This window comes from Mustela nivalis (assembly GCF_964662115.1).
Source record: "Mustela nivalis genome assembly, chromosome: 8".
NCBI lineage: Eukaryota > Metazoa > Chordata > Mammalia > Carnivora > Mustelidae > Mustela > Mustela nivalis.
In genome coordinates this window covers 47,803,936-48,092,293 of record NC_139027.1, presented here as the reverse complement: position 1 = coordinate 48,092,293, position 288,358 = coordinate 47,803,936, and the positions used below count along the sequence as shown (strand labels likewise).

At 37.5% G+C, this 288,358-nt stretch overlaps 1 pseudogene across 1 annotated transcript; it reads right to left on the bottom strand.

The window, feature by feature from the left end:
• Nucleotides 1-69,313: 69,313 nt before the first annotated feature.
• Nucleotides 69,314-240,362, bottom strand: LOC309870623 (RIB43A-like with coiled-coils protein 1; annotated as a pseudogene). Its single transcript has 7 exons — nt 240,336-240,362; nt 237,562-237,679; nt 236,056-236,175; nt 232,547-233,315; nt 73,103-73,244; nt 69,825-69,960; nt 69,314-69,484 (listed from the first exon to the last, which is right to left on the bottom strand). The product of its transcript is annotated as an RIB43A-like with coiled-coils protein 1 (transcript).
• Nucleotides 240,363-288,358: the final 47,996 nt, after the last annotated feature.

The following is a 288,358-nucleotide window of genomic DNA, read 5'->3' as shown; positions in this document are numbered from 1 at the left end:
GGATAAGGGAACTGCAGAAAACTGAGAGTTAATCAATTTTATCTTCAGGACAGTTTGGAAAAATATCACTGTAATTAATCTTTCCTTAATATTTTCTTTCTTTCCTGCTTTCTGAGCTAGTCCCTTTTTCTACTCCCTTGTCCATCTATTCCAAATACACAGATTAAGAACTGAAGAAATGACATTCCTTAGTGTCTGAGAAATACAGAAAAATACCAGATGAATAGAATGTTGCTTCTGAGGGAGACAAGAGGAGTTCTAGCTTTGATGGGGGTGGGGTTGGGGGGGTGGAATTTGGCCTTTATTTCTTTGCTACTGCTGATGTCAGAGTTGAATATGTGACCTAATATTCTTTTCAGAGACTAGAGTTATAGGGGATACTCGTGTCTATCTCGTGGAGCTAATGTGACAATTCAATGGGAAAGTAGCTAGCACGTTGTAAGATGTTATCAAATGTTACTGAATAGTATTGAATGCCATTTGGGAAACTATTATGAACTTGATTTGAAATTAGAACTTTTCCAGGGAGAATGCAGGGGGGTGTTTCTTCCTGAAACTTTCTTCCATCCACATACAGTTGTGCATAGGAGCAAGAGGCTGTGTATTTGAAAGGCTGTGGAATGGGAGTAAAACTAGGGTTATTGCTCACCTCCCCAACTGTGGTCCCCATAGGCCTTGAAGGATGGTAATATCTGATTTCTTTTTGTATCGCCAGCTTTCAGCACAGTGCTCAATAGGTGTTTTTTTGTTTGTTTGTTTGTTTTTTGTTTTTTTGTTTTGAATGGGTGAATGGATGGTTGGGAGAATGGAGGAGGTGAAGAAATTTGTTGTTGCCAGAAGTCAAATGTGCTCAGGAGGACCAGTCTCTTATCTAATAAGCTCTCCTGTGGACAGGACATGGCAAGAATGGTGAATTTAAGTGTGTTTCAATGACATGCTCCATGCCACAGTGAGGTATTCTGGTTTACGTTAGGAACCATGATGGGATCTGTTTTTGTTTGCTTTACTTCATTTTTGAACTTATTTTATTTCTCTCAAGGCATCACTTTAAAATAAAAATGAAGTAGAACATTGCTATAAAGTAGACTTATTACATAGATTGAGATACAGAGCTACCTAATTCCAATCCCCGAAATATAGCAACCACATGCAATAAAAAGCCCAATAGAACTGCCCTGAAGCCTAGTATTACTTTTATTCCTCAATCCTAGAATTATAATTTTTTTTTTTTTAAGAATTCTCTTTACAAAGAAAAGCCTCTGCAACAGAGAATTTAAACACCAGTAATAAAGATGGATGCTGGCAGGGATTTCATTTCATCACTGTTACCCTCATTATAAATAAAAAATATATATATTTTATTGCTTCCTCTAGACATAGCATTTTAGTATATGCCACCCTCTGCCTCATGGCACAACCTCTATAAATTCAATAAACTAATACAAAGTTGAAGTCATTAAAACCATTTAACAATTCCTAAGACATATATAACTACAATGTTTATAGTATGCATGAGGAGATTTAGAAACATCACAGAAGTTCAAGATAATGGTAAACATTTTTATTAGGAGGAAAAACTCTTTGTGTTGTTGAGTGATTTTTAAGTTTCTCCCAGTTTATTTTCTCTACTCTTTTTTATAAACCTTACAAAGTTTTAGGAATAGGATCACTTTTATTAGAGCTAAAGGAAGTCCCAGTACTTCTGTAAACTATGCTGCTTTAGGTATATATAGCAGACACTGGCAGTTACCTACCCAATATCCATCTCCTTTCTTTCATTTCCTTGCTAGGGTAGCCCTAATACTGTTTAAGGTAAAAATGTTCTCCATGAAACATTTACCTTCCCTGCCTTTGTAATAACATGAAACATTCACCTTCCCTGCCCTTGTACTAAGGGGCCATGTGAACCAGCTCTTATCAATGAGACTAAGTAAAATTCTGGGGAGCGTAAACTTTTGCTTTGGGGTAAACTTTTGCTTTTCCTGACTGTTTTGTGGTGAACATTTATGTTTCCCCCAAATTCATGTGTTAAGCCCTAGCCCCCAGAGTGATCATATTTGGAGGTGGGGACTTTGAGGGACAATGTGGTTTAGACTAGTTCATGAGACTGGCATCCGCATGGGAGGATTAATGCTCTCGTAAGAAGAGGGAGAAACAGAAGCCCCTGCCCTCACTGACTGTGCATACCTTGATGTTAGACTTCCCAGCCTCCAGAACTGAGAACACAAATATCTGGGTTTGAATCACAGAGTCTATCAAATTTTGTTATAGCAATCTTAGCAGTCCAAGATAGTGAAAGAAGAGGATGGGTGAGGCTCTTGCCATCCCTGCCCACTTCTTCCAGCTTCAAAGACGGGTGCGGTGTCCAAAGCTAAAGCAGACAGCTTGCAATCATAGAGTGACAAGTGCAGAATAAAATTCAACATATTAAGGATGGGAGGGCAGAAAGAGAGGAAGAACTTGGGTTCTTGATGGCATTTTGGAGCCCTTAGCATGTTGTAATCATCTGCTTTCAGGCTCCTTGCTACCTGGGAAAAGGTAACCATTATTTATTGAAGCTACTGTAGGATGGGTTTCCTGCTCATTGCAGCTTAAAGCATTCATAAAAGTGAGAAATGGCTATGGTTCATTAATACTCAGCTTTTCTGTATCCACATAGATGATTCCATTTTTGTTTCTTAGAAATTTCACCAAGCAGCTGGATGTAATATCAAAAAGAAGTCTCTTCATTAACTCTATCTTTTCAACAAGTACATTTTTAAAGGCATAACTAGGTAGACTCCCTCAAAGGAGGAATTGTTTAAGTCCCAAATATTCTTTAATATGTTTTCTAAGGAACTCACTGAATGTAGTAATCTTTGCAGACACATTCTTAAGGCTTTTGCTTCTTTGGCTACTCCTTTGCAGATGATGCCTGCATAAAAAATGTACTTTTATCAGCACCTGGGAGACTGTATTTTCTGGCAGTCTTCAACCACTAGAAAGAGTCTCTGTAATGAACCGATAGAATGGGGTTGATTTTGTTTGTTGCTTTGAAGGCTCAGACATTAAATTATCTGAAAGTGCAATTCAAATACTTGCATTTACTTATAAATTATTTGTAGCAGTCACCGCAGGACCACATTTCACCAACTTCTTACCTATACTTTGCCTGTCTGTGCATTTAATGACACTGTCTTCCTGTAGTTAGCATTTGCAAGGCTTTCTGTTCATGGGATCTTTCATTTTATAACTGAGAATGCTTATTGATATGTGTTATTCATTTTAAGTATCACCACAGCATTTTCCTTGGCTTAGTTCTAATCATCTCACGTTGCCCAGATCATCATTGAGTCCTGGATACACCAAGGCAAGGACTGAGATACTAGCCTTGGGACAATGGAGCAACTGTACTCTTTGAGAATTTAGCTCTTCTCTCTTTTTAGATCACACAGCAGTTTTGGTTTTTGTTAAATCGTAACTACTTGAACTCTTGAGTGTTTAGATCATATACTCCAAATACTTAGTAGAGGCATCTGGGCTGCACAAAACCAACCAACCAACACCAACCAACCAACCAACCAACAAAACAGACAAAACTCTTTGACTTACATAGATAATCAGTTCAATGCAAAGTTATGTAATAGGACATATTTCTTGTCAATGTCTTTTCCATTGACTTATTATGTTTCTTGTGTTTTTTAAATAAAACTGTAGAGCCTAGTTGTTTAGTTTTTCATGTTATTTGGGGCTTTATATTCTAAATCCTTGTACATATTGTATTCCTGCCCAAGAAAACATCTTTTGTCTCATTCATTCAGCATTCCTGCCTTGATTAAATGTCACATTGAAGGGGAACTGGGCATGCCATTTTAAATAATGTCATAATATATTTACCTTGCAAAATTATTTGATTCATAAAAAAGTGTGATTCTTTATTCAAAATAATTTATAGCCACTGGGGGGTAGTAATGTAAGATATTAATAATGTTTATAGCTTGTGGCAGTGTTTGAGGAATGAGGTACATTCTTGTTTTCTCACAAATATTTGATAGATGGGTCGTTTCCTGAATTATCTTAAAATGGTTGAATTTGCCTTAATGATTTCACACAGCTCCTGACCAATGGGAGAAATAAAATTATAAAAACTATTTTTAAAGATGACATATTGAGCCATAGAAAGATTTATCTACTCTCATTTTTTTTTTCAAGGTCACGCAATGACTTGTTGGTATGAATGGAACTGCATTTACCCCATTTTCAATTTAGCATGTTATCTGTAAATTACTACAGATTTTATGGTTCTATTTCCTTGCCATGACCAATATTTATTGTGAAACAGTCAAGGTGAGATTTTCAATTCTATCAGTGAGCAATTGCATGGAAACCCACTGGATTGGCTAAAAGGTGAGGAATCAGAGTCAGCCCCAAACAGCTAGATTGACCATGCAACAATTTTCTCTTAAATGTGATCATCCGTAGCCAGACTCTTGTTAAATATAAATCAATGTTATTTAAATAGCATCCCAAAAGAACACCGGACCATGTTGTAAAGGCATTTGTCTTCAGCTGGATTGATACCTAATGAGCATATACTCTCATGAATAAGACTATTAGAGGATTTGATATAGATTCTGGTGTCCAAACAGTAGTCATTTGAATTCACATAACATATAGGCTTAAAAAACAGTCTTTTAACTGAAACCCAGATAAAAGAAAATAATTAAGCTCTAGTGTCAGGAGAGCAGTAGAGGAGTGACCGGAAGGAGCGGAAGAGCCTTGTGAAACTTGAGTGTGCGGCCTGTGCCAATGCTCCTTCCCATTTAGACATTTCCACTTTTGTTGCTATAAAGAAGATAACCAAAGATGGCCATTTGTCAACTTCTGAAGAAAACTTTAAGGAGGTAATTATGCATCATATAAAAGAATTTTCTTTTCTTTTTTGTTTTAATCTTTAAAGATTTATTTATTTAGAGAGAGAGAAGGAGAATGAGCAGGGGAAGGGGCAGAGGGAAAGAATCTCAAGGACACTTCATACCGGGCCTGGAGCCCGATGTGGGGCTTGATCCCACAGCCTGTGAGATCATGACCTGAACTGAAATTTAGAGTCAGTCGCTATAAAAGGATTTTCAAAGCATTAGTCAGTCAGAGAAAAAAAAAAATCACTCAATTTAAGAAAGGGAAACACAGAATTGCTTTGAAGGTTGAAAAACCCAGTTGGTTAAACTTTTGTAATATATAAAACTCCATTTCTTCTTTTCCTATGTTTGTCCTTTTGACGTGGATTTATTAGGAAAATCTATAGGTTATCAGGCTATTGTCAGCAGTAGTAAATGCCTTTGAATGGCTGAATCATTCTTCTGAATTCTATGCTATTATTTTGAAGCTGGGACTCGTGCACAGGAAGAAGGATCTGAAGATCTCTGTATTGAACTTTTAGTCCTTATGACTGAAAACATGGAAAAAAAAAACATGGGTCTAAATTAGTGCTGGACTGATCTCTGCTTTCTTCTGTTTAGAGGATCCTGTAGAGGATCTATTTTTCCCATTTGTTGCTTTCGAACTTCAGAAATAAGGAGCAAAGGGTCTTTCTTTCCCTTTCTTATTGTGGGTAAAAAAGGGAAAGATACTTTGAAGAGCAGCTGATTTGAGCAGGACTCCTCTGTATTCCGGATGCTCTTTGTCATACACAATAGGGTTTGAGTATGTTATGTGTGTCCTGATTAGTATTTCTGATTAGGACATAGATAATCATCTGAAGTAAGTGCTGCTGGATATTTTTGGAGTTCACATAAATATACATGAGTGTGGATGGCAGGAAAATAGTTAATAACAGTGCAACGCTGAGTGATTAGAGTCTAATATGCTATGTTGTCAGGGAAGAAATGTGGGTTCAATTTCCAGTTGTAGCCTCTTATAACTCACCCAGATTTTAGTGCAGTAGGGACTGACCCTGTACAAATGTGTGTTTGGTGTTTTGCTACCAAACCAGGAAAAGAATCGGATTTCTAATTCCAGAATTATTCTTACCCTTCAATGTTTATTTGTGTTTTGAAGTCTGTGATCAATTATACTGATGCCTTCCTGGTGGATGTGCCTAAAGGTCTTCCGAAGAAGAAAGAGAGGAAGATAGAAAAACGATACACAAATAAATAAAAATATATTGCGTTCACTAGACTGAGAGATTAATCATGTCGTAACTTCGAAAATGAGAAAACATTTTAAGGTTCTCACTTCTTTTTCAATCCGTCTTTATGCCAGGTGGCAAACAACCTCCCTGTGATCTTTGTGTATTATTCTCTTGCCTGTGTCGCCTGTGCAGCCTGACTTTCCTTTGTGGACTCATAAACTGGCCTCTTCTCCCTGTCCCCCTGTCCACAGCCATTTCCCTTAAAGTGGCATTAAGGATGGGGCTGTGCATTCTTCTGTTTACTTTATCGGTGGCGAAGCTGAGATGTAGAGATGAAGGCATGGCTCTTGAGTTATGGCCTGACTCAATGCCAAAGACAAGAACTCAGGGCTTTCTAATTCCCAGCCGTGTGAAATACCAGCTTTTATTTTCTCTTCATCTCAGCTTCATAGTCTCTTCTGTAAATCAGGCCCCGTGGCCTTACCACAGCACCGGCTGCCAAACACCTGCACTTAACACCCCATATATGGGCTGTCAGGACTCGCAGAACAAGAATCTAAAATAAATGGTCTGAAGCTTGCTTCAAAGAAGACAAACGGACCCTGTGATTTTAATTCCCATTCCCTTCCCAAATTCCATCGACGTAACCAAAGGAATGTAAGCCCATGGAAAAATCTCTATGTCTTTCAAAGCAAGGGAAGAATGCCTTTGCCCCCCCGACCCCCCCTCCAACCCCCCAGTGTGAGAGGAATCACGGGAAAATACCCTGTAAGTGACAGCAGGTTCCAGAAGGGGTTTTGACCGATCTGTGAATCAGTGTGTAGGAACGAGTAAAGCTGCCTTGGGGAATAAGTGGATGCCGTCCTAAGTGGAGCGTGGGGCTGAGAGCTGTGCCGGGGAAAGGCAGGAGCAGACCCTCGAGAAGTCAGGGCGGAGAGCAGACCCCAGTTCTCTCAGAAACTGAGGATACGGGAGCGTCAACAGACAGGGGTAGGTATCCGCCTGCCTTCTCTGCGAATGTCTGATACAGAAAGAATGATGCAGGGAGCTGCAGGGAGCTGCCCAGCGCAGGTCCAAGCTCAGGCTAGACCAAGATGCCTAATACCTTTTGTAGAACTGGGAGGGACATTGCAGGGTTTCAAAGTCAGAGCCCATCGAACAGTTTTCACTAAATGCCAACGCCTAGTGGACTATCCCCCTTCTCGTTAGTTCTAGCTTCAAGGTCCTCAGCCCCAGAGCTGGTCTGCAGGGGAGTGGGGGTGATGGCTGTGAAGACGAAGGGCTGTACAGGTCTCTGGCTGAGTCTCAGTGGGCTGGGCTAGGTTTCTCTTCCAGCAAGTTGGAAACCTTGTTCTGACCTCAGATTTCTTTGCTCAGGGCACACAAGGCTGAGATTCCGGCTGATGTTGAAATCTGTGTATAGCCTTCCAGTGCTTAATACCGACAGGCCTCCCTTCAGGTAAAGATCTATTAAACCTGCCTGGTTGGATCCCATGTCATCTCAACAACTTCAGCTTCCTTCTTGACCTCTAAGGAAGTCGTCAGTATCTACAAGCTTCCTGACCAAAGATACAGTCCGGGATCTGCATCTGTAATTTATTTTCTCCCAGGACGGTCATGTAGTCCTCTTATAGGAATTTTATGGTACCTGGTCTAGGATCAATGGTTTTTACATGAAACATAAAAACAATTTATATAAAACATGAAAAAAAAAAAAAACAACCATTTCTCTGTGAAGTCGAAAAGTCATACCATGGATGGCACCAAAGGGAACTTGTGGCAATTTTTTGTGTTTTCCTGCTAATCTCCAGTAAGAGAGAGATGAACATAGCAGATGGTTCTGCCCATGTCTTGCTTCTAATAAGAGAATTCAAATCTGTTAGAAAATGGAAGGGAGTATACTCTCGCTCTGTTTGAGACTGAAGGGTAAACTGAAAAGAAACCCCTTATCACAGCTGTAGAGACCCTGACGTGAGGCTCCCTCTGGCCATCCCCACCTTTTGCCTCCTCAAAGACAATCCAACTCTGATCTGTGGAAACAGACATGGCAAAGCCACAGTCTCCTTCTTTCCCTTATATGGACCACAAAGCATTTACAAAGAGAACAGGATGTTCTTTTAAAAAAGTCTCCTTTCCTAATTCCGGACAATAGACTGTTCTTTCCTCCTGTCCAACTACCAACAGTCTCCCACAATTTAAGGATGAATGAAGTAGAGGAAAATCAACAGACATACAAAAAAGTCTCAGCCCTTCATCAGAAAGGGATTTAAAGAATCAGAGCAAAAATCTCCCTATGAAGTAAACTTACTACATGGAACTGGAGATAACTTCAGAAGCTTTATTTTGTATTTTTGAAAGAGCTTAAAAGGCCACTGCATCTAAGAAAAGGGAGCAGTTTAAGGTAAAGAATGATTAAAAAAAAATGGCCTCATGCTTTATCATATAAAAATACAGTAGTGATCTTCCCTACACTCTGAATTTTATCAGGATAAAAATTTCCCTTACCCAGCATACAATACTGAACAGATACAACAGCTGTATGCAATAAAGGAAGTTAAATGTGAACTATAGAACACCGAAGATGATGTTATTAATGATGAATTAAAAAAGAGTCATGATGAACTTACTCAGGAGATCGAATATAAGGTGGCTTCCAGAGAGAGAAAGAGAAATTGGACTGAAGAAATAGCAAGGAAAACAAAAAATCAGAGTTTTCCCAGGCTTAGGAGAGACTTGAATCTTCATTTCAGTTATGGAACTGGTAAAAAATTAGCTAAAACAATCCATGTTTGGGGGACTCTTGTTGAAATTTCTGTATCCAGGCAGAACATTCTAGTGACTGTCAATTGAACTTTCCCTTGGAAATATTCAGTTCCAAAAGATAATGAACCAATACTGAACTTTGCAGCAAAAATCATTGTGACCCAAGTATTGTATATCTGTCTGAAGATTATTCATGTGCAAGAGTAATAGAAAGGCATTCTGAGAGATGGAAGAAATCAGAAAGCAAATTACCAATGCGCTGTTCTTGAACAGATAAATCAATAAAATGTTTGTAACTTACAGAGAAATGCATTGAAATTAAGAACTCATGAATGAGAAAGCTGGAGAAATTTTAAAAAATGGCAGTGAGAAACAAAGCCCATAAAACACAGATGTAAAGCTTGATAGTTATCATGATTATAGGATTATTGAAAAAATAGATATCCAATGGAAGAAATAGTAAATAATATCTTTAAGTTATTCCAGAATTTTCTTACAAAAACTAGGAGCTCAGGGTGGTATGGTAAAGATTGTTCATTGCTCGGTAGAATCCATGCAGCCCATGTACCCTACAGGTGGGTGCTGGGCCCATACTGGCCTACAGAGTTACATGATACTTAGCTCTTAAGGGTTTCTGTGGCCATGGGACTCATCTTTTTGTAAAAGAAGGAGAGAAGAAGTGATAGATTCCACTGGCAGGTCTGGAACTTAAGACATGAGGCATGCCCTTTCTGACACGGCAGCGATCTAGCTTTAACCATGAAGATGACAACAATACCCAAGGGGATAGGGGCCATGCATCGGAAGGAACTTGGGTTCCCCATTAAATCATGAGCAAGGCTGTTCTGCTGACCTGGTCCATTCAGACGTAGTCTGTTATGCGAGTGAGAAATAAACTTTCTTAAGCCATTTGCCATTGGTGTAACATGTTAGTTTACCCTGACATAAAAAAGGTCATGTGAAAGGAAGGAAAAAGTGCATAAAACAATGCACAAAACTATTCATGTGGATAAAAGGTATAGTCTAAACACGTAATTCATTACCACAATCTGACCATCTAATACATATTGCTGTGCAACTTGATTCTTATTTGGTTATTTTTCCATGCCAGTATACAAAGAGTTACATAGGATTTGTAATTTACTTTTTTTTTTTTTTTAAGATTTATTTATTTGAGAGAGAGAGAACGGGGGCAATGGTAGAGGGAGAGACTGACTCCTGGAGCAGACTCCCCACTGAGCATGGAGTCCCACACAGGGCTCAGTCCCAGGATCCTGACATGATGACCTAAGCCGAAATCAAGAGCTGCCACTTAACTGACTGAGCCACCCAGGCACTGTAATTTGTAACCTTCAAATAGTACACTGTAGTTCGGTGGTTCCCTGATGTATTTAATTCTACTTTCCTCTACATGAGCATTTCATTTTTTTCCCCTAATATTTGGCCACTACAAATCATTCTATAATGAAATGTCTCATACACATGAGTGGGAATTTCTGTAGAATAGATATTCTAGAGTGGAATTTTTGGTTTAAGAGTATATACTTATGAGATCCCAAAATCGAACTCTGGAGACTGGCAAGAGTTAGAGGCAAGTGTTCTAGGCAGTTCTCCTTGCAGCCCACCATTTTCCCTGCTGACATTAATGGTTGGCTTGAGTCAAGAGCTGGTGTAACTAAAGATTTTTCTCTCTTGGCTTGGTTGGGGCCCAGTGATGTTTTCTTGGCAGACTCAGCCCTACTTCTGATCCTGTTGGCTGTAGACTCCTAAGTGAATGCTGCATCTTCCATCAGTTTCCTCAGTGGATTTTCCTCCAGCCTCTGCAGCAGGGCCACTTCATCTTGCTATGGTGGTCTCCATGACTAGATGGTGATTCCTACCTAGGGTCCACACCACTTTGGACCTGAGAGCGGACTGAGAAGGCCAAGCCTTCTGCTAGATAAGGCTGTACCTCTAGTCTGCTGTGGTAAAACCCCTGGTGGGAGTGGATTTCTAAACAGGAGTGGGGCAATAGCTACACTTTAGACTTCATTATTACCCCAAATTCCATAATGTCCCTCCCCTTCTTTGACCTAGAGCCCAGGAATGGCAAAACAGGCCACCCATCTGATCATTTTAACCCACACCCCTCCTTCTTTCTCTCTCCCTACCCCCCTCACATATTCCTCCTACCTGAATAGGGCAAGTTTCCTTTCATTTTCCCTGAGCAATATCTTCCAACCTCCAGATTCCTGCTAAGCCTTACCAGACATCAGGTAGACCTCCTCGAGATTAGAAAAGAATGTTTTCCAACTTTGGTTGTCATATGCTATAAAAGGGAGGTGAAGGAATTTGAGAAATATTTAGCAAGATATTATCCTGACTTGCCAAACTATTTTTTGTTATACATTTCTATTTTGACAACTTTACATTTCCTTAATCTTTCTTTTTAAACAAATGTGAATGTTGTCCTGGACAGATAGACACTTAGAGAGGAAAAAGGCAAAAAGTCTTGTGTTTGGAAAGGCAAAAAAGGAAAGCACATTAAAAATTATATGCATATGTGTGTGTATATCTCTGATTTCAGTTTGAGAGTTCCCGCTAATGTATTCCAAAAATGTTTTTCTATTTTAAAGTCCCTTTTATAGTATGTGAGTGTGTCTTTTTCCATGCTTTTGTCAAACCATCGACATTATCATTTTTCCCCTTCCTCTCTTCCTTTTTTCCTTCCTTCTTTACTTTGTGTCAATCCAATAGAGAAAAAAATATCCAACTTCTTTTAGTTTTTATTTCTTATCTCTAGAAGTACTGTTACTTTAATTATTTGGTTATTTATTTATTTTTTTTAATTTATTTTTTTTTCTTTTTTTTTTTAATTTTTATTTTTTATAACCATATATTTTTATCCCCAGGGGTACAGGTCTGTGAATCACCAGGTTTACACACTTCACAGCACTCACCAAAGCACATACCCTCCCCAATGTCCATAATCCCACCCTCTTCTCCCAAACCCCCTCCCCCCAGCAACCCTCAGTTTGTTTTGTGAGATTAAGAGTCACTTATGGTTTGTCTCCCTCCCAATCCCATCTTGTTTCATTGATTCTTCTCCTACCCACTTAAGCCTCCATGTTGCATCACCACTTCCTCATATCAGGGAGATCATATTATTTGGTTATTTTTATTTTCTTATATATATATTTCTTTCTTCTGTTAATGGCATGTGAATATCTCTTCCTAATTTCTGACTGGGTTATTTTGATTTTCTCATAGATGCAAATTTCTTATTGATTATATGAGGATGTTAAATGTCAACACTCATGGCTGTGCCTAATAGCCAGCAAGCACGTGATACAGGTTGTGTTGGGGAGATCCAATGAAAACCCAAATCTTCCAACACAGAAAACCTCTCCACAAAGGTATTAGAGAAAGGAAATGGTTTGTTATTGAAGAAGCATCAGGCTAGAATGCAAGGCACATCACAGGCAATCTGCTACGAGACTGCACAATTAGAAAGGAAACTTACCCCTTATACTGCTAAGCTGATTCAAGCCATTCTGTACATATTCTCAAGATAAACAATAAGCTAGACCTGAAGCTGGTGGGCTGAAGAGCACCATCTGTCACACACAGCTTATCCTGGATTCACCTGGTAATTGCAGTGACCATCAGTGCTAGCTAATTGGCTTTATCCAGAAGAAAAACAGGCTTTTCATAGCTTTATGACAAGACGTAGCTTTGCAACTTGGAGCAAGGTGCCTACAAAAGGTAGGCGCTGGCCTCCCAAGGAAACAAGGATATAGGGGTGCTCTCTCCCTTGATGATTACATTTCACATAGATGGCTCCCAGGTCCTTGAGAAAGACAGTCTGGGATCATAAAGCTGACAAAAGGCCTATCTAGTTTTCAAAAGGATTTATATATATATTTCAGAGAGATGAGAAAGTACCCTACAATTACAAGTGTTCTAAAGTCAGTGCTCTCAGAAAAAAGAGAGGAAGAAAATCTCTTATTTTCCACTGGGAGCATGATGCTCCTTACTTTTAATTTGTATTTGTCCTTAGGGTTGATGATAGTATATTATTGCTATTTGAATGTTCTTTTTATGTTAGAAATATTACATTTTACTTTAAACTCAGTGAGAACAAATGAAAACAAAACAGAAACAAAACTCAAAAATGCTGGCCTTTGAGGCCTTTCCCAGTCTGGGCACTGTTACCGTTCAGATCTAACCTGGATGACTCTCCCTGGTTACTCCCCGCCTGCTGCAGGGGAATATAGACCTGGACTCTGTTCTGGCTCTCGTCTCTGCCTGAAACACCCCCCACTCCCGCCACATGTGCAGTTTTATTCCTTGTCATTTTTGAAAGATTTTATTTATTTATTTGACAGAGAGAGAGAGAGAGAGATCACAAACAGGCAGAGAGGCAGGCAGAGAGAGAGGGAGGAAGCAGGCTCCCCGCTGGGCAGAGAGCCCGATGTGGGGCTCCATCCCAGGACCCTGAAACCATGACCTGAGCCGAAGGCAGAGGCTTAACCCACTGAGCCACCCAGGTGCCCCATCCTTGTCATTTTTTAAATGACACTTTCTTATTGCAGGTTACCTTGACTCTATTGAAAATAATACTCCCACTGGTACCACCTCTCCCACCCAGAATGCCCCATTCCTCTCCTTGCTTTATGGTTATCTATAACCTTTAACATCTCTTAATGGACTAGAAACTCGACTATTTATTTGGTTTGTTGTCTTGTCTCTTCCCTCTTGTTAGAAGGTACTGTTAGAGATACACAGGATTTTGTCTGTTTTGTTCACTGCTCTGTCTCTAGGGCCAAGTAAGCTCTCGATAATATTTTGGAAGGGATGAGAAAATTAATAAATACACATTGACGTTTTCATTGATTTTTCATTATGTCCACAGGGTGTTTCATATGGAAACATTTTCACTGTTATGTAGCCAAACCTATCAATCTTTTCTTTTACGGTGTCTCAGTTTCATGTCTTAGAAAAGGTTTTCCGACATAGTAAGATCTCTTATCATAAGAAAGAAAAGGGGCTGTCACAGAAAACTGGTAGAATCTGAATGATGTCTGATGATTAGTTAACAGCTCCATACTAGCATTTCAGTAATTAGTTTTGACTAATGTACCATGGCAATATCAGATGTTAACAGTAGAAGAAATCGGGTGAGGGGTTTACAGTTTGGGGGTGGGTCTCTGTATTATGTTTCTGTAAAATTACAATTACTATAAACTAAAAAGTTTATTTAAAAATGTATCCTTGGGGACGCCTGGGTGGCTCAGTGGGTTAAGCCGCTGCCTTCGGCTCAGGTCATGATCTCAGGGTCCTGGGATCGAGTCCCGCATCAGGCTCTCTGCTCAGCAGGGAGCCTGCTTCCTCCTCTCTCTCTCTGCCTACTTGTAATCTCTCTCTGTCAAATAAATAAATAAAATCTTTAAAAAAAAAAAAAATGTATCCTTGGTTCGCCTGGGTGGCTCAGTGGGTTAAAGCCTCTGCCTTCGGCTCAGGTCCTGATCTCAGAGCTTCCCTCTCTCTCTCTCTGCCTGCCTCTATGCCTACTTGTGATCTCTCTTTGTCAAATAAATAAGTAAAATCTTTAAAAAAAATAAAAAATAAAAATGTATCCTTTCTTTGATCATTTTATAGTTTCAATTTTAACTTTAGATTTTAAGACTACCCTGGAATAACTTTCTTGTTGTTCTTATATTGTGTGAAGTAGAAGACATTTTTCTCTTTCTCTTCTGGATAGTCATTTGTTATTCCTTGAAATGCTGTTACATAACATATATGCAGCAAGGGAAGTACACTCATTTTCTAAATGTTTCAACTCTTCTCATATATTTACTCTTCCAGATTAATTTTATAATTGGCTCATCAAATTGTATAGAAATTCCAATTGTTATTTCGATTGAGATTACATATGTACAGGATAGATATTTTTGCTAGAATCTTACTGCATTAAATTAATATACTTAATATTCTTTATATATAAAAAGCTATTCTAATCAATAATAAAAAAGGATATGCAAAGTACATGAACAAGCAGGTTAACTTATGAGAAACAGAAAAATCAATAGCATACAGAAATTATGTAAGAGATTTCAAGCTGAAGAATCATCAATAAAATACAAATTTAAAAAGCGTGAGCACTGTTTTGTTTTTTTCCAAGTATGAGCAATAATGCCTGGCTCTTGCAAAAATGTAGTTAAATCTGGTCTCATATATTGTTGGCAGGAAAGTAAATTTTGTAGGATCTTTCTGGAAAACAAATTGGTAATTTCTTTCAAATTCTCAACATTTTGAATACTCTTTTATCAAGTATATCTACTTTTCAAGATCCCCCAAAGGAAATAATCATGGAAAATATAAATTGTAAAAACATCTCCCATAATACTGCTTTGTAATAGTGACGATAGCACAGTTTTACATTAGGGCATGGCTGAATAAAATTTGTTATATATGTACAGCGGAATCTCTCTCTCTCTACATATATACAGGCTCATACCATGATAAGCTGACCATAACATACTTAATAGGAGTACCGTGAGGTTTATTCATATGTGAGGGAGAAACAGCATACATAGATCTTTCATAGACTGAAATAAGGACAGATTTTTAAAAAGGCAAATTTGCTTATGGTCTCTAGAACAGAATCTCATTTGTCTCCTTGGGTAAGCTGAATGACTGAAAATTATCAAAGAGGACCCTTTGTCTTTGAGCAAACTGACAGTTACCAGGAAAGACAATTTCAATTATTTGTGGCTTCTCTAAGAAACCTTGTGATTCAGACATGGGGTATCAATGATGTATGTGAATCTGTTGGCTGTGGGTGTCCTTCCATTGACACCATCACTTCAGTTAGTTCAGTCAGGTCTATATCACTCCCTGTTAAGATGTTTCAGTCTTACCATTAAGTCAACCTCTGATGCCAGGGATCTTGAACTGACTGAGAACTTTTTTTTTTTTTTTTTTTTTTTTAAATGCACCACAATCAAAGGGAGGTTGTGTTGGGATAACAATTACTTGACAACAGTCAAGCACCTGGGTGTCAGATAGTAGAGAAGCAAGGAGTATAGGGACAACAGAAATGCTGGAACCCACTTCATAGCTAATATTTTAGTTGGGTTAGGCCTACCTAGAGAGTAGTTCCATGGGTTAGTTTGGTTAATCTTAGATAACCAGTGTCTCTCCCCTCCCCCACCCCCTTTTTTTTGTTGTTGTTGCTGACTAGTTGAAATCCTTTCCTTGAAATGTTCACCCAGTTGCAACAACATTGATGGTTAATTGTACGGACTCTGTATTGACTGGCCAATATAAGTCATCAAGAACACATGGATTACACAGGACTTCTTTATGACCTTTATGCTGGTTCAGACCAGTTTATGCTGGTCTGACTCCTAGAGTTTGAGTCATTTCATTTCCTACCTGGTTGGCAATTAGAAATCTACTTTAGCTCATACAGTTTTGTTCATGAATTCCTATCCATAGCAGAATTTTTTTTTTAATCTAGGGAAATCAAAAATCTCTGAATCCTTTTTAAAATTAATATGCTGTGCTCTTAATGCATGATGAGCAACAGGAGTGATGATGGGTGGGTGGTAGTGGATAGTTTAATTATGTATGCTAAGCATAAGAGGGCCATCTGTTAATGCAAGAGTATTCCTCGGGGTACACAAAGAGGGGACATAAATGTATTGTTTACAGGAACAGGTCAGTACCAATTCCTCTCTGGACTTAATTAGCCTCATTGTGGAGGACCATTACCTTAGGTGAAATTAAATAGATCATTAGGTCATGTACTAATTTCTAAATAGCTTTTTCATAAAATAACTTAACTATAGCCATTCTTATCTCTAATGTTTCTTAAGTTCCTTTGAAGCTCGGGGAGATATTAGTACCAGCAATTAGTAACACAGGACTAAAGTCTAATTAAAATACATCAATGTTCATGATATTCCTGTGCTGAATTTTTCTTTAAGGTTGACTTATTTATTTTAGAGAGAGAGAAAGAAGAGCACAAGTTGGGGACTGGCCAGGGGAGAGGGACAGAGAGAGAGAGAGAGAGAATCTCAAGCACACTCTGCACTGAGTGCAGCGCCTGACACAGGGCTCCACCTCACCACCTGAAGATCATGACCTGGGCCAAAAAAAGAGTTGACTGCTTAACCGATGGAGCCACCCAGGCATGCCTGATTTTTTTTTTTAAAGCTCTTATTTACTTATATATTTTAGAGAGAGAGTGAGTGAGCATGCAAGAGTGCAGAGGGGAGCAGAGTAAGTACAGACAAACTCAGTGCCCAGCTTGGAACCCCAGTCAGGACTTGATCCCATGACCCTGAGATCATGACCTGAGCTGAAATCAGGAGTCAGATGCTTAACCAGCTGAACCACCGAGGCTCCCCCACCACCCCATGCTGAATATTTAAGGGAATTTAATGATTAGTTTTGGGGTGAAAAATAGGGCCATTTGGATTTCTGAGCATGGCTATAAGATTCTTACTAGAGAGATTTGGGGCTGAATGACAAAATCCAGCATCTGGAAAAGCTGGCAGCCACTGATTGGGAAAGGTGAATTAAGGAATTTAAAGTCTTTACAGGAACAAAGACACTAAAAATGACAGTAGAAAAAACTAGGGGAAGAGAATCATAACGCTCTATCTTGAACCAACATAAAGAAAAGGGGGCAGGCAGTAAGAGAAGACAAATTAAATATAAGTTCTTTGTCCTAAGCATTCACTTTGATTTAAAAGTCTTTGGATAAAACTACAATCCATTTTTTATTTTAGTGGACCGTGGAGTTTGACCCCTGGAGAGAATAGACGCCCAGGTTGTAGGATTTTGAGCAGTATTTATATCAGGAAACAAGTATCCACAGTTGTATGACTTGCAGCATAATCTCCGGATCTGTGGTTAAAAAAAAGCAAAAAACAACCTGAATAGTTCCCTTTAAGGCAGACTTTTATTTCTCTTTCAATATATCCTCCCTCCTTATTTGATATCATTCAGGGGTATAACTGGGGATACTTAGAAGTACAGCTTGCACCTCTTGGGCATATGACTCTGATATTAATTTTTGTTAGAACCTTGAAAGGTCAGAATTGAGCAAGGTAGAATGTGTCAGAGGTTGAGTCAATATGAGTCTCCTAGGTTTTTTTCTGTAATAATTACATATGGTGAGAGTTTAAGGGAATTTTGCAGTATAAATCATAGTTTCTTTAGGGTAGAGTTAGAACTTTAGGCTAAAATAGATTAAGTTCTTTAGAAATTTTGACAGTTTTGTTCTATTAAAAAATTATTACACGGTAAAATTGACTTCTCACTGTATTTAGTTCTACAAATTTTGACATAGGTATAGATTCATGAAATCATCACCACAATCAGGATGCAGGACAGTTCTGTCACTCCAGAAAATTCCCTCACGGTCTCCCTTTATAGTCACATCTCTGACCCACCTCACCTCTGGCAAACACTACACTTCTATCTTTTTGAAAATGTCATATAAGTGGAATCATACAATATGTAACATTTAAAATTGCCTTAACTCAGTGCAATACCTTTGAGATTCATAGAAGTTATGTGTCAATAGTCCATTCCTTTTTCTTGCTGATCAGCATTCCATAGTATGGTTATATTACAAAGTTTATCTATTCACCTACTGAAGGACATTTGGATAATGTCCAGTTTGGGGCAATTATGAATGAAGTTGCTACAGAAATTTATATGTAGGTATTTTTCTTATTAGAAACCTAAGGAAAGACTATCTTTGTTATAAAGTGGCAAAGAATTTGACTGAATTTTGTTGTATTTTGTGAAAAGTAGAACTTGTAAATGATTAACTTGAGCATTTAGCTAAGGAGATTTAAGTGTTGAAAGCATGGTATGGTTTCTCTTTGCTGGAGAGAGATATATTGGAGAAGAATTGTTAAGCAAAAAAGAATCAAAATATAAAGATTTGGTAAATTCTCAACTTATCCATATTACAAAATGTCAGAAAGCATGTTCTGCTGAGACCCTCAAGGGTGTGGTAGACACCCATTCTTAAAGAGATTACAGGTATGACTCATGGATTCAAATAACCACGTCTGCAGAAGCCAGAAGTAGAGATGTGGTTATCCAGGCAAGATCCATGGAGGACCTTGTTTCCTGATGGCTTGGACTCCTGTTGCATTGGGGACCAACAAGGGTTTTGCAAATGTCATATGGATACAAATGCTGCCGGTTCAGACTGAAGGTGAAAGAAGATGAAGTAAAGGGAGGTGCCGCTGGATTTCTGGGATTCTGTAAGAGAAGCCATTAGAGCTATTTGTCTGTGAATGTGTGTTATCCAGCAGGAAAAGGGAAGAATGACCCTGAAGGTGGTTTAGATGTCAACAAGGTGGCACAGTGGGAACAGGCCTAGGGTAGGGGTGATGCTGTCTCTTCCTCAGTTCCTGAAATCATGGCCACCTCCTAGGTTGCAGAGGATGGGGCATCTCCTCAGTTTCCTCAGACCAGGCTGCCGCTATCCAGGATTGAGGGGAAAAGTTGCTACTCTTGTGCTTTCAGACATCAGAGCCGTCTCAGTTGGCCTGGAGGACAGAGCATTGGAACAAAGAGAATTATTCTCAAGACTTAAAATCTAAGGGGATTTGCTCTGCTAAGTTTTATACTTGGGACCTGTGAGTCCTTTCTTTTCTCTGATTTCTCCCCTTTGGAGTGGGAGTATCTACCTCATGCTTACCCCACCACTGTATATTAGAAACAGATAATTTGTTATCTGGTTTCACAGATTTCAAGCTGGAGAGGAATTTTGCCTCAGGATGAATTATACTTCAAGCCTTATTTAGATGGTATTTTTGACTCAGAGTTGATTCTGGAATGGATTAAGACTTTGGGGGGCTAGTGGGATGGGGTGAATGCGTTTTGTATGTAAGAAGGAAAAGAATTTTGGGGGGCCAGAGGATTAAGTGCTATGGGCTGAATCATGATCCCCCAAATTTGTACATTGAAGTCTTAACCCCCCCGGACCTCAGAATGTGACTATATTTGGAGGTAAAGGGTAATTAAGTTAAAATACGAGTGTTAGGGAAGACCCAAATCCAACATGACTAGTAGAGGGAATTTGGACAGAGACAGGTGTAGGGGAGAGGCCATGTGAAGATACAGGGAGAAAATGGCCATCTACAAGCCAAGGAGAGAGGCTTCAGAAGAAATCATCCCTGCTGATGCCTCGATCTCAAACTTCAAATCACCAGCGTTGTGAGAAAATATATTTGTTGCTTAAGATCCCCCAGTCTGTTGTATTTTGTGATGTCAGTCCTAGCAAACAAATAAGTAAGTTTTCATTACTCTAAGGTAAATACCCAAGAGTGGGATTAGTAGGTCATATGTTAAGAGTATATGTCACTAAGGGGCACCTGGGTGGCTCAGTGGGTTAAGCCTCTGCCTTCAGCCCAGATCATAATCTCAGGGTCCTGGGATTGAGCCCCACATCAGGCTCTCTGCTCAGCAGGGAGCTTGCTTCCCTTCCTCTCTCTCTGCCTGCCTCTCTGCCTACTTGTGATTTCTCTCTCTCTCTGTCAAATGAATAAATAAAAATCTTTTAAAAAAAAAAGAGTATATTTCACTTTGTAAGAAACTGCTAAACTATTTTTCAGAGTGGTTGTACCATCTTGCCTTCTCACCAGCATTGTATGAGAGTTCCAGTTCACTGTCCTTTCGCTTCTGCTTGGTATTATCAGTATTTGTAAGAATTTAGTCATTCTAGTAATAAGTGTGTCATGGTATCTTATTATGGTTTCAATTTGCATTTCTAATAGCTAATGATGTTGAACATCTTTTCATGTGCTTATCCTTATATCTTCCTCAGTAAATGTTCAGTTTCTTTACCAATTCTTAAATTGAGTTGTTTTTGTATTGTTGGGTTTTGAGAATTATTTATATATTCTACATACTTTATATATTCTACACACTACATACTACATAAATACTGACATATTTTGTCAGATATATGGTTTTTAAATATTTCTCCCAGGCCATACCTTGTTTTCCTGCTTTTTAAAACGATTTTATTTATTTATTTATTTAGAGAGCAGGTGTGCAAGTGGGGAGAGGGAGAGAGAGAATCTCAAGCAGACTCTGCACTGAGTATGGAGCATTATACAGGGCTCAATCCCACAACTCTGAGATCATGGCCTGAGCCAAAATCAACAGTTGGAATCTTAACCCACTGAATCACCCAGGTGCCCTGTTTTCATGCTCTTAATAGTGACTCTGAAGCACAAAAATTTTTAATATCGAGGAAATCCTGAGTTCTTGGACAAAGCTGTTATAATTTCTTCTGGTTGAAATTAGCCAGGAGTAAAATTCATCTTTCACATTTGGTTAGAAAGTTCAGCTATCAAAGTTTTACTTGCTTATACAGTATCTGCCTTCTGTCTGTCTCACACACACACACAGTTGTTTTAATCTTCCACCCTACGCTGATGCTATAACATAGCATATTGTAAAACTAAAACTATCTCTTTGGTAATGTACATTAAACTACAATCAAATTTAATCAGTAATGTCACCAGCTTTTCCATCCATTTGGCTTCATATCAGATTGCTTTTTAAATGATTTCTTTGACAATAGATGATGTTGACTGGGTGTCCTCTTTCCTCAGCTACCACAGGCTTTACTATTTTCTAATGGGGATGATCATCTGATTTTGAAGGAGAAAAATCCCAAGGAATGCTTACATACTCTAGGGCAAGCAGACGGCTAGTAGTGTGCTTGGGGAAGGTGTGCACTCATAATTCATACCCCCTTGTAGAGATCTTTTCCTCTTTGCCTCTGAATTTCCATTTAATAGGTTTCTATGGATTTCCATTCCAATATATTTCGTATGTGGCAAGACTCCTTCTAGAAGGAGTTCATATTCTTATTCTCTCTTTTGCTTTCAGTATTCTTGATTCTACCTCCTTAAGCTCACTTAGTGTGGTGAGCAATGACCAAGATTTTTTTTAGTGAGGGAAAACTGGGTAATTAACATGAGATGAAATCACATGATCCAAAGTGCTGTTTGTTATATAGAAAGCATCTTTCTAGCATCTTGTTATATAGGAAGCATCTTTCTAATAAACATTAAAATCATTTATTTATGTCACTTATATAGCATATAGGCAATCACCATATAATTTATTTATTTTTTAATTTTTTTAAAAAGATTTATTTATTTATTTATTAGACAGAGAGAGAGATCACAAGCAGGCAGAGAGGCAGGCAGAGAGAGAGAGAGGAGGAAGCAGGCTCCCTGCCGAGCAGAAAGCCCCATGCGGGACTCGATCCCAGGACCCCGAGATCATGACCCGAGCCGAAGGCAGCGGCTTAACCCACTGAGCCACCCAGGCGCCCTCACCATATAATTTAAACAGAATTTCATGGTGTACTACCCAAGACACATTCTAGGATTTGCTCTCTTTCCCATGGTGGTTGGATTAGAGGCTATTGTTGAGATCAAATGCTGCTGTATTTCTTTAAAAGATGAAGAATCTTTTAATAAATTTCTTAATCTAGGTGACCATATAATTAATTCCATTAGGTAGCATAATAACAAAATTAAGATTTGAGAGTTAGCTTGTTTGAGGACCACAGAGTGCTATTCTCCTGCGTATAAACAAGCACCCTCCTCCCTTACAAATGTGCTTCATGAGATGGCATTTCACCAACTCCTGTGTTTACAAGAATCTTAGAATGTGAGAACTGGTTGGTTCCTTTGAGATTGCCTTATCTTACCTCCTCATTAGGGCTCACTTTATAATAACAATAGACAGCTAATACCTAGAGGTAAATACTCCCTTGTCCAGGGTTATGCAGCTTGCTCTGCTTGACCAGTCTTGGAACTCAGGTTCCCTGGTTCTTGGTCCCTTTATTCACAGGGTGAATTGCAAAGTGCCACTCTCATGATTTTTTTTTTTTTTAAACGCTTTTAAAAATTTTTACAGTAAAGCACCTGGATTTAGTGGGGGTGAAGGAGAGCCTTACTTGGGCTGAGGTGGCCAGGGCAGACAGCCCAAGAGATGTGTGCAGGAGCCCTTACACGGCCATACTCACAGCGGAGGCAGATCTGTTTTTTTGTGGGAGTTCACAGTGCCTGGATAGACAAAATCTGATTTGTATGTGCCTCCCTGGATGAGACTAATGGAAAAGCAAAGGAGGAATGCCCTGAGCCCTGGGCCTCCTTTGAAGTTTCTCAAGGAATGGAGATTCCCATCACAATCAAATTTTGTTCTACATTGTTTAATCCAATGAAAGCCCTTATTGCAATCAAGGGAGGGGGTGGGTGCATGCATAAAGAAGCTTTAAAAGAGTTCTCCTTTAGAGGAGGGAGCATTGGAACGACAATCCTTTTTAAAGTGACCGACTTTCCACATTGAAAACAGGTTTTGGAATTTTCCTTTCTCTTTTCTTGTTGGGATTTTGGGGGTCTGAGAGGTGCTGTGAAAACCCTAACTTTGTGGGTTTCTCTGTTCCTATGTATTGGCAGGCCTTGATAAGGTCTCCAGCAGGAGGGGCTTTGGCCCTTACTCCTTTCGTAGATAGCATCCTGGCAGTCTTTACTGGCATTCTCAAAGGCCAACTGAAGCAGGAAGATATCATCAGCCTGATTATGATTGACCTGTCTCCTTACTGCCTGTTGTAGTTTATCAATGAACTCTGTAAAGGGCCCTTGTCATCCCTCCTTGATAATAGCCAACGAACACTGTGTCACATTATTTTCAGGGATGCCTTCCCAGGCTCTCTTTGCACAGAGAGAAGTTTGGTCATCCCCTTGTGGATCAAAACTGAGCTGCTGGTCTACTGCGGAAGATTGTCCAAGGCCCTGTAACATATGGGCTGTTATATGGATTCCAGACAGCTGATTTTGGGTAGTCTGTTGCTCACATAAATCGTCAAATTCTGATCGCCAAAACAAGATACGGAGGAGCTTCCAGGACTATTTTACGGAGAATTTGCCAATCCCATGGTGACATGGCATCATGGTCTGCGCAGGAGGAGATAAGGCCTTTTGAAAATGGACCCCTGGCACTATTTTCCCTGCTTTTTCTAATTTCTTGAAAGGGATTGAAGGCAAGTAGTTCCTAAATACATTGTTGTTGTTGCCGCATTATGATGGGGAAAGCTGAGGGCTCACCTGTGAGCGTAGCCTCTGAAAGGCAATTTTTTAGTGAAGATTGCTGCTGGGGTGGGTCCCAGGCAGCGGCTGAGGAACTTGGGGCGGGAAGCAGGGGCGGGGTGGGGGTGGGGGGGTGGTGTGTGGTGTGTGTGTGTGTGTTGAGGGGAGTTCCCTTTCAGCTAACCGGTCCTGCTGGGATGGGGGTGCTTACAGGGGGAACTGAGGAAGCATGGAGCATAGGGGCAGGGAGTCCTCCTGTGTCTTTGGCAAGGCCAGGGGTATCCTCAATCTGTCATGGAGGCAAAGCAGACCTCACTAGCCCCCACAACGTAAGGGAGGCGGGCTGTATCCTCTTTCCATGCTCGTGGCTCCGTTTTAAATTTTTTCCAACTCTTTCCCATACTTCTAAATCTACAGTTCCTCAATCAGGTAACCAGGGGTCATGTTCAATAAGTCTTTCACAAACCCCGAAGTTGGTCCTCTGATACAGAGGGCCCACTCCCCTTAAGGAGCTGCTTGAGAATCTCAATGTATTGCTTTTGCTCCGCAGAGAAATGCTGACCCGTGACAGAGACAGGAAACCCAAGCCAGAAAGTTCCCTGGAGCTCAGCAAGCCCAAGCAGGCTTTCGAGGGACTCACTGCGCGTCGCGGTCCCCTCCAGTTGGTTTCCGAGAGCTCCGGATGCGAGTTCCTCCCACGGGGCTCCACTTGTCGGCTTGGCCAGCAGACACAGTCAGCAACTGAAAAGACTACTCCAGACACCTTGGTAGGAGAAAGGAGAGGCCTGGGGACCTGATGCTCCAGTGGCAAAAGGCCTGGAGCCAAGCTCTGTCTCCCCTTTCCTGAGAGCAGAGCAGGACCCCAGGTGAGCGCAAAGCGACGAGCCAAGTGTAACCTTCGCGCTCGGGACAGTAATAGATGGGGCAGCGCCTGAGAAGGGCGAGGAGGCAAGGAGTTCGTGATGTGACCGCCACACGTGTCTGTTATTCTTCAAAATTTAAAACGTTTACTCCCTAGGCGAGAACCTTGAGCCGCAGTAAGAATCCCGCCGCTTTCAGCCAAGAAACTTCCAAAAAGGCCCGGCGGCGTTCTGGGCCCTCCTCCTTTGCTTTCCAATTAGTCTCAGCCAGGCAGGCATATACAACTCCGATTCTGTCTATCCAGGCACTGTGAATTCCCAGGGTTTTGTTCCTTCTGTGAAATCTCGGTTCTTTATGGACATGTCTTGGACACCAGCTACTAAAGCTCGTGGTTCTCAGCCATTTGCCTCTTGCCACGGAAGCATCTTTGCCCAAATCCCACAGCTCTCTAAGCCCCCTTTGTGGCCCTGTACTGGGGCCCCAGGAAACTTCTGGATCCACTGCCGGCTTCTGGAAAGCCTTGGGGAACTCGGGCCATCAGTGTTGGCCCCATCCCTGCACCCATGCCATGGGATGAAGCTACAGACTGCACTCGGTGCTTCCCCTGGAGGCTTGACGCTATTCCAGTCTATGAGGCCAGAGAAGTGGGCAGCTGGACAGATTTCCCCATGCTTATTTGAGTGCTCTTATCATAACTCGCTCATAAACCCCATGAGGGTTTGTAGCTAATCACATTTCCCTGCTGTTTCCCTTTCTCCTTTCCATGCCTCCTGGACTGGAAGGCTGGGCTAACACCCTTTCATTATGGCCAATGCTTTCCTTTACAGCATATCCTGAGTCTAAAAATAATCCTCTTCTATATGTCAAAAATTCAAACCTACTATTTATTTCCTTCAAATTCCTGGTGTGATAATCCTCATCTTCCTGGGGTCTTTGGAATATCAAGGGGGATGTTACAGACCAGGAAAAGCCAAAGAAATCAAACTGATGTATTTATAGAAATAATATTCCCACTTCAATGCATTAGTCAGTTATTTCACTAGTATATATTGATTTCTTGCCATGTGTCAGATATTAGGAAAGTAGAAAAAAAGACACAGTGTGGTAGCAAAAGTGAGAGGAAACAGCTGAGGACAATAGTAGGTAACTGCCTAAATGAAATTTTATAAAAATGACACTGAAGATAGAAAAAGTTCATGTCTATCTGCCTCAAGGGAATCAGAGGAGGCTTCTTGGAGGAGGTGACACTTCTGTTAATGTTTGCCATTGGTAGTAAGAGGATGAGAGAGTGTTGTAGATCTCTTCAAACTTATTCCTCAACAACAATTGTAATGATTGAACAGTAAACAGTGGTATACATTATATAACCTCTACCAGCAACAAAGTGTTACAAAAGTGATTTGCACAATACAAAGATCAGATCTTACTGATTTGTAGGACTGCACATATCCGGTAGGTTAGTGTTACTCCAAAAATAGAAGACAATGAGACATTCATTCATTCATTCATTCCATAACTATTTATTGAGTGCCTAACTACATACTAGGTACAGCAGGTTCTGAATGAAATAGACAAGGTTCCATCTTAGTCTCAGTGAGCTTGCAGTCTAGAGAGCAGACGTGGTAAACAAGTCATTGGGAAAGATGGATCCAGATATTGAAATATTTGAAGAAAGTGAAACATGATGGTGTGCTGCATTGTGTTGGGGGTCGGTAGTGATGTATATAATTTAAGCTTGATTTCAAAAATAGTAATAACATGACTAGAGCCTAAATATGCTATTTAAAGAATATATATGTATGGGATGGGAAGAGTGAAATCAAGAGGGCCAGAAACTGTTTGTTCAAGGAAAAATTTCACTTTCTGAGATTAAGATTTATCTTGAAACTCTGAGGTTTCTTTCTTTTTAACGGATTTTATGGGGGAATCCCAGTGGTAACTTTAATAAAACAATAGCCTGAGTCTGCAGTTTTGTAACAGAGGGAGAATCTCCTCATGGGGACAGCAAACTCTATAGCGGGTCCTTGTCTCTCTTGGGAAATTTCTTTCCATGATGTCGTTTTCAGGGGGATGTGGATTTCCCTTCCCCGGGTCTGTAAAGTTTGGGCATAAATAATTCCCTTAATTCCTTTTGAATGGCTTAATGTTTATCGCAGCCTTACTTACGGGGAAAGACGAAACAGGATATTCAACATGGATGGCAACATGCAATAAGAAATTCTGGGGGCGCCTGGGTGGCTCCGTGGGTTAAAGCCTCTGCCTTCAGCTCAGGTCATGATCCCGGGGTCCTGGGATGAGCCCCGCATCGCGCTCTCTGCTTTCTCCTCTCTCTCTGCCTGCCTCTCTGCCTACTTGTGATCTCTATCTGTCAAATAAATAAATAAAATCTTAAAAAAAAAAGAAAAAGAAAAAAAGAAATTAATTCTGGCTGTCTGGTGGACTTGGCTTCTGAGTCTTTCTCACCACCTCCCTGAAAGGGCTGCAGTCGTCATTGGCTATGAGGTGCCACTCGCCCTGGCTCCCAGATCTCCTCTGTGGGTTAGCAGCAGCTCTCTTTTGCATGCCTTCTGGCCAGGACTTCAAAACTGCTGGACTTCGACTTCGGGAAGCACCCGGTTTAGATAACAACAGCAAGACACTTGGAGAAATAGAAGTCCTACCTCCTTCTGTCCCAAATGTGCTTCACAGATTCTAGTTTCCTCTCCCAGGCTTTGTCCCTTCCTAGACTGACACTCCCTGAAGGCAAACCCCACCATCTCCCCAAGGACCTGCAACACCTGCAGTGTTGTCATATATGGTTAAAAAAACCCCTCATATGTAAGTTACTACAAATCAACATTTCCCAAGATACGAAGAGTAACAAGGTGCATTACAGGATTTGCTTGTAACCATGCCTGAAAAGTACTTTAGACACGTAATGAATTTTTATTTTATTTTTATTTTTTTAAACGGAGATATAGTTAATATACCATAAAATCCAGTCTTTTAAAATGTATGATTCTGTGTTTTTTAGTATATTCAAATTGTTGTGCAATCATTACTGCTATCTAATTCTAGAGCATTTTCTTCACCCTAAAAAGAAAGTCATTAACATATACATTCACAGTCAGCCTCTATGTCCCTCACCCCCCAACCACCACCTTTGGTCTTCGCAGATCTACCTATCCTGCACATTTCATAGAAATGGATTTCGGAGGAGGTCACTGAGAGGGCATGGCCGCTGGTTGACCCCGGAGCTGAACCCATGGGAAGGGAGGCTCCTAACCCCTCCCCTGTCCTTGGGATATATATTCCGCCCACTCTTCCTGACCTGGAGCCCACTCACCTTGACAGAGTGAAGTGCTGTTGAGAGGGGCTTCTGGATGGCCAGTTGACTCATGAGCAGGACTGGGCAATGGGGGCTTCTCACCCCCTTCTTTGTCCTGGGAATGAGCACTCGGCTTGCCTTCCCCATAGAAGCAGCTGCCCCAATGATACGGCCCTGGGATAGTAAAGTGTGGTTGCGATCCTGTCGAGGGTATATCGGGCTTCATCCTGCTGAGGTCCCTCTGGAACCATTCAAGGTTCTCCTGGGCATATGCACAGATCTGCTCATCTCACGTGGGCTCAGGACAAACTTCAAAAGTAAGTTCCTTTACTTATGAAACGGCCACCTCCCAATCAGGAGTGGCTTGTGCTTTCTTTGGTCTCTCCCTGCCCCCTGTCAGTGTTCCGGGGCTAGTTTGAGACTTTACCCTCAAAGCTTCCGTGGATGGAATCATACAATCAGTATGTGTCCTTCTGTGTCTGGCTTCTTTCACGTGATGTAATATTTTCAAGTTCTGTCTATGGTATAGTGTGTTTCAGTGGCTTTTTATGGCCAAATAAGATTCCATTGTATGACTGTACATTTGTGTACACATTTTGAAAAATCCATTTGTCTACCAATGGACCTTTGGGTCGTTTACGCTTGTTTGCTATAATGGGTCATGTTGCTATGAGCTTGTGTGTGTCAGTTTTTGTGTGCTCGTTTGTATTCAGTTCTCTTGAGTGTATATCTGTACCGATGAGTGGAATTCTTGGGTCATATGCTAACTCTATGCACAACTTTTTGAGGTACTGCTGAATTGTTTTCCGGTGTGGCTGCATAATGTTACATTCTTACCAGCCGTTGTCGGAGGGTTCCGATTTCTCTACATTCTTACCAACTCTTGTTATTGGCCATCTTTTTGGTTATGGGTATGCTTGTGGATATGAAGTGGTCTCTCATTGTGGTTTTGCTTTGCATTTGCATGTAATGGGATGTTGAGCTGCTTTTCATGTGTTATTGGCCATTTTCATGACTTCTTTCGCGAAATGTCTATTCAGATCCTTTGCTATTTTTTTTTTTTTTTTTAATTTGCCAGAGAGAGAGAGCGAGCGAGCACAGGCAGGCAGAGTGGCAGCAGAGGCAGAGGGAGAAACAGGCTCCCCGCCAAGCAAGGAGCCCAATGTGGGACTCGATCCCAGGACGCCGGGATCATGACCTGAGCCGAAGGCAGCCGCTTAACCAACTGAGCCACCCAGGTGTCCCCCTTTGCTAATTTTTAAACTGAGTTATTTGTTTTTAAATTTCTGAGTTTTAATTATTCTTTATATATTCTGATTCCTAGACCTTTATCAGATAAATGATTGGCAAATACTCCTCTCATTCTGTACATTGTCATTTCACTTTCTTGATAGTGTCTTTGAAGAATGAAGATCTTAATTTTGACGAAGTCCCATTTCTTTATTTTTTTCCTTTGGTTCCTTGTGTGTTAGATGTCATATTAAGAAAATATGGCCTAATCCCAGGTCACAAAGATTTATATTTATGTTTCCTTCTAAGCATTTTTAAAAACTCGGGCATGGTTTCTTGGACAAAGAAAGTGAGGAAGAAATTTCCTTACAGAGAAATGGCAGGTGAAAATCACAGAATTGTGACCAGCTTCGATGATTTTTATATCGAAGTAGCTGGGGCATAGCATACAATTTTCTTACGTAGTGTTTAGTTTTTGTACAAATTGGCATTTTTACTTTCTATCAGCAAAATGTGTATTTTATTTTATAATGAGTTTTAAGAGGCCCAGACACAAAGTGAACTTGTGTCAGTGTTCATATTAGCTTAATGTTGCCTGCACCCCGGTTAGTCCTACCACATACGTTGCCAATAATAATGAGGGAGAAAAAACCCAGAGGAAGAGTTCATTTAATTTTTATTGATCGTCTTATATCTCAAGAATTTCATCAAGCAAAGTGACAACATACATAGAAAGCCTGTGCTGAAAGTCTTAGCTGAGTGAACAAGAATGAATCAGCACAGTAAATAAAAGGGTTTTTTTTTTTCCTTCTTCTTGGCCTGCTACCTCAAGGTCATTGTTTAAAAAGCACGAGTACTCTGGAGTCTTGGTTGTTAAACCTGGCTGCACAGTAGAAACATCTGGAGAGATTCTTGAAAATACAGATCCGTAGGCCCCATTCCAGGCCTAATGAATCAGAATGTCAAGTTGTTTTGTGCTTTTGTTTTTTTAAAACACTCATAGTCCGCTGGGTTTGGGGACCATTGCCTTTTGTTCCACAGCTGTCCCTCTTGTGTCAACGGGGATCCAAGCCAGATCAATCAATCCAAATAAGAATAAATGAATATTATTTTCTAGAAAAATACTACACTGTGTCAGAAGTATTTTCTGAATTAGCAAAGGTGCAGGCGAAGGGAACTTAGAGAGTTAATGAAGCAAGTCCATTTCATTTACTTGACTGCAAAACAAGGAAACCACAATCACAATATTATCTACAGAAATCAGTCTCTCAGAAATCCATAAATTTATGACGATTGCAGTTAATGATCATAACTCAATAATGAAATCAGCCATAACACTGAGACTTCTTACGAGATTAACAAAACGTGCATTTGTTCGGACTCTGAGTGTATTCTGTTTCATTGAATAGGATGAGGTCAATGGACAAGTAGTTAAGAATCAGTTCTATTTTTCTCCCATTACTGCTTTCAGACCTTCTCTGATAAATTTCTCTTCTCGACCCCCTGGACAGAAACTCTGATAGAAGTCTTAGCTTTTCAATCGCCATTAAGGGCAGGAAAAAGTCCAGTTTCCACCCAGTTCAGATTCTCTCCTCAGCTTGGCCTGACCTGTGATGCTGGGAACTTGGTGCTGTGGGAGCAGGGGGAGGACAGGGAGGGAAGTTTGGTAGGTTTTGTCATTAATTACCAATTGTTCCTGCTTCTAGCTTCTCTAAGGTTGGAGTAAGGGATCAGGGGACGCTAGGAAAATTGACAAATGTTTTAATCTTGGAGCCATTTATTATAAAATATTTTAGAAAAAAGGCATGAAGAAAATTTCAACACCTAGGTACCAGCTTAAGAAATACAACGTTACCACCAGAGACCCACAAGCCCTCATTTGAAATCTTCAGAGTAAGATGTGTTTTAAAATACAGATTATTGAAAAAAGATACAATTAGGATTATTTCAAATTTTGGAAAGACTAGGACTGTCTAAATATGACCTAAAATGTGACACTTTTAGTGAGGTCTGCTAAATATTAATATTTCCACAACCTAAATGTTTGGCTATTTAGCCTAAGTGGGATAATTTCAGATTTGAAATTCTCATGTCAGGTTAGGTCAGGTTTTGTGTGTGGGTGTGTGTGTGTGCGTGCGCGCGCACGTGCGTGTGGATCCTCCAAATGAGTGTGGGATTTTGCAATGGCAGTAAGTCTCTGGACCTATAAAATCAAAGTGCTCTCTGTATTCCTCTCCAATCCCCTTTCCTTCCCTGCAACTGGAGATGTCTCTCACCCTGAATTAGAAGTTTCTAATTCTCAGGCATTCCTTTACAACTTCACTGTATATGCTTTTCTCCTACATATTGTTTTGTGTTTTAATAATTGAAGAGGTAAGTTTTCACATGACAAGTGTTATTATTATCTGGAACTTGTCCCCTGTCATGCTCAGTGTCCAAATGCAGGCTCTTTAGTTTTGCTTCTCTCCTTGATCCCTTCCAGTTTTATTGAGATATAATTGCTATATAATATTGCATTAGTTTAGGTGTAGAACATAATTTGATATATGTATATATTGAAAAATGATTACTACACTAACTATAGTTAGCATCTATCACCTGACGTAGTTACACATCTTTTTTTCTTGTGATGAGAACTTTCAAACTTTGCTATCTTAGCAATTTTCAGATATCGATGCAGTGTTGTTAACTACAGTCACCATGCTGTGCATTATAGCCTCAAAACTTATTTGTGTTATAACTGGAAGTGTGGACCTTTTGACCACTTTCACTCATTTCCCCCATTCCTCACCCTTCAACTCTGACAACCACTGATTGGTTTTTTTAGTTTCCACATAAGAGATCATACAACATTTGTTTCTCTTGCTCTCTGATTTATTTCACTTAGCTTCATGCACTCGAGGTTCTTCAGTTTTGTGGGCCATATTTGTCAGCATTCTTCAGGTAACCTCCGTGAGGAACTTACTGATGCGTTCTCTCTCTTTTTTTTTTTTTTAATTTAAATCCACTTTTTGTATTCTTCTCTTTCAGGAGAGATGCATTCTTTGATCTCATGCACCTGCATGTTCTTACCCCTGACCTGGATCATTCTAGTGGTTTTCTTATTTTCGACAATTCCCAGGGGTTAAAATGGCAACGCTCTTCTTCAGCTTCTACTGGTGGTGGCTTATTTACTCACTAATATTGACTGAGTGTGACAAGTCAGTTGTTTCCTGCTTGGATGGCTGGAGAGCACAATAGATATTTGGCAAAACTTAAAATTAATCCAGATAATAGTCAAAATATTCTCTTTTCTTATGTAATTTTAATTGTTTTATTTTTAAAAATTTTATTTATTTATTTGAGAGAAAGCAAAACTGAGATAGATCCCAGAGGGAGAGGGAGAAGCAGACTCGATGATGAGGGGAGAGCCCCAGGCGGGGCTTGATCCCAGAACCCTGGGATCCTGACCTGAGCCAAAGGCAGACGTTGGACTGACTGAGCCATCCAGGTGCCCCTCTTATATAATTTTTATATCATATTTATTGACGTATAGTTTACATACAGCAATATTTATCCTTGAAAAAAATGTAGAGTTCTATGAATCTTGGCAGATGAATATCACTTAACCACCACCATCATCAAGAAATAGAAATGCCCATCATCTTAAAAAGTTCACTCATGTCCATGAATAGTTAATCCCTTCCTACACTCCCAGGCTCTGCCAACCACTGATTTTATTTCTGTCCTTGTAGTTTGTCTTTTCTAGAATTTTCTGTGAAGAAAATTATACACTATTTAGCTTTTGTGTCTGCTTTCATTTAGCACAATGCTTTTGAGACCATCCATGTTGATGATGTATCCTAGTTTTTGTTGTTGAGTTGTTGCTGAGTAATAGGACTGTACTATATCCTGTACTATATCCATTCATTTACCGGTTGATGGACATTTGGGTTGTGTCTGGTTTGGGGCAATTTTGAGTAAAGATTCTATAAATAGTGGTGTGTATGTCTTTGTGTGAACATATATTTTCATTCTTCTTGAGTAGTACTTAGTAGTATTAAAATTCTAATTGCTTCACCTCTTCACCAGTACTCGGTATTATGAATTTAAAGATTTTTAGCCATTCCTGTAGATTTATAGTGCAGTTCCATTGAGGCTTTTGTTTGCATTTCTGTAATATCTAATAGTGTGGAAAACTTTCTTTGGTGACATGTCTGTTCAAAATTTTTGTATGTTTAAAAAATTGAGCTTTTTTACTTTCATATTTTTGGTGGCCACCTCTTTTCCCCATCCTCTGCCAAAGGTGAAAGGGTTCTTCTGTTGCATCTGTCCTTGGAAGGACCCTTTGGAAATTAGTTTACTTGGTTACCTTACAACTTCAGCTTTCTAATAAGCTCAAGAAAAGTATGACTTTGTAGACTATTGGGTTTTTCTCACTGTGAGAGTAGGAGTGTTGTTCTATTGTGGTTTTGTACATCCAAAGTAAAAGTGGTACCCTCTCATGTAATATTTGTTTTCCATAACCAGGTTGGTTTTAAAACTAATATGATGTTAAGGTACTCCTAAATACAGAACAAGATATATATTTTTTAGTTTAGCAGGTGTCTTCACACTGTCAGTCTTCTTTCATTTAGCACAATGACCGTTCTAACAGTCAAAAATGGCACCTGTGACATGATGCTTACAAAAGTAATTGCTGCTCATATCAATGAAAAAGTTTAAGCATACCTCTTTATGTCAAATTCTGTTTTTTTTTTTTATGGTGCCAAGTTTAAATACAGTTTTATTTAAGACATTGCATTTTCCACTTAACAATACAGTGCTTATAAAGTACAATGTTTATTTCCTTTCCCTGTGCACATATTCCATATTCAAGTATCAAGAATGCCCAGTTTTTTTGCTATAGCAGCTCAACATTATAACTGCCATGGAATTTGCTACAAATTTGGGTCCTTTGAATATTGTATGTGGAGCAATGCTCAACCTATTTATTCTCAGATTGGTTTCTGTTTTTAAATAGATTTTCAGGGCCACAAGCTCAAACATCATCAATGTCAATGAATAAAATGGGCAAGATGTAAGAGATTAGAGAGTAATCTAGGAAAATTTCCTAGTAGTCTAGGATTAGGAATTCCTAGGCATCTAGGAAAGCATGCCAGGTTATAGAGCATGCCATGTTCTAAGTAAAGGTACTTAAATTATTTTTTAAAAATATTGTAAGGTGACAAAATATGCATGTAGGTCAAATGTGCCTTATTGGCCATCCATCTTCTACTTTGGGCTAGAAAATATGCTTTAAAAGAAATTAAAAATTCTTTTGCCTCTTGGGATTCACTGAACCATTTAGTTTTGTTTTCCTATGTTAATATAGCATTGAGGTATTTCCAGATTCTACTAATGAGGAGCAATCTCTTTTATTTATTTATGTAGTCATTTAATACATGTTGAGCATCTGCTGACTGCAACATTAAAACTTAGAAACTAAACTACAAAAGCAGGAAAATAATTGAGTTGGAAAAGCTGTTGCAGAACTTCTCGTGAGGAAATGGAAGAAAATGTCTTGATGGGCCAGGTAGGAAAGAGAGAATATTCTCTTTCCACCTGTGGGCTTATGTAGTTCTCAACCTTGAGCTATTATATATACAGTCTTATAACTCTCTTCTATCTTTCAGTAAATAGGACCTCAGATAGATTTCTAATAGACCAATTTATGTCTTCTGATGAGTAAACCAATCTCTTTTCTGTATTTTGTCCCCATTAAGGTTTATCCATGGGATGGGAGCCACAAATGTGGCAAATAGGCCATGGAGAATGTAGAAAACCCAAGACTCCCTCATTCTGGCTTTAAGGAGAGGGGAATTGAAGGGAAAGAGACAGCTATAAACTTAAAGTCAATTTTTAATTTTCTGATTAGGGGCTTACAACTTGGCAAAAAACAACTTTAGAAAAGTTCAGAAAGTTGAGAACATTTCTACTGAGCATAGGTAGAGGTTGTAAGCCTCCATGAAAAGCCAGGCTTACAGATATTTCCACCATGATTCTGGACGGTAATGCATCATCATCACAGCATCAACTGTGGCTGACAGTTCTGGTGGCTCATCAGAGCATGGCATTAAGATGGAGAGACCACCATGTGCAGGAGCTTTGAGACTGAAGGCAAATACTCAGTCACAGAATTCCAGCCTGATTACTAGATGGGTCCAGTTGTCTTTCTGTGGTCACTTATGGAAATCATGACAGTACATGAACCTGGCAGTAGAGATTAGGCAGGAAATGGGACATTCAGTACACTTGAGGGTTCCTTTGTCCACCATTCTTCTCTCTTCTTAAACTTCCTTCTTATATTCAGGTGCCATCTTAGAGAAGTGAAATGGGAAGGGTAAAATTTGAAATGCTGAACATTTTCAGAGGTACAAAATAGGACTTAATTTCAGATTATATTAATAAAGACAAAAATGGCTGTATGCCTCTGGAAGGCAGAGGGGAAAGGGAGGAAAAAGAGAGAGGGAGAGAGAGGAGGTGGGGGGAAAGGTGTGCATTAAAACCTTCTTTTTTCCAGTGAAGATAAGTAAAAAAAGACAGACATTTATTTTTTATTAACATGTACAAATGCTCAAAGCTCATTAGATACAGTTTGGAAAATACAGTGGGCACATATTTGCAAGTTATTAAATATTCATCTCTCTACTTCTAGCTAATGGAAACCTTATTTTGTCTGCTTTTGTTTTTAGTTTTCAACAACCTAAAGGATTCATATAATACACACATATACACATATATGTGTAAATACATACATGCATACACATTCATGAAAGATTGCAGGTGAAGCACACAAAGCAACAGGGAGAAGGAGGCATAAATTTATGTTAGAGAGGCCCAGAATATCCACACACACACAGATTCTGGAATCCTCTCTCAGTCTCAAGGTTGTACTTCATCTCTATCTCACAAACCACGAAAATAGGATCTCAGGAAAGTCACAGTCTCATTCTAATAAGAATCATTTTTACTCCTCTGGTTACATAGCTGAAGCCAGGCTATGTGAACATGTTCAATGGTAGAAACTGAGACACTATAACAGAAGCCAGGTGCAAACCTCCCATCTGTACATTGTCTGTATGAGATATTGGCAAGCTGTCACAGACTTCCTTCTCATGCTTTTGAAAAATCTATTAGCACAAAGTTATACTAATCTCCTCTTCTCTTCTCTTCTCTTCTCTTCTCTTCTAGCTGTCCCATTCCATCCATGTTCTCTCATCCTATTGATCCCATCCATTTTATCAATACCATCCCATCCCATCCCATCCCATCTCATTCCATCCATCCTTTCCATCTTATCTCATCCCGTTGATTCCTTCCATCCTACCAACCCCACTCATCCCATCCATCTCTTCGCATTCTATTCTAGTTTGGCCAAGAATCAGTAGCATGGCTTCAGGCATCACTAGAAATGGACAGAGGGTTTTTTTTTTTTTTTAAAGATTTTATTTATTTATTTGTCAGAGAGAGAGGGAGAGAGAGCGAGTACAGGCAGACAGAATGGCAGGCAGAGGCAGAGGGAGAAGCAGGCTCCCTGCCGAGCAAGGGGCCCGATGTGGGACTCGATCCCAGGACGCTGGGATCATGACCTGAGCCGAAGGCAGCTGCTTAACCAACTGAGCCACCCAGGTGTCCCTGGACAGAGGGTTTTGATAGACCAGTTGAGAGTTACGACGCCACTACCTACTGTGGATTAGTATTTTTCATCAGGTTTGGATGATTCTAAGTCATTATCTCTTCATATGTCGTTTTTTGCGTGTTTTATCTCTTCTCTTTTCTGACTCTCCAATTTTGCATGTTAGACCTTTTTAATATGTTCCAAATATTTCTTTTTTTTCTGTATTTTTCTTTCTGCCATTTAGCTTGGAGATTGTGTGTGTGTGTGTGTGTGTGTATTTGTGATTATACATATATACATATATATGCTCTAAAGTGGCTATTTTCTCATACATCCTTCCTTTCATCTTTTTCTCTGGTACATCTCTCTGCTGTGACACTCATATACTAAGTTCTCAATTTCATTTTTTACTTATAGAATTTTAATTTAATTTTTACTATAAATACTTGGTATTGTCAACTTTTCTCCATTATTGAACATACTAATCACAGTTACTTTTAAATACCTATCTGTTATGCAATAACAGATTGAGTCATCTATGAGTATGTTTCTATTGTCCCCGTTTTCTTTCTGTCCTTGTAATTTTTGGTTGAATGTCATACATTGTGTAGAGGCTCCAGATGGTAATATCTTCATCTAGTAAAGTCACCCTTCTCTTTCATAGACAGACAGGGGCAGAGTAAATCAATCTAATCAGGCAATGAGCAGACTCAAGGCTGAGTTGCAGCTCTTGCAAGTCTACATTTATTGCCTCTTCTTATTCTCTAGCCCTCTAGAAATCTCAGTTGAACTTTTCTTCCTCAGTGGGTTCTGAATTCCAATTTTTATCTCCTCAGAGCTGGGATGTGACTTCTGAAATTTTTTTTTCTGTTCTTCAACAGGTTTCTTCTTAGCCTCTTTCCCTTTTCATTTTAACAATTCTGCCAGTGTTGGAAGAGAAAGCCACCACATGGTCAGGTTGTTTGCTTGGAGATTACTTTTTCATGAGGATCTTGGCCTCTGAAGTCTTGGCCAACTCTTATCAGTCGTGGCTCTAATTTTGCTCTTCAGTTCTGTGGAATTGACCAAAAAGTACTGAAAGATTCTATGCCTTATAGCCACAGACCTACTCTTGGATTCCCTTTCTTTCTTTTTCTTTCTTTCTTTCTTTCTTTCTTTCTTTCTTTCTTTCTTTCTTTCTTTCTTTCTTTCTTTCTTTTTTACCCTACTAAGAATACAAAAAGCCTAAAAGGGTGGGTAAACTCATGCAATGTCCCACACTTGTTTGGTGAGATTTTAACTTTTTTTTTTTTTTTAAAGATTTTATTTATTTATTTGACAGAGAGAAATCACAAGTACACTGAGAGGCAGAGAGAGAGAGAGAAGGAAGCAGGCTCCCTGCTGAGCAGAGAGCCCAATGCGGGACTCGATCCCAGGACACTGAGATCATGACCTGAGCCCAAGGCAGCGGCTTAACCCACTGAGCCACCCAGGCGCCCCAGATTTTAACTTTTTATGACCTGATTGTCTCAATAGCTCTTTGATACCTTCAAACAGATTTGTTTATTTATTTTCTTTTCTTATGTTTTAGAATTTTATCTAGCTTTTCTCAAAGGAACATAAGTTTGCCTTAAGGAACTCCATTACAGCCAGAAATAGAGATCAGTTAAATATTTTCTTTAATTTTTTTCCTCATTTACCAGCAAGATGTTGGAATTTGGGTGGGAAAAAATAAAGAAATTGCTAGATTGAATTTAGACTAAGTAAAGAAATTCTATGTTTTCCTTATAGTAAAGCTGTGATGTTATTTTATAATCTTTTTGTTTTTTTTAAAAAATATTTTATTTATTTATTTGACAGAGAGAAGGAGTGGGAGAGAGCACAAGGAGGAAGAGGGGGAGAGGGAGAAGGGGAAGCAGGTTCCTTTCTCAGCAGGGAGCCTGATGCAGGGATGGATCCCAGGACCCTGGGATCATGACCTGAGCCAAAGGTAGACACTTAAGGGACTGAGCCTGCCATGCATGCCTATTCTTTTTGCTTTGTTTAATGGTCTTACATTGTTGAAATTTTATCCCATACAATTAGTAGCTTTCAATGGGAAAGGATATGAAATGTTGCTGGGTAAATATTATTGGTAATTTTCCAGTTAAAAGTATCCATAATGAATCAGGCACTCATTAATGACTTTTAAATAGGCAGAAATACTTATTTGAATACTTTCATTAAAAAAAAAAATGGCCCCTGTTCTGCATCTTTTCATTCAACAACTGTTAGCAAGTACTCTGTGATTAAGCACAGCTAGAGTATGCCTCAACTGTGGGCTGATGCCAGAGAAAACTATTGTCTAATATTTGTAAAGGAGAAAACCACAACTACCTAAGACAGCAATGGAACCATTTCACTCTTGATTAAAAATAAAGTAAGTGAATATATGCTAAAGAATTATTTAAATAAACAGCCTTCAAATTTAGTTTAAATTTAGAGATGCTGATGATATATATTTTCTAAATAATTAGAGAAAATATAAGCAAAATTAAATAAATGAAAGATAAAAAATAGCAAAAAAAAATGTTAAAGATGTCAGAAGTGGGACCAAATATAATGTAACAATAGGTAAAAATAGGAAAAGCTCATCTATTAAAATCTCTTCGCTCAAAAAACAAAATCTATCTATATCTTCCTCACAGAAGAGAATGTATTTACAACAAAATGACACAGACTGTTTGTAATAAATGCTTGCCAAAAGTAAACTTGGTAAATGCAAGCAAAAACATTCAAACATGTAAGATAAATTTTGCAGAAAAAGTGTTAAACAGGGTAGTGAATATTATTTTATAATAAAGCATAAAAATCATAATAAATGAAGCATCATGAACCTTTATTCCCCAGATAAGAAACAGAAAAAACAAAAAGTGCTCATACAAGGATAATTTGACAGAAATAAAGTAACTGGGGATATACTAAAACCTCTCTCTGAGTCATTGCCAAATAAAAGACAAAAATTAATCTGGATTAGAGAACATAAAGAACATTGAATGATACAACACAATGGAATAATGCCTTCAGATTGTCTTTAATATATAATTGTCTACTTAGCCAAACTACCAGTCGAATGGTAAAATAAGGTCATTTTCAGATATTCAAATACTTAGCACATTTCCCTTTTAGGCTTTTTTTTTTTTTTTTTCCCCATTAGGAAGATACTGATGATTGTGCTTCAGCAAAATGACAGAGAAACCCCATGGAATTGACTATGTAAATACTTCTAACTGTGGACTCTATAAAGAGAAACTACATTTTTTGAGCTCCTATGTCATATGTAGAAAAAAAAAAGTATTTTTGAGTCACAAAGTAAGTCTTAGTAAAATCTGCATATTAGAAACCTTAAAAATCACATTCTCTGAACATAAAATAGTAAAATTACCATAATTAAGGAAGCTAAATTAAGGAAGCTAAAGAATTTTAACACTTTTGAAATTTAAGATATAAACAAACTTTTCATAAGTAACTCTCTGTCCAATGAGAAAATCAAAACTTTATTTATAAACTATTTAGAAATAAATGACATAAATAATACATGTAGTCTTAAGTGCCTTTATTATTAGAGAACATTAAGATAAGTAAGCCAGGCTTTTTACTAAAAAGTTATAAAAATGGCAATAAAAGAACTTTAGATAAAGTTATGAAAAAACTTGATTTAAACTGAAGATAGCTAGAAAATGGAATAAAAGAAACAAAAAAATGTTTACATGAATTTCATCAAAATATCTAATAAAAATGTAAACATTTGACAGAGCTAATTACATATGGGAGATAAATGTACTCTAGAAATATAAAACGAGAATATCATATACAAAAATAATACAATTTCAATAGCTATAACATGGGGCTATATACGGAGTGCTATAGTAAGATATTAAAAATTGTTGAAGGAATGAAAGATTTTCATTTTCATTTCAAGGCAAATATTAATGAGTAAAATCAAATCAAAGGCATAAAATCTAAATATAGAAATGAAAGAGTGAAGAAATTGTCAATATGTCTGGCTCCATAAAAGGCATTAACCCAAATGATGTAACAGGCAATTTATAGCAAACGTTCAAAGAAAAGTTATTTCTCATGGTATTTTAAAATGTTCGGGGAGATTTCAGGCTACTTCTTTCTACTACTTAGTAGATTTCCACTACCTAATTGAACATATGCGTTTGTGTCTGCTCCCTCTCTAAATTCCAACACAATGATACTAAGGGAGAATAATGAAAATAAAAAGAGAAAACCTATGAGGGTGAGGTGACTGGGAGAAAGGACAGTAGTGGAAGGGATGAAAAATGTCAACTTGTGTTTAGAAGATGGAGGATGGTTACCAAGGGCAGACTGTTTTGGCCAAGCAGAGGGAAGCTGAAATCTCAAGACATGGCAAAAACAAATCAAGAGATTTTCCCAGCAGAACGCAGGAAAGACTCAGCACCCGGCAAGGGAGTGGAAAGTTTAGTGCTGAATACCCACTGATTGGTTGGACGTCCATAGAGTAATTACAGTGATTGCTTGCCCACATCACAGCCAGTAGCAACTCACTTACCATGTGATTTACTTCCTCAAGACAATACATCTTGTTCCACGAACACAGAGAAACAGAGGCACTCTGAACTCAGGAACATTGGAATGGCGAAGAGCTGGAGATAGATGCTGTACTGAAAACAGGACAGGTGTGCACTGGTGAGTTCTCCCACCTCCCCCTCCTTCTCTCTCATCCCCTTCTTCCCTCCGTAGTCTCCAGGGTATACACAGTCAGGGTGAAAGCTGTTCTTTGCTTTTCACACAGGGGAGTGGAGGGTTTCCTTTGGGGACACGGCACAGCCCCAGAGAAAAGGCCTGAGAGATTCTCAGTGAAAAATCGGGAACATTATCTCATCGTATTATAGTGACCACCACTTAATAAACCTGCTTGTGCCCACAGAACCTTCAATCACCGTTATCGTCTCACTCATAGATGAAGAGAAAGCCAAAGAATGCCAGATATCTGGGGAGTGGTTTTTAATTAATTAATTAATTAATTTTTTTCAGTGTAACAGCATTCATTGTTTTTGTACTACACCCAGTGCTCCATGCAATCTGTGCCCTCTCTAATACCCACCACCTGGTTCCTCCAACCTCCCACCCCCCGCCCCTTCAAAACCCTCAGATTGTTTTTCAGAGTCCATAGTCTCTCATGGTTCACCTCCCCTTCCAATTTCCCTCAACTCCCTTCTCCTCTCCATCTCCCCATGTCCTCCATGTTATTTGTTATGTTTCACAAATAAGTGAAACCATATGATAGTTGACTCTCTCTGCTTGACTTTACTCAGCATAATCTCTTCCAGTCCCGTCCATGTTGTTACAAAAGTTGGGTATTCGTCCTTTCTGATGGAGGCATAATACTCCATAGTGTATATGGACCACATCTTCCTTATCCATTCCTGTTGAAGGGCATCTTGGTTCTTTCCACAGTTTGGCGACCATGGCCATTGTTGCTATAAACATTGGGGAGTGCTTTTCACCTTAAAGACAGAGAACAAAATAAACAAACCAAAGCTCAAATAGGCAAAATGACCTTGGAGGAACTAAAGAGCAAATTAGGGAGCGGAAGAAAAATACACTGCCTTCTCAAAATATCGTAGTCATAGTTAATAGTCGTTAATATTCACAGAGAGAGAGGAGAAAAAATACTACATGATAAAACATTGTATTCATGAACAAATAGCAGATGCTCTATGAAAGGGATCATGAGAACTTAGGAGCTTCTAGAAATTTCAAATAGAGTAACTCCATCAATATATTTGAATGGTTGAAAGACAAAGCAAGGGACTTTCTTTGAAATTAAAACACAAAGACAAAGAAGTTGACAACAGGATGGGAAAAGATAAAATTTGTGAACTGAGGAGTAAAGTCCAAAGTCCAATAATAGGCAGTTTAAGGAGAGACAACTGAGAAAACAGAGAAGAGGAGACTATTGAAGAAATAATGTAGGGGGACACCGGGGTGGCTCAGTTGGTTAAGTGGCTGCCTTTGGCTCAGGTCATGATCCCAGTCTCCTGGGACTGAGTCCCACATCGGGCTCCTAACTTGGCGGGAAACCAACTTCTCTCTCTGCCTCTGCCTGACGCTCTGTCTGCCTGTGCTGGCTTGCGCTGTCTCTCTCTTTCTCTCTCTCTGACAAATAAATAAATAGAATCTTAAAAAAAAAAAAAAAAAGAAAAGAAAGAAATAATGTAGGGAAAATGCCCCAAAGTGAAGGATCCAAGTCTTCAGATAGTAAGGACCCATATGTCCCATTTAGTGAATGAAAAAGACACATCCTGACTATGTTACTGTGACATTTTAGAACACCAGCTGTAAAGAGCAAAATCAGAGGCTCCAATGAAAAGAAAAACAATCATCTATAAATACATGGTTATCAGATGACACTGGAATTAAAATGTAATTGTATGCTAGAAGACAGTCTAGAAAAATGATGGGGAAAAAACAAGACAGAAGAAGACAGAAGATAAATATGGCACGAGTGACAGAGGAGTACAGGAGGAAGTCCATAGATGACAACTCTTCATTGAGTCTATAAAGAAATATGTCAGGGGTCTGGATTTAAGCACTGGGAAAAATTATTCAGAGATCAATGGGTATATTTTTTAAAAAGTTAGTAAAAGCACAATTAAGACTACACAGTTGAAAAAAAAACTCATTTATTGCTACCAGGAAAAATTGCATTAGAAAATAAGTATGATCTAGAGCAGTGTCTCAGTTATGAATCATATACAACTATAAACTATTTATGTAAGCAAGTGATTTTGCCATAGTTATGTTGAGAGCGTAGGCTAAAGCAAAGTTGGAAGGTATTTAAAGCATAATTCCCATAGCTGGAGATTTGTTGGTAATGTCTCTATTTGGTAAGTCAAGAAATAACAGTATAGACAAGTGTATAGAAAGGTAGAGATAAATAGAAAAAAATAGCTAAGAAAGTTGAAAGTAGGGATGGGACTAAGGTGTAGCAATATGCTTGGTCAGAGGACTGCTTTATTTTATTAGAAGACTTCCAGTAATTCCTGTGTATTTTAATTCCATTCAGGCATTATTTTATAAAGATAAAAAAATAACTTCAAAGGGGTGCTTGGGTGGCTCAGTCGGTTTAATGTCCGACTCTTGATTTTGGCTAAGGTCATGATCTCAGGGTCCTGGGAGAGAGCCCTGCTTCAGGCTCTGCACTCATTGAGGAGAGGGAGTCTGCTTGAGATTCTCTCTCTCCACCCCCTTCCCACTCAAGCTTCCCCTACGCCCCACCCCCATCTCTCTTGAATATAAATAAATAAATCTTTAAAAAAAATAACTTGAAAGAGGGAAATGTATACAAACTGTCTGAGAGCATTGAAAATGGTAGAAAACTTTCTACTGTTTTTATGAAGGTAACCTATCAGTTAAAGACTTAAAGATGATAATACAAAATAGAAACTGCACCTTAATCTCAACTATAGATATAAGAGTTCTAAGTAAAATATAAAGAAATACAATTCATAAAGTAATAATAAACAATGACCAAGCTGAGTTTAGTCCAGGAAGCAAGGAAATATTAACTTTATGAAAAACAGTATACACAGGCTCTTCCTAATAGACACTGGATAAAATTTAACACTATTGTTGATTAAAAGGAAAACCTTGGTACACCAGGAAAAGAATATTGCATTGATATGCCAAGAACATCTGAAATAATCACTCAACATCATTCTTAACAATGACACCCTAGAAGCAGTACCTAAAATTAGGCAAAGATAGCTATAATTATCTCTATTGTTCTGGACATTTTGAGCAAAACAAGAAGGCAAAGAAAGACATAAATGGTGTAAATATTGAGAAGATAGCAAATTATTTTATCTGCAAATGATATGTTTGTCTACCTGGAAGACACACGAAAATAAATTGTAAGGCCGTTAGAATTTCTAAGAGAATTTATTAACATGGTTAATAAAACAAATATACAAATTAAATAGCCTTTTCTACCAATGATAACTAGTTAAAAATGATCACTAATGTAAAATATCCTAATCACATAGCAAAATTTAAAGATAATTAAGAAAAACTTAAACATGGAGGAATTATTTAAAGAGATTTACCAAATTTGTCTGGAGGGTTGGATCTGGTTTTATGCTACAACAAAAACAACAAAATAACAGTGACTTAAATGAGTGGTTCTCATATGAAGATTCTGGAGTAAAGGTGAAGCATGTTGTCTTACTTTCCTAGGGCTACTGTAGCAAATTACCACATTTAGGAGTATAACTTACAGAATAGAAATGGAAAGAAATTTAATAATTCATATCTGGACGATTTCCAAATACTCATCTGCTATACACTTGAGTGTTTTTATATAGTCATCTGGATTTGTTTCTTCAAAATGATATCTCAATGCAAGTTTTAAATCTCTAGTTCAATGCTTTGTTATGATTCCTGAGAATATGGGCACCTGCCTGTTGGTCAAATCCAGGGAAAGAAAGAGTGGGGTCCAAGATTTTCCCTGAGGGGAGACTGGGAAGAGGGTAAATTAGACTTTGTGCACCTGTCCTTTCATCTTTTGAGCCCAAACACCTAGAAAGGGTCTCCCTTGACCATTTATCATTCTGAAAGCTGTGTTTGTTTTCACCTGGGTTGGGTTTTTTTTTTTTTTTTTTTTTTTGTAAATGTTTAGGGTAGTGGAGGAGGGCAGGGAGGTGCTGGGGAAGTAAACAGAAAGGAGCTCTATTGCTTAAGAAGACCCTCTCTTCACTCTTTGGTGCTTGTTCTGCTCTCAAATACATTCCTTCTAGGCAGAATGTATAGCTAAAGGGCAATTTTGCTTGATATTCCTAGGTAATGGAGGTCATTGGGACTTCGGGAGTAATAGAATATGCATAAAAGCCTCGTATTATCTCCTGAATCAGATCTCAGTGCCAGACTTCTCCCTAGCCTTGCCTCCCTGGGTGACTGTCCAGCTGCCCGAGTCTTGAAGCCACCTGATTTTGGCAGGAGGGTGCGATTTCCCCTCAACCCACTCCCCTTCCAAGAAATAAAAATAACACCAGGGAGCTCAGGCTGTCACCAGTTCGCGGTACCCCAGGGAAACGCCTGTCTGTGATGTCGCATTCATTTCTGAACACTGGCATTGTACTTTGAAATTCCCAAACAAAATGCACAGAGAAACACTTGATGAATAACAATGAAACCGGCAGCATTTATTTCTGTACGTGGCAGTCTCAGTTACATTATTTTTAAAAACCTCTTTGCCAAAATAGGTTTAGGTTTCAAGGCACGTTTCACCCTTAGTCAAATATAAAGGTCACTCCGTGAACAAAGGGGAGACTGTGTGTTCTTGGTGATCACAGATGAAGCTGGAAAGGCAGCCTCTTTCAAACAAAATGAGGTAGTAAGTGGAAAATGAAGGTGGCAGAATTCTATACAGCAGCACTCAGCAACAAGGGATGCTGGCATTTTTTTCTTGACATAAACACAATAACACATGGAGAAAAGCCTATCAGATGAGAGTGACCCAGGTGCTGTATAAACAGATTTTCAGAGAGGCAGTTGGAGCCCCTTGGTATCTTTAGTGTTTCCCACTCCCTGCTACTTTATCCTTTGTCAGTTTCAATGCAGCCTTCAAGGGCACTGGAGGCAGAAGAAAGAGAAAAATGTCAGGGGAAGGGAAAAGGGGAGGGGGAGAAAACAGTTTCCTCTCCTTTCCTTTGTTACAGAATAAAAGCACGCAACGTGTAAAAATCATTTACTCTCTATCCAACAGAGCCAACATGTTTGACACTGGTTTGCTGAGAGCTTATAGAGAAACTGTGTTACATTTTATTCACATAAGGGTTTTGAATTATATAAGGTTTCTTTGAGATGCACTGTTGGGGATGATCTCAATAGTCAAGCTTGGAGAAAAAAATATATATATCCAGCAACCCTTAAATGTTCATATGAATCCTGAAGTGGAAAGAAGAGAAGACATGGTAGGAACAAAAATATTTGCTTACTCTTAGGCAGCAATGTAATACACTTATGTCAAAAGAAAATAAAAGTTAGGCTTTGAAAAGGACATATAAATGTTCAACTTTTTCCCAGCGCTCCCCCCTCACCTGTGCACACACACACCCTTTAGGCTAAGGGAAATGGTATCTGACTATAATAGCCACACGCAGCAGGATCCGAGAGATTCTGTCCTTCTGCAGATATATTTTGAAATATTATTTTTTCATGGAAAATACACACATTTATTTTAAAATTTATTATTATCACTTTAAATTTTAATTTTAATTTCAGTCAGTGAACTTACAGTTTCTATTAGTTCAAGTGTACAATAAAGTACCTACATGTTTTTCTTTATTTTCAGAGGAAGTGCACGTGCACGCATGAGAAGGATGGTAGGGGTAGATGCGGCGGGGGGCGCGATAAATCGACCAGGAACATGAGGGTAAGAGGATGATGAAAAGAAATTAAGAGACAAAGAGATTGGGGGCAGGAGGAGCACCGAGGAGGATGTCCAACAGTGCTAAATTTATTCAAAGCATTAAGGCCATATAGTGATAGGAGAAGCAATACACCTGTGTCCAGTTAAACAACCACGAGTTCCCATAATAAGTTTCACATTTAACTATAAGCAGACCTCAAACGGCTGATCCTAGTACAATTGTTCTGTAGTGATACAGCAAACCTGAAAGTAATTTATGAGCAGTATTAGGGCAGCAAGGACCAGCAACGAACTTTTGACCCCAACCGAATTGTTTTCATTTGTTTAGCAATAGGCGAGCGCACAACACATAGCACAGACACTTAGTGCTACTCAACTTTTCCCGTCCTAAACCTTTTGTTGGGTTATTTGGACTTTAAAGGAGGCACAAGTCAGGGCCTGCTTTGGTCTTCATCTCAAGCCTTATTGCGGCCTCCTACAGGTAGAGAGTGAGGGAGAGAGAAAATCTTAAGCTGTCTCCAAGCTCATTACAGAGGCAGCCATGGGGGCTTGATCTTACAATCCTGAGATTATTACCTGAGTCAAAAGAAGAATCAGAGCTTTAACTGCCTGAGCCACCCAGGTGCCCCACACATGTGTTTTTAATTCACAAATACATTATTGGATTGCAGCAAAATTAGAATGTACAGATGAAAGGAAATATAAATACAAACATATCTAGCTCTACTTCTTAGAGATAGGCATGGTTAAGAGGTTTCTGTATTTTTTTTTTTTTTTTTTTTTTTAAAGATTTTATTTATTTATTTGACAGAGAGAAATCACAAGTAGACAGAGAGGCAGGTAGAGAGAGAGGAAGGGAAGCAGGCTCCCTGCCGAGCAGAGAGCCCGATGTGGGACTCGATCCCAGGACGCTGAGATCATGACCTGAGCCGAAGGCAGCGGCTTAAACCACTGAGCCACCCAGGCGCCCCAAGAGGTTTCTGTATTTTTATTATTTCATTCTATGCACATATGTATATACAGTACATGTTTTCAAATATCGACAATGGAAATAATTATTCTATTTATGCTATTTCTCAATCTGTTTTATAAAATATGCTGCATCATTGTTAATAGTTGCATAGTATGCCATCATATGAATAGGCTGTAATATGTATAAGAAATGCTATATTTTGGATGTTAGTTGGTTTCTAATTTTTTGTCATTGTTCGTAAGGCTGCAACAAATACCTTTATTTTCTTCTGACAAATTCCTAGAAGTTAATTGCTGGGTGAAGAATCATATCTAATTGCTGCTGACTTGTTTACTTGTACATTTATAAAATTTAAAAATTTACCTTTACCTTTATATCAGAGTATATCTTTGTTATGGACCTCAGTTTCTTCTTTTGGAAATGCTATTATATATACCTATGCAAATATATGTATATTAACATATATGAAGTCAGTAGAAGAAAAGCAATAATTATGTAAGTTTATTTATCTCTATAATACATACACACACACACACATACTGTATTTCTTCTTCCTTCCCTCCCTCCACCCTCTCTCCCTTTCTCTCTCATTCTTCATCTCTCCCTCTCTCTTTCTATTTCTTTCTTTTCTTTTCTTTCTAGAAAAATGTAATTTTATTCTGTTTCTGTCTCTGTTTCTAACTCTTTCTCTAGTAGGAGAAAAACAATAACTAAGCTGTGAGAAAGACATTCTGATCAAAATTGAATTTCAAGGATATATTGAAAAATCCTATGAATGTACAAGTAAAAGAAAATGGGTCACCGGTGATCACATACTTTTTTGCCCATCAAATGAACAAAGATTGGTATTGTTGAGGAGTCAGAGAAAAAAAGTGTGTATGTATGTATGTGCATGTGTATATATATGTATATCTATATATTCTTTCTGTATATTTTATCATTTCCACCATTGTTTCGATCTCTAAAATGTCATAATAGCACTTTTCTTCCAAATTCTCGGAGAATTTCTTACACTTGTCTTCTAATTTGCTGAGCCATTTCCTATAATATTCAATCTTCTGTTCACCAGCTCTTCCAAAAATATTAAATTCTGCATTTATGTTATTCATTTCCAAACAGTCCTAATTGATATCCAATTTTCCTGGGCTCCATGGGTGCTTTTCTTGTTCCATAGATAGAAATTTCTTTGGAATGTGTCTGAGAATATGAATGAGATATTTTCTAAAATTTTCTCCCGTTTCTTGCAGCTCTGTTATGAGGGAAAACATTCTAATTTCTAAAATTGATCATTTTCTTTGGAAATGTTGAATCTTATTGTGTATCCAATAATTTTCTTTTCCTTTTGCTCATCCTGACATAGTTTAGTATATAGTTTTCAGTTTGATTACAACAACCATTATGTGAGGAGCTCAGGTCCAGGGAAGGGAAACAGGTGATAGAGGTAGCTCAGTGATCCATAGCCAGATCACATGACCTGGTTAGGAAGAGGAGAAAGGGTGACTGATGCGCAGACGGTGGTGGTGGTGGTGGTGACAGAGAGCATTGCCTCTGTGTTGACTGATTACATTTCTGTGGGTGTCATGGCCACTGGAAGTAAGTTAGCTGATCCAGGGCTCCCAATTCTCCAATCAGAATGGCAGTCAGCATTGGTGGCTCTTCTGCATTACCTACCTCTGCTTTCCAGGCAAGTTGTAGTCAGAGTTATCAAGGATGGGTCCTGACCTTATGTTGTTTTGGGGACCTGTAACTAACTCTTAGATGTGCTCCTATGACTTATATTTAAAAAAGGATGTATACTTTTAATTTTAGGATATCTTTACATTTACAAAGGTCGTAAAAATACTGGTGAGTTCCTGTATACTCTTCACTTAGCGGCCGTGAATAACAGCTTACATAACCAAGGTACATTTGTCACAGCCAAGAAATTGTCATTAGTATCAAATACTGTTAACGAAATTATGGATTGTATTTGGACTTCATCAGTATTCCCACTAATGTCCTCTATCTGCTGCAGGATCTAATCCAGAATATCACATGACAGTTAGATATAATTGAGTCTGACTGTCTAGCAGAGGCCACCAAATATTTTCTGCCTTTCACTTTCTTACGAGAAACCATCTGAGCTTGATTTCTAAGTACATGTCCTCGGAAGTGAATTGTGGTTTGATCATCCCTTTTTATCACTTCAGTCCCGCTTCTTTGTTTTTGTAGAAATCTTTAAACTTCTTGAGAATGTATAGGCCTTTCTCTAGTTTTCAAGGATAACCCAGATTATTTTCTGTTTCTATTTCTCTTTTTCTCTGTTTTATTTCTTCGAGGAAGTTAAACTCAGGACCCATATCATCATCTTAAACCAGAGGCAGGAAACATGCCTCTCAAATACCTTTTTCATTTGTGAGCACAGAATTAGCAATGTTGTATATATAGATATAGATATAAATATATAGATATAGATATATCTATCTATCTATCTATATAGATCTATATATATGTGTCTATGTAGATAGATATATCTATCTATATATTTGTATCTATATTTATAGATATCTATATCTATCTATCTATATCTATCTATATCTATCTATCTATCTATATTTATATAAAAGGCATCCTGTGCTCTGGAATTTGGACTGGAATCACTAGGTAACTTATTTCTTTTCATATCCAAATGTGCTGAGCTCAAATGGAAAATCATTCTAACAGAGCTGGAACTACTGCAAAGTCTGTTCTGAAGGAAGAATTCTGGGGCTTCAAACCAAAGCCTACTTTTGTTGGCCCAAATCTTCCAAGGCCTTGTCCTTGCAGGTGCATATGGAATTCCGAGTATTCGATCAGAATTCCTCTCTTCACTCCTTCTGTTGTAATATTCGTGGCTGCCTCAAATCTGATGCCTAACACCTGCCTCCTGCATTCATGTGGCTAAGTCCTGTTATTAAATCCCTCTTGGTGATTGTGATTCATGGAACAGGAACAGAGGTATGCCCCACCATATATGGTTTTTCACTGTGCTTTTAGGTAGACGCCTAAAGTGCTCATTGACTTGCTCATACATTCTCAGCGGATGGAGTGTCTGTCTTGAAATTTGGTATGCATATTCTATCATAGGTATCTGAACAGAAGCCTAGCAGAAACACAGGCAGGTACAGAATCATGAGGCTTTTTTTTGGGGGGGTGGTGTTAGTTCCACACTAGGTGGGACTCCCTCTTACCTTTCTACTCTGCTGTGGTTGTGGGGCTTGATTTATAGTCAGCATTGTCCTAATTTTCGGTTTCTTTCTTCTGACTTGCTACAACCCTTTAGACAAGTTCTCTTTATATTAAAGTCCATTAAATTGTAAACACATTAGATTCTCCAATCTGGTTTTTTTTTTTTCCTGCAGGAAAGACTAATGAGGTTTACAAATGAGATTTGATGTACAAATGAATCCCAGGGTACATCCGGAACAGGGGTGCTGTCAGGCGATTATGAATGAATTTTTAATAAACCTGGCAGTATCTCAGGATTGATTCAGTTGGTGTTCATGTTCATGCAGCATCCAGCAAATATCGTAGTGCAAAATAGCAGGCCATCAAAATAAAAGAAAACCTAGTCTTTCCCCAAAGAACACATAAAGTTTCCAAAAACGCAAAGAACCATCCAAAATAGCCTGGAGGAAAATATTAACCTAAGGGAATTGCCAGAATCCTGCTCTCACTCTTTTTAGATGGACCAAGAGTTGTATAAACCAGCCCCTCCTTTGTAATCTTGCATTTACATGCTACTGTTTTTTTTTTTTTTTTCTCCTCTCTTTGCTGGTGGCATTTCTCACTCTTCCGTCATCTGATGTTCTGTTACTGACCACATTTCTCCTTTAGAAATATCCTTAGGGAATCTTTGAGCATTTCTCATTCAATTCTTTTTTTAAGCAAACTGCATTTAGTGGAGCTAAGTCCTTCATGGACATGGTGTTTTTTTCTGCCTGTGTTTTGGGATGAAGCAATATATATATTTTGGGTCTCTGGTCCTTTGAAAAAAGAAATCCTGTATTTCAGAGAGATAGACCAATTTCCTCTCTAGAGGTTTGCAGGAATCAAAATGGACTGCAAAGGGTAATAGCCAGAGACCACCCTGAGCATTCCTTGAAATGATTTCTCTTTGGAATTAACCAACAGATCACATGGAAGTCAGAAGTTACTGGAGATGCTAAGTGTCTATAGAATAATTACTACTATAACTCCAGTTTCTTAGAGGGCTTTGGGGGAAAAATCCCCAATAAACCCATATCTCAATTCAACACTCTTGCAAATACTTTGAAAGATAAAATGGCAAATACTATGAAATGTAACTTTGATAGATTCAAGATGGCTGCAAATTCTTTGCCACACTTTCCATTTGAGAAGTGGGGTCAGATTCTCTTTCTGGAATGTGGGCTGGCATTAGTGATTTGTTTGATCTATAGAACATGACAGAAATAGTATTTTGGGATTTCTGAGGCTGTCTTAAGAAGCCTGGCAATTCTGCCCTGGAAGTCAGGTGTCTTCTATGAAATGTCACCATCCTGAGACCACCAGGCTCTGATAAATGGGGAGGCCATGGAAGGATGAGACCCCATGTGGAGACAGAGTGGTGGAGGAGCTCTGAGACTCCAGACATGTGAGTGAAAAAGCAGAGACTGGGCATGTAACTTCCAGCCCTGGTCAGCCCAGTTAATGCTACATGGATCAGATATGAACTGCCTAGATGAACCATTCCTGAATTCCTGAACTGAAAAATTGTGACCAAAATAAAATGGCTTTGTTAAACCTTGATCTATAAGTTTTGTTACAATTGTTTATAGACAGCAAACTGAAACAATAACCAAATGAAATAAAAACCCAAATAAGCTATGAGTAGATATCTAAGGCACTGAACTAAAGAGGTTAGTTGGACAATTTGTACAAATCCATGTGTTTTTTTAATGCTATCACCAGATTACCTAAAGATACAAAAAGCTGAGCCTGGAAATCTTGTCCTTCAGAGAAGATCACAGGTGTGCTTTCAATCCACACCTGAGACAGTGTGCTGAGCCAACAGGTCTGTACTCCAGGTCCAAATTCACATTACATTTAGATGTTACCCAAGACTGCAATGAATAATTCCTAGTCGAGGTTGGCATAATCCCAGAAACATTGGCCAAGCAAAATCAGACACCAAAATTGCGGCCCAGCCATTATTAAACATTCCTTAATCAAGTTCATTGCAGTTTCTGTGCACAGTCGTGTGGTTAGCATGCTGTGGTGACAGCTGAATGTCTAAGGGATCTAAGGTGGCTGCATGCTTTCCCTGACAACATGTATTTATTGACTAAAATATTCTCTGCTTCTTAATGAATACCAACAAGGAAATCCCTTGAAAGGACAAAACAAACAAACAAACAAACAAAACCAAAAAAAGCAAAAAAAAAAAAAAAACCAAAAAAATAACAGAGAGAGAGAAATTCTTCAAATATTACCCAGTATAAAACTCCCAATTTAATTGCACAATTTCTTCTATTGTTTCATATGTTTCTCTACAACACAGAATAGTGCCGATTTTAAACAGTCACTAAAAATATATGTAAAAATTAACCTTTAATTTCCAATATGCAATTTCAGCTTTTATGTGCTTTAAAGGACCATCCTCTTCCTTCTGGCTTTTTGATACCATTTAGCTACTGTCTTGACCAGGTAGGAAGGAAACACCCACTTACTGGGCAAACAGGTCAAAGAAAGTAGATTGCTATTTTTTGCTCTCTACTAAGCACAGAGAAAATCCCAGGAAATAGGTAGGTCTCAAACCATCTATTATGCTCTGACAATTTACTTTAGTTATGGCTTTGGGAAATTTAGATTCCTCCTCCTCCCCAATCCCTCCAATTTAGGTCTCTGCTAGGCAGCCTCCAGTTCAGCCTTCACATTCTTACAGTTGAGGGATTCGTGTCACTTGAGGATTTGTTCTGATCCTCTTTTGACATTTGTAAGAAGGCTTTTTTTTTTTTTTTGTCCTCTTGGACACGTGAAGGAAAGATCACTTATAACAAATGATGATTTTGGATTAAATTGTAGACATTTGAAAGTCTACTGATGCCATACTATCTTTTGGAAGACATGTGTATTGGGACTAATAGAACAAGAGGTGTTTTGAATGCCAATCATGGACATGCCTTGCTAAAAGGCTGTGTATGTGTGTGTGTGTGTGTGTGTGTGTGTGTGTATTTGTTCTACTTATCTAATGCTGCAAAACAAACTGCTCCCAAAATTGAGTGAAGTAAACCGAGACATTTTATCATGCTCATTAATTCGTGTGTCAGAAATGTGGGCAGTTCCAGAGGGAGATGGTTTGTCTCTGCTCCATGATGAGCTGGGAGAGTCAAGTAGCTGGAGGTGACTGAGATAGCTCAGCGGAGGCCATAGACGGGGCCTCAGTTTCTACTTCATGTCTGTCAAGACTGGAGTGTCCAAGATGGCTTCCTCACCTACATTTATTTTTCTTTTTTTTTAAGACTTGAAAGCTGGGGGAAGGGACTTTATTTATTTATTTATTTAAAGATTGTATTTATTTATTTAATCGACACAGAGAGAGAGACAGCAAGAGAAGGAACACAAGCAGAAGGAGTGGGAGAGGGAGAAGCATCCCCTCACCGAGTAAAGATCCCAATGCGGGCCTCGATCCAGGACCCAGGGATCATGACCTGAGCCCAAGGCATATGCTTAATGACTGAGCCACCCAGACACCCTCTCACCTACATTTCTGACATCTGTGCTGGGATAGCTGGGCGCCACTCTTTCTTCATATGGCTGCTTCATGTAGTTACATGCACTTTCTTACACCATGACAACCTTAGGGTGATTGGCCTTCTTATATGGTTGCTGGATTCCCTGAGAGCAAGCAATCAAAAAATCAGATGGAAGCTGCAAAGCCTTTAATGACCTTGGCTTAGAAGTTCCAAAATACCACTCTCATAGCATTCTTTCAGTCACCAAAGTAACTAAGGCAAGTCAGATTTAAGAGAAGAAGAATTAGATTCTATCTCTATGGAAACAATTTGTAGCAAACAATTTGTGGTCTGTAAAAATCTGCCATGATGGGTCTATTGTGAAGGCAGGCACTAGTTGCTTTAGGAGCTGAGACATGACAACAGGGGTGACTGTGGAGGAGGGTGACGATGAGGATGGCCCCTAGACTGGAGTGGGAGGCATTCCTCGGACACTGCAGTAAGGGGACAGGGAAGGTATCACAACACCAGCCTGGCGGGACAGCAGAATGAACAGTAGAGGATGAACTAGGGGGTAGGGCCAGTCTTTCAGGTTCTGGGCTTAACTATATGGGCAGGGAGTCTTGAGGGAAAAAAGGAAAAAAAGTTCACATTTTAGTATGTTTGAGTCTAGAGATTTTAAAATATTTTCATAGACCTATGATGGTATTTGATAAACCAAGTTGGTGAAGAAAGATGGACGGTCACCATATTTTGAATCCCTCTGTGGTTGTTATTGGTCATACATCTGTATTACCAGTTAGGAAGCACAATAAATAAGCAAATATTTATTCTCATGAAGCTAGAACTCCTAACAGCATTTTATATTTAAATAGTCAACAAGTTTTCTTTTTGTTGAATATTTAGCAAAATATAATGGACTCAGAAAAACCCATAGAAAAGAGAACATTAAATGCTATCTATATGTTTGAATGTCTGCATGTATGTGTGTGAGCTGTAGTAACACATATTTATTTATTTATTGTAACACATACATATTTAAAACATTAATGGCAATACCACTGTGGATACAGAATAAAAATCCTCAGAAGTTTTTACAAATGCTCATTTTTCTTTAACTTTTTTAAAGAAATAATCAATTTTTATAACAATTAAAATAATGTAAAAGGATATACATACAAAATGATGTAGGAAGATGTATAGTAACATTCCTACTATGACTCCTCTATCCCCAAATTCCCGAGTTTGTTATGAACATTTTTAGACATTTTTTGGGAATCATTTTGCTCAATCACATGTTTCCTTTATCGGTTTAAGGAGACATCAAAGTCCTTATACAAATGAACCACTGAAATAACCCTGGAGCACAGATTTTTATATTCAGCCAAACACAATCATAAAATTTATTTTTAGTTTTCTCTCAAAGGACAGATTTCTTCACTTGAAAATTTTCTAACCCCATTTTTAAACAGAAAATAAAATTATGTGGACATTTAGAAAAAAATTTATATTTACAAAATTCTTTTATTTTTATTTTAATTTTTATTTTTTATTTTTTATAAACATATATTTTTATCCCCAGGGGTACAGGTCTGTGAATCACCAGGTTTACACACTTCACAGCACTCACCAAAGCACATACCCTCCCCAATGTCCATAATCCCACCCTCTTCTCCCAAACCCCCTCCCCCCAGCAACCCTCAGTTTGTTTTGTGAGATTAAGAGTCACTTATGGTTTGTCTCCCTCCCAATCCCATCTTGTTTCATTCTTGATATTAACCATTTTCCAAAGATTTAGTTTTCACTCAGCTTGCCTTTCACATAGGCCATGTACCACTTTTCGAAATTTCTTTTTCTTTCAAGTCCGGGGAGGTTTCCTTCATAATTTAAAGATAATCCTTAAACCAATCACAAGTAGTCAGGATTCTACAGAGAGGTAAAGAGTGCATGGACCTGGTAGAATCTTTTTTTTTTTTTTTTGGCCACTTGACTTTGTAAATTGTGTGAGTCAAACCACATTTCTAAACTGGATACTTTCTTTTTTATGTGGTGTCATTCAATATTACAGTGATCGACTCATCATTTCTCTTTGGTTAATCCCTTATGTTAAACCACCATCTTTATGAGGAAACAGGTCTCAATGGTAAACCCACAAGATCCCATTGAGGAAGTAGTATCTGTCTCACTCATTATGGCCAAAGGGATAATTTCTTTCAATTCGGCTTCATGACATTTGCTTGTACAATTCTCTTCATCCATTTGTCTGTGAAGATCCTGTCACTCACGGTGAGCCTCCCACCGTGGGCCCCTCAAGGGGACTTACATTTCCTTTTTCTAAAGACATAAAGAAAAGCATTAACCAACCTGAGAGCCATTTCAGTGTTGTTTTTGTTTGTTTGTTCCAGATTTGGAAACAACAAACAAACTGTTCTGTTGTTTCCAGATTTGAAATCTGTGGTCTTCTATCACCAACTCTAGGTCAAGTGGACCGAATTTGAGTACTTCCTCAGGAGTCAGTCTCCTACTGGATGGGTTTCAGGGTACTCCCATGGTGTTGTGATGCCAGGTTGCTAGTTCTAAGTTAGAAGTGGCACTTGGACTCAGAATTAGTAAAATATAGCTCAGAGGAGAAATCATTTTACTCAACTGTAAGTCTATATTTATCTTGATGATGTCCCTAAGATTTTGACTCCCATGATGCTTACAGACTTCCTTGACTTTATCACATCTATTCCATACTAATTGTTCAGCGAGCATGGCAGATCATCTTAAGACTACTTCTTGCGTATTATCTCAGTAGAGAATTTCCTTGGCTTAAATCTTAAAAGTCAATTTCCTTGACTTAAATCTTGGAGCACAAATGCAACTATTCTTCCAATACCTGCTTTTGGGGTTAATAGTTGCCTACACAATGTCATTGTCAACCTACAAACTCAAGCTTATCTAAGAATATTAGTAAATGGAGTTGACTGATTCTATAATAGTTCTCCTATTGGCTTAATGGATGCCAGAAACTATGATAGTTTATAGATTACTGTAAGAATACTGTAAGAATGCTGCATCCTTATGGACCAGTTGTGGAGGTTTTTAAGGAGTTGACAAATGTAATGGGCAAAGATGAGAGCCTGGAACATAGTAAGAGCTCAACAAATATTAGCTATTATTGTTGTTACTATTAGGTTCTCTGATTGGTGCCAAAGGTGGATACTAATTATCTTCTTCTTTTCTTGTAGACATTCATTTTGATTTCCTATGCAAATACTGAAATATACTTCCCAACAGGAGTAAAGTCAAATTTGAACTCTATTCTTTGTTAACACTGGCTGTATGAGAAGACATAAAAATCCTGGCAGAATACGTAGTGGTCTGGGTAAATGATTAACTATGAAATAATATTTCTGCGAGGAAATGGTACACAGGAAATACTACAGAAAAAATTAAATGTCAGTCGGTGTTCAGTAAGCTTAAAAACTTCCTCCTACTCTGAATATCTTTATGTATTTGACAAAAACAGAGATTTGAGTATTCACGGAATTGAAGAAAAATATTAGGGCTGCCAAATGAAATTTCATGACATATTTGTGAATATGTTTGTGTTAGCAAACTGTGACTCAAAAATATTTCATGGATATGTTATTAAGGGGACTTTGAGGGTCAGAAGTTTAAATTTTACTTAAAATTTAGATAATTGGGTATGGGTGTTTATCCCCCCCCCCCCAGTAATGTGTTAGAATATACACTACCAAAAAATAATACATACATAAAATACATGCACATCATCTAATTTCTTTTCTTGAAGATCTTATCAAACACTTTGTGTTTATCAGGCAAAACCATGGATCTGTTACCTAACGTGGCCTGGACAAGCTCTCAGCTGTGTATGGCAATAAACACTCTTATAAATGACATCTCTAAAGCAATTCTGAATCCTGGGGCTCAAAGGGCAGAGATCCCTGGAACATTTTCCAAACTTGAAGCTGGATATTGCTTTACAAGGTATGCCTCCTTAATGAGAGTGTTCAACCTAGGCTTTTATAATAATTGTTCCAATTAATAGTCTTATATGATGGATATAGGATTGTGGTTATGAATTTCCATTCCAGTTCACTTTGTGCAAGAGCAATCATCCTTAAAGGCTCATAATTTCTTTTAATTGGATATTTCATTACCAGGCAAGGGTACAGAGAGCAAAACTAATTTTCCTCTCTTTTATTTAGCCCTCTTGATTTGGGAGTAAGTGCTTCTGATGTAGGTCTAAAAAGCAATCATTATTCCTGCTTCTAAAATTAATTTACTGAACAATGGAGAGAAATTATTTTCTTTGGTACCTCAGTTTCCCTTTTGGCAAAAATCAGTTGCTGACAACTACATTTCAAAAAAAAAAAAAAAAGAATGAGACATTAAACTGAACAGGCTCTTCCCTCTTCCCCACTTAAAGTCTAAACATATTGTTATTCTCATTAAGAAAACCTGTGCACGTTTGGCTTCCTTTATCTCCCTTCCTGTCTGGAGCTGGCTGCACTTCATAAAGTTTAGGATGGTGAAAAATAGCAGATTATGATTAAATAACTTTCAAATCTGTCCTGGTTCCATTATTTACTGGGTGATACAATCTTGGCCCCGTAAGGTTGCTGCTTCAAGACTTGGTTTTCTCCTTTGCCCTCTCTCTGGTTGGCCCTTACCAGTTGCTGTTTATTATCTGCTGTACCACCAAAGCAGCATTCTATCCCTGGTGAGACATCTGGTTGTGAGGTCTCCTTAAAGAGAAATGAGGCCTGACCCTGCTGTACATCTTACCTGTACTTACCTGCAGCAGTCAATGCCAGGGTCCAGGCCTCCTCTCTCAGCCACCATCCTCTGATCTTCATTCCTGCGCTGCTCTTTGCCCTCCTGTGTCTCTGCTCGGTTCTCCCAAATCTCCACGTCTATTACCTCGAACATCTCTAGGGTCTCCAGTCCTTTGATCACAGCTTTTTTCCACCATCTACTCATACTATCCTGGCCCTTAGAATCATGCCCTTGCAAATAATCATAAATTCTCTTGTATCTTTTACTCTCAATTTTATTATTTTTTTTTAAAAACTGAAACTTTGGATGAACATTATTATAAATCTTCATGTTTATACCTATGGAATCTAAACATTGCTGGGGGAAAAAATCACATGATTGAAACTCCATTCTAAACCACTTATCTCAATTCTCAATTGGGCACCTGGTATAGTTCCCAATTCTGACTATATTTCTCTAATAGGCTCACTTTTCAACTTGCCGAGGAGTATCTATCTCCTCAAACTTTTAGCACCTATTTCCTACTCTCGCATTCAGCTGAAAACCTTGCCTCAAACTTTATGGAGAAAGCAGGAGTCCTAAGAAACAATCTCTGGTATCTTCCCAACAGGAACCTTACAAAATCTTCCTAAGTTTACTCCTATCTTCTCTTTGCTCCCCTGCTCCTATTAAAAGCAAAGTCTTCATCTTTTTCTCTAGGATCGTTTAATTCAACTGACATATTTTTATCCTCATCTTGCTCCATCTCTCCCAGAATTTAATAGAATTAACCACGGTGTTTATGTTAACATACACTCTTCTCTTATCTTCTATGACACCTTTGTCTTCTGGTTTCTTTCTACTTCATTGGACATTCCTTCTCGGGCTCCATTATTAGGTCCTCTTTCTCCGCCTGACTATACGTGGGAGTAGTTGGAAGTTCCATCCTGGTTTTAATTCCTTCATTATATTTCCTCATCAAGTGATCTTTTTCTTTTCCTTGCACTTATAGTATTTATGTTGAGAAATTAAAAATCATGAGCAGGGGTGCCTGGGTGGCTCAGTGGGTTAAAGTCTCTGCCTTTGGCTCAGGTCATGATCTCAGGGTCCTGGGATCGAGCCCTGCATCGGGCTCTCTGCTCAGCGGAGAGCCTGCTTCCCCTCTCTCCCTGCCTGCCTCTCTGCCTACTTGTGATCTCTGTCAAATGAATAAAATCCTTAAAAAAAATCATGAACAAAAATTTTAAGTTTACACAGCCAATTTCCTGCTTTTCATCTTAACTGGGATGTCTTAGAGGTAACCTTAAACTCTAAATATTAAACATTAAAACATAAAACATTAATTAAAACATTAAACTCTAAATATTAACCAGGAAAATTAAACTCTTGCCTCCTATCTCAATGAATTCTGTAACTTTGAAACATCCCTTCCTCTCCCTATTGTTCAAACCCAAACGTAGGTATCTTACTTGAATGTAAGTGTTCAGTAAGTCCATATCACTCTCTTGCTAAAAGTTTTTCATTGACTTCCATTGCTGCTAAATTAAACCCAAACTCTTCAAAGTGCTCTCTAAGGGTCAATACGATCTAGCTCTTCAGGTGTATCTCAGCTTCCCAGAAACTGAAGTTTTCTTCCCAGCTCCAGTCATGCTGGTCTATTTTCACTTTTTGGATCCTGATAAATTCTTTCCTGCCCCAGGACTCTGGCACATTCTCTTCAGTTGGTTTAGAATCCCCTCCATCATTCCTAGTGTAGTTAGTTTTGTTTTTCCTCTTACTTTGGATCTTAGCTTAAATCTCCTCAAAAGGGTGTTTCAAGCCACCATAACTGAAGTAAAATATACTCCCCATCCTCGCTCCATTATTCTCCATCTCAGCATTTCCTTTTTCTTCATGGGAGTTACGATGATGGTTTTATAATTATTTATGGGTCCCTTAACCTATTTTGGGTATCGCATTTCCCCTCTAGTATCTCTGTCCCTGAAGCAGGAACACATTTTTCTTCTTGCTGTTTCCCAAGTGCCTGGCTCATTTCCTGAGCATAGTAGTCACTCTATAAATATTCATTAATGAGTGAATTAAATAATGAATGGGGAAAGAGGCCTGTATATATTAATAAAGTTAATATAAGGGTCAAATGAAATCATGTAGGTCAAATCACCTTTAAAAATATGAAAGTGTTAAAGCAAGGCATTTTTATCTCATTTTTTTCTGTAGTGAGTGATGGGCCTAGGGTGACTTCCATCCTCCTATCTTCCACGCCACCTTTTTGCCCTCATTCATAAATCTCCACAAATTCTATCCCATGCAGGAAGCCTGCGTAGACCAGGTGGGTTGGGAGAAAGTTCTCACCTCCCTCACATATTTATGCCTAGCAACTGTCTTTCCCATATGTCCAATTATGTCTACAAGACAAGAAAAGTGAAAATTATGTGGAAAGAACCCAAGAACCTTAATTAACTCTGAAGGATGAATGTTAATTCTTTTCGTTTGTGTGTGGATGTTGGTCTGCGTGCTGCACGTTGGTTTGCAGCATGGGGCAGGGTTGAACTTCATGGCTCTTAGGTCTCTATCCACTCTATGGTCTTGGTCCTTTTGACATTGTGTGGAATGCAGTCTTATCCACAAGACAGGCTTAAATGTTTCGTAATGAAGGGATTTTCTTCCTTGTTCAATAGGTTTATTTAAACCAAAGTATTTTGCTTGTGAGGTCCTTTCAGTTCACAGATTGGTTAAAAGCCTTTCATCAGTGTTCCTTGATCCTACAAAATAAAGCCTATACCCTTAGCCTATCACATACAAGGTCCCTTGTGAACCAGAACCTCACTTTCTATCTATAATTTACTTCTTTTTTTTTTAACCCTCTTTTCTGCCCATCTCAAACTTCTCTGGGTACTTTGAAAAACACAGTTTATTGACTGTAAACCTCAGTCCCCTCAGACTCCTCAGGACTCCCCGACTTTGTTTATTCCGTGCCTTTTTCCTGAGAGCTCTCAGCCATTTTTCTCCCTCCACTTTGGAAAGCGTCTATTTATCCTCAAGAATCAGTGAAAATTTTACTTCCTCTATCAAGCTTTATTTAACCTCACTAGAAAGAGTTGGGCACTCTTTCTTCTGAGGTGTCATATCTTCAGAATATTCCTTTGGAATAGCCACGTCCATATTCATATTCACCATCCCCCTGGTTCCACTCACATCTTACTCTATGTGAATGAATACTGTTTGGAGTACATAGTACATTGTCTTGGCCAGATGTGGTGACTCTCTATATGATATTTTAATGTCTTTCTATACATGTTATATGTATCTCTTCACATCACAGCTGTCATTCCTAATTCTTTTTTTTTTTTTTAAAGATTTTTGTTTATTTATTTGAGAGAGAGAGAGAGAGCATGAGAGGCGAGAAGGTCAGAGGGAGAAGCAGACTCCCCATGGAGCTGGGAGCCTGATGCGGGACTCGATCCTAGGACTCCGGGACCGTGACCTGAGCCGAAGGCAGTTGCTTAACCAACTGAGCCACCCAGGTGCCCCTGTCATTCCTAATTCTTTTTCTTACACCCTCTATATTGACCCATTTTTCGTATCAATGTAAGAGGAAGTATTGTTTGCTTTGCCTTCTGTTTTAAAAAATTTTTATTTATATTCAATTTAATTGACTTACGCTGTATTATTAGTTTCATATGTAGAATTTAGTGATTCATTTGTTGCATAGAACACCCAGTGCTCATTACTTCAAGTGCTCTCCTTAATGACCATCACTCAGGGACCCCATCCCCCACCCACCTCCCCTCCAGCAACCCTCAGTTTGTTTCCTAGGATTAAGGGTCTCTTATGATTTGCCTCCCTCTCTGTTTTCATCTTATCCTTTGCTTCATGTTTAAACATGGTGGAGTTTCTGGACCAACATACCTGACCTCTCTATACTCATCCCCACTTCAGTCTCTCAATTGGTTATAAATTTGGGGGTAGAAGACAATTGTTGCTTATAGGTCTTCTCAAACCTCAAGGCTAATCCACAGATCAGTTTTTCTCTCAAACACAAACATTGTTTTATTGGATAAAGCCTCACGGATAAGATTTAAGACAGTCGGAGTTAAAATGTGGTAATTTGGTTAATAAAAATGTTTCAGTTTTGTATATTGGAAACTTTTAAACCTTTTTAGTGAAGCTCATTCTGCCGTGGTCCAATTCTGTTGCTTTTTCTCACTGAAATGTCATCTATAATTTCAAGCAGTGAGCCAAGATTTAAAATAGAGTAAAGCATTCTAAGTCTTGTGATCAAGGTTTGGAGAGCATTTGTGCTTTATTGGAAATCATGTCACTTCTAATAAAAAGCAGAGTCCCCTTATAAACTCAGAAATCAATAGTATTTTTTTTTTTTTGTCTCTGCTTATTTGAAAATCCTGTCTAATAACAATTGTTCTTCTGCTAGGTTTTGAATATTAAAAAGCTAACGAGGACAAATGCTTCCCTTACATAATCTGTTTGAGTTTAGCATTGCCAGTGGCTAGAGGGCAGTGATAATGAAGCCAAAATCACAGGTTTGATGTGAAAATCCACCAGTAACTTTGCTCTGGTATATGACCTCAATTACACTGTTAACCCTGGTTGACTTATGATTGTGAACCAATTATCCCAATAAACACTTAGATGGAATAAGAATAGATAGATGCTACATCCACTACCACTAATGTTAAAACAACTCGTGGTTTGGCTTTATGTAATTTATCCATTTATCAACAGATTAGGTGATCTTTACCAATTTTATGGCATTAAGTGTAATTTTTATGTTGATAATGCTCCAATTTACGTCTCCTCTTTTGACTCCAATTCCGAGTCATATACTTGTTGATATCTTCATTTAGTATCTCTTTAGCATCTCAAATTCATAATGACTGGCAAATCAAAACAAATAAAACCCTCCAAAAAAAAAAATCTCCAACAAAGCAACAAATCGTGCTGCTGTCATTTCCTGCCCAACCTGTTTTTTTCTCAAGTCTTCTTGATCTCAGTTAATGTAGCTACCCAGTAGCTCAAGCTCTCAACCTAGAAGTCATTCCCAATTTCTCTCTCAATGTCATCCCATAAACCCACTCATCAACTAGTTCTATCATCATAGTCCCAGTTATACCAGCCCAGCTCTGCCTCTCTGTTGCTACCACTGTAGCCCAAGCCACCTAGGTTATTGCTATAAACCTCCAACTAGCTGTCTGCTTCCACTTTGCCTCCATTAAATTTATTCATTTCAGGCCAGTCAGTTACCTTTAAAAATGGAAACCTAATTACAGAAGTCTCCAGTCACTTCCCTTTGCACTTAGGATAAAATTCAAACTCCTCCCCATTGCCTATAAATGCCTTACTAAGCTGATCTTTGCGACCTTGCTTCAGTTTATTGCTCCCGCTCCCTTGCTCAATGTATTGTAGATACACTGACCTCTTTCTGTTCCTCAGATTCACTGAGTTTTGCTCTGCTGCTTCTTTTCCTTTAACTGCTCTGTCCCCAGATCTGATTTCCTCATGTTTGTTTTCTCGTCCTTCAGGGCCAAGTTCAATGTCACTTCCTATCTGAGATGCTCCTTTGAAGATCAGATCCATAGTGTCTTGCCTATTTCTCTCTCAGTGACTTGCCATTACATCACTATTTTGTGGTCTTTTCTAAGACTTATTCTGATCTGAGATTATTTTATTTCTTTTGTTTTTAAGATTTCATTTATTTGAAACAGAGAGAGAAATTGCATAGCATGGAGGGGAGGCAGAGGGAGAGGGAGAAGCAGGCTCCTCGGTGAGCAGGGGGCCCACCATGGAGCTTGGCTCCATCCTAGGGCCCTGAGATCATGAAGGCAGACGCTTAACCAACTGAGCCACCCAGGAGCCCCTATTTTGTTTATTTCTTTACTTGTTTATTTTCTGACTCTTTTATTGAGAAGGTAAACTCTGTGAGAATACAGACTCTATGTGCCCTGGTCGTGCCTCTGTTATATATCTAGTATTCAGAATAATGTCTTAAATCTAATGGGCCTTCAGTGAATAATTTTGGAAAGAAATGAATGTTGGTTTGCTGTAGGAAGATTATGGATCATCACTGACAAATATTGTTCCCCATTTGACAGTCTAGTACATTGCTTAATTAATAGTTCTCTTTATATCCTCAACTGTTTAAAAATTTGAGGTTTCAGATTGAGTCTTCTGAGTAAGAATGATGAAAAAAAACCTAATATTTTTGAGAAGGGAGAAGGTCCAAAGTGAGCTAAATGTAGCTCATGATGAATTTCATGAGAAATATATGCTGAAGCAAATATAACTGGAAATCAGTAATCATAAATGCTCTCATAAAATTGTAAGGGACACGTGGAAGATAGGAGGTCAGAAAAAAATTGGAAAAGCTTCAAGAGAGATACTGTGAGTTTGAGTTAGGTGAGATTGACTAGGAAAAGGAGGAGTTATTTGAAGATTGTGTGCATTTGTTAGTTTTGTGGAGAAAAATTTTGTGGTTATTCTCCTTTGCCGGGGGGTTTGGTTGTTTCCTTTCTCAAATTTCTTTGGAATATTTGTCTAAAACATGTATTTTTATATTCTCATTATCTGTTTGGTGATTTATAATCCCCAGAGAACACCACGAGCAGAAATTACAATTTATCCTTGTCCTTTGCACCCACGTATCTGTAAGTTCAATGTTAAGCACATGGCAAACGCTCAAGCCATCTTTGTCATGGGGAAGCATATGCATTTTCTGTGGCAGCGCAAGCCTAGGCTTGGTATCAGGACATCTGTGTTCTATTCATGGTCCTGTCCCAATTGGCAAGGTAATCCTTCTAAGATGTCTATTGCGCCAATTTTTACATTCAAGTTTGGATTCCTTGGTTAGCTGCAGAATTCCCCTTTGTTCCAGTGGCTTCGTAAGCAGAGGCTTGCATCTAAACCAGATATTGGCTGAGTCTGGCTGCAGACGCTCCTGCTGGGCCACAGAGCACTATGAAATTGAAGGTCTTCACATTTCTCCATGGTCTGAAAGTAAGAATTCTGTGTGTAGCAGGACATCAAGTGAGCTTTCCCCATTGCCTGAAAATTAATGGTGAATTAATTGTGTGGTCAGGGTTGTACCTTGCTCCAAGAAAGATCCGACCTTTCTCCCCAGCTCCTTGGACATAACCTCTAAGCCCTTGATGTATCCTACTTGAAAAGAGTGCTTTTATTTACCTGAGAGCCATAGGCCATGTCAGATATTCACTGCTAACAATATGACTTAAAATGGGAGCTTGACCTCTTGAAAGGTTGGAGACTAAGATCAGCTGTGTGTATATGACCAACCCCTAAAAAAATTCCTGGACACCTAGGCTCAGATAAGCTTCCCTGGGTGGTTCGACTCTGTGCATGTTACCACTCATCATTCCTGAGAGAAGTAAACATTCCAGAAACTGAAAGTTCATGTCTAGAATTCTCCTAGACCCTGCTCTAGGCACCTTGTTCCATTGTTGAATGTATATTCTTTTGCTGTAATAAGCCATAAACCTGAATATGACAGATTTGTTCAGTTCTGTGAGTCCTTCTAGTGAATTATTAAACCTGATCCTTGGGGACCTTCTCTACTCTAGGCACAAAGCTCCCAATAAAAGGCACTAATACTGCCCTGCTAAGCTCCCAGGCTCATCCTCTGTGGGACTTCTTGAGAAGTGAGAGGTTAAGTTCAGCACCATTAAGCACCATCCCGCCACCCTGCTCCTGGTCCACAAAAGAAGTCTGAGAAGCAGGTGGTGTGGGGTATGGGAGTGAGCAGGCATTGGCCTTACAGAGTGCAATGTTGAAGCAATCAAAGAGGGCTGGAAGAAAATCAATCATAAAGTTTGAGGGTGCTGCCAGATGCACATGGGCAACTGCCCTCAACCAAGTGTTTTTATATGGATGGCTTACAGCCTGTTCAGGGCTGTCTTGGCCATAGTAGGTGGGAAGGCTCTTGAGAGAGCCTGACATGAGTCTCCTGAAAATCTGGGGATACATGGGACTATAAAGATTGAGCTGATGTCTGCTTCTGACCTCAATGGCTTGGAAGGGAAGAGCTGCTCTGAGTATCTCATAGAGCAGGACTTAAACAGATGGTTGTGTCCCATGCCAGCCCCTGTGGCCCTCAGGGGGTGGTGGAGAGGATCTCAGCTCTTCCAGGGGGTCATGTGAAAGAAACTGGAACTTGGAGAGGGGGCCTCACACACAGAAGAGTCTGCATGGCTTCTCAGGGAGCACTGGTAGTCTTCATCCCGGTGCAGAGTTGTGGGTGAGAACCGCCAGCGGGACTGGGGGATGATGGAGTTGTCCTCCTCTGAAAACATCCCCAAGGAGGGTGGAAACTTGGGTGATACTGGATGTCATTCACAAGAAAAGCATTCACATCCATTCAGAGGCCACCGCATTGCTGTGGGTTACCGGCAGCAGGGATGAGCAGAGGTAGGCCAGCCCCACCCTGCACTCTCCTGTGTGACACAAGACCAGCTTGTTTGCTCCTATTTCTTTCTGCTCATGGCCCCTTTCTACTTCTTGGCCAGGGGATGGAAGGGTGCCACCAACAGGCACAGCCTCCTCCTCCCCTCAGCCACGTAACTACTCTGCATGAGAGGTCAGGAAGCATTTTGGAACAAATAGGAGGCTAAAGTTTTAAAAGGAATTGAACATGTTCAATAACTGAATATGATTAGAAATGTATGAAATCCAAGATGTCATTAAAAAAATAGAGAGGGGATCTAGCGTAGAGTCAGAAAAATTTATGACTTTATATTCAAAATATATATAAAGAAATATATAAAAATATATAAAATATATATAATATATATAAAATATATATATAAAAAAAGTCCCCCTATATAAAGTCATAAATTTATGACTTTAAATTTATGACTTTATATAGGGGGGCTATTTTTTATATATTTATATCCCCCCACATAGGGGGAATATTTTTTATATATTTTATCCCCCCGCATGGGGACTTCTAAATGAAGCAGGGATACTTTCCCCTTCCTTCCTTTTTACCTCTCTCCTGACCTTCTTCCCCCGCCCCTGCCTCTTATATCTATCTTCAGTGATCTATTTATCTATCTTCTATCATCTCTCTCTCTCTCTCTCTCATCCATCTGTCTCGTGGCACCCCTGCCTCTAAAAACTGATAGCCAGAGGTGGCAAACCACATGCCATCCTAGAATTTCCATTTCTACTAGCGATGGCATGACAGAAACTTTGCTTTGCACTTACTATTTTCTTTCTGTAGACATTTGTGGAAGAACAAAAGGAAAAATGACTATGTACTATTCTCATTATATTGCTTTCTAAAAGACATCCTTAAAGTTCAAGGAAACGAATGATTCTTTGGATGTGTTGGCTTCCAATAGCCCCATTGTTAAGTCTGCAGTGGAGCTCTGACTTCAGGATGGATGTTTTCCAGCATTGCTTCAACATGGCGTTCCGTATGAAAGCTTTCCAAGTGTGTCCTCTTAATGAGACAGCCCAGACAGGCGGCCAAGGCCATGGGTAAAGAACTCTTTGCCTGGATGAAAATGCTGTCTGTGAGCTGTTGTGTAATGTCATGAACCACACAGAATTAAGGCCGTGAGAGATTACACACACCCTAGGAGGTACTCTTCCTATGACCTTAAAATATTACACTTTATGTAAGACACATCCTGAACTTATTTTTAACAAGCTTTGCTCATTAATGACTCAGGTTGCATGGAGATCCCCAGGTCTCTTTAACCCCCAAATTACATTTGTCAAATAGAAACAACTTAGCCGTTTATAGGGTCTCAGTTTCCTAATTTTTTTCTTTTTTTAATAAATGCCAGGATTAGGTCAGATGATCTATCAGAACTTTCGAATGCCAAAGCCTGTGATTATTTGAAACCGCTAGTTACGGGAGCAGCGGGACGTCTCACTTCGGGACCAGCCGCATCCGGAGCCTGTTCTAGCAACAGGACACCAGCGTAGCGGCAGCAGCGTCCAAAAGACTCACAGGCCGGGTGCTTTCCTTGTAGATTTTGGTCACCAATTCTCAAACAAGAAATCACAGACAAATCATCTCATCATCTTCACAGCTGGAGAGAATTTTTGTACTACCCAAATTAGGCCAAGGACTGAGCCACAGTGGGGACTGAACTGCCTTCTTACAAGCTGCAGTCTCCCCAAGTCAGGGTAAAGGGCAACATCAAGGGAAACCTGCCTCAAGGCTAATGAGGACCTTACTGAAAGCAGCCATGGGAATACTTTAGAAAAATTGCCTTCCTGCCAGTGCCCGGATCTCAACTCTACCGTTCTCCAGGAAAATAGACTTTACTTGTGCCTCGTCCCTGCTGCCAGCCCACTAGCTTAATTCAGAGGGAAGGAGGGCTGGTGCTGGCTGTGTCTGTCCCACCCTTCTTTCCCCTTTCACCTTCAGGGCAGCATGGCGGGACTCGCTGCAGACCCACACAGAGAACCAGCTGCCCGTAGGTAGTATTTTGGAACTCCGTGTGTGCAACGGGCAGCTCTTTGCTGGCCACTGTCTTCGGATGCATGTTGTTGTTTGGTTGATTGTTGGCTCGGTGATTCCACACAAGGCTATAAGCTCCATGATGCTAATGATTGTATTTACGTTTTTGTTTTCTTCCCCACCATATATACTCAGTGTCTAGCATTGCCCCTGCACCATCACTGAAAACTAAGAAGAATTTGTTGGGTGAATGAACGGTCTTCTCTAGGTCTGTACCTGGGAGGTCTTCTCCATACCATTTTTTTTTTTTTTTTCATTGAACAGGTATTGGTTGAGCACTCTTGCAGGCCAGGCACTAGTTTGCATGTGGTATACACAGCAATAAGCAAAACGGATAGAGAAATCCATGTCCTGTTGTATTCTACTGGTGAGAAAGTTCTTTTGCAACAAATAGAAATCGCACATGGTTAAGGCAGAGACAGGATGTTTTTGATATGGTGACATGATGGCTATAGTCAAGCTAATTAACATATCCATCACCTCACATGGTTGCTGTGTGTATATGTGTGTTTGTGTGTGTGTGTTTGTGGTGGGAACGTTTGAGATTTACTCTCAGCAAATTTCAAGTGTGTAATACCTGTAGAAATGGGGCAGCAGGGTATTCTAGTCATGAGCTAAGATAAGGATGTGGGGGAAAGGGTCATTGCATTGGCAGTGCATTGGGGAGTAAGTTAGTTACTGGAGAATATGCATGATGGGGAGTGGTGGGCATCAGGACTGTGAGAGTTAGGGTGGGAGAAAACCACAGGGACTCTCTGCCACGCTAAGGAGTACAACCTTTACACTGTGGGTGGTCAGTAGTAACACAAGGTCATAAACAGCGTAGGCAGAGGAGGGCCCTTATCATTAGTGTACCGAAAAGGATTTACTCTGGGATATTATGCAGGGTGGACGGAGGCTGGAGAATTTGAAGGCAGGAGATCTTTCAAGAGGACACTGAATACACTTGACATGACAGGGACTGAGAGCTAACCCAAGGCAATGGGACTGGGAAGGAGAAGATAGGCAGGAGAGCTGTTGGGAAGAAAGATGGGTGCATTGGGTTTGGAGAAGGAGACATTCTAGGTGGAAGGCAATTTGGAGTCTGTGTGAATGGCTGGCTAAAGGGACTGGCGGATAAGCCAGTATTTGGAATTCCTGAGATAAGCCTTTGAAATTCAGGTTTAGAGGTGTTGAGCTTGATGTGTCCTAGACATCCAAAAAATATTGATAGTTAAAAATGTAGATCTGGAGGTTAAAAAAAAAAAAGAGGCTTCATATATGGTTAAAAGGGTCAGGGAAGTGACATAAATCAGTGATAAAGGATGGAAATATATAACATAGAAATGTATGAACTAGAGATTTTTTTTTTAAATTCAGAAGGTGAAACTACAAATAGAACAACATGATTATTGAGGCTCTTTCATAATTTGTTATTTCTTTGATTTGGAACCCAAACCCTAATAGCTTATTTTACCAGAATGAAGATATGAATGTTAGTCTTGCATTTTTAAAATATTTATTTATTTATTTATTTATCTGAGAGAGAGAGAGAATGCGGAGTGAGCAAGGGGAGGGGTAGGGGGAGTCTTCAAGCAGACTCCCCACTGAGTGCACAGCCTAACTGAGGGCTGGAATTCATAGCCCTGAGATCATGACCTGAGCCAAAACCAACAGTTAGACTCTCAACCCACAGAAGCACCCAGGTGCCCTTAGTCTTGCATTTCGAACTTCAGTGTTCAATAATATTCAATCGTAATGCTTTAAGTAGAGGGGGGGCAGTGTTACACTTTATCCATTTTCACAATTTGAAACTAACTGATAGAGGTAATTCTGAACATGGATAGTATCTTAGCACAGTTGTTTTTGTAATTTGTAAAACTTCATCCGAAGGACACGTGGAATTCTTCTATTTTAATAACATCGCATTTGGTTTCTAGTCCTTGGTTGCACTCTATTTTAGTATCTTCTGTTTGGTTCTTCATTCAAAGAGGAGGGCTAACTGCAAAATGTTCGGTCATTTTTATAAAACGTAAAGTCAAATAATAGTTTTTGGAATTCAGTCCTCAACTCCGGAAGTTTGAGAGTGTAGTTGAGGTAAGACTTTCATTTCTAGAAACCAGTTGCAGTGTAGGAAGGTGACCTGGTTCTTATTCCTTGCCTAAGACCTTCCCACAGCCATGATGTTTCTAGGAATAAATGAATGGAATCATACATTTTGGTTGTAAGTACATATAAATACCATTCAAAGAAATATTCAGAGTTAGGTGGGTTGTAAGGTCAACCCAAAAGAGCAAACCTGATCCAGTTTTGACTGGTAAACTAGCCTGGGGGCTTTTCTTGGAGAGCACGTGCAAGTAAAGTTTTTTTGAATAGTTTAAAAAACACCCTCAGCTCCGCGTCACCACCAAGCCAGCTCCTTTCAAACAGTAGAGTGTCTGATTCGTCAAGCCAACTCCTGGCTTGTTGGAGATTCACAGTCTGTGTAGTAATGGCTGCCTTGACAAAGAGTTTCATTTCTAACTTTGAGCACAAACATCTCTCTGGTGAATGATGCAATGTTCTATAACCTAGGAACATATTGCTCTCTTGAATTAAACTTGTACAGCACTGACCATTATAGGCCCACTGTCTGTAGTCTTGACTACTAAATTTGAATTTGTCCAACATGACCATTTTCCTCACATACACAAAAAATCATTTCCTGATGTTATTCTTATCATGGGCATTCTGCCCAAAAGTCCTTTGGCCACATCAAAATTCATTTTGACATCATGAATAAATATAGCTAACTGTGTGGTGTTATTTATATCTGTGCTTTCATCAGCTGCCATAGAAAATGCCACAAAAGATTTAACTTTTTCATGCACTGTGTCCCATAAATGCTTGGCCAAATCTACAATACATGAAACTACAATATTTCTGGCTGGACACATTTTTGCAATTGATTATTTCTGCTTAATGCACATAATTTCTGAGGCATTCCCTAGACACGTTTTATTTTTTTAATAAGCTCACTACCTGCAAACTAAAGCCTGAGGAAATTTTCACTTAATACATAACGGCATTGCACTGTAGCAATGCTTACACTATTTACCTTGGAATGTTAAAAAATTTCAGTTCTTTCTTTAAAATTCATTGATTTTTCATCGTTTCTCTTCATATACTGATCATAGGTTGCATTATGGGTTGTCTAATAATAACATAGTAAGTCACGTTCTCCTAACACCCACTTTTTTTGCACAGTGAATACCTGATAATACCCATTTTTCTTGAAATATTCCCATTGGATTGTCTCTCCTTGCCCATTTTAGATTGTGACATGAATATCAAGAAAATCTGTTTACTATGCAAACCAACAGAACTGCAATTAATGGTAATGCAACATTGCGTAGTGATGAATAGCAACTTCATTGTGTCATGCTTCTGCCTGTATAGGGCTTAGCAGGGGCTGTGGTAAACTAGACTGTGGTAAACTAGTATGTGGGAATTCCCACATACCGGGGATTCCCAGCATATAAAATAGACTTAGTTGTCTTTCAGTTATTGATTTCTTCATTATTTGCCTTTTGATTAGAGAATGTCAGTCACGTGATACCAGGCCTTTAAAATGTAATGAGACTTGTTATGTGTGTGGTGCAAATATTGGGGAAGATTTGTAAGTATTGTGTATGTGCTTCAAAATAATATGTATTCTGCAGGTATGGGCACAGTAGTTTATAGAAGCTCCTACGTCAAGTTTGCTAATGTACAAGTTTCCATGTGATACAGATTCTTGTCTGCTTGATCTGTGGGTTCCAGAATGACGTGTTAAAATCTCTCATTTCACTGTGAACTTGTCTATTTCTGCTTGTGGTTCTGTGTGTTTTTGCTTTAAGTTTTGATACTGTGTAATAAGGTGCATATATAAATTTAAAACTAACCAACTAAGAGTCTTATCACAACCTTCCTTAATTTCTTGCAATGCTTTATATCTAATGCTTCCTTTATTTCTCATTAGTAGACCTGTACCAGTTTGTTTTGTGTAGTATTTGCCAGACATGTCTTTGACTTTCGATATTTTTGTGACTTTGTATATTAGATCTATCCCTTGTAAATGGCATAGAGTGGGAGAAATAGAAAACCTGGTGATTGTTGCTTATACTAGGATTTGCCTTGTTATTTTATAATGATGAATTTGAGACTGTGATCTTTCTCCCTCTCTCTCAATTTTTATTTTTTAATTGGAATTTCAAAATCATAGAAAAGTTTCAAGAACAGACAACACCAGCATACCCTGCACTCAGTTCCACTTTTCTTAATATTTGACCAAAGTTGCCTTATCATTCTGCCTGTCTTTGTCTGTCTACCTTTCTCTATATTTTCTGTATCATTGAAGAATAAGACACAGGTAGGATGCCCCATTATCTTTAAATTGATGAGTGTATATTTTTCTAAAACAAGGCGACTCTCCTACTTAACAGCAGTAAATGTATCAAAATCAGGAAATTACCAGTGGTGCTGTACAACCCCTTTACCCTCAAACTCCATTCAAATTTCTTTCCACTAGCCCAAGGATGTCACTTACAGCAACAATCAAAGAAAGAATCAAACAAGCATATATGACCTGCTTCTTCTTTTTTTTTTTTTTCTTCTTTTCTTTCTGGCCCAGCATTGCATCTGGGATCCTGTATGGGAATTAGTTGTCAAGTTGCTTTAGTCTCCCTCACTTTGGAACAATTTTTCAGCCTTCCCTTGGCTTTCATGACTTAATATTTTGAAACTGTAGCGCCCGGTTAATTTGATTACAAATTTGTTAAATATTTCCTCATGATCCAATTCAGGTGATATGGTTTTGGCAGAAATATTAGAGACTTGTTACTCTATTTGATTCAGGGTTGATTTGTCCCATGACAGCTGATGTTCACTTTTATCTCTTGGCTGAAAAGGTGTCTGCCAGATGTCATCACTGTAAGGTCAATTTAAATTTACATATTAAGTACCATAATTAGTACATATTTCTTGGAAAGCTCCTTCCAGATTATGAAAATATCAAACTACACCCACCGGTTTTAGCATCCGCTGATGGGTCTGCTTCTTAACTTATTGTTTTCTCGAAGGCCAAGGAGTAGGATGAAAATGGAACAGTTAGGATCTAAGTCAATTTCTTGTGTTTCTCTTTTGAAGAACGGATGGGTATAGAGTTTGTTATTCTCTCAAATAGGGTTTCATCCTGTGGACCACCTGTCTTTGGAGTTACTTCAGACATTTGTTAACTCTGCCCCACCTGAGATCTACTGATTCAGAATCTGGATGGTGGGAGAGGGAGATTGCAATTTTTCACAGATTCTTAGGTGATTCCTAATTATAGAGAAACATGCTAATAAAGAGAGTCAAGTGACCCTTAGTTTAAAAACTTGCCTCATGCTAGCAAATTGTGGACAACAGATATAGAGGTTGCATTTAATGCAATAGGTCATAAAACATTGCATCAGATATGCCATTGAGACAGGATAGATTTATTCCATTTAGGATGCTCACATTTTGTCCTCAAACAGATGAATGTGCAGCAGACCATTTAAGCAGAAGGCTGTTCTTCTCTACATAATCTAACAAATGAAGTGGAAAAAAAAAAAAAGATACTTTCTCTGTAGTTCTAAGGTCTCCACCCACAGTCTAAACTTTGTATTTTGCTCGGTCACTATCAAAGCACATGGCATTTCAGTCCTATCTGGCTTATTCAAGCCTCCCATCTTCAGCTCCTTATTTCCTCCGCTTTCCAGTAGCAAACACACTATTATCCGTAGAGTTGCTAGGTTCTTTGTCTCTTGAAAGCCTCTGCTGCTGTGCCTCATGAAAGAAAATTCTATTTTTGTGTATAACACCTTTTCAGTGGCTGTTTTACCTTGGAAAATTTATCTGAGCCACAGTCCCAGACCTGTTACTTCTGGCCACCTTTATTATAGTGGCTGGTATGAATTGGCATCCCATGAACTTTTCACAATTATAGTCCTATTTCAGATCTCCCCCAAGTGCCATAACTTTGCCCAAGTGGATTTATTAAGTACTCTTTAATCAGCTCAAACCTAAATCTCGTGAGTAAAATGCAGTCTGGGCTTCCTCAGTTAATATTAATGCCTTTTTCATCCAGGCTTTTCTGTAATTCAACTGTAGGGTATTTCTTTGCGAGGAAATTGCCTACCAAAAATGGTCGCTTATAGTTTTTTTCTGGTATTAGGTGAAGTGGTGGGTTTTTTAATTTATTTAATATGACAGACACATAACTTAGAATTATTTTTCACTTGATGACTATTCTTCATAATTCTGAATAGAAATGTTGTCATCTTAAATCAAAACATGGAAGATGGAAGTATAAGGGAAACCACCTGCGAATGAGAACTTTGAACACAGGGGGAAAAAACAACAACCCAACAACAACCCTGCCATTTCTTGAGATTTAATCAAAGAACAGAATGATAAAACAGCAAAAGTAGTTTGGTTAAAACATTTGTATGTTTTTATTATTTGTATGTATTTATTAATACATACATTTATATTTGTATGTATTTATTAATACATCAACAGGTTATCTTTTACTCATTTCTCTACTGCTTACCAAAATTGATTTTACATACACACCATGACATTTTGACACGGCTGATTTTTACAGATGTAAACAGATGCTCTGGAAGGCTAGATAACCTTCCCTAATATTAGAAACAGCCATGCCAGTCTAACTTTAAAATTATGCCTCTCCTTTTCCATCATCTTGTTCATTAGGATTCCCATCACATTAGGTACAGAAATTATGGTCCTTGGTGAAGCCAAATATTGACATAAATCTGAATCCATTAGGTTAAAATGAAAGAAAATTTAAATTTTCTTAATTTCAAACAAAAAAAGAGTTATTGCTAGATTGTCCTTCGCCTTAAAAACAAAAGATGATTTTTTTTTTTTTGCAAATGAAACATTTTTTTCCCCATTTCTTGCAAAGGAGATTGTAATTAGGAAATTATATTTCTTAGAAGGAATTGTAAGCATAAAAACTCTATGTGCTTCAAGTTGTACTGGCAAACTTAAGTGCTTATTGGTTTCTTTCTACGAATAAGAGCAATGCTAGCAAGACCAAATAAATAAAGTAAAATGGTTTTCAATGTCCCATTATTTTGAGATATTGGCAATTTGTACACCCTGGTGATATATATGAGTGGGCGTGCGTGTGCCTAGCACCTGTGCATCCAGATTCCTGCTTCCTCCTCCCTTCTCTACCCCTCCCTTCCTGGCCCCTTCTGTCTTTTTCCCTCTCATTCACTTTTCTTCTGTCTCTCGCTCTGTGTTCTATTTCTAGTTTTCTCACTTGACACTTAGAAATCAATACCCACCTATATTCAGTGTGCACTGTGCCCACTTCAAATTCCTCTGTCTCCTTTCAAGATGCATATATATTTAGTCACATTGCCAGGCCTTGGCAAATGAAAAATAATCATGTTTTCAGTTTCAACAAAAATTCTGATTCACTTGACATTTAATTTACTAATTACCCTGGAACTTTCCAAGATAAACTAAAAAAAAAAAAAAAAAAAAATTCACCTTTTCACTTTGACGATTGAAGTCCTCTCAAACAAAACACATTTGTATTACTGAGAATGAGGCTATAATACGAAAGAAAAACCAGTTTTTAGTTGTTCATTCTTGTATTTTATTTTTGTAATATGTGCTTTGCTTTCTCAATTTATAAAAGCAATTCAATATAGTATTTAAAGGTATAAAAAAGTATATTGAATGTAATAAAAATTTACCTGCCATTCTATGAATGAGAAAATTAAACTTTTATTTAAGGTTTATTTTTTATTTTTTTTTTCCAGTTAGTTCTCAGGTACCTCTCAGTGTTGTCGTCTAAAAAAATCAAGCGATTGTTCCTTGTTGCCCTTCCTCAACTCAACTGGCTTGTGTCTCTTCTTATATGTTATCATAATTCTCTGTGCTTCTTCTTCTTTTTTTTTTTTTTAAAGATTTATTTATTTATTTATTTTTACAGAGATCACAAGTAGGCAGAGAGGCAGGCAGAGAGAGAGAGGGGGAAGCAGGCTCCCTGCTGAGCAGAGAGCCCGATGCGGGGCTCGATTCCAGGGGCTCCATCTTAGGACCCTGAGATCATGACCTGAGCCAAAGGCAGAGGTTTTAACCCACTGAGCCACCCAGGGGCCCCGTTCTCTGTGTTTCTTATTCATAGGACATAAGCACTCTAGGTGTAGCGGATTATTTATTACCCGTCTCCACTTGAGGCACAGACTCTGTCTTAGTTCTTTGTCTTGATGGCCCAGCTCTTAGCAAAGGGAACAAATTAATACAAACATACAAAATTTTGAATGATACTATATTAGTTTTATAATCTGTTTAAATATTAACGTGCAATTTCCCTTGTTATTAAATGTTTTCTGAAACATATATATATGTTTTATCTGTATCTATATGTATAACTATAGAGAGATATAAATGTAGATGTTTTCCATTTTGTGTATTCAGACACAGTAACTTTTTCCTTGATAGAGTCTACCTATATTGTTATGTGTTATAAAGACTTACATACATGTTTACCAACATTTTCCCCATTTATTTATATTTAAACCTTAACACTCTTAGAAATTTTTTTTAACTTCTTGTTATGAAAATGTAGAAAAATAATGTAAGGAGCTCTTATGAGCATTTTAATGAGATTTGCACTTACAAATTTATGGTCAATCCTCTTTCATTTATCCCCTATCCACTCCTTTCTTCTTGATTATGTTGAGGTGAATCCCAGATGTCATCTGGGATTGTTCTATAAATATTGTTCTATAAATATTGTTCTATAAATATTTCTTTAGGTATCTCAATAAGGCCTCTTTAAAAGGATATAACTGCAATACTATTGTGGTAACTAAAACAATGAACACTTATTCCTCAGAGTATTAAATTTTTATGTACTGAATGAAATTGGGGGTCTCTTCGATTTTCCCTCTGGGTTCTTACTGTCTGTCTCATAAGCAGTTTTTGAACAGTCTGTGCTTTTCAGTGTAGTTCTTTCTTCTTGAGGAGCCTCGGCAGTGGGGACTGCCTTTCTTTATCTTTCTGTCTGTCTGGTCCCTGCGGTCATGCAGTCTGTATAGTTCATGCAACTACACCAGTTCTCTGGCTTCTTCCTGAGGATTCTTGCTGTTTTTCAGTTGGCAAGGATAGTGTGACAAATCTGGGGCCTTCCAGCTTCTTTTGGTTGCTGCTAATAAGGTGTTACTCACCTGCTTTAGGCAAAGTTGGAGTTGAATTCCAAGTGCAACCATGCCCTCTCGTCCCACAGTCAAGGTTCTTCTCAGGGCACAACCTTCCAAACTGGGAGGATTGGGCTTTCTCAGGAGGAGGAGGAGCTACAGCGTGTATTTCCCTGCTTGTCTTCAGTGTTTCCTCTGCCTGTATTCTTCAGCTTCCTGTTTGGGGCTGCATTTTTTTTCTTTCCTTCTGTAGCAGATGTGGACTTTTGCCTGGATTAATGTTTCCCTGTCCATTTATTTTAATAGAAACTTGGCATGGGGGGGCTGGATATCTGAAACTACATGATGTTATGGGAAGCCCCCTATGAACTTTCTTGGGAGAAAATACCTTAAGGATTATTTCTGAAGAGGCAAAAGCTGGTAATTGTCCAATAATTCAAGAAGCTTGAAACCTTTACTCATCATTTTAAGAAACACATTTGGCAACTTAGTAATAACAGCTAAAATAGCACTCTGAGATCAGGTAATGACTTACATTAATAAATGAAATGCCAGCTCTGTTCAACATAAAATATTGAGCCCCCCCACCCCTTTCTCTGTTCCATAAGCCATTTTTCCTCTGGCTTTGGATTCAGATTCTTTGCAAGTCAAGGTACTTCCATATACTCTGACCTCTGACTCCACAGAGGCCACAGTGACTTGTGAGAAAGAGAACAACACACTTAGTTTCGGAAAGGCTTGGTTTTATTTTTCTCATCCTCTCTGTCCTAGAGCATGTCACTTCACATCCTTCAAGTTTGGGGTTATTAACTATAAGATGGCTTAATAATTGTTTCACTCATGGGATAGTTGTGCAGATGAAGAGATAGAATAAATATAAAAGTTTGAAACATATACTAATATTAATTCCTATTATGAGGGTGTGTTTTGCAAATTAAGATGGTTCATAATAGCTGGTCCTCGTTGTAAGATTTAAAATCCATGGAAAGGAGGATTTGAATGCCCACTAATCTTTTTCTGTGGAAGCCACTGGCCTACTTAGCTTTGGAACTCACTTGCAGTTCACAGATTCTTTGATTCTACAAACAAGAGAAATTTTAAAGCTAGTGTGATTCTCGTGTGGCTTTCTCAGGTTAATCGTTAGGTGCTACAGACACCGTCTTTCTGAGGTGTGAAGCAGACTATTTAGGAGGTTGGGTTCCCTGGGAAATTGACTCTGAGGAGAGATTTGCATGCAAAGCATAGAGGCTGCTTTTAGGCAACAGGCTTGAGCAATGGAAATCTGAATGAGGTAAAAGGGCCTACAGCAGTGGACAGAGAGAATGCAGACAGGGAATGCAAACAGGCTTATTAAGCAAACTGCCTCAGAACAACCATAGACCCTAACTGACCAATTACAGCCAGGCACAATTTCTTTCTTTCTTTCTTTCTTTTTTTTTTTCTTTTCTTTCTTTCTTTTTCAACCAGGCACAATTTCTAAGAGGAAAATTTCATACTCTCTCACTCACACCCTGTAACTGTGACCCCTCACTACTGCCTTGTGGCAGATGGTCTTTCCTCCACTGTCCTGCCCACTGCTCCCTTGTGGGAGCAGTGAACTTCTATCTCTTTTCTGTCTTGGGTGAATTCTTTCACCACCTGCATCACTGGCCCCTACCCAGTTGGCAGAATGTTTATTGGAGAGCACTTGTTGTGACAATGTCCCGGGGTGGGGGGTATTTTGGGTGGGGAGATGTTGACCTGACATGTGCTCACAACAGAGGCTCCAGTCAGTCCCACCAGGAATCTTAGAATTTGTGTGGCCCTTCTGAATTGTTCTGTCCTAAAGCAAAGGAGCTAGACCTTAGTATTTCCCCCCTTCCACCACCAAGGGCTGCCTTAGGGGAAAGGGCATGACCTTAGTGGAGGTGGTGCTCTTTGCCCAAGGGCTGAGCTCTTGAGTGTCAGCCATCAATACTCCAAGCAGCTGGGAGCTTGGATACCTCCAACCTGAAGGAAGATCTATCTGTGCAATGAACACCATTCACCACAACGGTCTTTATCTTGCAAACAACTAGCCTATTACTGGGAGTCTTCATTTATCTTCACAAATTGCATTTTCATTTGTATTCTATAGCTAAATTCCCTAGCATCTACCATTTATATAAATCTGGGCAAAATAAATGTAAAGGCCTGAGCCTTAGTTTCCACATATAAAGTATATTATTCCCACCATTTTTTTGTGAGGATTAAGTGAGAGTCCACTCATGTTATAGATAAGGCAAGTTGTAAATCAAGTGCATCACGGTATCTTGGGGGAATGAAAGTCCTAAGACAACAGGGATCTGGGACATGAGAAATTATAATGTCTGATTATAAAACATTCCAATCTGATTGCTAGGTCAGAATGGTAGAAAGGCTCATTTTTGGTTGGATTTGAATAACTTCAAAGGAACTTCCAATTTCCAAAGGACACATTTCAGGAATTAGACTGGATTTAGAATTTGAGTAAAAGAAAAAAAATCACTGCATGGCTTAAACAATGGCTTCGTTTCATTGATATTCCTATTCCTGCCTTTTGATCAGCAAGGAGAAGTAGAGGGTGTACCAAAAATCTAGGGTATTACTTATATTGCTTCAGCTCAGTGTCTGATTAAGGGAAACCCTTTGAATTCTTTAAAGGAAGATAGTAGGTGTTGAAGATTAACACCTAAATAAGAACCTACTCCTAGGAGTTCAGCATACCAAATGGCAATACTGGGTCTATCCATTGCAGTCATCTTGTCTCAACTGGAAGACACGAAAGCAATTCTTGATTATTGCCACCATTATTATTATTATTTTAAGATTTTTTTTTCTAAAAGATTTTATTTATTTATTTGACAGAGAGAAATCACAAGTAGGCAGAGAGGCAGACAGAGAGAAGGAGGGGAAGCAGGCTCCCTGCTGAGCAGAGAGCCCAATGCGGGGCTCAATCCCAGGACCCTGAGATCATGACCTGAGCCGAAGGCAGAGGCTTAACCTACTGAGCCACCCAGGCGCCCCAAGGTTTTATTTATTTACTTATAAATAAATAAAGTAGGGAGGAGGGACAGAGGGAGAGGGAAAGAATCTCAAGCAGACTCTGCACGCAGTGAAGAGCCTGACTTGGGGCTCAATCCTACCACCTTGAGATCATGACCTGTGCTGAAACCAAGAGTCAGAAGCTTAATTGCCTGAGCCACCCAGGTGCCCTGATTGTTGCTTTTAGATCTTGACTTAGTTATAGCACAGTCTCATGTGTATGGGTTGTGTTAATATCCTGCACATTAACAGGCATGCTTCTTTGGATTAACACCTAAAAAGCAACAAGTTTATATGGAATTAAATATTTTTCTAGAAGAACTTTTTTGAATGGAAAAGTTATCCATTGAGGAGTTCTCTTAACGGGGCTGAAGGATATTCTAAATCCATTCAATTATATTTATAGGCCTTAACTCCCCCTCTCTGAGGCCACAGGGGTCAAGGTCAGCCATCCCCCTGGGTACTTTCAACAGATGGGGCCTTGTACCTTCAGCACTGGCCAGCCATTGGCCTTGAAAACAGCAAAGTTTTCTGTTGTCTTTGGGGTAGGCTAAATAGAGTTCTATTACAGAACTCTATTATGGTTATAATGTAAATACCCTAGCGATAAGGGTACAAAGAAAATGCTTTTCCATTAATAACCTTGGTATAAATCTGTTAATTTTTTTCAATCAGAAAACTAGCTTGCAGCAAGTTTTAAAAATAGAGACAAGGGTGCCTGGGTGGCTCAGTGGGTTAAAGCCTCTGCCTTCAGCTCAGGTCATGATCCCAGGGTCCTGGGATTGAGTCCTACATCGGACTCTCTGCTCAGCAGGGAGCCTGCTTCCTCCTCTATCTCTGCCTGCCTCTCTGCCTACTTGTGATCTTTGTCTGTCAAATAAGTAAATAAAATCTTCAAAAAAAATTAAAAAAAAGTAGAGACAAAACATAGAGGAGAGCAAAATACAAGCTGCTTGAGACTCCCCTTTCTAAAATATAATTTTGAAACGTTCAAAAATACGTGAATTATTGTGAAAAGATTATTGTGTTAGAATTTAGAGGACTGAGTTCTAGAAGAATATTTGCCCCATGAATTTTTGCAAAAACACTTGTTCTTTCCATGTCTATATTTCTTGGGTTAAAATCTAGGACTTCGAGCTAGATCAGGACTGAGCAAATTTTTCCTGTAAGGGCCAGATAATAAATCTTTTAGGCTTTGGGGGCCAGACAATCCCTGCAACTACTCAACCCCTGTAACAAGAAAGTAGGGGTGGAAAACAGGTCAACAAAGGGGTGTGGCTGTGTTCCATTTAAACCGTATTTACAAAAGCCTACAACTGGCTGGATTGGATCCAGGGTCTGTAGTATGCTGACCTCTGCACTAGACAACAGTTTCTAAACTCGAGTTATTAGTAGAATCCCTGAATGTATCAGGTATCTGTTGCCTGGCATCACAAACGTTGTGAATAGAGTCCCGGCCAAAGATTTTTGGCCGGGACTCTATTCTTCGTTGCATACAACAAAAAGCAGTGATTTATCACGTGCCTGCGACTCCACTGAGTTGGTCCTGCTGGGCTTGCAGACATGAGCTCAGCTCAGATGGGGTCAGCTCTGCCTCCTGCTGCAGATACGTGGGTTGGCTGGGACAGCTGGGATGGTTCTCTTCCAAGTATATTAATTCTGCAGGTGCTCTAAAGCCATCGCAGGAGCTTTCTCTGCATCAATGGTGCAGACACAAGAGTGCATGTGTGAATGGACAGGGGAGGCTTCTTAAAGGCCTAGGTTTGAAATTGGCACAATGACAATATCACTTCTGTCCCCATGTCATGGTCCAAAGCAAGTCCTAGCCACTGGCGCAAGTGAAAGGGTGGAGAAATGTATTCTACCCGTGATGAGGTCATGGCAAGAGGGTGGATAGAGGGTCATCCGACCCATCAAACTGGAGACTTTTTATTTTTATTTTTTTAAATCACACTTTCGGGTCCAGTGCCAGAGGTTCTGAATCAGCCGGTCCCCGGCCGAGTTTAGAAGTATGTAGGCACTTAACCATCTTGATGATCAGTCATTGCAGAGAACCACTCAATTAGATGCTTTCTCGGGCCACTTACAACTCCATTTCATTTGATTCTATGAAATGAAGAATTTCTGTTTTTTTTTTTTTTCTCAAGTGTACTTTGTTCTCAGAAAGTTTTAAAATTTGATAGCCAGGTTCTGCCGTCGCTTGGTATTTCAGGGTCACAAAGCCGGCTGACCATGTCCTTGATGGCAACTCTGTTCTCCCCCACACAGAGCTCTGACCTGCTTTTCTCTCACCCACTCCTCCACCTCCTCCCCGGAACCCTCCTGGTGGGACCGGCTCATCAGGCGCTCATGGAGGCGAGTTGGTGATGGCTATCAGTCGGCACAGCTGGACTAAAACCAACTCATTTCACACTGCAGTGGCTGGTAATCAAACGGTACTACATGCTTTATTAATTTGTAATCACCCTCCCCCCGCCCTTCCCTTTTCTTATACTCATAGGTCGCTTAAAAATTTTTTGATTGTGCAACAGTGGGGGATAATCCTTCTCTAAAAAAGGTGGCACTTTCATTATACAATTGCTAAACTCAGCATCTTGGGGGCATTTCTCATGAATATTAAATGCTTCATTTTAAAATTTATATTTGGGGTGATTTTTCTTTCCTCGTTTGAAAGAAGCTTTTAATTGTGGCATAATGGCTGGCCTGTCACCATCAATATCCCTGGGTCAATAGTATATTAGCAGGTAGCAATGTTAGGTCTCTATTAAGTCACAGCTGTGGGTAGGCGGAACATGGATGCCTGGATAAGCTCTTTCGTGAAAGCTGATGTCAGCGTGTCATTGCCAACCACAGAAGAATTATATTCATCATTTGGCTCGCTAAAATAACATGAATTTCTTTTAAAAGTCCATACATTTAAATTGCCAGCATATGATTTATGCAACACCAGAATTCGTCAGCTGGTTTAAGCCTACAGAGACTTATGTAGGCAGTGGGTGGGAAGAAAATGCACGATGCAGAACCCAGAAGGACTTTTTTTATGTTGGATATTACTCATTTTTATTAATACATTACATTTATATAGAAACGTTCTTTCACTTACCATGAAGCTTCTCAAAAAACGTATTTAATGAATCCTGCTAATATAACCCAGACTAGTTGTGCATCACCCCCTAGAGGTGGCTAGAGGTAGGACATCTGTTGTGTTGATGCTCTTCTTAAGTGACAAGCAAAACAGTATTCATGATGTCTGCCATATTTCTGTCAGTTGGTTTGTGAATGGTTCCATTTTGGGGAAAAAGAATCCACAAAAGAATCATTTAAAACACCAGAAACAAGTAATAGAGGGCAGTGATCTTACAATGGTCAGCAGATGTTTTTTTTTATATAGGGCCAAGGTGTAATATTTCCAACTTTGCGGGCACTATGAGCTCTGTTGCACTATTCAGCTTTGCCACCATAACATGAAAGTGGCTGCAGACAACACATAAATAGATGATGATGGCTATGGTTTTGTTTCAGGAGGCACGTTAATGCTCAGAGACTTGAGTTTGTATTTGCCAGCGATTTATTTAACACAGGTTCACTGTAGGAATTTCATAAGCCAATAGCATACCAGAAAATGTTTCTTTATAAGAAAAACAAAACAAAACAAAACAAAAAACAACCCAAAGCAAAAAAACAAAACAAAACAAAACAAAAAAACAAAAAAAAACCCAAACTCCAAACCAATGACAGAGTAATCACACTATTGTTCCTGGCAAAGGAAAAGAGTAATGCAAATTTAGTCGAGGTATAGCATTATATGAGTCAGTCCTCAGGAGAGATGGCTTGGCCAATCTGGGGCTGATGTCTAGCTGCCGTTGCAAAAGTACAAGTTCCCTGTTTCCAGAGCATGTTGCTAAGGAACCATAGTATTGGTGTTGAGAGGCCAGAAGTTCTTTCTTGGGGTGGTTTCTCTGCTTTCATTACTGCCCATAAAAGAGTTGCTTTACCTCAGTGGGATCTAATTGCTCCTTGGTTCGGAGAGTTCTTTAGATCAGCAAAGTGTCCCTTGCTCAGACCAAACACTCTCAGGTACCCCCTTACACACTCCCAGTATTTATAGTTTAATGTCCCTTGCCATAGTTGCTGCTTCATATGTATTTACTGATAAGCCCCAGCCGGGCCCTTCAGCAGCTGAGCTGAGTACTTACCAATGACAACAGATGAGATGACAATATCCTGTCACAGCTTACTTCACTCTTAATCAAAACAACTTGACTCTTTAAAACAGTTTCTTTTTTTTTGTCATGCACAAGTAAGTGGATTTGAAATCATATCAACTAATATACAACAGCTACAGTCAAATAAAATTTTATTTACAAAAACGGACAGTGAGAAACACCAATTAAGAGACAGAGAATACCAGAGACCCAATCATATATCGTCTATAAGAAACCTACTTTAAATATAAATACACAGATGAATGAAAAGTTAACGGGCTAGAGAAAGATAAATTGAGCTAACACTAATTAAAAGAAAACGGGAATAGCTATATTAATTTCAAACAAAGAAGACTTCAGAACAAGAAATATTGTCTGGATTTAGGAGGGCCCATTACATAATTATAAAGAGACCAATTCTCCAAGAAGACGTAACAATCCTTAATGCATACATGTCTAACAATAGAGCATCAAAATATATGAGACAGAAACTGACAGAACTGTAAGGAGTGGCAGACAGGTTCACTATTACAGTTGGAGACTTCAACACCCCTCTACCAGTAACTGACAGATCTGGGCAGCAGAAATTGAGTAAGGACATAGTTGAAGTGAAGAGCACCATCAATCAACTAGATCTAATTGACACTTATAGATTATTTTGTCCAACAACAGCAGAATACACATTTTTTTCCCCAAGTTCACATGGAACATTCACCAAGATATACCCCATCCTGGACCATGAAACACACTTTAGCACATTTAAAAGAATAGAAATCATGCAAGTATGTTCTCAGACCATAGTGAAAGTGAAAGCACACACACACACACACATGTAGATATATATATATATATATATATATATATACACACACACTAGAAATAAAGAAATAAAAATACTATAGATAAATATACTAGAAATAAAAAACAGCTAGAAAATGCTAAAATATTTGGAGATTAAACTACACACTTCTAAATAAGGGGTCAAAGAAATCTCGAGAAATTTAAAAATATTTTGAATTAAATTAAAATGAAAGTACAGTTTCTCAAAATTTATGAGATGCAGCAAAAGCAATGTTTCAAGGTAAATTTATAGCACTGAATGCATATGTTAGAAGGAAGAAATATCTAAAGTAAAAAAGACTCAGTGTACTGATTTAACCCATGGCCTGTAGATTGTTGACCCTTGATCTACCTAAAGGGTTATCACTTTCATTCTAAAATAAGCCAAATTATTTCGCTGTACTCCATGTTTACAAAACCATGGAAAGCCATCCTAAACCACTGGGGCATCTATCAAAATCGAACTGCAAGATAAATTAGACAAAATAAACACAGACCTTTGATACCCTCAGCATCCATCTCATGGGTGATTGGCATTAGGCACCCAGCTCCTAACACCTTATCTAACCCTCCTTTCAAATTGTATTTCTTTTTTTTTTTTTAATTGACATATAAAGTATTACTTGCCCCAGAGTTACAGGTCTGTGAATTATCAGGCTTACATTTCATAGCACTCACCATAGCACATACTCTCCCCACTGTCCATAACCCAGCCACCCTATCCCTACCCCCCCCACCTCCCAGCAGCCCTCAGTTTGTTTCGTGAGATTAAGAGTCTCTTACAAAGGGGTGCCTGGGTGGCTCAGTGGGTTAATCCTCTGCCTTCGGCTCAGGTCATGATCTCGGGGTCCTGGGATCGAGCCCCGCATTGGGCTCTCTGCACAGCAGGGAGCCTGCCTCCCTCTCTCTCTCTCTGCCTGCCTCTCTGCCTACTTGTGATCTCTCTCTCTGTGACATGAAGAAATAAAAAATCTTAAAAAAAAAAAAAAGAGTCTCTTACAAACCTGTATTTCTAACGGACATCTCCTTCCCTCCAATAGTTTCAAACTGGTCTTCTCTCTTGTCCTCTTTACAATCTATATTCTTTATGCAAGAGCCCAAGTCAATCTTCAAAAAATCATTCTTCTGCTTAAAATTCCTTATGTTTTTCCTGTTGCCTTTATGATTAGAAAAAAAAAAATCCTTAACACCTGCAAGGCTGGCATAATCTAGCCCTCTCCTCTCCCCCAACATAATCTCATGCTTTTATTCCCATTCACTTATTATTCCTCCAAAATACTGAGTGCCAAACATTTTCTTCCATTGCACTGGGTATGTACAGTTCTCAAGAAGGCATCTTCACATTCCTTTCTCTTCTAGATAATTCCTCCTTGCATTAATTTCTTAGAGCTGCTTTAACAAATTATCATAGACTCGGTGGCTTAAAATAACATAATTTATTACAGTTCTGGAGGCCAGAACTCCAAAATCAGTTTTACTAGGATGAAGTCAGGATATCAGCAGGGTTGATTGCTCTGGAGATTCTGAGGGGAGGACTTGTTTCCATAACTTTTTCGATTTCTAGTGGCTGCCTCTATTTGTGGTTTGTGGCTGGTTTGTGGCTCCTTCTTCCATCGTCAAAGCACATGATCCACTCCCTGCTTCTGTCATCACATTGCCCTCTCCTCTGACTCTGGCTGCTCCTACATGCCTCTTACAAGGACACTTGTGATGTCATTTAAGTTCCATTCAGATAACCCAGAGGATTTCCCCATTTCAAGATCCTTAACTCAATCACATCTACGAAGTCCTTTATCACTGAAGGTGACATTCACAGGTTCTGGACATTAAGATGTGGACACTTCTGGGGGACATTATTTAGCCTCCCCACACTATTCATCTTCCACATCTTAGTTTCTATGTCTTTTCCCCAATGAGGATGACTTGACCTTCCAATTTCCAGATGCTTCTTCACACTGCTGCCTTTAGCAAACCCTCTTTTTTAATTTAATCTCAAATACTTTTTGGTTTAACACCTGCCTCCTTTACCAGATTTTAAATCAAAAGAAGGGAGAGAACATGTCTATTTTCTTTATCATTGTTGAGTAAATGAGCTGGTGATGTAGGGATGCATTTTCGCATTTGCCACTAAAAGACACAACTAGGTTTTACTTAAGCAACTTGAATTTATGATAATGATATTTGAAGTAACATTTTCTTTTTTTTTCACCTTGTTCATTTTTTCTCACTGTGCTTTCTTTTACAATAGGCTGAGGGAAAGCATTTTTAGGATTTTTTCTTTCTGGCAAGAGAAAACAAAACAAAACAAAACACCCCAATCTAAAAGTCCTGTAAGTATATAAGTTAGTTATCAAGTGTTTTCACATTTAGTGTGCTCTGTCCGCTTCTCAAAAAAAAAAGGAAAAAAAAGAAAAAAACTATAATATCTGCACAACAAAAATCCTTACCAATTATGGTTTTTTTTTTTGCATTTGCATTTTTATGGAAGTACATTTAACATACAATAAAATGTGTAAGTATTAAGTATTTACCATTCACATTTTAATTAACAACTGGATGCTTGAAAGCTAGGTCTTTGGCAGGTCTATAAAAACAAAAATAAATGACCTTCAATTTTTAATTACTTTTTTATGGCTTCAAGCATTATACCTGTTTATGGTTAAAAAAAAATATGGAATAGAAAGAACCCAAATAGGAAAACAAAATTGTGAAGAATGTCACTGCCCAGCACTCATTAGTTTTAATCCTGAATGGCCAAGCATCATCATTCCTGGTCCCTTGTATGAGCTCTCTCCTTCACTTTTCCCAGGCAGGTCTATCCAGTCCCAGGTGTAAATATTGTTTATATTTCAATGATCCCCAAATCAATTATCTCCTGTCTCTTACCCACTCTTTGTAGGAGCACTTGGCGTCTCTGCTTGAATGTCCAGTGAGCATCTCAAATGTAACATTGGCTGAAATAGAACTTTTGACCTTGTCTCCTTCTCATTGTCCTTCCCAGTAATGTATCACCATGCACTTACTGTTTCAGTCCAAAAATTTAGGATGCGTCAGTGAAAAGTGATGATGCCAAAAGATCACAAAATTAACTTAAATTAGCACAGAACTCTTTTAAACTAGTTAGAATTTAACACCCAGGGAAACAATCAAATACTCTATATACAAGAAGTTCATGTCTGCTAAAGGTCAGAGGGTAGAGGGAAAGAGGATTTTGCAGTGATGGTGGATATGTCAAGTAGCTAAATGTTTGAGAAGGTGTAGGTTCTCCAGCTCTCTGTCTCCTTCTCTTTCTTCGTCTCCCACTCTCTCCCAAGTTTAAATTCTCCAAAACTGTGAAACTAAATGATTCTACCAATTGTTACTCAGTATAGGGCATCTTATTGAGAAGAGCATTCACACCAGCCTTTATAGGGACCATATAGTCTAAATCTTTGGGCTTTGGGTGAAATATCTCTAAGTTGGGCTTACTCCATGTGTATGTGACCTGTGTAGTCACATGTAGTCCCATGCTTAGAAGGGCCCCATGCTTGGTTTAATGCTCTGCTTTCACTATCTGGATATTCTTAATAATTTTTGAACAAGGGACTTTGTTCCATTTTGTTTTGCACTGAGTGCCACAAATTAGTTGTATATTAGTTAGTTGTATATTACTGAGAATGGTCAACAGGGGTTTAGGGATCTAGAGAGGAGCTGTGGTCTACAGGGGTTCTCAGGCTTCCAGAAAAGCATACCAGTCTTGCTTAGATTCCCAGAACACCAGTACAAAAGAACAAACAATAATTTAGAAATTATTAACTCTGCCCCAAAAATTTATAATCACTCTGCTAGTAAAAATAGCAGATTTTTAGCAATACAGTTAAAAGACCAATGAAGGGACACCTGGGTGGTGCAGTTGGTTGTGTCTGACTCTGGCTTAATGCTCGTGATCTGACCCCACATGAGATCATGACCTGAGCTGAATTCACCAGTCAATGTTTAACTGACTGAGACACCCAGATTCCCCCAGTAATAACTATTTTCTTGAAACATACATATTATAGCAGTGCTACTTTTTGATATTTGTCTTAAGAAAATACTTAAATTTTATATGCAATGATGTTAAAAAGCTGTTTTGAAACATTATTTTATATTTGTGAAATATTGATCTTACATGTACAAAATAATATAGTAATATATTTTACATCATATATATATATATATATGTATACACACAGAATATATAGAAGGATAACATATTAAAATTTAAATAGTGGTTGGGGAGTTATGAGTGATTTTAAAATTTGCATTTAAAAATTAGAAGTAGACATTATATAAACAATTGTAAAAGTTATTTCCAGAAAATGTAAGTGGTGACAAGTGGAAATATATTTTTATCAAGGAGAAGGAAATGATTTCCTCCAAGGTCCAGGGCCCAGTTTTCCCAAGTGATTCACCTCCAGGAAGAAGTCCTATCAAATCTAGCATTCCTGGTCCTCAAGGACCTTCAGATTCATTCAGTGAATGGGAGAGAACCACAAATCATGTTGAAAGTCTTAAAAATGTGATCAATAATTTAGTAATTTTACTTCTAGGATTCACTCTAAGCCAATGATTTAAAAATGCACAGAATGATTCACATGTAAGATGTATTATTCCATGATTAATGATGAAAAGTGGGAAATTTCCTGAAAGTCTAAAAAGAGCATATCACTAAATAAATTATGGCACATTCCATCCAGTTACTTAACTCCCCCTATCTAAAGAGTATTTTAGAATATGGACAAGAAAATAAAGGAAACCTCATTTAAAATGGAGTCCGGAAGCCCTGAAGGGGGCGCTCTCAGACAGAACCACTCCTTGCAGCCTGCAAAACCAGCAAGAAGAAGGAAGATAAGAATTATTTCTTATAATTTGTTTTATAGAAAGATGCTGTTGGCCTTGAAGACGGAGGAAGGACAAGGAAGGACAAGGAGGAAGGACAAGGACATTTTTCACGCAGGGATTTTATCTCCTGCCTTTAATGAAGGGAAGAAAACCCTTCAGACCCCTCTCTAGCCTGGCAACAATGCACTAACCATTGCTTGCAGCCAATGAGAAATCATTACAACTCAAACTCTTCTTCTCCAGTAAACTTTTGTTCAAAGAAACCCTCCCCAATTTCCTTAAACCCTAAAAAAAACCCCAACCTTCCATTTATTTCTTTGGACCTGCCTATGATTCAACATAGCTGGCTTGTCCCAACTTGTCATTCTGCTTTTCCTGAGTAAACTCATTTTTACTTAACTAAAATTGCTCTTAGCTCTGTTTCATGTTAACACCTTCCTGGATTTATTTTATTAAAATTTAAACCTGTGAAAGATATCTTGCTGGGTTCTTTTGGTAGATAGAATATTGGTCCTTCAAAGATATCTACATCCTAATCCCTGGAACCTGTGAATATGTTTCTTTATCTGGCACAAGGATCTTGGAATGGGGAGACTATCCTGGATTATCTGGGTGGGCTAATGTAATTAACAAGGGTTCTTTTTAATGGAAAAAATTTTTCCACTGTATTTATAGAAAGATGCTATTGGCCTTGAAGACGGAGGAAGGCATCAGAAACAAAGGAATATGGGTAGCTTCTAGACTCTAGGAAAAACAAGGAGATGTAGTTTCCCTAGAGTTTTTGCAAGGGACCACAAACTTGCTAAACTTTGGTTTTAGCCTGTGTTGGGACTTCTGGCCTACAGAACTGTAAGATGAATTAATGTTGCTTCAAACCTCTATGTTTGCAGTAATTTGTCACAGCAGTATAGAAAACTAATACAGTTCCTCATTTGAGAGAGAGAGGGTGAGAGAGAGAAAGATTATCTCTAGATTGGAAAAATACTTCTTGAGTTTGGAGAAGACACAGAAGTTACGAGAACAGAGAGGGCAGGGGTCTGAGAGAAAAAGATGGCAAGATCCTGAGGGAAGTATGGCACCTTGAGTCTAGATAATATGGAATCAGGAATGCATGAACAACACTGTGGAAGCAGCAGAAGGCAACCAGAATTGAAGAGGCCATGCAACAAAGAACAAAGAATGTCACAAGGTGATGCTAATTTTTTATCGTTTACTTCTTTCCTCCAACACCATGACGCTGCATAAAACTCAGGAACTCATCTAATCCTAGAGAAAGAATGAAGAGGGGGCTCTGAAGAGATTGAGGACAAAGACAGAAGTTTCTTGCCAATGCAGTGAGAAGGGTACAAATTATATGTTGAGTAAAAAAAATTAAGGAAGTTATATTTTTGCACAGCTGAATATATAGCCTGACAAGGTAACACATGGAATCATATCATCAGATCAGACTCATAAGAACCAGAAATCTAGCCCTGTATCAAACCTTGCTAATAACTTTAAGTCTCTGTCAAGAGACAAAGCAAAGAGAGGTCTGAAACGTCAAGGGTGGCTCCCCAAGGACATTCCCATATGGATCCTACTCTTTTTAGTTGGAATAATGAGGTCACCATGTGAGGTTTTCTGGATATTTGACATAGTAGGCACTGTATGAATTATGAAATATTTCCATTTTATACCCTTGCTATTTTATAGTTAATGTGACATCTTTAAGGGAGCCATGACTCATAGATGTACTTATTGTCAGTAAATGGGTTTATTTATTATAAGTGATCCTTTAACCATAGACATTCTGGTCAAAGTGTTGTTAGATAAGGTCTCTTTCTCCTAGGAAATATCATTAATCTAATTACCCAGTGGTCCAGTGGACAAGGGTGTTAGGTATATTTTTTCTTTTTTTTTCTTTTATTTATCTTTTTTCTTGACCTTGGGGGAACCCCTTCAGTAAAGAGAATGAATGGATCATAAGCTAGTGACTTTAACTCCTTTCTTTCACCTAATAATTTATAACAACTATAGTAACTATTATTATCAGCATATCCCTAAAAAGAAAAGGGCTTTAGAAAATAATAGTCAAGTTGGAAGACAAAAGATAATGTGGAACATACTTTTAAATACAGTTCTAAATTTTTAATTTATTCTCAATTTCTATACCAGCTGTTGATGTTAGGATAGTGTACAAAGTTTTAATATTTGTGACCATTTTAAAGTCAGCGGGAAACCTGGGATTCACCTTGTTGTATAACTGGTCTGTAGAATTGCATCAGGGATTCCTTGATAGAATAGATTCAAAATGTCAGATGGAGGAGAAACCTTGCTTAGAGTACCTTCTTCCACTAGAGGTGTGTGGAAGGTGAGATGGAACAATAGGTTATCACCACATCTTCTGTGTCCTAGAACATTCCTGTGGGATTTGGGGGAGGAAAAGTTCTTGAACAAGGCAGAGTAGAGGCAGTAAATGCTGTGGCATAGGTTTAGTCTTTAGAGAGAGGAACTGTTCTCTCTCTTTTTTTTAAATTTTAAAAATTTTTTATAAACATATAATGTATTATTAGCCCCAGGGGTACAGGTCTGTGAATTGCCAGGTTTACACACTTCACAGCACTCACCATAGCACATACCCTCCCCAATGTCCATAACCCCACTACCCTCTCCCTACCTTCCCGCCACCGGCAATCCTCAGTTTGTTTTGTGACATTAAGAGTCTCTTATGGTGTGTCTCCCTCCCAATCCCGTCTTGTTTCGTTTATTCTTTTCCTATCCCCCAACCCCCCCCCCCCATGTTGCATCTCCACTTCCTCATATCAGGGAGATCATATAAGAGTTGTCTTTCTCCAATTGACTTATTTTGCTAAGCGTAATACCCTCTAGTTCCATCCATGTCGTCTCAAATGAAAAGATTTCATTTCTTTTGATGGCTGGATAGTATTCCACTGTATATATATATACTTACTACTTCTTCTTTATCCATTCATCTGTTGATGGACATCTAGTTCTCTTCATAGTTTGGCTATTGTGGACATTGCTGCTATAAACATTCGGGTGCATGTGCCCCTTCAGATCACTACATTTGTATCTTTAGGGTAAATACCCAGGAGTGCAATTACTGGGTCATAGTGTAGCTCTATTTTCAACTTTTTGAGGAACCTCCATGCTGTTTTCCAGAGTGATTGCACCAGCTTGCATTCCCACCAACAGTGTAGAAGAGTTCCCTTTTCTCCGCATCCTTGCCAGCATCTGTCATTTCCTGATTTGTTAATTTTAGCCATTCTGACTGGTGTGAGGTGGTATCTCATTGTGGTTTTGATTTGTATTTCCCTGATGCCGAGTGATGTGGAGCATTTTTTCATGTGTCTTTTGGCCATCTGGATGTTTTCTTTGTAGAAATGTCTCTTCATGTCCCTGCCCATTTCTTGATTGGATTATTTGTTCTTTGGGTGTTGAGTTTGCTAAGCTCTTTATAGATTTTGGATACTAGCCCTTTATCTGATAGGTCATTTGCAAATATCTTCTCCCATTCTATCTGTCGTCTTTTGGTTTTGTTAACTGTTTCCTTTGCTGTGCAAAAGCTTTTGATTTTGATGAAATCCCAATAGTTCATTTTTGCCCTTGCCTTCATTTTGCTTCCCTTGCTTTTGGTGATGTTCCTAGGAAGAATTTACTGTGGCTGAGGTCAAAGAGGTTGCTGCCTGTATTCTCCTCAAGGATTTTGGTGGATTCCTTTCTCACATTGAGGTCCTTCATCCATTTTGAGTCTGTTTTCATGTGTGGTGTAAGGAAATGGTCCAATTTCATTTTTCTGCATGTGGCTGTCCAATTTTCCCAACACCATTTGTTAAGGAGGCTGTCTTTTTTCCATTGGACATTCTTTCTGCTTTGTCAAAGATTAGTTGACCATAGGGTTGAGGGTCTATTTCTGGGCTCTCTATTCTGTTCCATTGACCTATGTGTCTTTTTTTGTGCCAGTATCCTACTGTCTTGATGATGGCAGCTTTGTAATAGAGCTTGAAGTCCAGAATTGTGATGCCACCAACTTTGGCTTTCTTTTTCAATATTCCTTTGGCTATTCGAGGTCTTTTCTGGTTCCATATAAATTTTAGGATTATTTGTTCCATTTCTTTGAAAAAACTGGATGGGATTTTGATGGGGATTGCATTAAATGTGTAGATTGCTTTAGGTAGCATAGACATTTTCACAATATTTATTCTTCTAATCCAGGAGCATGGAACATTTTCCCATTTCTTTGTGTCTGAGGGACGTTATCTCTTAAATTTTTTTTTTTTAAATTTTAGCAATAAGGAGATGTAGTTGAAGCCAGAGTAATAGATTATCCCCCCTATCCTCCCTGATTCAACACACACACACACACACACACACAGAGCACAGCACTTTCATTTTTTCCCCTCACTCTAGGTTCTACAAGAAGAGGGTTTGGGTTGGGGTTCATGCCAGAGATTCTTTCTGCTTCAGTGGGAAAGGAGCAAAGCTCCAAGAGGCTTCTGGATAAAGTACTGAGGACCATCATTTTAGGGTTTCTTTAATAGCATCAGTGACTACTATGTGGTAGACATATTCCCTGAACTCCATCTTCCCTCTGTCTTGCTGCTGAGGACCAAAGTAGTTTATATCCAAATTGATGGTGACTATAAGATCACCTAAAGTATTTTCCATTCCAGAATATAGAATGAGAAAAAAAATACATATATCAATTCCATTTCTCATTTATTTGTAGTCTTTTTTTATTTTAAATGCAAATCTATAGTCTTTTGGTAAAATAGGTTTTTCAGGTGAATCTGAGACATTAAGCTCCATTTAACTACATTGTTTCTATGCATTTTGAGTTCTCAACCAGCACCCACCTGCCTAAGAACTTTTGGAACACTGCCAATTGTAGCCTGGAAATGTAAATAAGTCCCAATATAATTATCAGACTCACTTATTCATAGTGCCATTCCCTGAACTAATTTACATGTTCACGTTGTTGGCAGCACACACCCTTTAATGACCTGGATGCCCCCATTAGATTGGCCTGCTTTGCCCCAGCAGGCCATGACACCCTGAAACATTCAGCTTAGAATTAATAATCTACCATAGTAATTAGCAACGCAGTAGAAATGAAAAGATCACAGCTAAAGTCATAGCTATTTATTTTAGAGCAAATTATTAAGTAGGTGTTCAAGACTGTTTCTGTGTGCTCAACCTCCGGGAGTGTTCTTGTAAATTGCAAGTTTGCTCTCTCCAATATAAAAAGACCAAACAGCAGCAATAAATATATTCTTTGGAGGGAAAATATAGACATTCAGTGTGGATGGTTGGCTTTATCAAAAAGTATTGTCTCAGTTGTATGTGAAAAAACACACACTCGCATGCACACACATGTGCATGGGTACATTGACACAGATTCATTCAAATGCATATGCACAAAGTGAAAGCAGTGGCTGGTAGTGTTTCTCAATTGATGACTCTATTATATCACTGAAGGTTCTACAGTACATAAATCCACTCCTGAAAAGTGGAAATTTACAGAAAAAAATGAGCCATTTATAGACGAGTACAATCCTCATTCTTTGATTTATAACTGTAGAATTGTGAAAAATATGGTGTTTTAATAGAAATAATTTTATCATTAGCAGGGGTGATGGTCAAAGAATGATATTTCTTAGTCCAAAAAAAAAAAAAAAAATGACAAGCAGACTTCAATGCCACAGTTAACTGCAGCCATGATAGTTGGTATTGTTCTGCTCCCAGTGAATATAATTCAAGTGTTTTAGGAGAGGAATGTCCCCTGCAATGTGGAACCTTGTAGCTAGAACAGGAAACCACAGAGTTTAAATTAGATTTATTGAACAATTAATTTCATTTTCTCAATGTAGTAAAGTTGAAGAGAAGTCAGACACTGGGGGACTTTGCTGATCCAATTTAACCGGTGTTCCCTCCAGATTGTATTTCTATTCCCCTTGGAAAGTCTGTCTATTCAGATGTATATAATGCTTCTTAGACTTTCTTGATCTCTGTCTTGCTGTCCTAGCCACAGCTGCCAAACTCTGAGCATGTCCATGCAGTTCTAGCAGCTGTAAGACTGGAGCAGCTTGCCCTATTAACACAAGTTTGAAAGTTTTTCTATTGTCAATTTTAACAATATAATAGGATGAGAAAATGGAAGAGAGGGAGAGGAAAACAAAACAAAGCCTCAATCCAGAGGTCTTATATTACCTTTAGCCAAGAGATAGTTCCAAGATTTATCTTGTGTTCTATGATGCAGGATGAGAAGAAAAGCATATTTTGTTTTTCTAAATTATTTCCCTCAGAAACAGATCTATGTCATGGCTTATTCTAATGGTTTTACAAAATACTACTCATTTTTCTTGCTCATTCTCTCTTTTAATTTGTTTTATTTTATGTTTCTAAGAGATCCCAGCACTGTTAGAATGCTTAATAATTGCCGTTTGTCAGAAATAACCTACTCTTTAAGCTAGTGGATGGAAAGGAAAATAATAAGAAACATATACATGATGACTCTTTAAAACCTTTTGCCTGAAAGGACCAATCTCACAACAGGATATTATTACCCAACACAATGATAGTCTTTTCTGATCCGATTGCATAGAATTATTTCCTTCTGCTCTATTCAAAACCACCCATTGGCTAAAGAACTTCTTATCTTTTGACAGAATAAGCTCTAAAGAAAGTACAGTTGATAAAAGAAGTTCTGCTAATGGTTAAAGCTGAGAATTAAGTTAGAGTGTCGTGGTGTAAGTTGGGCATACAGAGATTTTTATATTTCTTGCTTCTTTCGGTTTAGTTACCACATCTGAAAGGTACTGCCAAGCCATGAAATAGGATTACTGATCTTCTTACTATTAGTGAATTCTTTTTACTCTTCAGAGGGTTATTTTTACATGGGGATCATAGTTTTCCCTCACATTTGATGGTGTTTTGCAATTCATTATCTATTTAGTTTTTTGTCTTTTTTAATGTCTGTATATCAATGTCTCTTGGTTTTCCAACATAAAAATTAAAATAAGATAGTATGGGGAGGGATCATATTTATCCTATACTTTGGTTCTATTTCCTCATGTAGTTGAGGAAAAAATACTCTCTAAATTGATGGGTATTTAATCAATACTTACTGAGTTGGGCTGACTGACTGGGAATATGTTGTATCACCTGATGAGCTTGTCATTCTGCAAGCTTCCATATGCTGTAAAGTGAATGAGCCTATACGTTTCACTAATTCACCACAATGTATTCCTACCCAATACCTTTCACCTGAATTTTTTTCAGTAGTCACTAAAACTTTCTTAACATAGATCTGGTACTTTAGACATTGGGAAAACTTTTCATTTCCTTTGTATGCACCTCAGAATAAAGAAAGTTATTGGTGAAGTTGTTTCTCTAAATAGAAGGCACCTCTGTGCCTTGAACAAACTCCATTTCTTCAGTGATTCACTGGAAGAGGAGTAAGGATGTGATATCCTGGAAAATATTCCTGAGATGAATTTTAAATGAGAATTTAGGAAAAGGAGATGACATACCCTTTTGTGTTTGCTTGACTGTTGATGCTTTACGAACAGAGCTGAATTTGTCATATTCCATATTTAATAGCACATGTTACAGTTTGTCCTTTCAATGTTTTTCTGTTATTTTCTGTATTTATCACACTCCATCCCTATACAAAGACACCTAGCTTAATGCGTTTGATACACCTACTAGGATATTTATCCATCCTTGAAAAATACATTGTGTTATTTAGCAAATATATTTCTTTAATTTTAATTTAATTTTAATTTTTTTAAATTTTTTAAAACTTTTTTTTTAGATTTTATTTATTTATTTGAGAGAGAGAGAGAGAGAGTGAGAGAGAGCATGAGAGGGGAGAAGGTCAGAGAGAGAAGCAGACTCCCCATGGAGCTGGGAGCCCGATGTGGGAGACTCGATCCCAGGACTCGTGGATCATGACTTGAGCTGAAGGCAGTTGCTCAACCAAGCCACCCAGATGCCCTATTTAGCAAATATCTTAATTTTTCTCTATATAGTATTATATTATAATTTCATGCCTTTTTTACTATTTTCAATCAAGAGTCCATCTACTTTGCTGTATCATTGCTTAGATCTACAGTATAGATTATGTAGTGTGCATCCATCTCATTTTACTTATTCATTCCTCAAATAATGGGCATCTAGGATGCTCTCAAATCCTTGCTACAACAAACAACACTCTGTAATATCCCTACATATAGCCTTTGTGGAATGTCTGTGACAGTTTTTCAGGGACTATGCCCAGGAGTGGAACCACTGAATTATATTATGTGATTCATATATTTACTGAATATGGTCACATTATCCTCCAGAACAACTCTACCAGTTTACATTTCCACTGAAAGTGAAGGGAGACATTTCTTTCCCCATGTTTCTCTAGTACATGGTGTATCTATTTCTGTGTAATGAATTCCTCCAAATTTTGTGACTTAAAACAAAAAGACTCCGCCTCTGCCTGCCATTCTGTCTGCCTGTGCTCGCTCTCCCCCCCCCCCGATAAATAAATAGAATCTTTAAAAAAAATTAAAATTAAAAAAAAAAACAAAAACAAAAAGACTTATTGTCTCAGTTTTTGTGAGTTAGGAATCCCAGTGTAGCTTAGCTGGGTGACTCTGGGTCAAAGTTTGTTGTAATGTTGAAGTGAAGGTGTGAGCTAGGGATGTGGTCTCATCTGAAGGTTCAACTTGGGGAGGAGTCACTCCAAGTTATTCCTGTGGTTGTTGGTAGGATTTTAGTTCTTCAGGAAATTTTGAGCCGAAGGCCTTAATTCCTTACTGGCCATTTGTTGGAGACCTCCTTTTGTTCCTTGCCACAGGGACCACTTAATAGGACAGCTTACAATATGGCAGCAGACTTCCTAAGAACAAGCATGTGAAAGAGTAAGAGATAACAAATGTAATGGAAACCACACTCTTTACAATCTAATCTTTGAGGTGACATCACCTCACCTTTGCCATATGATATTTGTTAGAGGCAAGCCAGTAGGTTCAGCCTGTTTCCTGTCCCAATTCAGTTTTTAGGAGGCAATCAGGCATTACACTTAGGGAAGTGAAGTTAGACATTTCTGTTTCTGGATCCTGATTCTGCCTCTGCTTCATTATGTGATCCTAGGCAAATTGCTTACTTGCATAAAACTCAGTTTTCTGATCAGTATGGCGAGGATGATACTATTGTCTATTAAATGAAATAATTTTGAAAATTTAATAAAATGTAACACTAGAAATGCTTAGCATAATTTCTGTGGCACATATAAATTTTTTAATCAGTACTTCCTACCATTATTTTAACTAAAGTATGTCTTTTATATTGGGATTTATATTGAGGGATTGCTGACAAAAATATGCTTTTTTTAGGGTGTATATTCTGCAAAAGTGAAAAGGAATGGAAATCAGAAGACATTAGATGTTAAGGAGAATAGTCAATAAAATCTAGGAAGTCATGAAAGAATCTGAGTCTATCTGGAGGATGGTCAAAATAGACATTTTTCTGTAGGATTTGAACATTTTTAATGTATCATTTGGAGGAGGAAAAGCAATAGATAGACATGTATTGTTTTAGAAGGCGAGAATGGAAGGGTTTCAGTTAGAGACCAGAGAAAACAGAATAAAAAAGAATTAAAAAAAAAAAAAGAAACAAAACAAAACAAAACAAAACAAAACAGAGTGAGTAGGAAATATGAAATCAAGAAATTACATAATTGGCAGAAAATTAATTTTGGGGGGTAAGATGATATTCTTGGTTACTTCATATTATTCTGCTTATTCAAACTTATCTAATACTAAAAAAATGGATATGAATGAGCCCTGTCAACTTTTTGGCTGTTCATTGCAAATGAGTGATAGAGGCTGCATTTCAGCATGGGAACACGGGAGGTGAAGTAACATGAAAAGCACTTCACACTTGTGTTTTAGAAGCAGTAAGAACTCAGTGCCGAGGCCAGTGGAAACTACTCTGACAAGGGATCTCTCCACATGTACTATGTACACAGGCCTCCCATCAGTCAAATCTGATCAGTCATCTGCTTTCAACAGTAGTGCTGGCCAACTGGTGTTTTACTGTCATGCATTATTCATCTCAACATGAAGGATAAACTCAGCTCTGTTAACCACTGCCTGAGGGCCCTCAGAGTCAAGAAGGGAATATGTGGTTTTGGAATTGTGTTTCTTTATGGGAAGGAAAAAAGCAGACTCTCCATAAGCACCTGCCAATACGATTTGGTTAATAAAATATGTGTAGTCAAAGTATTTAGGGGTTGCTTATTATGGTATGAGAAAAATTTCTAGAAAAGACCAGAGTAGGCACAATTAGTTTTTACTTCATTTCTATGCAAACTTTACTTAGATGAATTCTGTTTCTGGACAAAGTATATTCAGTTGAGCTGCCTAGTAAGTAGATAAGGAAACCATATAAAAATGCTGAAATATGTCAAAAATCTCAAAGCATCCTGCTTGAAATCTCAGCTTTTGACTGACAATAAATTAAATAGTAAGGTAATTAGGATCTCTCAGAAGTATATGAAAATAAGTTTATGTGGTGAAAATGACAAACATGATCAGTAAAGACCTATAAACACACAGTCATGTGCACGTGCACGCGGGCGCGGGCGCGCGCGCGCGCACATACACACACACACAGAGAAAACTACAGAGAGGGAGGGGGGCATCGAGGGAGAGACAGAGGTGAAATGAGGGAGACTGATTTTTTTTTAAACTGTAGAGATTTAACTCCCTTCAACCCGCATTTACCAGTTTTTTTTTTTTTAACAACAACAACAACAACAAAAAACAACTTTCCTGAGGTATAGTTGAGGTACAAAGAACTGCACATATTTCATGTGTACAATTTGATGAGTTTGGATGTATGCCAACATCTGTGATACTATAACCAGAATCAAAGTAATAGACATATTCAATATCTCTCAGAGTTTTCTCATGACTCTTTATTTCTTTCTTTTTTTGTGTTGGTAAGAACACTTAATATATAAAAAAAAAAAAGAGAGAACACTTAATATGAGATCTACCCTTTTAACAAATTTCAGTGTGCATTTTATCATATTATTAACTGTAGGTATTACGTTGTACAGCAGATCTCTAGAATTTATTCATCTAGCCTAAGTGCAACTGTATACACATTGAATAATAAATCCTCATTTCTCAAACTCCCAAATCCCTAGAAATCACTATTGTATGATGCTTCTATGAGTTTGACTATTTTAGATAACTCATGTAAATAGAATTATTTAGTAGTCATCCTTCTGTACTGGCTTATTTCACTTAGAAGAATGTCCTCCAGGTTTATCCATGTTGTCAAAAATGGCAAGATTTCCTTCTTTTTTAAGGTTGAAATATATTCCACTGGCTTTATCATTGGCTTTATTCATGCATTTATTCTCATTGGCTTTATCCATGCATCTGTTAACGGACTCTTGCATTGTTTCCATATCTTGGCTATTGTGAATGGTACTATCATGAACATTGGAGTCCAGGTATCTCTTTGAGACCTGGATTTCAATTCTTTTGGATATATGCACCAAAATGGGATGGCTAGATCACATGGCACTCTGTATTGGTTTTTCATAGCTGCTGAGCCATTTTATATTCTCACCAATACTATACAAGGATTTCCGCTTCTCCACAAACTTATCAACATCTAACATTTTTTTTTTGCATTAATAGCCATCCTAATAGGTATGAGGTGATATCTCATTGTAGTTTTGATTTGAATTTTCTGGATAATTCATGTTGTTGGGCATCTTTTCATGTACCAGCTGACCATTTATATGTCTTCTTTGGAGAAATATCTGTTCAAGTCCTTTGCTCATTTTTAAATTGGGTTACTTATTATTATTATTATTATTTACGATTGAATTGAAGGAGTGCTTTATATTTTATGGAAATTAATCCCATATTAGATATATGATTTACAGTCATTTTCTTCTATTCTATAGGTTGCTTTTTTACTCTTTGGCTTATTTCTTTTGTTGTGTTGAGCTTTTCAATTTGATGTAGTCCTGTTTGTCTATTTTTGTTTCATTGCCTGTACTTTTAATGTCATATCCAAGAAGTCATTGCCATGACCAATGTAAAGAAGATTTCCTCTGTTTTCTTCTAGGAGTTTTACAATTTCAGGTTTTATGTTTAAGTCTTTTATCCATTTAAAGTTGATTTTTCTTTAAGATAGGAGTGCAATTTCATGATTTTGTTGCATTTGGATATCTAGTATTTCCAACACTGTTTGTTGAACATTCTATACCTTTGCCAAGATATTCAAAATATTAGTCCAACAATTATTCTCTTTAGTTAGTTAGCTAAATATTTGGAGTCATTTGTGTTGCTAAATTTTATATTTTTCTTTATCATAAAAGTAATACATGTCCATTGGAAAAAACCTGGAAATTAAAAATGAGCAAAAAGAAGGAAAAGCATCATCCCAAAATAATTAGTATTAATGTATTTATGTATACTCTTAGTATTTGTATAAATTAAATATAACAGTTTATACTGTATTGTGAATATCTCTTTATAATTTTATGAAAAACACAATAAACAAAATGAGGTCATAGTGTTTGGTTTCATGGTCTCACTGTGCTCAAGGAAGACAGACTTCTTGAGGTCTTCTATGCAAGAAGTTCTTGCCTGCCTTATAGCCTTTACACATGCTCTTACCTCTGCTTGGAACACTCTTGGCTCCCTGCTGCACTTATCAAAGGCCTACCATCCTTCAGGTCTCAGCTTAAAAAAGTGCCACCCCCACAATGAAACCTTCCTGAACCTTCCTGAACCTTCCTGGTGCCCTCTGTATTAGGTCTCTATGTTATATTCTCTGATAAGGCCCTGGTTAGCCTCATGAACTCTGGGGGCAGAATGAGTTCAAATTCTGGATTTACCATTTTTTTTTAAAAGAACTTATTTATTTATTTGAGAGAGAGAGGGATAGTGAGAGAGAGCACAAGCAATAGGTGGGGAGAGGGAGAGGGAGAAGCAGACTCCCTGCTGAGCAGGGAGCCCAATGTGGGGCTCAACCTGGGGCTCAATATCAGCACCCCGGGGTCTTGACCCAAGCCAAAGGCAGATGCTTAACTGACTGAGCCACTCAGACACCCCTCGCTATACCATTCATTAGCTTTGTGACCCCAGACAAGTTACTTAACCTCTCCATAGTTTAATTCCCTCATTTATAAAATAGAGATAAAAATAACACCGACTCCTCAAGGTGATTGTGAAGATGACATGAGTTAATACGCACAGGAAGGCTTAAAACAGTGCAAATATTTTCTGTTTTAGACATTACTCTTACTAACAGTCTTTCTTTTATGTTCCACAACCTAGCTCACAACTGCCTTGTGGGCGCGCTGGCTCCTTGTCTCCTTTACTCGAACACAAGCTTCATGAAGGTGGGGTCTGGGTTTATTCATCACTACATATTATTCCGTGTACATAGGGATATAGATATATTTGTTGAATGAATGATTATTTATTACTCTATTTCTTTATGTTCTCATTTCTTCTGATGTTTAATCCTCTTGTAAACTTTGGTAATGCTTTCCAAGAGACATTTCCCTTTCACTTAATAGGCAAAAATTAAGGCTCTGACAATTTTATCTCTGTTTTAATGACGTAGTGTAATATCATCAGCCATCGCTCACCTCAAGCACTTCTCCCAGACACCCAGTTTTACGGTGCAGTGTCTGGTTTAATACAACAAAGTGATTTTTATCACACAATTGCTTACTGCAGTACTCTTTTCCCCTTTCTTGTTGGTCCTCATTTTGAATCCTTTCCTTCACCAGAAGATATTGCCTGGATGGACTGGGAAAGAGGTGATTTCTCACTGTTGACAACATTCAACTTCAGACACTGTGAGACGCTTCAGTTTCACAGGGGGAGGTGGTGTGGCTTCCCTTATTTTGCCTTCTGGTGTCCCCTCATCACCTGGGTGCTATGGTCAAACTGTTGGACATGTCCATGTTACTTAACCTTTTTAGCACATATAACATGGGTGACACTTACAGCCTCCGGGAACTCCTATGATACATGCTTGCCACGGTACACTCTGGGAAACATTCAATTGAGCAAATGAAAAATAGCGTGTGAGCCACTGGTCCTGCTAGAGCACTATTTCACAGCTACTGGGGATGACAGCAAGTAGAAGAATGCCCAGCACTGCTGTGAGGCATGCTACCCACTGGATAGAAATGGAATACTGTCCCCGATAATTTGGGTGCTTCCACAACAAACATGGAGAGGAAGCTGTTAACAAGGAGGCCATTTTCTGCTTCAGCTTCACCTGGCTGTAGCTCCCTCCCCAGTGTCTGTCAGCTTTCAGCCCCCTTCTCTGGCTATGTGAAACCTTATGAATAAAGACTTGTTCTTTTTTCCTTTTTCTGGGCCTAAAGGATTTTTGGGGGGGGCGGGACTAAAATATTTTTTTTTTTTAAGATTTTATTTATTTATTTGACAGAGAGAGATCACAAGTAGACGGAGAGGCAGGCAGAGAGAGAGAGAGAGAGAGAGAGAGAGAGAAGCAGGCCCCCTGCTGAGCAGAAAGCCCGATGCAGGACTCAATCCCAGGACCCTGAGATCATGACCTGAGCCGAAGGCAGTGGCTTAACCCACTGAACCACTCAGGCGCCAGGGACTAAAAGATCTCATATGAACTCAGCCCAACTCTGATAGAGCCTGTCTCAATTCCCAACACGAGACAAAAATCTTCTGAAAAGATGAATAAACGAAGGAGAACAGAAACTGGAGAAGTTGTAGCAGTTAAAAAAGGATGCCCATCAGAGTCAGTGTATTCCTATGAAGCAGAGTTTCTACGGAAAATACAATACAACTCTACAACATGTTAAATTTATATCACCAGGAATTGCTGAGAGAACTTAGCATCTGTGAAAGCAGAGAAGGCAATTGGGACAAAGGAAGAGAAATTTGGGAAGATTACTTGGACCCTGCAACCTACCCTTGGGGTGATGTCATTCCCTTTTAGTAAGGCCATGAAGTAATTCCAGGTCAGGGTGAGACACTTAAATGGCAAAATCACTGCATTTACTGAAGAAGCCACCTTCTTTATCCCTATCTACATTTACTATAATTCCCCTCTTTCTACTTAGGGCAGAGAAAACTTCTCCAAAATAAGAATAACAACCTTCGCTCATCCGGAGCAACACTGGTGTCCCAGATACAGGTACCCAGTGGAAAGCTCAGACTCCTGTGTTACAGAACTAACAACAACTGTATTAGTTTCCTAGTCCTGCTATAACAAAAAAGCACAAACTGGGTGGCTTGAAACAACAAAATTTTCCTTAAAGTTTCTGAAGGCTAGAAGTCCAAAATCAAGGTGACAGTAGGACAATGTTCTCTTTGAAAGCTCCAGGGGAGGATCTTTTCTTCCTCTTGCTAGTTTCTGGTGGTTGCTGGAAATCCTTGGTCTTCCTTGGCATGTCTACTCTCTGCTTCATTATATGGCATTCTGTCTGTGTGTTCTGTATCTTCACTTCACTTGTTCTCTCTCTATGTCTCTGTGCCCAAACTTCCTTCCTCTAGTAAGGATACCAATCATTGGATTAGCGCCCACCCTAATCTGGTAGGACCTCATCTCAAATTGATTACATCTTCAAAGAGCCTGTTTCCCCAAATAAGGTCACATTATAGGTACTGGGGACTAGGGCTTGAAGAGATCTTTTGGGGGCAACACAATTCTACCCACTATAGCCACCCAAAAACTTTATATCTGGTAGTTACCTGACGAGGCATTTTCTTGATCCCTGGATTCTGTTCTGGTCCAAGGTCCAAGAGGATATTTATCATCCCCAAATACTCCCTAAACACCCAATCAAAACACATTTCTACATGACGTTATTTAAAATCTCCCTCAACACTCTCTCATGCATTTGCAGGGGTCTAAACCACTACCAAACCGTGTAATACATTGTTCTGGTAAAGATTTACTCCCAGTATTTTGCCTTGGTGAGTGTACAGTAGCAAACTTTCTATTTCTGGTTTTTATGAGTCTCAATATTGCCAAAGTTTAGGTCTCTGGCAGTGTGGTGAGGACCCAAGTGGAGTTACCACTCTATTCAGTATGATACATATTGTGATTTATTCTTGTATTTCCTGCACATCAACTCATCAATACCATACCCTCTGGTACTCATGTCTTCTCAGCGCTTTGTGTAGCAAATTACCTCCTAAGGTAAAGGCTGTTTAACAGCCGACAAACATGCACTGAAATATCCATCTTTCCAATGGATGCAGTAACATTGCTTTTCTGAATTGATTAGGAAGGATTTATTTTTTACCCAAGGGCCACCATGTCAACAGCTATGGGTCAGCTAGAGTTGTCTTTAATCTTGGAGGCTCTCTGGACATGCTGTTGGACATGAATTGGGATCACATTCCTCTGGCCCTAAAAAATTAGTTATTTTATGGTGTGTTAAATTGCTATAGAACAGGTGAAATACCTTGATGATATTAGCTGTCCCCAAGATTGAGAAACCAGTGTACACATTAGGTTGCATTACTAAGTCTGTCATGATGTCACCAAAATGAGATTCTTGTCACTAGCTGTAGTTGGGCAATATATTTGTTTTGAGGCCTGCCTCATAGGCCTTGCTCACTACAAATTCAGTCACTCACTGAAGAATAAGGTCTATTTAAATAAGCCAAATACTACAGTTTTATACCATGGTCTCTATCACAGTCAAAGTTGACCCAAAATTTGGTGGGAATTCTTCCTCATGAAATCCCCACAGTCTCTCTGGGACAGAATAACATCCTTTGTCTTACAGATCCCCTTCTCAAGACATTTTCAGTTGCCTGAAATTCGCATAAGTTCTGTTCACCATTGTGCTAGTTCCTCATTTCTGAGATGACAGGGAAATAGTGAAGGGTCCTGACATACAGTAGAGTGGTTTTAAAGGAAGATTTTTAAAAAGGAAAATCATGACTCTCATATAGACATAAAATGAACATAAGGCAAAGATTTTACTTAACTCATAATTAATGCAATAATACATAAATAATGCCATTATTTTTGTATTATTGCATTGAGTCAGCAAATATAAACTGTACAACTTTTACCCTTTAGGAATGTATTGAGGTTTGCCTTATGACTGAATATATTAATTATTAATAAGTACATAATAAGTAAGTATTCATTATTATATTATAACATATATAATTAATATTAGGCAGATGCTAAAACTGAATCCAAAGAACAGATGAATGTATAGATCAGGGGTATTGAAAAGGCAGTATTGAAAGAGTAAAAACAAATTCTCACTGGGAGCAATGTAAAAATGTAGAAAGGGAAGAAAATAGTGCAGATTTAATACCAAAAAAAGATGCCTGTCTGAGACTGTCATTTCAACCTGTACAGACAGGATGGAATTTACACATACAGAGACAAGGATTATTTTTGCATTGCTTTCCATTGTCTTTAATTTGCAGAGCTGTAAAATAGTTTCTATTAGAATCAGAGAGGTCCTTTGGAGTTTAGACAATGTGGAATTTTCCGTGGAAGCACGTTATTTCCTCCTGATGATATCTAGCTAAGCCCAGATTTAGAAGTCTTTGTAGTGTTTTCAGTCTATTGGTTTCTAACATTATGAACAAAATCCTCTCTTCTGGTGTGGAAAAAAAATATAGAAGATAAGGGAGATGTAGTTATATATTTCTAGGGTGTACAACAGACAGAGAGGGAAGGGAGCATGACTAGTGGGATGATGGAGAGAAGGAGAAAGAGAAAGAACCTACAGGGACCAGCCACGCTTAACATGTGCTAGTGCGGGACTCCCAAGGGCCAGGCCAAACCATCCCAGTGCACAGATCAGTGGAGAATCATAGAACAGACTCTTGAAGCTCCTCTTCCTCCATAGCAAGGCTTCCCATGCATCCAAATGTCTTCTTGGGAAGGAGGAAGGGAAAAGGAATCTTATTGAAGGAAGATAGACAGCACTGATAGGAAAATTAAATTTGGAATGAAGTAGTTTCTTCAAAGTGACAAGCCTAGAAAACGTGTATGAAATGGCCTACAAGAGGCCACACTTCTTTAAGGTACCAAATTCAGTTCTTCTATAGGAGTAGGGTCAGACCAAGATGAGATCAGTTGTAAATAATATGAGATATCTTTTAAAAAATACGTTGTAGACTTGGTGTTAACAGTTTGATCCAACCACTGTACACTCTGGGGATAAATAAGTACATCTTCTTCATTTTTTATAATCTTTTTTTTTTCCCATACCAGCATATACTTGGAAATTGTAAACAACAGGGTTTTTTTTTTTTTTTTCCAGTATGTTGGACTTGGTTTGATGGTAATTTTATTGGGACTGCATTGGTTAGGAACTAAAGGATTCTGTAATTTTATATGTATCTCATAATTGCTAGTAATTATTGACTATTAATGTAATTAATATAACAATATAATTAATTTTCTATATTTTATAAATGGACACCACCTTGAACACAGTTACTGGTTTCAATATTTGTCCAGTGATTCTTGATTATTTAATGTAGATAGTCATATTTGCAAGCAATGATTTTTTTTTTCTTGTCAGTACATGTGCTTATTATTTCTTATCTTAAATTCCAGAACAACATTGACTAATACTGTTACATTTAGGGCAACTTTCTTGTCTCTTTTAGACTTCAGTGGAAAAGTCATAGGTTTTAACATTAAGTAAAATGTTAATTGCTTTTTTGATATTGATGTTGTTCAGCAGATCACAAATGTATTCTTTGACTTATAGCTCTAAAAAATCAGGAGGGGATGTTGAATTTTTCTCCTTGACTTATTAAAGTAATGAATTATATCGATAGTGTTCATATATTGAACCATTCATACTTCTGAAACAAAACCCCTTTGGTCAAAGTGTATTGTTCTTTAAAAGCACATTGTATTCTATCTGCTATTTTTATTTGATTTCTTTGCCATTATTTCTGTGTTATTGCATTGAGGTCAACATATATAAACTGTACAATTTTTACCCTTTAGGAATGTATTGAGGTTGCCTTATGACTGAATATATGAGCAGCTTTTGTAAATGTTCCATTGACATTTGAATAGAATATAAATGTGATATGTAGGGGGTATATAATTTAATGTTAGATAAATCTATTAAATTTAATTTGTAGTATTATTATAGGCATCTAATTCTTCGTTTTTGTTCTTAGTTTGTTGAAGGCTGAGAGCTGTATGTTCAAGTTTTCTTTTATGATGATGACTTTGTCAGTTTCCTTTTGATTACTCACACGTTTCCTAAACTACTATTGCACCTCTAGGCTTTTCTCTTCAGTTTAATATGCTGTTTATATTCATTTATGTCTACCTGTCTGGTATTTTTCTTTCCCAAACTATACCTGGGACATTGCTGTGGTTATGTAAGATATCCACTGCATGTTTTTAATATTCCCTGAGAAATGTTCTGGACAGGAATTAGTTGAACCAATTTCAAGCTGAGTATTTCAACCATTACAAGATCGTTCATATGATTTATGCCTCACCCTGTTATCACTGATTATTTATTGCAATAAGTCATCTCTTTTTCCTCCTTAAACCAGTCTTTGTTATTAGTTAATTAATAGGCTCCAAAAAGACGTAACCCCCAAAGATGGATCCTAATAAATTCTTTCTGTATTTGCAGTTGGATTCTGCACAAGTTCTGCTGTGGCAGGGACTCCTTTAGCTGCTCTGAAAAGAGAAGCAGACCAATAACTTCGGCTTTCTTCATTTAACCAACGTTTGCCCTTCCTTCAGTGTCTGTATTCTTTCCCAGAAATTGAGTTTTGAAAACCTAATGTGAATGATAAGTTCCTGAGTGGAGCGATAGTTAAAAATAACTCCCTGTTAACTGTTAATCAGCGCTAGGGTGACAGAGACCTGATGTTATAGTGACTTCATTGAGGCAGAATCAAAATGGGCTGTGCTTTAGGGCAGAGGCTGTAGAATCTTTTCCCACTTCCCCTTTCTTGTGTCTTCATCAGAAATTAGTAGAAAGAGTTGCCCTTTTCTCTGAGGCTGACTAGCTTGGTGAGCATTACCACTACTCTTGTTATATGTGTCGAAAGCTTTTATTCAATAGCGGCTGTTTCGTCAGATTCTGTATTTGTCTTTATCATTCAGAGAAAGTCCAAATGCATTAAAGTTTTGCTTGTGACTGATTGCAACTACTGTGATTGATAAGGGGAAGGTAAAGAAGGCTTGTTTGTCTATTTTATAAAATCTATGTAACTCAGGAGTTAAATGATTAAAAATAATATAAATTGCCTGATTGGTGGTGGTATAGATCACAGGGTATATTTCTAAGGCCCTCACAAATTTAGAGACAGAAAAGGAAGCGACAGGAGGTTATAGACTTTATTGTAGAATTTTAGGGTTGTTTCAGGAATTGCCTCAAATCAAGGGGTGATCCTCTTTCTGGATGAGACTGTATTTGGATTATCTGATTTGTAATCAGATAGAAGTTTTAGGACCCCAGGAGAACTGGCAGTAGTCAGCGGTATTCACGTGCCTTTTATCCTCAACTAAATGTAATAGCAAATGAATGACCTGTAGCTGTTACTAACACTTTCTCTGACCTGCCCGTGGAGGATGGGACTCTGTTAAAAGGTCTTGTGATACTGTTATGCTGAAAATAAATAAATGAAAAAAAAATTTAATAAAAAATAATAATTAAAAAAAAGGTCTTGTGTTCTGACCGCCTTTTCTTCCTTGGTGATTGAGGATGAAAGAGAAGGGAGGGACAGTATCTATAGGGCTCTGCGTTGCAGGGCCCGACAGTGTAGAGACGGTGGAGCAAAGAGAAAATCTATCTCGGTCTTTCCAGGGCTTATCCTCATTATAATTGTGGGTAATGGGATGTCCTTGCCAGGCAAGCTTACTAAATCTTAAACAAAGCAACACATTTCCCTCTCTGTAGTTTCGAGAGAGACACATTTCATAGATGTACAAAGAGGGACAACTAAGTGAGAGTATGGGATTTGTATATGCGGTTCATTGTTGTACAAACAGGGAGTTATCTTTCTAAGAAAGGGTACAGCTGCCCCCGGCAAAATACCCTTGAAAACAATAGTTGTTTATTATCAAGAAAGGGACAAATTCACCATGGTTGACACCAGGAAGATTTTATGCATTTAAGTAAAATGCTCCTGAAGATTCCCCAAAGTGGATCTCACATAGAAATTCCATACAAATGCATGCTTTTTACAAAGGATTACTCTTGCTCCTATAGTGCTAGGATGAATCATGAAGTTAGTAAAACTTGTGTTCTGTGAATGAGACAGACTTCTAACTTTTGTACAGCATCCCAGGAACCTGAAGGTCATGTTTAGAGGGAAAAGACTGGGCCAGTGAAATAAATACCATGGATAGTACTTTTGAAACCCATTGATTTGCAATGGATAGTTCATAAGCAGCAGCAGAATACATAATGTCACTGTAAAAAGATGAATAAAATATTAAAGGAAAAGTGTGATGTAAATCCAGAAGCCTTGTTGGGTACCAAGAAGACCAGAATTTTGGAGGAAAAAGTAAAAAATAAAATTTTATGTATCAGTTGATCGAATTACTTAAGGCTAGTAGTGCTTTGTATTAGCTTTTTTCTTTCTACAGTTTTTTTTTTAATCATTAATGTTTTTAAAGATTATTGTTCAAAATTTGATGTGAAATGGAAGCTTGCCGTCACTCATAATTTCCCAACTAACAGATAATTATGATTAACATTTGATATGTTTTCTTCTAGTATATTTTTCTACATAATACTTTAAATTCAGATGATTTTTACCTCTCAAAAAACTTAGCATGGACATTTTCCCTTGTAATTATTAACCTTTGGAAAAACGATGTTGCATTTCCAATATTAGCATAGGATCTTTTAAACAAGCAAAGTGCTTTCAAAAAGCATGATAATCCAATTGAGAAAAAAGGCCCAGGTACCTAATGCAAAGTAGACACCTAGTACATGTGAATGCCATCCAGCCTCCCTTCCAATACCTCTCAGAGGAGTGCCACGCATGCAAAAGAAAGTCAATAAATGGTTGTTAGATTTAAAGTAGATAGGGCTAGGAGAAGAGGCCTCGCTTTTTGGAATAGTTTAAGATTGATGACACACCTTTAAAAAATGACAGATGGCTTGGCTCAGCTGTTAAATAGGGTGTCATTCTCTTAAAACAGTCATATCAGGTATTTATGCTTCGTATCAGGTTGAATGTATCAGAACAGGATTTTACTGTGTGTTAGAAAACATTATTTGACTGGTAGTATTTCTAAGCTGTGTTATAGTGAGTTATTTCTCTGGGAACACCAGCTCCTCTTTAAAACCCAGTTGTTGTTACTGGTGGTTAGTAAGGGTACTACTCTCTTTTATTCCATTCATACAATGGTTGTGGTGAGGTCTAATGAGATGATGCTTTCTGCAAAGTTCTCCCTCTTTGTGGCCGGGGCGCACGCTCCTGGGAGGAAAGTCTCTGTTTGAGGGTTGAACCTTACAGATCATTCATTCACCTAGGGAGTTCCTTAACAATACCCCACTTCCAAAGGCTCAGATTTAGTCACTCGTGGGAGGGACCCAGCACCCTTTATCTGCAGCCAGTGCTCCAGAGGAAGGTTGCAATGTGCCTTGTCAGGGACATGCTTTCATTTTCATTTGTGCTGAACTTGGTATGTGGAATAAGAATATCGCTAATTGTAGAAAGTTGATACGGGATGATGGGCAAGAGATTTTTCTAAGAAATTTTTATTAAGTCTGGCTCACACTCTTTCCTTGCAGCTTGGTCTTTAGTTCACCTTTTCAATGTTTTTATATATATGTAAGTATAATATACACGCATATATTTCTGTATATACATACATATGTGTATATATGGAAAATGACTTCCCCTCTGCCTCATATTGAGAGCACTTTCAGATTGGCTCTCTGGTATCCATCTACTAACATGCATTTCCCTGTTAACCAAGAGGAACCAAGGAGCAATGGCTTTTAGAGGGTCTCTGAGGCATCCCATCGGGGTAGGTCATGGTGAGAAAAGGAGAGAGAGGGTGGATGGGTGTCCATGAATGATGATATTCCTCACCCTTTAAGCACAATGGTGTCACTTACCTGTCCTCCTACAAATGCTTGAAAACCATTATTCCAGATGTTGCAAATCATTCTCATGAAGTTTTTTTTTTTTTTTTTTTTTTTAATTGAAGTGATACATGAGTACATGTTCGCTGTAAAGTACTTGGGCAATGTATTTATGCAGTGGATTAAAGAAAGCTCCCATTTTCTTAGGGTGGCTATATAATATATCTTTCAAACAAGGACACTTTTGGAAATGGAAGGGTGCCTGATAGTAATCACACTCTTGCGGACCAACCAGGTCCTATGGTGATCTTACAGTTTCTCCCTTATACTCATTCTTTTCTACTTTTCTTCTTCTTTCTCCAGACATCACCACCAATTACACCTTACCACCTGTTCTCCCAGTTAGGATGTGGTAGAACTTATTTGACCGTTCCCTGTACACTTTGCGTTTTCCCCTGTTTTGAATTATCACTAATAATGCTGCAACGGCAATGAACAGGTCTCCTGGGCCATACATGTGTGACATTGCTGTGCATTTTTTATTTTAATCATTTATGTTCAAGACTTTCTAAAATAATTACTGTCATAAAACTGAGGCTATTTTGAACTTTACTTGTTGAACTGATATCATGATTATGGATATTGATTCTTTCACTGAGGGTAAATAGTCAGGATCTCTGGGACTATTGACTCTTACTGTAAATGGTCCCTTTGAGTTATGGTACTTGTTTATATTATTAATAAAATCATATAATTAAAAAACTGTGCAGGACCTGAGAAATCACCAAATACGATTCCTTTCCTTTATAGGTTAAAACATTGAGGTCCATAAAACTAAACTGACCCATGTAAGGAGAGCCAGCAGATTTGTGATTCTAACCAGTGTTTCCTGGGTGCTAGGCTAAATTCAGTGCTTTTCTTCTCTTTGCTAACTAAGCTTTCATCTAAGTTTCACATACCTAACAACACCTCTCTCTGGACTAGTAAGGATCATTCTTTTCTTATTTGCTTGGCTCTATATGTGTGGCAATATTACAGTTAAGAAAATTTTGGTTCCAAATGACAGAAACCCAAACAAAATTGAAACAAAAAAAAAATTCATTGATTCATGCAGTGGAAATGCTCAGTAGGAGATGTAGGGATTCATGGGTTAAAGGGGCTCCAGGTACAGTTCTCTGTGACTCTCTAGACCCTACCCTTCTTTGCCTCTCAGGGTTGCCTTCAGGATGATTCATGGAAACAACATGGCTGAAGCTTTCCCAGAACTCCCATTCTCTCTCTCCAGACTGTCTGGAGGACCTAATGTCTCATGATGGCTCCCACAGGAGCCAGGAGAATTTTATTTTTCCTGAAGGTCCCATCAAGAGTTTACTACTGCATCATTGATGGAAATTGTGACTCATGCCTTCCTAAGACTGTCATGTGGTCAGGGAGAAGGGATAATATACTGATTGGCTTAAGTTAATTAGAGTCCACTTGTGGCTGGCCTTGGGATGAATCTACAAGGCACTGAATCTACAAGGCTGAGAAATTGGAAATGGGGGTTTCTCAAAAGAAAACCTGGGTCCCCTTGTTAAAGAATTAGGTTATGAATGGTGAGGGAGCAAGCTGTAAATGAGCACAATATCTAGGAATTCACAAGCAAGGTTTACTAGAACTGAGAAGAAAAAAGAGAATGAATAGGCAGTGAGTGAAGGTATGACTATTTCTTCTATGATTAAATTTGATGTTAATATCTTGTGTGATTCACTCAGCCTGTAGGAGGGATCTTTTTAAGCTTTGGGGGGAAATCATTATTCTACATAGTTGAGTTTTATGAAAAAGTGACAATTGACAGTAGGATCCCCCAAACAATTTGAAGATATAGAATAATAGCTTAACCTGGGGGAACAGGGAACATCAACAGGGAACAGGAGTAGTGGGAATTGTGTAGAAGGTTTAGAGACTTCTTAGTTGTTATAGAATTCAGGCCATTGAGTTAATTTGGGCAAAAATATTTTTAATATTTTGTTCAGAAATTTCTGACCTCCAACTTCCACTGGGCTTTCTGTTTTCTGTTTGTTTGTTTGTTTGTTTTTAGTTCTATTTCACCTCAATTTGAGATTTATGTGGACTTACTCTCTGAGAGTTATAGCATCTAGAATGCTGGGATAGACACCAAGGGCAAACAAGAATCCCAGAGATGAAATCCATTAATGAGAAAGACTGAGAGACATAGCCTTCAGGTTTTCTTCCAGTGTGGGAGCTTGGGTGTGGTCACGTGACTTGCTTTGGTGAATGAAAAGGGATATGTGCTATTTCTAAGGGAAGCTTTATGAAGTCAGAGTATGATCCAACACATTCTCTTTTACTGCCTTGGTAATCTGGGGGACATTGGTCAAGACTGACTTATGGTTGATATTTAGAAAGAATGAAAACACACACACACAAAACCAGCTTTTGCTTTTGAAAACAAGGGGTTTTAAAACCATGGAAAGAGTTTAACCTGTGTTAAACCACTGGGATTTAGGGTCATTTGTTATTAGAGCATAATCTAGCCCATTCTGATTGATAAAAATTAAAACAAATATTTTCTCTGAAAGTGTTAAGATGTAAAATAACAACAAAAAATCTTCACAACGATTTCTCTTGTTACTTACAATAGGCAAACATGGAATGTTTAGTATTTTTAAAAATACTAAATGAGTTATGTGATTGGTATTGCCTTAGGCAAAGGCCAGAAGGTGTCCGAGAGCTGGATTTTCAGAGATAATGTGCAAAATAACTTCTTATACTTCCTTCTTGGGCAATTTTGCACCCTTAAAATAAAATAACAAAAAACAAAATTAAGAGGAAAAAAACATTACTTTTAAAGGACTGTTTTGCTCTCTTTTCGTTTTTAACGCATACATGAGTCTAAAGATTATGACTAAAATGACATGCTTCTTTTCCTCACTACTTTTCTAACTTTTCCAAAGGCCTTTAAGTTGTGATAAATGTAAAGAAAACACCAAAAGTGTCAATCACATTGCCTTTTCCAAAAAAGATGTGACCTTTAAATTAAAATCAATGAAACCCTGGCATCTCTTACTCACACTTTTGGGTGACAAAACAAGATTGATATAAAGAAAGGAAATAGAAATTTAAGATTTTTGGCTTACTGCTTTAAGCCTCCTACTTGAGAATATTCACTCATTTTATCACTCATTTCCTTAAAGATCTAAAATTTCCGTGATTTTCCAAGCTCAGGCTAATTTAGACGTGTTGACCCATTAATCTAAGATCCTTCTCATTTTAGGGACAGAAGGAGCTAAGATACAGATGTGTAATTTGGACTTACATAAGTAGGTGATGACAAACTAGATGTCAAGTCTATGTATCGTTTCTATTATTCCATGATATGTCAATCTGTCTTCCTTTAGTGTTTTAAATACCACAATCAAAGAAAAGGCCACAGCTACCATGTAATCTACTCATCTTGCCATTTTCCTTCCCCCGGTCCTCATCTACTATCAGTGTACCTCTTGCTTACTTTGATGCACTCACACTGGCCCTCAGATATCTGCATATCTGCATGGCGCATTTCCTTACCTCCTTCAAAATGAGGCTTGGGGCACCTGGGTGGTACAGTGGGTTAAAGCCTCTGCCTTAAGCTCGGGTCATGATCCCTGGGTCCTGGGATCGAGTCCCACATTGGGTTCTCTGCTCTGTGGAGGGCCTGCTTCCTTCTCTCTCTCTCTGCCTGTCTCTCTGCCTACTTGCGATCTCTGTCTGTCAAATGAATAAATAAAATCTTTAAAAAAAAATGAGGCTTAACTTTACCTCTGCATTTAACATGAGAAAACTCCTCTTCTGTGCGCTCCAAATGTCCTTCATCTGTGCTATTTTGTTTTGTTTTGGTTTTTTTGGCATAGCATTTGCCAATTTCTTCCCTGGTAATTTTTTTTTTAATTTTTTATTTTTTATAAACATATATTTTTATCCACAGGGGTACAGGTCTGTGAATCACCAGGTTTACACACTTCACAGCACTCACCAAAGCACATACCCTCCCCAATGTCCATAATCCCACCCCCTTCTCCCAAACCCCCTCCCCCCAGCAACCCTCAGTTTGTTTTGTGAGATTAAGAGTCACTTATGGTTTGTCTCCCTCCCAATCCCATCTTGTTTCATTTATTCTTCTCCTACCCACTTAAGCCTCCATGTTGCATCACCACTTCCTCATATCAGGGAGATCATATGATAGTTGTCTTTCTCTGCTTGACTTATTTCACTAAGCATGATACGCTCTAGTTCCATCCATGTTGTTGCAAATGGCAAGATTTCATTTCTTTTGATGGCTGCATAGTATTCCATTGTGTATATATACCACATCTTCTTGATCCATTCATCTGTTGATGGACATCTAGGTTCTTTCCATAGTTTGGCTATTGTGGACATTGCTGCTATAAACATTCGGGTGCATGTGCCCCTTTGGATCACTACATTTGTATCTTTAGGGTAAATACCCAATAGTGCAATTGCTGGGTCATAGGGCAGTTCTATTTTCAACATTTTGAGGAACCTCCATGCTGTTTTCCAGAGTGGCTGCACCAGCTTGCATTCCCACCAGCAGTGTAGGAGGGTTCCCCTTTCTCCACATCCTCGCCAGCATCTGTCATTTCCTGACTTGTTGATTTTAGCCATTCTGACTGGTGTGAGGTGATATCTCATTGTGGTTTTGATTTGTATTTCCCTGATGCCGAGTGATATGGAGCACTTTTTCATGTGTCTGTTGGCCATCTGGATGTCTTCTTTGCAGAAATGTCTGTTCATGTCCTCTGCCCATTTCTTGATTGGATTATTTGTTCTTTGGGTGTTGAGTTTGCTAAGTTCTTTATAGATTCTGGACACTAGTCCTTTATCTGATATGTCGTTTGCAAATATCTTCTCCCATTCTGTCAGTTGTCTTTTGATTTTGTTAACTGTTTCCTTTGCTGTGCAAAAGCTTTTGATCTTGATGAAATCCCAATAGTTCATTTTTGCCCTTGCTTCCCTTGCCTTTTGCGTTGTTCCTAGGAAGATGTTGCTGCGGCAGAGGTCGAAGAGGTTGCTGCCTGTGTTCTCCTCAAGGATTTTGATGGATTCCTTTCGCACATTGAGGTCCTTCATCCATTTTGAGTCTATTTTTGTGTGTGGTGTAAGGAAATGGTCCAATTTCATTTTTCTGCATGTGGCTGTCCAATTTTCCCAGCACCATTTATTGAAGAGGCTGTCTTTTTTCCATTGGACATTCTTTCCTGCTTTGTCGAAGATTAGTTGACCATAGAGTTGAGGGTCTATTTCTGGGCTCTCTATTCTGTTCCATTGATCTATGTGTCTGTTTTTGTGCCAGTACCATGCTGTCTTGATGATGACAGCTCTGTAATAGAGCTTGAAGTCCGGAATTGTGATGCCACCAACGTTGGCTTTCTTTTTCAATATCCCTTTGGCTATTCGAGGTCTTTTCTGGTTCCATATAAATTTTAGCATTATTTGTTCCATTTCTTTGAAAAAGATGGATGGTACTTTGTCCTTCTAAAGAATGAATGGGTCAACCGGGAAATTAAAGAAGAATTGAAAAAAATCATGGAAACAAATGATAATGAAAATACAACGGTTCAAAATCTGTGGGACACAACAAAGGCAGTCCTGAGAGGAAAATATATAGCAGTACAAGCCTTTCTCAAGAAACAAGAAAGGTCTCAGGTACACAACCTAACCCTACACCTAAAGGAGCTGGAGAAAGAACAAGAAAGAAACCCTAAGCCCAGCAGGAGAAGAGAAATCATAAAGATCAGAGCAGAAATCAATGAAATAGAAACCAAAAAAACAATAGAACAAATCAACGAAACTAGGAGCTGGTTCTTTGAAAGAATTAATAAAATTGATAAACCCCTGGCCCGACTTAAAGAGAAAGGACCCAAATAAATAAAATCATGAATGAAAGAGGAGAGATCACAACTAACACCAAAGAAATACAAACTATTATAAGAACATACTATGAGCAACTCTACGGCAATAAATTTGACAATCTGGAAGAAATGGATGCATTCCTAGAAACATATAAACTACCACAACTGAACCAGGAAGAAATAGAAAGCCTGAACAGACCCATAACCAGTAAGGAGATTGAAACAGTCATTAAAAATCTCCAAACAAACAAAAGCCCAGGGCCAATCGGCTTCCCGGGGGAATTCTACCAAACATTTAAAGAAGAACTAATTCCTATTCTCCTGAAACTGTTCCAAAAAATAGAAATAAAAGGAAAACTTCCAAACTCATTTTATGAGGCCAGCATCACCTTGATCCCAAAACCAGACAAGGATCCCACCAAAAAAAGAGAGCTATAGACCGATATCCTTGATGAACACAGATGCGAAAATACTCAACAAAATACTAGCCAATAGGATTCAACAGTACATTAAAAAGATTATTCACCACGACCAAGTGGGATTTATTCCAGGGCTGCAAGGTTGGTTCAACATCCGCAAATCAGTCAATGTGATACAACACATCAATAAAAGAAAGAACAAGAACCATATGATACTCTCCATAGATGCTGAAAAAGCAATGACAAAGTACAGCATCCCTTCCTGATCAAAACTCTTCAAAGTGTAGGGATAGAGGGCACATACCTCAATATCATCAAAGCCATCTATGAAAAACCCACCACAAATATCATTCTCAATGGAGAAAAACTGAAAGCTTTTCCGCTAAGGTCAGGAACACGTCAGGGATGTCCATTATCACCACTGCTATTCAACATAGTACTAGAGGTCCTAGCCTCAGCAATCAGACAACAAAAGGAAATTAAAGGCATCCAAATCGGCAAAGAAGAAGTCAAATTATCACTCTTCGCAGATGATATGATACTATATGTGGAAAACCCAAAAGACTCCACTCCAAAACTGCTAGAACTTATACAGGAATTCAGTAAAGTGTCAGGATATAAAATCAATGCACAGAAATCAGTTGCATTTCTCTACACCAACAGCAAGACAGAAGAAAGAGATATTAAGGAGTCAATCCCATTTACAATTGCATCCAAAACCATAAGATACCTAGGAATAAACCTAACCAAAGAGACACAGAATCTATACTCAGAAAACTATAAAGTACTCATGAAAGAAATTGAGGAAGACACAAAGAAATGGAAAAATGTTCCATGCTCCTGGATTGGAAGAATAAATATTGTGAAAATGTCTATGCTACCTAAAGCAATCTACACATTTAATGCAATTCCTATCAAAGTACCATCCATCTTTTTCAAAGAAATGGAACAAATAATCTTCCCTGGTAATTTTATTCATTAGTATGTCCCTCCTTCCTAGACTGTAACCTTCATGTAATCAGGGATTTTGTCTGTTTTGTTCTTGGATGTATCCCACATGTCTGCAATAGTTCTGACACATAGTAGGGCTTCAAAATATTTGTTAAAAGAATGAACGTACAAAGAGATGACAGAAAATAAATCCATACCTGGTTAATGGGACATAATTATGTGTTTAACATTGCTCATGCCTGGTTTTGTGAATTCTTCTGTGTAGAGGAGAAAAAAACTAACATTGGTTGAATACTCAAGTTATAGGCATGGGCTTATGAGCTTCATATAAAATATATGTTTTGATTCACATGAACACCAATCATTGAGCCTCTGAATAAGGCTCTGTCACTTCTCTTGAGGTTGAGAAACCTCAACTGGAGGTTTAAGCAATTTGTTCATATTTCTGCAGCTATGATGTGTGGATTTCAGTTCACATCAGCTTGGCTTTAGAGCCTTGCTCTTTCCACTGCATTATGGGTAAAGAAGGAAGGTAGAGAATGAATAAGATTTTTAACATTCTTTGCACAGACGTGTATTTTGTGTAGATGTACCATAAGCTCCTACGTTATTCTCTTGAACAGAAAACACAAACTCATCCTTCTTCATCCTTAGAAAAGAGCTAGTCATTGTCTATGACCCTACCCGACATTCTAACTCATTCTATGTCAGAACCTTAATTGATTTTACAATATTGGCACTTACATGCAATACTCATCAATCTGCAAATATTGTTAGTGTGACTTTGATCTATGGTCCCAAATGAGGGGCTAATATCAACCAGATATCACACATTTCAAATGATAGCATGAAGCTGATGATGAAAGAAGAAAAAAAAAGAAAAACAAAAACCCTTTCCCTGGCATAGTTCTTGAGCAATTTCTGTTGCATATGAAGAAATTTCCTTGTTTTGGGAGGTAGACATGCATGAAGGCCTTCGTCTGGCATGTGTTGATTAAAAGTCTAAAGAAGTAACCGACAGAAGTGACTGGCAGATTTGTTGGCAGCTGCACAGTGTGTCCTGTTGTCGCTCCAGGCTGAGGGCTCTTGCTGTCTCCATGAAGATGGTTAAGGTTTTCTTTTCTAGGTGACGAAAGCCCTGTCCACTGTGGTAATAAGCAGAAAAGAGACAGAATGGCCTCATGGGAAATAACGTGAATGAGGATTCTGAAATGGGTGTCTGTGTCAGTTCTGCTGATGTTCTTATGTTTGTACAAATAATGTTTTCCTGTTCCTCAGTTTCCTCATTTGCAAAATTAGTGTATTGGTTGAGACGATCTGGAATCTACCTTTAAGGTCCAAAATTCTAGAGATTTCCATAAATTTATTTACTGGAAATTCCTAAGTAAAAAGGCATTAGGCTCATCTCTAATATTATTATTAACTATATTAACTAAGGAAATATTTCTGAAATTGGATGGAGCTTACTGTTTTTTTTTCCCCCCTCCTCTGGCACATGCTACAGACTTTTCAAATAAAAAAGAAAAGTCTATTTCTTTCTGGGCAGAAAACTGATGGCCTTTACAGTATTTTAGAACAGTCATTTAAAAAAGTTGATTAAAGTGACCTTTAGAGTGCAGAGTTTATCAACAAATTCTGTGGCCTTACTATGTGTGAAAATGGGTGCAAAATGCCCAGCTTTTGGGAAACCTCTCATTTTTTCCTTTTATTCCTGGGAATCTTTAATTTACATCACTCAACAGCTACTCAAAGAAAGAAGCTGCATTCAAACTACAGAGTAGACAATTGGGTGTTATGTGGAAGTGTGCATTTCAACTAGGGAGCATTAGTCTTGACGCCTTTTACCCCAAACCCCCAAACAAAAAGTGCTCTGTGTGGAGAAGCAGGGGCAGATATGGAGATCGGTTTAGAGTTTATACTAGAGATTAAAGGGTTTTTTGTTTGTTTGTTTTAAGATTTATTTATGTATTTGAGAGAGAGAGAGAGAGAGAGAGAGCAAGAGCATGGGCAGGGGCAAAAGGAGGGGGAGGGAGAGAATCTCAAGCAGACTCCCTGCTGAGCACAAAGCCCAGTGCAGGCTCCTTGTTGGACTTGTTCTTAGGACCCTGAGATCATGTCCCGAGCTGAAATCAAGAGATGGAGGCTTAACTCACTGAGCCATCCAGGAGCCTCTAAATTTTGTTTTTTTTAAAACAACTTTCCGAGTTCCCATTATCAGGGATCCAGGCAATGGAAATTCCTGTAGAGTTTTGCTGAGCCAAAATCTGCTAGAAATTATGAATTAAGTTTGGAGTGGAGCACATCAAGTCGTCTGTGACCTGAGAAAGATATTGAAATAATCCAAGTGTATACATGGGGAGGGGAGACAGGCGATTGAGTGGATAGAGCTGTGCTTCATTCAAAGAGAGTAAGTAGAAACCTCCCCATATGTATGGGGAAAACTACTACAGAACAATGGAAATAGTATCCAGGAGGCTCAAAGGGTGAACATTTTTCCTTTTTCTTTTTGTAATAGATCTACAGAAAGGTCTAGATGTCCTTTTTAGGAAAGTCCTTAGCATCTTCTGAGCACACAAGAGCACTGTCTCTATAAAAGAGAAACAAGCATTCGTTAGGAGTGAGGAAAGGGTGCAGGAAAAACACAGTAGAATTAGAAGAAAGACTGACAGTAAAACAAAGACTGGCCTCTGAGAAAATAAAAACCTTAATGACAGAAATAAAATCCATATTTTCAGCTATGAAGAATTGAAGCTGCAGAAAGAATCAGTCAAGGATGTGGAGGGTAACTTGAGAAAAGCATCAAGAATTTAAAGGGAAAAAGATAAAGAGGAAAATGATGAGCCAAAACAAGTTGAGATGGAGGACATAAAGTATAAATAATAGGTATGCCTGATGGAGAGGACAGAACAAATAATTCAATGAATTTAAATGAAAGAAAAATTTAATGACTTTTCCAAAGATTAGTATATGTGGACTGGGAAAGCTCAATATATTTATTCTAGACAGAGTCAATGAAAAGAAACTTAGGCATAGGCATTTTATGGAAAATGCATTTAGATTTTTAAGGATAAGGAAAAGGTAACTTACTGGAATTTAAGCAGAATACCTTTATTTTTCCCCCAAATAAAATATCTTCAGTGTTCAATTCTGTAACACCCAGTCAGTGCAGCAATAATTACAGAATTTTACAGGGGAGAACCAGTTTGCAAACCAATAATGAAATGTATTTTATGTGACAGCGCTTTCCTTTGTATATTTAATATATTTAATATAATTTAATATGATTTTAACTTCTGGAAACTTACTAGTAAGTGACAGGTCATAGCTGAGGGGCTGAAGGGGGGGATATGGCATGTGAAAGCATGAAGGGAGAGAATGAAATGATTAGGAGACAATGGAGATTCAATGACCAAGATTCTTGATAAAATGAACATATGGTGGATTTGAGAATAGAGGGTTTGACTTGAGAATGATGGATTAAAATGAACTTTTGGTCAGAGAACAGGATGCTGCATCTGAGCCATTCCTTTTTCAGAAGGACTACCCTAGAGGGATAACAAGATCCAATAACAATAGCAAGGAGTGGACATAAGAATTGGAGCAAAAATGATAAGCCAAAAGGAGAGAAAAGATATTAAATTTAAATCCTAAGAAGCCAGTATGTCATTTGGACTGTCCAGAGGTCATTCAAATGTCCAAATACAGCAGTAGGACTTGGTGAGAAGGACAAGAATGTGAGATGGAAACCAATGTAATAAAGGAAATGACATGGTTGGTGAATTAAAGCAATAATTAGTTGATGACTCTGAATGGAACAAGCTTCAAGGAACAGAGGAGCTTCATAACTGGGTAAGAATAAAGAAGCCTGGGTGCAGATTTAGTAATCAAAGAGAAATACATACCAACTTTGAACTCAAAGATATTTAAGTTTGGTAGAGCCAGGATACAGAGAAAATATTTTCAGAACCAATGAAGTATATAGAGGATACTATTTACCATGGAAGAGCTATTCTAGAGGGTCCAGAGGGTTTAGGGGAGCCATATAAAAGTAATGAAGAAATAAAAATAAATTCAATCTTAGATAATAGTCAAAAAATTAAAATCAAAGCAAGACATACCATTTTCATCTCCAAATTGGCTCAAGTGTTACTCAATATTATCGATGTCATGGCTAAATTGTCTTTTTTTTTTTTTTTTTTTTAATTTTAAACTTTTTTTTTTTTTTTTTAAGATTTTATTTATTTGTCAGAGAGAGAGCGCGAGCGAAAGTGAGCACAGGCAGAGAGAGTGGAAGGCAGAGTCAGAGGGAGAAGCAGGCTCCCCGCGGAGCAAGGAGCCCGATGTGGGACTCGATCCCAGGACGCTGGGATCATGACCTGAGCCGAAGGCAGCTGCTTAACCAACTGAGCCACCCAGGCGTCCGGATGGCTAAATTGTCTTACACATTCTCTGTAGTGATTTAAATGGTGTGATCTTTCTGAAAGGCATTTTGGCAATACACACTAATGTGTTAAAATTGCATATACTTTTGATGCTGTCATCTCTTCCCTTTTTATGCTAAGGTTACAGTTTAGATACTACATATTATAGATAGCATTTCCTAATTTTCCAAAGCTATGTTGTGTGCCTGTCCTTTATGCTCAGATTATGCCCTGTACTCCCTCTGACACAGCACTTATCACGAACTACTAGAATCGTCTGTGTACTTTTCTATATATTATCTCCCAACTATAAGCCCTGCCTTGTTTGTCTACTGTGACCAGCATCATTTACCTATGAATATACAGTGGTTTCTAGAACTTGCGATATGCTCGTGACTGTATAAGTGAATGAACAGATAAACAAATGGAGAAAGAAATAAGGAAAAGAGGACATACCTACATTGGCAAAGATATTTTAGAGACGGAGAGAGAGTGGGTGTGCAAGAATGAGAGAGAGAGAAATTTTAGACCTTAAATACCATACTCTAAGGGTAGTTATTAATAGGGACTGAGTTCATAACAGTTTTAATTATCATGATTTTTACTTGCCTACAATTTAAAAATCTTTTATTTTTATAATAAAACAGCAAAACTATCTTGAAAATAAAATAAATCTCAAGCCAACATCATACTTCATGGTAAACATAAGTCAAATAATTAAGGAAAAATGGCACTATCTTCATTAAGGGGTAAATAATGTAAATAAGAGGGGCACCTGGGTGGCTCAGTGGGTTAAAGCCTCTCCCAGAGTCCTGGGATCGAGCCCCACATGGGGCTCTCTGCTCAGCAGGGAGCCTGCTTCCTCCTCTCTCTCTGTGCCTGCCTCTCTGCCTACTTGTGATCTCTGTCTGTCAAATAAATAAATAAAATCTTAAAAAAAAATAATGTAAATAAGAGAACTAGATCTAGTATAAAGCAACAGACAATGGCCAGCACTATGGTAAACTGTAGAGTAGAAGCCCATATAAAAGACTTAGTTCTGAAATTTAAAAAATGTGGGCAGGCTTGAGACGATATATTTGTGAGAACTGAATTTGGCCTTTAGATCTCCAGAAGGCAACCTCAAAGCCAGGAGGAAGGCAAGCTTGCCTTCTATCATCATTATTACTGACTACTCCCAGGGAAGTTCTTTCCAACACATCAGTATGGAGGGAGGAAGAGCTCTGACTATTAGAAATAGGGGAAAATGACATGTGTTTGCTGATGGAATGGTTATTTCTCAAGAAAATCCAGAGTAATCAAGTGATGAACTAGAAGCATAAGTAAGAGCAAGGTGGCTGCAATAGAACAATGTTAAAAATTCTGCAACACTGGGTGCCTGGGTGGCTCAGTGGTTTAAGCCTCTGCCTTCGACTCAGGTCATGATCTCAGGGTCCTGGGATTGAGGCCTGCATCGGGCTCTCTGTTCGGCTGGGAGTCCGCTTCTCCCTCTCTCTGCCTGCCTCTCTGCCTACTTGTGATCTCTCTCTCTCTATTTCAAATAAATAAATAAAATCTTTAAAAAAACAATTCTACACTACTATGTGCCCCAAATTAGCAATTAAAAATATAGTAATTAAGATAGCGTACAAGCACACTCATTGATCTTTCCCCTTATAAAGAAGTTGTTAAAAGAGCAGTGCCAGGGGCTCCTGGGTGCTCTGTGGGTTAAGCGTCTGCCTTCGGCTCAGATCATGATCCCAGGGTTCTGGGATCGAACTCCGCATCGGGCTCCGGGATCGAACCCCGCATCAGGCTCCCTGCTTGGCGGGAAACCTGCTTCTCCTTCTCCCACTCCCCCTGCTTGTGTTCCTGCTCTTGCTGTCTCTCTCTGTCAAATAAATAAATAAAATCTTTAAAAAAAAAAAAAGCAATACCATGAAAGTACTTAATAATGCCACCTAGTAGAGGAGTTTTGGGAAATTCTTTTGAGAAATTTTTTGATGAAAATAGAACTTGATTGATAAAGAAAGATATTCAGCAAAAGTATGCAAGGAACATATAGAGAAATGCTGTAGAAGTAATCTTAACTCAAAATCCTAGAAAAATTCAAGCTTGGAGTCAATATTCATAAATGGAAGCCCCCATGGGCAAATTCTTTGTTTTAATTATTTAAGGAACCCAGTCAACCAAGTGTTGTTCTCTTAAGATATGCTCAGGGTCTGGTAATGGATGTAGCTTTCTTTAGGTTAAAACTGCAAAGACTCTATTCTAAACTATAAATGCTCTGTTGCATTTAATAACTGTGTTCTAGGAATGTTAACTGTCCCGTACACAGCACACCCCTGCACAAAGCATTATGATCTTTTCCCTAATGATCTAGACTAGTATTCTCCAATAGAAATAAAATGCAAGCTATACATACAATATTTATTTATTTATTTTTTTTATTTTTTTTTTTAAAGATTTATTTATTTATTTGACAGAGAGAGATTACAAGCAGGCAGAGAGGCAGGCAGAGAGAGAGGAGGAAGCAGGCTCCCTGCTGAGCAGAGAGCCCGATGCGGGACTCGATCCCAGGACCCTGAGATCATGACCTGAGCCAAAGGCAGTGGCTTAACCCACTGAGCCACCCAGGCTCCCCAATATTTATTTTTTCTAGCCACATTAAGAAGAAAAAGAATCAAATGAAATTATTCTGATAATATGTTTTATGAAACCAAATATTTCCAAAATATTACTACAGTATGTAATCAATATAAAATTATTTATTATATGTTTTATATATTTTTATTTATACTACATTTTTGAAATTCAGTGTATTTTGTACTTTTAAAACATCTCAGTTTGGATACTAAATTTTCACTGGAGTGACTGATGTGCATTTATATTTATATTTTATGAAATTCATAGTTGAAAAAGTAGAGTCACATATCATAGTTGTTCCAAGCATACTTAAATTTTCTTTAAACAGCTCTTTTAATTTTCTCTGCTACAACAAGTGACAATTGCCACTTACTGTGAAATTTGTGTATACCTTTTCAATTCCTTTTTTTACTCTTTTGTTGGTAATATTAGCTTGTGTCCACTTGATTCTGCACTGAAAATATTTTAAAGTAGAACAAAATTGTCCTTATTTATTTTTTAAACTGGAAACCTAATTTTTATTTATTTATCTTATTTTACTTACTATGATCAGTTAGGGTAAACCAGAAAGATTAATTATGCTATAATTTCAGAAGTATTTCAATTTAATTGCCAGGTGTAATCTATACAGGTACCACTGTGATCATGCAGTCTGTCTAAAATACTCAAACAAATACATTCAATGTTACCTCAGCATATAGGAAAAATCATCCCAACTGGACAACTTGTTGACACTGACAGATTGGTGGTGTGTTTATATGTAATATTAAAAACAATTCATGCACACAACATGCACATTGTAATACAACTCTTTCTCATACAAAGAGATAACAGTAAAATATATCCTAAAAGCAATAATTTATGTTTAGCCAAAAATATATTACACTGATTTAGTTCTTAAATATAAATCCAAATTCATTAAAACACAAAGTCCCAACCATTCTGACATCTTGTTATCTGTTTGACCTCCGCTCCTGGCAGGACCCACTGGTCACTTTTCTCTAGCCACACTGGTCTCAGCTGCTTCTCGAACATACGAGACATGCTCCCACCTCATGGATTTTGCTTATTTTCTTTCCGGGGAGATTCTCCCCCAAATTGCTGCACTGGGCCAGCTTTGAGAATGCTATTTAAACTTACTCTCCTCTTCATTCTCCCTATATCTCTTCCCTGATTTACTTTATTTCATAGCATATGTCCCCACCACGCATGCTGTGTGATTTGCATATATCCATTTCTCATGATTATGAGAATAAAAACTGCACAAGGAGAAGAACGTTGTTGGTTTTGTTAGCTGGTAGTGTGTATACTCTGGAAGCAAGAACAACGTCTGACAATAGCTGAAACCCAATAAATATGTGTTGGATAAATGAACTTGTAAGTAGCAATTATCAAAGAACAGATATGAGATAGATAATTTTTGGACACGGAGAGAAAAAAAATGGAACAAAAGTAATTGATTAATAAAAGGCAAAAATGAATGAATAAAAAAGAATTTATAGTTAAAGAAAACATAAAATAAGATGGAAGAATAAGTCCAATCAAGTTATGAATTATAAGAGTTAATGAATTAAATTACCCTACTAAAAATAGAGCAAGAATCCAATTAAATGATTTCCTAGTTTCACTAAGGAATAAATAAAATGTAGGGGAATTTCTAGAAACTTGGATCCATAATTTTAGTGGAAAAGTTTAACACATCTATTTACATATAAAGTAAATGTTCATATGTATGTTTATATGATGTTAAATTTACATATAAAGTAGACCCAACAAAGGGCATGGAGGATTTCAGTAATATAGTGATAAACTTAATATTGTGGATAGATAATATTTTTTATTCAGTCAACAAAAAATTAGAATAACTTCAAATATCCATAGAACCTCAGACAGCATAATACCATGACTAGTCATCAAGCCCCAAAGAAATAATCTAATTTCATTAGAAGGAAATTTGAAAAAATTCACATAATATATAATATATATACCCATTGACCTTGTTATTTCACATTCCCAATTCTATACTATAGAAATACAGATGAAAATAAAAATATATGTACAGGGTGCCTGGGTGGCTCAGTGGGTTAAGCCGCTGCTTTCGGCTCAGGTCATGATCTCAGGGTCCTGGGATCGAGTCCCGCATCGGGCTCTCTGCTCAGCAGGGAGCCTGCTTCCTCTCTCTCTCTGCCTGCCTCTCTGCCTACTTGTGATCTCTCTCTGTCAAATAAATAAATAAAACCTTTAAAAAAAATATATATGTACAGACATGATAATTGTGGCATCTTTTTTAATAGTGTAAAACTAAAAGTAACCTACAGTTTATCAGTGAGAGAATGATTAAATTAAAAATAAAAAGTTAATCCAGGGCACCTGGGTGGCTCAGTGGGTTAAGCCTCTGCCTTCGGCTCAGGTCATGACCTCAGGGTCCTGGGATCGAGCCCCACATCGGGCTCTCTGCTCAGCGGGGAGCCTGCTTCTCTTCCTCTCTCTCTCTCTGCCTGCCTCTCTGCCTACTTTTGAACTCTCTGTCGAATAATAAATAAAATCTTTAAAAAAAAAGTTAATCCGTATTAGAGAACAGTATATAGCAATCAAAGTAACCGAGGTTTCTAAAACATATTGCTAATCATAAATGTTAAAGGTAGACATGTAGATTCGTCACACTTATTGAAGCAATAATATAAACATGTAAATGAATAGATCTAAAGTTGACAGAATATTTTCTTAAATTTTTTTTCTTAAAAAAAGCCTTTAACATTACTAATTATGTGAAGAGAAATCTAAAAGGGCAAAACAAAACAGGGAGCTTTTCACTTTCACATGTTTTTTGTGGAATTAAAAAATATTATGAGATGATTTTGATTTCTTCATTATACTTCTATTTTTGATCTTTTTATAATTCTATGATTCAGAGAAAAATAAAATATGCTTTACAAATTTAAAGCAGATTCTTTAGCAATAAAAAAGAAATTTGAATCCACTCATCATAATTCCAAGAAGAGCAAATCACTGAAAAACTACATTTATTGTCCCATATAAAGAGGGTAATTAACAATCATATGAGCAGTCATTTTTGACAGTTCAACAACATTTTACATAATGGAGGTCAAAATCATTACAGAACTTATTAAGGTACTCTTAAAAAACCTTGTGAAATATTCTTAAATGATTGTATGTTTGATGGAACTCATGGTCCAGAGTATCTTGCCATTTTAGATCAATAGATAGTTCTGATGGATTCTACTTCATTTTCTTGCATCACTTTAAAACATATTTCAGAATGGTAAAGGAGTTTTATTGTAAAGTAGAAAAAGTGATGAAAAAAACTTAGAATAGTTGACTAACTTTATGTGGTATTATAATCAATGTTCATATTTCTTTGGATACCATTCCTATTACATAGGAGAACAAAGATATTCTTTCTTCCCTCCTTACTTCTTCTTAAAAAACACAGCTTTCTTTTCAAAATGAACTTCCTTTTCTGTCAGAGTCTGTAGGCATCTTGCTCTGCACCTCATTATGAACAATGGAGTCCTAAAATAATTAATATTAATTATTACTTGACACTTAAGAGCATATTTACTTCTAAAATTACTGGGTAGATATAGTGCTCTTCTTTCAATGTAGAATGAAGACAGAAGGAAGAATGGATTAAAGCCTCATGTACTTGTTCACATATGCTTGCAGACACGTGAACACACACACACACACCAAGGGAAGCACACAAGAACTATGGAAAAAAAGCTAAGTGAAGGGTTGGCACACAAAGGAAAAATCTAAATATTTGGATTGAAAAAGTAGTACGGAATAAAGACAGGTGATTGTAGGAGTTCAGCTTTGCCATTTTTTGAGGAAGAATAAATCTCTTATGAAATTCCTCATAGTGTCAGCCTGTGGAGGACTCACTTGGGTGTTTGGACAGCTCATGTTTCTTGTGCAATGGGCTGTTAACTTTAGTGTATATATTATGCATATCTGCCAGGGCAAGGCAAGGCAGCTTCTGTTTATAAATAATGTAAGTTAATGTAATGTATCAAATGCTAAATTAGATAAAGTTTTACATGAATAATAATACCAGGGCACTGGAGCTTTTTGGTGTTACCCAAATAAATGACATCAAAGTGTAGAGCACACAGAACTGCCACCCCAGAATTAGGGATTGCATTTAAGAAGTCCCCAAATTTTGAATGGTTATTTAGAGTCTCTGTACTATAAAGATGCAGTTTTTATCGGAAAAAAGAAAAATTCTGGAACTGTATTTCTCTTTTCTGATATTTCTCAATTGGTACTAAACTTAAATATTTACTTGGTGGGGAAAATATGGTCCTTTCAAAAAAAATTGTGCTGGGAAAACTGGGTAAGTACATAAAAAATAAATAAAATAAAAATAAATAAAATCAGAAAAATAAATTCAGACTGCTATCTTATACCAACTCACAAAAATTAACTCAAAATATATTAAAGAGATAAACACAAGGCCTGAAACCATTAGAACTCCTTGAAGAAAAAACAGGGAAAAACTCCATGAAATTGATCTTGGCAATATTAATTAATTTATTTGTTGTGTATGCACCCAAAGCTCAACAAAAGCAAGAATAAAAAGTGGGGTTATACCAAACTAAAACATTTCTGTGTAGCAGAAGAAACAATCAACAAAATGAAAAAGCAACGTATGAAATGAAAGAAAGTATTTGGAAATCCTACATCTGATAAGGGGTTACCATCCCAAATACATAAAAAACTCCTAAAACTTGACAATAAAGTAACAGTATGATTAAAAATGGAGAGAGGAATTGAGTAGACATTTTTCCAAAGAAGATATACTGATCAAAAGGTACAAGGAAAGATGCTCGGCCTCACTAATCATTAGGGGAATGCAAATCAAAACAACAATGAAATATTACCTCACACTTGTTGGGATGTCTATTATTTAAAAAAAGAGATAATAAGTGTTGCTAAGGATGTGGACAAAAGGGAAACCTTATGTATTGGTGGGAAAGTAAATTGGTGCAGCCACAGTGGAAAAGAGTATGGAGGTTCCTCAAAAAATTAAAAATAGAACTATTATAAGATCCAGTAATGCCAAATCTGAGTATATATCCAAAGGAGATGAAATCACTATCTTGTAGAGATGTCTTCAACACCATGTTCACTGCAGCATTATTCACAATAGCCAAGATATGGAAACAATGTAAATGTCTTTCAAGGGGTGAATGGATAAAGATGTGGCATATACATGCAACAGAATATTATTCAGCCATGAGAGAAAAGGAAATCTTGTCTTTTGTGACAACATGAATGGTCCTTAAGGATGTTCTTATAGGTGAAATAAGTCAGATGAAGAAATATATATAGAAATATATATAAGATCTTCCTTATACGTGGGATCTAAAAAAGCCAAACTTACGGAAATATAGTAGAAATGTGGTTACTAGGGGCTTGGCAATAGAGGAAATGGAGGAGACTGTTCAATGAGAACAAACTTGTAGCTGGAAGATGATCAACTTCTGGGGAACTAATACACAACATGGTGATAATAGTTAACAGTATTGTGTCATACACTTGAAAATTTCTAAAAGAGTAGATCTTAAGTGCTCTCACCACAAAAAAGAAATGTGTGACATGATGAGGTATTAGCTAACCCTATGATGGAAATCATTTCTCAGTATATAATGATATCAAATCAATGCACTGAACATCTTAAACATATACAGTGTTATATATCAATTCTATCTCAACAAAGCTGGTAAGAAAGTTTTCAAAATGCTGTTCTCACTTGTTGAAGGCTGGAAAAGAGAGTCTAGCAAAACATTCCAAATCAAAAAAAGCTACTTAAACAGAAACAAAACTAAAAATTCTTCAGTTTGGTACAGTATTCAAAGGTTTAGTCAAAATCAACTTTTTTTTTTAAAAGATTTTATTTATTTATTTGACAGACAGAGACTACAAGTAGGCAGAGAGGCAGGCAGAGAGAGAGGAGAAAGCAGGCTCTCCGAGGAGCAGAGAGCCTGATGTGGGGCTCTATCCCAGCACCCCGAGATCATGACCTGAGCCGAAGGCAGAGGCTTTAACCCACGGAGCCACCCAGGCGCCCCCAAAATCAACTTTTGATAGATTTTTGATAGCAATTGCTGGAGAACTCGGGAAATCATCAATCCTGTCAAATTACCACTTCTAAACACGAAGTTCTGAAGGGTGTTAGATGTGTAAGGGAAAAAAGCAGAAGGCAATTCAAATAGTTCTTGATTGGTCACCTACCACCATGCCAGGTCTGTAAGAGAGATGCAAGGAGAAAAATGATTCATCTTCTAGAAGGATGTGATCTTTAAATTCCCATGTAGTCTTATGCTGAACTCAGTTGAGCCACATGAAGAGAAAAGACAGATTCTCCAAGTGGCAGATGAGTTTGAGATCTAAAGTAGAAACTAACCATATTCTCTCCCTTGCCCCACTCCTCCCCTTGGGTGCATTCCCAGTATATTAATTTATTTGTTAAATCACATTTTTCAACTTAAGGAAAATTCAACTTACAGATAAAGCATATCAAGGGAAAGGGGTTGTTTCCTCTAGGATACAGCACAGAGTTTGTAAAAAATGCTCATTCCCATTTTCCTGTCCTCTAGGCTGTTAGACTTTTTCCTAAGTGGGAGGCAGTTCTAGGCTGATGTTAACACAGGTGTTGCATGTAAAAGAGGAGAGTGAAAGAGAAGCAAGTCCCAGAAGGAGCCATTCCACAAGAGCCTTGGCTGACTGCACTTTGCGGTCTCTTGGCTATCAAGGGTTTGCTTTCATCAAGTGGGTGCAAAACCCTCACCCAAGTGCTTCATAAGATCTAAAGTTAGAAATCCAAAGAAGTTAAATGTTTTGGGAAAAAAATAGCAAGAAAATGAGTCTAGTAGAGGGGGTCTGGGTGGGTCAGTTAAGAGGAGAGGGTGGATGCAGTGGGTGCAGTGAGAGGAGAAAGAGCTTGAGTTTATTTAGGGAACTGAAATAATAATAAGTAAAATGTGAATAAATACCTGTTATTAAAATGTAAAAACAAGTAAAAACAAATACCATATGATGTCACTCATATGTAGAATTTAAGAAAAAAAAATAAAAGAGCAAAGAAAAAACAAAACAAAACAAAATGAGAGAGACAGAGGCAAACCAAAGAACAGACTCTTCACTATAGAGAATAAACTGATGGTTACCAGCGGGGGCGTGGGTGGGAGGATGGGTGAAATAGGTGATGGGGATTAAGGAAGGCATTTATGATGAGCACTGCAGATTAAAATAAACATTAGGAAGTGTAAAGATTAACATGTTGAGCCAGAACAAACCAGAAACAAAACCCTCACCCAAGTGCTTCATAAGATCTAAAGTTAGAAATCCAAAGAAGTTAAACATTTTGGGAAAAAAAATAGCAAGAAAATGAGTCTAGTAGAGGGGGTCTGGGTGGGTCAGTGAAGCATCTGACTCTTGTTTCAGTTCAGGTCATAAGCTCAGGGGTTTGGGATCTGTATGGCTCCAAGCTCAGCGGGGAGTTTGCTTGAGGTTCTTTCCCTCTGCCTTCCTCTTTGCCCCTACCCTGCTCTCATGTGCACACACACTCTCTCACTCTCTCTCTCAAATAGATAGATAGATAGATAGATGATAGATAGATAGAATCTTTAAAAAGTAAAGGAAATGAGTCTAGTAGGAATAAGGAAGTACCAAATTCTTATAGACAAAATGAAATTAAGACACAGAAAGCATTAAAAGCCATGGAGGGTTTTTCCGTTTTTCGTAAGGAGTTGTTATAACAACACAAATAAAAATATTCTGAAGTATTTTATATACTTATATCAAGAAGAAATAAATGGAAAATGATAATAATAGGGGATTTTGAAACATGTCTTTGAATCTTTAAAAAATCAGATAGAAAAAATGAACATATGGAATATATCAGTAATATAATGCAATGGCTCATTAATTCAGTATTTTTCTAACTTTGTATACTAAAGAAGTGACACCTCTTTTCCAGTCCACGTGGAACTTTTGCACAAATCTTTTTCCCCTATCAAAAATGTACCATGAATTCCAAATAATAAAAAGATCTTTTTTGAACCTAACATCAATACCAAAATAAAGAAATAATCACAATATAACAAACTAAAAAGAAGGGTCTGAAGGAAGTGGGAGGAATATGGATATTAATTTCCTCATATTTTTTTTCCAGGAATCAGTAAGTAATTTATACAGATAACAAACCAAGAAGCAGTGACCTAGGTAAATTACTAAAATTTATCAGAGTAGCCATCAGAAGAACACAATATGGGAAATAAGACTTCCATGTTACCCAAGGACATAGCTGAACTACACATAAAATAAAGAACATAGAAACCAAATACCAAGATATAGAAAACAAAGGGTGTTTTAAAACAAAGCACAAAATAAATGATGAACTAAGACCAAATATATATATTCCATATACCTATGAAAGTGGCAATGTCTCTCATTCAAAGAAAAAATTTTCTAAGAGAATTTATTTATTATTTCATTCAACAAATACTCCACTTCAAGCATTTCAAGTGCTTTGGATAATATATTAGATCAGAAAGAGTCCCCTGCTCTGTTGTGTGTATATTGTGGAGAGAGACAAAAAATATATAATTTTATGAAATTAAACAGGAAAATGGGCTACAGGACATCTGGGGATGGGGAGGAAGCTACTTTAGCTATCTTGCTTAGGGAAGGTATCTTTGGAAAGATGGAATTTGAACTTGGAGCTAACCAATGATAGTGTATGTATGGGGGCAGTGTATGAAGGAGAGAGAAGATCAAGTGCAAAGTATGAGAGCCCGAAATGAGTTCTTGGTGTTCAGAGCAACAGAAGGCGGGTGTATCTGCAATTGGGGGTGATAGCTTATTAGTTTAGAGTAACTTAGCCTGAGTTCTAACAGAAGTGAAGACTGAGACTACTTATGTATAAGTAGATTATTTAGGCAAATGATTCTAGGGAGCAGGTGTGAAATTTGGAATGAAATGGAAAGAGAAGAAAAGCCAATGCAAGAATGCTATATGAACCTGGGCACTGCTAGGGCTACTTAATTATGGAATATATCTCAAAACCATATGTCCCAGGAAGAAAGGAGATACATTATCCATGAGCTCCAGCCCTAATTGGTCAAGGGTTGCCTCATTGGGTTTTAACTTTCCTGTACTTCCATGGCACACAGTTGTGAATGCTGATTAGAGCCTCAGGGGTTCCAAGGACGTTAGAGAAGACTTGGGGCAGAAATTGAGAGACACTGTTCAAGGTACTGCCATCTTGCAGTTGTAGGAAAATGGTGTAAGTCTGAATGAAACTGGTCACTGCAGCTGGGGCTGAAATGAGAGAATTTGACGTGATGCATGGAAAGGTCTGATGAATAAAGAATAGATAGAATAGATAGAATTGGAAAAGGACACACAGTTAGGTGGAATATTTAAAAAATGCATGTAAAACAATGTGCTTCAGACCTAGTACAAATAAAAGGATGTGCAACATATCTATTGGCATGCACACACCACACACACACATGAAAAAAGCTGAGCTCAAAATATTAATGCCAGAGAGAGTTGAATTCAAGGTAGAATTATTTTTTAATAATAAAGAAGTTCTTCATATAATAGTGGAGCTTAGAGTTCATTCATTACAAGAGTGTACTATGAATCTTTTTTTTTTTAAGATTTTATTTATCTATTTGACAGACAGAGAAGCAGGCAGAGAGAGAGAGGGAAGCTCCCTGCTGAGCAGAGAGCCTGATGTGGGACTCGATCCCAGGACCCTGAGGTCATGACTTGAGCCGAAGGCAGCGGTTTAACCCACTGAGCCACCCAGGCGCCCCTATGAATCTTTATAAACCAAACTATATAGTATAACATTTATGTATATGCATTTTTGTACACATATATCCTTAAAGAGAGATTATAAGTTTTCTTAAACACCTATAAAACATTTGCGAAAGTTAAAAAAGATTATATATCAAGCTATAAAGAAAATTTAAACAAATCGCAAAAGTATAAAGAAGACTATATTTTGTGGACACAATTCAATAAAACTAAAATAAAGAATCAAAAATCAAAATAACAACCAACTGGATGGGCAATAACTCTATATTAAACAAAGCTGTATTTTCAGAATATCTAGAAAATAATGAAGATAGAAACATGTATTAGTACATACACATAGTTAAAAGAAAGATCAGATAGTAATTCATGATCTGAAACATGGAAATTACAAAGGAATGAAAATTAACAAGTTAAGACAATTCAAAAAGCACAGGAATCAACAAAGCAGAACAATAAAATAAAACAATAAAAATAAAAACAAAATAACACAGAAAACAAGAAAAATACCTGGATTCTTAAGAGGTCTCCATACGTGTGTTTTTGTGCTTTCGGAAAACAGGAGAGAAGAACTACCCACCCAAATAAAAAATTAAATAGAGCATAGATCCTAAAACTCAGGCATACATCAGAATCACCTGCAGTCTTGTAAAAACACAGATGGTCAGGCCCACCACCAGTTTCTGATTTAGTAGGTCTGGGGTGGGGCCCAAGCAATGCAGTTCTTTGTCCTTTTTTTTTGTTTTGAGAGAGTGTGCATGCCCATGCCCAAGGGAGTGGAGTTGGGGAGGGGGGCAGAGGGTGAAAAAGAGAAGGAGAGAGAGAATTGTAAGCAGGCTCCTCACCCAGTTCAAAGCCCTACCCGGGGTTCAATCTCATGACCGTGAGATCATGATCTGATCTGGAATCAAGAGTGGGAGGCTTAACCAACTAAGCCACCCAGGCAGTGCATTTCTAATTATTTTCCAGGTGAAGCTGGCATAGCTGGTATAGTTCAGGTTGGTGTAGAGAAGTTCTGAGACAGAGAAACAAGTTAGCTAGTATAAATGAAGGAAAATGAAAGAGGAAAAAAAATCGCGAAGAGGAAAGCAAAATCTGGTTAGGTAAATAAACACAGAAACAGAGAAAATGCAGACATTAATTCAGTGGTTTTCAGCCTTGACTGCTCATTAGAGTGATGGGGGAACATCACAAACACCTCATACCCAGCCCCTTCATGGTTGGGTTAAATAAAAAATCTTGAGGTCTAAGTCTTGAAACTGTTTTAAGTTTCTGTAGTGATTTTGATACTCAGTCTGAGAAGCATTAGAATAAGGGATTTGTTATATTCCAGAATATAATTTGTAAACTGGGATTTTGGAAAATTCTCAGTTTTCCCGAGAATGGGAGCTACAGGTTGCAGGTAGAGATTTATTCCTCCTCCTAATCGGTTCTATCACTCAGTCCTGCTGGACTTTTTTTTTTTTTTTAAGATTTTATTTATTTATTTGATAGACAGAGATCACAAGTAGGCAGAGAGGCAGGCAGAGAGAGAGAGGAGGAAGCAGACTCCCCACTGAGCGGAGAGCCCAATGGGGGGCTGGATCCCAAGGTCCTGAGATCGTGACCTGAGCCGAAGGCAGAGGCTTTAACCCACTGAGCCACTTAAGTGACCCTGGACTTTTTTTAACTGGAAGTTTAGAAGACAGAACTGAGCATAGTGCACTTAATCCCTTCCACATGTTTGTGTTTTCCTTCTGCCTTCTTGCAGATAGGGTGCTTTCCAGTCAGTCTTTATTCCAGAATGTGAATATTCTACCTGTGATGGGAAACCCAAGATCTTCCAGCTATGCTTGAGTCTGAAATAAGTTTTTAAGAAAATCAGCTTTATTGAGATATAATTCACATACACAAAATTCACTGTTTTGAAATGTACAATTCAGTAGATTTTAGTATATTCTCCAGAATATTTTTGTCACCTCCAAAAGAAACCCGGTACTCTTTGGCTATCTATGTTCCTCTGTCTTCCTCAGCCCTAAGCAACCACTAACCTACACTCAGTCTCTGTGGATTTTACTTTTTTGAAGATTGAAAGATTAATTCTAAGTCATATGACTAATTAGAAAGATCCTATGTCCTCAAACTACAGACATAACTCATCAAGTTTTTGCCCAAGAAAAATCTGATAGTTTGATACCCATCTGGGGGTCAGTTGGTTTCTAATCAAGAAAAGGTATTTATGTTTCCCTAAAACTTAACCACTGGATAAAGTAAATTATTTCTTAGAGGAACATATGTTAACCAAAATAACTCCAAAGGTGTTGGAAATATTGACAGATTTGTCACAAAGTTGAGAAGAGCTATTCTGATGCCAAAACAGAAATGATGAAGGATAAGATTGATCTATTAGACTGGCATACAAAGTAAAAACTTCCCTATCTCTATCTTCTTCTCTATCTCAAAAAAAAAAAAAAAAAAAAACCCTCTTCTCTATCTCAAGCATCATAATAAACCAAGTTATGGTAAATATATAATGGGTATGCACAGTAAAGAATAAATTTATAAAGAGTTTAACAAATCATTATGAAAAATGTTACCCCCATGGAAAAAAAAGGGCAAAAGACATGTAGGTCTAGTTAAAAATGAAGAAATAACTTTTCAAAAACCAGTTAGCTTAGGTAAAATACTCAACATTTTTGGAATTGAAAAGATGCAAGTTTAAGCAATGATTTTTCACATTAAGCAAAGATTAAAATATTAATATAGTCAACATTGTTGAAGATGAAGGGAAATGGGAATATGTTGTTGAGAGTGAAGGTTATAACTTCTCTAAAAGGCAATTTGTGGTATATAAGACAATTAAATATAATTATAGGAACTCCATATATTGAATTTTAACTTCAGAAAATAGGCAAATGAGTAAGAGTCTATTTCTAAGTCTGTTAACTATAATAATATTTACAATCAGGAAATTTGAGAAAAGCATAAATATGAACCACAGATGATTATTTTAATGTATTTGGAAACCTGTTAAATGAAAGAAAATGAATTACTGAAATATTGAGAAAAGCAGGTTATGAAATTTCCTATACAAGTGTCCCATTCTGTTCACTGAAAAATGTTAACAATAAAATATACAAAACAAACAAAAATTACTCTTTTATGGATTTTTAAAAAGACTGGGAGGAAGTATATTCAAAAAAGCATGACTGGGGTGATTTTTAATTACCTCTTTTTATTTTTTGGAGATTTCAGATTTTTTTTTACTAACCAGACTCTTATAATCAAAATTGAATTTTATATCAAAGAGAAAAATAAGTAGACCTTGAGATCACGTATCTGCTGGAGACCAGCTTGAAAATTTCACAGAAGTCATGTAATTTACTGTACAGAGTGATTATCAACTTCTGTGGAAAAAGCACTGGAGAGTAGGATAAATACATGATTTGAGAAGGAGGGTCAAGTGCTTTTATCTGAATTCTTCTGTGTTCTGATTTCTGCCATACATAGTTAACAGAAACACACCCTATCATTAAAATAGTGACTGCATATTTGAAGAGGGCATGTGCCTCTGACCTTGGTGCTGAACTGTCCTTGTATTATTCTAAGGCTTTGAGTGTAAATTTGATAAGCATTAGAATCACTGCAGACAGATGTCCAATCATGCACTCAAAGATTCTGATTCGATAGGCTTGGGGTGGAGCCTAGAAATGTGTGTTTTCAGCAAATAATGCTGAAAATGTTGTTTGTCACCTACTGTAGAGGCCCCATTCCCTAAGGGCATAGATGCTTTTTCAGTCTATTTCAAGAATGCGGAATTAAATAAGAAAAGAAGAGAGGAGACAGAGAGAGAGAGAGGAGAGAGAGAGAGAGAGAGATTGAGAAACTGAGCTACTGACTAGAGGAAATTAGGAGACTTTTGATCTATTTGGTTTTTAAATGATTCTGATTACTGAGAAAGAAACAGGAAGAGAAATGTGTGCACCAAACATGCAAAACTATTTAAGTGTGCTCATAAGAAGAAAAAACTTTTTTTTTAAGAACAATAGACAAGAAGAAAACCAGCTGGTAAGAAACAGCATGAATAAAGTGCTGTCAATTAAGTTCATACAATTCAGCATGCATGATTTTTCATTACTTTTAATATTGATATTGATAGGCTTTTCTGATTTTTATGGAAATTTTACATCATAATTATATTAATGATTTTATGATACTTCTGCTGAGGTTTTGAAAGTTAAAAAAGTGTATTCTCTGGCAGAATTTGGGCAATGTGTTCAGTTTCTCTATTCTCACTTTTTCAGCTGCTGCTAACATTTTTTGAACTGACCAAGTGACCCTTAAGATAAACAGCAAGGCCAATTATATCGTTATAAGCATATTCAGGAAACCATTACAAGAGCTTGCCTGAAGGCTTATATCAGGGATTGCCAAGTCCACTAGATAATGTGGCCAGAGAGACAATAAAGGTGGTGGCAGGAGCCTGGTGGAGACTGTGGCAGAATGCCCTTTCTCCAGATGACAGCTGCTAATCAAATCCTTCCCACTGTTGCCATGCCCATTGTGTCCGGCTCTTCTGTATTTAAGAGCAGCAGACAACTCAATAGCTATGCGAATCCTCTAATTTTTGTATTTTAGGAAATACTTAAGTATTTAAATAAATCACAGTGTGGGCCAAGCAAACACATCAAACACATCCCTGGGACAGCCACCTCTGGCTTAGATCAGAGCAAATAAAAGACATTCCCTTCACTCTCCAATTTCTTCCCTCCAGAGTTTATGGAGGGAACCACTAATCATTGCAAACAAGCTCTAATTTGGCAGCTTCCGAGAAAGATCAACATTTCCCTGGGCAAGTTATTAAGAGATTTATGGGTTAGAGGACCTTAACATGCTTTACTTGGAGGAATGGGAGCACGGAAGATAAATGAATGGGAACCAAAGACGTGGATATGTAATCTGTATTTGGAAAATATCGCTTGACCTCTAAGATTCTTTCTTTTCTGTATGCCAATACTTACCCTTCCCCCAACTCTCTGCAGTTGTGCTAAGCTGTCTGGAATATGCTTTTCCACATCATTTGTTGAACATAGCTTGATAGTGTTAGAAAAAGTGCACCCTGCTAAGATGTTATATCATATCATTTGAATTGATGAATAAAACGAGAATTCATTATCTTCAAGGTATTGAAATGCAGCCTGGATTACTCAGCTTTGCATCATTTTAATAGGAAGTTTGCAGCATAATCTCCCTTTCAAATGTAAGATTTCTTTAGAGATTGATAAGCAATGCACATGATATGGTTTCATGTGTGTAAATCAGTCAAAAGTAAGCCAACTGCAGTATCTGAAGAACTCCATAGATTTGTCAAAAGTGAGAAGAAAGGTATTGGGGAGATATGCATTACACTTAGATCCTGTTTTATTACATTCCAGTCTTCAGCCAGTTCTGAACTTGCAGGCAGATGGCAATGGTTAATTAAAATGCTAGCAAAATTATGGAAGGTGAAAGTAACTTCTACATCTCTGTAATGACAGACATGAAAAAAAAATATGCACACAGTTTGCAAAGAAATGATGCAAAGATGAAGACTAAAATCAAATATGTTGCTGGGTAAAATAGCATCCATTAAGGTGCTCTCTTTTCCTTTGTGTTCCACTTGAGAAGGGCACTGATTTATATCTGAGGACAAACAGGAGCAAGGCAAAATTTTTCAAAATAAAACAGATACATATATTTCCGGATATTATACAAGCAGCTTGGAAACCTAACTGTTGATTGCTTGTTGTTTCCATTACTGGAGATAAAAGGTGACATCCATCAAAATTGAAGGAAAATAATCACAATAACTTTTAGTACAAATTCATTAATGCCAACTTGGGAAATTACACCATTAACTCCCACAAACTAAATTAAATGTTAAAGTAGAGAAATGAGATATGAGCTTTGCTTTCCACTTAAGACTTTTTCCTAGCTCTATTATTTTATTTTGAAATTATTGTCAGGGCGCCTGTGTGTCTCAATTGGTGAAGCGTCTGTCTTCGGACTCTGATTCCAGAGTCCTGGGATCAAGTCCCGCATCAGGCTTCCTGCTAAGCTGGGAGCTTGCTTCTCCCTCTCCCACTGCCGCTCTAGGGAAAGTGCTTGTGCTCTTTCACATGACCTGTCCTGTCAAATAAATAAAGTGTTTTAAAAAAGAGAGAGAGAGAAAAAAAAATTATTGTCAAGTTAACACATTTTAATGATCAAATTTCGAAGACCAAATAAGCCAAAAGAAAACTAAAATCCTTTGTAATCTTATCATTGAGAATAATAACCATGGCTTATTTTTGAATTATTATTAACTTCCAAATGGGATTGCAGTATTATACACTGCTTTATAACTCAAGGTTTTTCTATTTTCTTTAATTTTTTGATAGCCATTTAAGATTATAACATTTTCTTCCCTTGTGTGGATGCACCACAGTGAAGTAAATACTTGTTGTATTTTAGGTGACTTCCAATTTTGTTATAATAAAATTATTTTGAAATTTAGCTTAAACATTTTAACTATTATAACTCATGGTATTTTATACATCATATTAAATTACAAGTTTTAAATTTACAGTATAGTATTACTTATTTGCACAATGTTGTACCACTGATCTCTGGAACATCTCACCTTCCATGACACAAAACTTTATACCCATTGAAGAGCAACTTTCTATTTCACCCTCCTCCAGCCCTTGGCAACCACCATTCAGCTTTCTGCTTCTATGCATTTGACTACTTTAGATATTTCATCTAAGTGGAATCATAGCAGGAATGGTCTTTCTATGGCTGGCTTATTTCACTCACCATAATGTCCCAAGGGGTGTCTAGGTTGTCACATATGACTGGATTTCCTTTTTAAAGGCTTAATATTCTGTTTCATGGATATACCATATTTTCTTTAGTCATTCATCTATCAATAGATAGTTAAGTATTTACACCTCTTGACTATTGTGAATAATGTTTCAAGGAATATGGGGGTGCAAATATCTCTTTGAGATTCTGGTTATAATTCTTTCAATAAATATCCAGAAAGAAGATTACTGGATCATATAGTAATTCTGTTTTTAAGTTTTTGAGGAACCTCAATGTTGTTTTTCATAGTGGCTGCACCATTTAATTTTTCCATCCATAGTGCACAGGAATTCCAATTTCTCTACATCTTTGTCAACACTGGTTATTTATTTTTAAATTTTTAAAATAATGGCTGTCCTATTATAACAATGTGAGGTGATCTCTCATTGTGGTTTTGATTTGCATTTCCTGATAACTAATGATGTTCAGCACCTTTTCAAGTACCTGTTTGCCATTTATTTCTTCTTTAGAGAAATATCTGTTAATGGACTATGCTCATTTTTTGGATAGATTGTTTTTGTTTTTGTTGTTGAGTTGTGAGAGTATCAAAAGTGATTGTACTTGCTCCAATGTGACTGGTTTCATGTTCATACTGGGTCTAGGAGCCTCTTAACTAGATTCTGGATTTCTCAGAAAGGGAATTAGTCTGAATTGTATTTGAATTGGTACTTTCATGGGGAAGGAGGGTCTGAGACTTCCCTTTTTGCCATTTCACTGATGCCATTTCTCAATTTTAATTTCTTTTATGTATTGAGTTTTTAAAGCTTCGTATGTACTGCAGTCTTTTTTCCCACTAATTGTATTTTAATTTTGTTTATATACAAATGGATATTGTTTATACAATTTTCATGTAGAAATATGTTGATCTTTTCATTTATGATTACCGTTGGTATCATGCAAAGAATGACTTCCTCCATTCCAAAGGAAAATGTTAACCCTTATTTTTAAATTGTTGACAGTATCATTTTTATTAAACTTTTAATTGATCTGAAATTTATTCACATGTAAGGAAAAGGTAGACATTGAACTTGGCTTTTCTCAAATATAATTTAATAATAAATCAGTTTATTTTTTTTTATAGATTTTATGTTATATAAAATGTGCCCTAAATAATGACATTTGCATGGTACTTTAATCTTCTTGAATTTGTAAAGACTTGTTTTGTGACCTAACATAATGAGATATTCTAGAGAATGTTCTCTATATGCTTGAAAGAATGTATATACTGCTGCTATTGAAAGGAATGTTCTTGTATATACCTGTTTGGTCAATCTTGTCCAACATGTTCTTTATGTTCAATGTTTCCTTACTGACTTTCTGTCTGGTTGATATTGTTGAGAGTGGAATATTGAAGTGCCCTGCTAGTGTTGTATTTCTGTATATTTCTACTTTCAGATCTGTTCATATTTCCTTTAGACATTTAGGTGCTCTGGTGTTAGGTGCATAAATATTTAAAAATGTTATATCTACTTGATGGATTGACCCCTTTATCATTATATAAAAATAACTTTTTTTTGTCTCTTGTTACGCTCTTTGGCTTAAAGTATATATAGCAATCCCTGTTTTCTTTGGCTCCCATTTACATGGGATATCTTTTTCTATCCCTTCACTTTTAGTCTGTGTGTATTAAAGTTGAATTGAATGTCTTATAAGGTGGGTCTTTTTTAAATGCATTTAGCCATTCTATGTCCTTTGATTGAAGAATTTAGTCCATTTACATTTAAAGCAGTTATTGTTAACTATGGACTGACTACTGCCATTTTAATTAATTTTGGGTTCTTTTGTAATTCTGTTTTGTGTTGGTCTCAGCTTATTTATAGAAATATCTAGGAACACCTGGATCACTTATATGGGCCTGTACTACTTGTGGCAAGCCCCATAGACATTTCCCCCACTGGAGGCAATGTTGTACCTGGAGTGCCCTTGTGGTTCTTATTATGACCGCAAGATGCACCTCAGCAACAACTGTTGAGAACTTTGAAAAAACAATATTTATTGTTCACAGGTCCTGAAGGGTATGTGGCATGCTTGGAGCCACACAATTTGCATGTAGAGATAATGAGGTAGCACAGACCTGAGTTCTGCATTCCTTGAGGTTAAGGGTGGGTGTCTAGGACTTTGCAGCTTCACTTTTTATTGATAAATTTAAAATTAAATACACACACACTCACACACACCACATAAACTTTCAATTTTAGTATGTTTTCTAATATACAAAAATAATAAAATAAAAAATTACCTGTATCTTTTTAATCATTGTCAATCTTTCTATACAGATCTTATCATATTTTTAATCTATGAATGTATATTTTTATGCATATATGCAAATATATACATTATTTTAAAAATAAAATTAAAGAATTATATTTGGGGATAGTCAGTTATGTCAGTTCAAAATTTTATTTAATTGATATTAACAGAGACATAATAATAATTGCTTAAAAAGACCAGGAGATGTTTTCTTTCACATAAATAATTAGAGATGGATTGTTCATGTCTGGAATGATTGATGGTGCTACAGACTCTTAGGAATCTAGGATTCCTCTATCTTTTTGTTTCTCTCTCTACTCTCTACATCACAAAAGAGCTGCTGAAACTCAGTAATAAAGTTTGTCTTACAAGCTAGAATTAGAGGAAAAGTGAGGAGGCAAAAGGAGCTTCAGATGGAAGATATATTAGTCTTTATTTATTTTTTTTAAAGATTTATTTATTTATTTGACAGACAGAGATCACAAGTAGGCAGAGAGGCAGGCAGAGAGAGAGGGGGAAGCAGGCTCCCTGCTGAGCCGAGAGCCCAATGCGGGGCTCGATTCCAGGACCCTGAGATGATGACCTGAGCCGAAGGCAGAGGCTTTAACCCACTGAGCCACCCAGGCACCCTATATCAGTTTTTAAAAAGCTCTCCTGGTAGGTCTTCAAACAACATTCACTTACATATAATTGGTCAGTCCTTTTAGTTTGTAGCTGGTCTTTTTTCCTGTCCAGTTAAAATCAAGGTTTTATTACAGGGGAGCAATGGATTATGGATACTGACAATTAGTCTATGCTATTTCCATTTACCTTTGAATATTTTTCTATAACCACACATTTTTTGGCTGTATATTATCTAGTTATATGGACACTATCATCTAACCAAGTCCTTGTGTTAGACATTAGTTGTTTCAGATTCTTCACTTCTATGAAGAGGGCTGTGATGAATATCCCCATAGCTGTATTTCTGTATATCTGGGCTTATATTCTTAGAACATATTTCTAGGAGTGGAATTGCTCGATGAAAGGATATGCATCATTTTAAGCCTTTTGATGGGAATTGCCAAAAATCAGGCTTCCGATCTTTGTGCATTTATCATTTCTTGACTTGTAATTTTGGGCAAAATCCCATGATTTAGGATGGTGCTTCTCAAATTTTGTCTATTGCATCTATTTCCCCCTGCCATTAAAAAAAATTCTTGTCAGAGTTAATGGGAAGACCAGCACAGTTTGTGATGAAATCCCATTGAGGTAGTCTAGTTTTGATTAAACATTATGAGTAAATTATTAAATCCTACAAAGAAAAGACATCTGCGTTGCCATGTACATTAGCTTGGAACATAAACAAGGCTGCAGATAAGCTGGGGAATTGTTAGTGCACCACAGAACACACTCAATCACCACCGTAAGAAAGGAAGAGATTGTTTTTTATAACCACTAAAATAAATTTCTTGCAAATGTTAGGAGTTTAGTCTATGATATACTGACATTTGTTTTAAAAGAGTAAACAGAAACATTTAGCTTTTATCTGCCCCTACCCCCCACAATACAGACACATACACAGACACACATACAGAGCCATTAAATTTGTAGGTGCAATTCAATGCCCATAAAACATTCCCAGGGGAGCATTTTGAAAATGTGGTAAGGCTTTATAGAAAATTACATCACACCAAGATGTGACTCTGATATGAAATTCTATTAAGATGAAATCCAAAGAGAAGAATTATCCCTGTTCTGTTCTTTGAAATTAACTTCGGCTAGGCTCCAAGGGAAAGAGAGAGAACTGTCCCTCTTGGAGGGTGGAGACTTTTGGTATACCAATAGTGTAAAGACAGGTGAAAGCATGTGTTAGAATCAAGAGTCATCAAGAAAAATACAGATCACCATGTAATTAAATTAAAATCCTTAGTTTTGGAGTAAACTGAGACAGCAAAGCAAAATAAAACAATAATCAGACAATGACTGAAATCACATGCACCATATTATAGCCTCAGCAAAAGATAAATAGGTAAATCCTCACTCTTTTTTTTGCTTTTTGTTTTGTTTTGTTTTGTTTTAGAAAGGGAGAGAGAGAAGAGGGGAGGGGCAATGGGAGAGGTAGAGAGAGAATCTTAAGCAGGGGTCTCCATGCCTAGAGCAGAGCCCAACGGGAGACTCCATCTCAGAACCCTGAGATTAGGACCTGAGCCAAAATAATGAGTTGGAAGCTTAACCGAATGAGCCACCCAGGTGTCCCTTCTCTCTATTATCTTTATCATTCTTGGCCTATTTATATATATCCTTTCCTCTTGTTATTAATGTTATTTGGCTTGAAAGATTAAAAATATATTTGCTGTATCTGGTAAATTGAATCATATAAAGAACATTATATAATCTTTATATAATCTTATGACTATGACTATCTTATGGCATTATATAATCTGATGACTATCATTTAAATTTTAGCATTTTATTACTGCATTTTCTTTTTTTCTTTATATAATTTTAAAGACTTCCCTAATAAATGTCAATTTAACAAAATTAAGTATTTTTTTCAAATGGACAAATGTCTATGAAATTTAATCTTACCTAAATTGAAAAAGAAAGAAAAGTAGAACCTAACCAGTTTAAAAAATATTCAGTTTTATGCATGATCCAGTGTAGGCTTTTGAAGATATTTGCTTTATTTTCAGTTTTGATTACTTGGCCTCTGGGGCTCTCTTTCCTGCCCCTGCTACCTGAGATTGATCTTCACATCATCTCACTTCCATGGATATCAGGAGTGTAGGGCTTGGTTTTAACCAAGATCTCCCAAGATAAATCAGAGAAATCTGAGGTGACTCTACAGGGTTGCACAGTATATGATTTCGTCTGTAGAGAATACTGCATGATATCAGACACTGGATAGCTAGTGGACCCTGGATAGCTAGAAAAAAACAAGCTTATTTTTTTCTTTAAGATTTTCAAATCTTTCCCCCCAGTTTTATTGAGATAGGCTTGAGAAACAACACTATCTAAGTTTAAAATGTGTAGTATGGAAACATATACCACTTACAAAAAGGTATAATGAATAATACAGTTAACACCTGTGCACACAACCCAGTTTGAGAAGTAAAACATTAATGATACAGTTGAATTCCTTCTGTGGTATAGTCACATAATGGAATAGTAAGCAGCAGTAACAATAAAAGAATCATAGCACATATGTCAACAGGAAAGAAATTTAAAAACATACTGTTGAAATAAAAAAAATGAAGTTGCAGAAGTAATACTACAGTAGAATATCATATATGTATAGTACCCTACTGGAATTTATAGCGTATGTGATAGATTATAATATAGTTTATATTATCATATAGCTTATCACATAAACTAGATCACATAAGTGATATCATACATCATATATCACATTATGTATTTTATATATTACATGTCTATATTTCATCCAAATATATAATATATATCCTTATATAGTATATGGCATATATATTTATAGTTTAAAATGTGAGAAATGGAGTACTGTATATTGCTTAAGGGACACACATAGATAGGTAAACATGAAGAAATATATGTCTTGCTTATAGGAATATCAGTATCACTAAAGGAAAATTCATGTTAACAGTACTAGCTAACTATGTAATAGAATAACAGTATTTGACTGCTTTAGGTTTTTTTTTTTTTTAAGATTTTATTTATTTATTTGACAGAGAGAAAGAGAGATCACAAGTAGGCAGAGAGGCAGTCAGGGAGAAAGGAGGAAGCAGGCTCCCTGCTGAGCCCAGAGACCAATGTGGGGCTGGATGTGGGGCTCGATCCCAGGACCCTGGGATCATGACCTGAGCCAAAAACAGAGGCTTACCCCATTGAGCCACCCAGGTGTCCCAACTGCTCCTGGTTTTAAAAGTGAATATCAGGACTGATAATTAAATTCCTATGAGTATATTGGGAGCTAGCGAACATTATTGCTTGCTGAACCAGTATTAGACAATGAAGTAACAACGTTTTCCCGCTGATCCTCACAATCACCCTAAGGGGCAGGAATTACTCAGAAACCACAATCCCATTACCTTTTACCTTTCAGCCATTTCACTTCCCCATGCCCACTCATTCCTTTTAGTTTCGCCCATGGCTCCTTCCTGCATTCTCTCTTTGTGTTCCTGCCTCACCATTTGCTTGAAGGGTCCACACAGCCTTGGAGTCTATTTTCAAACGTCCTATTTTCTTAAGCGTGTTCCAGTGCCTTGTTACCTTTGTCACATTCATCACCTCATCATCGTGAGTGAAGATAATTATTCTCTCCTTTGGGTTAACTCATACGTGCCTCTATTTTCATCCTTGTCATAGTGCTTTAGAATTTTTTATGTCATAGGATCTTCTCTTAGACTGTCTTCTTCTTGAGGGAATAGACTGTCTTTATCTCTGGACTTCTGGAAGTTAGGGTTATATTTAAATTTATAGTATGTATTTGTTAAATGGAATTGAATGATTTTCCTAAGAAAATCGTTGGTGGGTAAGAAATATTTTTCTGCAGCAAAATAGTGAAAGAAGACTTTCTTTTGGGGACATAGCTTGCAATCTTTAATAACTCAGAGTACAGGGACTTGGCTCTCCGGATACGCCCACTCTTTGCTTAGATCTGAGGAGAGGGTGGGTTGGAAGGAAGGGGGAACTGGAAGGGAATCAAGAAGTGTGTGTGCCATAAGCTCACCTAAAATTATCCAGTCAGAGGCTGAGAGAATGCAAAGAATCGGGAAACACTGTTGAATGACTTGTGATTAACAAGGCTACAAGAAAAGAAAAAGAAAAGAAATAGGCAGAAAAGTTGTTGAGATGTAGTTAGATGAACACAAAGTTTTTACTTAATGACTCACATTTTCATGTGCCCTGCCTTTTTTTTTTTCCGCCTTGCTTTTTTTGAATTGATGGATATGGAGGAAGCCCACAGATAAGGTAGAAAAATCAGGCTGAGTCGCCTTATAAAATAGGAAGAACTGCAATTAGACGAAAATTCACTATTAAAAAACACTAAGGCTTGAAGTTAGGCAATAGATCGTCATGAATTACTTATTTAATGTTTACTGCTGATTTTAAGTTTGCAAAAGATTTAAGAACTACAAGCCATGGTCCTTGTTCTTCTTCTTCTGGTTTTTTTTTTTTTAAAGATTTTATTTATTTATTTGACAGAGAAAGAGATCACAAGCAGGCGGAGAGGCAGGTAGAGGGAGAGGGAGAAGCAGAGAGCCCGACGTGGGGCTCGATCCCAGAACCCTGGGATCATGACCTGAGCCGAAGGCAGAGGCTTAACCCACTGAGCCACCCAGGTGCCCCCATAGTCCTTGTTCTTAAGGCATTACAACTTTGTTAAGAAGAGAAGGCTTATTTACATGAGATAACTAGAAAACAGCATGGAATGTTATGGTGACAATTCTGTGTGTTTTCGCAATCTGGAAAGAAGAGAGCCCCTGCCAAGTGTCAGCATTGCTCTAGGAATGTGTGTGACTTATTTGTTCGCTCCTCTCAGTAACTGAAAAGTGTAGGGCGTTTCTTGTTTATGGATGAGGATTGTCGAGTGTCCAGGAGGTTAACAAATAGTAAGTAATAAAGCAAGACCATGTAAACAGTCAATCATAAATGTCTCTCACTTGCTTAAAAAATATCATCTGACATCACATTTCCTACCAGATCAAGTCTAAACTGCTTAGCCAGGGAATCAAGGCACTGCTGCTGGTGTTAGGCTTCTCTACTTCCAGATGGTCAAGGTTCTGTTCTTGGAGCTGTTAGTGACTTGCCCTGTCCTTGAACCTTAGTTGTTTTGTTGTTGTTGTTGTGAATTGTAAAATTCACATAACCTAAAATTAACCATTTTAAAAGTGAACAATTCGGTGACATTTACTATATTCACAATCTCATGTAACTGCCACCTCTGTCCGGTTCCCAAATATTTGGATCACCCCAAAATAATATTCCAGACCCATCAAGCAGTTGCTTCCCATTCCTTTCTGTCCCCTGCCTCTGAGCACCACCAGTTTGCTGTTTCCATGAATGTACTTATTCTGAGTATTTCATGTAAGTGGAATTACACAAGATGTGATCCTTTGTGTCTGACTTCTTTCATTTGGCTGAATGCTTGCAAGGTTCACCCGTGTTGTCGTACATATCAGAACTTTATACTGAATATGACCAAATACCATTTAATTGTATGTATGTACTGTACTTTGTTTATCCATTCTTCAGTGGATGGACCTTGGGTTCTTTCCACCTTCTGGCTGTGGTGAATTTTGCTGAGCACTTCAGTTTTAATAACAACAAAATGAATGTATGGACTAAATGTTCTCTGTCATCACTTCCACCTCCAATAATGGTTCTATGAACCTATTTTAGGCTTGAAAACTTTTTACCAAACTTGATACTCAATAGACTAGACCTCAGAATGCACATTGGTCTTTCTTCCTCTCAATCTTTGCTCAGTTTCTTCAATAGGAAATAAGTCGTACATTAAAAAAATAATTATATTATTATAATATAATATGTAATATATAATTAATATTGGGGTGCCTGGGTGGCTCAGTGGGTTAAAGCCTCTGCCTTGGGCTCAGGTCATGATCTCAGGGTCCTGGGATTGAGCCCCGCATCCGGCTCTCTCCTCAGCAGAAAGCCTGCTTCCCTTCCTCTCTCTCTGCCTGCTTGTGATCTCTGTCAAATAAATAAATAAAATCTTAAAAAAAAAAATAAAAAAAATTATCAGAAATCCTGCTCAATATTTAAGATTAAGGCCAAATGTTCCCTTTCACAATCAGGCTTTCCTCATGTCCCAGCAGTCAGTGACCTCTTGCTCTCTTCACTTAGGATAAATTTTGATTTGTACTAGTTTCTCCTAATGCCATTTAATTTCTTGTTCATATTCAAATACCTATGCCTGTTGCTAGAATATTTTTATGCCTTTTTTTTTTTTTGAAACTGGTGTTAATAAAGCATTGTATTTGGTTTCTACTTCTACAGCTTTTAAAAAAAATGTTGCTGACGTTTTGATGAGTTCAAGCTCCTCCAGATGCTAAGAGATTCCTTCTTTAATGACAAAGTTCAGGAGTTTTGTGTAGATATATCTAGGTGTTTCTATTGTTATTTCCATAAGTTCTTTTTAGTGTAAAAAGAACTTAATTCTGGGCCTGAATTACAGCTCATTTTCTGCCAATGGTACAGGGATTTGTCACCTGAGGTCTATAAGTTAAATTGTTTTGTTTTTAAAATCCAGGTACTTTGAAACGATGCTGTGGACTTCCCAGGGAAGAGGTTTATACTTTTCATTAGATTCTAAAATGGGTACTTTGTCTTATTCATTGCATCATGGGTAAAATTTTGACTCTTCTGAATAGCAGAAACATTTTCCAGCACTGTTGCTAGGACTTTTTATGATATTGTAGTGGCATTTTAAACTTATTTAAAACATTTTCTTTCTCAACCATCCTGCTTTTTTTATTCCTGCCTACATTACTTCAAGTTCCCTTTCATCTCTGTTGGCTTTCTTATCTCATCTGTCATCTCTTATTTTATATTTTAAATTTTATTGAGAACAAAGGCAAAAGTGGATCTTGTTTAAAATGTGCTTTTGTTTTCTATAGTAAAGTTTGCTCCTTCTAACTCTTCCTCATATCTTTGGGCACCATAGTAATAATGCCTTATTTCTTCCCAATTATTTCCAGTGACTACATGTTGATTTTTATCTGCTTCAGGGTCTGGTTTTTGTTCCATAGAATGTGGATAATTTTCCTGGAATCCTTTCATTTTTCAACTGGGTGCAGCTAGATTTCTTCTCTTTGGTTGTAAGCAAGGTCATAATACATTTAACTTGCATTGTCCATTCAGAGGAGTGTGAATGGACCTGTGGCTGAGGGAAGTCACAATATGAGTGTGTAAATATTTGTAAATTCTGTGTTTGGATTTAACCCCTAGGGTAGGTAGACTAATGGTCTACATCTCCCCCAAAGATGTTCACATCCTAATCCCTGGAACCTATGAATATGTTAGGCTACTTGGCAAAGGAGAATTAAGATTGCAGGTGGATTTATGGTTCTCTTCCCGACTACCTTCAAATAGGGAGATGATCTGGGATTATCTCAGGTAAGCCCATTGCAGGCTTCGAAGATAGAGAAACAGGACCATGAACTCAAAAATGCAGGTGACTTCTAGAAGCTAGGAAAGTCAAGGAAACAGATTCTCCTCTTGTGCCCATTCAAGGAACGTAACTTTGCCAACACCATGGTTTTAGCCTAAGGAGACCTGTATCACACCCTTAACATACAGAAGTCTGAGATGATACATTTGTGCTGTTCTTAATCACTGAATTTAAGGCAGATGGGTATACCAACTCGCCTTTACTCCAGGTATTCTTTGTGGCTGTGTCCAGACTTCTTCCAAGTGGGAGAGGAGCTCTTCCCTAGCAAGGCAGAAAGCCATCTCATCATTTGGTTTGCCACGATTACAGGAATGACCTGATCCTCCAACACAGTTCCTTTAAGAACAGTGTTATCGCACAGTAGAGAAAATCTACCCATTATCTTGTGTGATCTCATCTGTCCAGTGGGCAGTCTCATTCCTCAGACTTCCCTCTAAATAAGGTGGTAAAGACTTTTGCCAATTTCTCTTTTCTTCATTTTCTTTGACACATTTTTTCTTTTTAAATGTGAAGTTTAGAATTTGCCTTGTGATTTTTCTTCATTTTGTACTATACTTTGTACATTTTGTACCGATTTGCACTATACTAGAATTCTTCTTTGTTTCCAGGCAGGAATGGCCCTTGTTATTTCTTCTCTCCTCCTTTTTTTGATCCTATCAATTGTAACAATCAAATGGGGGCTTTAGACGTCTCGACTCAAGGAACCGTCTTACTTAGAAGCCCCTTTTATTCTAGAAATAAATATTTATTTTCATTAATGATATCAGTTTTATGTAAAACATTCCTTTATAAGGTCAGCAGTTCTGCTTCTCATAGGATCATAGTCACAGAAATTCATGTATAAGTAAATTCTGGAACTTGTATGGATGGAATTTTGTCCCACACCCCCAAGTTTTATATGTTGAAACACTAACCCCCAATGTCACTGTATTTATAGATAGGACCATTAGGAGGTAATGAAGGTTAAATGAGGTTAGAAGAGTGGGGCTCTAATCTGGTAGGCTTGTTGGTCTTACAAAAAGAAGAAATCTCTCTGTGTGTACAAAGAAGAGGCTATGTGTGCACACAGTGAGAAGGTGACTGCCTTACAAGACAACAAAAGAGGCCTCAGAATAAAACCTACTTTGCTGGTACCTTGATCTTAGACTTCCCAGCCTCCAGAACCATGAGAAAGAATTTCTGTTGTTTAAGCCAGCTAGTCTATGGCATTTGTTATGGTGGCCTGAGTCGACTCAGACAGGAAAATGTGGGATTTAGAGGACTGTGTTCTCCAGGTACAGTCTCTGCAGGTAGGCGTATGTAGGGCTGTGTCATAGGCAAGAAAAAAGATTATTTCAAGAGATTTCTTTCTGGAGATCCAAGAGGCCTCAGCCTTGTAGATTCTTTAGGTTTCTGTCTTTTGGATGACATATTTTTTCCCAGGGAAGAAGTGTTTCCAAAGACTAGACATTGTTTAGAATTTTTTACCTGTGGCACTTCTCTGTCAATATAACTCAATTTTTTATAAGATTGCAACTTGAAGGGTGCTTCTGATGGTATTTGAAATTCTTCCACGTTGCAGGTGACTCACTTCAGCCTCCATGGAAAATACCAAGAAAGAAAGTGCTTGTCCTAAGTCTGCTTCTTGCCAATGCATTTGCAGTGTTACAGGATTGATGGAATCAGGCTGAGGGAGGTAGACTTTGACTTTGAAGCCAGGTTTCATTGTTTGCCAGTTTTCCAAAATTGTTGAAGTTTTTTTTAACTTTTCTGGGCTTTAGATTTATCATTTCCAAAGTGGAAATAACAGTTAGCATGAGGGCTAAAAGAGATAATGCATTTTAAATAATTTAGTACCGTTCCAGGTACATATTTAGGGTTTGATCAATAGCAGCCATATTGTCTTACCTCACAGAAGCAGTTGGTGTATGTTTCACTGCCTCCTGCCTCCAGATATGTCCCTCTAGGGTACAACCTTTCTTTTACCTCATCGTGGATTCATTAACAGTCTTTCTCTTGCAAATACATAATTTGGCCACATTTAGGTAGTTCTCTATCACACAGGTTCTCTCTCTCTCTCTCTTTTAGACAAACCTCATTTTTGCCAGTTTTAGGGGAATACAAAACTAAAGCAAGCTGTGAAATAATAAGAAATACATATTGGTCTCTGCCCCCAGTTCCTGACAGAGGGCTTCTAAAACCCTTGTAAATTTCTAAGGGAGAAGAGCCCTAGGAGCATGTCTTATTTTAACTTTTGGTTTTTGATGCCAGTTCCTGACACAGAACTCTTAAAAACCTTTGTGAATTCCTGAGAGAGAAGAGAACTAAGAGCACCTCTGGGTGGGCACCTGAATGGCTCCTAGACGGGATGGATCACCAGAAAGGCCGAGCCATTGTTAGAAGCTTTGAGTCTGTAACTTCACCCCTCATTCTCCAGAGATGGAAGAGGGGCTGGAAATGGAATTAATGATTGAAAATGCCTACATGAGGAAGCCTCCCTAAAAATCCAAGAGTTCAGAGAGCTTCCAGATGGGTTGTACATCCATATCCCAGGAGAACGTCACACCCCAAACTCCACCTGGAATGAAGCTCTTGTGTTTGGGACTCTCCCAGACCTTGCCCTATGTATCACTTCAGCTGACTGTTCTTCTGTATCCTTTATCATGTCCATTAATAAACTGGCAGACCTAAGTAAGTGTTTTTAGAATCCAGTGAGCTGTTCTAGCAAATAATTGAATCTAAGATGGGGATCATGGGAACTTTTGATTTGTATCCACGTTGGGCAGAAGTTGTGAGTCACCTGGGGACCTACTATTTGTGACTGGCAGTCTTGAGGGACTGAGCATTTACCCTGTGGGATCTGATGCTATCTCTGGGTGGATAGTGTCAGAATTAAGTTAAATTGTAGGCACACAGCTGGTGTCACGGCAGATTGCTTGATGGGGAAACCCCACCCAGTTGGTGTCAGAAGGTTGTAAGTGTGGTAGTTGTGTGAGAGTGAAGGGAACACATGGAAGGAAGGTCTGGGTTTTCCCTGTATAAAAAGCAAAGCAGAAATAATGGGAACACATCAATATTTTCTCTCAGCCTGGAGCAGACTTCCTGTGCTGTTAAATGTTCCTTGTTCTTATTAAATGTTCCTTGATTTTCATTTTTTTTCCAAAAAAAGACACTTTTGACTTAAACTTTTCTTAGCTCTCTCTGCAATTTCTTAATTAAAAAGCCCCCATCTTGATCTCATTTGTGAATTTTCTTAATTATCCATTTTGTTAATGTGATTAAAACCAACAGTAACTTGACATTGTGTATGGCAATTGATTTTGAAGGGGGTATATAAATTTCATACTTAATTTTCTTGTACATTATTTATCTGTCATAACCAGAAATTAAAATATTCCATATAGCCACAAACACATATTTCCAAATACTCAAAGCCTTTTCTTTCAGCTTCAAGTTACTTTTTGTTATTTTTTGGCAACTTTTTCTGAAGTTTAATGCATCCTAACCTGTCCTCTTCAACAGAGTACTTTTTTTTTTTTTTTTTGAATTTAATACTTTCCTCATGGCTGTAACTCTTTGTTAAAATAAAATATTTTGATGATGTAAAGGTCTTCATGGTTATTTCAGGTGCCAGTACTCTTTATTTCTTCCCCTGCCCCCCAAATTGATTTCTTTCTTCTATTGTTACTCTTATTCTGTTTCATTTGAGGTCAGTGATATGCAAAGCAAGGGTTGTTGAGACATTTGGGGAAAGACGTTTCCTGGGAAAGACGTTTCCTCCCTTTTAAAAGAAGTTCAAAGGAGAAGGGAGTCTCTTTTTTTCAAATGTCATTTGGTAGCTGGTGAACATGGAAACTTGATGAGGTATGGCTGAATATGGCAGGTCCTGGGGAACTTCCAGGAAATAGAACCTGAGCTAAAACCTGCCTGTATAGTTTACTCATTTCCTTGATTATTAATGATCAGTTTGAATTAGGCTTTCTTCCACTTTTACATCAAAAGATTTCTAACATATATTATAGGATATAGAATTTATGTCATCCATTTTTGCTGTTTGAAAAGTTTGCTTTTTCTTGATCATAAGAAAAAACAATGTTTTTTAAGGGCTGTGTTGCCATGATACATGGGATATATCTTCCTTTATTTAATTCTATAGACCCAGACCTTTTCTGGAATTTCAGATGTTAGCTATCCATATCAATACCCATCAAAGTCAAGCATTGGATCATCTTATGAATCATCAGTACTGTTACCTAGATAATTATCTAAGAAATAACATTTCCTAAGTATCTTTAATTACTGTCTATGTTAATATTAATTCCCAAGGAGGGACTAAAATGGAATATCTATTCATCTAAAATCATGGTATGTCTAAAATTATCCCCTAAATTTCAGCTTTTGTGAAGCTAATTTATGTGGAAACAAGGTAAATAAATAAATAAATTTAGATAGTATTTGGATATAAGTGGGCACAGGAAAAAGTTCTATGAGGAAACAAATAGGAGAATGTTTCTATAGGCTGTTTCATCCTGACTGGGTACAGCTTCAATTTTGAATATTTCCAGATACCCTATAAAATGTTAATTTCACCCCAAATTAACTTTAAATTTCATCTCAGAAGAATTGTGAAAGACCATTGAAAAAAAGGAATTGATGCATAAGGCTCTCTGAAATAGTCATTGGAAAAAAATGTGTTGCTCTTTCTAATAGAGAGTGCTTTTCCCAACTGTAACTCCAGTGAGATTCAAAATTTTATTTTAAGCTCTTAAACCTATGACTTTGATCTTTTGTTCCTTGGGAGAATTAATGTACTATGGTGTGAAAAAAAAGTTTGAGATGTTTTACTGATTTCAGTTGATACAGTAGAAAGAAAGAAAATGAAGCATTGGTCTCCAATGAGAAGGAAAGAGTTAAAGAATGAGGGTACTGGAAATCAAAGATAAATCCTATCTACTCTCTTATTTTTGAACAACAATGGTTATAAGCTTCTGGCAGCTACTGTGTACAAATTTGAAAGGCTGTGAAATTTTGCCCAAGATTGGAAAGATTGCCAATGGAGTGAGAAATTGGAAAAGCCGGTTGGGGTTTCCTTCACAAAAGTACAAAAAAAAAAAAAAAATTGAAATAGTATTTGTGACTTTAGGAAGGTCTTCCATGTCTCACTTTGCCATTTATTTGTTTGTGAATTATAAGTTTGATAGGTTTGGGGAAAATCACTCCCCAGGAGCATATTAACCATTTAGATTAAAAATGAAGATCTGAAGGATAGACTGATATTCCACAAACTGCAGATCCGACTCACTTCAGGTTCAAGGGAGAAAGTCCTCAGTTTTCCAGGATCTGAGTAGGATTACTACAGCTTAAGAACCCGGCTTAGAAAATGATTGCTTCCAAAACCTTGCTCTTATTGATAATCTTCTCAAGAACGTGCTTGCTGACATTTCCCTGCTTTAAATATCTACATGATATTTATTGGGTCTATTGGGTCAAAGAAATGAAAATTTTAATGTTTTAATACATGGTCAAATTGCCCTCCAGGAAGTGTATACCAGTTTTCTCATTCACCAGTAATGCTCTTGGCAACATTTTTAGAGGCACTCCGAAGGGTTTCATTTTCTAGAGCATGAATTTTATGAACATCTACTGGTAGATCACTAGTAATTCTGAAAATATGACAAGCCTTAACAACCAATTGACATGAATTTAAATTATCCTGGTTTTCATTGTTGTAAGTTCCTGTTAAATCATAAAAAAAGTCTCACTGGCACTCTCAACAGAATCTTGAGCCAAGGTAGGATCTCCTCTTGGATAGAGCTGTGTCTGGGATAAGAGAGTACTGGCCTTGCTTCATTGAGCATATCACATTGGAACTGAATGTGCATAGCTCAGCAACACAGAGCATGAGGTATCATTATTAACAATTTTGTCAGTTTTATTGCCTAAACATTTTTTGGATCTCTCTCTCCATTCGGTCTTGTAACTCATTCTGAATGTATTTTTTCCTTTCAGATTTGTTTTCAGTCCTGAAGCTAGGGTGATATTTAAAAAAATGTAAATCTGATTGTGTCAATCATTTGCTTAACGAAAACCTTCCATGGCATCTCATTATTCTTTAAAGAAAAGAATCTTAACACTACCTTTACAACTGCATGGGATCCGATATCCAAGTATTTCTGCAGCCTCATCTGGTTCTCTCTCCATCCTTCCTCTCTGCATTTCAGTCACATAGAAAGTTTGATATCCCAAATCTGCCATATTTACTTCTTTTTTTTTTTTAAGATTTTATTTATTTATTTGACAGACAGAGATCACAAGTAGGCAGAGAGGCAGGCAGAGAGAGAGAGAGAGAGAGAGAGAGAGGAGGAAGCAGGCTCCCAGCAGAGCAGAGAGCCCGATGTGAGGCTCGATCCCAGGACCCTGGGATCATGACCTGAGCCGAAGGCAGAGGCTTTAACCCACTGAGCCACCCAGGAGCCCTCCATATTTACTTCTTTGTCAGGGTATTTGCACATGTGGTTTCCTTTTCCCAATATACCTTTCTTCCCTGTTTGCCTCATAGTCTGTTCCTTACATCCTTTAGCTATCATCCCAAATATCATTTAAAAGTTTCCTTGATTCCCAGACTATATCAAACACTTCCCATGTGTTCTTTCAAAACACCCCACCTTTTTTCCTGTAGCACCTACTGCAGTTTGGATTTACGTATTTGTGTGATGATTTGGTGCCTTTCTATCTGTACTATGAGGCCATAAGCTTTATGGGATGAGAAGATGTGTCTGTTTATTATTATATCTCAGGGTACCCGAAATTTCTGTAACTTAGTAGATACTCAGTAAATATATATGAAGTAATTGAATGGGAGACTTCAGAAGATCGGCTTCCAAAGGAAAAGACCACAAGAGTGATAGGATGTTATGTAACAGAAAAATTTGAGACCAACTTGCAGATAGGTGCTTCCTAACCAAGAGTGATTTTGCCCTGCCCAGGATATCTGGCAATGTTCAGAGACATTATTGGTTGTTGTAGCTGGGGGGTAATACTGGTATCTAGTGGATACAGGACAGAATGCTGTCCCTTTAATGTACTGGACAGCCAAGGTTGAGTAACCCTGCTTCAGATTGAATGCTCTTTGAAAGACAGAAAGTTCACCCAGAACAGTTGTAGAAGACATCTAGGTTGATCTTGGTTATTAAAGTCTTTAGTTTGGCTAATTCAATCTGTATGTATTTAGCATTGAGACATTTATAGAAATATGCAGGGGTGAAATTTAAATTATTCAACAATCAGTATAGCAGGGAGAGTGACTAATGAGAATGGATGTTGGTTGTTCAGATAAGAAAATCAAAACAAGGAGTCAATACAAGCAGAATATCAGCCCTGGTTATAAACTGTATGCCATTTTATAGTTTTTTAGAATGTTAAAAACCTCAAGGCCTTTAATTGTAAAATAAAACTAAACAAAGTGCTTTGTTAATAGCAACTCAGTGAGAGTCTAAGTTACATGCCAAGAATCATTTTGTCACTTTTTTTGGTCTTGCTTGTTCATGCTTATCTCATGGTGACTCTGTGAGTGGTTCAAGTTTACACCCTAAGTTATGTTTCCATGGTTTAAGCAGAGATTATATACATATTTCTGAGGATAATGCCTTTCACCCTAAATAGTGAATTCTAGCCAGATCACAATATCCATCTTTCTTAGGAGACAGAGTATCTTGCAACTCAAGAATGATTATGATAGGTGAATAGATGTAGGCAACTAAAGAAAAGGAATATGGAAAGACAAAAAAATTGACAAATAAGCCCTTTTGATTATAGAAAACAGCAGGAAATGATAATATTTTCAATCAACTGGTGCAGGACAGGGACATCAAAGAATGTAGAGCTACCAATAGGAATCGTACTGAACTTGAGTCCAGAATAAGGATTGTCTCAAAATGTAGACAGAAAAAAAGGATATGGTACATTTCAGACAAAAATGTAAGAATGGCATGAAGATGACAGCCGGGTGAGGGTGACACAGAAAGATGAACTACACATGGGAAAGTAGAGGCTAAAGAGAAGAGGGTAAAACATGGTTGACTCTTGCCCCTGTTTGTTTGGAATTTGTTAGTTGACTCCATGGGTTTGCCTTGGCTACCCCAGGATCACTGAATGAAGGGATTGGGCTCCGTTCATTTAACTGAGCTCCCTTCTGTAGGAGCTCGATTCTGAGTGCATCACGGCTAAATGGTTAAATCCCCACTTACATGGAAACTGTACGGGAGCAAATGGAACAATTTAAGTTTACACCTAAGAAATCACATCATCCTTACCTTCTAATTTTCATTTCTTTTAATGATAACACATAAACGTATTATAAAAACAAAAGGGAAAAAAATCAGAGCAACAAATATCATTCGCCTGCCTAGCCTCCTTATCTCTGAGTTCATCACCTCAGACATAAGCACATTTCACTTTTCAGCTCTTTCTCTTCTCATACTAAGTCCATATTACTATTTAGAACTAATATTAAGTCCATATTAAGTCCATATTACTATTTGTCTGTTTATAGATTCCTGTTTCTTAACTCTTCTATTTTAAGCATTACCTATACTTCTTACTTTGGAAGATAAAGTTTTGCCTCTTACCTTACTCTACCTCCCAATTTCATTACTTCACAGTTTTTGGTTAAATTCATATTCAATGTGTAGATTGTTATTAATAAATAAATATTATTTATGGCTGAACCTAATATTGTTATTTAGCATGTTGTTATAATCATCATTTGCTTTTTATATAATTCATTTTTTGGATTTTTTTTTTAAAGATTTTATTTATTTATTTGACAGAGAGAGATCACAAGTAGGCAGAGAGGCAGGCAGAGAGAGAGGGGGAAGCAGGCTCCCTGCTGAGCAGAGAGCCCGAGGTGGGGCTCAATCCCAGGACCCTGGGATCATGACCTGAGCTGAAAGCAAAGGCCTTAACCCACTGAGCCACCCAGGCACCCCTATAATTTGTTTTTTAAAAATTTTATTTGAGTATAATTGACATACAATGTTACATTAGTTTCAGGCATACAGCATAGTGATTCACTTCTCTATACTTGATGCAACCTCCGACCACAAGCGTAGCAACCGTCTGTCAACATGTAACATTGTTACCACACCTTTGACTATATTACCTCTGCTGTGCCTTATATTCCCCGACTTACTGGTTCTGTAACTAGAAGTCTGTAACTTCTACTCCCTTTAGCCCATCTTTTCCATATCCTCACACCCCTCTTGTGGCTGCTATCAGATTGTTCTTTGTATTTATAAGTCTGGTTCTGCTTCTTGTTTGTTTATTCATTTGTTGTTGCTGTTTTCTTGTTTTTGTTTTTGTTTTAGATTCCACTTATGAGTGAAATCCTATGTTATTTGTCTTTCTCAGCAGCTTTATCTTATTTAGAATAATACTCTCGTTCCTCTCTACGTTCATCCATGTTGTCGCAAATGGCACAACGTCAGCCTTTTTTATGGCTGTGAAATATTTGTGTGTGTGTGTGTGGGTGTATCACCTCTTCCTTATCTATTTGTCTAAAATAAAACCTTAGGCTTTTTTGATTACCTAATAGTGATGTTATTTTTTACTTATTTATTTTGAGTCTTCAGCTAAACTAAGGCTGTGTGAAAATATATAATAAGTAAATATATGCATGTGTGTGTGTATATATAGATATACATGGGTAAGTATATATGTATCAGTGTATATGTGTATATATATTTTATATATGTAATTTTCTATGTTGTCAGCCTGTCATATAGTATTAATAGATTCCATTTTTCCCCTGAAGACAACTGTTTTGTACTGCCTAACTTGTGCTCCGCTCTGGGTTTATTTCTCCTTAGGCCCTCTCCTGGGATCTCCATCGCAGTCATTTTTACATAACTTGCACCCTTCCATTGCATTTGGTCCATTCCTGAATCCCATCCTTCATTTACTCTTCTGATTTGTTGGACCACATAGTCTAGGAGATTCCTGAGAGTGGATGTGTAGGAAATGGGTTTTTGGGAATTTGCTTTTCTGCAAAGGACTTTATTGTGTCACTACAAATGAATGATAATTTGACTTTACATAGAATTTTAGGTTGAATGTAATATTTACTTATAATTTTGAAGTCACTGTTCCATTATTCTCAAGGATCTCAAATTACTTTTGAGATGTCTGGCATCTCTTTTTACTCTTGAGGGGTCTTATGTTGAAGATTCATATTCCTTTTAGGACTTATTGTTTTTCCCAGGAGCTCTCAGATTGCATGGTGATGAACGCTTAAAAAAATAATTTTGCTGTGTGGCTCAGTCATTTGTGTCTGATGCTTGATTTTGGCTAAGGTAATGATCGCAGTGTTGTGAGATTGAGCCCTGCCTCAGGCTCAGAGCTCAATGAAGAGTCCGCTTTTCCCTTTCCCTCCCCTTCTGGCCCCACCCACCCCCGGGGGAGGGGTGTGTGTGTGTGTCTCTTTCTCTCTCTCAAATAAGTGAATAAATAAAATCTTTAAAAAATAACAATTTTGCTGGACATTCAGTGGGGTTTTGACTTTGGAGACTCCTAACTATTAACTGTGGAAAACTTTAAGAAAATTTTTTTCTAGATATTTTTCTGTTCTTACTTTCTGTAAACGTCATTTTGATGTTGGATCCTGGATAGATGTCCTAATTTTATTATTTTCCATCTCTCTGTTCTGATTTCTACTTTTAGTGATTTCTTCTTTATCTTTCAATGTTTTCATTAATGTTTCTCACTTTTTTACTATGATTTCCTTTTTCAAATAACATGTTTTTATTTAATTATTTCCTATCATTCCACTGAAACTATTAATGGTAGGATCTATGACAAAAGAAACTTATTATGCTTATTATTTATAGCTTTTCTTCTTGCTTCAGCTTTATGTCTGTTTTCTATGAGCTCCTTGCTATGTTGTTTGTTTAAATCTCTGTCTTTCGTGGTAGAAGATTTCTTAAATGTCTGGTGATTATTGACTATGAACTCACATGGAGGACTGAGGCAACTCAAAAGCCAATGGGAAGTTGTGTATACGAGTGGGCTTGTCAGTGGTGTGTTTACATGAGTGCCTCCTTCCCATGAAAAAGTGCTAAGAAAAGGACACCTACCACTCACCACTCTTCGTGGTGGGACTGGGAGGCTACTGTCCCTGGTTTGCAGGGACAGGGGACTTAAGTTCACACTACTCCTTATAAAGCTTTTAAATCATCTTATTTTCAGTCTTCTGCCAAATCCCTCATACCAAGTGATATGAATTCATTGGGTATTTTTCGCATGGTTTCTGGTTGTCTCACCAGCACCCATCCTCTACAAGGTTAAATTTCTGCTTTCAGTTACCTACTGAGTTACCTACTTTTACATCTGCTTTCTGATTTTGTTGGTTCCCTCATCTACTGTCACTTGGTATCTCATTTTCCTTATCCTTGCACAACTAAATTTTTTTGTCTGTTTGTTCTTAGTATGTCATTGAGGTTTTTTCCCCCCCACAGATAAACACCAATATTCAATCTTTCATACTTAGCCAAAACTCAGTCTTAATTTTGTTGATTTCAAAATAAATGCACAGGTACTTCTATAATATGCTAAAGTGATGTGAAATTGAACTACATTTGAGTTACACATATTCAGTTATAATTGTTTCAAGAAATGAATTAACACCAAACAAAATGAAAGAATGAATTTAAATAGGTGATTCTGTTCACCCAACAAACACATGCTTGATGACAGGCCTCAGAAATCTTACTCAACTGGAGAAATAAGAATGTTTCTCATTGCTGGAAAAAAATATGCCCATTTTGGACTTACTGAAATAATATTAGCTGTTTTCCTAGGCTATTTCTTAAGAATTAGTTTAACAAAAGCTTTTACCTTTAAACCTAATTGCAGTGCATGAAAAAGTTCTGTTGCTTGGAAGATTTAGGGGGTTTTAATAATATTCATTTGGGAGATTGCTTAATAAGGCAGTTAGTAAAATATTATAACTCTTTCATAAAACCTAGGATTTTGTTCAAGATTAAGATGAAATAAATGGAAAGAAAACAAAAATATCTCTGATTAAAAAAAACTATATAAGTGGAAGCTAAATAGCTTGCTAAACAAAGAGAAAGATAAATACCACTTTTAAGATATTTTTCATATCACCTATTTGCATTTTTGTAATCTCTCTCTCTCCCTATATGGCCCTCTTTTAGATTCGAGTAGGCTCTAGTGTGGGCTGTAATCTAGTTTACTGCTGTCCAATATGTGATTTTTTCCTCATCAAATACCTGCATGCTGCATTAGGATGTACCAGAAGGGGAATCTAATGGAACCTTTGTGCAATAAAGAACTTACTTTTAACCATTACACATTTTGCCTCCCATGGATTTTATGAATACTTGAGATGATATGTTTTTGAAATTTCTGAAAGTCAGGAAGTTTTATTTTTAATTAAAAATATGGAAAATAAGGAATAAAAATAAAATAGGGACCCATATTCTTTTTCATAATAATAGCTGCTTTTAAAAAAATTTATTTAAATTCAATTCAGTTAACATATAGTGTATTATTATTAGTTTCAGGGATAGAATTTAGTGATTCATCAGTTGCATATAACACCCAGTACTCCATTCCATCAAGTGCTCTACTTAATGCCTGTCACTCAGTTACCCTATCTCCCCATCCACCTCCCCTCCAGCAATGCTGTTTGTTTCCTAGAGTTAAGAGTCTCTTATGGTTTGCCTCCCTCTCTGTTTTTATCTTATCTTATTTTTTCTTCTCTTCCCCTATGTTCATCTATTTTGTTTCTTAAATTCCACATATGAGTGAAATCATGTGTTATTTGTATTTCCCTGACTTATTTTGCTTAATAATAAGCACAATACAGTCTAGTATTGTCCACATCATTGCAAATGGCACGATTTCATTCTTTTTGATAGCTGAGTAATATTCCATTGTGCATATATACCACATCTTTTTTACCCACTCACCTGTCAAAGGACATCTCAGCTCCCTCCATAGTTTGGCTATTGTGGACATTGCTGTTCTGAACATTGGGGTGCAGGTGTCCCTTCATTTCACTACATTTGTATCTTTGGGGCAAATACATAGTAGTGCAATTGCTGGGTTTTAGGGTAGCTCTTTTTTTAACTTTTTGCAGAACATACTGTTTTCCAGAATGTCCATACCAGTTTGCATTCACACCAACAGTGTAAGAAGGTTCCCCTTTCTCAGCATCCTTGCCAACATCTGTTGTTTCCTGAGTTGTTAATTTTAGCCATTCTGACTGGTGTGAGGTGGTATCTCATTGTGGTTTTCATTGGAATTTCCCTGATGCCAAGTGATGTGGAGCATTTTTTCATGTGTCTGTGGGCCATTTGTATGTATTTCTTTCCAGAAATGTCTGTTCATATCTTCTGCCCATCTCTTGACTGGATTTTTTTTTTTTTTTTGGGTGCTCTGTTTGATAAGTTCTTTATAGATTTTTGAATACTAGCCCTTTATCTGATATGTCATTTATGAATATATTCTCCCATTCTATAGGTCACTTTTTCATTTTGCTGATTGTTTCCTTTGCTATGCAAAAGCTCTTTATCCTGATAAAGTCCAGTAGTTCATTTTTGCTTTTGTTTTCCTTGCCTCTGGACACATGTCTAGCAAGAAGTTGCTGCAGTGGAGGTCACAGATATTACAGCCTGCGTTCTCTTCTAGGATTTTGATGGATTCCTGTCTTACATTTGGACTCACATCGAGTCTATTTTTGTGTATGGTGTGAGAATGTGGTCCAGTTTCATTCTTCTGTATGTGGCTGTCCAATTTTCCCAACACCACTTATTGAAGAGACTTTTTTCCCCATCATTGGATATTCTTTCCTGCTTTGTTGAGAATTAGTTGACCATAGAGTTGAGGGTCTATTTCTGGGTTCTCCCTTCTGTTCCACTGATCTGTGTGTCTGTGTTTGTGCCAGTACCCTACTGTCTTGATGATAACAGCTTTGTGATACAGCTTGAAGTCTGGAATTGTGGTGCTTCCAGCTTTTGTTTTCTTTTTCACCATTACTTTGGCTATTTGGGGTCTTTCTGGTTCCATACAAATTTTAGGATTGTTCCAGTTCTATGAAGAATGCTGGTGGTATTTTGAGAGGGATTGCACTGAATGTGTAAATTGCTTTGGGTAATGTAGGCATTTTAACTGCTTTTTGTCACATATGCATCCTTTGAATGTACACACACTCCTACATCTGGACATACACACAAATACTATGTCTTTAAAGAAATAAAACCATACTAAAGTCCCCTCTAACCAGCTTTACAGTCTAATTTCCTTTTCTCAAGATGAGCATTATCATGAGTTTTGTGTATATTTCTCTTGTCTATTTATTTTTATATTTTAACATTTATATAAATACCCATAAAACATATATATTACTGGTTTTTTATTTTAAAGTTCTCATAAATCAGCATTTATACATTATATACAAATATACCCTTTTCTTTCTTTCTTTTTTTTTTTTTTTATCAGAATCATGCATTTAGAATTTATCCAGTTGGGGCACCTGGGTAGCTCAGTTAGTTAAGGGTCTGCCTTTGGCTTAGGTCACCATCTCAGTGTCCTGGGATCCTCCCTGCTCAGTGGGGATTCTGCTTCTCCCTCTCTCTCTGTTCCTTCCCCCTGCTTGGGCTTGCTCTCTCAAATAAATAAACAAATAAATAAAAAGCTTTATTTTAAAAAAGGATCTTTCCAGTCAGATGTATATAGGATGAATTCATCCATTTTATCTGTTGTAAAGTGCCCCTCCTATGAATATCCAAAATTATATATAATATATAATATAATATAGTATAGTATACAGTATAATAGACAGCTATATGTATATACTATATATATATATATTACCTTAATGATGGGCATTTAGGCTGTTAATAAGTTTTATCACTGGAAACACAGCACAAGTGTGGCAATGAGCATCTTTGAGGACATGTAGGAGGTATTTGTCCTGGGGAACGTAACTGGAGATGGATGTTCATGGGGTTTGCCATTATGTCATTCACTCTGTAGAGTTTCTACCTTGACACACACAGGTTCCTTGCATGCCACACCTGTATTAAGGAGACTTTGTTGGTGGGCATATAAACTGGTACAGCCGCTATGAAAAAAATTATGGAGGTTTTTCAAAAAATTAAAAATATAACTACCTTATGATTCTTCAATTCCACTTCTTGATATATATCTGAGGGAAATGAAATCAGGATCCTCAAAAGATATCTGTACCTTCATGTTAATTGGAGCATTATTTGCAATAGTCAGACATGGAAACAATTTATATATCCATCAATAGAAGAATGGGTAAAAAAAGATGTGGTATATATACATTGTGGAATATTATTCAGCCATAAAAAGAAGGAAATCCTGCTATTTAGGACAACACTAATGAAATTTGATGGACATGAAATTTGAAATTTGAGGATATTATACTGAGTGAAGTGAAATAGACAGAGAAAGACAAGTATTGTATGATCTCCCTTATAAGTGGAGTCTAAAAAAACACCTGAACTCATAGAAACAGAGAGTAGATTGGTAGTTAGCAGAGGCTATAGGGTCAGGGAAATGGGTGAAGTTAGTAAAAGGGTACAGACTCCCAGTTACAAGTTGCTGAACAAGTTCCAGGAGCTAATGAACAGCATGGCATACTATATTTTATACTTGAAAGTTGCTAAGAGAGTAAATATTTAAAAAATAAAAATAAAAATAAAAATAGTAACTATGTGAAGTGATGGATGTCTTAACTAAGCTTATTGTGGCAATCATTTTACAATATATACATATAAAAATAATGATGTTGTACACCTTAAATTTATGCACTGTTATGCCAATTATATCTCAATAAAGCTGAAAAATAAATTCATTAGAAGGAATTAAAAAAAAAAACACTTTGTACTTACCAGTTGCCCTCTTACTGCTGCTCATCTGACAATACCAGTGTTTTTAAATCTCCCATTAACATTGCTTTCCTATCAATTTCTCATTATGTTCTTAATAGTTTTTGCTTTATTTATTTATTTTAAGATTTTTTTTTTTCATTTTTTAACTTTTTATTTTTTATAAACATATATTTTTATCCCCAGGGGTACAGGTCTGTGAATCACCAGGTTTACACACTTCACAGCACTCACCAAAGCACATACCCTCCCCAATGTCCATAATCCCACCCCCTTCTCCCAAACCCCTTGATTTATTTATTTGACAGAAAGAGATAGCAAGAGAGAGAGAGAGAGTGAGTGCGCACACAAGCAAGGGGAACGGTAGACAGAGGGAGAAGCAGGCTTCCCGCTAAGCGGGGAACCCAATGCAGTACTCAACTGCAGGGCCCCAGGACCATGACCTGAGCCGAAGGCAAATGTTTAACCAACTGAGGCACCCAGGTGTCCGAGTTTTTACTTTAGATATTTTTATTCTGTGTCATCTGGTATGGCATCACTATGAGAATTTGGTTTTTCTCATAGAATGCATTTTAGTTTAGATGTTTCTGTATTTTTTTATTCTAATCAAAATAGTATCAAGTTTTCTCTTTATTAGTAAAGCATATTTTGTTATTGAAGTAGCTGACATACAAATGTGAGTTTTAGATATATAACATAATGATTCGACAATTGTCAGAATGGCTAGTATCTTAGTGAGTAAATAATGCTTTCTTGTTGGTTGGCACATCTTTGCTTATTCTTTCATTTTAACTTTCCTGAGTCACATTATAAAAGAATGGTTTTCATTGATTCTCATAAATCGATGTCTTCTTCTGAAAAAAAAAAAAATAAGGAAGACTGTATATCTTTCACATTTGTTGCCAAACAGACACAGTCATAGCTCTTTTGATTACCTAATGCTTTTGTTATTAGCTTTATGTATATGGACTGATTATTTAATTTTTTTCCTGTAATTTGTGCATTGTCTGCTTTAAATTCTAATGATAATTTTCTTCTTATAAAATAAATAATTTTATTTATATTTTTCTAATAATACAGAAGAAGAAATAAACTGCAGTTCCCGAAGGTTCCTAAAAAAGGTGCAGTGAGGGGCACCTGGGTGGCTCAGTGGGTTAAACCTCTGCCGTTGGCTCAGGTCTTGATCTCGGGGTCCTGGGATTGAGTCCCGCATCAGGCTCTCTGCTCTGTGGGGATCCTGCTTCCTCCTCTCTCTCTGGCTACTTGTGATCTCTCTCTCTGTCAAATAAATACCTAAAATCTTAAAAAAAAAAAAAAAGGTGCAGTGAAGTGTACATCCTCATTCACCATTTCTCTCCATTCATTTCTCATTTTGCCAATACAATCTGGGATTTTTGTTACAATTTATTATTAATGAAGAACATTATATATCTTTTTATTAAAAATCATTTCTAACATTCATACTCTATTTTGTATCCTTATATACCATAACTCTTTTTATTTACTTGTAAATTTGAACAGTTAATATAAGCCTGGTTAATTCTTTTATACTATACTTTCTGAACCCAGTAATTCTTTTCTTTGGTCCCTTTCTCGGATTATTGGCGAATAATTCAAGTAGCAGAAATCCTTTGACAACTACATTTTCAGGATATTTAAATACCCATCAGTGCATATCTTTTTTTTTTTTTTTTTTAAGATTTATTTATTTATTTATTTGACAGACAGAAGTCACAAGTAGGCAGAGGGGCAGGCAGAGAGAGAGAGAGAGAGAGAGAGAAAGGGAAGCAAGCTCCCCACCAAGCAGAGAGACAGATAGGGGCTCAATCCCAGGACCCTGAGATCATGACCTGAGCTGAAGGCAGAGGCTTTAACCCACTGAGCCACCGAGGTGCCCCACCCCCATCAGTGCATATCTATTGCTTTATATGTGAATGTCAATTTTTCAGCATAAAAAATTCTTAAAGTGCAATTTTCTCCCAATCATACTTCTCTTGACATTTCTTCATTTGTTTTCTGTTAACTAATGTACAATGAGAATTGTGAGGGTATCCTGATTTTCTTCCTTTATGAGTGAATTTTTAGATTGATACATATAGATGTTTTTGTCTTAAGATTTTTATCTTAAGATTTAAAGTTTTTATTTTAAGATTTCATCTTAAATATTGGCCAGTTTTTAAGGTTAAACTCAATGAAATTGATATCTTTAATTTTGGTGTCCAATTTTTAAAAAAATTGATGTATAGTTGAACACAGTGTTAGCAACTGTCATTTTATAGGTCATAAAATGACCTATAAATAGTAGCAATTTCACGTAGTCCTCCTTGTATATGGCACAAAATTTTGACCCATACATTAAGATCTTCCTCTATCCCTAAGAAGTTCTAAGAAGTTACCTTTTATTTCATCTTTATATATTGTTGCTTTTAGTCAGTTATTTGTAAATCAGATATATTATCTTCTGCAACAAAAACCCTCTTCTCTTTGGTTGCTAACTTTTTGGATTTTGCCCATTTCATTGACCTTTAAAGAAAAGAATACTTTTTGAAACATATACAAATTTCTGTTTCAATCACTTTCTTTGCCATTTTGTTGCTGTTGTTAATCCTTACCGGACCATTTTCATCCCGGTTTGTAGCCTTGTGATCTTCATGGAGTGTATGTTTCCTTTAATAACTGGAGTACAGAGGTAGATGCTGTCTAAAATGTACTCATATTTCCTATGATAATTTACCTCAAAAATATATCCTTTTATTTCTTGTATATAGTGTTATTGCAAAATTTTTAAACTTAAATTATTGAGTTCTTTCCCCCATTTACTCTTTCACAAATTGGGGCAGGTCTATCCTGGTCTACTCTTACTTGGCATATGAGAACATTTTTTTCTGTTAGCTGTGGGGTGGGAAAGATTTAGAATCCTTCTCCTTAGGCTGGATGCATGGATAATTCAGGTTTATACCTCTAGGTTTCCAGAAGACTGAATTTTAAGAGCAGGAAGCTAAGCAATGTCAGATTCTACCAAGGAAGCTGTCTCTTTGCAACTTTGTTTTAGTGCCTGGTAAAAATTATACAGCAGGGGTGAAAACATATCTGGTTTCTGGTTTGACTTAGCAAAGCTAGACTTTGCTCTAGGATTTGATAGCCAACTCCAGTTTTATTCTTGCTGTCACTGTTGGCTGAGTAGAAAAATGTTTTTGCCTCATTAGAGGAATGACCCTTCATCCAATTCATCACAACGTGTTTCAGGCCAGTGTTTCAGGCCAATATGCTAGGGAGAAACTGGGTCAAAAAATATTCCTGCTGCTTACCAACTGACTTTTATTTGGGTGTTTATGCACCTGGACTCCCAGTCTTGGCAGAGACCATAGAGAAATAGCCACAAAGACTATTGACCCAAGGGAAAGGACTCTGGTTGACTGGTCTTATCTCTCCCACTGCTTATTCTTAGAGTCAGGCTCAGTCAGAGGTATTGCTTGGTCCAAAATGGCTTCCTTTAATTGTTTTCTAGGACAATGTACTGCTTTCTCCAAAAAGCAGTGGAGTATGATATGGTGTGTAGTTATTTCCTTCAGTTCTGCTTCACGTACACTATGGATGACAGAATTCCATAAAATGTATAGGGTGAGTTTGGGCCCTAGTTTCAAGTTTCAGGATGCTCTACCCTCATGCTCTACTTTTTTGTCTTTATGGGGGTGGGAGGAGAGTTATCAGGGTCATGGAAGGTGGCATATACTAATTCCTGTACCATGTTGTTCCTGGAGCTATCTCTTTGATATTTTTGAGTTGGTGATGTTGTGGCTCTGAAGGGTGAATGATAAGCTCCTAAGCAATTTGTATTGGGAACTGTTTCCTGAAAATGGAAATTACAGTATGTGACAGATGAGAGCACCTTAACCCTTGACACATAGAGATTTTTGGACACTGGGATTTTACTATGAAATAATAATTAAGTCACTGTTGTGTGCATTTTTTACAATCCATGAAATGACCATGAAATATGTCAGATTTTTCCAGGAAGTCACCATGAAATCAGCACAAAATTTCCATCAAAAATGAACCTCTGTTGAGATTAGAGATAGGATTGCTAGAGGCATTATATCCGTGCTGCTCTAATTAAATGTTTCTTGTCAGAAGGAGAAGCTTTTATTGCTTTTTTAGAACTATTTTCATAACTGTATGGCCTGGGCATATGAGGTTTGCTTGAGATGAAATGGCAAAGACAGTCCTGTGGGGTCTTGTTGCACTTTTAGTTCAGATCTTGTGACTGTAAGTAAAGAGACCTTTAATAAACCTTCATTTAAAGACAGAATTTGCCTTATGTATTTAAATCCAATATGACTTGTCTCTTTTTACTTCCCCCACACAATCTGTTTTATCCAATATTGGCTTCCTTTAGCAGTCCCACACTCAAAAACTACTACTCCTATGGTTAGGTGTTTGCATTCCCCATTGTGAGCCAAGTCAGACACTTTGAGTTAAGAAAGGTGTAGAGTCACTGGTCTAGCCAATCATGCTAAGCAATCCACATGTCAGCCTATTCACTCATCTTTCAATTCAGCGAGAATCACAAATCCCAAACTACTTTAGTCTTGAGTGTTCAAGACTATCCAGGAGCTATTTACATTTAAGTTTTTAAAGTTATTTATATTTAAAACTTTTTAGAAAAATGTTCATTTGAAATGGATGGTAGTAACCTGTGCATGTTAATAAAAGCATCCAGTAATTTAAATTTATTTGATAATTTAAAAATTATCATCAATATATTCAATTTTTAGGAAAAATATTTTACAGGGGAAAATATTCACCTAGTTGTGAGGTAAAAATAAAATTATTTAAAAAATTCATGTAGAGGATATTTGTAAAACCATTTTTATACATTCTTACATGTTAATTGATAAAATCTGAGAGAATATATAGCAACATATCAACAGTGCTTTCCTTTGGGTGATTTTAATGCCTTTCTTCTTTTTATTTATCTCTATTTCCAAATTTTTTTCTATATAAACATGTGTTACCTGTGTTCCAAGTGTAAGCAGAAGAGAAAATTACATATAATACATATATTTTAAAGCATTTCTAATTTAACTTTACTTGCTGCTAGCAATTTCATATCATTTGGCTTGGCTCACTGAGCTTCTCAAATGATACCAGGCTGTTTATATTAGAGAGTACTACAAATTGGATAACCAAAAATCTCCTAGAGAGAGCTCATAAAATGACATGGTTGGATGGAAACCTGAACAGATGGGCTAACTCTACCATGTGCTGTATTAACCCTGCTGTTCTCAGACTCGTGGCCAATAACACATTGAAAAAGTATAATTCTAAAAATAAGTTGGTGAAATGGAAGATGGTTAAGCAATTTAATCTATGAGTTGGGACTTAGAGGACAGCACTTGTTGAAATGTTACACTCTTATTAAGACCATTTTTTTTTATGACTATGAAAATACTTGTGCTTCAGAGGAGTTCTGGAAAGATGAACTCTAATGGGGGATGAGGGAACAGTAACCCAGCATGTTTCCAAGCAGTTTGACTGGGGTTAGTATATTACGCTGAAACAGAGTAAGTGGTGCCTCATTATGTATATGGTGATGATAAGAGAAGGGAGAGTGGAGTTGTAATTGACTAAATAAAAAGAATGGTATGATTTCCTGATCTTCTGTATGTTCCAATCACTGGTTGCCACAACCAGTGGCAAAAATATACATAGTACTGTAGAAAAAAAAATTCTTTTTTTTTTTTTTTAAAGATTTTATTTATTTATTTTACAGAGAGAAATCACAAGTAGATGGAGAGGCAGGCAGAGAGAGAGAGAGAGGGAAGCAGGCTCTCCTCTGAGCAGAGAGCCCGATGCGGGACTCGATCCCAGGACTCTGAGATCATGACCTGAGCCAAAGGCAGCGGCTTAACCCACTGAGCCACCCAGGCGCCCCTAGAAAAAAAAAATTCTATTATCCCACTCTCCAATCATCTGCCCAAATTATATGTAGAAAAAAGAGTTTAAAGATATGAGTTGTCAGAATTTAAAATAAAACTGTAAATAAGAATAGAAATCTACAACTTTTGGAAATACTCCTGAATAACTAGTTGGTGGTCTATTCAACATCAACAGAGACCAACAGGGTCACTTAGCAGTATAGTAACAATAGAGGAATGGCAGGAAATTTCATTTTGATCAGGAAGAAAGTATAGAGTCTCTGTTGTCAGAAAGTCTGGTTTCTTGTCATACATCTGTCATTAGGAGGATTTATAACCTTGAAAAAATATTGCTTATGTTCTATGAGATAGTGTCCCTTTGTTTAAAAAAAAAAAATGGAACTAGACAGATGAAATTCAAAGTTCTTCCCAATGTTAAAATTCTGTAAAACAAAGTACATGTTTGAATTAGTTACTTCAAGTTGAAGTTGTCTAGAAGGAGTTCATCCGACAGAAATTGAAGTTGCGATGATATGGTATCCACAAGCCCATTTCTTAAAGACATTTTCAAATTTAATGTGTAGTTTGGTAAAATAAAGTGAGTTGGGAGGTTAGGTTATAGAACCTCTTTTCTGAATTATAATGAAAGAATGACCTTCTTTTAGTAATACTTTGAGTTTAGTCATGGGTGAAGACCTGTGTGGGCTTCAAGTCCTAAACTCTGATTAATCATTCAGCTCTCTCCAATTCAATTTTGAGTTTCCTGCCAGAAACCATACTACCACTAAATGACTAATCTGGCATTGCTGTTGGTGAGAAACCATTCTGGATTATCTGGAATGTATTGAAAGACTACATTATTTATTTAATCCCAAGCCAAAAGCATAAGCACAGTCACATTAGGAGAGCACAAGATGAGAAACTAATTTGGGTTTTCTTGGAAGAATTGAGTTGAAAACCAGATGTTTCTACCTTGTTCTTGGGAACTATTTTTAGATGAGCTTCCAAACATGCAGTCTATGATTCTAAAGAAATTCAAGACAGGTATTTTATCATTTTAAGGACTTAAGTGGTTACTAGAAAACTGATTGAATTGCCTAAAGAAACTCCATGGGTTGATAAATAAAAACAACACAATATATAGTAGGTAAAATATTCATTTCATCTTGTTTAAATATTAGCAGTTAATGAGAAATTAAACTGTCCCATAAATCCCTGCATGAAGGAAAGATAGGAGAATGGAGAAATAACTATGAGAAATACTAGAAAATAAAATTACCATTGGAAAGAAAATTAAACTTATGTGTGTTTATTGGTATTAAAAATAAGAGATGGCATCATTGGGCATTGGATTTATACAAAAAGGGGTCATTGAAAGCTGGAGAAAGTACACTCAATGACATGGTAAGGAAGGAAATTCTGTTCTTATTACATACTTCAGTATGACAGAGAATGTCATTGATTTATAAGTTGGATTGAATTGGGGTGGTCAAAAAATGATTACTTCTCCAGGAGATGTTGGTGATGTTACTGAGAGATGAAAAGAGGTGTGCATATCACAGAAGAGGGTTTTGCTGGAAGTTATCTCTCGCAGAGAAGTGACACATCTTTCCAGAAAGGGGTAAACCAGATGCTGATAATAGAGCAATGTTAAGAACTTTCCTCAAATGATATATTTTTTAAAGATCAGAAGAAGGAAAAGCTAGTGAAATCTATTCCTGGACAATTCACAATGAAAAGATAGAAGATAGTGACTGAGGGGGGAAATCCTAAAACACTGAAAGATGAATTAACATTTGAATCCAGAATAGGCCAATAGAGTCTACAAATTGAAATCGGCAAAACGGACTGCCTGAAGGACACAGTTACGAGGAAACATCCTAGATTTAATAGGAGAACACATTTAAATCTCCAATTATGCTATTCATTTGATGACTCGAAACCACATTTTCCCCATTCTCTGTTAAACTGCAAGCTTTGAGTAAAATAATGATCTGGGTAAAATAATGATCTAGACATACCTTTATTTCAAGAAATTCATCCAACTCTTAGTTTCTTTGGCAGTAACTCTAAACATGGGACTGAGACTACTTCCTTTGACTGATAGGAATACCAGGATTAGTTTTACTCTCAAATATTTAAGGGACAGGAACATTTCTAAAATTTCTTCCATTCAACCAAGTCTGGTACTCCTGACTATTAATTATCATTTCCTGAACACTTTGTCTGCGCTAAGCACTTTGCATACAGCTGTCAAATCTTACAGTTATTTACAAATTAAATAATTAAACAGTGGAGAGGCTAGATGACTTCTTTGAGTTACACAGAAAATTCAAAGTAGAGGTTCAAATTCAGTCAGCTGGATCCTGAAGCACCTGTTTTGCTCACCTTGACTTGCTGTGTTTTCATGCCCAAGCTGTGTAAAGGATTGATGGCAGATGTGGGGGGTCCTCCCCCATCTTCTACTTAAGGTTGATTAGGGAGATGAATGCATGGGAAAGAGCAGAAACAACCCACATTTCTACTTCCAAGAGTTTTAACTATCTTGCCCTTGAAGAGACCTGAGGTAAGATAGTGAAGCAAGTTTTGGTCCTTACTTTTCTTCTTAGGGTTTGATTTCCTCCCTCCATTCCTAGGTCTCAGTTGTCCCCAAGTGCTTGCTCTCTCCAGCTGGAAAGTGACCAGGAGTTTGGATGTTATGCTGTGAATGCAATGTATTTTCCTTTACAAAATTTCTGAACTCCTAGATCATTCAAAACTCCAAAGGGGAAACTCAGGGGGAAAGGTCCTGACCTTGGAGAAGGAGTACTTTGAGGCAGAGGAATTTTCCCAGAACTCTTAAACCCCACCACGGAGGTCATCGGTTGGGTAAATACAACACTGACTCAGTTCTTAGTACATAAAACATCTTTTTTCCACTCTTGAAAACCCTTCAAACCTTGTGAGTGTGTGTTTTTCCCCAAAGAGCATACTCTCTATAACTTAAAAAATGTGGCAATGTTCACTTTGATGGTATCTTCAGTTGATGAACTGACCCAGGAGAAGAGGTGGAAGCTTTTATCTTCTACATCAATTAAACTAAGAAAACGAAAGGTTTTTCAAGCAAGACAATTTCTATAGAGGTCCCTTAACAATTAAAGGATGGTGAAAGAAAGCCAATTTTAAAACACAAGTTACTTGTTCTCCATTTGTATCCTATGAAACTCCATACCTTAAAACTCCTTGCAAGCAGTCCAGTTTAACAAAAACAAAATTCAAAACTGTTTAAGCCTTCACCTAAAATATTAGTCCTCATTATGAGTACCTTCTCCTTTCTGAATGACTATATTGTCTACAAATGTTTGTTTGGAATAAGTATGGATGGAATGGAGACAGATTCTGGAATTTTTTTTTTTTTAATTTAGCTTTTATGTTTTGATTCAGTTATAAAAGTTCATACATGTTCATGTTTCACTATCTTGCCAAGACTCTGTAATAAAAAACTGGAGGCTTAAATGCGAAACAAAGAGTACCAAGGACGAGTTACTGAAGAAAAGTATTTTCATCATCCTTTATCTCTTCAGTCTCCCTGAACCCTGCACCTGTGAGGGAGATTTTGGACAAAGTGTTTGGAGCCATTTGGGGATTTCCTCAAATCTAACATTTTGTTGGCTGTGATTTGTACCCCATTATGTGCTACAGTGCACTTTATTTCCCACATTTGGCACTTTTAGTGATAATTCCTCCAAACAGACGCAGGGAGCCATGCTTGGTATTCTTTAAAGGGAACAAATAGATGAGCTAATTGTTTTAAATGTCTCCAATGAGATAAGTGGCAGGATGCTGGAATTGATCATCTAATTACCTATTTGCTGTTGCACAGAGGAGGAAAATCCAGCCATAATTAACGTTTAGGGAATGCAAAAGTTGTCATCTTAAATCAAGGTAAAATATAATAATCACATGGAGGTCTTATTATAGAAAAATACAAACAGTTTGCTAGATGGTGGGGGATTGGCTGCTTAGTTTTGTGGCTAATTGAGTCCTGGCATCTGTGGTATGGTATTACCAAAGAATTAGTCTGGAATTTCGTTTTGATTTATCTGCATTTGCATTTACAGAACTTTGGGTGCCATTCCACTCGAGGTCTAGAGTGGAATGGCGATAGAGTTCTCGGTCCAGGGCCAGCCACTCATCCATTAAGCATGCCCTCTTACTTGCCAGAAAGGGGCAATGGCAAAGCACTACCTCTGACTAAGCAAGCTATGACTTTAGTAATAAGAAAAGTATGGATATATCTTATGGGCTATACATGAGGATATATACATGAGGCTATCTTCTGATATATACAAGCTTGCAGAACAGCATGCCTTCATTTCTAGTGCATGTGCTATTTATTGCATAGATAGTCACATTGTGATCCACTCAGGGGAAAGACAAAGTTGTCACAGACCAGGGAGAAGTTTAGAAGGGAAATATATATGTAAATGGTTTATTCATTTTCTTACCTTTCTCTCTTTCTTTCTTTCTTTCTTTCTTTCTTTCTTTCTTTCTTTCTTTCTTTCTTATTTTCTTGCTTTCTTTCTTTTGTTATTTATTTATTTATTTATTTGCTATTATCCTGACAAATCTGGTGAGTCACCTGGCTAATGTGCTGGGTAAAAGTTAAGTGAGAAGGTTATTGTGATACATTTGTAATACTCATTGTTCTTTTGTCCTGGAAAGACCTCTTTATTTCCCAGTCCATCACTGAATTATTAAAGTCAAAGCACTTTCCTTGGGCACACCTTTGCTCACCTCTGGAGTGATTTGGGTGTGGTCAGAAAAAAGTGGTGGAAGGGAAAGCTTAGAGTATCTCTGACACATGGTCTTCCATACCCAGGCAAGGTTGATATTATACTTGAATGGGGACCAACGTAACCTATGATCAGTAGGGAGAACATGTAACAGAGCATCAGGATCTCAACACTTCCAAAAGCTAAAGATCTATAGATCTATTAATTCCCAAGGATAAGGGCAGTCTCAGACAAACTTGCATATATGGTCACATGGAACGGCACATTACATTAAAATTGGGAGCAATAAGGAAGAATTTATTCATCCTGCCCTGTCTTCTTTCTTGCACATACCTCCCTAGGATGAACTTGAGAATCTCCCAGAGGATGGGTGTGGTAGAATGGAGTTTGAATTTTAGAGATCTTGGGATGAAGCCATCTGTCATTGTCTTTCCACTTGAGAAAGAACTAACTTTGGATGTGTGGCATACCAAGGCTTGGAGATATAGACTAGGGAATGGAAAGGGATTGGGAAGGTAGGACTTAGGTGATGGGACAAGCCTCTAGTAGTTATATTCCAACTACCAATGCAGCCATAGGACAGCTAAACTGGATCCTGTTTAGCCAGTAAGATGTGGTATTTATGGGGAAAAGTTTCATAGACAGAGCCAGTTCATTCAGCAGCTTCATCTGTGGGAGCATCTGGCTTATGTTCTCCCAAATCCTGCAAGGTGGCAAAGCTCTCAGAATGTGTTTTTGGCTATGGCAGATGGAGTTGGGGTGCCAAATGATGAAGTTTTAGAATATAGGTAAGGTTCAGCGGGGTGGAGTCCAGAGCTGATGACCAAGAAAGAATTCTTGAGACATCTTTGGTGCAAAATGGTGGTTTATTTAAGGATAGGACAGGACCCCTGGGCAGAAAGTGCTTGTGAGGGGTGGCAGGTTATGTTGTGTAGGATGGAAAAGGGAGCTTTCAGTAGAACTTTCATATGCTAAAGAGGACCTATAAGATACCAGAGGCCTTGCCATTGTCCCTTCTTAGCAAGGTATTAACATTAAGAACGTTGATTCCTAAAGAATTAACATTAATAGTAGATTCCTAAAGAATCTATGTTCCACCCAGGAGTGGGAGTGGGGGTGGGGGAAGGTTGCAGGGTTGCAGGGTGTTAGCCTTTTGCTTTGTCCTCAGCCAGCCTTCTGTTCCCTCATCATTCCCCCCTGTACAATTTTGTCCCTTCAATCTTTAAGTTTGTTGAAGGTGGAAGGTCTCATCTTCTGTAATTTCTTCCTACTGAATAGGGGCGTAGAGTTGTCCCTGCCTACTTGGGTCAACATTGGTCATTTGGGGGATGTGTAGGGAAGTTAATGAAAGATGGAGGCAGCTGAATCCAACGCTGACAGTGAAGAAGTGTCTCTGTGAGTGGTCAGAATCATCTGTTGATGTGAAGTCATTGTAGCCACAGAGTCTCCACACCAAGTAGATAAATGCTGAAGATTAGTAAGGCTAGAAGAATGAGAAGTCCAATAAAGAGATCTTTAATCATTGACCATAATTCTGCTTTAAATTGGGAACTTAACCAATCACTGAGAGAGAGGATTTTTGTAGAGGGCCAATTTGGGTATCATGTCTTTTATTAGTCCTGTGACATTTTTGTGATAATCTGGGATGTACACACAACATTCTTTTCTGATAATTGCACATGTGCCACCCTGTGCTGCGGTTAGGACATCTGAGGCCATTCTGTTTTGTAGGACTGCCTTGTGCATCTGTGTGACTTTGATATTACGTAAGGAGATGCTATTTAGTGAATCATTGAGTGCCTGTGCAATGTATTTATTAAGGGCTTCTACATGCCAAATGACATCTTTAATCCTACAGATGGAGCAAAAATAGATGTTAAGTGATCATACCATTTAAAAACAGATTGTGTCCAACTTTGCTTTAAATTGGGCAGATTAGCTGGAATAGTGATGGTTTTAGTAATGCGTCATGAATCCAGGCAAATCCTAAGGTGCAGTAACCTTTCCACCCTGAAGGAAGTCAGAGCCACAGGTTAGTTCCACAGATCCAATGGGTTCCATTTGGAGCTGGCCATCTGATGCCAGGTCGCCTCACCCAATCTGTAGCAAACCAGTCAGTAGTCCGGAGTACTGTTATTTGGGAAAATGTTTCTAATGATAACCATCCTAGATGTCATGTGTTATTTGCCCCAGTATCACATGTATGACTTCTTTGTTCCCAGCATAAAGCTGCCTTTTGACTGAGCTGCCCAGTAGTGGGTGTGAGCCGCAAATATGTATCCCCAATTTTATATATGCCATCCTTGGTAGTGCAATACATAGGGTTTTGTAGCCCAGGCCCTGGCTGGTCTGGTATTCATGGGGGTTTAGGTTTATTATGAGAGCAGCAGAGCTTTAACCAGAACATCAAATTGTAAATGAGGCTGCAAATCAAGTTGAAAACATCTCTTGTGAAGTGCCTAGGAATTGGGAGAGGTAAAGATTGGGATTCATTTCTAATGCTAGGACAGACTATAAATTTTGGTCGCTATTCCAGTTCGACAGTGGGACCTGTTCATGTTTTTTTAAAAATGTTGAAGATGTGGGAAAGATATGATATGCTTTGATGTTCTGCTGACATTCTAGAAAGATTGGTTTTTGCATTAACTCCAGAAATTTAATTTCTATGTTATTTACTTGTTTATTTGAGAGAGAAAGAGAGAGAGAGAGAGGGCACATGAGCAGGGGAGGGGGCAGAGGGAGAGGCAGAAGCAGCTCCCCTGCTGAGCAGGGAGCCCAACTCAGGGCTAGAGCCTAGGACCCTGAGAACATGACCTGAGCCTAAGGCAGAGGCTTAACCGACTGAGCCCTCCAGCCGCCCCTCATTTCTATCTTTTTAAAGTAGAGATAAGTACACTGAAATACAGTAAGTTTAGTGATTTTCTTAAGGAGAATAATTTGTTTGGCAAAATTACTTTAAGATGCTTTTAATAAGTTGTAAAATCAATCTCAGGTGCCAAGAAGTTATCAGAAAGTAAGCTAATGGTTTGAATATTTATTTTGTCCAACTTGGCTTCAGAAAAAAATATCAAGTTAGAGAGATTCTTGTATTTATTATGTGATCACAAATGTGGTTAAACAAGCAGAGTGGGCCCATTTGCTTAAAAATAAAATAGAGAATAAAATTCTGAAAAATAAACATTAATACTGAATAATTTTGAAATATGCTACCATGTAAAATTCATGAAGGTCACTTCTCCAAAGGTGAATATTTTAAAAATCTATAAATTAAAAAAATAATGATAACTTCTAAAATTCTACAAAGTTAACATTGAGCGATGTGGAATATTGTTCTAGGTCCGATCTATAATTACTGACCAACAAGCAAAAAGCCCATAAAAGGACACAAAAAGCCATATAGCTGTCATTCAGTACAATTTAAAAAAAATATTTTTGAGATAAAACACTTAATATGAGATCTACATTTTTTTAAACAAATTTTTAAGTGTGTAAGACATTATTGACTTTAGGTACAATTTTTTATGGTAGATCGCTAGAACTTATTTACCTTATTTAGCTAAAATTCTATGCCCATTGTTTAGTAATTCTTCATTTCTCCCTCCTCCCAATCTTTGGCAACCACCATTCCACTCTCTAATTTTATGAACTTGACTATTTTAAATAGCTCATATAGGTGGAATCATGTAGTATTTGTCTGTGTGTGACTGGATTATTTCACTTAGCATTATAACCACAAGCTTTAACCATGTTGTTGCTTACTATAGAATTTCCTTCTTTTTTAGGGCCAAATAGTATTCCATTGCATGTATTTATCAAGTTTTCTTTATTCATTCATCTGTCGATGGATATTTAGGTTATTTACACATCTTGGTTAATTTGAATAATGTTGCAATGAACATGGGAATGCTAATATCTCTTTCAGATCCTGATTTTAATTCCTTTGGCTATATACACCAGAAGTGGGATTACTGGATCATATAGGGATTCTTTTTTTTTTTTTTTTAATATTTTGAGTAAATTCTATACTGTTTTTCACAGTGACTCTACCATTTTGCATTCCCACAAACAATGTAAAGGGTTCCAATTTCTCCATATCTCACCAACACTTGTTGCCTTTTTTAAGGCAAAACAATTGTTTGTTTTTTTTTTCTTTTATTTTTTTGTAATTTTTATTGTCTTTTTAAAAATAACTATCCTAACATATCTGAGTGATATCTCATTGTGATTTTGATTAGCATTTCCCTGATGACTTCTGACTGAGGAGTTTAATCCATTTACATTGGAAGTAATTATTGATAGAGAAGGATTTACTATTGTTATTTGGGTAGTTGTTTTGTTAGTTTTGTAGTTCATTTGTCTGTCTTTTCTTGCTGTTTTCTTTTGTATTTTGTTGATCTTTTGTACTGATATGCTTTGCTTCCTTTCTCTTTTTGTTCTGTATGATTTCTATAGGTAATAAAAAGCCTATAGGTACTAAAATGAGTTAGCTATAATTTTAGTAGGGATTTCAAACATCTGTGAATAAATGGAAGAATTGGTAAGTCCATGGGGCTACATGGGGTTTTTATGGCCAAAACAACTACATAAAGTGCTGGGACCTCCTCTCTAGGGATCAGGAAAAATTGCTCTTGAGGTCCTCAGACTTTGAGCATTGAGAAGGTCACCTCAGATTACTGGGTATGATGAATAAGTGGGTAAATGCTTTTTAACCTTGAGATCATTATAATTAAGAATAGAAATAATGAAGGTAATTAAAAAAACCTTGTCTTAATATTTTCTCTTCACCTTAGGCATGTGTTCGGTGCTTAAAATATAACGATTAAGAGTATTTTGGTATAGTAGACTACCTACAAAACTTTTGACACCAATCTAAAATAGATATTTGAGTAGTTGACTTGGACTAGTGGTTTTACATTGAATGGTGTAGAGCACTTTTACTAACACAAATAATGTTGAACTGTTAAGAGGAATGAAGTCATTATATTTATAAGCTTAATTGGTAAGATTTCTAAAAATTACTTAAGTATTTGTGAAAGCTTTTCTTTCACAAAAGCTTTTCTTTCACAAATTGTTAGATAGACAATTGAAATACCTAAAAAAAAAGTTTGATTGTTTAACTATAAATTTAATGTAAAGGGTTTAAAGGAACATAGTTAGCTAAGTTGAAAGCCCCCTAAAAGTTGATTTTTAAAATTTAGTAGATTTCTGAAAGGAATAAAATTTTTAAGGTGTATTTTAATGTGTAAGGAAAAATTATGTTTTTTAAATTTTTAACTTTATATTATTGAATCTCAATATTAGAAAAATCAAGCAGCCCGAATCTTTTTTCCCCCCTCCTGTGCATTAAAGTTATTTGGAACATACAAAAAAATTCATTTTCATAGATGAGAGAATAAACACCTTGAAAATGTATATAAAAAAGAGCAAGATAATGATGCACGAGGTGTCCCAATGATAGTTGATAGCCGAATAAATCATGCAGACGGTAAAACCGTGGGGTTGGCTGAGAGACAGTCCACTGTGTCTGAATTGTTCTGGTAAAGCTGAATTAAAATGTATTAATGATCGCCAGCCTCATCCTCATGAATTGGGTTAAAAAGATTTTTAAAATTTGCAAGATGTGGTGGTGATAGAGACAGAGGTGACGTATCAATAATGCTTTGTTTAAAAATGAGATATTCTCTGATATGAAAGTTTCTGAAAACGTTATCCTTCCTTTAATGTGAAGACGTCACTGTGCTTTATTGATTTATAGTTTTGTATTTTTTGTTCGTTAAGTGTGGAAATGTGCCCCTTGACTGAACAATGTTTCTTGCTCAGTACTGAAAAATGACCTCATTCGTTTGTAAAGATTAGTCACATTTTAATGGGGACACATTCAACGTTTGTACAAGAACTCCCGAATCTTCTCAAAGCATTATCATCACACATGGGTGAATTTCAATTACCAATGGTGCTGCTAATTCAGTGTTCTTCTTCTATTATGATCACAGATGAAGGTGAGTTTTAGATGGCCAGTGACTAAAGGCATTGAAGCAACTGATATGGTTTGCTTTCCTTTTGTATCTTTTTTGCTCTTAATTGTTGCTGCCCCTAATAAGCAAGATGTATTCTTTCAGAATCTGCTAAGCTTTGAAAACGTAAGGTCATTTCTCTAAGTGACTAAGTTAATGCATCCAGATTATTTCCCGTTTGGTGCATGAGGAGGAAATAGAACCAGGGTTCGAAGTTAAATCTTAGGGAAGGGAAACAGATTTAGCTCTTTAATGGAAAAGGGAAAGCGGTAACGGCTGCCCACAAAACAAAAAGAACTCTTGCTGGAGAAACAGAATTTGCTGAGCACTTGGACTGGAGATGGTTTCCTTTTCCACAGGGGTAGCAGGGTGTTGGGAGAAGATGATGCTTTTAAATGTTATTGCAAACGTGGCAGGGGGAGCAGATCGAGGAAAAGCTTTAGAATCCATTAGGGTGCTCTTAAGACCTCTCACATTACTCACCTGGAAAGTTATTTCCTCAAATGTAAACAAGAGATAAAAAATATCTATCTTGCACTGTGGTTGTGTAAAGTGCTGATCACAGTGCTGATACAGACCAAGAACTCAATAAAAGGATAGGATTTTGAATGTAAATGAGAGAAGTTAAAACCTGCTCAGACAAGTAAGAAGCCACAGACTCTTCCCTGAGATTCATTTTCATCATTTGTAAGTCCGGTATAATGACCCTATTCTCTGCCTTACGGTGAGGATTAAATCAAGAGAGCATATGAAAATGCCTCACGCAGAGCCTGGTTCATTACAGGCACTAAATGAAGCTCTTTTCCCCCTTCATCCTCCTTACTTAGAGATTTGGGAAATAAATGTTTTCTTAGTGCTTTGGTGCTTGTGTTTTAAATTTAGAAATTTACAAAACAGTACCTTAACGTATTAAAACAATATTTTCTAAAGAACTGGGTTGTAATTAATGGTTTACATTCTGGGGTAAGTTAAATTAGGAATCAAGTGGCTCAGAAATTGAGGTTTTGCCTTTTCTTTGGGGGAAGCGATCGCCTCTGCAGAACAGAAAGATCAAGAATGTGAGACAAGTATAATCCACCATTAATCAATTAATAGAGTTTCTGGCCTTGGGCAATGTCATCTGGAGGACAGGGTGTTGGCTGACCAACTCCGGAAAAAGTCATTTGGAATAACCTGTTGCTCAGCAAAACTATGTTTATTGAACCCATTGTCATAAGGGAGCCCCTCTTCGATAGAGTTTTAGTTGTATCTGATTGGGGGTGTTTTATAAGATTTAAAGATTCTTTTGATGGCAGGACAGAACACAGTGACTGGAATAGATGAAACGCAGGACTTTTTGTCACAACTGCAAATGAGAGAAGCCTGCCAGGCGGGGCCACACGTACACTTAAGAACAGGTTACATCAGGCTGGAGCTGTAGGGTGCGGTTTAGATGTTCCAAGCAGGAAGGGGATGGCTAGGTTTTGTGGGCTCCCTGTGGACTGCCTAATTTGGATAATTTCCTGGGATCCAAGGCATAGAGATTATCTCTGGTTATCTTGTTTCTGACCTTGGGGTGATTAGGGCAGGTGCACGGTGGCCAGGAGTGACGTGATAGGGAAGTGGTTGGAGTGTGAACTTAATCAGAGAAGGGAGGCTGTCTGGATTCTAGCCATGGATTCAAAAATGGGTCAAGACAGTGTTTAAATAAATCAAACCAAATCAAAACTATATTATGGAAGAATGTCAGGGAAAGAAATTTATCTTCTTTTGGGATCCGGGGTCATGTGGTAGGTTTTCATGGCAGGGATTGATTGGTTTTGGGCAGAGTTCATCACATAATAATTTAATATTGGGGGACAAAGGAGAGAAGAGGATCTTGAAACATATTTTAATAAGTAAACTGTTGCTTGGTGAGCCAACTGTTTGCCCAGGAGAGTGATCTGTAATTTTAAGAAGGTGGCTGTTTGCCTTGAGGAGGAAACTGTTTACTTGGGCACACATGTTTTCTGAAACAAACAGTGAAGTTATTCATTAGTTTAAAGTCTTATTTTCTCAGGCTAGAATTTCTTGGAACAAATGGAAAAGTTATCTTAGCACAGGTGGCCTCTACTCTTGGTTCCTTGGTTCCTTATACCCTACGAATAATAAAGAGTATACTTAAGGAGACTACAAATATACATGAAATACTAGCAAATGATATCTGCACTTGTGGAGACATAGGAAAATAGATGTGCGTTGTCTGTGTTTATATCTATTAATATACATTTACATCTATTAAATACATTTATATGTGCTATTCTGTAACACAGAGCACATAGCTTGAAGATTTGAAGGAAAAGTGGGTGAGGCAATGTGTTGTAGTTGGAAAACAATTGAAAGAGAGGAAGCAGCCTTAACTTGATCTTAAACTTACCATTGAGGTGATGTTTCTCCTTGGGCGAGTCACTGAACTTAAGGGCAAGGACTTCTGGTTTTTCTGTTTGTTTTGATTTGTTTTGTTTTAAGATTTTATTTATTTGTTTGACAGAGTAAGAGAGCACAAGCAGGTGGAGTGGCAGGCAGAGGGAGAGGGAGAAACAGGCTCCTCTCTGAGCAAGGAACCCAATGTGGGGCCGAATCCCAGGAGCCTGGGATCATGACCTGAACCGAAGGCAGACACTTAACGGACTAAGCCACCCAGGCACCCCTGTTCTGTTTTAGTTTTTGTATTTTCTTTGTAACTACGTACAGAGCTTAGCACAACATTAATGAACAATTAATTATTGAATTAAAGAATAAATGAACTTGGTAGAGAAATGTTCATGGAAAAAATGGGTATTGAACTGGGCACTACACAGAGTGGAACTGGAGGGCGGGGAAGAGAAGGTGTAGAATGCGAGGGGGTGAAAAAGAGATGGTGCCTTCACAGGACAATGAAATATTAGTGCTTCTCAGATCTAAGAAGAATTAATAGTAGGGCTGGGGCGATAAGAGGTTGTAGGACATGGAAGGCCTGAAAAACCAAGATTTTACATTTGACATATTAACAGTGGGTCAGCTTTTTCCGTGCTGAGTTCCTGATGACAGAGGGAAGCAGCCAGCCTCCGCAGTCCCATGACAAAACTCCAAGGAATGATGGTAAGCCCCAAATTTCCATGGTCTTCTGTTTTATCTTAAAAAATGTATGTGACGTTTACATTCTGCATCAGAATTTATCTGTGTTACTTTGGTTGCAAGAATATTGCTTTTTCCCAAATCCTTGAACAAAAATATCATTCCAGGGCTATGCACTATGTTCTCTTGGGCACATTACTGTGTCTCCCCCACTCTCTGTGCCCTAGGTTTATGCCAAACTTTGTCTGAGGCTGAATTGAAAACATTTTAATTTGATACATTACTGGATCCTCAGACATTAAAAGTTATTTGTTTCTATTATATTGTGCCTTTACTAAAATTTTTTCAAGTGGTCCTCAGAAAAGGGTTGGCATAACCCTAGGGCACAGAGAGTGGGATGGACACAATTCTGTGTTGGCAAGGATAGCAAAGGAATTGGCCAACTACATCCTGTGGGCCAAATTCTGATGGCCACCAGTTTTTGTAAATAAAGTTTTATTGGGCACTGACATGCTCATTTGTTTACATATTTTTCTGACTTTTTTTGTTATTGTACATAGTTGAGTGTTGCAACAGAGAATAGCCTGCAAAGATGAAAATATTCACTCTATGGCCCTGTAAGGAAAAAGTTTCCTTACTTCTGCTCTGGGGTAAAATGGCACCAGTGGGGGTCAAGGGGAAAGCAATCCACATGAAACGAATCATGAGGAAACCATTGCCCAAAAAAACCTCCAAACAAAATTCTGCTTTGCGATTTATAGGATAAAGAGTTTGGAGGAAATTAGATAGTTACACTTTATTTACTTCACAGGCAACTTGAGGTTTTCAAGCCTGGGTGACTCTGAAAATTGTGGTGTCATTGGAAGACACAGGGTGACAGAGAGAAGAGCCAGTTTAGGGGAGCTCAAGCTTTTACATATTGATTTTTGAGGCGACAGTGAGCTCCAAAAATCGCCTAATGAGATGCCGGAAGTATTGGATCTTAACTTGAATGCAAGGTGGTGACAGAAGATTTAGATTCAGAAGTTGTCAATAAAGGATAGAGTCGTGTTCCTGTAACTGACAAGAACACTCCCTGTATTTAATGATGAAAGAAAACAAGCAGGTGCAAGGGCAATTGCTGAGATTCAGGCACTGAACAGAGTAACACAAAAACCAAGTGCCTGCTTATACCCTGGACAACCTCCAGCCTGCCATCTATTTCGTCTAGTTGCCCTTGATCCTCTGTCAATTGAATATGAAAATAAAATAGTCAACCCTTATGAACTGTTTCAAGAAAATGGAATAAAGGATTTGAAACACTTTCACAGCTTTGAAAAATAGGTACTGAAGGCAAATTCTAGGGATTATGAGTATTATCCAGGACGACTTGCTATGCCTCAGATATTATAATGCTACGGGTCAAATTATGCCTTTCGTAAACGCAGTGAGCTGTATAATGTACAACGGTAACTGTATCTTGATCCCAGCATTAAGAATAAGATTCTAGGGGTGCCTGGGTGGCTCAGTGGGTTAAAGCCTCTGCCTTCAGCTCAGGTCATGATCTCAGGGTCCTGGGATTGAGCCCCGCATTGCATTGGGCTCTCTGCTCAGCAGGGAGCCTGCTTCCTCCTCTCTCTCTCTGCCTACCTCTCTGCCTACTTGTGATCTCTGTCTGTCAAATAAGTAAATAAAATCTTTAAAAAAAAGAAGAAGAATGAGATTCTACACCATTTCTGTGGGAGAACAGGCGTGAGTATTCGAAGGGCTTACAGTTGTTGGATTTCATCAGACTTTAATTTAGTTATCTAGCTAAGATAGCTGGTCTTAATATATGATAAATAACTATAGGTTACCTTTAAAAAAAAAAAAAAGATTTATTTATTTATTTATTTGAGGGAGAGCACACGTGAGCACAAGCAGGGGGAGAGGCAGAGGGAGAGAGAAAGGGAGAAACCAACTCCCCACTGAGCAGGGAGCCAGATGTGGGGCTTGATCCCAGGCCCCCAGGATCATGACCTGCACCGAAATGCTGAGTTACCCAGGCTCCCCTCGATTATCTTTCTAATATTTTAAGGAGCACATAAATGAGCTGTTTACATTGTCTTTAACTCAAAACTGGTAAAATCACAGTGGACTGAATCAACATCCATTCCTTCTGGCAACCCTCATCCTTCTTGGCTGGGCAATGGTGCAAGCAATAACCACACCTGTATTCCCCCACTTTGGTCCATAGTTTTTTTCCTCTCAAGTAACAGGGCCCTGAGATCATGACCTGAGCTGAAGGCAGTGGCTTAACCCACTGAGCCACCCAAGTGTCCCAAGCAATAGTAATTTGATTAATTACTTAATATCAGAGAGTGGGGAAGTTCAAGCCAAAGTAGAGGACCTACGTTCAATGCTTTTTAGTTACCTTGTCATTGGTTATAATACTCAAGATCCTTTAAGATAATCAGAACAAGACAAAACAAAAACCAGAATGAGCTTTTTGAGGAGAAGGACGAGCAGACACAAACTTTCTGTCTGCATGGTTGTCATTAATCAACATGGCCTTGAAGGCCAATACGCGTGCCTTTATGATGCTCTCACCATAAGCCTTTGGTCACTGGCATTTTCTTTCTTTCTTTCTTTTTATTATTATTATTTTTAAGTGAGAGAGAGTGAGAGAGTGAGCACAAGTGGGGCAGGGAGGGGCAGAGGGAGAAGGAGGAAATCTTAAGCAAGCTCCACGTTCAGCAGAGTGCAACATGGGACTTGATCTCATGACCTGGAGATCACGACCTGAGCTGAAATCACGAGCCAGACGCTTAGGCGTCCCTTGTATTTTGTTTTTTAATGTTACAAAACTAGAGATGAAGTTATGGAGAAGGGAGAAAAAACATTGAAAAAATTGACATAGCTTAGAAAGCTCATTAGGAGAAGAAGCTTTATTATTTATCTGCCAAGGTTGATTCCAAGAAGAAACAATGCCATTAGCGCTGTCCTAGGTAATCAATATTTATCCCAAATCTTACAGCCATTCAGAAAGAAAATGGATTAACAGAAAATAACACAGCAGCTCTAAAATATAACTAAATGCTGTGACTATGCCAATGTGGTTTTGCCGAAAATCACTAGGAACATTGTTGTCCTTACTTGCAGAGAAAGAGAGCAGAGGTGGCATCTGTCCTCTTTAGACATCATGGAGTTCAAAGCCCCTCCACCAGCCATGGGAAAAACAAGAACAAAAACAAAAGCAAGAAAGATACTGCTTGGTCTGTGAGGAACTGTATTCAGCTACGAATAAATGGGACTAGACGTAGTGCTTTAAACAAATTAGACTTTGATTTTCCGATGTAGGGAGAAGTCTGAGTTATCAGTTCTGGCCTGGGGTGTGGATCCACAGTATCTTCAGGGACACAGATCTCTGCTTCTCTACAGCCATCGTAGCCTGCAGCTCCCACCACACCGGCACAAGAGTGACCCTCTTCTCCACTCCTGCTACCCTCCCCCCCCACCCCCTGCCCCTACCTGGCTCTCCTGTCAGTGTGTTCCAGGCAAGAGAGAAGCAAAGTGGTGTGGGAGAAATGGCCCAGACCAACTCGGTTTGACCCCGTTTTGAAAACACTTTCCCATTGTTTACATTTCATTGGGTAGAACCGGGATCATACCGTAGGATGACCATGAACTGCTGGGGAATGCTGAGAAGTTGTTTTAGACTGCTCACAAGGCCACCTGAATGAAATAAGGATTCTATAGAAAGGAAGAGGAGAGACTGGGTGTTGGGTGGTAGCTAAACCTGTCAAAGGTGCACATTTCATATTTCCAAATACCCTTTGAAGATATCACTGCTTTTTTCAGATGCTGTTCAGATCTGGGTTTTATATTTAGAGACAGAATCCGGAGGTAAAGAACCTGGCATGTAATAAATTCACAGACAGGGCTTTCTCCCCTACTCCCCCTTGTAGGATCCATATAAAAAGGCAATAAAAAAATTCTGAGATGGAGGGGAAAAGATAGGATGAAAAAGAGAGAAAGGATGTTTAAATCTCTCTTGCTTAACTAATGCTAGATTCACTCTTCTGTTTGTGGTTTTTTAAAAGATTTTATTTATTCATTTGAGAAAGAGAGAGGCAGAGAGCATGCATACAGTGTGGGGGAGGGGCAGAGGGAGATGGAGAAGCAGGCTCCTGCTGCTGGGGGTGGGGGCTTGACTGGTGGGGGACTCCATCCCAGGACCCAGAGAGCATGACCTGAGTCAAAGGCAGATGATGCTTAACCATCTGAGCCCCCCAGGAACCCCTGCTAGAGTCATTCTTTCCCTTGACTCATTTCTTTTACCTTTCCACATTAGAAGGATCTGAGGTCAAAACTGCAAAGAGGGGGAAGTGGATAACATATCTGTTCCCATCTCAAATATGATACATTCCAGGGAGTCCTAAGCCCTTTGTTCAGATTAAGGCAAGTCTGTACTATAATATACTTCTAATTTCAGGCATTGCCAAGAATTCTGGAGTTAAATGAAGTCACTACTTCTGTCAGAATAGAGAAATTATGCTTAAATTTCTAAAATAAATTGTATTTCTTAGAGCACTTTTAGACTTCTGTAAAAATTACAGAGATATACGGGAATTCCCATATACTCCACTTTCCCCTACTATTAAATCTTACATTACTGTGGTCTATTTGTTGCTATTAATGTACCATTAATTGGTTTCTCTTGGCTTTAGTCGTTTCTTAGACTTGCCTTATTTTTGTTGATCTCCACAATTTCATGGAGTACTGATCAGATACTTTATAGAATGCTTCCCTTTGGGGTTTATTTGATTTTTTGCTCATCCTAAAGATAATGGGATTGGAGAGGAATGACCACTAAGGTAAAGTGCCATTTTTTATCACACCATATCAAATGTATACTATCGACATGGTTTATTTTGATAAGATAATGTCAGCTGTTGATGTTGATCTTGATCAATAAGTCAGAATAATGCTTGTCATGTATCTTCATTGAAAAGTTACTCTTTTTTCCATCCTTTCCATTCTGTGCTCTTTAGAAGAAAGGCCCTGTGCTCAACCCACATTTTAGGGGTAGGCAGTTATGCTCTGTCTTCTTGAAGTAAAAATGTTTATATAAATACTTTGGAACTCTCCTACATGGAGATTTGTCTATTCTCCCCAATTTATTTATAGCAGTGTGGCCTCATGAATATTTATCTTAGATTTTCAGTTATGATCCAGTACTACTTATATAGTTGTGAAATTGTTATGGCTGTGGCCATTGTGAGCTCTTTCATTTGACTCCTGTGCCCTTCTAATGTACTCCTTTGCTGTCAGGTTTATTTTATAAGCACTTCCCTACTTTCCTCTTTCTTCAGGCTCATCTTTTTTTAAATTATTATTATTAATTTATTTATTTTCAGCATAACAGTATTCATTATTTTTTCACCACACCCAGTGCTCCATGCAATCCGTGCCCTCTGTAATACCCACCACTTGGTACCCCAATCTCCCACCCCCCCGCCACTTCAAACCCCTCAGATTGTTTTTCAGAGTCCATAGTCTCCCATGATTCACCTCCCCTTCCAATTTACCCCAACTCCCTTCTCCTCTCTAACACCCTTGTCCTCCACGATATTTGTTATGCTCCACAAATAAGTGAAACCATATGATAATTGACTCTCTCTGCTTGACTTATTTCACTCAGCATAATCTCTTTCAGCCCCTCCATGTTGCTACAGAAGTTGGTTATTCATCCTTCCTGATGGAGGCATAATACTCCTTAGTGTAGATGGACCACATTTTCCTTATCCATTCGTCCGTGGAAGGACATCTTGGTTCTTTCCATAGTTTGGCGACCGTGGCCATTGCTGCTATAAACATTGGGGTACAGATGGCCCTTCTTTTCACGTCATCTGTATCTTTGGGGTAAATACCCAGGAGTGCAATTGCAGGGTCATAGGGAAGTTCTATTTTTAATTTATTGAGGAATCTCCACACTGCTCTCCAAAGAGGGTGTACCAACTTGTATTCCCACCAACAGTGTAAGAGGGTTCCCCTTTCTCCACATCCCCTCTAACACATGTTGTTTCCTGTCTTGTTAATTTTGGCTATTCTAACTCGTGTAAGGTGATATCTCAATGTGATTTTAATTTGAATCTCCTTGAGGGCTAGTGATGATGAACATTTTTTCATGTGTCTGATAGCCATTTGTATGTCTTTATTGGAGAAGTGTCTGTTCATATCTTCTGCCCATTTTTTGATATGATTGCCTGTTTTGTGTGTGTTGAGTTTGAGGAGTTCATTATAGATCCTGGATATCAACCTTTTGTCTGTACTGTCATTTGCAAATATCTTCTCCCATTCCGTGGGTTGACTCTTTGTTTTTTTGACTATTTCCTTTGCTGTGCAGAAGCTTTTGATTTTGAGGAAGTCCCAAAAGTTCATTTTCGTTTTGTTTCCTTTGCCTTTGGAGACATGTCTTGAAAGAAGTTGCTGTGGCTGATATTGAAGAGATTACTGCCTATGTTCTCCTCTAGGATTCTGATGGATTCCTGTCTCATGTTGAGGTCTTTTATCCATTTTGAGTTTATCTTTGTGTACGGTGTAAGAGAATGGTCGAGTTTCATTCTTCTACATATAGCTGCCCAGTTTTCCCCAGCATCATTTATTGAAGAGACTGTCTTTTTTCCACTGGATATTTTTCCTGTTTTGTTGAAGATTAATTGACCATAGAGTTGAGGGTCCATATCTGGGCTCTCTACTCTGTTCCACTGGTCTATGTGTCTGTTTTTATGCCAGTACCATGCTGTCTTGGTGATCACAGCTTTGTAATAAAGCTTGAAATCAGGTAACATGATGCCCTCAGTTTTATTTTTATTTTTCTACATTTCCTTAGTGATTCTGATTCCATACAAATTTCTGGATTATTTGCTCCAGCTCTTTGAAGAATACCGGTGGAATTTTGATAGGAGTGGTATTAAAAGTATAGATTGCTCTAGGCAGTATAGACATTTTAACAATGTTTATTATTCTGATCCAAGAGCATGGAATGGTCTTCCATCTTTTTGTGTCTTCTTCAATTTTTTTCATGAGTGTTCTGTAGTTCTTCAAGGACAGATCCTTTACCTCTTTGGTTAGGTTTATTCCCAGGTATCTTATGGTTCTTGGTGCTATAGTAAATGGAATCGATTCTCTAATTTCCCTTTCAGTATTTTCATTGTTAGTGTATAAGAAAGCCACTGATTTCTGCACATTGACTTTGCATCCTGCCACATTGCAGAATTGCTGTATGAGTTCTAGTAGTTTGGGGGTGGAGTCTTTTGGGTTTTCCATATAAAGAATCATGTCATCTGCGAATAGAAAGAGTTTGACTTCTTCATTGCCAGTTTGGATACCTTTTATTTCTCTTTGTTGTCTGATTGCTGTTGCTAGGACTTCTAATACTATGTTGAACAAGAGTGGTGAGAGTGGGCATCCTTGTCTTGTTCCTGATCTCAACGGGAAGGACACAAGCTTTTTCCCATTGAGGATGATATTTGCTGTGGGTCTTTCATAGATAGATTTGATGAGGTTCAGGAATGTTCCCTCTATCCCTATACTTCGAAGCATTTTAATCAGGAACGGATGCTGAATTTTGTCAAATGCGTTTTCTGCATCAATTGAGAGGACCATGTGGTTCTTCTCTCTTCTCATATTAATTTGTTATATCACATTGATTGATTTGCAAATGTTGAATCATCCTTGTAGCCCAGGGATGAATCCCACCTGGTCATGGTGGATAATCTTTTTAATGTACTGTTGGATCCTGTTTGTTAGGATCTTGTTGAGAATCTTAGCATCCATATTCATCAGTGATATTGGTCTGAAATTCTCCTTTTTGGTAGGGTCTTTGCCTGGTTTGGGGATCCAGTAATGCTGGCTTCATAGAAAGAGTCTGGAAATTTTCCTTCTGCTTCAATTTTTTGAAACAGCTTCAGGAGAATAGGTGTTATTTCTTCTTTGAAGGTTTGGTAGAATTCCCCAAGGAATCGGTCAGGTCCTGGGCTCTTGTTTTTGGGGAGGTTTTTGATCACTGCTTCAATCTCGTTACTAGATATCAGTCTATTCAGGTTGTCGATTTCTTTCTGGTTCAATTTTGGGAGTTTGTAGTTTTCCAGGAATGCATCCATTTCATCCAGGTTGCTAAGCTTATTGGCATATAACTGTTGATAATAACTTCTGATGATTGTTTCTACTTCCTTGGTGTTAGTTGTGATCTCTCCCTTTTCATTCATAATTTTATGAATTTGGGATTTTTCTGTTTTCTTTTGGATTAGTGTGGCCAATGGTTTATTGATCTTATTGATTCTTTCAAAAAACCAGCTTCTAGTTTCATTGATACGTTCTACTGTATCTCTGGTTTCTACCTCATTGATCTCAGCTCTAATCTTGATGATTTCCCTTCTTATGTGTGGAGTTGGTTTGATTTGTTGTTGATTCTCCAGTTCTTTAAGGTGTAGAGACAGCTGGTGTATTCTGGATTTTTCAATTTTTTTTTTGAGGGAGGCTTGGATGGCTATGTATTTCCCCCTTAGGACAGCCTTTGCTGTATCCCACAGGTTTTGGACCGAAGTGTCTTCATTCTCATTTTTTTCCATGAATTGTTTCAGTTCTTCTTTGATCTTCTGGTTGATCCAAGCATTCTTAAGCAAGGTGGCCTTTAGCTTCCAGGTTTTTGAGTCCCTTCTGAACTTTTCCTTGTGATTAAGCTCCAGTTTCAAAGCATTGTGATCTGAGAATATGCAGGGAATAATCTCAGTCTTTTGGTATTGGTTGAGTCCTGATTTGTGACCCAGTATGTGGTCTATTCTTGAGAAGGTTCCATGTGCACTTGAGAAGAATGAGTATTCTGTTGTTTTAGGGTGGAATGTTCTGTATATATCTATGAGGTCCATCTGGTCCAATGTGTCATTCAATGCTCTTGTTTCTTTATTGATTTTCTGCTTCGATGATCTGTTTATTTCTGAGAGAGGCTTGTTAAGATCTCTTACGATTAGTGTATTCATATCAATATGACTCTTTATCTTGATTAACAGTTTTCTTAAGTAATTGGCTGCTCCCATATTGGGAGCATAGATATTTACAGTTGTTAGATCATCTTGGTGGATAGTCCCTTTAAGTAGCGTCCTTCTGTATCTTTGACTACAGTCTTTAGTTTAAAGTCTAATTTATCTGATATGAGAATCACTCCCCAGCCTTCTTTTGAGGCCCATTGGCATGAAAAATGCTTCTCCATCCCTTCACTTTCAGTCTGGGTGTATCTTTAGGTTCAAAATGGGTCTCTTGTAGACAACATATGGATGGGTCCTGTCGTTTTATCCAATCTGCAACCCGGTGCCATTTTATGGGCGCATTTAGGCCATTCACATTGAGAGTGATTATTGATAGATATGTTTTTATTGACATCGAGTTACTTTTAAAGTCCTTCTGTAGATTGTCTCTATATTTCTGTTCAATGCTATTCTTAGGATTTTTCCTCTTTTATAGAACCCCCCTTAATATTTCCTGCAGTGTCAGCTAGTGGTTGCATAGTCTTTTAAGCCTTGCCGGTCTTGGAAACTCTTTATCTCTCCATCCATTTTGAATGTCAGTCTTGCTGGATAAAGTATTCTTGGCTGCATGTTCTTCTCATTTAGTGCCCTGGATATATCTTGCCAGCCTTTTCTGGCTTGCCAGGTCTCTGTGGACAGGTCTGACGTTATTCTGATGGGCTTCCCTCTGTAAGTAAGGAGCCACTTTGCCCTAGCGGCTTTCAAGAGATTATACCTACAATTATAGTTCCTCAATTTGACTATCAGGTGATGTTTTTTTGGAATGTATAATCTTGGGTGGAGACCGTTCAGCCTCTAGTACATGAACGCTGGTTCCATTCGTGAGATTGGGAAAATTTTCATGAAGGACTTGTTCCACTATATCTTCTAGACTTCTTTCTTTCTCCTCCCCTTCAAGGATTCCAATAATTCTGACGTTGGAACGCTTCATGGCATCATCATTTCCCTGATTCTGTTTTCGTGGTTTCTAAGCTGTTTGTTCCAGGCTTCCTCCTGATCCTTTCTCTTTATCTGTTTGTCTTCCAGATCACTAATTCTATCTTCTGTCTCAGTTATCCTAGCTTTGACAGAGTTTAGATTAGATTGGAACTCATTGAGAGCATTGTGAATCTCCTCCATGGTAGCTTTTAAGTTCTGCCCTAACATTGTGAACATCATCTCTCATCGCTTTCAGCTCAGCCCTAATCAATTCCATTTGGTCATCCATGGCTTTCTCCAACCTAGCTATTGCCTGGATAATTGTTAGCCTGAATTCTCTTTCTGACATATTGTCTATGTTGATAGCCATTAGCTCTGTTGCAGAAGGTCCATCCTCTGTATTTTTCTTCTGTTGGGCATTCCTCCTCCTAGTCATTTTGGTGGGAGATGACTGAACAGATGTAGTTGGATGTATCAACCGTGGTGCAATCAAGGTGCACCCTGGAACACTTCTGAGCAATCAGGATTCCCCACCCAAATGAGAGACAAAAGAAAAGAAAAAAAAAAAAAAGAAAAGAAAGAAAAAAAAGAGAGAGAGAGACAGGAAAGAAAGGGAAGATGAAAAAGAAGGTTCAGCCCAGATGGGCCCCAAGGTAAGATTTATGAAGTAGACAAACAAAAACAGACAAACAAGAAGACTGATACAAGTATATGACAAGAGAAAAAAATATATATATGCAAATAAAGGAAGAACCTCATCAAAAAGAACCCCAAGTGTAAGATTTATATGCTATCAGGACAAACACAGAAACACTGGTGGAAGAAGAAGATGGGAGAGTGGTTATAAATTCTCAGTGTGTGCAAGGAAGGTTGTTTTGATTATTCCTGGATGTATCTTGATATCTTTGTTAAAGGACTCAACTTTCCTAAGATAAAGGGGATTAAAAATTGGTTTACCTATAAGGGTAGTATTGATTGGGGAAAGGGGATTACTTTGAAGTTTAACTCTATATGAATATTAGAAGATAAAAATAAAAAGGAATAAACTAGGCTAAGCTAAACTAAAAATTAAAAAAAAGGAATTTAAAAAATAGAAATGCAAAAGAAAAACATAGGTGTATGTATCAAAAAGTTCAGGTTAGAAGGGTATTATGGGATTTGATGTACTGTACAGCTTGCTGTGATAGTAGATAAGTTAAAAAAATTACCTATGTGTAAAAAAAAAAAAAGGACCAGAATAGTGGGAACGAGTGAAAAATAAAAGTTTTCCTATGAAGTAGTGGTTGTTCTCTTGTAGTCCTTTTTTTTTTTTTTCCCCTTTCTTGGTTGGCTTTCTGGGGGTGGGGCCTGCTACGTGGGTGGTCAGTCAATGATGTTTCCTGAGTTAAGTCCTCCTGCCCCCCTCAAGGGGTTGGGCTCTGAGGAAACTGTTTTTTTTCAGGCTTTTGTTCTCTGGCGGTTTTTATGTTTGTTCACTTTTTTTTTTCTCTCATTTTGACCGCTTTTGATGGTTTTTGTAGTTTTAGAGGAAAACAAACCGCACCCTGATCTCCCTCTCAGAGAGAAGCCTCAGTCTGGGTGCAGAGCCTAAATGAGTTCCCCCTTGGCCGCTGGCAGAGCAGGTTCCAAGTTGCAGACCCTGGGGGCGCAGGATCTTTTGCTTGTACCCAAAGCCAAGGCAGTGGCAGCTGTCTGGGAGCTCCCGACCGTTAGAGAGGTTCCAAGCAGCGATCTCACACTGAGATTTTCCCCGCTGGCCCGGGCTGGGAGTGCCTGGTCTTTCTGGATCTAAGAGTGCCCAGCTTGCGCGCACCTCTTTCAGGGGCAGCTATGGGTCGCCCGCATGTCTCAGGCACTGAGAACTGGGCGCAGGTCTGAGAGCACCGGACTGGGCTTTTGCACACTTCTGTCAGGGGAGAGATTGGGACACACGTCTTAGGCTCTGAAACAATGGTACGGGTCAAAGAGCGCAGGCCAGGCATTTGTAACTCTCTCAGGGGAGTATGAGAGATGTGTGCTTGTATCTCAGGCTTTGTAGCAGGGCTCATGCGTTCTGCCAACCCGCCGTGGCTCCCATCCCCTCACAGGAGCTAGAACCCACGCAATCTCGGGCGCGCTGGCAGCTTAGGGACCAAGACCTGGTTTCTCCACACACTTTTTCTGCCTCAGCACCAGGGGAGGCTGTCCTGGGACCGGGGACTTAAGTCCTTGTCCCTAGCCACCCCGATTCCCACAATTTCCCTCCGCGATCCTTTGCTCTTCTGGAGTGCTTTCAACCAGTCTCCAAGTTAATGCTGGTCCCCAGACGCAGGGCACGCTCGCTCGTATTGGGGTATTACTTTCTAACTGGTAGCCTCTGGTGTCTCTCTCCCCCTTTTGTTTATCTTCTGATATCAGTCCGCCATTTCCACTCCACTTTACCTGCCCACTGGCGTCTTCTGCCCCTGTAGAGATCCAGACATGTATAATTCTGATCTCAAGCTGATTTTATGGGAGTTCTTTGGTAGGTAATCAGCTCACTTTGGGGTACAGGTTGAAAAGGCACCTCCTCCTACTTCCCCGCCATCTTGTCCCCCCTTCCTCTCCAGGCTTATCTTGTCTATTTCTTGTCCCTGTCCTAGAGCCAGCCATTACTCCAAGGAGATCTGGTTCCCTTTTAATTGCAGAATGATATTAGAAACAGGATCTGGACTCCAGGTGTGCTCATTGCTACAGAAGTGTGAAAATTCTAAGCTCCCTCAGCCAAAAGAGCAAGGAATATGAGTGTGCACCACTTTTTGTATATACCCATATATAAAAATGTCACTAATACCTAGCCATCTGTATCTATATTAAACTAAACATAAATTCATACTGATGTGTCCAATTCTAACCCACCAACATGTGTACCATTGTAGCCTCCTTGTCTTACCTGTTTGTAAACTTCCGCTCAACAGTGAGAAACCAGGCTACCATTTGTCATTGACTTACTTAATTATTCAAATCTAGTACACATGCACAGCAATATCATAATTAACTTATATCCCCATGGAAACAACTTTGTCAGCTAGAACATAGTGGCTTATGATGAGTTTATTTTGCCGTTGGTTTTACAGACTCTATTCATTGACAAAATTATTTAAGTCAGCACATTTTTCCTGACCCCCTTTCAGTGGGGTTGTTTCATACATTTGTGATAGTTGGGCTGCTTTGTCACATTTCCCTTTCCATCCTGGGATTTCCCTGATCACCTAAATCAATTTTTATTAAATTTACCTACATTAAGATTTATTTATTTAATTTTTTTTGTGCTGTAAGTATTTGTGGGTTTTGGCAAAAGCATAGTGTCTTGTAGCCATGATTATAGTATCATAGAGAATAGTTTCACAGTGCTAAAAATTCTCCTTAATGTCACATGTTCAACTCTACTCTTCCTCCCCTTGAACTCCCGGTAACTGCTAATATTTTCACTTTTCAAGGGTATCTATAGCGAACCCTAATCCTAACCCTATCACTTTTTATGAATATCACATAACTTGATATGTGATGATATATTATATATACAATTATATATAATTATAATTGTATAAATACAATTATATAATAAATATAACACATTATATAAATATAATACAATTATATGAATACAGTTATAAGGAGTATAATTATATATATATAATTATATATCTATTATATCAGAGCCTTTTCAGACTGGCTTCTTGCACTTAGAAATAGGCATTCAAGGTTTATCCATGTGTTTTTTTGTAGCTTGATGGGTTGTGCCTTTTTACCAATGAATAATATTTCACTGTATGGATGAAGCATAGTTAATTTATCCCATTCACTGATTGAATGACATATTGGTTTCTTGTAGTTTGGGGCACTTATGAATAAAGTTGCTAAATATTTGCATGCACATTTTGTGCGGAAAGTAGTTTTCAAATAATTTTGGGTAACAGTAAGTGCCATTGATGGGTCATATGGAAAGACATTGTTTACTTTATTAAAAAAACAAAACAAGAAAATAACCGAAAAAACACCTACCATACTTTCATCCAAAGTGGCATACTGTTCTGTATTCATATCAACAATGAATGAGAGCTTTTATGCTCCACATTACCAGAAATTGGTATTGTCAGTGTTTTAGATTTTACCAATCTTATACCTAACAGTTTCAATTTTCTGCCTTTTTTTTTTTCTTTTTTATTTGACAGAATCACAAGTAGGCAGAGAGGCAGGCGGGGGATGGGGGGGAAGCAGACTCCCCACTGAGCAGAGAGCCCAATGCAGGCCTCAATCCCAGGATCCTGGGATCATGACCTGACCTGAAGGCAGACGCTTTAACCCACTGAGCCACCCAGGCTCCCCCATTTTCCGTTTTCTTTTCTTTCTTCTTCTTCTTTTTTTTTTTTTTTAACTCTTCTTTTTTTTCTTAATAATTTTTTATTTTTTATAAACATATAATATATTTTTATCCCCAGGGGTAAGGTCTGTGAATAGCCAGGTTTACACACTTCACAGCACTCACCATAGCACATACCCTCCCCAATGTCCGTAACCCCACCCCCCTTCTCCCCATTTTTCGTTTTCTAAAGATACATGATGTATCATTTTGTATTCTTATTTTCCATCTGTATATGTTTTCATGAGATACACGTTTAGAAATTTTGCCCAATTGAGATGTTATGTTTCCTTATAGGTACATTTCAGGAGTTCTTTGCATATATGGGATATAAGTCCTATAACATATATGTGTTTTATAAATATTTTCTCCAAGTCTACAGTTTATCTTTTGATTCTCTTAGCAGTACCATTTCCAGAACAGATATTTTAATTAAAAAAAAAAAAGTCTGTCAATTTTTCTTTTAAGGATTGTGCTTTTGGTGTTGTATCTAAAAACTCATCACCAGACTCAAAATAGATTTTGACTCAAAATTAGATTTTCTTCTATGTTTTCTTCCAGAAATTTTGTAGTTTTGTTGTTCATTTTGATGAAGAAATTGATGAAGACATGATCATATGGAAATATATTCCATGTTCATGAATTAGAAGAGAATTAATATTGTCAAAATGTCCTTACCACCCAAAGCCATCTATATATAATTCAATGTAATCCCTATCAAAATTCCTTTAATATTTTTCACAGAAATAGAAAAAAATCAATCCTAAAATGTATATGGAACTGCAAAAGATAATCAAAGGATAACCCAGATAACCAAAGCAATCCTGGGACAGAACAAAGCTGGAGGTATCAGACTTTCTGATTTCAAACTATATTATGAACCTGTAGTAATCAGGTTCATAATCAATCAGTAATCAAAAGAGTAATACTGGTATAAAAATAGACACATACACTGATAGAGCTCAATAAAGAAACCAGAAATAAAACTTCTCATACATGGCCAACTAAAATTTGACAAAGGAGCCAAAAATACTCAATGGGGGAAATGATAGTCTGTTTAATAAATGGTGTTGGGAAAGCTGAAAAACTACACGCAGAAGATTTGGCACCTATGTTATACCATTCACAAAATTAACTTCAATTTTTTTTAGATGTGACATCAAAAACATAAACAACAAAAACAAATACAAATAAGTAGGGTTAAATCAAACTAGAAAGCTTCTGCATAGCAAAAGAAACAATCAACAAAATAAAAAGGCAACCTACAGAGTGTGAGAAAATATTTGCAGGTTATCTATCTGATCAAGGGTTAATATCAAAAATTTATAAGGAAAAACTCAGTAGCAAAGAAACAAACTTAGGAAAAAATGGGCAGAGGAACTGAACAGGCATTTTTTTTTTCCCCCAAAGATACAAATTAACAGCAGGTACATGAAAAGATATTTGGCATCATTAATTGTCAGGGAAAGGCAAATCAAAATCACAATGAGATATCACCTCACACCTGGTAAGATGTCTGTTATCAAGAAGAAAAGAGATATGTAGTGTTGGTGAGGATGTGAAGAAAAGGAACCCTTGTGTACTGGTGGGATAAATGTAAATGGATACAACCACTATGGAAACAGTGTGGATGCTTCTCAAGAAATTAAGAATAGAACTATCCTATGATCCATCAATATCCCATTTGGTTATATATCTAAAAGAAATGAAACCGTTATCTCAAAGAGTTGTAGGTACTCCCATGTTCGCTGCAGCATTATTCAGAATAACCAAGTTATGGAAGCCATGTAGGTGTCCATCAATGGATGAATGGATAAAGAGCATGGTATATATTGTATATCTGATTATTACTTGTTTCTGCTATTTAAGTGTATATATAATGTGTATACATAATTAGTTATATATGATATATAAAATCATTCAAGTATAAATATGATGTAATATTTCTTTTTTTTTTAAGATTTTTATTTATTTATTTGACAGACAGAGATCACAAGTAGACAGAGAGGCAGGCAGAGAGAGAGGAGGAAGCAGGCTTCCCACTGAGCAGAGAGCCTGACGTGGGGCTCAATCCCAGGACCCTGGGATCATGACCTGAGCCAAAGGCAGAGGCTTTAACCCACTGAGGCACCCAGGCGCCCCATGACGCAATATTTCTTAGCCGTGAGAAAGAAGGATATACTTCATTTGCACAACATGGATGAATCTGGAGGGCATTGCGATAAGCGAAATAAGCCACACAGAGAAAGACAAATGTTAAATGATATCACTTACATATTGAATCTGCAAAAGCTGAACTCTTAGAAACAGGAAGTAGAAAACTGGTTGCCGGGGAGCAGGAGGTGGGGATGAAGGAGTAGGAGGGGAAGGAATGGGAGATATTAGTCGAAAGGCATAATCTTTCAATAAAAAGATGAATTCTGGGCATTTCTTATACAGCATGCTGATAATACTGTTATATTCTTTTTTTTTTTTTTAATGATTTTTTTTTTTAAGATTTTTATTTCTTTATTTATTTGACAGAGAGAAATTACAAGTAGTCGGAGAGGCAGGCAGAGAGAGAGAGAGAGAGAGAGGAGGAAGCAGGCTCCCTGCTGAGCAGAGAGCCCGATGCGGGGCTTGATCCCAGGACCCTGAGATCATGACCTGAGCCGAAGGCAGCGGCTTAACCCACTGAGCCACCCAGGCGCCCCAATACTGTTATATTCTTGAAAATATACATTGCTAAGAGACTAGATCTTAAATATTCTCACCATAAAAAATAAATGGTAATTATATGACTTGATGGAAGGTGCTAACTAACCTTACTGTGGTAATCATTTTACAATACATAAGTGTATCAAATCATCACACTGTACACTCTAAACTTACTTAATGTTATATGGCAATTAAATCTCAATAAGGCTAGAGAAAAGTAAGAGACTTTTTTTTTTTTTTGGCAGTGCAGAAAACAAATTTCTTACCTGTTGTTTTATCTGTGAAGTCTTCATTTCCTTTTCACTTTTGAGTGATTTTCTTCACTGAATGGATAATTCTAGATTGGTAATTTTATTCTTTCAACCCTCTAGATATTTCGTATTCTTTTCTTGCTTGCATGTTTCTGACAAGAAGTGGGATGTCATTCTTTTCTTTCTTCTTCTGCAGACAAGGTCTTTTTCCTCTCTCGCTTCTTTCAAGATTTCCCCTTTTAGTCCCTTTTTCTCTAGTCTTCTACAGTTTGAATATAATCTGCCTAGGGGTAGATATTTTCTTTTTTTCCCCTTGGCATTTTGCAGGCCTAATGTTCTCTGAGCATTCTGGATCTGTTGTTTGCCGTCTGTCATTAATTTAGTTGAATTCTCTGCCATTATTATTTCAAATATTTCATCTTTTCCGTTCTTTCTTCCTTCTTCTTCTAATATCCTCTTGTTCCCTATGTTACACTTTTCTGGTTTTCTCTTTCTTTTTTTCTCTTGGTATTTCAATTTTGGGAGATTCCATAGACATGAATTTTTTAAGTTCAGGAGTTTGTTCCTTGGCATGTCTGAGGACAAGGACCCATCAAAGTCATTCTTCATTTCTGCAACAGTGTTTTTGAGGTTTAGTGTTCCTTTTCATTTTCCCTTAGTATTTCCCTCTCTGTGCTTACATTACTCCTCGTTCTTGTGTGTTGCCTACATTTTCTCACTAGAACTTGTAACATATTCATCATACTCATTTTAAATTCCGTGTCTGAAAATTCCCAAGTATGGGCTGTATCTGAGTGATTCTGATTGTAGTGCTTGCTTTGTGCTTTAAGATGGTTTTTGGTTTTTTGTTTTGCTTGCCTTTTAATTTTTTTTGAAAACTGCACTTATATATTCCTGTCTAATAGGAACTGAGGTAAAGGACTGTTAGTGTGAGGTTTTACATCAGTCTGGCTAGAAATTAGGCTATATTGCCTATGGTTGTAGCTGTCAGAGACTTCAATACTCCAGTGCCCTTGTCTTCGTCCTCTGTGCTGCATCTGGCTTCCCTTAGAACATCGCTGTAGATAGAGTTTTTAGTTGCATCTTTTTCAGTTATAATCCACTGTTATCATGCTGGAGGATGTTGTTGTGGCGTTAGAGGTTGGTGGAAACATTCTATAATCTTATGATTAATTCTCAGACTTTCAATGGGCCTATTTCCCTGAACTGTGAGCTTTATTTTTAGTGGACTTATGTTTTGGGGCCATGAATTTCACGTGTTTCTTAGCTTGTTTCTCCTTTTTGGTGAGACAGAAAAGCTACGGGAAGTGGGAGTAAGGTAAGTACTCTTCCCCTGGGTGATTTAACTCTCTGGTAAAGTCTTTTTCCTTTGGAGGTAGGTGCTCTTAGGAAGAACCCTCTTGGCATAGTATTTCTCAGTGGTAACTTTTGCCTGTTTTCTGTGTAAGCCTGGAAGGAAGCTTCCTTAGTTCTTCAGTGTGACAACCCGGAAGGAATCCTTGAGGTAAAATGTACGTAATTTTGGCCCTCAGGAATGTATTGACTATGCTGCTTCACACTTGGCCTCTAAGCAATTTGTCAAAGTTACCATTTAAGTGTTGCTCCCAGTTTAGGGCTCCAGTACCATCCACTTCAGATAAGCAGATCTTTGCTGTGACTCTGTATTGTATGTGTTGCTACAGATTTCAGGGTGGCGACTTACCCCACAACCTCAGCTCTCTCATGGGTGTGAGAGAAGTCTTTGAGTTGTCATTTCTTCATCTTTATTTTATTTTTGTTACAAAGATAAAAGTGATAATCTTCAGGCTCTTCATGTGTCAGAGCTGAAACCAGAAGTCAGGAATTTATGTTTTGTCAGTGACAAAATATACCCATCTGAGATCTTATTCATATGACTGTTTCTTTCGTAAGTGTGGTACATACCATATGGGTTAGTACACAGTCTTCACTACACATTCTTACTCTTGTGATTTGTCAAGGCTTCTTTCATTTGTGCGTTCCCAAAGGAGATTCCAAGCTAAGAATACGGTCGGGTCATGTATCCCAGGAGCCACAGGGGAGATTCGTCTTCTGGAACAGCTCATTCTGCCTCTGCAGAAGTCCTCACTGGAATAACACTGATGAGCTTCTATTGTTCCAGTTCCACAAGAAGGGGGACTTAGTAGAACTTTCTGCAATCTCTCCTGCCTTTTGAGTCTGGATCTGTTTGACGCTGTCTCAGAGTCTTTTGGACAAGTAATTCCAGTTGCTCAAGATGCTTTTATCAAATGGGTGCCTTTGAATCAACATCAAGAAGAATTTGAGTGGCGTAGGATGAAGACCCAGACTGCGAACTCCCACTGGAATTTATCTTTACTGATACCTATCACTCTGAACTAAAGCACGTAATCCGCTGTTCTCTGATTTGGCTGGATTGGTTGGTGGGAAGGTTGCTGCATCCCCAACAGTGATTGCTTTCTTTTGTTGGCTCACTGTTACCTAGTACATCAGGTGTCAGTTTTCTGTGGCAGTGTACCATTACCACAAATGTGGTGACTTTAAACAATATACATTATCTCACTATTTATGAGGGCTAGGAATCTGAGTGTAACTTAACTTGGTTCTCTGCTTAGGGTTTCACAGGCCTGCAAGTGGAGGATTGACCACTACTGGGGTCTCATCTCAAGGTTCATCTAGGGAAGGATCTACCTTCAAGCTCAGGTGGTTCTGGCATATTTTAGTTCCCTGTAGTGGTAGGACTAAGTCCTGCTATCACTTGGAGGCTACTCTTAGTTTTTTTGCTATATGGTCACAAATTTTATTTTATTTTATTTTATTTTATTTTATTTTATTTTATTTCTGACATGGTCACTTGCTTCTTCAAAGACATCAAGGGACATAATCTTAAAGGATATTGCAACACACCTATGTAATGTAATCATGAGTGACAGCCTATCACTTTTGCCATAATCCATTGGTTAAAAATGGATCATAGGTCTTGCTCACACTCAAGTAATGGCATGAATTCCAAGACGGAGATGTGGGGGATCATCTCAGTCTGCCCACAAGGAATTATCCTTTTATGTAATGCTTATAGTGATGGGCTAGATCTGCTTGAGCCACATGATGAGAGAAAAATTGCTAAAGGTGTGCCTCATCAAGAAATGAGATGTTTCCTACACTCACTTTGACAATTGAAATATTAAAAAATATGCAGACTATATATAAATAGTAAGGAAAAATGTTGCTGTAAAGTCGGTTTTTTAAAAAAGGGATTTTTAGGGGCGCCTGGGTGGCTCAGTGGGTTAAGCCTCTGCCTTCATTCAGCTCAGGTCATAATCTCGGTTCTGGGATCGAGCCCCGCATTGGGCTCTCTGCTCAGCAGGGAGCCTGCTTCCTCCTCTCTCTCTGCCTCCTTGTGATCTCTCTGTCAAATAAACAAATAAACATTAAAAAAGGGGATTTTTATAACTTAAAAGAGATAAATATATATAATTTATGTAATTACATGATAAATATATAAATTATATAATTGATAACAGAATATACATATACATATGTTTGGAAAATAGTGGCAAAGTCATGTAGAAGGTAATGTTGCTAATTATACAAACCATGTTTGGACTATTTACGGATTTCTGGAGAATTTTTTTTTAAAGTTATTATTTATTTGTTTGACAGAAAGAGAGAGCACCAGTAGGCAGAGAGGCAGGCAGAGAGAGAGAGAAGGAAGCAGGCTCCCTGCTGAGCAGAGAGCCTGATGCAGGACTCGATCCCAGGACCCTGAGATCATGACCTGAGCTGAAGGCAGAGGCTTTAACACACCCTGGTGCCCTGGAGAATCTTTTTCATAATTCTGTTTTGGTCTCAGGAGATGACTGTCATCAACATGAAAACCAATTCCCTAGTGAGAAAAGGAGACATTCCTTCCCAGAAAGAAATGCTAAAGAAAAAAAAGGAAGTACTTGTGACTTTCAATTATAATATATTACATAACACAAACAGTAGGGAAGATAGATATAATTTTCTTGAAAGATTGCAAATCAGAATACTGATGCACTAAATTGAGAAAAATGCATAATTGTTTTCCAAGTAAAGTTTTTAAAATGTCACATGCATTGTGGGACGTATGTAGGGGTTGGATGGCATGGAAGTGCCACCAGAATAAGATCCTGTGGCTATTCCTTCCCCAAATGATCTTTGTGATTAGCTGGCACTCACACCTGATCATTACTTATTGCTATTTAAGCACCTAAGGATGCAAAGGAATAAACAAAGCAGCAGCAAATCAGGAAAACTAAAGAAATCCACTTCAAATGGATTAACATAATTACTTAAGCCAAGGAGTGACAACAAAGTGACAAAACACACTTGAAACATAGATGTTTTTGTAGCCCACCTTCTGCTTGTACACACCTGTGCATTTTGTAAATGGCTCCATATGCTTAATCAAAAGAAATCTAATTGCCTTAATTTACTTCTTCCAAAAGTGGAAGAGTAAATTATATGTTTAATTATAAACTTTCCACTTTGGGCAGCTGTAATTAATGACTCAAGGAATTGTGCAATAAGCCAAGAGCAACCTTTTATTACTCCTGAGGTACCCGAACAACACCAGCATTTCAGAGCCAGTCAGTTTCTATTAGTACAAGAATCAAAATGCCTACCTGAGGCATTAATCAAGAAGCACCTCTGAGCAGAGTGACTTTTAATTATATATGCTGCATACCATCCACATGGATTGCCTGCACCAGGGGATGGTTATAAGTGTTCTCTCCTAAGTAATGATGACAACAGAGGTTTTTATTTTTAAATTTTTTTAGTGAATGCCATCCTAAATTCCTACAGCCTTGGTAAGATGTGGTCTCGGGTCTGGAACGTGGAGAATTCCTCCCTCAGAAGTCAATGCCTTCTGAGATTCGAGTCTCATTTACGTTTCCTGTTAGAATTGACCTGGGCCTTGAGGAGTGCCTTGACGCCTAGAGAGACAACTGGTATTTCCTTATTCATTCAGGATTCTACTCTTCTAAAAAAATTATTTATTTATTTTAGAGATTAAGAGAGAGAGAGAGTGAACGTGCATGCATGAGAAGGGGGAGGGGCAGAGGGAGAGAATCTCGAGCAGATTCTCCACTGAGCACAGAGTCCTGGGCAGGGCTCCATCTCCGGACCCATGACCTGAACTGAAATCACGAGCTGGATGCTTAACTGAATGAGCCACCCAGGCACCCCAGGATTCCATTTTTAAGAGGACCATATCTATCTACCATATGCAGAGAGTGAACTTCTACGTTATTATCAAAACCTGGGTCTTACTACCTGTTCCAGCACAACATACATAAATTGGGACTCTACAGGGAACAATGAGGAGTCATCCTCCTTCTGTATGGAAAAAAGCCAGTTTCATCCTTGAGCACAATCCGTCCATGGATTGGACACTACACAGCTTGACTATTTTTGCATAAATAGTACTGTTTGTACTACTTATGCAAAAATAGTCAAGCTATATAGTGCCCAATCCATAGATCTTTTTTTTGGCATAAAAAAAGATCTAGATTTGAGTCTCAAATATGTCACTTGATAGCTAAGAGACTTAAGCTGGTTATTTAATCTCTTTAAGTCTTCGTTTCTTTATCTTTAAAATGAGAAACCTTTAAGTAGTTATGAAATTATTAACTGAGTTGTAGTAATGATAAATAAAGCTTTTGGTATAGTAATGTACTAGAGTCTCAGCAATTGAGATTTGTTGTAATGATGTATATATGTGTAAAATCATAGTGAATATACTTTTGATAATTTTATCCACCTACTCAGAATCTAACTAGCTTAGGCTTCTAATGTAAACTTTAATCTTGGCATGTAAAGAAAAAAATGTAATTTCAAAAGCAACCTCCTAATGGGGCACCTGGGTGGCTCAGTCGGTTAAGGGTTGGACTCTTGGATTTGGTCCACGTTGTGATCTCATGGGTCGATGATTAGTCGTTGTGGGGCTCTTTGCTCTGTGAAGAGTCTGAAGAGTGTCTCCCCCTGCACACCTCCACTCGTGAGTGTGCATGTGCATGTTCCCTCTCTTTTTTTTCTCTCTCTCTCAAATAAATTTTTTTAAAAGCAAGTTTTATTGAGTGATGGGTCTACAGATTATTTTCTAGTTGCATCTCCCCACTCCTTTCCATTCTCTGCCTTTCTTTGCCCTACTTTGTGCCTTAGAAGGCTGACATCTAGAAAGTACATCATCTGGGCACTCTTGCTTATGGCTTTTAGTTAGTTTAGTCAATGAGAGACAGTAGCAAATGATTGCATGCCCAAAAGAGAAAAAATTCAGGGCATTATTATTCTCTTTTCTTCTTGCTTCACTGTGGTTCCAGCTGTGGCTGTGTTACTCTTCTTAGATTGTATCTTTCAAACTTGAGCATGCATTAGAATCATTAGAGAGTTTGTTTAGACGTGGATTTCTGGGTCCTACCCCAAGAACTTCTGATTTAGTAGATGTGTAATGGAGTACAAGCATTTGCATTTCTAATAAAGTCTCAGGAAATGGTGATGATGATCCAGAAACATCTATTTGACACCGAGTGCTCTTAGGTAGCAGGTTCCCAGGGCCAGCTTTCCATCAAAGCCATGGCTGTCACTCATTTCTGATAACACCATTCACTCCTCTTCAGGCCTGGTAAGGTGACAGTAACCTTTCTTCTGCTGCTACATCCTGAATGGTGCCTCACCATGCTCTAGGAGTCCCTTAATGGATGACGCACCTACACTTCCAGAAGTTCCCTTTCATTATATTATCTTTCATTAGTGCTGTTAAGTGTACCATTTTTTTTTTCCCTCCTGGACCTTAAAGATAGAGTGGGTAAAGAAATTACTCAAGTTAAATATTAAAGATTGTAGATAACTGGAATTATTGAATTTTAACTTTTTAAAAATTATTTTACAATTTTATGTCATCTAAATCTGTTGTTTCCATCATAATACAGATAACTTTCCAAATTCAAATCAGAGAAAATATTGGGTATCAACCCATTTCATCCTGGGGCACCAGGGTGGCTCAGTTGTTAAACGTCAGCCTTCAACCTATTTCATCCATACAGCCCCTCTGAAAATGAAAATGAGACAAAACAACGACAAAGAAGTACTACCCTAAAAGCCTTCCATTTCAGATCTATTGCCATTTCCATGATTGTTAAAATTTGAACTGGGGTTGTTGTGACTTCATGTAATGATTTTCTAAAATAGAAATGTCTTAGTCATTTAGTTTCTATAAATGTGTCATTTTCTGAAGAATGTTTTAAACAGCTTTAGTAGTTTAGAAGTTACTCAGCATAGATAATTGTATTATTGTTAAAAACTACTGTAAATTTAGTATGTTTCCCCCCATTTCCCCTAAACCTCCTAATTATGACTATAATCATAATTATGATTATGATTAAAAATGTTTTGAAACTTCAAGATCAAGACTTAAAGTCTTAAAAAGATGTGTTTTCAATCTCCTCCTCTTATCTTTTGTTTCTGGGTAAGGGGTTATTACCTGTGAGAATTATTTTTCCCATTCTATGAAGAATGTCTATTTGCTGTTAAAAGGTTACTCTTAACTGGTCTCTTGTGGACTGTTCCAGACAAAAAACAAGTACAGTGAAAAGAAGGAGAAATTCTTTAGGCACGGAGAAGATACAAACAATTTTCTCTGTAAGATTTTTTTAAATAGGCAAAAGTTACAGTGAGGATAACAGAGGTCAGTTGTGGTGCCTATGGGGCATCAATTGACAGAAGGTTCAATAGCATAGAGCCACTGTCCCCATGATAGGCTCCTAACATCTCCACACCTAAGATTCTTGTGTCTTCGATGTTTCTTTATGGAGCTTTGAAGAATGAAGTCCTGACCGTCAAAATAAATTCCAAAAAAGCAATCGTGCATTTTTTCAAAGTAATGTCAAAAAGGTCTCTCCTTCCCCAAGTCCTGGGTGTAAACAATCCACTCTGTTTAGAATTTCTCAGAGCAGGAAATGGCTCCATTTTATGTTGTATTAGGAACTACATGAAAATTTCTGAGCCCAAAAGGATGTGTGGTGATGGATAAATTTAGAATTTGTTGGAGACAACAGAGTTTAAAGAACAGCAAAGAAGAGGGTCAAGTACTTGTATCTGAAATTCTAAAATATACCACGAGTTTGTTTCACTTAGAAAGTATCATTGAGATTTTTAAATAATTTAATTAATTTAACTTTTTTATAGAAATGGCACTAGCACCAATCTTTTATTTGAGGTCTCTTAGAGGGATGACAATAAAAGTGATATATAGAACTTGATGCCTAAAATCCACAGTGAAGCATCAGATAGCAACAATGAAATTAGCATTTTAAACAATTCTACAGATTTGGTAAACAAAGCAAATATATAGAGACACTTCCATTTTAACCAACTCTTTGTGAATTATTTCAAAATTAATTGTACCACAATCAGAAATTTGGGGTTATTGAGACTTTCCTTAAGGTAAGGCATTCTTGTTCATGTTCCATGATTGTGTGAAAAAAATGCTTTGTATACCTATTAGATGAGGCATTCGACATAGGCCTATTAAGTCAGACTTATTTACTGTATTTTCATTGGCTTTAATAACTTGGTCCTGCTAATTCTATCAGTTTCTAAGAAAGATGTATTGAAGTTAATATTTGTAGGTTTGTTCATTTCTCCTAGTAGTTCTCTCAAAGTTTTGTTTTACACAGTTGGATACTTTGTTTTGGGTCCAGTCAGTTTTAAGGTAGTTGTTTCTTCCCAGGAATAATTTTTTTTTTTTTAAATATCACAGGCTCCTCTCATATATATATCACATATATCATATATCATATATATATATCATATATCTCATATATCACATCTTATTTATCAGCAAATCTTGTTTGATCAAACTTTGAAACATGTACTAAATTCCACCATTTCTGACCATTGCCAATATATACCCCTATTATGTAGCTATTACAATACCATATTTCTTCTCAATTATTGCCATAGCCCCCTAACTCTACCACTTCCACTCTTGCCCTCCAAGAGTCTACTCTCAACAAAGTTCCTCCACTTCTTCCATGAGGCTACAGAGTCCTCTGCAGTCAAGGCACTGTCTCTCGCAAAAGTAACCCTTCAGAGCAGCTCCACATTTGCATTAAGTGGGGTCCTATAAATGTCAGTAATCTGGAATTGTTTTTATGTTAGATTCTTAGCTTGCAGTTTTTAAACCATGCTGACCTTATAGATTTGGACCCATATCTACAGAGGGTGAGGGCCTGGGGTTTTCATTTATTGGAGGGGACTTCTTCTCCCATCCAAGGAGCCCTAGTGAGATGGCTACTGCTTTCTAGGGATTTCTGCTGCTTTCTAGGGATAAAGAAAGAAGTTTTCCTGTTTAAAGTGAGTGAGTGGAAACTTGAGTGGAGCCCTTCATTAAGAGTGTTTGTTCTTCTGCTTTCTGTAGGTCTCTGTCAAGTCTCCAGCCTACAAGAATGTCAGAGCTTTGGTCCTTCACTTTCAAGGTCCAAGTCTGTAACTAAATCTCCGTGAGATGACACACCTTCAGTTTATCCTTAACTTTTAATTTCATTTCAGGAGCCCAGAAATCTACCTCTCTTTGTTTCCAGCTAGGCTGTGTATTTTGGTGTGCATGTGTGTGTGTATGTGTGTGTACTTTTGGGTATTTTTAATCCAGAGTTTCTAGCAGTTTGTAGCAGGAGAGTGGTCCTTTGGTGACAACTGAATGTACTCTGCTTTAGGTTCCATAATAATTCTCATTCATGTTCTTAGATGTCTTTGATTAGATTAGGATGAAATTTATAATTCATTATCAATTTTTTCTAACCATTATTTAATCAATTAAAATCCTCAACAAATTTTTTTTAAGATTTTTAATTTATTCATTTGAGAGAGAGTGCAAACAAGAGCATGAGCATGGGGGTGGGCCAGAGGGTGAGGGAGAAGCAGATGCCTCACTGAGCAGGGAGCCTGATGTAGGACTCGATCCCAGGACCCCAGGAGCATGTCCTGAGCTGAAGGCAGAATCTTAACTGACTGAGACACCCGACACCTCTTAGCAAGCGTTTATTGAATATTTTATGCCTGGAGGCATGTTAGAGCATGAGGATTCTATAGCTAACAAAACATACCCCTTCCATGCCCTCATGAATATAAAACATAGTAGAAGAAATTGATATTAAACAATGATGTTATGAATAAAGTCATCTTGGGGAAGAAATAAAGCAAAACGGAGATAAGGAAATGAATTTAGACAGGGTGATTGGAAGAGACTTCTAAGACCTCCAAGAAAACCTAGAAAACAGTTTCATAGAAATGCCTATTATAGTTCTGAATCATTTATTAATGACCTTTAGGACTAGAGGGTGTGATATTTGGAATTAATTAAGAAAAGGCTCTCAGATTTTACTCAATAGACCTCATTACATGGGCTTAGATATACCTTAGGTTAAACGCCACTTGGTTGATGTTAGAAGCTACACACAGGAAAAAAACAAACTACAAAAATTCTACAAATATTATATGGTTAGCATGTGACTCTTACGGATAGTAGTTGGCGTGTGATTTAAAATGGTTTTTCACCTTTTTGGGGAAACTGGTATTTTTTCAGTTTCATTGAGGTGTAATTGACAAAATTACAAGCTACTTAAAGTGTACAGCAGGATGATTTGATATATGTGTATATTATGAAAGTAATTCACTGTCGAATTAATTAACAAATCCATTACCTCACATATGTACTTTTTTTTTCTTTTGGTGAAACCATTTACATCTCCTTTCTTACAAATTTCAATTATATAATACGGTGTTATCAAGCAAATTTCAATTATATAATCACCATGTTACACATTAGATCTCAGACCTTATAACTGAGAGTTTATACCCTGTCACTAACTTCTCTTTATTCTCCCACCCACAGCCTCTGGCAACCACTTTTCTACTCTTTGTCTTGGAAACTGTTAATAATTTTAGTTTCAGCTCATGTTTATGGACATGTATGTTTGAGAAATGCTGTATACTCTATCTCCTTTTATAAATAATCTAATGCAAATTAGCATAACAAAGGTTCTGAAAACTTTGAAGGATTTAACTTTGTTTAAGGCAGCATATCTCAAACTTACTTGGCTATGGAATGCTGTGCTAGAAAGAGTTGAAGTCCCTGTCTCTTGCTGGCTGGCAACCAGGGCTTAGTCTCAGCTTGAGAAAATGTCCTCAGGCTCTAGGCACATGCTTCTTTCAAAGCAGGGCAACTCATTTAGTCAAAACTAGTGAGGGTGTCTATCTTTATTTCCAAAAGATGGAATCTTACATAATGTATTTTATTCATGGGAGTGACTTTTCCCATTATCTTTGTCATATATTATAACCTAATCATGGGAATGTTATTCCTTCATAGTCACAGGTCATGCTTACATTCAAAGCAAGGGAGTTTTGCAAGGTACATACACTAGTGGGAAGCAACCTTTGGGGCCATCCCAGAATTCTGGGAAAATCCCAGAATCCCCTCCCTGATTTGGAAGGCGAACGCTTGAGAAGAGGTGAGCCTCAAGCATTATAAAGACTAGTATTTTCCTTATAATGTCTACAGGAGAAATGAAGTTGATAATTTATCACTAGAAAAGGAAAATCTTTAAAGAACCATATCACTGAACTTGTGTGCTTCTTTTTCTCCTAATAAATATAAAATGATCATTTCCCCCACTTTTTTTGCAAGAGACAAATTTGAAGCCAAACTACATGTTCTTCTTGTCTTCAGCAGTTTTCTTCCTATTTCTTTTTTTTTTTTTTAAGATTTTATTTATTTATTTGACAGAGAAAGATTACAAGTAGACAGAGAGGCAGGCAGAGAAAGAGAGAGAAGCAGGATCTCTGCTGAGCAAAGAGTCCAATGCGGGACTCGATCCCAGGACCCTGAGATCATGACCTGAGCTGAAGGGAGCAGCTTAACCCACTGAGCCACCCAGGCACCCCTTCCTTCCTATTTCTGAATGACACTTTGAAGGTGAAATTTATAATAATTTTGAAGAAGGTTTATGGGATTATGAGGAAAAGAAATGTTATGTGCTTCAGAACCTGAATCTTCCTACCCACATTAAAAAGCATTCTTTTCTTCCTCAGAAGTAAGGTTATGAGAGAGAGAGAGAGAGTAAGGTTATGAGAGAGAGAGAGAAAGAGTAAGGTTATGAGATAGAGAGAGAGAGAGAGAAAAGAATGAGAATAAAGTAAAGTCAAAGCAAATACATAGAAAATAAATGAAATGAGTAAAGTGAAAAGAAATTTAATAAAGGATTGGGATAGGGACGCCTGGGTGGCTCAGTTGGTTAAGCAGCTGCCTTCGGCTCAGGTCATGATCCCAGCGTCCTGGGATCGAGTCCCACATCGGGCTCCTTGCTCTGCAGGGAGCCTGCTTCTCACTCTGACTCTGCCTGCCTCTCTCTGTCTGCTTGTGCTCGTGCTCGCTCTACCTCTCTCTCTCTGACAAATAAATAAATAAAAATAAAATCTTTAAAAAAAATAAAAAAATAAAGGATTGGGATAAGGACATTTGTCCCCTTCACCACTGGGTAGGTACAGAATGGATGTCCCTAAGGGAGAAGGTGGGTGCCATCTCTTCACCTTGTAGTTCCTCAGGAGTATTGCCCAATGGGGTGAACGAATTCTTACTGCGTTAGGGAGAATGCCTCCTAGACTATGACTGCTAGTTAAATTCATTATAGATACCCTACCTTAAAAAAACAAAGAGAATTGAGATATGGGGTTAGCATTTTGAGGTGTAGTTCATGGGGTTGCATATTAAAGATATATATATATATATATATATATATATATATATATATATATATATATAAATATATATATATATTAGAAACTAACCTACAAATGAAATATAATACACACTAAAATATGGGAGGCCATGGGAAGAAGTAATATTTTGAAGAAGTGGAGACAATATACAAAGAGGCTGTATTTTCCTACATCTGAAAGAACGAAGTGTTTTAGGTAGAGAGTGGAATGGCACGCTAGTGGTTAGGAAAGGTCAAAGTTGGCAAGTTTAGTATGCCATTACAGTGAGATAAATCTCAAAGCTCAGGTGTAAGAACCACCTTAATGAAGAGAAGGTTCATCAAGTAAATTAAGAAAGACAAGGTTAATTTGTGCTATTAAGAGTTCTTGGTAGCAGCCCATTTTTCATGTCTTCATCATAAAAAGAGAGAGGTTAGTACTAGTGAAAAATCAATCGGAAGGAAACCAAAGTACATCTGAAAGATTATGTTCCATTCAGTGAGCCCCCGACCAGCCCACTAAAGAAATGAGAATAGCTTCATAATGGCAATTTCTTTCTCTCTTACTCACTTAGGCATGTGCGTAGTAAATATTGATAAATTTCATTGAGGAGACAGCTTGTTTGTGGCTTGCCCAGAGCAGAGCCATAAGGGATGGGGATGTTTGCACCTGATGCCCCTTTTATGCTCATAGAATGAGTCCTGGGAGGCTTCTTTATCTTAACAATGCTCTGCTAGCCTAAAAGGACCCTTTTAAAAAGATGATATAATTTATCACCTCAGTAGATGTATGTTTGCTATACATTACTTGTTTTAGAGCTAAGGGAGAACGATAGTAGTCAGAATGCATTATTCCATTTGATGCAATATCTTTTTATCAAGAATTTTATTGGTCTGATTTACGGAGTTAGTTTATGAAGACAACATACAGTGGGCTCTTGACCTCAAGGTTCTGTGCTCAATATCTTGCAAGGGCATATTATTATTATTAGTAGTAGTCTTCATATTACTTTTTTACTCCTTTCTTTTTGACACACAACTGATATATAAGGTTACTATAAGTAGTTATTGGTAAAAAGAATTTATTAAAAAGTTCCCACTATTTCTAGCAGTATCTAAAAATGAGCACTAAATATTTTATATATACACAGAAATAGTTCATGTTCTATATATTTATTTGTTATTGCTAATGTTGCTTAATAAACAATTTTATTAAAAAATTTTATTATGTTCAGTTACCCACTATGTAGTATGTAATTAGTTCTTGATTATATAACTATATTTTCAAAATGGTGGTTCTTCACATTTCAAGGGGTCAAAGGCCACTTTTAAAATGAATGTATGTCCAATCATAGATAATCATGCATGTAATTTTTGAGAGTTTATGAATGCTCTAAAGTATGAGGGGCTACGTAGTTTTCAGAATAAGGACCCTTGACCCAACTCATTATTTTTACTTTACTTGAATATATTAGATATTTTCTGTGGCTTCGGATCCTCCTGAGCCTCTATTTCTGGGAAGTTTTTCCACTCAGGACCTTTTCAGACGGAGGAAGTCTAGTAAGTATACTTAGTCCTTTCTCTTCTTTTCCAACTGAGTAGAATGGGGTGGGCACATGATACAAGAGTCAATTCACTAGCTAGCTAGCAACCTGTCCCATTTTTTTCCTCCTAGGAAATTTGAACCCAGAAACACGTAGATTCTAACTGAAGAAAGACATGTAATCTATTATTGGAAGGGCCTTGCGAGTGAAACACAAGACAAATAGGGGTAAATCTACAACTAAACACCCCAAAGTGAAAAGTGTTAATATAAGAAATAAAAAAAAAAATTAAATCTACCTCGTCTTCCCCCCAAACCCAGATCACCTACAATAAGAAATGTGTCAGGAGAAATTCAGTGTTAACAGTGGATGCCAGAAGATATTGAAGGAATAGCCTTAAACTGGAAACTTAGAATTTATGGCAGCAAAAACGAGGATGTCCAGACATAGTGTTACTGCAGTTTTTTTTCATTCAAAATCCAGTTTACCATGTGTCGCTCTAGACTTGTTGTCCACTAGTCAGTACACCCTGTCCATGCATTCAGAGCTCTCATTGGCTTTGTGGGTCTAGATACTTGAGGAAAACCTCCTATATGAAGGACGAAAGGGAACAAATATATAGAAGACAAAAGAGGTCATAGAAAACAAAGGCAAGGGTGCCTGGGTGGCTCAGTGGGTTAAGCCTCTGCCTTCAGCTCAGGTCATGATCTCAGGGTCTTGGGATAGTCCTGAATCAGGATCTCTGCTTGGCAAGGAGTCTGCTTCCTCCTCTCTCTCTGCCTGACTCTCTGTCTACTTGTGATCTCTCTCTCTGTCAAATGAATGAAAAAAATCTTAAAAAAAAAAAAAAAAAAGGAAGAAAAGAAAACAAAGGCAAACTGGAAGCCAAAGAAATCATCAAAGAAAAAAAAATTAGTTGATCAGGCATCAGGGATAAGAATGATCCCAGGATCCTAAACAAGAGCAGGATACTACAAAAGGAATATTCCCACAGCAAATAAACACTCTTAACTGTTAAAAATTACCGTACTAGAAATAAAAAATGTAATACAGGGTTTCTAATATAAAATTGAGAAATTCCACCAGTATGGAGAATTAAAGAAGAGGTTAAAAATAGAACAAATGAGATTAAAGAATTAGAAGATCAATTCCTAAGTTTTTCACAGAACAAACTAAAAGAATTCCAGGAAGGGAAATAGGGAAAGGGATTCCCTAGGATTGGAAGGACCTGAGTTTGGAGATTTAGATGGTGCAAGCAAGTAACAACATTTGCCCCATAGTTGTTGACTAGTTATAAAGTTATAATTGTTAGGACAGCATAATTATTATGACAAAAAAGGGATCTCAGAAAAAGATTCAGACATATAGGGAAAGTTGATAAATGAGAAAGGTAATTCCAGAAATCAGTGGGGAACCTTGAAACTCTTGGATAACTATTTCAGAGATAATTTGTTATTTATAGAGAGAAAATAAAATCAGATTTCTACTTCATGTCGTACATAAGGATAAATTTCAGGCAGCTTAAAATCTAAAGATAAAGAAGCAAAACTTTAATATACGAGAAGAAAAAAAATTTAACCTTGAGTTAGGAATTATTTCCTCTAATAGGCAAACTAAAAAGTACATTTATACAGGAAAAGATCAAGAGGTTTGAGTATAAACAATTGACGTATTTTGTTTAAAGAAAGACATCACGAGGTGCCTGCGTGGCTCAGGCTAAGTGTCTGACTCTTGGTTTCAGCTCTGTGATCTCAGGGTTGTGAGATTGAGCCGGGGCTTGGGCTCAATTAAGACTGTCTCCCTCTCCCTCTGCTCCTTGCCACTGTGCTGTCTCTAAAATAAAAATAAATAAATAAATAAATAAATAAATAAATACTTAAAAAAAAATTTGAAAGACATCATGAGTAATATCTAAAGACAAACCAGAGGGAAGATGATTACTACATATATCTCTGTCAAAGGATAGTATCCAGAATTTGTGTCCTACTGATCAATAGGGGAAAAAAAAAAAAAAAGGAAATATGAGCAAATGAATTCTAGGAGCTAAACACAGACAAGGAAACTGGAAGCTAGTAACCATTAAGAAGTTCTCAAATTTAGTGAAAATCAGAGATATGCAATTTGAAGTCAGAGTAAATATTATTTCACACTAAATAAACTGGAAATGTTATGAAAGTCTAAGAATACCAAGTATTGGCAAAAAAATGGTTGAATGTTGGTATCTGCTCCTCTGAGTGTGAATGTCAGTAGAATGTTTCTTTAAATATTTCTGTAATTGCTTGTTTTAAAAAACATAATTCATAATTAAAATTTTTGAGGTGATTATTTATCTCTATGTCTTCAAACAAGCTGAGGATCACAAGGATTATCTATGTACAATTGTAAAGAACTCTTTTTTTTTTTTTAAGATTTTATTTATTTGACACAGAGAGAGAGATCAGAGTAGGCAGAGAGAGAGGGAGAAGCAGGCTCCCTGCCAAGCAGAGAGCCTGATGTGAGGCTCTATCCCAGGACCCAGAGATCATGACCTGAGCTGAAGGTAGAGGCCTAACCCACTGAGCCACCCAGGAACCCTATAGAACTCTTGTTTTATGAAAGTATTTTGGCTTTATATTTAAGGTTAGGTTATTATTATTACAGCTTTCTACTTTTTTCTAACATTTCAGTGTTGGTATATTTTTTCTAGAAAATGATCTATTCTGTTGATATTTTAGTATTCTTTAAATAAGAGTTGACATTGTAAATTCTAATAATTTGAAAATCTTGTTAGTGTCTGGGGTTACATTTTCTTCCTCATTCTTATTACAGATTCATGCATTTTTTCTTTAGTTTTTATTAACCTTGCTAGAAGTTTATTTGTTGGCTTTTTAAAAAAATCTAGTCTTTTGATTAGTGAATTAATCAAATTAATCAATTAATCAATTGTTTCTTTTTCTTTTAATAGTCTCAACATCTGTACAGAGCAATATTTCTAAAATGATGCTGTTTTAATATAACTGTAGAGGTCCACGCCCACGCAGGAGCCTCTCCAGGATTTCTTTACTACCACTAACTTCCTCTAGGTCAAGAGTTTTTTCCTTATTTGGGGGAGTCTCAAGTCTTTGAAAAGATTTAGGAGGGATTCCCTTGAAGGAAAGTTCTAATGGGGTTCAATTAATCTCAGGATGTGGATGAGTATTCATTTTGCTAGAAGATTCATTGATGGTCTCTAGGAAATTGTAGGTGGATACCCCTCTCCAGTAGAAATGGGGACTGCCCATATGGCTCTTCAGCCCAAAGGAACTTTTACTTAAAGGAGAACAATGACAAGTTCTTCTTGGCACTGGATTGAAGAAGCTCATTGGCTAGCAACAATCATTGCAATGCTTGGCTAACTCTACATAATGACACCAGTTATTTTTTTAATACCCCCATCCCTTCCGCTGTGTTCACCCGAAGGGCAGGCTCACTTGTTCCTTCAACCTCTCTTAAGATCATACTCCACTTGGTTTCCTTATTTACACATAGGCCAGGTGACTATACAGACTTCTGGTCTCCAACTATATACTGTCATGGTAATAAACACCATACCTTGCCTCCTTTCAGACTTTTCACTATATATATATATATATATATATAATTATTTATTTATATATAATACATATTATATATATTTTATTTATATTATATTTTGTATATTTATATATAATATATTATATATTTTATATATTTACATATATATTATATATTATATAATATATATAATAAAACCTTTCCTTTTCTTAAAATAAACAAACCCCACCACAAAAACATCTTTTTGAAATAAAAAAGTTCAGAATTTCAAAACAATTTTTATTCTCTGTGGGCGCCGTGAGCCTAATTTGGATGTCAAAAAATATCATTTAAATGAAAATAAGCATATCAAATATTGAGGATTCCTTTTTTCTCTTTGCTTTCCTGCTATTTATAAAATCAACTCTTTTTTTTAAAGATTTTATTTATTTGTTTGACAGAGAGAGAGATCACAAGTAGACAGAGAGTCAGGCAAAGGGGTGGGGGGAAGCAGGCTCCTTGCTGAGCAGAGAGCCCAATGTGGGGCTTGATCCCAGGACCCTAAGATCATGACCTAGGCTGAAGGCAGAGGCTTTACCCACTGAGGCACACAGGCACCCCTATAAAATCAATTCTTGAGTCCCTATGGATTTTGCTCTTTGATTATGGGAAGGATTATGTACAAGGAAGCAAAGGGAAACTAAGGAAAAAAATTAATATCTCAAAACATTAGTTTGTTATACTGATATTTGTAGCTATCTGTTTTCTCTTGAAAACACTTCCTTTACTTTCCCATTTATTAACTCGTGTAGCCTCAGGCATGAATGTTAACACACAGGCACACTGAACTCGGATCCTGAAGTTAGTTACACAGGGCTTCTTCTCCCTGACTTTGAGCTAAACTGGGCTTTGTCTTTAATGCTCAGTTTATTCATTTACAAATGTGGGCTATTAACAGTACCTAGTTCATAGGTCTGACGAAGATTCAATGATAAGCATGTATAAAATACACAACAGATTGTATGTAAGCATTTATCCTTTCATCTTTGTCAATGTCACTTCTCAAGAAATATCTCCTAATATCTCATCTTAAAACTTTACCATTTCCCTGTTCCTTTGCCATTCTGCATCGCTCACATTTAATTTTTAAATATCAAAATCGTTTACACCTATACCTACTCTCCCAGTTTTGAGGCTATGAGATAAGTGTTTTTCATCTGTCTAAATCTTCCACCCCACCTGTGAGAGCAAGCAACTCAAATTGGAGTTTATTTTAAAGCTTTTTACTTTTTACTAGCTTGTCAAGAAAACAGATCATCGCACATGATTTGGAGGAAGTAGGAAAGTATAAACCAGAGATAGTCAACCAGAGTTATCATTTTAGTGTAACCACTTTAATAAAATCTTTAAAAAATTCCTTTTATGGAAGAGAAGTGAATCAATCAAAAGGTCAGACCTTATGTGTACATTTTACATTATTGAACAATTGAGGAATCACTCTGGTCCTTGTCTCAACCTCTATTACCTTCTTCTCATAGGTCCTCAAATGATGGTTTTGTGTGTGTGTGTGTGTGTGTGTGTGTGTGTGTGTGTGTGTGTGTGTGTTTTACACTTCTACAGCTTAGAAGTCTAAAGTCAATAATTTGGCAGAACTACATTCCTTCCGGAGGCTTCAGGGGGAAAACAGTTTCCTTACTTTTTCTGCTTTCTGGAGTTCATCTGCATTTCATGGATTTTGATCTCTTTCTCTATCTTCAAATTTGTCTCCTTCTCACTTTGACTCCTCCTGTTTCCCTCTTATAAGGACCTTTGTGATTATAATGGACCCACCCAGATAATCCAGGATAATCTTCATAGCCCCAAACCCTTAATTTAATCATGTCTGCAAGTCCCTTTCATATGTAAGGTAACATTCCTCTTTATAAGGATAAGAATGTGAACATCTTTAGGGGGACATTATTCTGTCTTTCAAGGAATCATTAGCCTTTTTTTTTTTTTTAATCTTTTTAAATTTTTACTTCTTGGAGATATTTTTTAATCATTTTATTTTCTTCATGAAAGTGTGCTGTTTAATCCACATCCCCAATCTCCAGCCTCCCCCCACCTCCCCTCTGGTAACCATCAGTTTGTTCTCTGTAGTTAAAAGTCTGTTTCTTGATTTGTCATTCTTTTTTTTTCTTTTGCTCATTTATTTTGTTTCTTAAATTCCATATATGAGTGAGATCATATGGTGTTTGTCTTTCTCTGACTTATTTCACTCAACATTATACTCTCTAGCTCCAGCTCCATCCAGGAACCTGATTTCTGAAGATATAGATTAATTTCCTATTTTTCAATGTTATTGTAAATGCCATCTTTATATAAATGTACCCTTTGTTGTCTAACATCTTTCACTCAACACTCTATTTGTGACACTCATCAACATGGCTGCTCAGAGCAGTAACTTGGTAGTTTTCATTGCTGCATAGTATTCCATGGCAGTAACATAACAAAATTTATTCTTTCTATTGCTGACAAGCTTTAAAATTTTATTTTCTAGTTATTGTGAAGAACATTGTTGTAAATCATTTTGTATGTTTTCTCTAATACTTGTATGCATGTGTGCTTTATGGGGTGTATACCCAAGGGTGGAATTTCTGGGTCAGAGAGTATGCATATGTTTACTCGCATAGTCGATGCTTCCAGCCAGGTTTTTAAAGTCATGTAGGGGAGGGTAGAAGACTTTCAGTTGCTCCTTATCCCTGGCAACATGTGGTATGTGTCAGTGTTTTACATCTTTGCTGTTCTGGAGAATATATGATGGTATTTTATTATGCATTTAGTTTGTATGTCTACCACTATTAGCATTTTTGATATATTTCTTGTCCATTGTGTATCCTGTTTTTGTAGAGTGCCTTCTCAAGGTTTTGCTCCCTTTTCTACTATGCTAGCTATCATCCTGTCATTGATTTTTCTGAATTCTTTATATATCCTGGATTAAAATTCTTCATTGTATATATGGCAAATACCTTCTCCATTCTTGCTCTTTTAATCTCCTAGTGGTACCTATTGATAAATAGAAGCTCTTGACTTTAAGAAGAGTTCAATTCATCATTTTCTTTCCTTTATGGGTAGTGTCTTTTGTAAGATATTTTCATCCACCTTAGGATAAAAATGGCTTTCTTCTATGTTGTCTGCTAGAAACTTTATTGTTTTTCCTTTAAGTTTAGATCTTAAATCTACATGGAAATGAATTTTGTGTATGCTATGACATAAAGGTCAAAATTCCATTTCTTTCCATAAGAAAGTTTCGCTATTCCATTACATTGGATTTTTCTTTAACTATCTTTAAGTATCTTCCATACTTTTAACTATTGTAGCTTCATAAGTCTTTTCATCTAGTATCTTTATTTTTCTTAAGATTGTAGCAGTCTAATTTAGTCTATTTCCATACTTATAATGTGACTTTTTTTTTTTTTTAAAGATTTCATTTATTTATTTGACTGAGAGAGAAAGATCACAAGTAGGCAGAGAGGCAGGCAGAGAGAGGGGGGAAGCAGGCTCCCTGCTGAGCAGAGAGCCCAATATGGGACTTGATCCCAGGACCCTGAGATCATGACCTGAGCTGAAGGCAGAGGCTTAATCCACTGAACCACCCAGGCGCCCCAACAATGTGACCTTTTTTGATGCTGTTTTATCTGGCTGCCATTTCAAATCCCTACTCTTTCACAGCCAAATTCCTTGGCAGAGGATTTCATCATTGCTTTTTACTTTCTTCTTTCTGGGATCTTGGCCCTTTAAGGTCTGGTGGCTATTATGGTGGCTCCAAGCTTTCCTTCCTTACCTTCCTGTCTTCCTGCCTTCTTCCGTTCCATCTCTCCTTCCCTCCTTCCTTCCCAGTTCAGCACAGTTGCTAAGAGTTCTGACTTATTTCTCTAAGTCTTAGCTGTCCTCTTTTGCTCATCTTTTTGGACACTTGGTTCTGTTATTCTTAAGAATAATAAATATTTTGAGGAAAAAGGAAATACACAAGGTTAGGTTCATATTAATGTATTATTCTTTCCAGAATTTTGGATCCTCAAATTCTGGCTACTTTGGTGGATCTCCAGTACCTCACATAGCTGATTTTTCCCAACAGATTTTTAATTGTTTCTGGTGGGAAGGTTGGCTACAAACTAGTCTGACATAGCCAGAATCGGAAGTCCTCAGTGTTTTTGTATATATTTTTCCAGAAACGATTGAGGTGTACATTAAAAATAAATTTTGATATGCTGTCTGTTTTTAATATTTAATATTTTAAAATAAATTTAAATATTTTAATTATTTAAATATATTTTAAAATCTATTTAATATAATATAAATATTATATTTATTATTTTTACAAAATAAATATATTTTAATATTTTACATATTAATTTATACAAATCACATATGATTTTTAATAATTTACAAATTATAATATTTATTATTATAATTTATAGAAAATATGTTTATATAAATTATATATTCATATAAAATATCATAATACATATACATATATGTGTGTATATGTATATATAAATGAATTGAAGGAGCTGACTGAAGAAGCCCAGGCCCCTTTGAAATTCAGCACAAAGTTCTCTAGCTCCATTGCTGCCTGGGCCAGGTGCAAGGCCTGGCTCTCCCATTTGGCATCCAGTGTTTGGTCGGCTTGATGCTATGCCTCCTTTTCATGGCGTTGCACCTCCTGGACTTTCCTGGTGGCAGCTCTCTGCTCTGGAGTCATGCCCTTCCAACAATAGAGCAGGACCCTATAGTGTTCTGGGCAACCTGGGGGTTCTTCGTTAGTAGGTCACTGGTGATCTGGTTCTGGATCTTCAGGAGGTTGACCTCCTGTTCATGCTGATGCTCATGACGCTGCCGCTCAGCCAGTTCGGCTGCCTGGGCTTTGCTGGCATTGGCCATAGCAGACATCATGGCCACGCGACAGGACTCCTCTAGCTTGGCCAGCTGGGCGGCCCGCATGTCCGTGGCAAGGCGCAGTTGGTCATTAAGCATATCCGCGCACTTCTCATCCTCCTAGACTTGCTGTTGCTTCTGCAGCTGCCTCTCCAGGCTTTGTCTGAACTGCTCCTGCAGGCACGTGACCCTCTCCAGGTCCTCCCCAGCAAAGCACTGCAAGCTGGCTGGGCCACAGGGGGGATCGCTGGGGCCAAGATGGGCTGGAAACTCCATCCAGAGTCAACCAGGATCCCAGAGGTCAAATTCTCGCTGATTCTTGAGCTGCTGCTTTTGCCCCCGAAATTGCTGGACTTTCTTGTTCAGCCGACGTGTCCGTTCTGCCTCTTTCTTCTCTAGCATCTGGGCTACTAGGGTTTTTTTTTTGTTTTTTTTTTTTTTTTTTTTTTTAGTGAATAACTTTATTATCTAGGGTCAAAGGTAGGGATAGTGGGAGAAGGGGTTGGGGGAAGGGGCCTGCAGCATTCTCCTGACTCCCAGCCTTCATGAGCTTGATGAGGGAGAAGAGAGAGATGAGCATCTTGGGTTATATATAGTATAACTTATTATATATAATATTTATAATATTTTATATAATTAATTATATAAATTATACAAATTTATAAATATACTTATATAAATTATAATACAATAAATTTATTATATATAATAATGATTTATATAAATCATATAATTTATAGAAATCACATATTTAAATATATTTAATATTTATTATAATATAAATATATTTATTATTTTATAAAAATATAAATATATTTAAATATTTTGATATTTCATAAACCTTTATTGCCTTGTTACAAATAAGCATAATTTTTAATACCTGAATCGTATTCTATTTTTTGGGTAGGCCACGAATTAACTATTTCTTCAATATTGAGCTTTTTGTTTAGATTCCAAAATTTAACTACTAAAAGTAATTAGAGGAAAAATTTCTCTAATTGTAAGAAGTCTCCATGACATGTTAACTTTAAATTGTAGTCATGATGATCAATAAAACACGCATATCTACTATGAACATGGGTAACTGTGTTCCCTCTTGCAGAGGATACAAAATATATAAAGATATCTCTGTCATCCAGGTAATGTATTTGGAGACATAAAGCATACATTAGAAAAACAATATAGGCTAGGTTTTCATCAGAACTTCATGAACAGTAGATATAAAAAGGTAAGAATAGTCAAAGGGGAAGGAGGTCATTTAGTCATTGGAAAGGAAGGAGAAACACTTTATGAATACAGTGTGGTCTGAGATAGATTGGGTTTTATTGAATGGAGTGAGGAAAGAAGACATAATTATTTTCTAGCTCCTTTTCTTATTTTTGCCTAAGATTGTTTTGGAGGTATTACTCCTAAGTCATGTATGGTTGCATTTTCCTCTGTGTGAAAAAAATTTTCCATTGATGGATATTTCATGGTCTATAAATCTGTTTCAGTTGAATAAATACATTTAACCTAAGATACTGGATCACAGGAAGTTTGCTGACAAACTGCATAGCTGACAACCCACAGTATGCAAATATTAGGACAGTGTTTTGCTTTGCCAAATGAAATAAGAAAAACTTTATGATCCTTATTTTCTCCCTTGCCCAGAGACAAAGGCAGGATATACATAGGAACAAATGACTAGCAGTGGGTTGGAGAAGAGAGAGTGCACCAAGGCAGAAAATCCCTGAAATCACCGGCGAGCGAGAATGTATCAATATGTATCTTGCATACATATTATTTTATTTAACTATCACATTACACTGTAGGGATAAGCATTATTATTCGTCTCTTAAGGTTAGAAAACTGTTTAAAATCAAAATACTAGAAAATGATGAATCTTCAGTTGGAGTCCGTCTGAAATCAAGACCATGTTCTTTTTATTAAAGTATTAGTGAATTAGTTGTATTAACAAACCGTTTAAAATCAAAATACTAGAAAATGATGAGTTTTCAGTTGGAGTCCGTCTGAAATCAAGACCATGTTCTTTTTATTAAAGTATTAGTGAATTAGTTGTATTAACAAACTGTTTAAAATCAAAATACTAGAAAATGATGAGTCTTCAGTTGGAGTCCATCTGAAATCAAGACCATGTTCTTTTTATTAAAGTATTAGTGAATTAGTTGTATTAACAAAACTATACCTAAAATAAAACCTCTTAAATTATTTCATGTGGGTTTATCCACTCTGTTAAAACTCAGGGTCTTTGAGTTAAATTGATTTTCTAAATCCTTCCTTTGAAGGGGTTTGCAAGTTCTATAGATTGTTCTGGCCAAACAAGCCTAGGGCCTGAGCCAGAGTCCTTCCCTTTGTTCAGTCACTGCAAGAGTGACCGTATTAAGGCACAATAAACATACACTAAATATTTTATCTTTGCTAATATCCATTGTGGGTAAGATTGCAGAGGCACACACTTTGCTGGAAGCAATGTGAATTGGTTTAGTACTTATAGAAAACATACATAAATATTCTGTCAAGAAACATAAAAGTGTTTATTCTCATTGACCCAGTAATTACACTCCTGAGAATGTATGCTAACTAAATAATTTAACAGATGGCAACACTGTAGACAATGTTAGGCTTTTTCAGATTGCAAGAAAGAGACACATTCAGGTTACATAAGGAGATGAAGCCCATGATAAGGATGTGGAAGCCCAGAAGACCCTCTTCTCAGCAGCTGGGAAGCCTGGAGAGTTTCATGACCATTCTCAGCAGAACCTCTAGGTGGGCCAGTAACAGCCTTCCTGGTCTGACTTTCAGAAGGCCACACCATTGCTCTGCCTTTGACCACCTCAACTTCCGTGTCTGGCATTTCCTCTTGCAGAGTCTGACATTTCTGCCCTGAAAGTGTGCCTCGCTCTGTTTTAACTCATTACTCACTTACAATAGCAAGGCTCTTTTGACAGCTTATGATGGGCCGGTCATGGTTCTAATAACTTAACATGTTATAACCCATTTAATTTTCACAATTCTCTTAAGAAAAAGGTATTTTTATTATTACCATTTTATCACTGGGAAAGTAGGGCACTGAGAAGTTAATCAATGTGAACAAACCCCCCAGCTAGAAATAAGGACACTACATTTCAAAACAAGGCACTTATTCAGTACACTGTACTGCTTCTTGGAGGATGACATGGTTGAGAGCATTATGTATATACTGAGCAACATTAGCACTCGCTTGGAATGTAAATCTGTCGCCATAAACCAGATTACTCAAGAAGAGCATGTCTAGAGAAAAGAGGGACAAGAAGTGAGTCTTGAAAAATGCCAACATTTGGAGTTACAGTAGAGGAGATGAAAGAGGGAAGGAGACTTGAAAGGAGGAGCAGGTGAGGTAAAAGAAACACTTGGGTGAGTCTTCTTCCAGGAACTAAGAGAAAAGAGCATTTCAAGAAGGAGAAAATTGTTTTGAATGCTTATTTTATATCACATAAGATAAAGAGAGAAATGTGTCTATTGGCTTTTCAACAGGGTGATCCGTAGCACCTGGAGTTCTGTCTGTGTAATGAATACAGAGGCCATACTCGAGTAGAGATAAGGAAATGGAAATGTTGTATGCAGCAACTCCCTAGGCATTTGATGGTGAAAGAGACTGGGAACCTGGACTGGTAGCTGGAGGAGGAAGTGATAGCAAGGGAGGATGTGTTTATTGTTTGTTTTGAATGGAAGGGAGAGATGGGGGGCAGGGAGGGGCAGAGAGAGAGGGAGATGGAGAGAATCTCAAGCAAACTCCCTGCTGTGTGAAGAGCCTGACTCAGGGCTCAAATGTCAGGACCCTGAGATTATGACCTGAGCTGAAACCAAGAGTTGGATGCTTAACTGAAGATGAATAAAATAGAAATGTGAGTGAGAAAGGAATGATTGCTATTTCAGAATTTTGGAAGACAAGAGGAAATGGGAAGCAGAGCCCAGGTAGAAGTTCTTTCTGTGTTAGGAGTAACGCTTTCTCCACTGTACTACAGATGAAAGGGGAGGTGGGTGTAGAGGCAAGAATGGGAAGGTGAGGACTGTAGTCTTCCTATGTTATCAAGAACACATGAAGTGAAGCCAGCCATCCATTAAGGATGGAAACAGACACTTTAAGAAGCTGAGGTCAAAGAACTATAGCAATGAGGGTAATTAGCAAGGAAGTGCTAGTAATAGGAGTTAGTGTTCTGTTGGTACGGTATTTGAAACCAGTATTTCAGCTGTAGTGCCTTTCTCCTTCTGTCAAGATCAGGGCTATGTTCTGATAATTGGTCTTTGAAAATTTTGTTAATTAATGACATAGCATGAGGAGGGAGGTAGTGTAGGCTCCAGGAACCGGGGTGTTCTTGGTCTGGAAGTTGTTCTGAAACGTGTGCACATCTCTTGCTCTCCTGTAGAAATGATCAACAACGAGGAGGAGACTGAGCCCATTGGCCGTTGGGGTGCGTGGGAATCCAAGGAGGGAGCACAGGACTCTGGCTCCAGTTTGAGAGCCTCTTATCCCTCACCTGAAAGTCAGACAGAACTATGATACACTCTTTGTTCACCAAATTTCTCTTGGTTCATTTTTTTCCTTTGAAATACATTTATGTGTGTAACCATGTTTTGAATTCTGGAGCTACAATTCTAGTCTAGACATCGCTTTACTGGCAAACTCTGAGTGCCATGTCAGCGTTTTTGCTCCCCTGTCTCCTTCAGGTGCATCCTGTACAATATTTTCAGGGTAACATTTCCAAGACCGCATATGTATCACATTCTCCAACATCTGTGACGATTTTCAATTTATGTCAGAATGAAACTGAATTTCTCTGGCCTGAATTCAAGGCTATCCATAATCTGGATCCAGGCTGCCAATCCAGTCTCATTTTATAGTCCTGTATATGACATTCTCATAGTGAAGAAAGGCTTGGGAGGCAGCCAGCTCCGAGTATGGAACCTGCTTCTTTCTTCCTATGACCATGAGAAAGTTGCCTAACTTCTATAAATTGTAGTTCCTCATATTTAAGGTGTTTTTGTTCATTGTCTGAGATAGTTTCAAATATTAAAGGAGTTGATGTATTTAGAGCATCCCACAGAGTTCCAGGTACATGTTTAGGTCTAAAAATAGGACTATTCATTGTTCAGATTGCTGTTTTTAGTAACTGGGGTATGGCATTTAATTCATTTACTGTTCATCATGGAGTTTAATATCTATATTCTCTTTGTATAATTATAGGTAGACACTGAATATTTAGGGTTAACATTTAAAGTTTTCAGAGTTGACTTTTATTTCAACATATTTTTCAGGAGGATCTGAAAAGTTGATTAGAGTGTTGCTCTTTCGGAAGTTTGGATTATATTAATTAGCACTCCAATTGAAATTCATGTTCTTAAAGCCTTTTAAAGTGAATTCATATGTATTCTCTCACTTCATTTGCTCATTCTCCCACTTATTGATTTGTTCAACAAGAATTTAGTGAAAGTCTATTTTGTTAGGCACTGAAAAGGGTGCAGGGAACAGGAAGAGTAAGACAAGGACCTGGCTGAGATAGTGAGTTGTCCCCAAATATCTGCTGTCCATTTTTCTGTGGAAGAAAAATTTTGAGCAGAGCACATGTAAATAAAGATTACATTTCCTAGTCTTTTTTGCAGCTAAGTGGTTATTTGACAATGTTCTGCTTAACGTGAAGCATATTAAAATGATGGGTGACACATTTCCAGAAACTTCTTCATAAGAAAGCTTGAGGATTCTCTTTGCCTTTTTCTCCCTCTCTTAGTTCTCCAAACAGCAGTTTAGATTGTAGAGTGATGTCTAGGTCCCCATCATGTACCATGACGATGAAGGCCATGCTCTGGGTAATTGGAGATCAAAGGCTGGAAGCAGGTTGTTTAAAGACATGCAGAAAGCACCTTATTTGTCCTGGACTGGCTATTCCTGGACTATGTCATGGCAGAGAAAGGATCCTGTTTTATTTAAGCCCATATTTTTGGATCTCTATTACTCAAAGCTGAGCCTAACTCCAACTGATACCCACTCCCAGCCTTTATTCCAAAAGCTTACAATTCATGGGACACACGTATTTACATGGAAACTAATTACTTACACCAAGAGGGCTTAGGAAGCTGAACTTATATTACGTTGGTTACAAATGGATTTTAAAGTTTTGTTTGTATTTTCAATCAGTAATTTGAATACCATTTTGAGTTTACTTGTTTCTATAGAATGCCAGTCGGAATAATTGACGAAAAGATCTTTAAACCGAGTTGTTTACTTAAAAGGATCATATTGGCAATTTAAGAAAATGAATGATACTTGTTTTAGTATTATTCAAACATACCTTAGAAGTAATAATTTGAATATTTTGGTTGCCCATATTACTGAGTAGCTTTGACTGTCAATACTGTGAAATTAGTTTGTGTCTATAGTCACATAGAAATGCAGGTACTGAGACATGAACTACATTCATAGCACAGCCTTAAAAAATCTTTTAGAAAATCAGTCCCTTAAATGCTTAGCCTGTATAAAGGTTGTAAGTGTGGCTTTCATGGTACTTTTCCCTCCTTGCCTGAAAAATATTATTTTATGCCATTTAACTTAAATGCCAAATACTTAATTAGCATTTGTATAAATATTTTCACTCCTATAACACTTAGCTCTTTCATTTTCATTTAATTCTGTTCAAAGGTTAATTCCTTTTTTGCTATTTGCTCAACAGTGACAGGTAATATATGGTGAGTTATAGCCATAATTATTATTAGGAGAAATTATTTCTTTTATCAAAAGTACACATAGCATTAATTTTTACCTTATTCTAAGGATTCACTTTAAAAATTTATAATAAATCTCATGATCACTTTTCAGGTAATATTTGCTATATATCACTATTACATAGTGAATGTGAGTAACTTATAAGACCATCTTGAAGTGGCTTCAAAATGAGGGCAGAAAGGAGAAAGTTGCATATTCAAAGTAATTCTTTTCGTAAGCTTATTTTTAAAAATTTCAGGAACTTCAATAAACTATTAACCACAGCTTTATCATAAACTCTCACTATTAAATCTATTAATAAAAATCAGAATTCCATCTCAAAAGACTGTAAAAATAATCCATTATACAATACCTATGCGTATGTGAAAGGTAAGTTTTCACAAGGAAACAAAGCCAAAATCCAGCACTACACCCTGCACCCATTTCCCTATCCTATTTTGGGAGCATGTGCTTAGTCAGTTAAAGGTATCTACCACCTGATATTTGTGCCTAATAAAATTTGGCATGGAAACACCTCTTGTTTCTGGGCCCTTTGCTCAAAAAGTTCAGTGTGATAATTATAGTACCCTATTCTCATACTGGCTATGGGTTTAGCTTTGTGACTGCTTAAGGCAATGGAATTTCAGTACAAGTGAATACAAGCAGAATTTTGACAAGTGCTTGTACTTCATACCTTGCTCTCTTGGAATGCTTCCACCATCGTGTGAAGCAGGTTAGGACGAGAGAGGGGTCTAGCCATCCCATCTGGACTTTGGCAAGGTGTCAAGTTGGACCATCTAATCATAACTGAGTATCCAGCTGACTGAAGCCAAATAAGGTAGCCCATGCAGAACTAGTAGAAGAATTGTCCATTCGAGCTACAGAATTGTGGGAAATAATAAACTACTGTTTTAATCACAATTTTGGGGTGATATGTTATGTGGCAATAGATTACTGATGTAGCCTTTAGTTATGTCAATCCACTCACCTGTGAGGCCAATTACTTCTAGATAATGCAGTGTTGAAGAAGACCAGTCAATTCTGTGGGAGTAAGCCCCTTGCAGCACAGCTTTTACATAAAATGAGTTCCTTGGTTGGAGGCAATGCGTTAGAAATCACTAGTCTAAAGTTGATCTTCTTTTAGACCTCAGATGGTGGTTTTGGCAGAAATATTGTCAGCAAGAAAGGCAAATTCATTTCCCATGAGGATGGATCACCCTATTCTCCCCATGATGAGGGGCATCTAATATAAATGACATAGGACCCAATCATCCAGGATAACTGATTTTTTTTTTGTATCCATAAAAATGAGTCATTCTTGTTAAATAAGCTAAGTAAAAAATAAGTTCATTAAATGAGATTTTAAATTAACATTGAAAAGGGGCATACACACACTTTTTTTTTTTTTTAATTTAAGATGAACTGAGGAAAGTGTTGACTTTGTGTCATCTCTTTCATGTAACAGAAAACTGAATCCAGAGTTTTAAGAATCTCTCTACCCACTCCAAAAACAGTATCAAGATTTGGAAGTGGAATATTAATATACAGGATAAGTAATTGTAGTTCTTAATCTCAGGTAATGTTTGATGGGGAGACTGTGTTTATCATGAGGGAATATTTCATAGTGGGCTTATTTCATAGAGGCTGAGGTAAAGTTTCAGTTATCATTGAGTTGTCACAAAATTTAAAAAAAATATTCTGTCACAGCAAGGAAATTCTTTGGTCTATCCCTGTGTCTTGATTAAGTTGCCCACCAGTCATGAATAACTGGATTCTAATCTGGCAAAATAAACCCAGAAACTAGAAGAACTTCCCTTTTCCATTGTGGTGGCCAGAATCCATCTCTGTCATGTCATCCATCAGAATGTTCTCTGGCATGTCAGTCAGTAAAGGAAAAGCACCAGATATATGAAACGTTTCAATAGTTGAAACAGGTGGCTGATTCGTGAATTGACATATAAAAAACTGGACAGTGTGTCTAGAGGATTTCGCATTCGAATTCCCACCGGTCCAAAAAGCTAATGTAATCTAATGCAAAAATATGAGAGAAACAAAGACCTAAAGTCTCTCTTCTTCTCCCTTCTCATTCCCTCTATATAAGAGATCAAAGAAAATGCAGGGAAACACTGATTTTTCATCAACTCAAAGTCATATGCCCTTTGGGGTTGCACAGCCCAAGAAATTCCAGTCTTTTACTGATTGCTATTCTACCTTTTATCAGTAACTTTGACACAACTTTCAAAAGTCATTTGTGAACATAGTGCCTGCTAGTTAAAATTCAATCTGGGAAATCATACGGTGTTGAGGCAGTTCAGAAGAAGGAAACTCAGAAAAGGCTCTGTATTCTTTTTACATATCACCAGAAACAGTGGAGCAATGTGGCAGAATCCAACTTCTTATAATGCTATGCTTAGCCAAGCTATGATCTTTGTGTGAAATATATTCTAGGATAGGCAAACACTTAGGAAATAATAGCATTCACAAGCCCTTCCTGAATATATTACTGAAAGACTAAGAAATTAATAAAGTTTAAAAACTCAGACGTGGGTGGACCTGGTGGAAAGCAGGGACGGACAAATGATAGCCAGTAGGCTACATTTCGCTGTTGTTGGTTTTTGTAAATCAAATTTTGTTGGAAGGCAGCCATACCCATTGTTTATGCATGATCTGTGACTGCTTTGACACTAAAAATGTAAGAGTTGAGTATTTGTGATAAAGGCCATGTGGTGCATATAGCCTTAACTACTTACCATCTGGCCAGCCCTTGATCTAGTCCAACATCTGTCATGTGGACTCTGGAGGTTCCTTCTGGTTGATCCAGGCCCCTCTTCCAGATGGACCATCCTCAGACTGACTTTTCTCACTCTTGGTCCCTCTTCCTTGTCCCTCCTCCTCTTGTCTCTGGTTGCTGCAATTCATTAAGCTTTTTGATCTGAAGACTCTTGTCTTTATTTAACAATTTGTCATGTGTTTATTTGATTTTTAAAAAATCTCTTCTTCAGAAAACCTAATCGTCTTTAAGATAAATGAGAAGACATACATCTAACAAGGTCCTACGCTTCTGCACTATTAGGGCAGATGAATTATTTTTGTATTTTTTCACTAACTGTCTGGAAGATTTTGTGTTACTTAAATATTACTTGTCAAATTTAATTCATAGATCCACAATGAGGAGAGTATTGCATATTTTACTCCTCCCTTCTTTTCTCCGCTTCTCCTTCCCTCCCCCCTTCCTTCCCTCTTTCCTATCTATATTTTAAGAAACTGTTATTCTGGGCTCAAGTTTTATGTATCCAGTGTTTGGTTTTGCAGGGCTTAAAGACTTTGTTGGATTTAGGGGTTTAAAGGCAGGCTACTTTGAACCTCTTTCCTAGAACTCTTGTCTACTAAATATCAAAAGCAAATTATATTTATTATATGCCAGACACATAAAGCTAAAGGTTTTATACACATTAGTTATCGCTACCTATTGTATCCCTACAGAATAGGTATTATTATTATCAGGCTTACTTTGTAAATTTTGAGAAGGCAACTGATTTCTTTTTTTTTTTTAATTTCTTTTTTATTTTTTTATTTTTAAAGATTTTATTTATTTATTTGACAGACAGAGATCACAAGCAGGCAGAGAGGCAGAGAGAGAGAGGAGGAAGCAGGCTCCCCACTGAGCAGAGAGCCCGATGTGGGGCTCGATCCCAGAACCCTGGGATCATGACCTGAGCTGAAGGCAGAGGCTTTAACCCACTGAGCCACCCAGGTGCCCCCAGGAGTCTTTTCAATTGCGCTGAGGGAAGAGGCTCCTTTTATCTCTTTTTTCTGCTTTCATGTGCCTTCCCTGTTGCCCCCAGCCACCCTGGTGCCCCAGCAACTGATTTCTTGATAGTCACCAAAGCCATGGAGCAAGGATTAAACCCAGGCTTTCCTTTTTTCTGTTGTGTTTTGATATGGAGGGTGACATGTATCATATTCTCTCATTTCAATCCCTCACCTTACATAGAGGAAAAATAAGACTCAGAGAATTAAGTGACTTTTTCGGAGGGAATTCCATTAGGGACTAATGAGGACTGGCATGAGTCATCTCATGACTACTAACTTTGTAACTGTCTTTCAAAGATTGGAGGTGTACTGTCACATTTTGGCCTTAGAAAGCTATCTATTTTTACAGCTGTGGTTTCTGTTTATCTGTGTGATCCTGCTTATGACATGTCACTGGGAAGCACTCATAATGCTTCCTTGTGAGTGGGTAAGTCTTGTGTCTAGTTATTATATAGGAAGTATTTCATTTGGCAGGGTACCAGTGACTATCTCCTACTTGGGAAGTAAATAAATATATTTTTCATGGTTCAGATGCTTATGTAAACCCATATTGTCTCCGTGACTCCTTGTGAAAGAAATATTAATTTAACTAAGAGTGCGCATGTTTCCATGCTGTTACTGCTTAATTAGGTTCATTAGAGTCTTGGTTGGACTATTTACTATGTCATGGTTTTTCCATGCTCAAGACAAAATATGTGTGGGCAGGCAATTCATTTGAATGGCCATAATATGAATTTGGAATGCCTAGGATAATAGGTCCTTTTTAATACACTGCTAATAAGTCATTGTAATTACAACTCAGTGGAAGATCTTGATAACACTGAACGTGGAGGGATTTTTTGTTGTTACCGCTGTTCATAATCTCTCATTTATTGTTGAATTTTTAAGTTTGTATTGTTATTTTTCATATACTTACTTGGTAAATTACTGAAGCTTACATTGCATGTAGGAGAGATGTTTAACTGGATTTCTGCTAGTATATTCTAGGGGCTAACTATATATTCTATGGCCACACAAGCCATAGGCCAACAAGTCTGTGGATCTAATCTGTTCCATTGCTTATGTGAAACAAATTTTGTTGGAAGACTACCATACTTATTCATTTAGGTGTTGTCTGTTGCTGCTTTTCTAAGAGTTGAATAGCTGTGGCAAAGATCAAGAGCTCACAGTCTCTAAAATATTTATTCTCTGGTACTTCACAGAAAAAGTGAAGTGATCTAATCTATTTAATAGATTATAATAAGAAGGTGTTAAGTGAACATATTTCTGATTGGTCAGGCAAAATTGAAGTTTCTTTGGGAGACCACATCATCATCCATGAATTGCTCCCTGACTGAATTTTGTTGGAAGGAAAATTAAACCTTTTTCTTCATTCAGAGCAATCATTGGACTATGACCTAGAATGTCCTTGTACCAAATTGCATTTTATGTTATGCTACTGGTTCTTTCTTCTTTTAAACATTGAGCCTATTAGGTTAAAGTGGACTGTTAAAGAGGAAATACATTCATATACTAATGTTATGTATGTCTCCTATGTAGGGCAACTGTATAATTTATAGTTCCAACTGAGACTCTTTTGAAGGGGACCACTGACATGACTGGTGTAAGTTGAGATCATTTGCTGACCCTGGAACAGACAGTTGGCAGAAATCCAGTTAAATATCTCTCCCCTCCATAGTTGTTGTTTCAAGTAATTTATATACTGAGATATTTTGTCACCAGACTTATATTTCATATCCTACTTTTCTTGGAATTATCCAGTTCTTTAACCACCTTTGATTAATATACATTAGAAGAGAAGTCTTTAGAATTATTATAGCAAAGCCTTTTCTTGAAGTCTTGTGTAGGAACTCATTCCTTAAAGCTCAGGCAGATGGAAATGATCTGTTTGTAGAAGGGACAAGGGGCAGGAGCCCCAAATGCTCAGTTCCTTCTTCTCCTCTTCTTAGTAGTCTCTGATCCACTCCTGTGAAGTCTACAGAATTCCGAGGAGCATAACTCAGAAACTATTGAATTCTAAGAAAATAATTCAAAATAAGTTTGAGTCTCTCAAATGCCATTCATTGCATTTAGAAGATCCAAGGCTCCCACTAAAAGGAGATGCCAAGACATGGGTGTCATGAGCTGTATTACAGAAAATTCTAGAGAATTGTCATAACAAGAACATCCTGCAATCTTAGTTGCACTGAAAATATAGTTGTGAACATCCAGTACCTGTTGGATATAGCTGTCGGTGCTGTAAGGATTTGGTAGGCAGGGCAACTAAACCTGGCTACTCCCACATCTGCCTTAACCTTGGAGAGATCATTTCACTCCCCTGAGACTTGTTTTTTTTCCCTATGTACTGAATCTTAAAATACTTTCTGAGAGTCCCCTCCTAAGGGTAGGGTGGAGGGGAAATACTTATTGCTCCCAAATTCACATTTCATGGGTTTTCGAAGTTAGGTATCAGGTTTCCAGAACACTTTGGCAATCCTAAACTGTTGTGCATTTCTTTTAGATAGTAGGATGACTTGAGTGCCTGGTGTGGACACTCACCATCAAGTCAGTTATACAAATAGATGAAGATCTCAATAAAAAAAAATTAGACATTGTACACTCCTAAATATGTCTTAGGAATCACATATGTGTTTGGTACATAAATTATCCTGCATCTATATAAGCAGCCTATGAACATATGGGTTACTTGGAAATTGCTCTGGATTTCTTTAAAGCTACGTTTGCAATGCTTTGTATATTACTCCAATTTTATGATGGACAGTGCTAACCCTCTGTCATTAATGTGTTGCTGAAGCCTCAGGGAGGGATGGAACGAAATCTGTAGCAATTTCTAAGGCCTCGAATAGCCTTCCAGTGTCTCGTTTCTCCACACATGAAGTTTTCTGAAGTGTATCTCCAAGACTCTGCATTTTGATATCAGTTATTTATGGGAATTAACATGGAGAGATGGAACAGCAGGTCTGTGTGGGATGGTGGCAAATTGGAGTCTAAAAATGAGTGACGTTTGTTGTAATGAGGTACATACATTTGAGACAGAGGGTGGTAGAGGCAGAGGGAGAGAGGAGAAGAACATAATATGATCTGGTTTATTTAAAGACTTCGGATGAAAAATAAATCACTCAAATATGCTCAGGTAGAAGGTCTCCTCTTTATTTTTGTACAAATGTCTTGTCATTCCAGAAAGACACAAATAAGGCAACAAGAGAACATAATATATTTAAAGGAAAACCCACTATTTATCTTTTATTATAAGTCCTGTGCTCTCGTTTCTGTTATACCCGATTCATCTGCGTCTATCTTGCTCGGCTGGATCCAGATATGAAGGCAGCGGGTGCTGTGTTTTACTTCAGAAGCGAAGAAGCCCAAACAGATAAATTTTACTTTGCCATAAACCTGGACACCCCGCTATGGTGTATTTGTTACTTATAGGCAATTTACAAGAGAAATTAAGCTCTAATCAGTTGAAAAATTACAACCAAATGGCAGGTCTTTATAAATAGTATACCATGGTAACTGTGCTGGGATTATCTAATTCATTAAGAGCAATATATAAAAGAGGACAGATCCTCTCTTTAATTAGCTAATAACACTAAACTCTCAAGTGGGTGGGCAATAAACTTCCCAGGTTGATTACCTAGTGTTGTATGCGTAATCACTGCACTAATGTGAACACTCTTGCTGAATTGGGGTTCTCTTTTCCTTTGAGAAGACTAAAACATTGATGGATGTCTTTGCCAGGAACTTTTCCTTGAATGTAGTTCTATAGAAGAAGGAATAAAACTAATGTGAAATTGATAGTACTGTAAGTACTTGGCCAGATAGAGAAGTCAATGGCCTAGATGAAGAACTTCTGAACTGAGAGGGTTGCAGAAAATGGCTTGCTCTCTTGAATGGCGTGGTGGTAACGGAAGACCGATACAAAGAGATGTCTCCGAGGATTCTTGCTATAGACCAAGCATTTTGCATACAAGCCTGTGAGATGAATACCATTCTCACGTCTGTTTTACAGGTGAGGACATCGAGGCCTGGATAGATTAGGTGCCTTGTCCCTGGTCCCACAACTGGAAAAGGACATAGCAAGGTTGCAAACACAGCCAGTCTGGATCCTCACTCAACAACTCTGTATCTTGAACCACCACACCAGTAGTTCTCAAATTTTAGTGCATGTTCGACTTCCTGGGACATCTCACCAAGACGCTGATTCTTATGTAGTTGGCTCAAGATAGGGCCCGAGATTCTACATTTCTAAGGTGTTCCTAGCTGATGATGATACTTCTGGTATCTGGGCACACTTTGAAAAGTGAGGAAAGACTACAGAGCTTGTGGCCACATGTGAAAGAAGGAGGAGACATTTGGTCATCTGGCCAGAATGACAGAGGTGAGCAGTTTCCTTGAAATGTGCTCAGTTGACTCGGGATCTGTAATTTTCCAGGGTTGAATTTCCTCTTCTTTAAGTGAGGACCCTTCTCCTCACCTCACAGGTGGGATATGAGTGCGAAGACAGCATGAGAAAGCTCCAGGAGGCAGCATTATGGCTGAACACTTCCTACCCAACGCTTCCTACCCATTATGACTGATCTCAGATGGGAGGAAAGCTGGTCTGTCTGTGCCTCAGAAAGGGGCAGGGAGGGTGGGAAGGATGGGGAGAAAGTGGGGATGGGAAGAACAAACAAAAGTTAAACCTTTTCTCTGCAGGGCATTTTAGAGCACATTTTTTCAAAGTTTTCTCATGATCTTCAGCAGATCTGTCTCTAGCAGTTTCTAAGCTTCCTAATCATACTCCTTTTGCACTTTCTGGGAACCTGGAGTGGTTTTCAGAAAGAAGGGAATTTTCAGAGTCCAGACTGGCCAAAGTCATGGGGCTGCTGGGAAGTAGTTGCCTTGTGGCTCCCAATCTCCCTTTTAAGAAAGGAGCAACTTGGCTGGCACTAAGACCTCGAAGACAGTCAGGACGGTGATAATAAAAGTAAATTCTACATGGCAGGGCTTCAGTGATCCATCCAGCTCCCAAAATAGAAAAACTTATGTTAATATTTACAAAACAACAGCTACCATTTTGAAGGGTTTTCTGTGTACGGTGCTATAGTGAAGGTCTTCTAAGTTTTTAACCTACAATAGGATGACTTGCAACTTACCTTTTAAATGGGAGGCATATAAGTATCACAGAGGGGAAGCAATTTGCTCAGATGGCAGGCCCATGAGTAGTAGAGCTGTGGTGTTGCGGGGACAGCTGTGTCCCGAGCCCACACTCAATGGCCTTGCTTTGCTGCCTCACTGCAATTATAAAGAATGATACCTAACCAGTGCTTTTCAACTCTTATTTTTAAAAAGAAAGATATACTGAACCCATTCCCCAAAATTATTATCCCAAGTATTTGGGGTGGGACTTGGGTATTTATGCATGCTTGGGTATTTTTTAAAAGCTCCTAGGTGATTCTGATGCACTCGAAAGAGTGAAGGTCACTGCCTTCCGCTGTGCACGGTGGGGTACAGATGGCACCGTGCTCACCTTGTTCACCGTCTTATTCATCTCCATGGCAACACGGGCCCAGATAGAGGCCCCTGTATCCTCATTTCATCAATGGGAAGGCCACAGAAAGCCGAATGGACCACACAGGAGGGAAACCAGAATGCAGGTCTTCCCATCCACCCTCGGGAGTGCGTTTGATTATAAAAATGCTGCCTCCCGTCTCCTAGCAAAATTAGAACTGGAGCTGAAGTAGACAAAGAATTTTGTAGGAAGGGGCAATTTTTTTTTTTTTTATTATGTTATGTTAGCCACCATACAGCACATCATTAGTTTTTGATGTAATGCTCCATGGTTCATTATTTGGGGGTGGGGGAGAAGGAAGAGGCAGATTTTAGGAGGTTACATACATCTGCCCAGCTGGGCTATTTGATTTCCACTTTATAAAATCAGGGTCAGAAAACTGAATGATGAACATCAAGAAATAATGAGTTATAAGCACCAACTTCTCTGTTTTTCTTGTCCATGAAATGGGGGTAATGGTGGGCCTTATGGGGTTGTAAGATACAAATCATACATGTGTGAGAGTGTTTTGAAAACTGTAAAACACTCTGTAAATATAAAACACTGCTAAATAGACAAATCTTTTAATAGCGAAATCTGTGAGAAAGCAATCTTGGTTGACATAACAAATTTAGTTTCCTCTGTTTGAGGCCAGAAGAAGGCTAAATTCAAACGGGAATTCATTCCTTGGCTTTGCTAGATTAAGGTAGCAAGTGTAGGTGATTCTTAAGCTTTAGTGGCAGCATTCATTATGATAGCAGGATTTAGGTGTCGGTGAAAATGGCTCTTGCTTTTTTTTTTTTTCCCTCAAAGTGGGTCTTCTCTATTTCTTTACTCACTTTTTAAATTGCTTGGTGGCTGTTCTGACCAGATGTCAGCATGTGAAAGAAAGAAAAAAAGTAAAGACAGAAGAGAGAGTATCTTACTCTCTAAAAACCTTATTATCAGTGGTGCTGATTGGTCTCTTAACGCCCACCCTCCCCTCTGTAACCTTGCTTCACATTGGCTTTGATAATCATCTATGTCTAGATAACCCCTGTATTCCAGTTTCCAGCCTGATCTTCTGAGCTGTAGGCCTGTGCATTCAGTTTCCCACTGGAATGTCTTCCAGGCTGCCCTCACTACAGCTAAAATTCGACATATACAAAATGCAACCTAACATCGTCCTTTTTTTTTTTTTTTAAAGATTTTATTTATTTGACAGACAGAGATCACAAATAGACAGAGAGGCAGGCAGAGAGAGAGGAGGAAGCAGGCTCCCCACTGAGCAGAGAGCTGTATGTGGGGCTCGATCCTAGGACCCTGACCTGAGCCAAAGGCAGAGGCTTAACCCACTGAGCCACCCAGGTGCCCCCAAAGACATTTTTAATATACCTCGCTGACCTATCCTGATGATTTCTTGACACACACCACCCTTCCTTCCACTCAGTATTTAAATTCCATAAACTAGGTTTAGTTTTGTGAACACCTGCTACCTCTTCATCCCTGTGCTGCTTCCTCTATCAGGAATTGTTTCTGGGCTCCTTCCTGAACTGCCTTTGCCTGGCTTGGCTCACCCACCCCTTCCTGGTATGTTTGTATTTCTTTCCTAAATTTCTCTGACTCATTCCTGTCCTGCACGGGACACTGTACTTCCATCCCACACTCTACTTTCCTGAGGCTCTCACTCTGGGTTGTAATTGCCTGGTTACTGACTTCATCTCTTCTCTGTCAGAATGCTTTCTAAAAGCAGAGTCTCTCTTTTATCTGACTTGTGCTGCTGCTCAGTCCAGTGCCTGGCACATGGTGGGCATTCAACTATTTGCGGAAAGTAATACAAACATACCAGCTGCTGCAAAATGAACATCCTGGCACTAAGTGTAGCATTTCTGCTGAATTATTTTACTTCAACACTAGGTACAAATATCAGGCATTGAAGGTGGAAATAAAATTTAGGGCCGGTGAAGAAAGTGATTTTATTATTGGAAAATTATAAACTCTGAAAATCCTGAGGAGCCAGATTTAACAAACCTATTTGGAGACGTTTACGTATCCTCTGTCAGTTTGGGGAACAGGTTCATCAATTCTTCCATCTTTCCCATGGTTCTGTTGGTCTCAGTTTATACAGTATTATAAGGGTGTTCTGTCTTGAGCGGTATTACAAAGATGATGCATACAAATGATTCAGATCCTGTATCTGGGGCTTGGGATTTTACGTGTGTAAATCCACTGCTCATAAAAGGTTATCGTCTTGTGCTAATTCCATTTTTTGGAAAGGATAGCCTCTTGTGTACTTTGATCAAGGAGAAGCAAATGGGATTTGGACGTGGACAGAGCCGATTTTAATCTTCTTCTCTCGCTTATTCTAGACATGAGATCTTCAGCAAAGTGTTTAATTTTTCGGTAACTCAGTTTTCTCATCAGCAAAATGTAACACGAACCACCTACCTACCTCACCGAGCTGGATGAGGCTTACATGGAGTATGTAATAGTAGACGGTGAACAAAATGTGCTTCTTTTCTCTGTAGATTATATTAGTTTTCAACCCAGTGGAAAAAATAGTCTAGCTTTTGAGAGTATAATGTGCCCTTGGGCCAGCAATTACTCATCCAGGAACTGTACAAAAATACTCCTAAAGATATTCAATATGTATGTAAAAATATTACTCTTTAAGCATCATTTTTAATTCCTTTTGTAGGTTTAATAAGCATTTTAATGAAGTATACTACACATACATAACAGTGCAACAATTAATAAGTGTTTAGCTAGTTGAATTATTACAAAATGAACACGTGTATTTAGAAAACATTCTCTTGCCACTAATCTTACAGTCGCCAACCTTACACTCCTTTCCAAATATAACCCTTAACATGCAACAAATAACATCAATTACTGTTGCCTACTTTTGAAAGGCATGCAGGAATCCTACGATCTGTACTCCTTGTATCTGGCATCTTTATCGTTCAGCATTGTATTTGACATTGGTGTGATAACTTTTTTGTTGTATGTTGTGGGATGCTGCAGTATATAGCAGTTCCTTCAACTTCTAGTTGTAGAGAATTCCATAGCATGAATGGAGAAAAATGTATTTATCCATTATATTACTGACAGGCAACTGGGCTTTTTCTGGCTTTTGGCTGTTATAGATAATGCTGTTATGGCCATTATCGTGCATGTCTTTTGATTTGTGTAATATACATTTCTTTAAAACATTGTGTAATAGTGCATGGTTGTGGGTCATATACATGTTCAACTTAAGTAGGTTTCCATAGTGCTTGTACTGTTTAACATCCCCAGTAACAGTATGGGAACACCAGCTGCTCCAAACTCTGCAGAAGCTTGCTATTACATCTTTCTAAATTGTAGTTTTTTAAGTGGGTTAGTAATCTCTCATGATCATTTTTATATTGCATTTCTACAATGACTAACACGGCTGAGTACTTTTGAATTTCTTCTTTTGTGACTTAACGGATAAGTCTACTTGTTCACCCCCCCCCATTGATTGCTTTTTCTCTTCCTGTTGATTTGCAAGAGTTCTTTATAAATTCTGTTGTAAGGCCTTTGTCAACTATATTTATTGCAAATATGTTCTTCCACTTGATGTTTTGCCTTTAAACTTTCTTAATGGGTTCTTAATTTTAATGTGTTCCAGTTGATCAATCTTTTCCATAGTGCTTAGTGCTGTTGAATACATCTTTGCTTATCCAAAATTTATGAATATATTTTCCTGTTATCTTCCAGAAAGTTATTACTTTACTTTTGAAATTTACTATAATTAGCTTAAAATTGAATTCTTTGTATATGGCTTGTGATAGGGGCAAGCCTTTCCTTCTTCACCTTTCCTGTCCAATAGTCAAATATCTAATAGGTGCAGCTCAGTTTAGAAAAAGATTGTTCACTATTTTCACTGTTGTACTGCGCCACCTTTGTTACAAATCAAGTGATCATAACTATCTACAACTTACAGTTTTGATCTGTTTATCTGTTCTTGACTCTTGACTCTGTAGAGCCTGACATTATATATTATATATGGTGTTTGTGTGTATGTATTTATTTAATAAATGTGAATACAGTAAGGCATAGTTTACTAAAAAGATACAGGATAATTCTTCTAGGTTGATTCAAGTAGCATTAGGAGGACAGATACCAGGCATTTGGAGTGAATAATATCCAGATCCAACAAGGTGAGTTTTTGTCAAAATAAATAACTTTATGATACATCTTGATATCTGATGATTTAAGTCTTCTAACTCTGTTCTTCAAGGATTGTCTTGTCTGTACCTGGTCTTTTGCATTTCCACATAAAATTTGAAAATCAATTTGTTAATTTCCACAAAAAGTGCTATGAATTTTTAGTCAAGATCACATGGTATTTACATATTAGTTTATGGAAACAGATATCTTTACAATATTGAGTCTTCTAATCCCTGACATTTTTATTTTTCCACATACTTAGTTATCTTTTAATTTCATTCAATAATGAGTTAGAGTTTTATGTGAAGAAGTCATATATTCAATATCATCATCATCATCAATTTCTAGCTAAATTTAACTGTGATTACAAATCATTTTTTTCGTGATTTTAGTCCTTTGAAATTTGTTGAGATTTGCTTTATGATCCAGCTTATGGTCAATTTTGGTTAATGTTATTTTGAAAAGAAGCATGTTATGTATTTGGTGGATTTAATATTCAATACATCAAGTGGTCAGTTTTGTTAATGATGTTCAAATTTTCTACACATTTACTGGATCTTCTCATACTTGTGCTATTAATTATTAAGAAAGACTAACTGAATATATTAATAGTAAGAAAAAAGAAAGGTGTATTAAAATGTTCCACCATAGTTGTACATTTATTTATTTCTCCTCTTATTTCTGTTTATTTTTATTTTATAGCTGAATTTCTAGTGTGCATTCATTTAACATTTTTATATCTTCTTGGTGGATTGATGTTTTGCTCTTATGAAATGTCTCTTTTTATTTATATTGATATTTTTTTACATGTATGAAACTAAATTTAATTACTTTTATATGTTTCTTAAAATATAGTTGACATACAATATTAAATTAGTTTCAGATGTACAATATAGTGATTCAACAATTATATACATTACAAAATGTTTACCATCATATATATACTTACCATCTGTCACCATACAATGTTATTAAAATTTTATTGACTATATTCTCCTGATACTGCACTTTTCATCCCCATTTCATTTTGAAACTGGAAATTCCTACCTCTTAATCCCCTAATGAATACATTTTTAATTTTTTACTTTTTGGAGAAAATTATAAAACTTTATTGAAGGACATTTAAAGAGGCTAATGAATACTTTTTAATTAAGCATTTTTTGTTTGATATTTGTACAGTTACACAAGTGTAGTCTTGTTAATGTTTGTGTGATGTGTTTTTCCCCCTCCCTTTATTTCCAACTCTTTTTTTTTTTTTAAAGATTTTATTTATTTATTTGACAGAGAGAGATCACAAGTAGGCAGAGAGGCAGGCAGAGAGAGAGAGGCGGAAGCAGGCTCCCTGCTGAGCAGAGAGCCCGATGTGGGACTCGATCCCAGGACTCTGAGATCATGACCTGAGCCGAAGGCAGTGGCTTAATCCACTGAGCCACCCAGGCGCCCTATTTCCAACTCTTATATATTTATGTATTTAAAGTTTCTGTCTCATAAGCAGTAGGCCAAATTCTAAGATGACCTTGGATGACCTGATTCTCACTCTCATACAATCTTCTTTCGCTGAGTAAGAGTGGAAACTTGAATATAATGAGATCTCAGGCTCCTAATTATGTTATGTTATATGACAAAATAATCTTTGCACATGTAATTATCAGTTGACTTTGAGTTAACCAAATGGGTATCGAGGTCAGCCTAACCTATCATATAATCCCTTTAAAAGCAAAATGTTTACAGGTGAGCAGCAGAGAAGTCAGAGAGAATCCAAACATGAGAAAGATCAGAGCAAAAGAGATAGTCCATCAGTGGTTCTGAAGACAGAGGGGACCAGCTAGAAAGGATCTGCGAACGATCCCCAGGGGACATCAGTAAGAAAAGGAGTGACAGAACACTGGTTTCTACCAGCAGTATCAAGGAGCTTGGAAGCACACTTTCCCAGACCCCCCAGATGAGAGTGAAAGCTGGCTCCTACCTTCAAGTATTATTTCTGCCACATTCTTTCTCATCCTTTTTTCTTGAATTGTGTGTGTGTGTGTGTGTGTGTTTTTGTGAAAGACAGTCTTGTTTACCATTACTCTTAAAGTGTAGCTCTTCAGAAATCCCTAATATGAAATCCTCTCATGTCTGTCAAATTCTCTTTTTTTTTTGGCAGCATGGAACTCAATATTTTGGTTCCACCTCTTCTATGAACTCTCAAAAGCTCTGCTTGACTTCTCAGCTTCTCAGCTACTGTTTTCTGCTCAGCTTTGTAGCCTCTTAAATTACTCTTCCTTTGGAATCATCATTATTCTGAAGGGAAAAGAAAGTATAAAATTTCAGGGTAATCTTTCTGGTCTTTCTTTACCTAGGGTTCTTGGTCCCTGGAAGTCCTCAGTGCCTTGGAATTTTTCTGATGCATTCAAACATCTTTCTGTCTATCTAGATCTAGCTCTATATTTAGATATATATCATCGATCAATCTATATCATTTATCTATAGTGATTGATCAATCGATTGATCGATCTACTTTTGGGTTTTCTAATTTTTCTCTGTATAAGATTAGTCTAAAACAAATTGTCTTTACTGGAAAGAAAAACTTATTTCAAACATTATTTGTAATATCAAAATATTGGATATAATTTAAATGTTTTTTTGTGGAAAGGGAGATGGCTAAATAGATTATGATACTATCAATCAATCAATCCTCTGTAGTTGGTCAAAGAAAAAGACCAAGTTAACCCTGCACATACTGAAGTATATATATTGACATGAAAAGCTGTCTGTAATATAACATTAAGTGAAACAATTCAAATTCCAGAACAATAGACATACATAAACCTGTCTTTTGTGACAGAAACAAAATACTCTTTAAAAAAGTTTGTATGTCTGTAAGTGTGTGTTTATATGGGCATAGATATTTGGGAGGGATTGACATACAGTGATTAAATATTAATATTTAGTTACTCTTAAAAAGTAGGACGAGATGAGTTGAGAGGGAAAGTTTTTATCTTTTCTCTGTACTCCAGGGAAGTATTTGAATTTGGGGGCACTTCCATTACTTCTGGTTTATATTTCTAAAAAAATAAATAAATAAAGTAAAATATTTTAATGAGCTTACATGAAAATATATGCCCTTGATCCAAGTAAGTTTTGGTTACTTCTATATCTTAAAGAAATATTTGTATGCTAAAGCTCCTTCACCTCTGAGACTTCACCAGGTGTACCTAGGCACTTTTCTTCTTTTGATTACATAAAGTATATAGCATCAAACTGGTTCTTAGCTATGTGGCTAAACAGTATTGACATCTTTAATCTGTTGCATCAATCTAGTTTGAATAAATGATTTTGGTATTTTCAACTAAGACCATACACTGATTCTACCAAGTACAGTGAGCTTTTCATCAGTTTCAATTAATAGTTGAGAGCAGTACTAGAAATGGTCAGGTGCATGGGAATGGCCATCCGAGTAGCTTTAGGTTTAGTTATGCACTGTGCAGCTAGTCTCCTAATTTAACTCCAAATTTTTCTCAATAACCTTATAACAAAGTTACACAAATTCACCCACCCCAGGCAGCCATTCCACAGGGTAACAGGAACCCAAAGGAGGAATTCTGAGTTTGTAAGTATGGACTCAACTTGTTCTAAGAACTCAGAACATCATCTCACCATAGTTCCAGTTACTTCTTGTACCAAGAACATAAATTCTTTATTGAATTCAGAAGTCGGACCAGTATTGTTCCAAAAGATAGAGAGCACCACTGAATTTTATATTAGATTGGAAAGAAACATGGTCTATTTATGCTTCTTGCAAAATCAGTTCCAAGTGTAGCTCAATATATATAACCTGAAACAAAGCATGAAAATTTTCTTTCCTGTACAACAAAACATATTGTGTGATTTCTTTAACAGTAAGCTCTCTTAATGAGTTTTATATAAAAATCAATATATATGACAACTGAGCAAAGTATAGCAATATGTATATTATTTTAAAAATATAGGATGTCTGTGGTATAAGCACAAAATTCTTATATCACTTGGGGGTTGAATTTGGCTGGCATTATTATTCTCTAACTTGCATGAAGTCCAGAGGTAGTCAGGATAGAGCTGGTGCAGCCACTCTGCAGGTCTCATGGACCCAGGCACTTCCTACCTTTCTGCTTTGCCATCCTCATTTGCTATTTTGATCCTTTTGTCAAGAGATAGACTATGTCCATGTTGTAGGAAGGTGGACGGAGTAGCGAAGGACAAAACGAGAAGGGAAAGGCCAACCATGTTGGTCTCTATCAAACTAGTCAATATCTTCTAATTTTGTCTCAGTGTCAAGGAGCATGCCACAAGACCCAAGGGCAGGAGAAGCTGGGGCATATGGTTTTTAGCCAGGTGCATTTTCACCACCACCACAATGAGGACTGTGGTTTTTCTTAGCAGGGGAGAAAAAAAAGAGGGGGGGGGATATTATCTAGGGAACCAGAACCAGCAGTCTCTGTCATGTTCTTTATCTTTATAGGACAAATGTTTTACATTATTTCATTGAGTTCAATGCTTATACCAGGAATGAATTCAATCCAGGTAAGAGAAAGTGTTTGAACACTTGATCAGGATTCATAATAGTAACTACAACTGACACTTTATGTCTCATATCTTGAAAAAGTTTTAATACCATGCCGGTTGAATTCTATAAAAACACAATGAGACTGGTAGGAGAGACATCATAATCTAGTTAGACTTAAGAGGAAACTGAAGACCAGAAAGATTAAATCACCTGACCAAAACCTTACAGAAAATATGTTAATTTAAACCTAGATTTTTGACTCCAAAAATAGGATGATGGAATTTAATTATTTATTGTTATTCTGGTACACCTTTATTAGGAATATCATAATTTTTCTGTCATTGTTAAGCCCTTTCTCAAAATATATTTCATTCTGCATATTTCCTCTGATGGACCAACTCCTATAGGGAGAAAGATGGCACATCCTTATGCTCCAGAAGTGTGAAGTTTGGATCAATTTCATGCATCTTTTAAACCCTTCTGGATGACACCTGTTCCCTCAAAAATGCCCTATTTATCCATGTTCCCATGCAGCTAAACATCATGTGGGCCTATAAGTGATGTGAAGGCACACACTTCCTTAATAATCAGCTTTCCAGCTGAGAGCAGATGGTTTGTATTTCACACCGTCATGGCCCAGTCCTTGACAGCTGTTAGAATATGGCAAGATAACCATAGTGCCATTTGGGTAATCTTAGAAATGTATAGTAAATAGGCTGCTTAATGTTGAGAAACAGCTATTTGTCTCATCTTTGTATATATAACCAGGGTTGTTTGGTTGTAGTATTCCCAAATAGAAGGTGGTAATGTTCCTGATGTTAAACCTGCCTGTTTTCAAGATCTTCCTTTCCCAAACTCTCCTCATTGTGTGTGTGTGTGTGTGTGTGTGTGTGTGTGTGTGTATCCAGTATGTCACAGTATAAGAGCATAAAGGTATAAAAAGACCCCAACACTTCTCTTTTTAAAACCATACCCCGAAATTTCAGACAGAGTTGAAGCACAATTATCCCATCCCATTTTTTACAGTTCTGCAGATACGAGGTGTCTACAGCCTCCTAAATGAATCATTTTATTTATTTATTTATTTATTTATTTATTTATTTATTTGACAGAGAGAGAATGATCACAATTAGGCAGGGAGGCAGGCAGAGAGAGGGGGAAAGCAGGCTTCCCACTGGGCAGGGAGCCCGATGCGGGGCTCGATCCCAGGACCCCGAGATCATGACCTGAGCTGAAGGCTGAGGCTTAACCTACTGAGCCACCTGGGTGAATCATTTTAGTATGCATTAGGTCCTTCACGGAGAGTTTTATGTATGAATATCTTCATTTACATTCCAGATGTGTGTGTGTGTGTGTGTGCATTTGCACACATGTGTCTGTGTGTTGTGGCATCTAAGCAAGTTTGGTGAATATTCTCCATCAGGATTATCAGTTTTTACAATGGAGGGGACTGAATTTCTAGAGTAGTTTGCCCCTGGTCAAGCAACATAGTCAAATGATATGGTGGTAATTAGCACCTTTAAAATTAGTAGCTTTTAACATCTAGGTTATTTCTTGGTAACACCATGTGTTCGTTGGGAACCAGCTGACTCCGGTCTGCATCACAGTTGTCCACATCCTGGACCTGGCTGCTGGAGCAGCTCCTATCTGGATCTATGGCAGAATGAAGAAGCCATGTGGGGAAGTAGACACTAAAGTTTCTGATCAGATGTGCAGCATATAACTTGAGCTCAAATTCCATTAATCAAAGTAGGTCACATGCTCATGCCTTGGTTCCTGGAGAGAAAGAAACCTGCCAGAAAGAACCAGATATTGAAGACACTGAAATAATGACCCCAGCCCAGCTCCCTTATCCCCAGAAATGTTGTACACTCTTCTTTGTACATGGAAAGTACATTATCCCTCCCACTAGAAATAGAATCCCTTCTCCATGGCTTTAGCCATAGGTGCTTCCACATCCAGGTTCTCTGAGTGACGCCTGGCTTTCTCATCTGGTCTGGAGGTAGCTCCTTTTGTTTAGGAGACAAGTGCCTTCAAAAGACAAGTTATCTTCCCTGTCACAGACTCCATTTTCAGTGGAGGAATGGAGACAGGGCAACAGCTATAAATACTCTTGTGACATGTGGGAAACACAGAATAGTCATTGGTTTGGAACCAATTCTGAAATCTCCCTGTGCAGACATTAGGATGAGACTCTACCCAGAATTGGCTGCATATTCGTAGGAAACAGTGAAAAATGAAGATGCAGAGCCCCTTGTTCAAAAAAATTGTAACAAGAGCATTAATCCAAGCACAGGATCCTTTTGAGCTCGGGGCCCTTTACTACCGCACAGGTCGTACAACCATGAAGCAAGCACTGTCCTTCAGAAAGTTCTTTGACGAGGTGCTCATTCCTCTTCTGGTGGGGACGGCAGCTGCCTCGAACTTCGCTCCCAGTAGCTTTTGGCTTTACCCTCTAGGAGCTCTTCTCCATGTTCCAGTATTCTTTTTTGGCTACATTGGAAGAAGGCATTGAGGGAAATTACTCTTGGGAGCTGATGAGATTTCTTACTTTGCTTCCTGTTCATAAGGGTTAGAGGTCCAAGGGCTATGCTGATGTTTGAAAAAGCAGTATCTTTAGTCCAGCCTAGAGATTTGGGGAAGTCTAACTATTGTATTAGTTTCTTGGGGTTGCCATAATAAATTACCACAAATTAAGTGGCTTAAAACAAGAGAAACATATTCTCTCACAGTTCAGGAGATCCTAAGTCTGAAATCAGGTCCTGGCAGGGGTGGTGCCTTCTGGAGGCTTGGAGGACAAATCTGTTCCATGGCTAGCTGCTGGTTGCTGCTGGCAATCTTTGGCATTCCTTGGCTTGTAGCTGCATCATTCGAGTCTCTGCCTCCATCCTCACACAGTGTTGTCCTGTGTGTGTCTCTGTCTATATCTAAATTTCCCTCTTCTTACAAGGACGATAGTTATTAGATTGGGTGTTTTTATAGAAACTGAATTAGGTGTCCTAAATCAAGATAACTTCATCTTGATGACATCTGCAACGGCCCTATTTCTAAATAAGATCAGATTTGCACATTTCAGGTGGGCGTGAATTTGGGGGTGGTGGGACTGTTCAAACCAGTACTACTGTCATAGATTAAGCCAGATTCCAGAAAACTTCAAGTGCCTAAAGCCATACCTGCAGTTCTTTTCCATATGATCTTGTTCATGGGGACTTTATTTCCGGTATTTTGCATCACGAAGGGATTTTTCTTATTTCTATACCCGTAGTTAATTCATTCAGAAAATTTTAACAATGAATGTGAGGATTATATCTTTCATTTGATACCTTTCATGAAGTTTTCATCACTCATTGTCACTAAAAATCTTCCTGATTTTCTTTTATACTATTTGCCATTGAGAAGGATGTACCTCTCCAACTATGGAAGCCCTGTCTTAATCTGCTCAGAGTACCGCAACAAAGTATCACAGACTGTGTGACTTAAATAATGGAAATTTATTTCTCACAGTTCTGGAGGCTGGAAAGTCTAAGATCAAGGTGCCAGCAGATTCAGATTCAGTTCTTGATAAGGACTCTCTTCCTGAATTACAGATGGCTGCCTCCTCACCATGTCCTCATATGGCAGAGAGACAGCAAGCAAGCTCTGTGGTGTGTTTTTTTTTTTTTTTTCTTAAATGGACACTAACTCCATTTTAATAGCCCTACCATCATAATCTCTACCAACCCTAATTATCTCCCAAAGACCCCATCTCCAAATACCATCACACTGACGATGAAGGCTTCTATATAGGAATTTGGGGGGAACATGATCCAATCCATGAAGTTTTCAAATTGTTGTACTCTATGTTTCCTTTTATTCCTGCATACATCTAGGTCAATTCTTTTCTTAGATTTCCTTCTTTCAGTATCTTATCAAATGCAGTTAATTGTAGCTCAACAGATTATACTAAGATTCTGATTTTTAGTTTCTCCACACAGAGCTAAAAGCTGGTTCAGTGCATTACTGCTTTGTAAGATACCAAGGTGGCCATTTAAGCGAAGTTTGACTGCTACGCAATGCCATCCATCCAATCCCTGTTATCATCTTCTTGGCTACCTCTGCCTGGCTCCTCATTAAAATCACACATTTTAGTAAAAATTTTATGGCAGTGTGCCAAAACATTTCAGTGATAAGGAAGTCTTTTAATTAGTAGTGCTGGGACAACTGCATTTCTATACACAAAAGAATGAAGTTTGACCTCTTCCTCACACCATATGCAAACATTAATTGAAAATGGATCATAGACATCACTGTATAAGAATGAAAATGATAAAACTCTTAGATGAAAAATAGGAGTGCATCTTTATGACTTTGAATTAGGAAATAGTTTCTTAGACGTGATACCAAAAGTAAGTGACAAAATAAATTAATAAATTGCACTTCCTCAAAAATTTTTAAAAGTTTGTGATTCAAATGACACCATCAAGAAAGTGAAAGACAATCTACAGAATGGGAGAAAGTATTTGTAAATTATGTATCTGATAAGGGAATTATATCTAGAATATATAAAGAACTCTTAAAACTCCATAATAAAAAGACAGATAATATAATTTATAATGGGCATATAATTTGAATAGATAGTTCTCCAAAGAACATACACAAAAGGCCAGTAAGCACATGAAAAGATGTGGCCATCATTAGTCATTAGAAAAATATGAATCAAAAGCACAATGAGGTATCACTTCACTTCCACTAGGATGGTCAGAATCAAGAAGCATATAATTACGAGTGTTAACAAGGATGTGGAGAAATTGAAACCTTCATATGCTGATGGTCAGAATGAAAAATGGTGCAGCCCCTTTGGAAACAGTCTGGCAGATTCGCAAAAATGTAAACATAAAGTTACCATAAAACCCAGCAATTCCATTCCAAGGTATATCTGCAAGAGAATTCAAAATGTATGTGCATGTAAAAACATGTACACGGATATTAACATAGAATAATAACTATGAAGTATAAACAACCAAAATGTTCACCAACTGGTGAATGCATAAACAAAATGTGGTTTATTAATATGATGAAATTATATTTGGTGATAGAAAAGAATGAAATACTGATACATGCTACAACATTGATATATTTTGAAAACGTGATATTTTATGATTTCCTTCATATGAAATGTCCACAATGGGCCAATCTATAGAGACAGGAAGTAGATTAGTGCTTGCCAGGGGTTGAGGGAGAAATGAGGAGTAACTGCTAATGGGCATAGAATTTCTTTGGGGGATCATAAAAATGTTCTAAAATTAGTGGTGATGGTTGCACAACTCTGTGAAAATGCTAAAAACCGCTGAAATGTACACTCTGAAAGGATGAGTTTCATGTCCTGAGAATTGTGTCTCAATAAAGCTATTATTTTTAAGAATGTTATGGCATAGTTCCATAGCTGTACTTTTTTCTTTTCTTTCTTTTTTTTTTTTTTTTAGCAGTCATGATAGGTGTTATACTGTGATAACAAACAACTCCAGAATCTCTATGGCCTGTAACAATTTATCTCTAACTTATGCTCTATTTTGATCATACATTGTCAGGAGATTCTGATCTGTTTCTTCTCTTTTTCTTCTCCTATGGTGATACAAAGTATATACCGGCTCTTGAAGCTTCTCTCTGGAAGTGACACATGCTAATTTTGCTCATGTTGACCAAAGGCAGATTCCCTGGCTATGCTTGAGTTTTACTAGGTAGGAAAGGACGAGCCCACCATGCACTCTGAAGCAGAGAAAACAAAAGTATTTGTGTGCACCCTAAGGAGTATCTCTCTACGTGAACAGATTATAGGTTGCTCTGCTTATTTTGCAGTTACATCTAATTTTCATAGTTGTTTGTGTCTTTCGTATGCGAGGTAGTTATTACTGTGTAATAGACTACTTCCAAACACAGCATCCTATAATAAGAAGCACTTTTTTCTTGCTCGTGGGTCTGTAGGTTGACCAAAGGCAACCTACATGGCATGGGAAGGGGACGTCTTTGCTAATTAATAATCTCGTCTCCCTTATTAGGTGTCAAGCCTTGTTCCAAGCATTTTCACACATGAGCACTCACTTTCCTCTTACTACAAACCCAAGAGGTAGGTGCTATCCATTATTTTTCTCCATTTTACAAAGGAACACTCTGGGGAGCAGAGAATGTAAGTCATTTGCAAATGAGGAACTTATGATACGAACAAGAAAAATATGAACATATTTCTTACATTTTTCTATCCATCAGTTTTTTAGTCACTTTGCTGTATACCCACTAAAATAAGTCCAAAACTTAGATTGATAATATTCTAACTTTTTAAAGAAAGAAGATAACACCTTTCAACTAAAAAAAAAATTGCAAAAATACTGCTTATCAGTAGTCAAACTTTCATATTCAGTAAGGGAAGAAAGGTAGTATGGGCAAAATAATGACAGATTCCCTCTTAGAATAATTTCTATTTTATTAATCATAATGACATCTATATATAAATGTAGCATAACTGTATGCATGCGTGTGTGTGTGTGTGTGTGTGTGTGTGTGTGTGTGTGTGTGTCTGCACAAGACATTTATTCCACAGACAATACTTGAGATCTATTTGGATTTTTTAACTTTCCCAGGTGTCTGAGTTCTACTAGTCAGGAATGACATATCTATAATATGGAAATATTCTTCTGTATATCTTTTCTCAGTTTACATGAATGTAACTCTATGAAAATAGAAAACTAATGACTCAGTTAGAAATAATGTTTCACTACAAATGCTGGATATGTAATAATTCCCTTGCCTTGGCTCATAGTGTCTGTGAAAGGGGTGACTGGGTATGTATGGTAATTCTTCTTTACTAAAGGAGTAAGGAAACGAGGGAGGGATCTAATTATTTTTAAAAAATTATTGATTTATTTTAGAGAGAGTGTGAGAGCGCACATGTGTGGGTTGGGGAGGGAAGTGGGGTAAGGAGAGGGAGAGAATCTCAAGCAGACTCTGTCCTGAGTGCAGAGCCCATCATGGGGCTCATTCTCAGTACCCTGAGACCATGAACTGAGCCAAAATCAAGAATCTGATGCTCAACCGCCTGAGCCACTCAGGTGTCCCCTCACCTTTCTTTTTAAGTCATTATTTATTTTTCCTCAAGAGTAATCAAACAGAATTCCCTAGGTCAAATTTTATTTTTAGTCAGTACATCTCTCATAAATAATAGAAGCAAAGGTTGAAGTATTTGATACTTCTGTTAAAAAAAAAAAACAAAAAAACGATAGGGGTGCCTCCGTGGCTCAGTGGGTTAAGGCCTCTACCTTTGGCTCGGATCATGGTCCCAGGGTCCTGGGATTGAGCCCCATGTGGGGCTCTCTGCTTACCAGAAAGCCTGCTTCCCTCTCTCTGCCTGCCTCTCCGCCTACTTGTGATCTCTCCCTCTGTCAAATAAATAAATAAAATCTTTAAAAAACAAAAAAGATAGCAAGGAAGCTAAATATATTATAATTAGAAAACTACTTCTGGAGTGGGTGATGGTAAAAAGAAAGTTATTTTGCAAAGCTTGCTGGAGAGGAAGGTGGTTGGATGGAGTGATGTTATGAGGCACAGAGCAGGAAAGATCCCAAACTTAGCTTTCTGGTATCATTCAATTAAAGTGGAAGTTCACACTGATCATAATATTAAAAATAGATGTAAAATTTTTCAAGACTTTTTCCAGGACAGAGAGGTTTCTCCCTTTCTCCCTTTGTTTCCAACATCTGAGTACTTTTTTTTTTTTAGGTCTAACTGGTTTTCAAATCTATAGTTAATTAACATGTCTATGAAGCAGAGATTGTGCTTGAACAAACATGTGCACTCACTTATTGGAGTAGATGGGACATGGGTATGATGGACCTAATTGAGACACTTGGTTTCCATATGTGTTTGGGAGGAGCATGAAAGTTGGGCCCTGGCTTTAAAAAATACGATGTATTCAAATTGTTACACAAGTAATACTGGTTCAATATAACAACTTTTGAAACCTGAATCAAAAAGCAAAAAGAAACAATAATGCAGATATATATCATCTTGATCCTACAACCCAGAGACAGCACTATTAACATTTGGGTGTATAACCTTCCAGGTTCTTCCTTTACAAATATAATTTATAAATGTTTCACATTTAATATATTTGCAAAGTTGTTTTGTTTTGTTTTAGTATTCATTGTTTGGGTCAATCTTCCATACACATTTGTCCAGTTATTTCCTTAAGATAATTTTCTGTAAGTAGTTGGATAGAAAGAGATGCTGGGACTGGAACTAGACCACTCATTCTCAGTGTGTGGTTCCTGAACCCTCGTTATCAACATCACCTAGGAACGTTTTAGAAATGCAAGATCTTTCATCCACTCCAGAACTACTGAATCAAAACCTAGAATGGCATCAAGAAATCTGTTTTTAAAAGCCCTTCAGGGAGCTTTGGTTCAGACTCAAATTATTGAAACACTTAGGTTGACTTAAGGTACAAAATTGTATCTCCTAAAGTTAGCACCTGAGCTGCCTTGCTGTCTAGTAAAGACTCATGTGAACTTCGTTCATACTGTAGTCTGTATGTAGGGGTTGGGAATGTTCCAGAGACAGTTTCTTCCATTTCTACTATTTTTTTTTTTCCTCTGAAATCACTTTCTCTAGTTGGTTTGGGTATTTGATTTCATTGCAGTTACTTTCTTCAGTATCTGATGATCCTTTACAGTCCTTTCCTACTTATGATTGAGACACTAAAAAGCTGATTGGAACTCTCTGTGCATCACTGACTGGCAGGCTTTACTCTGTATCCAGAAGGCAGGCTGCTGCAAAGTCTTAGCCCCAAGATCAGTATGTATAGGTGTTTTCTCTTGTACTGGCCAGATTCTCAGAGGAATTCTCCAGAGAACTATGTGGAGGGATATGACCTTGGTTTGCAGCATTTTCTGAGCTGAACAGAGAGAGGGGACCATGGGTTCTTGGTCTTTGATTTGTATACACTGCTTAATTCCTTTTCTTCAGGACAATGCCTTTAGCTGACTCAGGCTCTCTTTCCAGTCCTTCTCTCCAGAGAACAAATGTGTTTTCTGTCAGATTGCAGAGAGTAGTCTCATGGCTGCATAGGCTGTGGGATGATACCTTGTGTCTCAGATATTCCTTTTGTATTCATATAAATTTCTGTCAGAGAAATCTGGTATGTGAAATGCTTCATTCTTCTGAAAAAAAAAAAAAAAATCAGAGTTCCATCTCCAGTCCCCAGATAGAGAACTTGAAGCCTTATTCGTACTTTCATATTGATCATTTTTCTATATCTATCTATCCTCTATCTATCTAGCTAGCTAGCTATCATCTATGTATCTACTACCTACACCTTGATACCTCTTTATATCTGTGATTCACTTAGTTCCATTAATGATAAATCAATTGAGCTGCTAAGAAAAACTCTCTCATTTTTTTAAAAAGATTTTATTTATTTATTTGACGGAGAAAGAGAGAGAGAGAGAAACAGAGAGAAGCAGACTCCCACTCAGCAGGGAACTGGATCCTGGGACCAGAGATCATGAGCTGAGATAAGGGCAGACACTTAACTGACCTGACCAGCCAGGTGCCCCTGCCTCTCTCTCATTTGAAAGGAGATACACCCTAATCACAACAGGAAATGTTGCTGTCTACTATCTCTCACAGTCTCATTCCTGTACTCTGTTTCTTCATAATTCTTAAAATCTGAAGACATCTCTAGGCTTTTTCACTGTAATGCCACCACAATTTGTCTTATTTTAGGAGTACTGCAAGATTCTAGCTGTCCCCTGCCATTTCCATTGCTTCCAAATAACTCCTTTCTTCACTTCTTTAAATTCTAGTGTTTGGTAACACCATTGTCCTCTCTGTTGCCTGAGTGTCCTACGATATCGGAATCTGGCTTTAGTTCCCCCGGGGTTATGTGCCAGCCTGACTTGTGCAGGTTTGTTTATTTTTCTGACAAAGTATCCACCTTGAAAGATCTAGGGTTGGAATGATGACTCGAAGTGTTTTGAAAGAAGCACAATCCTGGAATTGTATTAGTATTGTTGTTACTACTTGGTGATTTCCCGGTTCAGAGAATTTTTTAATTAGGCAGGGAGGATAGGAGAGGCTAAAGAGGTACATCGGGGTTAAGAATGATGAATTTTGCTAACACTCAGAAATGGAAAAGGCATTCGTGTGTCTAGTATTAAACCTGAAAAAATTGACCTTAACATGAGGAAATAATCCTCAAGGTTAAAGACCATCCAGATTTTTCTCTGTTGATAGATACTTAGCTGGCCTTATTGGTGATGACTAGTGATTAAAATAAAAAGAAAATGAAACATGGAAAGGGGGGTAATAGTTGCGGACTCAGAAAAAGAACACACTTCTGAGAAATACCAGTGACAGATTCAGAGCAGACTTTCCAGACATTGTTTGAAAAGGTCAATAAAGTGTAAGAAAAGAGCATATTCTAAAGTAGGGACTAGGAACCAGAAGAAGAGATCAAAAGGCAAAGGTCTGAGAGAAGACAATAGGAGACAAAATGGAGGATGGTGAGTTAAAGAAATATTCCAGGAAAAATTAAAAACCTGTAGTACAATTCAAATGCAAATATGGGGGATTAAAATGAAAAGTTAAGGGGTGCCTGGGTGGCTCAGTGGGTTAAGCCGCTGCCTTCGGCTCAGGTCATGATCCCAGGGTCCTGGGATCAAGCCCCACATCGGGCTCTCTGCTCAGCAGGGAGCCTGCTTCCCTCTCTCTCTCTGCCTGCCTCTCCATCTACTTGTGATCTCTGTCAAATCAATAAAAAAAATGAAAAGTTAATGCTGTGGCTCATGGAATCATGATATCTAGGGAAAATTTGATTATGTTTCGCAGAATTCAGAGGAGACAGACAATGAAATAAACATTACTAGAAACTAAAAGATCATATAAGAAAGAGAACACAAACTTACACATAAATATTTGGCAGTTTTAAAGAAGGCATCAAAACAAATACAATAGGCTCAGTTATTAATTATAAATAAAATAGAAGTCTTCAGAGCTATAGACATAATCAAATATCATAAAACTCACACTTACATACACATATACATATAAAAAATGAGTCAGGAATTACACCGGAAATACAAGTGCACTTAAGTACTCAGAATTCCTTAATTAGATAATCTCAATTAAAATAAATATTTTATTTGTTGTTAAAAAGTGCATTTCATTTTATTAAAAAGTATGCTATTAAATTGGAAATAGACGTATCTTTTGTAACATAAAGAATAATGTTTTTCAAAGGAATAACATTTTTCTGAAAAATACTAAATTGGGTCCAACATTATACTCCATGCAACCTTGGAAGCATTTCCATTAACATGATAAAAAGACAATGGTCTTCATAAATATTCTTATTATTCAAATTATGTTCTGGAATTTCTAGATGATAAAATAAGATGAAACAAAATAAGTGAGGTAAATATAATGGAAGGAAAATTAAACATTTAACATCATCCATCGACAACCGGTGAAAAGAAGTAGAATGCCGAGAGGTCTGTGAACAAAATTAACCTGCGTCTACGCACATATGTGTGTATGTGATCCTCTTGTTCTTGATTTTATTCCACTATTTCCTTCATTCTTTTGAGCATTTTAAGTGGTTTTACATTATGATGTATTTCATATTTCATCAGTAGATGTTGTAATTCCTTTGAGGCGAATCCTCCCATTTCTGAGTTCTGTTAACTGACTTTCTTGGCACTGAATTTTCCTCAGATGTTCTGTCATCTCGTCTGTATGCTAACTTTACATGGGATTTAGCTTTCCTAGGATTTGGGGACACATATCCTGGGCTGTGTAAGTCTCATTATAGAGACGGATGTAAGTTTGTGGCCATTCATTTTCTACCTAATCCCCACCTCTGAGCCTGTTTGTATCTGGGTGCCTCGGTTTGAGGTTTCCTCACAGGCTGGTCAGGATGAATTCATCAACAACATTGCCTACAGATTCTAATTTTTAATGATTTTAATGATGAGTCAGCTTCCATCAGCAACCTGGAGAAAGGCTTTTGTCGAGAAACAAGGACTGGTGGGGGAGAGTCTTAGGGTTGCATTTTGCAGGCAAGCAGGATTTCCCACACCTGAGTTCCAGGCTATTTCCGAGTGAGGATGCGTGGGCCAAAGCCATATGCAGTGGATTCAGCTTCAGCCCGGGGGTAGGATTCTAGGTCTTACTCTTACTCCATGGGCTGCCTCTTTTCTTCTGTTTCTGTTTATTGCCATAAAAATACATATTTTCGCCAGAATTTTTATATATTTGGTGACGGGGTAGGATATTGGTGAGTGAACCATATTTCCCAAGAGCTCAAAATTTCTTTTCTTTCTGACATCTTGTAGTCTGAGGTTGACTAAAATACACTGAACACATATCTACCACTTGTCTGATAGCTTCTGCTCTTGTCCTACTTTTTGTATCTAAGATCTCCAAAAGGTCTAGAATGCTCCATAGCTTCTCATTTTTTTTTTTTGTGCGAATTCAGTTATCAAAGTTTTAGAGAATGTTTGGAAGGGAAAGTAGAGGGAAAAGACAAAATTAGAGTGTCTGTACACAAAATAGGAAGTCACTAGTGAAAAGCACATAATGCATTCTGATTTAATCAGCACCAAGAACAAGAAAACATTCAATGAAAATGCAGGGTGATGAATTTACAGCAGCTAAATGAAATATGTGCTTTCACAGCACACAGCAAGTCTGTTGAATTCTTCTTTGGGAAATCACGATGCAAATAATACAATATCCGTTGCTCTGATTCCGATCTCTGCCACCTGCATCATCCCTTCAGTTTGGGTCAGTCCATTAGTCAGGAGATGAGTGTCGGTGAGTCTCTGAGATGCCAACACTACCCTGGAAGGAAGATGAGAGACTTTGGTCAAACCCAGTCATCAGCACTTTGTCCAATTCTTGCAGGCTTTATGAGGAGGTTAATCACACAGCAGTTTGTTTTCTTGTATGTATGCCAACATTTCCCCCCAAATCTTAATTTATCCTTGATCTGTGGTTATTGTGGAGTTCTTTCTTTCTTTCTTTCTTTCTTTCTTTCTTTCTTTCTTTCTTTTTTTTTTTTTTTTTTTTGCCTCATAAATCATGAAGATCCTCAGAAACACAGCTATGCTTCCGTGCACTGGGGAAGTCAAAATCATAGATTTTCCTCTACTGCTTTTTACTATAAAGACCTGATCTGACCAGGGAACTGTATGGGATGAGACATTGTGAACTTTGCTTTGGAATGTATGTCCTTTATTTCTGGTCTTTTGCCTGACCAGACTCTTACCAGGTGTATTACACAATTTAAAATTCCTGCATAAGTTAAAGTGGCTGTAGGGATCAGTGCCACTTTGCCACCTCTGCTAAAGACTCAGACATTTAACTTTTTTTTTTTTTTTTTGCCTTAAAGGTCCATTTCTTTTTATTCAGGAATGGAACTATAATTGGCTAAGAAAAATCCAGCCTCTAGCATTTCACGTTCAAACTTTTGCATTTGAGAACAAGTTACGTAGGTGCTTTTAATTTGTTCTGAATTCTGAAACCATTTTAAAGCTTCAAATACTAAATAAAATATGTCAGAGTGAGAAATATTACTTCATGCTGTTTTACTTTTGCTATACATTAATCAGAAAGTTATAAAAGCAGCTCATTTGCTTGGAAATAATTAAACATCCATCAATAAGGGGTTGGTTCAAGGGTCAGCAAATTGCAGCCTGTTTTTGTAAACATGTTTCATCTAGAACCCAGGCAAGCCCATTAGTTTACATATTGTGTCTGGTTCCTTCTGTACTTGAGTGGCAGAGTTGAGTAGTCAAAAGAGAAATGATACAGCAAGCAGAACTTAAAATGTTACTATCTGGTCCTTTAAGAAACATTTTGTCAACTCTCAGATTGGTTACATGTATTATGATCCTTTCAACAATAAAGCACTGTGTAGTAAGAAAAATGAAGGGCATCTCTTTATATGATTGTATTAGTTTCCTATTGTTACTATAAAAAAAAAATCACCACAAATGTGGTGCCTTGAAACAAAATGAATTTATTGTCTTAAGTTTTGAAGGTCAGAAGCACAATAAAGAATTCACTAAGCTAAAATCAAGGTGCTGGCAAGGCACTGTTCCTTCTGGAGGCTCTTGGGAAGAATCTGTTTCCTTACCTTTTCCAGCTTTTAGAGGCCACCTGCAGTCCTTCGCTTTTGTCACTCTCCCTCTTTTTTTTTTTTGTTTTTTCTATCTTCAAAACTAGCAAGAGTAGGTCTCATCCTTCTCATGCCATCATCATTTGGATTCATTCTTCTGCTTTCTTTCACCTACAAGGACCCTGTGGTGGCAGTGGGTCTACCTGAGTAATCTAGGATAATCTCCCTATCTCAAGGTCAACTGATTAGCAACCTTAAGTCCATCTGTAACCTCAATTCCTCTTTCTAACATAGTGACAAATTTCAAGAGATTAGGATGTGAACATCTTGGGAGGAGAAGCACTTTCCTGCCTACAAAGAGTATTTAAAGATAGTCACAATATTCTATCATTTGGGAAAATACGAAATAATAGAACTTCATGTACAACATGGCTCAGTTTAAAATTTTTGTGTTGTGACCAGAAAAGTAGTTCTCAAAAGATTTATGAAAAAGATTACAATTATTTCTTTTTTGAAGTGTGGGATTATGCATGGTTTTTACTTTATATTTTTTAAAACTTAGATTTTTAAGCAATGAGAACTTGACAGTTTTATAATGGGAAAAATCTAAATGTAAATAATCACAAACCAGAGACCACTTATGATAGAAATTTCAGAATAGGTGATTTTGCAAAACAAAACCATTATTCCTATATATGTTTGTAATTTTTCCTTTATGATGTTAGTCTTTTAACAGAATCAGATACTTACTTTTTTTTTAATTTGAAGATTTTATTTTTTATTTGACAGAGAAAGAGCATAAACAAGGGAAGCATCACACAGAACAAGAGGGAGAAGCAGACTCCCTGCTGAGCAGGGAGCCAGATGCTGGGCTGGATCCCAGGACCCTGGGATCATGACCTGAGCTGAACGCAGATAATTCACTGACTGAGCCACCCACAAGCCACTATTTCTTTGCTTTTAAATTTTGGGACAGATTTTGCCGCTTCCCTAATGCAAGTGCTTCCCAAAGGGGCTTTATTTCCCCAAATAATGGAAAACCTCACCCTAATCCCTTTAGGCTGTCATGTCCCAACCTGTTGAGAATGGAACCCCTTGAGTTTGCATAGAGATACAACTTCTCTAGCTTTGTCACCTTTTTTGAATATTCAATACCTTCCAAGTCCCAACTAACTGATTTATAGCTTTTGAAATTCATCTGTGTATGCCAAACACTCTACAAGTCATTCCAGTGCATGTTATTTTTGAACAAAAATTGATTTTTGAATTCTCACTTCCTTTTTACTTGTCGCTCCAAGAGACTAATTGAGTAGGCCATTTTGTTGCATGATGGTTTCATTTTCTTCCTTCTCCTCCTCTTCCACCCCACTCTTTCTTTTGATAATTCATTTACTCTTCTCTTTCTCAACTGTTTATCCTGTAGCGTCCACTTACAGGTTTGATAGAATTATTTCTGTTGTTTGATATGAATTTGTTGTCCCAATCTTGGAATTTTACAATTTCTTCCACTTACATTACATCCTGTTATGAATTCAGCTTTATTTAATGATCAACAAACATCTATGTTCTCCCTACTATGTGTATAGATTGAACATGCTGCTTTTATGATGCATTGTTTTGCCTTCTTTGGTAGCAGTTGATTAATACCTCAATATTCTCAACCAGAGCAATTGCGCTATTTGAAATAAAAACAATGAATTTTTTTAAAGTGTCAGATTCAAGACTGGTGTCTTTAAAGGATTCACAATAAAAAAAAAAATAGGAAAAGTTAAAAAGGGGAAAAGAATAAAGAAGCAGAATGCCCTTAACGGCTTTGAGGTTAGCTTTTTCTTGCTTGTTAGCTTTGCTATGGCTTCGGAGACAATTGTTATTCACACCTTTATCAGAGAAATTAAGAGAAGAGTATGTGAACCTTACTTTCATATTCTGTACAGTAGCCAGCACATTATGGGCCCTTAGAAGAGACTAATAAGGGGATTATTAATAAATATGAGAAAAATATTTTCCTCTAGTAGGGACATAAGCAGCAGCCCTGACCTAAAATAAAAATAAATACAATAAGGAAAGAGCCAGGTGCTCTGGTCAAACAACTGGTAAAGAGAGTTTAAAAACACGACATGTATAGTGACTGAATTCATTTCGTTTGGTTAGCCTAGCAGTAATGTGTTATTAATAATGTTCGAGCAAGGGAAACCCATATATTTCAGGTTTGTCCATTACAAAAATTTCTCAAAACTTTATGTACATGTGAGAACTTAAATATGGATCTCATAAACCTTATCATTTTTTTTAAAGAGAAAGAGCTTAACACCGACTTAAGGGGGGAAAAAATCAAAGAACCTAGTAGCATCTATGCTAAGAGCGTTAGTGGTCAGAAAATCAGTAGTGACTGGAACAGTCAGTAAAGGCTCAGTGGCCGAGAGGAGATAAGTGCTGAGCTTCAAAGGATCTGGGAAGGATAAATGCAGAGAGATTTGAGAGTACGAATGATGAAGGGATTTCCATGAGCGAAATTGGAAGGCATGTGAGTATACTGCAGGTTATCCCAATGGCTTCCTGGAGCATGGGTGAAGTTGGAAAGACAGGAAACACCACATGAAACAAAAATATTTAAGTTGGGCCATAAGCAGTCTTAGCAATTTATCCCCAAAGGGATTCCCAGTTGCCCAGATATGGAGAGAGACAAACACCTGTTAGCACCACTGCAAGACCAAATCTAAAGTTGAAAGGGAAAAAGAGGTAAGATTTCTACCCAATGAAAGAACTGGTTTCTGAGCTTTGTAGAATTTAAGAAAAATAGAGAAAGCACAAATCATAAGGTATCTTTTCTTATTGAAAAGAGAAGCACACTTTCCCCCTTCCCTCAGCCCTAGAGGAATTTGTGGTAATAGCACTGACTAACATTGAGAGTAAGAGCCTTGAGAACAATTAAAAACCACAGGCATTTTGTAGGTGGTGACTCCCCTTGAGTCACACTTGGTGAGAACAAAGTGTAATGGGGACTAGGCAATGAGGGACCGTTGGAATGCAAAGCTTGCTTGACCAAAGGCCCTGGCTCTTTTCCTATTATATTTATTTTGACTTTAGGTCAGGGCTGCTACATCAGTGTCTGGCTAATAGAGGACAATAAACTTCCCCTGGTTATTAATAATTTTCTCATTAGTCTCTTCCAAAGAACGTGCTAATTGATGGCCACTACATGCAGACAAGGGTCATACACCCTTCAGTGAATTTTCCTAATGCAGGTGGGAAAGAAAGTACCAGATCATAATCCACGCGGAAGCTAATGAAAAAGAGAAGGCTAGACTCACAGCAATTAAGGGCATTCAGCTTCCTTATTCTTCCTTCTAAAAAAGGCTTTCTTGTGAATTCTGTGATTCTGCTGGCCTCTGCTCTGATCTTTAAAAATCTATTGTTTTTATTTTAAACAGAATTATTGATTTAATTGACAATCTTGAGAGAGTAATCATCACTTCCAAAAGAAGGCCTGGAGCATGTTGTCATTTCTAACTGTAGGCATTTCCTTGTGATGATAGCACACTAACTTCGGTGGGAGCTAAGTGTTCTTGGGTGAAGGTAGGATCTGGAGACTACCTGGAAGGCCAGGGAGAGAATAGTTGCCTTTTTGCTTGAAAAAGTAGATAGCCGTGGAACATTTAAGTGACTTTAGAATAAAATAATCTGTAATTATGTCAAACAGTTTTCTAAAAAGAGGCGCATTCTTCTTTTTATTTTTCCTTCCAATTTGGAAGAAAGCTGAGAGTGAATAACATATAGTTAGAGTCGTGATTTCATGATATGCCAAATAAGTACCAAGAAATAGCTACATTTATGGCGTTTATGTTAAGGCCTATTACTGGTATGCAAATTCCCAGCCGATAATTGTTTCCACAATCAGGCCCAGAGGCATTACCATGGAAGAAGTAATTATAAAATGGTTAATTAAAAGTAATTATAAAATGGTAAATTACTTTTTATACATCCTCATACATTGTTCAGTTATAACTTAATCTTTGAAATACTGGAATGGCTGCCTCCCAAGAACACAGCACCCTTCGGGGAAGCATGGCTCGTCAGCCAGTAAAAACTGCCCTTTGTGAAAACTTTGCAAACTCAGATTTTGGGACGTTCCAGCTCGACAGCTGGTTCCTTGTCCTGTGCCATGGTCAATGTTTAATGCACTGTAGCAGATTTTTCCAAAGTGTGGCCCGAGTTCCCCCGAGGGCCCTCTAAGGCCATATGGGAGAGTGGGATACACTGTTGATCTGAGCACCAGGCAGGCTTGCCCAAGAGTGGGCCCACAGCAGCCAGTGCGATGTGAGCAAGCAGATGGGTATTTGTTTGAAGAGGGGGAGGATACTGATAAACTTTGCCCGTTTGAAATACAAGGCTTGGAAAATCTAACCAGATGCCAAAAGGCCTCTCTGGGCCAGAAATATGGGAATTCACACAGAATGAAAACTTATTTTAATTACTCAAAGTTATATTCTGCAATTTGGCTGCAATTTTAAAAGAACTCTAAAGGTTGAAAGTACAGACATGGTGAAAACCATTGTTGAATAACAGAGCCAGTGAATAAACCGACTCAGGAAAAGTGTACTTGGCTCCATGACTTGCACCTTCCTTTTTCAAGTGATCTTCTGGTGTACAGTAGCTGACTAAAATTCAGAATGCCCAGTTAAATTTGAATTTCGAATAAACAATTTTTTTTAGTGTGAGTATGAATTTTTTTTTAGTGTAAGTATGTTCCAACTATTGCATGGGGTCACACTTACACTAAAAAGAAAACAAAAACAAAAAACAAAACTTTGTTTATCTGAAATTGGAATTTAACTGGGCATCCTAGAATTTTATTTGCTCAATAGAGCCGGACTATCCTGGTTAGTAAGTAGTATCTTTTTATCATTACACTTCCAAACCGGTAATTGCTAGTAGAAGAAAACATTGATCTTTTGCATATTAATCAAGTTACCTTATTGAATTCTCTCATCAGTTCTCTGGGTTTTCCAGGTGTGAAACCCTGCTTTGGCAAATACTGATATTTTTGCCTTGTCCCTTCATATAATGTGTTCCTTTTCCCTGTATGATTGCATTAAATAAAAACCATAAAAGCAGAGTTAAATAATACTGGTGATACTGGGTAGCTTTGTGAGCAGTTTGGTTACTGCTTTATTTAATTTACAAATTAAACAAGTAAGGCTCTCATCCCGGGTTGGCGAGAATTTCCAGCTTCTGAAAATTCGGGGGCTTATATTCTCATGGTGATTTTGTCTCATTCTGAATTTTAGTAACTGATGTATTCTCAGTACATCTTCTTCTGGGGTCTCTGCCTCTGTGACTACCTTCCCTCCTCTATATGCTGAAATTATACCGATACAAGGCTAAGGTGCATTAGACCCAGAGAGCAGAAGGGGGTTTACAGTATACACAAATCTGGAAACAACTTAAAATTCACTATTAGGTATCATTTTCTTTAAATCCCCACCTGGACTATCTCCCAGGTCATCTCTCTTTCCCTAGATCGTTGTCCATAACCAAGAAGCTACATGCATTATTACACTCTGTAGAGAGCTCCTCCCACAGACCCTTGTTGCATGTACTTGAGTGTGTGTGGGGATTCTTACACGTATCGGCTCCTCCCAGGCATGTGAAGCCTTCAAATGCATGTTACTTTTTTTGTCAAGAAGTTTGGATTACTAGAATAATTTTGTGTGTACAGAAACTTAGTGTATTCATTAAGAAGTTAATTTCGTTGAAGGGCCATCTTCCAGTTTCTCTACTATTAGCAATGCAAAATACTGCCAAAAGAGTGAAATGACAGATTTTCTTTAATTTGGGCTAGTTCAGATTTTAAAGCCGGTCTCTTCTGGGAACGGGAGCAGTAATTGGAAGATGAGTTCTTCTCCATTTACAATTGTCTTTCTTCTGACTTTCATGTGTCTTCTAATTATTTTTTAACTATTAATTATAAAGTAGGTTATTGCTTTGAGATGAATGCTTTTGTTACGCTAAGGAAGTTCTTGCCAGGAGTGATGTTGTATATCAAATTGTTTTCTGACATCTATCAAGACAACCGGCATTCTTCCACTACCATCTTTGATCGGTTGGTAGATTAAAAGATATTAACATATTTCCTGATACTAAGCCATTTTTGCTTTCCTGGAAAATACTTGTTTTAGCTGTGTTGTTTTAATGGAGTACTTGAATATTCTTAAATCTGCTAGGGCTCATCAGATACAGCAATGTTTCTCATGGTGTTCTAAGAAATAATCAGTGCTACATTATCAAAATTTGTTGTAATCAAATAAATTTGAGAAATCCTGGGGCAGATACGTGATGGGGATATACAAAACTTGGTCCCATATTAATGTTTCAGAGAAATACAGAGTTTAAATGCCTGTTTTCCTTTTTTTAAAATGATTGATCTAATTTATTTATACAAGGAAAATACAGCAAACAATTGAACTTTTTTTTCATTTGTGTAAGCTCTGTAAGAGTTTGTATATCAGATGAATTTTATGGTTTCATAAATGTGAAAGAATTCCTTAATCAAACTATTTGGATTTTTTTTAGATTGATTGATTGATTGATTGATTGATTTTTGGAGAGAGAGAGTCCATGCCTTGCATGCGTTTTGGATCAGAGGGAGAGAAAATCCTGAAGCAGACTTCCTACTGAGGGCAGAGCCTCATGCCTTGGGAATCCTAGGACCCTGAGATTATGACCTGAACTGAAACCAAGAGTCAGCTGCCAAACTGAGTCACTCAGGGGCCTCTAGTCAAACCATTTGTATGCCATGTTTCTGTGTGTGTGTGTGTGTGTGTGTGTGTATGCACACACACATACATGTGTGACTCTTTCTTAGAAACCTTTAAAATTAAGGTTTTTCTGGGGCGCTTGGGTGGCTCACTGAGTTAAGCATCTGCCTTCACCTTAGGTCATGATCTCAGGGTCTTGGGATCAAGCCCTGCATCATCAGGCTTTCTGCTCACCAGGGAGCCTGCTTCCTCCTCTTCCTCTGCCTCTCTGCCTATTTGTGATCGCTCTCTGTGTCAAATAAATAAAATCTTTAAAAAACAAACAAACAAACAAACTAGGATTTCTCATTTCTCTGGAGACATCTATGGTAAGCTTTGTTTTGATAGAAATATATCTTTTTAATCAAGATATCCATACTGTGTAGAATTATCTGTGTAATATAGAATTCTTTTATAGCTTTTAACGTATTTTTACCTATGTCTCTAACTTGGCACTCTCTGTTATTTCCTTCATCACTTCAGTTCTTTCCATTTAACTTCTATCTCTACGTGTACTGCCTGTTGAACACCTTTAGCAAATGATCTTACAACTTAGCACATAGACACTAATACCCTGAAATGTCCACCACTTTATCTCTGCTGGATACTTCCTATCAGTATTTAAATATTTCCAATGGCTTCATCTTGAAAATAAAGCCCTGGTGATTCTACAATGTGTCCACTATTTTTTTTTTTTAATAGTCTTTCCTTAAGAACAGAAGTTAATTCCCTTCCCTTTGAGTGTGTGGGAGACTTCACAGCTTGCTTCTAAGAGAATTCAGCAGAAGTGAGGGTATATCACTTCCAAGAAAAGGTTATGGCATGATGTATCTTCCATCCCAAGGGCACTCCCCTGTTAACGTGCTCTCCAGCATGCATTTTCTCTTTCCTTTGGATCACTTCCTCAAGAGAAGCCGTTTTGTGGGCAGCCTCATGGACAATGTCCATGTGGTGAGGAACTGAAACCTCCTGCCCAAGTTATCTGAGTGAGAGTGGAAGCTGAACAGCCAGTCCCAGGTAAGTCTTCAGAGACTGCAACCCAGACAGACAGCATGATGGCAACATTATGAGACAACCCCTCAACTCAATAGCTCCAAAGTCCTGAGGCTTAGAAGCTTTGTGTGACAATAAATGTTGTTATACATTGTATTTTGGGTAATTTGTTCTAGAGCATTGGATAACTAATAGACCATCTTGCAACCCCCCTACCCCCATCTCTCTATCACCACTACCCTATCTCCATCTCCTTCCACAAAAAAAAAAAAAAAAAAAAAAAAAAAAAAGTTGGAAGAGAATTTTAATTAGCTTAAGGACATTTATGATCTCACATAACAGACAGTATTCTAGGTTCACATATCAATATCAAGGGCAGCTCCAGGTCTGACTAATTCAATGGCTCAGGGATATCAATAAGATTCACTGAATATTTCTCTTTTCTTTTCTGTTGTCTTCAGCATGTTTGCTCTTAGGCCCATTCCCTTCAGAAGGGAGTCCAACATGGTCACTGCCTTTCCACACATCACCACCAGGTGTTAATCTCACGGGCAACATGATCTTATTTTATTTTTTTCATGATCTTATTTTGACTGCTCTTTTTTTAAATGAGGGAAACCGTCTCAGAATCCCTCTTGCAGACAACCTCACGTATCATTGGTCAAAGTTTTATCATGGGACCATGCTTAAACCAATCCCTGGCTGAAGGGGACAGGTCTTCAGCACTAGCATTCTTAGCTCTACTGTGTGTCTCCAAGATATGTAGCTGAGTGTTCAGTGATTTAATTGTTTTTTTTTTTTTACTTACATTATACTGGTATCTATGTAAGGATAAGCAGCAGGCATACACTTACTTTCTTCCTTGAAGCTCTGTTTTCCCTTTTGGCTTTTTTATCGCATTTCCTGATCCCAAAATTAATTTTTAGTTTGTTTTTTAGAATACTCCAGAATCCATCCTTATTTCTTCCACATTGCCTTGATATTTAATTCCTATTAGAGCTGGGCAAGATTATTTCATAACACTGGGAGGATAGCTGTACAAGTGATCTGGAAATAATATTAATTAGGGCAAGGTTGTAAATTCTATTATAGGAATTACTGTCCTGATTTTGGTCAGTTTGAAATTTTGTAAAATTAATGCATTTAAAATGAGAGGTACTCCCCAAATGATGTCTTTCTATTCTGAGAGCATCTAGCTAAAGTTAGCCAGAAGTTAATTTTAATAATGAAATTATAAACCCTTGACTTGAGAAGTAGTATTTGATCAGCCAACCAGAGTCGTTTTTAGCTTCTGTATCATGGTTACAATGGCTACAATATATTGTAACAGAGAAATAGATTTGCCTGGAGATGTACACATTGATAGGTAAGTTTAAACAGAAAATATCTGACAAAATTGATTACTATGCCATCTAATGACAAGTATCATTTCATGGTTTTAAAGAGTTTACTTATTTACTTGACAGGCAGAGATCACAAGTAAGCAGGGACGCAGGCAGAGAGAGGAGGAAGCAGGCTCACTGCGGAGCAGAGATCCCGATGCAGAACTCGATCCCAGGACCCTGGGATCATGAACTGAGCCAAAGCCAGATGCTTTAACCCACTGAGCCACCCAGGTGCCCTCATTTTACAGTTTTAGAACTGACATTTTTGACAATATAATTAATCTAAGATATGGTAGAGGAAAAAATATACATATAATCCACCATAAAAATCATGTAGTATTACAAAATCTGAAGACTTAAATTTAACCTCATTAGAATATAATTAGAATTGCCCTATGCAGTCAAATTGTTAGGCATTTTCGAAATCTGAAAAGCCCAAGTCTCTTCTTATTATCCGTACACTAAAGTTCCAGATGCACTAAGTGATTTACTTTGACTATGCCTATTAAAGTCTTTAGTGTTAGTTACTGAGTATAACAATGACTACTGTGAAGGAGAAGGTAAAATTTAAATGTCTGGGTAGCGGAGTCCTAGCTGGTGAGCACTAATATAAAATCATATGCTTTGACTTGTAATAGGGTTTGTATCGACATTCTCGGCACACCAGCTGACATTATTTGTTCTTTACAAAGTGTTCTCTGGTACAATTTTTGTGTGAGTTTTTATTTTCATTCAGTGATACAGTACATTGTCACCATTTTCCTATTAGCAACAGAACAAATACTTGGAAACTTATGGTGTTCAAGTTTTTCATGACAATGAGTCTGATGAATTCATCTTATTAAAAGTGAAGTTGTTTAGCATTTACCATCCTCTACACTATTTTAATTAGATGGTATCCCACTTCATGTCTATGTTTATGTTTTTAAAATGACTTTCCATGGGGTTCCTGGTTGGCTCAGTTGGTAAAGTGGCTGCCTTTGGCTCAGGTCTTGATCCTGAGAGCCCTAGGTAGGGTTCCCTGCTCAGCAAGGAGCTACTTATCTTTCTCCCTCTGCTGCTCCCCCTGCTCATGCTCTCTCTCTCTCTGTCAAATAAATAGATAAAATCTTGGGGAAAAAAAAGACTTTCCACACTCATCCCTAAATTTCTGAAAAACGTAATAAAACTGAAAATGTTTATAATGAAATGCTTATATGAAATATAAACAAATATGAAATAATGAATATAAAATATATATTATTGTATATAATATATAAATTTTATATAAAAATATAAAATAATAAATATAAAAATATGAAATAATGAAAATGTTTATAATGAAATGTTTATAATGAAATAATAAATAGAAAAGTGACTGGGCTCTTGCTAAGTCTAAATGTTTAAATTATTGAAGAAGAAAAATTGTGATTATAAATTAAAAATTAATAATGATGAAAACATTTAAACGAAGTGGATTAAGCTGTACTTCATAGCAAATTTGAAGTTTCAAATGCTCAATCATAAATAAGAAACATATGGGAACAATCTAAAGATTCACTTCAATGTAAAATTGTAAAATTAAATTAAGGTAGGAGGTAGTTGTAAAGACATAAACAGAAAAAGAAAAAGCCACCCATGAACTGAAGAGGAAGAAATACTCAGATATATTAGTGTTTGTAACTTTGTGTTCTTTCTTCAGAAAATCTAGAGGAAACAGATACAGATATAAATTTACTGAAGAAAAGTTAAAAATCCCAACTTACTGATATGTAGAGTAGAAATTGTGAAGTTGTTAATGAATAGTATCCAAAAAACATTTGGGCCATAATTACAAGTGAGTTCAATGAGAGTTTCAAGGTGTTAATAATTCCTTTGCTATGTAGAGTTTTTCAGAACACAGTAAATGAAAGGAACCTTCCCAATTAACTTTATAAAGTTACCATAATCCCGATAGTCAAATCTGAGAAACAGAGCATGCATAATCAATGATCTAAAAAATAGGTTTGAAAATCTCTGTACCTTATTTTCAATTTTTCTGTGAGCCTAAAACTGCACTGAAAAAGTCTTGATAATAATAATAGTAATGATAATAACAGAATTGAAGAAATCTAATCTAGGACTATAACAAAAGCTAAATGCAGTATCACTAACTAGGATTTATTCTAGGAATTTAGGAATGAGTCAGTCATTGGAAATATATGGCATAAATTGTCATTTTAAAGGATAAAAATAATGTTAATTGATGGCAAAATACATACACAACTATTTCTTGATAAAATTTATAACATTAAGATATTTTACTAAATAATAAAAGAGAAATAGGTCAGTGGTCATTGCTAACTGAGCTTCCTTGCTCTTTTTTGGTCAAGTGCTGACCATTAATCAGTTTGCTCCTGCCTGAGGAAGGCTATGGTAGGTGATGGGGTTGTTTTAATGGACTGACTCATTACTCTGGTCTACACCTGGCTTCATGAATTCCTTAATATTGGAAATGCAAAACCAAAACCAAAACCAAACAAAACCCTTCAAAACACCAACACACAGACTTGTAAACTCAGAAGGTATGCAGTTTTGAAAAATGTTCATACTGAGAAAACTGACAAAAATAAGATTACAAAAGAAATCAACTTCATGAAAAGGTGTATATTCTCCTAGTTCACAGAACACTTTCACTGAGGGCTGCAGATGTGTAAAGTGTCACTCAACGTGATTCTGTGAGGTAGGCATCGAGAAGTAAAATGGAGTGTTGGCTGAAGAGAGAACTACCTCCTTTTCACAGTTACCCAGATACACACACAAAAATACAAAATTGGTTAAGCCATGTAACCAGCACACAAAGCTTTGGGATGGTATAGGCACCATGCAAGTCAAAACAGACCAGCAAACCAAAGTCCCTGTGGGAACATGCTCTCTACTGTATTTCACAGGAATTAGACCAATATCCTGAAAGCTTTTATAAAGGTTTTGTTCATCAGTTCTGAATTGTTCATTTTGTGTACGCGTGTTTTCCTTTGGATACAAATCAGAAGTAAATAGGTATTCCTGTTAATAATTAGGAAAATCATTAAAAAGTAAAAGATCAGATGTATATTTTGATATACAACTACAAATGGCCTGAATAATTTAAATACATCTTGACTATTTATATTTGCTGATTCTAGAAATAATGAAAACCAACCAAATGTATCCATCTATGAAAGCAGTTTTCTAGACATCTTCTGAAGAGCCCCAAGATGCTGTGAAAATGTCTCAGAAGCAAACAGGAGAAGCTCCCCACTCTCCCATCTACGATAGATAGCAAGTGGAGAGAGACATTCTTATCTGTGACTTCAGAGGTTTTATATCTGCATATGTGGGTGTGTGTATGTGTGAATGTGTTTGTGTGTTTAATGTTCTGCATAGATTTTCATCCACTGGAGAAAAGGGAAGTTATATTGACAAAGAAAAACATATTAGTAAGCCAATCATTCAAGGACTATAAATATAACTTGTAGCATAATGGAGAAAATTTAAATAGTATTTGTTTGGGATTCCTTATTGGTATGTTAATACTAATACTTAATATAGCACCATAAAGATGATTCAGGGTCTAATATTTCTACTTACAGAGATTAAAAAAAAAAAAACCAATATTGTTTAAGCACATTCTCTCTTTCTCTCTCTCTCTATATATATACATATATATAATTTTTTATTTTTATTTTTTTAAGATTTATTTATTTATTTTAGAGAGAGGGAGAGACAGATTCAGGGGAAGGGCAGAGGGAAAGAGAGACAGGGAGAATCCTCAAGTAGACTTCCCACTGAGCACAGAGCCCAGGGCAGGGCTTGATCTCATGACCCTGAGATTACGACCTGAGCAGAAACTAAGAGATGCTTAACCAGTAGCACCACCGAGGTGCCCTGCAAATTATATTTTTAAAGTGATAGTCATCCTGTTTAACAGGCTGACAGCTTGAAAGCCAAACCATTTTTTTTTCTGATAAACATCACTAAAAAATGTTTAAAAAAATGTAAAAAAAAAAAAGAATTCTTGTATTTCTTTGTACTTATGCATTTTTGTGAAGGTAGTTGATGAGATGCTTTTCATTTTATTTTTCTACAATAAAGTCTTTCAGGTTTGTCACCTTCTGAATGATGATGATGTAATTGGACATGTTTTATTATAATAGAAGACTGATATGAAGAACATACTAAATCAATTGGACAATAACATCTTATATTTTTCACATTTCCCGAGTCTGTTCCATTCCTTCATAAAAGAGTGTTGGATAATACAGAATTGGCTTCATGAGTCCAAAAAGGTTTTCAGAAAAATGGCAACTGTCTATTCATATTTTTTTTAGAAAAACAAACAAACAAACAAACAAACAAACAAACTTGTTTGCTTGAGAGAGTGAGCAACTGAGAGAGCATTAGCAGGGGAAGGAGCAGAGGGAGAGGGAGAAGCAGGCTCTCCCTGCCTCCCTCCCTGGGGAGCAGGGACCCCAACTCCGAGCTCAAACCTCGGACCCTGGGATCATGACCTGAGCTGAAGGCAGATGCTTAACTGGCTGAGCCATCCAGCTGCCCCACCATCTGTTCATACTTGTATAAACTTCAGAACTGGCCCACATGCTACATTTGTGGCCACAGCTTCGCTGGCATGTGGGTGGGAGCCACACAGACTTAACAGGGGAACAGAGAAGGTAGCTCATCTGAGTTCTCAAGACAAGGTGACTACTGTCAGTTTTCTAGGAAGCAGTTTGTATTCCAGTTGGTAATTCTGGGACCTAGGGGAGGATTTTTCTTATAATCTCCTATGTCATTTATATGGCCCCCTCAGATCTCACTTAAAGATATAGTCACGTTTTTCTAATTGTTCGTTTAACTTGGTTGTGTCAATTAAATTCATAATCTCATCCCTTAAACTCTTCCTGGTCAACTCCTTCTAATCTCATTTAATTACATCACCATCTTTCCAATCACTCCAAGACATAGAACTGCCATCCTGAACGTTCTTGTTTCTCCTCTGGATTAAATTAGTCATCAGGTCTTTTGACAGGAAAGCCCCCATGTGAACAGATTTGGGCCTCTCTCCCCACGTCACCTGATTCCCGTTTCCAATTTAAATACTTCAGCTATACTTCTTTTAGTTCTCCAAACACATTGTATTGTTTCCCAGTTGGGGTCTTTGCTCGTGCCATTCTGTCTTCCTGGGATGATTTCCCCACCAATCTCACTTGGTTCACCCCTGACTCTCTCCAATTATTTTCATTCCATAAAATACATCATTCTTTCCCATCATAACAGATATCACAATTTGTAATTACAAAATGCTTTTTCTCTTCATTTGGTGAATGTTGGCTCTCTCCTGTCCCTGTAAACTTTCTGGGGCTAGAATCATGTCCGTTTTATTCCATTGTATTTCTAGTGTCTGTCACAGTGGATAAATACCAAATATTTATTTGTTCCATACAAGATTGACTCTTACCATAGATATCCCATAACTGAGAGAAATGTGTATGTATGCTTTCTCCTGGATCCTGTGGATACTGATTGGTACATGTGAAATTATCACTTCTTTATGAGAAAGGAAAAGTTGTCATCACAGGTTATCATGCTTCATGTATGTTACACTAACATTGTCTTTCAAACACGTAATCAACAAACGTTCATTGAATGGATGTATGCGTACATAATAAGTTAAGGCAAAAGTTTTTAAAAAGCTTAGTCAAATAAATCCTACAGAGTAACCTAAGACATAGTTGGAAACAAATAAGACGTAATCTTATTTTCTTCATCTGTCTATTCAAGATTAACATTATCTATGATTAACTTATAGCTTTCAGATTTATTTTCTTTCCCAGAAAGAACATCTGAAGCCATATTACTAGTGTAAGAAATGATTGTGCAAAGATTTCTTTAACTTTACCTTTTATGTTCCCTCAATAAATGTTCATGGTGGGAACATTTAAAAATAGTAACAAAAATAAAGAGGAAGTTAAGAATCATAATTAAACGTTCCACCCAAAAAGCAATGCTTTCATTTTATTTATACACTATCTCTTATAAAATAAATTTCTAAAATATTAAAAAATAATGCTTAGTTCGAATTTTGTCTTTTCAGGGCACTGTTCTAATTTCTTTACAAATATTAACTGAATCAATCCTTGCAGTGACTCTCTATTAGTGTCCCCATTTCACACTGAGAACACTGAAATGGAGATTTGTTCAAGGTCACACTACTAATAGGACAAAAATTGGGATTGTTTTCCTAGTATTTGCTTCCATGATATTTAATTTCATGGATCATGATTTGTTAAGAAAAGTTGCCACACTATGTGATGTTTAGATTTTTAAAAAATTCCTAATTGCTATAAACAATGATAAAATGAATATTTTCATACGTATTTACCACCACGATGTCTTTCCTCCTAAACGTAAAAGTCTTTTGAGCCCAAGATAACCAATGAGAAGTAGAAACAGAAACAATGTTGACTCACTGACAAAGGAGAGAGGAAACAAAGCTTGCCTAAGGGGAGCGTATAGAGATTACAGTTTATGGAAATCACAGACATCTTTTTCCCCTAGTGTTCAGTCAAAGAACTTTTGCTATTTTATCTTTTCAGAGACTTGCTTCTTTGTTGATACAGATTCTAATTAGTATGACTATTCAGATTCCAGACCTTTCCAGGTATTTCACTCTTTGGTTTAGATGGGCATTTTTACCTTTTTTTTTTTAATTAAAAAATTCTTAATAGGCTTTATTCTTCAAAGCACTTTTAGGTTCACAGCAAAATTGAGTCCAGGTACAGATATTGCTCATATATGCTCACTCTGCCACAAACCTTGCATAGCTTCCCCCGTTATCAACCATCCAAGTAGTACATTTGTTATAATTGGTGAACTTCCACTGACACATCATTATCACCCGAAATCCATAGTTTGCATTAGTGTTCACTCTTGGTGTTGTACACTCTCTTGGTTTAAACAAATGTATAATGATCTGTATTCATCATTATAGTATCATGCAGAATATTTTCACTGCTGTAAAAGTTCTCTGTGTCTGCCTATTATTTCTTCCCTTACTCCTATCACTGGCAACCATCAATCTTTTATTGTCCTATAGTTTTACCTTTTTCAGAATGCTATATAAGTGAAATGATACAGTATGTAGACGTTTAGAATTGGTTTCTTTCACCGAGTATATGAAAATGTACAATGAAGTGTATGCTTAACTTACCTGTACAATTCAAAACATTAAGATTCCTATATGTCTTTTCATGGCTTAATAGCTAATTTCTTTTCCGTGAAATAATATTCCATTATCTGGATATGCCACAGGATATCTGGATATGCCATTCATCTAATGAAGGATATTTTGGTTG